A 282,598-nucleotide genomic window follows, 5' to 3' on the forward strand; every position below is an offset into this window, starting at 1 on the left:
CACCACACTCCTGAGGTCTCTCTGAGCTCTCCTGCCTTTCCTTGACATGAGGCATCCTACAGTAGACACAACTGGGGAGCCTTCCGATGCCTCAGCAATAAAATAAGGCCATAAGAGACTGAGCTCAGCTGGTTTGACTCTCTCTTGTAGGACATGATGAGCCCAGGAACATGGGTCTGGCCAAGAAAAAGCCACCTCTCTTGGCTGGCCCCAGAAGTGGCTCTCAGGGTTTGGTGACTCACACTGCTTAAAATCAGAGCCTGCCTTCCCATGTGAAGGTTTCAGCTGCCAACTGTTGGACCATGTCCTGCCTCTTCCTACAAAACTGAGGAACCACTTAGTGCCAGGGACATTCTCCTCAAGAGAACTTCAAGGTTGAACAACAAAGCTATCTCAGCTCATCCTGTTTCTTCCAAGGCGAGTGGGAATCCTGGATCTCCCACGCACCATTTTTCCATTAGTGGCTCTGCAAAGAAGAGACTATGGTTGACCGAGAAACTTGGCTGTGTGGTGATGTGCAGAGCAGAGCAAGTGCCACTACCACATCCCAGGAGGGAAGTCTAGCTACGGTAGTTCTCATTCTTTGCTTTTTACTTGTTTTACTTAGCACACATGTTCAGCTGGCAGGAAAGCTCTTTATCACAGTGACTTCCCTCAATGACGGGCTCAGAAATCCTTCCACCTTCTAACCTTGACAAAAAACAAGCAGAAACTCCAATTGTCTTCCTGTCTCATCAGCTTTCCCTGAAGGGGAACCTGCTCTGTGGAAGACTCCTGGAGGATTGCCCTATACCTCCCCTGCTCCTGTCCCCATCCTACGCATTAGTCCCAGGTGGATGCTTCATGGGGAAACGTGATCAGGTCAGGGCATAGCCACGCCTGAAGCCCCAGCACAGGGACCTTCTTCCCAGGAGGACCACACCGTGGAACAGCTTTTTCTCTGTCTGTGCTAGTTCCCCAAGTTCACTTGTCTTTGGAAATGCAGTATTTATAATTTAGAAACATTCTGTCAACACACATCAATTTTGGCAGGTTTTCCATTTTAAAAACCTGTCAATTTCCTTCCCCCTGCCCCTCCTGATCCCTAGTCCCACGTCAGTCTGGTTTTTAACTGTAAACAAAGTGCTGCCACTTCCAGCCAAACAAAAATCTGAAGTCCCCATATCATCAAATTGGCTTAAAGATCATTTAAAGCATAATTATTAGAAATCATGGGAAAACTGGGTTGGTGTGCTTTGCCATCTATGCTTGAGTCTGAAAAGGTCACATTTCTGTCCAAGTGTCTCCACACAAGATCCTTTTTCCTAAGTGACAGCTGAGATTCAGTTTGGCATCTCCTGTGGATGGAGCTTCCTTGGGGACCAGAACTTGCATGAGTAACAACATTGTTTTCAATTTGAGCCCTGGGGCTTTCCAAATGCAAAACCTCAGGCAAGTTCCTCACAAATTGGCATGCAACATTGGCTTGGTGCTTCCTTCTGATTCAGGCTCTGCCTGATACAGCAGAAACCAGCAGCATGCTTTTGCAAATATGGAAAACCATAAACTGGAGTGCAGTAGATGAACCATGCCTAGCAGGCTGGGGGAAGTTATTATCTGCCCTACTTGAGGCTATGCCTGGAATACGGTGACCAGTGTTGGACCCCAGTTCAGGAGGGAGGTGGGGAAACTGGAGAGAGCCAGGTCCAGCGAGCTGGAGAATAGGGCTAGAGGGAGAGGCTGAGTAAGCAGGGCTGAACTAGCATGGCGAAGAGGAGGCTAAGGGCAACCTAACAGCAGCCCATGTAGAAATGGAGATCTTCATCTCATCTTCATCTTGGAATTTTTCAAGACTAGGCTAGACAAAGACACAGCCAGCTTGATCTAGTGCTGGAGATAATCCTGCTCCAAGTGTGAGGCTGGACTGGAGACCTCCAGACATCTGTCCAACAGCACCTCAGTGATTCTGCAAGCCTCCTTGCCCCTGCTGTGAATCACCCATTACTCAGTGCCACTCAAAGCTTCCAGAGCTGCCAAAAATGTGAGAGAGGAATCCAAATAGCCATGTACGTCATAGCTGTTGTCAGGATTAGGTATTTTATCAGTCTCCCAGACTGCAAAACTGCCCAACAGGAGCAAAATATTGTGGAGAAGTATTGGGGAGGCATGAAGACTACAAAAACTTTTTTTTTGTGGTGGCCACAAATGGACCAGGCAGATCTTCACAGCCTGTGGGAGGTGAACAGGAGGAGAAGAGCAGGCCGAAAGGTGAGGGAGGGAGAAGGGGAACAGCCACAGAGGTGTGGGTGCAGCAGCAGCTGCTTTACTTACTGCTCGCAAAGTCTTAGGAGGCTCAAGGAATGGTTTCCACTCCTGCCAACAGCTGTGACTGATGGTTTGTCTCCATGGCAAGGGCAGCCAAATCCCTTTGCAAGGTGGACACAAAGCAGAAGTGGAATGAAAGGTGCAAGTCCCTTCCCTCTCTGTGCCCTTGTCCTGTGTTTCTCCTAAGGACCACCGCAGCATACACCCTCCACCCCTCTAGACACCCAGAGACAGTTGTTCCCTTTCTCCTCCATTGAATATTATGCATGTTACACAAAGTGAAAAAGATCACCAGCAGGCCTTGAGAGACCTCAGTCTTCCCGTGTGCCACTTTCTGCTGCTCAAGCCATGGAGATGAGGCTTTGGAGAAAACCTTTCAGTCCCCAGAAAGGTTCTTGACAAGGGAACTAGGCAGAGCACAGCCCCCCTCACCTGCTCCCATGAACACTGTCCAGTTCCCCCATGCGTCATACTCAGCTGAAACTCCTGACAATTGCAGCCTAACACTACAAATCCTTTTGATGTGACCCAAGTGCATTTCCTAGTAAATAAACAATCCCCCTTCCCTCTCCCAGCTGGATCACCAGGGAGGTGAGGCTCATCAGCTGGATGGGCATGGTCCAGTCCCCCCACCTTGGCTCCCCAAAGGGCATTATGTCACTACATCTCTCACCAGAGACCTGAGGAGACCAAGTGCTGCCCATGATCCCAATGAGTGCTCACCTGAGTAGTCCCTGTGTTGCCCTGGGAGAGCAGCCCAAACAACCCATGGCAGCAGCGCCATGGGGATGAGGCTCAGACCCAGTCCTTATACCTACCCCAGGCCCCAAGGAAGAGTTCCTATTTGGACACATCCCCAAGCATGAGTTGCACAGTGGGGCCCAGCGCTCATGAACCAGCCCTGGAGTGTGCCTACCTTCCCCAGTCTGCCCAGTAGCAGTAGGGCTTCTCTACACAGCCTGACAGTAACAGCACCAGCTCCCCCTGAGGCCCACACATCTGCTGCCCCGCCAGCCTGGATGTCACTGCAGAAACAGCTGTGGAAAGCCAAAGAGATGGCAGCACTGGAAGCAGCCAAAGCAGACCTCAGAGAGGGTCCAGAGCTTGGGTGGAGCCTTCATAGCATTAGTGTAGCCCCAGACAACCTCCAGCAACCTTGGAGCCTGCTGAGGAGAGCACTGGGTGACCTGGTACTTCCCATCACCTCCTTGTGGGTCAGGTACAATCACCCCTGACACATCTTCCTTTCCTCGCTGGGAGCTCTGCAGCCTCAAGGGCTGTCAGCAGGAGCTGGGCAGTGGAGCCAGGGGACTGATGGTGGAGTAGAGAGGTGGTCCTTTCTCCTCACCTCTGTAGTGATCTCAGTGGGTGCAAACCCATTGGAGCCACTCCAAAACCACCTCTCCAGGAGTGCCACCTCCTGCATCATTCAAAGCAGTATCTTCTCACCCCGGTCAGAAAGGGACTGGGACTGTCCACAGCAGAACCTCGTTGTTGGTTCCTAGCACAAGTCTCTGAAGGCACCTCATCCTCCTCCTGCCTTGGCCCCCAGAAAGCCCACCATGGCTTCCCCACCTGCTGCTTTCTAGAAACACTGAAATACAGACAATCTGACATGGAGCAACTGGGCTTGGCTCTGCCGCCCAGGCTGGATGAAAGGAGCCAGTCCCTACCTCAGGAAGAGGGGGGCTCTTGCACAACGTGACCCCCCCTTCATCCCTGCCCCACAACACGCACAGCTGCCTGTGCCCCCAAGGACACTCGCTGCCTCTTCCCCTGCTGGGGAAGCAGCTTCCTCCTTGCAGAGCCACACAGGAAGCACTGCGGTATTTATAGCTCTCTCTGACAGCATCTTGCACAAACTCGGGGAAAAACCTACACTCAGTCAAAAATCTACACTCAGTCAAAAACAACCTCTGTGCACCCAGGGAGCTGGCGCCACAGGAGATGTTCTCAGCCCACTCCTGGACCCACAGGTCCTGGGGAGGAAGTTGTAGGACCATCTCCACCATATGGATGGGATGAGGAGCCTTTCCCAGGACTACTTCTGCTCTCCTCTGCTGTTGCCTCCTCGCTTGCCTCCTTCCATCTCCATCTCCTACCATCTGATCCCTCTTCTTCCCTCCGCCATCTTCCTCCTCCCTTCTCCTCATGCTCTGTGTCATAAAAGCAAGCTGCTCCCCATCTAGCCAGATGCAGTGAGCAAGGAAAGCAAGATGCAGAGGACACTGCTCCACAGGAGGGAAGGGCAAAACCTGCTGCCCTGCATAGTGTGAAGAAGAGCAGAAGAGTCAGAGCAAGTCATTGACAAGTGGCAGCATGCATTCACCTCTCTGGGCCATGGGGAAGCTGTGTAGAGTGCAAAGATCCCTTCCACCAGGGAGTTCAAGATGTCAGAATTTGTCTTTGATCTCAAATGGGAGAAAAGACATGGAAACAAAATTTTGCATTCATTATTTTAGGTAATTCCAAGTTTCCATTTCTATTCTAAACTTTAAGTGATTTTCTGCTATCACATAAAGCAAGAAAATGTTGAGATTTCAAAACATCCACTTCAAAAGGAAACATGGAAATGTTTCAGTCCAAAAGAGCTCTGAAACAGGTTCAATTACAGCTCTGAACTTTTCTTTCCTGAATGAATCCTGCTTCACTTGGCCCAGTTCCATGATTTCTTGGTAGATTTGTATAGGCTCAGGCAATAGCAGTTCCAGGAAATTTTTCCCAGCCACTTCTGGACCTAATAGGAGTCCACTTCAAAGCCCAGCAATGTTCATTTCCATTTGACCTGGGGGTATCCTCGCCCTTAGCTGTGTCCCGCAATCAGCCCTCTGAGCATCCTACAAGACAAAACAGGTGATGATCTTCCTGGCACCTCACCACAGAAGACCCCACCAGTACTCTTTTCCCCATTTCTCTCAGTCCTACAGCTGGCCAAGCTTGCCCAGCAAAGCTCTGCTGTGGATGGGAGAGGCACACAGCCAAGATTTTCCACCTTTCACCCCAGAGGAATGCAGGGGCCACACGGAGCCCATCCTGGACATGCTCAGAACAGCTAGCCCCTTGGAGGAGCTAAATTGCTGCATCTTTCCCAAGGCTAGCCCTCATCAAGAAGGCTGCAAGCCAGCCCTGAGGTGACCCAGTTGTGGCTTGCTGTGCTGAATCTGTGTCAAGAAGTGCTGCTGCTACCTAAAAAGCATGTCAGGTAGCCAGTGCTGCCTCAGGCACAGGAAAATATTTCATTTGCTACATTGCCCAGCAGAGGAGACAAATCATTTATTTCTTGTTCCTCCACCATGAACATGGAATTGGCTCTTCCAGTCAAGCTGGAAATGGTCAGCATGGGCTGGGTCCACTGTAGCTGTGGGCCTTCCCATCTCACTGACCTGTTCCACCTAAATCAGACCCATTTCTGGGAAGCACGTAGGTTCTCATGTTTAGCAAACACGCTGTGTGTGAAAACTTAGTCCACCAGAAAAATGATCTTTGCTCATTATTCCTGTGTCCTGGCTCTGCAGTGGCACAGCTTAAGGAGAGCATGCAGAGAGAGCTCCACCAGCATCGTCCTGTGGAGGAGACAGCAGCAGCATCACTGTGCATCGGTGCAGAGACCAAGGCTTGAGTTTACTTTCCAGAAATTATGTCTAAAGCCTGTGATGAAGGTGCAATGGGGGAAATGTTTACTTTAAGGTCGCTATCTGTTCTGCAGGACTTTCAAACAGTGCTTGCTGTGGATCAGAAGGGATAACTGAAGAAAACCCTATCTTCCTTTCCAGGGCAGGAATAATTCCCAAGAAATCAGCAGGATTGACTGAGACCTGGCATTTAGTAATAGTCTCTGCATGCAGGTGTCATGATTGTGCTGTTTTAAGACCATTTGCTTCTTGTCCCAACTCTCATGGCTCCACTGACACCCCTTGTTCACTCCCTCCCAAATATCAAGGTGGCACATATGCACCCTGCAGAGGCCAACCAAGCCTTGCTTTGAGGGATTAACATTTATCCCATGTTTCTCCGTCAGCATTTCCAGGCACTGGTGGTTGGGCAGTGCAGCTGGCTCCTGGCACTGCAGGCAGACAGTGAGCACAGCCTGCCTGCATACAAGAGGCATGGCCACAGCAGGACTAGGTGCACTGCTTGCTACCCTCCCACAGACATTTTGGAGGGGCCACAGAGCTGATTTTGGATGACAGATTATTACAGCACTGCTTCTGAGGATGTCAGACCTATAGCAGTGCTACTGGTTCAGGAGTGAATCCCAACAACTTCCCATGCTCATGTGAAATCAGACCATGCTCAAAGCCCATCAGGACAGGTCCAAGAAGTTTCCTTTCTGGAGAGCTACAGTCTTCAACCTTGTTAACATGCAGTTTTCAGTTGCATTGCAGCCCAGAGCTGGTTACAGGCCACGTGGCTGGAAAGGAAACACATTCACAGGATCGCCAGATATGAGAAAGAAAAAAAAAACTCAGTTGCTTTCTTAAGCAGGAAAGGAATCAGGAACAAAAAGCCAATGCAACGTGAGTGCCAGCCAAGTGAAGGCGACTATAACGGCTCAACTCTTTCATAACACTCTTCCCGTGGAGGGCAGTGAGGAAGCGTGACACAATAACAGCGCCCAGCCCTGTACTGCAAGGGCAATGCAGGCAGCACCATGCATGGAGACCTGCACCCTTCTCTGCATTAGCAGCTGCTGGTTTTCCACATAACCACCAACACTTCTATCACTGCTGTATTCCTGCAAGGCAAGACAGGATTTCTATTCCCATATTGCAAAATGCTGGATCTTTGGGAGGATCTAGGTAAATGCTCAGCACTGGGGCATCTCATCCTAAAATATGCATCTGTGCAACTCCTGACATTAGTGCCTTAGTCCACAGGGCCACTTAACTGTGATGAGGAGTCGCATGCTTAATCATTACACACCTTCAGCAGCTGGAGATATGGGAGAACTGGACAACCTTCTGCAAGGACCAAGCACGTCTGAATCTGAGCCACCCTCAGTTATCTGCTCTGGCTGAGGACTTCCTCCTCAGTCATTATGAATGGTCATTCATAAAGAGTGGCCATTCATCTCCAGGGGAGCATCCAGGGTTGTATGCATGCCTCTGAAAGCACAGCTGCAGGAAGCCATGAGGGTTCAGCATCTTGTCATGCTTCTGAGAAAGGAGATAGCAGATGACTAAGTCCATCTGCACTCTCTCCACTCATCCCATCCCATCCCATCTGCAGTGTCAGGGGCATCAACAAGGTAACCAAGAAGGACTACACCAAATAGCATTTTACTTTATGGGCACAATATATGAAATATATATGAAATCTGTGCTACAGCTCCATATTTAGAACCTTTTTTTGATAAGCAGGACCCATTGTCTTGGCTGCAATGAGCTGACAGTTCCAATATCCCAGCAGGGAACACGGGAAAGGTTTTTGATGTGACAGAATTAAAAACTGGCATAGATTTTGCCGTTTTGCTAGTGTCATTCCTCAAAGCTGAGCCCACAGGGGCTGCCAACAAATATACCATACATCCTCCTTTAGCCTGCTGTCCCTTTCTCCATGAATAGGTGCATATGTGCATGCATATGTGTTGTCTGAAAATTCCTGCCTGTGTTTGGGAGCTGCAGAAGATGAAGCCCTGGAGCCCAGGGAGCAGGTTTGCATGATCCCAGCTTCTGCTGGCAGTGTGCTGAGATGATCTGCCTTTGCCTGTAAACCATTATCTCTCCATCCTCTCTGTGAAAGACCCAGGCTGAGGCTGCATCTTGAAGATAACTGCTAATATGGGAATATTTACACAGGTCTCTCTTCTGGAGTCAGGCCAAGCTGCCTGTGGTTTGTGGCCTACAATAACAAACGTTACAGCAGAAGATAGTATTTGTTTAACTACTTGTTCTGTCAATACTGTAGCTTGCAAAAGCCCAAAGATTGCATAGCCAGAGCTGGCGACATTTCGGAAATCATCTGTTCTTGCACCATGAGTAGGGGCTGTTTTGCTGTGAGGTGGGACTCTGCCAGGCTTCTCTCCTCTCTGGAGACTGGGGGTGGGAGAGTGGGTTGGGGCTGTACCTGCTTTTTAGAATGGAAGGCTCTGCTTCCCTATTACACTCTGAGCTTGGAAGTCTCTAACATAAAACTGTGTCCTGGCTTGTCTGGGTCTGACCCTGCTTTCAGCAAAAGCCTCTACACCCAAGGTCTTACCATGTGAAAACCCAAAGCTCTGGCTGTGGGAAGGTCCATAAGCCAGACAACTCCTATCAAGGTGCAGCAGTGTGAAGCCCTGACAGTTAGAACCACCAAGACATATGGCCTTCTCAAAATGCAAATAATGACAAGTCTCGGGCCACACAGCTATCTGCACAGTCATTTTTTCTGCCCTGAAGGAAGCTCCTTCAGGATGCCTAGCTCTCCATATGGCAGCAGGCAGCTTGGTGTTTGGTCCTCTCTTGGCCTGAACTGTAAAACTTCCACGTAATGAGTAGCAAAGGGCAGATGCTCCACGCTGGAAATTCAGCAGACCCTGACCCAACAGACCCTACAGTCTTCTTGGACCACAGAAGTTCGTAGACTGGACTTGGCATCACCTTGGGACTAGAAGGTACCTTGAGTGAAGACAGGTCTGCTCTTCAACCCCAGGTAGCTCAGCTATCCTTGCATTGTCCTATTTTAAAGTTCTTGCAAGATGAAGAGCTGTCTCCAGGAAGGAAGATCTTCCTTGGGTCTAATGTGAATCCTCCTTCCTGCAGCTGAAGCCCCTTGGTCAGCTGCTGGGCACCTGAACATGGCATAAAGATCTGTCCTTCACCTTCACAGCAGTCCTCTGTGTATTTGAGGACTGTTCTCCTGCCTGCCTCTGTTGTCCTTTCCCCAGGATAAACTGTCCAGCACCTCCAGCTACCAGGGCTCTGCTGGTTATTGCTCATCTCAAAACACTCTCCAGTTGCTCCACATCTTTCCTAAAGTGCTGGGCCTTCAGGAAAACCTCCTGTAGGACTTCCCCATTCACAGCCACCCTGTTAGATCTGCTCCACTGTACCAGGACCACATTAACCAAACCACTATGTGCATTTGTGGGGTTCCAGCACTGCAGTGCTGGCTCAGCTACCCCTGTTAGACACAGGTTCATACCCCATCTCAGGGAAGGTGCAGCAGTACCCAGAAGTCCCAGTACAGGGTTGACCCTGTGGCCAGAGGCATGGTGAACTCTAAGAAAACATTTAGCAGATATCCTTGCATTCATTTCAGCTCCTGCTCTCTTGCTGATGGTTTCCTCAGCATCTGGCCACAACATGGTGCCAGGTGGAGTATTATCCATTGATATCAGTATATAGCCTAGAGCCCTGAAATGTCACAGGTTGCAAAAGCAGAGCAAATAAGAGGCGGTGTGATTTCTGGAGCAGCAGGTCTAGCAGGTAACTGTATCTGTGGGCTTCTGCCAGGATGCAAGTAAGTTCTCTGGTGAAGCTTGGGAGGAAGAGGTAAGCACAGCATGGAGCCAGCAGAAGTGGGGAAGGCAGGCAGCCCCTGGCACCCAGGACCCTGTCTCTCTGCAGAGAACTTCCACTGCCTCCTCTGCAGCCCAGTCCCACTTTCCTTTCCTCTTTGTGAAAGGTTTCAGGTTTCCTTCTGGGGTGGCTTGAGTTTGTTGTGAACCAGAATTGAAGTGTTGAGCTGGGAAAGCTGTCGGTTTCATTGCTTCTCAGAATAGCAGCTCTTTCTTTTCTAAGCCTTATTTATAAACTGCTGCTGCTTGGGTTTTTTATGACAAAGATAGTGAGTTCAGGAAATCAGCAGTGGTTTCTGTTATCTGGAGCACAACCACGCGAGAGTGGGAAGAGGGTGTCACACTCCAGGAGCCTGTTCTTGGAAACTAGTATCTCATTGCTTTGCCCCTTGAGAGTCAGATATTTATAAACCCTCACATCTCTTCTTCCTGCTCCTTTCTGTCACCAGCTTCAGAACTTGCTCATACTTCTAACCCCACAAAAGTAGCCAGTGGGGGAGGGCCACCTCTCTTCCCTTCCCCTATTTCCATGTATAATTCGTTGCTCGCACATTGCACAGACCAAACACCATGGTTGCAGCAGTTCAGGTCGTCTCCAGTGGATATTCCCATCTACTGGCATGCTTTGTCCTGGCCTTGGGGGTAGCCCATCGCCCCAGCCACACCTCATGTTCCCCTTCCCAGGCACAGCCCTGGTCCACACCAAACACTGACGTGCCCCACACCTCTTGGGCAGCACAGGCCCCAGCAAGAGTAGATGGATGCAGCCAGGAGGGGCAGGCAGATGGACAGCACACAGGGCACCAGTCTGCCTGAGTGCAGGCCAACCTTGGGTATCACAGTGGTTGGAGCATAAGGGCATGGGCACGTGTGGTGAATCCAGGTGCATAATGCAGATTACAAATATAACAGTGAGACAACAGCAGCAGAACACACCAAGGCATCCCCCACAAGAAGAGAAAGTGCTCAGAAGCTCGAGATCTCAAGATCTCAGAGAAGCAGGGCCCAGAACCTGCTTCGCAAACTGCAATACAAGAAAGATAGGGACTTACTGGAGCAAGTCAAGTGCAGGACCACAAAAATGAAGGAACTGTAGCATCTTTTATATGAGAAGAGGCTGAGAGAACTGGGACCCTTCAGGTCCCAGAGATGTTCATGCCCTGCAGCACAGAGCCGATGAAGACAGAGGACCTTCCGGCCCAGGGAGAGGAGCCCACAGAGGGGAAGTTCAAGGCAGTGATGCCACAGCAAGGTTTGTTGAGCTGAGTGATTTAAGGGTTTGCAACAGGCTGCCACTGCAGAGGCCGCCTGTGAGACCTATGTTTCCAGTCCTGCTGTGACAGTGAGCATGGGCAGCCCCTGTGAGCAGTGTAGACCTTTGCAGAGGATCAGACCTTGATCTGAAGGGTTTGGAGCAACTTTGTTCTAACACAGTGCTCTGGCCAGAGCCCTCCAGGGTGCAGCCACAGACTTTACTATGTCCCAGGTACAGTGTCTTGAGGCAACTGCCCTGGGGAGAGCAGATGAGTGGGTGCTTGTTGCCCACCCAGGCCTGAGGGAGCAGCAAATGCCTTCAGCTACCAGAAAGGCTACCTGTGCATGGACCCCCTCACCTGCATTGCCTTCCCCTTCCCCCAGCACCACCTGGCCCAGCTGTTCTGCCATGGCCCCCTACATCCCCAAATCTCAGGGACCCATATGCTGCACAGACCAGTCCAAAACACAGGCAACACCTGCCACATTCCTGAGCAGTGACACTGGGTCACCCAGTCAAAAGCTTAAAAGCATTCCCCAGTGGCCATAAAATGGAGACTATGAAACGCACACCGAGATTTAGATGAAACCATGAAACACGTGCATCTCTCATGCTCCCTACAGTGAATGGTGATCATTCCAGAAGTGCCTGCAAAGTTTGTGTGCTAAGAGTGTCACCTGCTCCCTATACCTTGAGAAGGAAACTGCATTGCTCCTACAACTTTGGGGAAGGAGATCTTAACTGAGAATGCTGGGGAAATCTGTGCAACTTGGATCAGCTCTTCATGTGGGGAGATCAACAGCAGCTCTCTGCCCCCGTGGACCATCATGGAGGCCCCACATCCATGGTGGACCTTGCCAGACCTCTTGAGTCCAAAGCCAGCATCCTTTTATCTGATAATCTCCAGCTGAAAATGCCCAGAGGAGGTCCCAGAGACCGCCGGGGCTGCACTGCCCTGGATGCAGTATGTCTCCTGTTTGTTTCTTCTCATCCTGGTCCCACCAGCCTCGTGCTCCTCTTTGCTCAGTGCTGGGGGAACTCAGCTCCTGAGGTCCTGGGGCAGGGCCCTTTGGACCTTTGCATTGGGACTTTTATGGCTGAAGCACAGCTGGCAGTTGACAGCAATGCAACCAGGGCTTGAGAGCTCGTCCAAAATGCTCTCCAAGGTTGAGGTGTATTTCATGAGATAGAGTGGGACAAATTAATGCCACATATCCATAGCAAGAAGATCTTGCTTCTCATCCCAACACCCTTCCTCCCTGCTTGTCTAGTGACAGCTCCAGCACTTGATGGACACCTGTGTGTGCTGCTAGAAGTCCCTAAAACAGCAGATAACTATCCCAGTGAGAAAGCAATTCACCTGCCTGCAAAAATGCAGTCATGGAGCACAACCCTATGAGTTGTTTTCTCAAGACAACACTAAAACAGCTACCACACCCCAAGAGATGGGAATGCCTTCACAGTGCTGCTGGAAAGCACAGCATGATCAAGCCACAGTCACCTATACAGGGACACAGGTAGAGTTGTGGTGGCCCAAGTCTCACCCAAGACCTCCATCTCTGTCCAAGGTGATAGGGCTGTAACTCCACGCAGAGATGTCACCCAGCCTTGCACTGGGTGTCTCCCAGGGGCTGTCATTTTCTAAGATGGATTTTCTTATTTCAGACCCTCAACTTTTCCCTAAACCCACTTCAGGCTCTCAACTGCAGACCCCAGCTCAGACCTTGCCAAGGGCAGAACTGGAGGCACTTGGGCCTTGGTGTCAGGAAATGAGATCTTTGAGGGGTGCCAGCGTGTGACTGATGCCGTCTCATGTGTCCACTAGGCAGTATCAGAGAGACCTTGGTGACAGGAGGACCTCAGAGTCTGGCCTCTTCTCCACTGAGATACACAGGAGCATCCCCCGCACAGGCCGTGCACATCCCTGTCCATAGACTCCAAGCAGAGAGAGACTGGGCAGGGCAAGTAGAGAAGGGAGGGGAAGGAGGGATGCCTTTGGTCCTCCAGGCCCCACTGCAGGCTCACCCCCCACCAAACACTTCCTTGAGCATTACTTCAGCTCCTGGGTGAAAAGGCACCCACGGATCCCCAGTGGGATGCTGGCCTGTGGCCAAACTGGTCTCCCAGGCAGGATATTTGACACAAAGTCTGGCTACTCATTTTCCTCTCCTTAACTCCATCCCATGATTCCAAGTTCTGCATTCCATATCAAGCCAGGGACCTCCTTTCCCAGCTTTTGGCTGACCACCAGCTGCTCCCACCTCTCCTGTACCCCACCCCATACCCACTAGCACCAACTATCCCAACACCACCTTCTTGGGCAGGAGGAACACAATGCAGAGCAAGGAACTAAAAATGCATTTCAAAAGCACACAGCGTGGCCCGTGGCAAAAAGGAGGACGTTTTCTCTCCCCGCCTGGCACTCCACTGCTTTCACCAGCTTGTCCCTTACACAACAGATGCCTTCAGCAATCAGTGTTCCCAAAAAGGGCAATTGCGTTTTAATCCTGACAATGGCAGCAGCAACACGAGCTGTTTTCCTAACATCACATATGCCAATAGCTCCCATGGATTTCAGTGGATACTGGCCAGGAACGTGCATTTTCGGTTAGTGCGTTTTCAGGTTACTCCCAATAAATTGATAACTCACTTAAGCATCCAGACCATTTTCTTCATGTAAAAAGAAAACATGTCCACATGAGAACTGGGCTTCCTCTGGCCACAAGCCCTGCTGCTTTGGCCAACCTCCAGGCATCTGGCACATGCCCACTGCACCCGGCCAGCAGTGTTGACATGACAAGATGACTAAAATCCAGGCAGGTAGCAGCAGGACAACTGCTTGGTGAGATATGCACAGCTATGGTTTTTTCACCACAAATACCAACAGATGTTTTCTTCTTTATTTCTGAGATCAGAAGGAGGTACTGCTCCCTGTAAGCTTTTACCATGATAAAAAGGAGAATGGATGATGCAAGAAAAATTGTTTCTTTATTTCCTCAAAATAAAACAAACATTTTCACTTAGAAGTTTTTCCATTAAGCAAAAAAATACATATTGGTGAAATCCCTGGTTTAGCTAGCAGTTTTTTCTGCTGAAGCTTGGCCTGAGTAGAAATGTCCTGTCCAGCTCCAGCAAGAAGTTGTTGCAGAGCAAGGAAACAGCAATGTCCACCCCAAGTATCTTCTCCTCAGAAGTGTCTACAGCCTCACAAGGTGCTTCAGGCTGTGTCAAGGGCCCTTGCAGCAGCCTGTTGTCAGCTCTTTCCCTTCTTTATATAACCAGCAGTTTCTCATTCCTCACACAGTAGTGACTCACCCCCACAGCTCTGTCCCATCCTACCCCAACCCAGTGACAACTCAGAGACTGTCATCAGCCCACAGCTTGAGCCAGGGTCCAGCAGAGCTCACCCCTGATGCAGGAGGGGGCCAGCTGGAGGACAAAGCCCAGAGGCTTTTCTCCAAAGTCCAGCAAAGCCCCCTGCCTGCTGCAAGCTCAGCCCTCACCCACCATGTACAACCCTCCATGCACAAAGCTGCAGCCACACATTACAGAGCCTGAAAGTCTCCTCTGACAGCCAAGGCTGTGATGCTCTGCCCTGGTTTTGGAGGAGGCTGGTGGGAGGGCAGGCCCCCAGGTGGTACCGTGGGCTGTTCCCAGCAGCATGGCCCAAGAGGAGCAGCTCCTGCTGGCAGCAGCCACAGGACCAGCACAACTGCCCATGGTCACAGCAGAGCCAATATATGGTCACAGCAGAGCTGACATCCCCCCCCCCACACAGGCACTCTGCACAGGACACCCTCCACGCTCTGACACCATGTGATGCCAATCAGGTGACGACAATGCGATTTGTTTTCAGGAATACTGAGCTGATGAATAACAAAAATAGGAACCCGACAAACAGGTCCCAGTGACCTGGATCCCAGGCAGCTCTCCCAGGACAAAACTTTCAGTTGCCCTGAGTCACCCACCCCATTCATCCCCTGGCCACACGAACTGGAGCTGCCGGGCACCCAGCCCACCCGCAAGCTTACATCTTCCCACGGCTTCACTGTATTCCCTGCTCAACACTTGGACTGGTTAGAAAGTGGAAAAGCACTTGGGCATCCTAATGCATTCAGGGGAATGAGAGGGGCAGGAGTGAGGTTGCAGAAGCACCGTCATAGCTGTGAGGGTCTGGAAATACCAGGAAGAGCATCATTGCTACATCCACCCAGGGAAAACAACCACTGCCATTTGAAAAGGAGGTTGCATAACATGAAGGAAAGAGAAGGCAGATAAACAGCAACAGCTATTTCTGATGATAATGCAAGAAACACCACACTACAGCACCCCCCCAAACACTCACCACCACAGCCCTGACTACTCCACACCTCCAAACACAAGACAGTTGCATGAGGCAACTTCAGCAGACCAGAGAAACCGCCACCAGCTAATCTGCCTCAAGACAGCAGCAACACAGGCGCCAAGAGATAAGAAGAAATAACCTAAAACTTCTCTGACTCCATGCCTTAGAGGACACTGTGCCTTGCAGAATCAGTCATTCAGGTGGGAAAGTCCCACTGCTGTCTATCTCCACTGGTCCCACCACCATGTACCAGATCCTGGGAGGAACAGGGACAGGGCATCCAGGGACAGGGACACGGGGACCCAAGCCTTGACCCATGATGCCTGACCCAATAGGCTCCTTGCCAGAGAAACCACAGCACTGCTCTGTCCATCTGTGCTTCAAATCCAGACTGAGGGAAATTATAGTGACCAAGACATCCAGAGAGGCCACACGAGGAGAAACATATGCCCAGGCAGCAAAGCGAGCCAGGCCTTGGGCAAAGCAGCTTCTTAACCTAAAGTATACCTATGGGCTGCTCACATGAGAGGCAATTACGCCTTGGCTTGTCTTTAGCAGGGAAAAGGACGTGCTGGGGTACCTGGACAGGACAGTCATGGGACTGAAGGGACCGTGCAAGAACAGACCCCTGAGATATTGTACGTGGACCGTCCCTTTGACATTAGAGCTCGCCCAGGGTCCTGGCTCACAGCCCATGGACCACAGACACCATGTGGAAACCTGGAAAACTCCAAGGTGGAAAGGAAGGATAGAAATGGGAAACACCAATGGAGCACTAGAGAGGCCCATGCAGGCTGGTGGCCCAGCCTGTGTCCAGCAGAACAGGATCAGTGCTTCAGCTTCCTTGGCTGTGGCGAGCCATGGGGCTCTGCTGAGGAGGGGTGATGGCATGGGTAGGAGGTGAGTGGCAACACGTGCAGCTGAGGCAGTAGCTGGTGATGTGCATGGCCCTGAACCATGTCAGAGGCTGTGCCGGCAAACCGGTCTGGCAGCCTGCCTGTTCCTGCCATGCTTGGAGCAGCACCCAGAGCCATTTGGGCCAGATTCAGGCTGCATGTGTCCATGGCTGTGTAGTGCTCGGGCTGCCAGCTCTCTCCAAAGTAGGACTGATTTTCTGTTGCCAGACCCCACCTGGGAGGTCCCTGAGGGCTTGAGAGGTGATAAGTGGGATCTCTGGGCAGAGTGAGGACGGGCAGCTGGGTGGGTTGGGGGTCAGATGCCATGCCAGCTGTATTGGGGTTGGCTCCGCCTCAGGACTAGAAGCCTTTTGGCCTTTGGAGGCTAAAGTGCAGCCAACGCCTGCCATAATAAACCCAAAACGGCTGTATTGGCCCAAGTGCAGTAGAGCCAGGCAAAGTTACAGGGCAAAGAGCCAGGATGCTGAACACGACCTTGCCAAGTCCCACACTAGTTCTGCAGGCATCGGCAAGAAGAGGCCAGACCCCACTGCCCCCTCCTGCTCCCTGGCAGCAGCCTGGCCCCAACCCTGCAAGGACATCCAGGGAGGCATGTGACTGTGCCGGGCTTGCCTCCTGGCCACCTTCCCCAAGACTAAGAACAAGGCGCTGGCGTGGAGCAGGGAGTGGAGCAGGAAGCAGCCAGCACAAGGGGTGCGTGGCAGGCCCAAAGGAAACCAAACAAGAGAAAGCAATTGAGGAAGCTCGTGTCTCATTCGTGTGTGTCTCAGCCAAAGTCCAAAGCAGGAGGCGCTTGCAAAGGACACTGGAAAAATTCCAGTGATGTTATCTGCCCCCACAGAGCAAGATTAGCCCAAAGGAAAAAAAAATAAGAAGTTGTTTACAAGCTGGGCAAGCCAGCTCAGTGGTTGGAGCATGCCAGTGCTGGGCTCAGCTGCTGGCCTGGCTCCGTCTGCCACTTTGGAAGAAGCACCAAACTCCTCCATGCCCTGCTCTGGTCTCAATCACCTTTGCACTGTTTAGTGGCCCTGGGAGGTGAGACGCTGCTGAAGGGCACATGGTCCCACTTCGCTATCAGTGCATGCAGGAAACCACGAGTCCCAGAGTACATGTGCAGGGAGTTTGCACGCAAGCCACCTGCATGCTTGGCAGGCTCTCGCAGAGCTGAGCAGAGGCACAGCCTTCCTTTCTTTGACATCTTTGCTCCCAAATCCCAGCAGGGTTAATGGAGAACCCAGTTTCCCTGGAGCTGGCCACCAGCTGCAAACCAGTCATGCTTACTCTCAGTATTAACAGTCCCTGCATCCAGCGGGGCTATCAGGGAGCAACCTGCCCTTCGCCCTCCTCCCCTGGGCTATTTGCACTGTTAGTTTCTGCCTAACACCTGCCTTTTATGAAGTGTTTCCATCTAAATGCAGATGAGGAATCACAGGATAATGTAGCATGTGGATTCAACTCTCCTGGAGGATCCTTTTACCATGCAGAAATCAGGGAAAGGGAATTATGAGTTGCTCTTTGGTGCATCCTTATGTTGCTGCTGTGTGGCTGCCCAGCCACCAGACAGGGAGCCACCATTAGTGCTCCATGCCTTGGAGAGCCGTGCTGTGCCCCTCTTGGGTTTGTTGCTTTTCCTCCATGTACTTTGTCTGAGTTTTTTTTTAATCTTAATGAAAAATCTTTTCTGCTGGACACCCATGGTTGCTCTCAGTGAAACCCACGATCATCTCATCTCTTTCCTGTGCATCATCTAGGAGGCATTTGCTCAAGGGACCTCCACACTGGCACAAGCCTGTTCCTGCCCCACATGTACTAATGCATCTACACTACAGAGAGAAGGCACAACGCCATGACTGAGCCAGGCAAAGTCCTCTCCTGTAGACCACATGTGGAGTGACAACTCCACAGACCCGTCACTGAGCAGGTAGTGCCTGGGGCACCTTCACAGGAGAAGCTGATGTGTCCTGCTGCAAAGCCCAGGGGAACTCAGATCCACCATGCTTCCTTGCTGGGCTATGCTGGGACCCATGGCCCTGATGGCACCACAGATTCTCCATGTTCTGCGTAGGGAATGGTGCTTGTTCCCTTACTTGTCCACATCCAACCCATCTGGAGACAAGAAATAGGTTTGGTAACAGGTGCCTGAATTAGTTTGCTGTTGACCAGTATCCCTCTAGTCCTCTTTGTCAGAGACTCCTGTAAGACACAGAGTTACACTCTGTGTCAAGAAGCTTAATATTTAATTTAACTTCTAAATCTTGCCCTATTGACATACTTATTTAAAGCCAAACTGGAGAAACACCATCAGAATTTGCTCCTGGTTCAGTGTTTATAGCACCGTGGTCCCTGCTAGACTTCTCAGCTTCGGAGCAGAGGTTTGCAAATCACTGTGATCACCCTTAAACAAACAGAAAATGACAGTGCATTGCATGCCTTTCTCATCTCCTGATTGCCAATAAGCGAATCTAATAGGAAAGCACTACATGTGCAGCAGAGTTTGACTAGGATCCTTTTAAGATATGGTAAGGAGAACTCCAGCAGCTGATAGTGAATATTTGATTAATTTGGATGTCCCAACATAGTCAAACATTAGGTAGAAAAGCTTTCAGCTCCTTGGTGGCGCAGGGAGAGGCAGCTATGTTAGGCAGTTATGGAGGTTATGTCCATGTACCCGCAGACAGGCCTCGAAGGAGTCAGACTGTGGTAACCCTTCCACCAGAAAGGGAAAAGCGGTTGGCAAAGCCTGGCACTGCAGGGTGGGCTCTGGGCCACTTTGAGTCCAGCAGATTTGTTTAGCCACCCTGTGCGTGATTCATGACTGCTGTTTCTCTCCAGGACCCTGTACCACCAGTGAGGAGCTGGCTATGGGCTGGTGAGCTGCTGTAGCAGCTGCAACCCATCCCCAGTGCCATCTTCCTCAGGGACCCCTCCTTTTTCAAGTGCCCAAAACATAGGAGCCATCTTTGCATGATGAGGGGTGGATTAATTGAGGACAGAAGGTTTGTGGAGAAAAAGGCAGGTGGGAGCTAGTTGCTGCCACATGTTATGACTGCCTTGATATTTAATAGCTGATCCTCCCATACACTGTGTGTCCTTGTCATTTTCCACCCTTCATGGAAAAAAATGCGTGCTTTAGTGATTCAGATCTGGACTCGTCCAACCCATGATCTTCCCAAATGCCACAGTCAACCAGCTGCTGTGCCCAAGGGAGCTACTGCAAGCCAACAGCATGCAAGAAGAGCAGCTCGCCTGATGCTTGGCATCTTCTGGAAAAACAATACTTCAGGAATCTCTGTGATACAGCTGAGACATCCAAGGAGTTCGAGCTGATGTGAAGGTGATTTGTGCATACTGCTGCCCTGCATCTGCCCACAGCCAGACCCAGGTACAGCAGACAGTCATACCTGATGGATCACAGTTTAGGTCACACCTCTGCAGATTTCCAGCCTCCTACTGTGCATTTCTACTCAGTGAGTGGGGGACTGCAATAGGGCTTCTTCTGGACATCTGTCCCTCAAAGGCAAGCTTCTCCCTTAACAGATGATGTTTCAAATTGCTTTAGCTTCTATCTGCACACCCCAATTGCTTTGAAACTTGCAGGAGCTCTGTAGGGCCAAGCATTGACTTAGCTGGGTATCCAGGAGTCTTTGAATCATGGGGTTCCTCAGATCTGTCCACCTACACCTAAATACATAGCTCATATTGCTACTCACATTGTTCTGCAATCTCCACGCAAAGGTTAAGTCACACCCCACAGCAGTGGGTGGGTTGTAAACTGACATGCATAGTGAGAATCACTTGGTCAGAGGAAATTCCTCCAAAAATCCTCTATCTGCCCTCCATTCATCAGTACATCTTACATCCTACAAAGCTCTTTATAAAAATGTTCTTCCCCCCCCCCCCCCAAACAGAGGCTCTCAGACTCTTGCAAAAGGGAGATCTTGGACCATAGATCAGCAATTGGAATTAGCAAGAAACAGTTCTGACACATGCAAAACATTGCAAGATGGAAGCGTTCACATTTCTGCTTACAAAAAGTGCTTGCCCATGCCACCTCTCATCCCTGGGGGGCTTTGGGGACACGATTTTACCACAGTAATACCACTGGAGCTGTGCAGTGGATGCATGATGATCAGGGATCAAATATGAGGAGGGAACATCTTATATAAACAAAATCATAGGTAACACAGACTAGCTGTACATCAGGCTGCAAGCACTCTCCTAAGAGGGAAAAGAAAAGGTCTGCAATGTGCTGGTGATCAGATCCCTAAACTGATGCCCACCCACATGGATGCCTTGACATGGGACACAGGCATACAAGTGGTTCTTGCAGATGCCCAGTCATGCAGAACCAAACTGGTGCCACTGGAGCAACAATTTGATTAAATTCCCAGCCTGGGCATTCCACCCTTGATAACACAGGGTTGATGACACCAGTACAGCCAGACTGGGGAAATCCCATGTCAGGAAGCCATGAATGACACAGTCCTGGAGGTGGCTTATGTGGTGACTTAGGTCAGGGCTGACCAACTGACAGCCCCAGGGCTGGATCTGATACACTGGCAGTTTATCTGCTTTCCCAGAAAGGCCAGTCTGTCCATGGGCTGATGACAGATGGCAGTGCATGGGGAGATGGAGGAGAAACTGCAAACCTGGGGTTAGATTGAGTCATACGCAGTGCCTTGTAAATACAGCTGCAGTGGTTTGGGGCCTTGAGACCTCAGCACGACAAGGAACCACTGCTTGTTCTGGGCCAAAAAGACCAGTGAGAGAGATAATACCAGGACTAGTCAGCCCTTTCCCAGCAATGCTCCCCAGCCATTGGCTGGGCAGTGTGAAATGCAGCAAACAAGTCTACACTGGTCCCTGTAAAATATTACTCGTTCAAGAACAGGAAGTCCTCATGAGACAGAGCATGGGAAGATGGCACAGAACATGGCAAACATGGCTGTGGATCTGTGGACACCTCTCGCCACCGCAATGCCTCTCATCCCCACATTTCCTTCCTTTTCTGCAGGCACTGGTTCCTCCCAAAACACCCCAGGTTATGCTGGCGAAACATCTAGGGGACAATGTAACAAGCTAGATCAGAGAGCTGATCCCAGCCAACATAGCTCCATTTCTGGTCAAATTATTTTCAAACTGGATAAGCTGCTGATCTGTCTTACCCTTCCCAAAGGAGAAGGGACATAAGTCAGTTTAGAGATGGAGGGGACTTTCACACTTGTGTTCAGCAAGTGTGCTTTCTCGTCTGCCAATTTGTTTCCAAAATGATGGGCCATTTACCACCCTTGGGGTCTTCTGTAATGCAAATGGCTGTGGAGAGCCCCTTCCCACCTGTCCAAGAATTCCTGCCCCTGACCAGGACTTGTGCTACACGCCACACCTCTCCTCCCAGTGAGAGAGATTTTTATGGCTGGATGCATTTGCAAAGATGAGGGCAGACACTCCCCTTGTATTTGTTCCTCACCTGGGTGTGCATCTGCATGTGAACTCTCAGGCAGGCAGGTATATGTATGTGAGCATGTGTTTATTAGCACTAAAAAATGCATTTGTCAAAATCTCTAGAGTTAAAAAACAATCATTACGTAATTACATGAAACAATTAACCAACTGATTCATCAGTTAGAGGCTCACCAACAACACCTGAAACCCATCCCAGCCACTTAACAAGGCAGAAGGTGGCACAAATAAGAGCAACTCCCAGAATGTCCTGAAGGTTAATGGCCCTGTGCTCTGTTCAGGTAAGAGAAGACACTTTCCATTCCTGGTTGCTTGCATCTGGAAGCTGATGGCTTCTGGGCATTATCAGCTCTGACCTGCTGGTTTAAGGTGTTTTGATATAGAGATATTCCATATAAGTAACCCTTCAGGTCAGTACTGTGTGGTTAGGTACTCACCCAAGATGCCTGTGCTGCCTAACTTCAGTTCCTTGCTGATAGTATGTACTTAGACCTCATTTCTTAATACAGTTTGCAACAAATAACTTCTTCAGCAACATTTGAAACACTTTGTTAGCACTTCGTTCTGCTCAACAGGGTCAGTGAGCAAAATGAATAAGCAGAACACATAAAATTTCATTAAAAAAACTGCTCCAAGTCTCCAGAAAAGATCTGTTATTACCAGAGCCATTATTTGTAATGCTGTAGTTAAAAGCTGCACAGGAGAGCACACAAAAATAGAATGAAGTTGGGGAAGCAAGTTTAACTTTACCATCACTTGCCTTACAAGTAGGTAGCCATGCAACACTAGTATCTTTGAAAAAGAAGTCTCTGGGTTCCTTCAAAACAAAAAATAAAGGGGAAAAATCACCACTGTGCTTTCATATGCTACTGGAAAGCACCACATCCTATAGAGAGCACCAGTGCTTCTGTAGTCTAGGCCCATGGTAAAATAATTTGGCTGGCATAACTCAGTGGGTGAGCATGAGGGTTGCACTGGGACCCTGTGAGCCAAAACTCAACTCAGAGGTGAAAGACACTGCTGCAGACAGAGTTGTGGCAGCAAATCTCTGCTTGTAACATTCACCTTGCTACCAGCTCTGTTGAGAATGTCAGCGCATCTTTGCTGGGAGGGTGCTGCTGGCAGAGTAACCAACCAGCTAGTTGATGCCACTAACTAACCTCAGTCACCTTGGCTGGTAAGTTCTCGCTATGTGGTAGCATCCCATTGCTGACCCTGCAATCAGAACTGCCATCAAGCAAGGACCCTTCTCGTAACAGTCAGCACCCTGCTGTGCCAGGGCACATGCTGACAGGGACCAGTGTGCAGTAGCCCTGGAAGCACTTGACAAAGGTCTGTGTGCACATCCTTCAGTATGAAGTTTAGCACAACCCCCACAGCGGGAACCTGCACCCCAGCCAGCCGTGTGATCAGGTAGAAAGGCTTGGTCAGAGTGACAGTGGGGGAGAGGAAGGCACTGGAGCGGTGACCCTCTCCAGAGAGCTGATCTTATGCCGTTTGCACTATCAGAGGCAGACAGGGTCCCTGCTCAGGAAGCGGAGTGAATACAACGCAAGCAAATACAGTTCAAAATTAGTGCTTCACATGAACACATCACCATTCCCACCATGCATGGGCTGGGAGCAGAAATGATCTGCCTGAGGTTCCCCAGTCACCCCAGGTCCAATCCTTACCCCAAGGCACCTAAGTGGGATATTGAACAGGGATGACCCAAGTTTTCTGCAGCTGAGTATCCCTGGAGGAATTGTGGTGCCCATACCACACTGAGGGATCCCCAGCCCAGCACACTGTGGACACTATCCCTTTTTCCCAACGCCCTCCATGCCCCTTGCTGTTGTTGATGCTGACATGGAAAAACAGGATGGTGCATGCACCATCTGTGGGGACGGTAACACCAGACAGCATGGCTGGACCTTGGCACCCTGTTCAGGAACACAGTGTGCATTGGGGGGCTCCTCACTCCCAGTGTGGGTATCGGCGGGAAACTGGGGGCACTGGGCTGGGCGCCCTGGATGCCATCCATTCCTTTCCTCCCCAGCCTGCCCAAGGTGTCTTGCACCTCGGATCCAAGAGGAGAGCGCTCAATCCCAAAGCCCTGACAGTGGGGATTTGCCAAAATCGGTGCCCTACGTGCTGGAGGCAGCCAGTCCCCCTCAAGGTGGGCTGTGTCGTGACAACGAGGCGTGTCGCGACCAGGGGGCGTGTTGCGGGCACGGCTCGGAGAGGCCCACCAGCAGCCGTTCCGTTCCGTTCCGTTCCGTGCCGGGAGCGAGCCGACCGGCCGGGGAAGCAGCCGAGCCATTGTGCCTCCCGCCCGCCCCGTCGGGGGCCGGGCAGCACCGGCAGGGCCGGGCAGCGGCGGGCCGCGCTCCAATGGGCGGCGGGGGGCCGGGCCGGGCGGCCCGCCCCTGCCCGCGTCCCTATAACTGCCGGGAGCGCGGCGCCCCGTATACGGTAAGGCAAGCCGAGCCGAGCCGAGCCAGGGCGGCGCTGCTGGTGCGCGGACCTGCTGCCCGCCGGAGCCCCGGATCGGTGCGTACCCGCGCGGGCAGAGCCCGGCTCCCCGGGGCGGCCGCGGGGCGGTGTGCAGGGGCGCCGCGGTGCGCGCCGCGCTGAGCTTTGTCCGCCAGCGGTGGGCGGGCGGACAGCGGCTCGACTCCCACGGAGGGTGCAGCGCGGTGCCTTCCTCGCGGGGCGAAGGTGGGGGGTTCTCCGGGATCCTCGGTCGGAGCCGGCTCGGACGGGAGCGGGAAGCGGTGCTGTTCCCGGAAGCCTTGCCCTGAGCCGTGTGTCGCCTTGCAGGGGCCTGGAGCCATGGCTGAGCACATGATGATGTCCATGAGCCACGGTGGCACCGGGCTGCAGAGCTACCGCATGGGGGTGAGTGGGCTGCAGGGACCCCCGCAGCACGGGCAGCATGTGCTGAGGACACTGCCTGCCGCCAGTCAGATGATGCCCTACGGAGGGGCTGGCATGGATGGTGCAATGAGGCCAAGACCCAACCTCAGCGGACAGATGGGCCACCACCAGATGCAGAATGCGATGATGTTCAATGGCCCAAGTCAGCAGCAGCAGTACATGGGGCCGGTGGGCACCCAGCAGCTAATGGCTAGCATGCACCTACAAAAACTCAACACCCAGTACCAGGGTCACCCACTGGGTATGAGCAACGGGCCCATGGGAGCTGGTGCCCAGCAGTACAGAGTGGGGCCAAGCCAGCACCCAGGCATGCAGCACATGCCCTCACCAGCGCTGACCTTGAACGTTATGGACACTGATCTCATAGACGAGGAGGTCTTGACATCTCTTGTCCTGGAACTGGGGTTGGACCGGATTCAGGAGCTGCCAGAGCTATTCTTGGGACAGAACGAGTTCGACTTCATTTCAGACTTTGTTAGCAAACAGCAACCCAGTGCCATCAGCTGTTGAGGGGCTTTGAGCTCCTCCTTGTGTCTTGGTGTTTTGAGTTTGTTTCTAAATTCCTTCTCCACCTGCCATCCTCCTCCCTTCCCCTGCTTTGCCCTGTCCTGGATTCCTAACCTCCCCAAAGAGACAATCATCGGACACTGGCTTGCAATGGATTGCTTTTCTCTTCTGTGTGGTTTTCCTGTGTGGAAGTTCCTGGGGAGGGGGTGTGTACCCCAAACAGAGAGCAGATCAAGAGCTCTTGCTGTAGAGCTGCCTCTAAATGGCATTAACAGGATTTCTGGCTTAAGTAGAAATAATGGACTTAGGACTTTCAACAACTAGGCTTTGAGCGCAGGAAGCAATGGGCAGCTGGCAGCACTGCCAGTAGCTGGATTGCTCAAGGATTCTGTGGTGCCAGTGAAGTTAAAGGATCCCCTGAGAGAGGATTGTCTCCCTGGTGCATGGTTTGAACCAGTTTCCCCTTGCAAACATGGGTGGGGTTAGATATTTGTTGGGACTTTTTACTGTGACAGTAAATAGGTCTTCAGTCTTGTCTGTTCAGCTCAGAAAGGGGGCACTTCCCCTCCAGCAGGCTTTTTTCTAACTGGCTGAGCAAAATAAAGTATGCCTTGGGGAAGGGTGTGCGTATGTGCCTAAATGTTCATCTCTGTGAAACTTCGGATCTCTGACCTGTACAGCTAATCAACTGTAAAATCTACAAAGCATTTGACGTTGATTCAGGCATAAGGCTTAAAGCTGCAGTCTAGCTCCACTTTTTTCCACCTCTGAAACCAAATAAAGACCATGTAACTGTATATTCCAGATCTAATCTTATTTATTTTCCTATGATTATTTATTTGCAAGGAGTTCTTTTGTTATTTGGCTTTGGGACTGCTGGGAAGGATGCATGGAGAGTACTGCAGCTTTAAGATGCTGGCTTCAAAAAAAGAAAGCCTGGGATAGCTTTCAAGCTGCTCTGCAGATAGTCACTTCAACCTGAGATCTTTGTGCTGAACGCATAGGACTGTAAATCCAACACCTTTCTGAATGTGATAAAGATGACTCGATTTCTAATTCCCTTACTCGGAAAAGGTTAAATGTAAAAGCTAGTGGGGTTTTGTTTCCTCTGCTGTCTCTTGTTTCCAGGCACTGTGCAAAGCTCCTGTTAACTCCTAGTTGCTGCTGCCCCCTGCTGCTGACAGCTCCTGGCAGCTGTCACTCGACAACTAAGTGAGAATGTACAGATGAATTTGCAAATAAAAGCTGAAATATCTCCAGTGTGCATTTGTTCAGTGCTTGTCTCTGGCCCAGGTGCAGTGTGGTGTCGAGCACTGGGGACAACTGTTTTCTTCGCTCCCGTTGGTGGGCTGTGGATCCAGTCACTAGTGTCCCCCACCTGACACTGAAGTTGTAAGGAGTATATTTCTAGTTTAATCGTTGGACTAAGTCAATCCAGTGGCTGGGAGGATGAGATGCTCCTTTTCTGTACTGAGGGCAAATTCCTAACGTGGATGGTGCTGCCTTGTTTCAAAGTGGCTGCTGTTGCTTGCAGCCCTGCTGCTGGCTGACCCAAGGCACTCAGACAAGTGGGTGGTGACTCCTTACACTTCTTTCATATCAAGTGCAGCTCCAACAGCTGGGTTGCAGCTCTGCTAGGAGCTCTCTGATACAGTTTTCTACACCACAAAGGCTCTAAAAATCAAGACAGCCTGTGATCTCCTACTCTTCCAGAGCTTAGTTTTTTCTTTTTAAAGGGTTCCCAGCCAGTCCGTTTGCAGAGTTCAGGAATATTCCCATGTATCCCTTTCCTGCCCTACCCTGTAGCAGTGGGGCTGTGGATGCTGGTATTGGAGTGGCTGGATCACTTTGACCGCTCTTTGGATTGCCTGTCAGTGACCCCTGGCCTTGTTCCTTGCACAGATCAAGAGGAATTGTTAAATTTCTGTCCTGTCCTGTTCTGTTCTTTTGGTAGTCGTGCCTGTGCAATCTGGAGAGCTGGTCAAAAAGTAAATGGCAGGGTTGTGTTGCAGGTGGGAGAGCCCTGCCTGGGCTGTCTGAGACCCAGAAGAGCTTTGTCTTCTCTGTGCATCTGTGGAATAGCAGATGACTTGTTCAGCAGGTTGTAGGTAAGCAACAAAGAGTTAGCAACTGGATTTATTCCTCAGAGTAAAAGTAGCTGAACCCCAAAATAAACAGGCATGTTCTAGGCTGTCAGTTGTGGTTGGGGGGGATGCAGACTGTGTGACACACCATTGTGGCCTACAGTGTCCCAGCTACAAGTGGGGAGCTATGTCCAGCCCACAGATGCAGGACTGTCAACTTCAGCAATTTCTGCAGAGGTTTCCAAGGAACAGGAACACATTTCCCTGTAAGAAGCACTTGGTATTTGATGCAAACTGGACAGAGGAACATGTCTGTACATCCTCTTTGAGGGCTGTTCAGTACACCAGGAAAGGGGCTGTTGATTTAACTCAGAGCAGGAGAGTTGATATTACCAGAGATGTGGAGTGACTGGGTGGTTCCCAGTCAGGATTTTCTTGGGAGTCTGTCCTAGCAGGCTCAGTTGAGATTATTTCAATGTCAGCTTTCATACAAATGCAGACTTCAGAGCAGGAATTAACTCCTTGGGTGTGTTACCTCTTTATTTGCCCAAAAGATACTGCTAATTGTGGTCAACCTCTATGATTTCCTAGATAAGTCAGGCCAAAAACACTTATGATTTCTGCTACAGGCCTATTGTTTCTGGCTGGGTTAGACTGGATGAGTCCAGTGATCACCTCCTTAATAATGCCTTCTTGGTTTAGGTGCAGTTTGGACCACCATTCTTCGTGCTGCCTGCTTAGTATGCCTTGCATCAGGCACACAGGACCTGCTACAGCAGTATGAGCTGCAGCTTGGACGGCTCTAGTTCTCCCTCTCCACTCAGCTTTACGGTGCAGCCTGCCTGTCCGGGTCCCCTGGCAGAGTGGCTGGCACCACGCAGTGAGCAGAGGTGCCAGGTGGCACAATGGGGCGACCCACCTACCTCGGTCTGCAGACAAGTTTCTCAAAGTCATCAAGATCACCAAAAATGTAACAGGGTTGAGCTCTGCTTTTCCCATCTAGCTGACACTGACCTTTTAATCCAGCAACAGGCAGGAGGGCAGCAGGGTGATGCTCCAAAGCACTGGTATCTGTAGGGGCTGACAGGCACTGCAGAGCACTGCAGACAGTTGCTGAATGACAGTGACAATCAGTGTGGGAGCTTTGCGGACATAAGTGAACTGCTCACGTGGAGAGTTTGTGTTTACAGACAACTGCTGGGAAGCACTTCTCCTCTGAGATACCAGGAGTCTGTTTTGTGTGTTGGGGAAGAGGAAGGGTTCTCCAACCCCACTGCCTAGTCCAGATGGGATAACTAGGACACAACTACCCTGTACCTACACCTAGGCTAGATCCTCAGTTATACTCCAAATAGTTTTTGTAGCTGTTCTTGTGAAGACCAGGTGTTGAGGCAGCCTCTGGGAGCATGTGAGTGTGAAAGTACAGAAAGACAAGGCATTTCTCTACATAGCTGTCTTTCACCACATGTGCTCTCAAGGTGATGAAGTTTGCTGATAGTGCTTGGTGATTCAGAGTAGCAAAGATGAAAGTCCAGTGCAGAGAGCTGGTGAAGGATCTGGCAATAGTGAGTGACTAGGCAATAAGATGAGCAATGACTGTTAAATATGAAATTATATATGTAGGGTTGATCTTTCTTGACTTCACACACAGTGCTGGGCTCTAAACTAGCTACAGCCACTCAGAAAATATCTTAGCATTACAGTGAATGTTCCTGTGAAAAATCTTGGCTTGCTGTTCAGGAGGAGACAGACAAGCAAAGGGAAGGTTAGAAATCATTAGGAGAGGAATAGAAAGTGGAATTAAACAGTGAATGCCCTACGGTATCAATACAAAATTCAGCTGCATCCTGTCCACTGCCCACACCAGCGAACTGTCCAAAATTCTGGTCTGTTCATCAGAAAAATGATAACATAAAACTAGAGAAACTGTAGAGAAAGAGGAAACAATTGAGGCAGAGTAATGTTTCTCAAAAGAAGCCACAAAATAGACTGGGACTTCTCAGTCAACAAGAAGGCTGGGTAACAGAGGTTTATAAAATAAAGTGAAAGGGGAAGGTGACTAGGGAATTATTTTCCCCAGGTGTAATGGGAGATATCTGCTGATCTCTGCAAATTTAGGTGGCAGGGGCCAGGTTCAAACGCAAGTGAACAGAGGTATCTCTGCATGCAACATGTAGCTTAAACAGTGAAGCTCTTTCTGACAGCATGGGAGGTGGGGGTACATGAACTCTTCTGTGTGACTAAAAAGCCAGTTGACTGTTATGAACTGCTAAGAGTAGACCAGAGAATACAGCAGAGGCCATTGCTGTAGGACACTGTATGTCTGCGTGGTTCACTTCCACCTTGCACACTGAGTGCTGTCCTTGTCCTGCCATCTTCCTGGCTCAGAGAGGATGGGGTGGAAATTGAAAAGGTTCAGAGAAGGGCAATCTCTGTCTGAGGCCCCACTAACCACAACTCTTCAGAAAGTATTTGAGAAAGGATGCAGTTGTTCAGTCTTCTTCCCATGCAAGCAATAAGGCATCAAAGGAGACTGGCAAGTTGCAGGTTCAAAGCAAATTAAGGAGGTGGGGTTTTCTACAATGAATGGTTGAGCTGTGGGACTCTCCTCCACAAGATGATGTGGATATGTGAGGTTGCTGAGGGTTTGAGGGATGTCCAGACAAGTTCCTGGAAGAGAAATCCATCAAGGGTCTGTAAGCACAGAAAAATTATGTCTGGCTTAGGAGGCTGCAAGAGCAACAGAGAGTTAAGGGCTGGAAAACTGGCCAACCATGCAGTATCATGCTTGCTTGCCTTGTGCAAATGTTCTGCTGAAGGCATCTACTGAGGACAATGTTTGGAGGCAGGATATGAAACTATCTGTCAGGTCTTTTGGCCTGACCCCAGACACCTCTTATGCCACAGGATGTAATAGGTGCTGAGGTACATGGCTTTGAAGAGCAGATAGGCAAAAGACCCAGGGAAAAAAATCCACTCTAATAAAAAGATCCTGTTTCTGAGTCAGAAAGTCTTTGATTCAGGAAGTCTTTGAGCCACAGATCAGTGCTGGAGAGTGAACCTGGGAAGGACCACAGCAAGTGGGCCAGCATCCCCTCTGCCCTAGGCACTGCCGTCAGCCACAGGCTGAGGCAGTGCTGTGCACCCCAGGAACCTGTGGTTTGACCAAGCCCGGGGGTTACCCATCTGCATGTGTACCTGCTCTCACTGACTATAACTGGAAATCTGGGCATGAGCCAGAATAACACTGCCAAAAAGAGACAAAGTCCCATTTGCAGCCAAAGGGATTGAGAACATCAAGTGAGAACTGCCAGGGAAAGTCAAGCCAAAAGCCTATCTAGCCCTACCTGCTCTTTGGGATTGGGTAGTCTGGGAGGAAATTTGGGAAATCAAGTGATTGTACATGGTCCTTCTCACGATGCTCCTTCACAACTTTCAGAAAGTAGTAGTCCAAGGAGTTCTGGTTACGTTTTTACCAGGTTAAATACCCTGCTATGGACCTACCCAGCCTATACCTGCAATCACTTTTTAATTCATAGGTACATTTTACGTCAGCAAAATCTTGTGCCAGTGAAATCCAGAAGGGAGTTATGAAGATGTAATCAAACTCTTCATAAGAAGCTTAAGCTCTGTAAGCTCCTCTTCATTTTAAACCTGCCACCTACTCACTTTGTTGAGTGTCCCCTAATTCCCAATCATATCTTGGCCACCTTCTCCACACCAGTAATGATTTTATAACTCCTGTGATGTTCCCTCCTGAGTCTCTCCCCATTCAAGAATCACTTTGTGTTGTAGATCGTTGTGATCACCTTCTTCTGTCCTGTCTCTGGCTTTATGGGATGGGGAAGGGAACAGCACTGGTTTAAGCCATATATGTGTCATGGAGTTCTCCAATGCTATAATTAAGTCTGGTTATTCTATATTTCAAACATTCATCACAGAACCACGGAAAGATTTAGACTGGAAGGGACCTGTGGAGGCCACTCAGTCCAATCTCCTGCTCCAAGCAGGACTGCATTCAAAGGTAGGACAGGCTGCTCAGGGCCTTATCCAGCCAAATTTTGAAAACTTCAGAGGATGGGATTTCTCTGGACCCTTGTTTCAGTGCTGCACTGCTCTCATTTCTTTCCTAATTTCTCCCTTTCCAGTTGTTTGCTGGCTGGCTGGCTCTCTATTTTTCAGAGATCTGCAGGGACTCCAGATATCTCTCCCAAGGAATAATACTGTACTTGTAGCCACCTTTTCATGTACTGGCAGGGTTCTCTCTCCTGTGAGCACTCTTGGACTAGGAGATGGTGGATGGCCACCTCCACATCTCAAATACAAGTGCGACTGTTGCCCAAATACCCATGTTCCTAAAAACTGCACCGCAGTACCATCCCTTGGTTCTCCCACCACCTCAGACACCTCCCAGGGGCATCCTTGATAGAGTCATTCTCCCATCCACACTACAGCTGCCAACTTGCACAGACTGACGCCATCCTGCCATGAGACATTCCTCCCTCTTTGCTGCTCATGAGGTGGTACAATACTGTTTCCTCCCTGAGCCTCCCATCAATGAACCTTCCTCCCTGCCCTCCTCCACTCTGGCCACACTGGCTTTGGGAGACAGTGCTCTCCCTGTAAGATCTGGGATGGCTTCCATCGTATGACATGTATCCAAGGGACAAGCAATCATACCTGTGACGTTCAGGGTGACACTCTCTTGAGCTCAGGGCTGGATTTCATTTTAGTTTTAGGGCTCTGTTTCTTCATCATTCTTTTAAACCCTGTATCTCTGGGTTTGCATTTACCTCAGAAGTTTGGAGTGAAGAGTCCCATCTGTTCCTCTTCTCCATGCTGTCAGGCCTCTTCATCTTGGGAGCTCACAGTTTCTGCATCCCTCTCCCTCAACCCTTTAGAAAAACCTGTTTGAGTTTTCTTGATCATAAAATAGCAGGAGTAAGCTTTGTTCTGCTTCTCTGCAGCACATTTCTAGGTGCAGTTTGTTCCTACTGAAGACAGCCAGGATAAGAACACAATTTGCTCTTCAGACATCTTGACTTTGCTTGTGAGTCCTCTAGACTACCAGAGGGGTGAGGAAGAAAGGGGATTTTACAATTTACCTCATCCTCAAACTCCAAAACACTATTACTAAGAAATATTCGGTCAAATAGCTTTCTTATTCTTGGCTACAAGAAAACTGTCTCAGATGTGGTTCTTTCCTCTAGCCACACTGTAAATGCTCCTAGTTAAATACTGATGTCTTGTAAAAATAAAACTATGGCTGTGCCTGATGTCATCCTGCGCAGTTCCCAAACCAAATCACAGCACTTGCCTCAAAAGACAAGCTGGCTGCTAAGGACACCCCTCACACAGACAATGGCACCGCATCTGCAGTAGGGTTTAATGGAATGCTCTGCACATTAGCTCCAGTCCTGTCTTACAATTAGGTCCCTCCTCATGTCCCAGCTCTCTTCCTAGGGTATATGGCAACAGAGGCAGAGGCAGGTATCAGCTGTGGGGCTGGTGCCTCCCAAGGAAAGCATTACCTCACCACCTCCAACTCCATCACACACTGTTTTGGACAGCACTGAGACCCTTGATTATAGGCTGTTAGCACGAGCTCCCTGACAATAGCATTGCCTCACTGCACTGTCAAGGAAAAAGACCAGTTTGGATAAAAGAAGCCAACAGCAAACAGATGGCAAAGAGCCTCACAGCTGCCACAATGGGACAGAATCACTTTGGCATGGTGTGGGATTCCAGCCTCTCCCCGAGGGGACCAAGCAGGGCACCCCATGTACCAGGTGCTTTTATTGCTCACAGCAGAAACTAGAGTTAAGCCTGGTATATGTGAATGCCAGAAACATCTGTGTTGTTCCCTCTTCCGAATCCTCAGGTCACAAGCACCTGCTGATGAGGATATCTCTGAGATGCATGGTGTTACCTGCATGAGAGAAGAAGAGTCAATGACCTTTTCCAAGGCATAGATCAAAACCGGTTTCTGAGACTCTTAGCAGCTCCAGAAGTCCTCTTTTGCCATGTCCTACTTTAGCCATGTAGTCCATGCACCGCTGAATATCAGCTACCTCCTGCTTGGTGCTGAGGTTAGAAAGGAGGATTGGAAGTTCCTGGTCCCACATCCCCACATGCTCCATCCCTGATTCAGAAGCTCCGAGGGAGGAGCCAAGAGGTGCTCTCTGTCCTACTCCTGATGCTGCTAAGTCAGTATGAGAAGTGAAGCCACACAAACTTTGGGCCACTTGTCAGAGAGCCATGGCAGTTGAAACACATCAAATCCGGCCTGACTTTCCCTTTGCAAATTATTCCGGATCAGCTCACAAGTCTCATATCTTTATCTGTACCCAAACTTGCTGAGCAGCAGTATTGTGTCACAGTGAGGTTCCAACCCAGTTCACAGCGAGCTTTGCAAACCAGCAAGAGGCACCAAGGGGGCTAAATCTGGCCCAATACAATGGCCTGCAGCACATTCCCATCTCCAGCCATAGACGTTGCTACTAAGAAGTTATTTGCTGCAGTAACTCCTTCTCCATCTTACTTTGTAATGTCACTCTCTTCCCAGAATACACTGGATCAGGTAAGATATTTCCCCTCTGTGGCAGAGCTTGCTTTCTGACCCATCATGCATATTCTCCAATGTGTGCTTAAAACTGGGATTTACCATGGCAGCTCCCTGCAAGTGAGGAGAGGGAGCAGGGTTAGAGTCTAAGGAATGGGTAGCATTGTTGCTGGGGTGTTCCCAGTCCACTGCTGGTGCTCACCACCTCCTCTGCTTCCGCAGCCCCAGAATGTGTGCCTAGGGTTCAGATCAACAGTCAAAAATCAGTCTTATAGGGAAAAAGTCTGTTGGTTTGAAGGTAAATTCTACTGAAAATTCAAAACAAGGCATGAGATAAAAATAACTGCAATGCATACAGCTCCTCTCCACAAAGCTAATGCCACATGATTGCAAATTCATCCATATGTAGATGACAACAGGTAGCCTTTAAGATATAACAGCATTCCCAGAGCTACAGGATGCAGCTGTTCTGCATCTCAGGGGACAAGCCAGGTCCTTCTGTGGACTTCAGCAAAATGATACAACAAATGATCCAACTTTGAGAGAAAGTCTGATCCCAGGTCTGAGTCTGAAACTGCTGGCAGGCAACTTCAGAAGATGCCTAAAGAAGCAGGAGTCCTTCACTCGGGTACAGGCTGCTGTGATGCTGGGAGAAAATGCAGCTTTGTGAACAGGCATCAGCACAAATGTGCATGAAAAACATATACCTGCTGGCCCTGGAATGACAGCTTGGGTGAAATGACTCTTCTTTTCCAACTTAGGGAGATTTCTGAGAGAACTGCTTCCATGTCCTTTGTTGATAGCTGCAGGAAGAAGAGCTGCAGTTGCAGCCCTATCCTACATGTGCTAAGCACTGGTAGACCAGTGGGATAAGACATCTGTGGCTGTAGCAAAGGATGCTAGAGGCTTTCTTGGCTTCCTCCATAAGAGTCAAATCTTTAGAAGGGAGGGCTTGGGGCTTTCCAGAAAATGGCAGAATCAGGCCAGGGTGTTTCTAGACCCCCTTCTTTCTTATTTAGAGCAAAAACCCATAGATGCCTGGTGCACTGGACTGTGAAGGCTGCTGTGACCTACACAGCACTGCCATGGCACTGGGTAGAGGCAAGAAAGCTAGAAGTGGACAAAGGTCTCTGATCTTAGATCAGGCACACCGAGGAGCATCCTTCTTCAGCCACAGTTACATACACCCAGTGGCAGCCTGACGATGTCCTTTTCTCCTCCTTTTCCTGACCTCTGCCATCAATGGAGGTGCCATGTGTGAGGAATTCCCTGTACGCAGACACACCTCAGTGCTTAGATACACCACATTCAAAGAGCAACCGGCTCTTTTCCTTTCCTCCTCCTGGCTGCCTCTGCAAGCCACTATGGCTGGGTTTAACCTGCAACACCAGCAGCAGGGCAAAGAACCAGGCAACAGGTCTGTCCTAGGAAAACAGTGTGAGAAATAGGAATAGGTAACAATTCACCTCCTTGTTATTAATGATGCGCCAAATGAAATCTGGAGTCACAAAAGGGCAGATTTGGCCCTTTGCAAAACATGGGCTCCCCAGGTAGGAACCAATACACAGTAAAGAGCTGTGTCCATGTGTGGCATGGGGAAGAGCTGACACACGTCTCTGATGCATCACAGAAAGTAGCCCCATGCCACCCAGGACTGGGGGCAAAGTGGAGTGCCCTTCTCCTGCACCATCTCCACCAGTCTTGGCACAGAGCAGCAATGCCATGGGGACAGGGGGAAGCTCAGCTATAGCCTGCCACAGCTCATCTGCATGTCCCTGTGGATCCAGAGGAGCCAGCCCAAGGCTCAGCATACAGATACATGGATGAGGTTCTGAAAGCACCAGCTGCTGGCTTGCTGACTCAGTGTTTCATCTTTCTTTTGGGTCAGCAGCTCTGTGTATTCTCAGGTCTCTGGATCATGGGGAAGGACACCACAGTCAAAAAAGCAATGCAGAGGGGCTGTGCATCACTCCCCAGAGCCAGGCACGCAGGCTGGGTTCTCTGGAGGATGCCTCTGTGGAGTACTCATGGTGAGTAGTCCCACTTTGCTGAACCGGAGCCCCTAGTGCAGCAGGGATTCCCAGGAGCTTCCACATGTGCCTGCATGAATGGGGATTAGGGAAAGCAGCTCTTTGCCAAATCCAAGTGATATTCCAGAGACAAAGGACTAAGCCCATAGTAAAAGCTTTGCAAGTGACTGCTTTTGCAAGCATCTGATCCCAGCCCGATTCCCTCCCAGGCCTTTGCCCTGAAGGAGGGGGAGAGAGGGGGGGATCTGCATCTCAAGTCTTTGATAAAATGCTGTTGAGATAGCACAGTAGGTTACTCTATGGCCCATCTCTCAGCAATAATCAAATGCTGAGGGTCTCCTCTGGGGCATGTCGTTGTTTATGGCAACACTCATGATTTTCAGATGCTGGTTACAGTTTGCCGTTAGGTTGCTTCATAATTGCTACACCAAGGTATGGACCAAGTCCTGCTTTTCCTGTTTCAACTGTAAATACAAAAGACAGTTGGTTGCAGGGCATTGTAGTGAGTTGAGAAAAGTTTTGGCAAGTCAGCCAAGTCCTGTTGTCAGTTGTATGTGCAGCTCTGAAGCATTAGGACCTTTCAGTATGCAGGGGACTGTGTTGCATCCTGCAGCCTCCGGATGGAAGATTATTTCCTTTCCAGATTTGCCAGAAATATCCCTGAGTTCACATTTCCAGGGAATTCTGCAAGTTCAGCCTGCTACAAAAGTCCATGACCTGCTCATGACCACTGAAATATCAAGGGGGTGAAGAGACCTCGATTCAACAGTTTTCTGATCTTCTCCCACTCTGTTGGCTCTGAGCCATGCTCAGTCCATCTTCACTACTTCAGCTGTGTCTGGTGTGCAGAGCCACACTGAAATCTGGCTCTCCCTGCATGGCTGGAGAGCTACTTAGTCTGCCCCAGCCTCTCCCAATCCCTCTGCACACCTCTTCCTTTCTCCAACAGCACCAAGACAAACATCAGAAGGGGACAGAGGGTTTTATTTCTTTCTTTCATTCTCAGCCGAACCCCTGCGTATTGTTTTGCTAGGCACACTGGTCTTCCATCCCAGGCTACTAAGAGCCACAACCAAAAGCCACCACATCACTACAGGTAGGAAAAGCTGACTAACACTGGGGTGCTGTACTGTGAGCAGTGCCAAGAGCAAACCTTGTTTGCAAAAGGGGCACAGCTAGGTCAGGGAAGAAGCAGTAGTTTTTGTAATTAAACCTAGCTTACTTGGAGTTTCTGGTGGGGTTCAAAATTGGATCTTAGTGTCCCTGGAGGAAGAGGAGCTCAGCACTGCCCACAGAGCCGGTGGCCTGCTGGAGCAAGACAGGGGGAGGTAGGCAGAGTGTTGTCCAGCACCCCTACACAATTAAACTAGGTAAAATCCAAGGAAAGGCATTTCATGGACATGGGATTTGAAGATGCTCATTTCTCTCCTTTGACAGGGAAAGAAAGCTAGTTAAGGCTTGGAGGCTATGTTTTAGACATCTCAGAGCAGACAAATCCCACCTCAAATGTGTGCGTGCAGTGAACACTGAACTGTTCAGCAGCTTGGAAAGATACAGCTAAAACTGCTGCCAGTTTCTGCCCATACACCATAAGGATCATCCCCTTTGGACAAGCACAGCTGTTTCATGCATTAAAGGCATGACTGCCACAAATGACTAATTTCTCCTGCAAAGCGTTTGCAAGAATCCAGGGCTGTGAACAGCACCAACTGCACGGCCAAAGTGTTTAGGGCTGAATTAGATACTCACTGGAGTTTGGCAACTCCAAAGAGTTATTAAAAGCTGTTGGTGCTGTGGTGTGCCCCCAGCAGATGGTCAGCAAGATCTGCTCTATTCGTTCCTTTCTGAAGGATCTCTGGGTGAAATCAAGGCAGTGAAAGAAAAGTTGCAAGAGTCCCCGCCCCCCTGCAAGAGAAGGCTCGACACAGCAGGCTGTTTATAAATAGCTAGTTTCAGGAAAAGGCACTTTCCGTTCTGGTGTCAGTACGCTGTAAAGAATAAACAGCTTTCAGAGCTGAAAAAAGCCCTCCTTATCTTCTCAGTATGCAAACTCTGCATCTGCCTTCGTGTGCTCAGCAAGCTCAGGCACTCAGGGCACAGCAGCTGGCAGGAGTCCCCTTGGCCTGGCAGGGAGGCAGGCAGGGGACCCTGCTTCATGTCCTGCACAGAAATGTTTGCTGCAGTTTTTCACGGCCACAAGGCAGAAGGCAGACTTGTTAATGCAGGGTGTTCAATCACTTCCCTTATTTCTGCACTGCTGACTTGGGTTACACGGGAACTCAGAAGAGCGACGAGGGGCTACAGCATGCTAGAATAGTGCCCACAGTGTGAGGGCACGGCCTCTCATTAAGGGACTTCACCACACTTTCACAAATCACCTGAGCTGGACCACAGGCTAAAATACATAGTATACTAGGTGAAAAAACAGATCCATGAATTTTCTGTCAGTGTGGGACTGGCAACAACAGAGCTAGGAGCAAAGGGAGAGAGCCTGCAGCTTCTGCTCTGAGCACAGGGCAGCTCAGCCCAGCAGCACCGCATAGGAACTTCTTTAAGGACTCAGTTTAAGCCAAAGTAGCTTTCAGACCTGTCTAGTAGAGACAGTTTCTGGAACCCTGGCACTTTCTGAAAAGCACACCCTGACTTTCCCTTTAGTCTTCATCCCTGGGAACCCAGGACTATTTTGATGCCCAATGGAAAGGGGTTGGAAGTGGGACAGGAAGGTATTTCCATCTGTGGGATGGAGGTGGGACAAAGCCCTACAGATAGCTGGGTGCACTTCCACACCAGGGCCTTGAACTCAGCTCTTCATAGTAGCCAGTGTAAAGCAGAGGAGAGTAGGGATGTGGTGCAAGAAGCCTTTCCTCCCCATCCCAGCATGGCTGTCCCCAAATGAGGAGGGGACACCCAGGTGCTGGGGGCTGATTGCTCAGGGGCCATCAATGGTGACCGCATCGCCCTGGCACGGGCACCGCGAAGCAGCCGTGGTACCCTGACAGAGCCAGCGAAGGCAAGAAGGGTCCCCAGCCCCCTGGCACCCAGGGCCCCCCAGGAACTCCCACGGGGCGCTGCTGCCCCCCGGTGGCCCTGGGCGAGAACCACAGCACAGTCCCACCACAGCGCTGCGGGAACTGGGTGCTGGGAGGGTCCTGGGTTTCACGCCACTGGGGTCATTTTTCAGAAGCTGGTGCTGGCCCTTTCCTTCCCACAGCCACGCTGTTTCTTCCGAAGACAGAGGGATGCCTGGGCTGTGTGTAACGATGCAACATCTTCACATTTTGCACCCTCAAAAATCAGAGCGAGGAGCCAGGACCCTGGAAGTCCTCCTTGCTGAAGCAGAACATACTGTAAGTACATCAGCATTATGGGGATCTCCCCCAAAGCTATTTCTGTTGCTTTAACTTCTTCTGCAAAATTCCTTTTCTGCCCCATGAGATCCCCACATCCTATCTCTCCACCCTCATTGGAGCAAAGCTGATCCTGGTCTGCCCATTGACTCTGCTCCTGCACCAGCACTTCATGCATTGGGGACAGCCCCCATTAAACTGCTTAGCAGGCCAGGAAGTTACAAGTGCCTTCAGATACTTTCTGTGCCCTAGATCCAGGGACACTGGACATGCCAGGGTGTGGCAGCATGGCCCAGCCACTACAGCAGCACAGGACTGGATTCATGCACCTATCGTCAAAGAATGACAGTCTCTTAGTAAGTTTAAATCAGAACTTAGGTGGCACAGTTCTCCTGTCTAGCTCTGCCACAGAATTCCTGTGCAGTCTTAGACAAATCATTTAATCTCCCCTCCATTCCAGTTTCCTGTCTGCTCAACGATGCTGAGTCCATATTTCATAAAAGCCTTGTGATTATTGTCCCTCTGCTCACATAACACAGGTATGAAGTGCATGATAGCCCATGCTGCTGTACCCAGGAGTATCCTTCTCCAAAAATTTCTTCTGTGGCCATGCGCTAGAAGTGGGCTATAGCACTGAGCTCCACAGACTCCCAAAATCCTGCATCACCTGGCAATACTGATACCTACTGACCTCGTCCTCAGGGCAGATACACAGAAACTGTCCAACTGCACCTAGGCTGAGGTCTGCCAAATCCACTGTGCTGCCTGGATGAGCAGCCACACCCAGCTGCTCCAGCCAGAAGCAGAAGCAATTTGCCATGAGACACATCTTTAGAGAGCCTGTGCTTTGATGCCTGCAGCACAGTGGCCCTTTGAAAATTGCTGAAAGCCTCTCTGGATTATCTTTTACTCTCATTGTCATCCCATCCTTTTGCTAAGCATCCTTCAGTGACTTCCTACAGCAGTGAGTTCCATAGGCCAATTACATGAATTGTTTTGACTTTCTATCAATTATCACCTTGTTCTTGGTAAGAAACTTGTGGCTGACCAAATTTTTCCAGCCCACTGGCTTCCCAGCTCCAGGACTGGTGGTATGCAGATGCAGCTGTTCAGCTCCAGGACCACATGTTCCCCTGGGCCTTCAAGCATGCCACATCTCCCTGTCTGAAGTGAGTGCTATTGTCCAGTTTGTGCAAGGTTTTCCAGTATGAGGAACTTTACTGACTTTAACAGTGAGCTGTGATTTGTAAGAAAAGGTTTTGCCTTGTGCTGGCTCAGCTGTATCACATCATTGTCATACAGATGCTCCTGGTTTGCCGGCTATGGAAATCCACATCTTGTCCCTGGTTTACCACTGCCAGATGCCATCTATAGCCTTATTTTAAAACTGTTTAGGACATTTAGCACCCTCCAGTCCACCAGCATACAGGCTGTCTCTGATTATATTGCCTGGCCACTAGAAAATAAAATGGCAAATAAATGCCCAGTAAGCAAGCAGTTTCTCCGGAGGAGTGGGGGCATGCCAAGAGGTTCTCACCCTCTTGGATGCTCAGATTCTCAGAGCCTTTGCTTTCCTGATGAACACTGCCATAGCCTCTCCTGAAATAAATCAGAGCCAACAATCTTCATTTCTGCCTGGTGTGAAGACTGGTTATTGCTGTAAGCACAGCAGGAACCTGGAGGTCTCGCCAAGCCACACGGTGAGTTTGGTGGAGGGGAAGCAAGGCCTGGCTGAGTGCATGGGATGCTGTCTGCTACACAGGCAGCAAGATAGCTCTGCTGACAAACCCAATCCCGTTTTGTCCACACAGCCTAGAGGTCAGTTCCTTCCCAGGCTCTATCTCTAGAGACTTTCCAAGGATTTTGAGGCACTATAGAAAATGAAGGCAGTCTGCCAGGTCTCTGCCATGGCTTGACGTAGAAACTCCTCTATGCCAACATGGACCAGATGGTCAGACATGTTATCACCAGTGTCCTGTCCTCTGCATCCCAGTCATCAAAGTGTGGGATCCTGGAGAGGAACTCTCCTGCAGAGCTCCAGCTCTGCTCTTTTCCCCCAGCATGGTCAGGAAGATCCTCCAACTTAGAGCAGTACAGATGTGGCATGTCGTTTGAAAACATAGCAGAAACACAGGTCATGCTTAGGTAACATACCCAAGCAGGAATGAGTGCATGATGCCTAAAGAGGTTTCCAGGGCTTCCCAACCACACTTTTCCTTACTGCTCAGATTCCAGGCTCTCCAAACATTGGGCCTCCATGATCTGCTCATTGCCAGCCAGAGAGCACTTCCACCCGGCAATGAGCTGCTTCCCACTGCTGACCAGAAGCAGGAAGTAGCAATTATGTGAAAAGTACCTCCAGAGCAGAACTGATCCTGACAGGCAACTCTGTCATCACCTCCTTGCCTGCCAAACATTGCTGTGTTAACTAGGAATGCCACTTTGCACCTATGCACATCTGTGGTCTCAAAACCAAAAACAGCAGACAGAACTGCAGCTTGCTTGGCTTCCAGGCATCACCTTGATTGTGATGACCCATGGTGCTGCTGTCTTTGTAATTTTCCTTCTCTGTATCATCTCTGTGCTTCCAAATCTTCCGTTCGACTGACAGGCCTGTAGTGCATCCAACCAAGCAGACAAAATGTTTTCCAGATCCTGTTTCCCTCTCCAGGAATTACTCCAAATCAGATTTACCTTTGTGAAGTTCTTTGAAAGATCTTTGAAGACTGTCATGAACAGGCTTTATAGGCACTCTGGACGTGCTAGTTGTTTTCTTCCATGATTGGATTTAGCCTATGAAGAAGAAAGATCCTAAATTCATGCTAGCAGCATGCAAGCTCATGACTTTTGTTATGGTAATGAATGCAGTGTAGATAGCTGTGTGTGAATCCAGCCTATACTTCCTTGCATGTGTATGCTCCCTCTGCCACACACTATTGTTCCCCACAGCAGTTTCTTGGGGAAGGATTGTTCCTTCAGTCCAGGAGAAATGTACCACTGAGAAAGGATTAATCTTCCTTGGAGGGCTGGAGATTTTTTAGATAAATCTAGAAGATGAACTCACACTGCTGAGTCTGTAGGCAGATATGCAGTGCGGGTGCAATCCCCAAAGGGCAGCAGTGAGCACTGGTGGAGGACACATGCATCACCCTGCATTGTGTATGCCACAAGCTTCCTTAGACCAGAGAGACTACCTCAGTGGTCTGTGAGTCATTCCTCTTCTTTTTACTGCTCATTTGGTCCACAGGCTTCATTTCTCAGTAGATGGTCCTATTTCACTGAAGAAGTATGCAGAAGAAGATACTGGTAATTCTGCGTTTGAAGAATTGGTTCTTCAAACACTGAATAAATTCCCCAACTTAAAACCACTGTAAACTTTTTTCTTATAACCAAGCTTTACTTTTTCCACAGGGATGGACAAAATTAGAGCTGGGATTTCCAGGTACACAGCATGGATTGATTTTGCAATGAAACAGTTATGCCTGATGATGATGAATGTATACAGAGTGGGAAATAGCTGGCATCATGAAGCTTGAGCTGCACTCCCTTCCTCCCCCATGGGTCAGTCAATGTGTGCAATGAAATCTCATGACCCAGAGATTCCCTTCTTTTTGAATTAACATTTTTATTGGTTTTCAAAAAAAACCCACAACTCCCAGGGCACAAAAGCATCTAGGGAAGATCCTGGCGCTTTTCAGCCAGACAATATCATGTGTAAATTATCAGGCCAGAAATTTACACAATAAAGCTTGTCCATCTTCAAGAGACTGGCTGTTTGTCTGTCACCTCTTCAGAGCTGACACTGACAAAAGAGAACAAAAGAGAAAGATCTCTTATTCTCTCAGATGAGAGTGTCATTATTCTTCAAAGGAAGGGAAGGAGTATGGGATTTTATCACAGCAAATGCACCACACTAAAATGGACACTCTTTCAGAAGAACAGTTCATCCAGGAGAACATACTGTACATCTCAGCTGCAGCAAAACTGCAGCATCATTAGATCGTCAGGAACCATGAATCCAATGCAGCCAAGACAGGGATCTGGATTTTCACAGTAACCTTCTGTCAAGAGACAAAGAAAACCCTTTTAAAGTGCTGCTTCTTTTCTTTAAAGTGTATTTTCATCTTCTGACAATGGTTTGCTTATTTAGTGTATGTAAAAGAGACCACTTGCAGTACAAATTACTTTCTACCACAGGCCAACACCACCATATGTTGGCTTTACTTCCATTTATTTTACGAAGCCTTTCTTAGGAAAATATCATTTCAGAGGGATGAAGGTTATTTCTCCTACAATACTTCTGAAGCTGAAAAGCAAGTTCCAGTTTGTTAATACTCTTAAACAGAGTAAAAAGTGGTGCGTCACTAAAATTTGTAGTACTGTTTATTGGAATTTACTACATTCTACTTCAAATTAGTTTCTGTCACAAATGGGGTCAATCTGGGAATTGCCTACGCTACCTTTGGTGCCCTCTCCAACACCTGCCTTCTTTGTCATAAGCAAGGCCTATTTGTGCTCACCACAGATTTGTTGAACGTGAACAAGTATTTTAACAGTTCAGAACCTGCAAGTATTTGCCTACCTGCCCTTTCAAACAAATCATTGGTCAAACCGACTTCAACAAACTGCTCATGTGCTTAAAGCTGAAAAAATATCTATTGCACATACAGGTTGCATCCATAGCCCTGCATTATATTTACCACAACTTTGACCTATTGTGGACACTTCTGCAATTAGAAATTTGTTATTGTATCAGGCATTTCTCAAAGAAGTGTTTACACTCTTACTTTTAATCATACATACACTGACTTCTTTACTTCTTACGGGGCATGACCTCAGATTTTTTATTTCAAGATTGGATGTACTTTCTTTAAAATACTATAGCTTCTGCAGTAGGTAACAGAAATGGATGTTAACATATTTCTTTACTCTTGATTTGAAAGCTAGCATTGCATTACTAGCTGAACAAAAAGAGGTAAGTGGAGAAACTGTGTAAAAATATTACAAATGTTTTAATCATTTCAAAATGTAAATTGTTTTCAACATTTAAAAAGGTTCTACAGTTTTTATATTTCTAATTATTTTCCTCCTAGTTTATATTCTGATATTGCTAAAGAGATTATTTTGTAATCTCTGTGAATCCACATTGAAATATTTGTACTTTTTATATCAAATACCTCATTTTTATTGTGCTTATCAGACAGAAATGGACACACCAACAGCTTCACTAACAAATAAACACTGAAATGCAAAATCAAATACCAAACTGGACCAAATCAAAACTGAATTGCTTCAGCGAGCTGACATGTCCACCTCCCCCAGTCAGCACCTGCTACCTGAAACCAGTGAGAACACCTACTCTTTGGTCACCAATTGGATTTTGCCTTTGACTAAAGCCTTAAAAATGGACTTGCCTATGTAATAAATTTCACAATAACTTTGTTAATTTATTGGAAGGCATCGTTAGCAGTGAAACAATTTTCTTCTTGAAAGGCTGTATTTTCAAGTAATGGGGCTATTTATACCAGCAGGGTGAATATCACTGCACTATCTTCAGGACCAGTGCAAATGTTTTTGTTTGTTGATGTCGTAGTTTAACCCTAGCCAGCAACTAAGCACCACACAGCTGCTCACTCACTTCCCCCCACCCCGCAGTGGGATGGAGGAGAGAATTGGGAAAAAAAGTAAACCTCATGAGTTAAGAACATTTTAATAGAACAGAAAAGAAGACACTAATAATGATAACACTAATAAAGTGACAATAGTAATAATAAAGGGATTGGAATATGCAAGTGATGCACAGTGCAATTGCTCACCACCCGCCGATTGACGCCCAGTTAGTCCCCAAGCGGTGATCCCCCCACCCCCACTCCCCCCCAGTTCATACACTAGATGCGACGTCCCATGGTATGGAATACCCCGTTGGCCAGTTTGGGTCAGCTGCCCTGACTGTGTCCCCTCCCAACTTCTTGTGCCCCTCCAGCTTTCTTGCTAGCTGGGCATCAGAAGCTGAAAAATCCTTGACTTTAGACTAAACATTTCTTAGCAACAACTGAAAACATCAGTGTGTTATCAACATTCTTCTCATATGAACTCAAAAACGTAGCACTGTACCAGCTACTAGGAAGACAATTAACTCTATCCCAGCTGAAACCAGGACAGTTGACTGCAATCATTTTTTAAATCAGTTATTATTCCCTCCAGTGGTGCCATTACAAAAGCACCTAGAATTTAGTTCATTATATATTTTAAGCTGAAATTAAATCAGGAAAGAAGAAGCTAATTTTACAGCATTGGTTTGATTAAAATTAGTTATCTGACCAAACAAATTATGCAACCGATTATTTAAATTAAATTGCTCTGCTGTCTTGAAAAAGGCATTTCCCCAGGAGCCAGTATATGCGTGTCATGTTTTGCGATGCAATTTAAAGTCGTATTACGTGAAAAAAAATCCTGTAATTGTCTTTGACAGCTCTATAATAATGGAAAGATAAGGGATAGTGTTTAACCGCAAATTGTTTCGTATGCTTTACTTCTAAATGCTTATCCATTATTCTCCCACTGCTTTATTGACTAATTATTCACTCTAGGCCTTTTAGAAAGCCAAGAGCATTCACTGCCTTTCAGAGGCGCTACAGCAGCATTTGTCGAAGGAGGCCTGAAACGTCGGCTACCATGTTTTGCGTTGCACTCACGCAAGCACAGGTTACGACCCAAACAGCCTCGCCTTTCCCCGGGCCTGCGGTGACACCTTCCCCCGCTTCCCCGGGGTGGCTCCTGGCATTCATTCGGCCGCAGGATGAGGCGGATCAGGACGCGGCCTGTTCTAACAAAAACGATCAGCTCCTCGACTCGGCTCCCCCGAAGCGCTACTGCGGGCCCTGGCAGGGACAGGGGCGGGCACGACCCTCCCTCACAGCGAGCAGACGGTGCCGGAGCTCGGCCCCAAGCCCCTCGCCCACAGCCGCGGCTCCCCCTCAGCGGCCGGGCGCGGGGCGGGCGCCCCGTTACCATGGCACCGGGCGGGCTCACCGGCCCTCGAGCGCGCAGGCGCCGGCGGCCGCGCCTCGCGCATATGCGGGCGCTCCGTCAGCAGCACTGGGCGGCGGCGCATGCGCGGAGGCCGGTGGGGTTCTGTCAGCTGGGCCCGGCGGAGCTGCGCTCCTTCCTTCCTTCCTTCCCTCCCTCCCGCCCCGGCCATGTCGTACGGTCCGCTGGACCCCTACCGCCCCGGGGCGACGCCCCCGCCGCGGGACTTCGGCGGCATCATCCAGACATGCAGCACCAACGTGCAGCGCATCGCGCAGTACAGTGAGTGCGCCCGGGCCCGGGGGGGGAAGGGGCGGCCCGGCCCGGCCCGGCCCGGGCGGGCGGCGCCCCGTGGGGAGCGCGGACCGCGGCGGCCGCCTCGCCGGCGGTGCGGGGGGGGGTCCCTCCTCGGGGTCCCGCGGGAGGCGCCCCCCCAGCCCGGGGCCGGCAGAGCCTCCGCCAGGGCGGTGCCGGGCGGACCGAGGGCCTCCCGGGGGTGGGGGCCTCGCCTCCCCGTGGCTGCGGACGCACGCCGGCCGGGAGCCGAGCTGCCTCCTCTGTGCGGTGTAATTAACAGCTTACATGACGCCGCTGGCCTGGGCGAAATTCGTGCTCCTGTGGCTCTCGGTGCGGTGTTTATGTCGCTTTTGCCAGGCTGCGCTCTTCATCCGCGGAACCGAAACCCTCTGTCGCCCCTGGCAAGAGCCAGGCTTCTGGTTCGCTTTTAGGTGCCTTCAGTGAGGTGCTGAAGTGGAAGCAGGGAGACAAAGGTTGTCACCCTGCCTTGCGCAGGGTGTCTGGGAGGAAGAAGCTGCTGTTGCAGAGATTTCTGAAGGCTGATGTTAACTTGCCCGTTTCCTCTTAACTGTGCTGGCAGAGTTCTGCAGGGAAGCGTTCTGCTGCTGAGCAGATTGCCGTTAAGTAAATGGTGTTGCAGTTTCTTGGTCATATGGTTGTTGTTAGAGAAAGTTATTGGTATGTAAGCTGGTCATTGAAATCCTAGTATTGATTGCTGAAATACTGCTTACTAAATGAGTTGCTTCCAAAAGTCTTTGATATAACCCCTTCCTAAGGATACAGTCTTTGCTAAAAAAGGCGTTAATTGTCCAAGTAAGTACCCATGCAATTTTTTAAGGGGCAAGGTCAGTTGAACATGTTTGTTCCTCTGAAAGTTGCTGACTTCTCCAATTCAATTATGCAAAGCTATTAATATTGCTGAAACTGCTTTGCTTTTGCTCAGTCATGTTCATTTCCTCTTGGTATAGGCATGGCTGCTAGTTGAATTGCTTCTAAGTTCACCACATAACACAGGTTGTGTGGGTTTGTGTTTTTCTTTTATTTTATTTTTTTTTCCCCCCTTTATACACACACCCCCCCCCCCTTCCATGGGACTTCTGTGAGCCTCCCCTTCTAAGTAGTTCAGCTTCTCTTTCTCACAGGACAAGCTTCCACTGTCTCATGACCAGCAGCCATCCTATCTCAGTGCACTGCCTATTTCAAATGAAACAAATAGCCTTACAGTTTTTATCAAGGTGGGTGGGAACACACAGAACATCTGACTTAACGTTACGGTAATTAACTTTATTACAAGTTTTATAAAAGCTTTCTGTTCAAGCCTAGGAGAAGAAGAGATATTGAAGCCTTAAGCCTGTCCTCATTTCTCCTTTCATTCCCTATAGGAAAAACAGCAGGCAAACAGTGGACACAGCTGACTATTATTCAGCCCTTTTGAGAAACTCTGTAGAGTTAGCATTTCACACAAAATGTACAGAATACTGGTGAGCTGAGCTGGCAAAACTGTTCCTTGCAAGACTGTTACATTACCTAAGCATCTAGAGCAGAGATTGAAATGTTTTAAGTAATCTTAAGTGTAAAATAGTCAGTATGTGGAAGGCTTTATGGCCTAAAATTGGAAGGGTTTGGAGACTGAAAGCTGTTGACTGAGGGGGCTCTCTGTGTTGATATATGTACCCACTATCCAAAGAATAAATAGCTCCAGCCCCTTCCTTCGGCCTTCCAGACACTTTGCTCTCATTTTGTGTAGACTCTCTGTGTTGCTGTTGGCTGAGATAAACTAAGCACAGCGAACTGCTGAACCTGGCTTAGACCAGGGCAAAAAGCACATTGGCTGGCATGAAAATGGGACTCACACAAGAATTTCCCCCAATGGAGAAGGAAAAATACATCACAGATGTTATAGCACAAATGCCATATGCAAAATCCTTGATATCTGCACACAGAGTATAGTCCGTGTGCCATTTGTCAGTTTAACTTGACTATGAACTTTTCTGACCTTCCTGTGGCTGACAGAGCTGTGAAATATGTGCAGTCTTGCTTGCTAGAAGCCATGTTCAACTCAGTGTACAAGGAGCTGCTAAACAACTCCTCATTCTGTGAGCTAATAGAAGTCTAGAATTCTCAGCGAGAACACTTTTGCTGGATGCCAAAGCTAGAATACATGCCGAATTACTGATTAAATCATGTTGCAGTCTTAGCTGAGCTGCCATTGTTATAAGCCATTGGACATCACTTTAAAAGAAGTGGCCATTGTAGGAATCTGCTGTTTCTTCAGCAACACATTTAATCAACTGAAGTGGCTTCCTCCAGGCTGAAAGCAGAAGTTAGACCAGTAGGATGTCACTGAATTGGAAGTAGCTCGTTAAACTTATGGGGTATTTCAACTCAATTCAGCTGCCTATAGAACTATACTAAGTTGATCCTTCTTGGTCTTGCCTCTCTCAATGTTTGAGGGATAGCATATGATTTCATGATCAATTTGAGCCAATCAAACTTTGTACTGCTGTCATAAGTGGTGTGCCCGGCATCTTTAGTAATGCTAAAAATTGTGCAGCTGCAGAATAAAGTGGATCAGCTTGTTGATCTGTCAAAAAAATAATCTTCTAAGGTAAAGGGAGTAGGGAGAGAAGATGGTACTTGCTTTCCAGGTAGGTTAATGGTTTGATATGATTCATTGTGTGGTTGCATGATCATCGCTGCCTACACAAAGAAAATAGTGGAAGAACATGGGAGATGAGGGGAGAAGGAGGACTAGAATATTTCTTCTTGCTACATCAGGATTTCAGATTGATGCAAGCTACCCATGAAGTGCACCATTGCTATCTGCTGTTCTTGAAAGATTGTTTGTGCCAGTATTGCAAAAGGTTTGGGCTATCATGAGTAGAAAAATTCAGATTTTTTTTTTTTAAATTCACAGCAACCCTTGGCTTTTTCTTATTTTGTTTTTTTAAAAGAGTACTAATAATTTAAGTAACTTTAGAATATATAAAAGTGGCAACACAGCATAGTAAAGTTGTTCTGCAGCAGTGATAGCCTGAAATACAGAACTAGCAAGGCTGGTAGACAAACAGTTATGTTGGTTGGTCTAAAAAGGCTGGGGAAGAAGAGTGCATGAGCTTTTAGCTCCACAGACTTGTCTTCAGAGTATGTATGCCTCACTATTGCTTTCTTGCCTGAAAGTTAGTCTGTTAGGCTAGATCATGTCTAAATGGGAATGTTTAAAATATACTTTGCATTTAAAGCAAAGAATGTAATTCTTGTCTTACCAGCTTGAGTTAAGTCAAACATTGAGAGAAATCTTTTGGGGGAAAGCTAGAAGAATATATTCAAGAAGGAATAAAATACCCTGGAACTTGTCTTATTAATGCATCTTGTGATCTCTTTATCTTCAGCTGCTCAAATAAAGAATTTGATGAGCCAGCTGGGAACAAAGCAGGATTCCAGCAAGCTGCAGGAGAACTTGTAAGTATTAAATGAGCTAATATTTATATAGGTTCTCTTTCATTTCTGCCTGTACTCTTAGAGGAACTGGGTTACTTGTTACTTGCTTTGGGGAGATACTTTATTAGATAAATTTAATACAGTCCTACAAACCAAAAATTACTAGCTGCCTTAAGTAGTTTACTGCATGAATTAAGGTATTTCTGCAGGACTCTGGAGAAGCCATTCAAAACTGCTGGATAGGAATGGTTAGAAATGGTATAGTTTATTTTAAAAGAGTAGTAATACATCAGCCATGCATTAGCTGTACTCTGAGGACTAGCCATAGTAGCCTCACTTGTGGTTTAGAAGAAATGAATGCTGTACCAGGTACTTGGTCCTCACATAAGAGCAATAAGGAAAAACAGCAAAGACGACCCATAATTGATGAAGAAGTAGCTTGTAGTACAGATGGATTTAGGCACTAGAAAGATTAGCAATCTTATATGGCAGCCAAAATGACACATGTAATTTCAGAAGAATAATATGCCAGTGGGGAACAATATAGAACACGTTTAAACAGTCATAGTCCAAACCAACTCCTAGAGAGACTGAACAGGGAGTCTGTATGTCTGTGCGTCTTCTACAAACTTGTAAAGCATAAATTGCAAGTTTTGAGAAGAATAATTTCTGGAGTCATAAAAGAAAACTTGAAAGTAAGTTCTTCCATTATCTCTTCATGTGACTGTACCTTGAATCTCTGAATATGCAACTTCCCCATTTTTTATAATAGTTGATTTTTGGCTAAGTTCATAACTTGTGGTGATAGCTACATTTGAAGGATGAAATCAGAGCCCAGTTGGGAGAGAAAGGAATTTGTTTGCTTGAGCTGCTCAGTTGACTTGACCTGTATTTAATTGGTAGATTAAAGAACTAATCACTGGTGACCAAACAAATGTGTTTCCATTTAATTTCATTGTAGAAATGGCCCTCCTGTTCAAGGTGAGAGTGGTTGCACTCCACAAATTGTCAGCTGCCATTCGAATTTAATAGAAAAATGCATGGGCAGTTTATTCAGCTCACATATTGCAGTTCAACTTATACAATAATGCAGGCTGAATAGTTTGATTTGTGTATCTATTGGGCAGAATAGATGACTTACTTTTAAGCATCTTGTATCCATTGAATGCCAAAAAAGTAATGGTTCAGTATTTTGTGTCTTCCTGGTTTACCATATCAGTTTTTGTGCATATGGCTGCAAAATAAAACTTGTTCTGTTCTCTGTGAAGCAGTAGCATTCTTTCTAATAAAATGCATCTTTGATGTACAAGGTGATGTCTTTACATTAAGCTCAGTGTAACTAATGTCTTTCTGTATTGTGGTACTAATGAAGGTGCTGCTGCACTTGATCCTTTGCAGCAATAGCTTTGAGTTGCAATGTTGTTGGAAAACATAAAGGCTCAAGGGAAAGCCGTGCATTTCCCAAAGTAGAAGCTGGATCATTCCTCTCTCTGACCACAAATTTTCACAAAAATGTAGGAATTTAATCTCTCTGAGGCTCTGTACTTTTATCAAATGTACATTTAACCAATGGAGTTGGCAGTTGTCAAGTGAACAATTAGTTACCAATCAGTACCCCAAGGAATTTGCCCTAAAAGAGTGATTATGTTCACTGAATAAAGCTGTCTCTCCCTTGAATTTCTCTCTCTTATGCCACTGGAGAAAAATATATTTTTAAAACTACTGAATTATACTAGTTAGCAGGGAGCACAGAACTTCTTTGAATCTTTTTTTTAAACATAGTCCTGAGTCAAGTTGATGGTAAAAGCTAAAAGTACATCTCTGTTGCATTAGGGTAAAAAAAAAAAAAGCCACCATACAGATGTGTGATCTCAGAACCCCTACTTGGTCATTATTTTGGAAAATGAAATGCTCAGACTGCTTTTTATGTAGAAGCTTGTGTAACTGCTTTTGAACTTTTATTTCAGGCAACAGCTACAGCATTCTGCAAACCGCCTTGCCAAAGAGACCAATGAGTATCTAAAGGAGTTGGGGTCTCTACCACTTCCTCTGTCTGCTTCTGAACAGGTAGGCACACAGAGTTTTTCTGGTTGTATTTTTAAATCACTCATTTCATGAAACTAGCTTAGACCACAACCTCACAAAGCTTGAATTGGCACAGCAGAAGAGACAGCAGCCTTTTGCAATGAAGAATGTTGCTGAAGTAGGGAACATATTAAACTGGCTACATCCTGGCTGCTTATGTGACACTGGAAAAACAATGTTTCCCGTGGCAAAAAGGTATAAAACTTACTTGTGTGAGATAAGAAGCCCTAAGTGTTTGGGGATAGCTGAGGCTGCAATTCTGTTTTTCCGAGCAAACTTCTGAAAAATAATATTGTTTACAAAGTGCCTGGTGATGTGAGGCAGTGTTTTAGGATAAGAACTCATAGCAAACTGCATGTCAGTATGAAATGTGATCATGCCAAAAAGCTTTCCCTTACATGTGATTTATTAGCCGGGGGGAATCTGACTCACCTTGCTCATATTTGAATAAAGCAAAACATAGTGAGGCAATGACTTTGTGTCTTGCCAAATAGTCCTTCGAGTTCCCCTTCCCTATGGGAAAGGGAAGTGACAGTCCTCTGCTGTTTCTTGCTCTACTTTAAATCACTACCACAATATTGACACGTCTGCTTTTGTGATACTGTTGTGGGGTGATTGTGGATATGGGTCAGCAGATGTTGTCTTAGTCTAATTCTGTATTTAAAGGTTTATGTGCCAGTTGTAAGCATGGCCACATTTTGCCTGTTTGTTCAGCAAATATTTTTCAGTTAATCTCCCTCTGGTGAACAAAATCCTGTCATGTGCATCTCACTGAATGCAGCAGCAACTTTTGAAGCCTAGTGAAGTCTATTGGAGCAGTCCAATCAAAATCTGCAGGAGCTGGCATCAACATACTGAGGATCTCCTCTGACAGAAGGGTTGTTGCTTCCAGATGGCTCAAATGGAAGCTGTAGCGTATTATGAGGCTGCTGTAGTGTCTTATTATAGAAAAAATGAATTGAAAATATTTATTTCCTTGAAATGGCTGTTGAATTGATAGAAACTTGTTGAAGGATTGCAATACTGGAAAGCCTGCAATTTGAGACAGTTGTTGGGAATCTCTCTAATGGAAAACATAAGAACTGACCAGAGTACTGAGTGTCCTTGGGACAAGCTTTTTCACAATTTCGTTTGCCATAGCTGGGATGTTGCAACACCCAAAGGAGATGGTCTGTGGAGGCTAAATAAGTTGAGACTGTAAAATGAGGATGAAAAGGAATATTACAACTAATGTATTTGGAGAAAAGAAAAACTGAAATGTTTATCGGGACTAAGGATATTCTTTGATCAAATAACAGCAAGCTTGTAGTGTGGCACAGCTGGGAGAGACAGCCTGTGAAACTGGGGTAATGGGTGTTGTCATTAGTTCTGGAAGTGTGGGTATTCCTGTATTTGTAAGAGAGTTAAGGGGGTTGTCTTATTAGGACAAGAGAAAGTTAAGTACTACCAGGTTGGCTAAGTAGAGGAATGGAGGGTAAAGGCATTGTAGGTATCCAAAAGGCACATCATTAAATATGGTGGATTACTGGAATGTGATTTGAATAAAAGTAATCGTGTAGAAGTCCTCTCTACTTCAGACTTACAACTAGATTGAAATTACAGAACCTTATTGCACAAAACTGTTCTGCAATAGGCAAGGTGTACAGCATTTTTTACAACAAATTAAAATATGGTGGGTTTTTTGTTCTCTCCAGTGTCCCAGAATGCCAAACCAAAAGGTTACTTGAATGCCAGCATTCATTGTTGTTGTTATGATGATGATGTTTTTTTTAAGAGTCTGACAGTTACATTATGAATGGGAATATCTGAACACTTGTTTTTGTTTCAATTCTTTAGCGCCAACAGAGGCTTCAGAAAGAACGTTTAATGAATGACTTCTCCATGGCCTTAAATAACTTCCAGGCAATACAGAGACGAGTGTCAGAGAAGGAAAAAGAGACTGTAGCAAGGGTGAGAGCTGGCTCCCGTATCTCTGTAAGTATTTATAGGAATTTTGTATTGATATAGTGATCTACAAGTCTTTTGAGAGTTCTTGTACTTACCTGCCAACTTCATAGCTGTCTACTGACACGTTACTGAGTGCAGATACGTTACTCGGTGCATTAGTTTTGTCATTCCAGGTGTTGTAAGTAGGCACTCATTTCAGTGTGTTCCTTGTCATTGTTAGTAGAGGAGGGGAGGAATCCTGGTAGTTGCAAATGTTGTGGAGGATGAGATGGGGAGTCCAAGCATAGTTAATAGCAAAGTATTGCAGGCTACTTGTTGCTTGACGTCAGCCCTAGACTAGAAAATGTAAGAGGTCAGTTGGAAGCTTATCACCCTTTAAATTACATCTTAAATCTCACACTATGTTTCTTTATTTTCTTATAGCTTCTGTCCTGCTAATATCTCCAATGTACGTTCAAACTTTCTCACTATTATGTTTTGACAAACCCCTGTGGCTACTAAGAATTCATAATAGAAAAGCCAGTGAAAGCATTTTTCTCCTCTTGCCTTGGGGTTTTGTGTTAAGTATGCATTCTTAATTTCTACAAGGGAACGCATTTATCCATTGGATTATGATCTAATTTTTTTGCTACATGTTGCGAAAGGAAGTGAAAAATGACAGCTGATCTGAGTAAACAGCCTAGCTGCTTTTGATTGCTCAGTTGCCTCTGATTTGCAGAGACAATCTGGATCTGAAAATTAATCTAAAGATGAATCTAAATCTAATTTTAATTAACCTAAGTAAGATCTGAATGTTGAAGTGACAGTGGCATTCTCAAAGAACTCTTTGGACAATATATGCCTTTGTCTTCAAGATACTCCTGTTGATTTTGAGAGTGGTCCTGGTAGTCTGCAAGACTAATAACTCATTTATCTCTTCCAGGCTGATGAGCGGTTCAGAGAAGAACAGCTTGTTTCATTTGATAGGTAACAGCTTCTGGTACTCTTGATGGTTTACTTTTAACTATATGTAACTGAAGTTTTTGTGGTGAGATATGTTATTGTAACTTGGGCAAGGCTCTACAAGCTGAATGCAAAGCAGAAAGATCTGAAATGCAATTATTACAGTACTTGTAATATACAATGTAAAAAATTAACTGCATATGACAGTATTTTATCCTTCTTAAACATAGATTATGTGATTGCTGCACTGAGGGGAATAGTAGAGACCCTAGTATGTGGCAGTTGGAAGCTCCTGGTTTTCTGGACTGTGAGCACAAGATTACCAGACAGGATTTCTGTCACTGTGACTCGTTCCACAAAGACCTGTATATTTATTTCATGGGTTTGAGTGTTCTCTAGCAGCCTAGTTGGAGCTATTACAGAGTAGTGGATGAGGCTGCCTTAAATTCAGAAGTCCTGGATACTATGCACTGGCAAATTAATCCTAGAACATGCATAAGAAGACAGCATTACTGTCACCTGTCAGATAGTTGCATAGTCGATGGGTTTGTAAAATGTTATATCAACTCTACAGTGTGGTAAAGAGAACTCAAGACACTCCATATCTGTGATTACTGTGTCAGTTTCTGCTGTATGTATGTTTGAGAAAACTGGGATGAAATGTGTTGGCCCTATCTGTACAAATCCTTTAACTTTCTAAATCAAGAGACCTAGCTTACATGTCTTGTCTATACATCCTCCCTCTGCAAGTAGCATTTCATCTGATCAGCTGCTTGGTGTGCATCCCCTTTATTAGCCCTGTGCTTTCACATCCTGAGTCAGGAGTGAAAACCCCAGGTTGTTCAGTTATACAGATGCTGTGATGAGTTTGAAGGCCTTGCACACTAAAGCAGGGGGAACCAGACAGGTACCTGTTCATGCATAAGCTCTTAGCTCCGTGAGAGATAGTGGCATACAGCAGCTGCTCCACGTTCAAAGTCATTCTTGTGTGCTGCATGTCAGAAACTTCTGCATTAAATATCTGAAAACCCTGCTGTCATCTCAGAGCTGAATTGCTGGAATAGTCAGCTGTCTCTGACCTAGTCATGTAGTTTGTCTTCATTTCTTTTGGCATTTTGAGACTTTAAAACTTACTGTTTAGTGTTGTATACCTAACACTGGAATGTTACAGTGCTTTCCAGCACAGTTCTCTGTGTTGAGAAGAGAGAGATGTTGCCCTTGAAGAACTTTCTATGCTGAACATATAGATGGCCTTTATTATAGGTGCAGCCTTCACTATAATTGGTGTAACTTGTGCAGCACTTACAAAGTACCAGGTCATCAGGAGAGAGGTAGACTGGGATGCAGAGTTATTTGGTTTTAACACCTCTTTTTGTGTGTGATTTAATTTGAAGTTCTTACTAGACTAATAAAATACTAGAACAATTATCTCCAAATGCCAGATAACAAGTGAGAATCTTTGAATCAAGATGCTTGTCAGGTGCTCTTTTGTTCTGATAATGTTGTGCTTGCAGGCTACTCTCTATCAAAACTTTCACCCTGATTTCTCCCTTTTGCGGGGTAATGAGAGGGAAGGAAGGTACAGGTATAAAAAAAAAAAAGGCAGAACTGAAAAAAGATTTCTTCTATAATGCGATAGATAACTGTCACATCCTAGAAGAGAGTATTCTATGCATGTAACTCCTTTCCAGTTTCTTCACTTTTCCTGATCTGTCCTTTTTTTTTTTTTTCAATTGTTCCAATTTGTAACCATTGTCACAAATCAGTCCTGTCTCTGTATACAGTTGCAGGGCCAGGAACCTAGGGGTTGTTCTGTAGGAAACTATTCAACTTTAACTCACTGGTGCTTTGCTATAAATGGAGTGTGGAGGTACCTATACTCAGAGAAGGAGTCATACTTTCTTTCCATCTCTTTCCAGTGGTGAAGATTGGAATCAAATGCAGTCTCAGGAAGAAGATGTGGCAATAACTGAACAGGACCTTGAACTTATTAAAGAAAGAGAAACAGCAATCAGGCAATTAGAGGTGACCAGTAGATCCTGCACAGTTAACAGTATTGGGAGATAAACCAAAGAAGTCGTGCAATGCTAACTAATGGGATGGGCTGAGGAGATCTGAAGGTGGAGGAACAGAGTTCCTTGTAGAGAGGATTGATGCCAAGATAATCTCCCTGCTCCTGTTGAAGGAGACTAGGTATTATTTTCCTTTGGTATTGACTGGTGGTCCTTCAGAGATGGTAGGAGCAACTCATGATACAATGTTCATCTCAATTCCATACTGTGCTAGTCGCTAGTGTGATGAAACAAATGTTCAGTAGCAGGAATATTATAGGCTCCTGTGTTAATCCCAAGTTTCATAGACAGTAGCATCAAGTCACCAGACAGTGAATGACTGTATGTGTTCTGACACTTTGAGCAATGGTCAGAAGAGGTACTAAGAATGAGGATTAGAAAAATTGTAACCAATGTTTGTTATAACTTGTTAAACTGTTGTCTTTAGGCAGACATTTTGGATGTCAATCAGATATTTAAGGATTTAGCCATGATGATTCATGACCAGGGAGATATGATTGGTAAGTGTGTTTGTATAACAGGAAGTTTCTTCTTAGTTCAATTACATGTTTTGCCCACATAGATTGAATTTTCCAGTATTTTGTATAAAAAGTATTGTATTTCTGATTTTTTTTTAACCACTGAAGCTCTGAAATATTTTACAATGAGTTCTCTTATTTTTCCATAGATAGCATAGAGGCAAATGTGGAAAGTGCAGAAGTCCATGTGGAAAGAGCCAGTGAGCAGTTACAGAGAGCTGCCTATTATCAGGTAAATTCTGTATGCTTGCGTTATTGTCAACATACAGTTGAGCAATAATGGAACAGGCATAACAAGACACATACAGAGGACTGTAGCACACCAAACATGTTATTAAAAACAGCTTGTGCAAGCTGACACTCACTCAGAATTGTGCTGCAAAGAGTAGATAAAGCACTTGAGTCAAAAACACAGTATTGAAATTAGCCTTCTACTTCAGAGGATATAGAGTCAGTCTGTTTTTTCACATAGGTGTGCTCAGCAAGTTTAAGTGTTTAGCTGTCTTTGCTGTTCTCAGGAGTTAGCAGAACAGTTAAACAAGAACAAATTCTCACGTTTTATCCGTCTTGTAAACATATTAGCCAAGACACTGAAGTGCGAAAATCCTTGCCCAGACTTGGGAAACTGCTGCAAATCCTGTCACCAGAACCCTTCTAACTGCTGAGTTTCTATCCTGTAGTCTGTCCTCCTTCTCCCATCAAATCCCTTGCAGTGGTTCTCACTGCTGCTTAAATCTCCTTTGTGTATCATATTCAATGTTTTCTGTAGGTTCCTTTCATCATTATTGTCCCTGTAGGTCCAGGTTCTGTGAAGGAATAAGGGTTCTGCTTCAGTCAGTCCTATACAGAGTTTTGCTGCTGGGACTTCAGGCTTCCACAGAAGATAACAGCTTGAAAGAGTCCAATTTTTTAAATTGGGAGGTACTAGAAGGCAATAAAACTCCAGTGCTATTTAGCACAAGGGAGGGAAAGTAGCTTTTGCCATCTGGCAGTATTTAGTAGTATTCTCTCTCTCCATGGTTTCCTTTACAAAGTTTTGACATCTAAGTTTGGGAGCTATTGGACATGTATTGGATGTGTTTTTCTAGATGGAGAAGGAAGTGGTTATATATAACTGTCCTCAAATCTTTAGATACCAAGTAAAAAATATTTGGTGTATATGGACAGACTTTAGTTTCCTATGATGAATCAAGTGATCAAAGCTGTAAAATCCAAGTACAGTAAATATGTATTAAATCATTTAAACTGTAGAAATGAAGTGCTATTTCCAAACCAAACCCAAGTGGCCAAGGGGAGATTGTATCGGAGAACTGCTTAGCAGTTTTATTAGTCTTACCTGGAAAATCTAAATACCTAGAGATGTTTGGCTTTCCTTTGAAGCCATGGTGTTGTCAGTTAGGATGAAAAGCACGTGGTAGGTGTTGTCAAGTTCTCCTTTTGCAGCCAACTTGAAGTAAAGCTTGCATTTTCCTTAAGAGAAGCAAAACTTGTCATATTTTGACTGAACTGCATCTCTTAGACCACTGTGCTCCTAAAACTAAAAACATTTATCTGTAGGATCAGTTTAAGGAACATGTAAAAGTGTTCAGACTACACTGGCTACTTCTCTTGAATAAGTATGAATATCAAGTGCTCTAGTTTGCCAAAGTTAATGTTGCTAACTGCTAGACTTGCTTTTTCTTCTTGTCATCTGTTCCTGGTGTCAGTGGCTTTTTTTTTCTTCTTTTATTAGAAGAAATCCCGTAAGAAGATCTGTATCCTGACTCTTGGTCTTGCTGTGGCTTCTATAATCATAGGATTCATTATCTGGCAGACAGCAAAATGAAATCTTCACATGGAACCTAGTCTCATTGCTGAGATTTTTTTCCCCTCAGAGCAAACAGGCTGACTAGTGTTGGAAATGAATTGACCATCCTGAGAGAGCACAAGCTGGAACTACTTCTAGTAATAGATATTAGCAACTAATGTGCAGATAACTAGTATTTGGAATTAGTGAAACATGGAGACAGTATTTATCAGTTTATATTTTTATGTAACTAAAATCTTGTGATTTTTGCTTTATGTAATGTATTTATTCCCTGTCCCAACTGTATGCTGAAGTGTGATCAATAATTGGAGATGTCTTGTTTTTGACAAGTGGCACAACTTTAACATTTTATACGTATAAGTAACTTTGTTGGAGTGGAATAAGAATGACATTCAAAGAGGGCACAACACCAATTCACATTACCTTAATGCAGCAGTTTCTAAAGTCTCCAGTATCTGCCCCATGGTTTTATTAGTCTCCAAGTGGCTGTGGTTCCAGATTGTCTTGAAGAGAAAGATGATGTTACAGATTTGAAAGGCAAGGAGAAGTATGTATGGATGATAGTTGGAACCACCGCTTGCTGCTCAGTTTAGCCTTGAGACTTGTGACTGTGTAGTTTAATTTTCTGAGAATGGTTGGGGTGGTTCTTTTCCAAAATGCATCATCTGAGGACAGGATGTTCTTTGACTTACAATCTAACAATGCAAGTTCCTTAGAGAAACTAGCTGGTGGTTTATTATTGGACAAATAAATATCTTCCAATGCTGACTCTCAAGCACTAGAAATAGAATGTTTAGCTGCTTGCTCCTAATTTGTTTTTAGAAGCTTCCAGGGAGAAAATCACACAAAGATGAGGAATTGGGCACCTAAGTTTACAAGCTAGCAAGATAGATGAGTATTAGCAGAAATCTTGCTTCTGAAGTAGTACTCCTAAAGCTCACTTGTAGTGTACCAGTAAATATTATGTGGGGCTTGTGAACATCTGGTATTTTCTATACTTTATGAAACAAAGTGTAGAAACGGAGTGAGTCAAGTGCTAGGTTTTTCAGACTGAGGATGTGTGTGCAAATTAAAAAGATTGCTGGTTCCAACTGTCTTGCTAGTAGAGTTGGACAGAATGTAGCAGCCGCTCCTTGCTTTGATGTAGCTCTGAACTGAAATGCACTGAGGGAACAGTGATCTGTCCAAAGCCCAACGGAGTGTGGTAAATGCAGCATACTGACCCATTTTGTATTTAATCCTTATTCCATGTCTCCTGTATAATAAAGTAAATGTGAAAGCTGGGAAGGGAGGGTGTTCTCCCAGTTGCACAGTGGTTTGCACTATTGCGCCATCATTCCATCTAATAACCATCAATAAACACTTTTAAAAGCCTATGTCAGAACTTCTTTCTCTTGCAGTTTAGACATTGGCATAGGTATGTTTGCAGTTCCCTCTGTAAGCAGGGTAGAAGACTTTGTATCAGCAACAGCAGTGTTTCCTCCAGCTTTAGTTCTATGGTCTCTGATTAAGAATGAAACTAACTGGAAACACTGAATTACTTTCATGTGGATATACACAAAACTCCTCTGCAGAGCCCTGTACAATAGCTGATCACAGAAAAATTAATCTGATGCCTCGGAACAGTGTTGGGTCAGCTTTGACTATATGCCCCTTTCTGGAACTTGAAGCCTTTGCTGAGCCTGTAAAATCTGACTTGAAAGCAAGGGAACTGTGTGTTGTTCTGCTCCTTATTTAAAATATTCCTCCTGAATGGTACAGCCTGCTGCTTTGTGCACTGCCTGCTGCAGGGGGAGAGTCCTTTGGATGTCGTGCCTCCATCTGAAAATGAAAGCACTTACCTCCTTGCCATGCTTAAAAGGGAGCCTGGGTGTGTTATTTGTAGGATAATAGCCTGTTTTAGTGCTCTGGAAACTGGAATTGAGGACACCAGTCCAGGTTGCTGACCTCAGGACTGCTGTAATTTCTTGACTCCTTTCTCCTCTTTCTTTACATCATTGAACTTAGCAGTGGAACTGCTGCAGCAGCTATTTTTAACAGCAGTCTTGACTGATGTTCCTTAGTATGAAAAATCACCATCAGAAACTCTAATTGCTGTTGCTGCAGCACTCTGGCACTAAGCGTTCCTGGCTCTCAGATGTGTTTTTTACTGCTCTGAGAGTTGCTGGAAACTTATTCTGGGAAGTCTGGTGCTTGCCATGAGAGCCAGTGAAGGGATAAGCTTGTCGTGGTAGCTATCCCTGCCCTGCTCAGGGGTGCGAGGGCCTCTGAGCAACAGCTCTTAGGGGAGCTGTGGCTCACTGGGATGATTCTGGCAAAATGTGGTTTTTTCCTCACAGGAGCTCAGGTACCTGTACGTGTAACAAAGTGCAGGACCCCTGTTACCCGTCATCTAACTGCTTTTCTGTCTGCTGTTCAGTGGAAAGTTGAGGCGCTGAAACACGTGCTAAAGAGGGTTTTGAAAACCTGCTACAGGAGGGCTCGATCCGGGCTATTCCCCTGGTGTTCGACTTCTCCCCGGCCCCCCGCCCCCGTCACCCCCTTCCTCCTCCCGCAGCAGCGAGGGGGGCGGCCGCCAGCTGCGACCGAGAAGGCGCGTCGGTGGACGGGGCCGGCGGGCACAGAGAGGCAGCGATGGGAGCCGGCGCGGCTCCCCGAGGGCCGGGACCTGCCTCGGAGCCGCCACCGGGCCGCTGTGCCCAGCCCCGGGCGGCGGAGCCCCGCCCCGCCAGCGCCGCGCGGGGCACGCTGGGATCGCCTCCCGCGCCGGTCCTCCAGCTTCCCATCCTGCCCTCGGCCCGCCTGAATGGGGCAGATGCAAGATGGCGGCGAACGCGAACGCCGCCGGCGGCGGCGGCCTCTCGCTCTTCGAGTGCCCTAGCTGGTGAGCGGACGGGCGGGCCGGGGCCGGGGCCGCGGTCGCTCCGCCGGGCCGCTCGCTTCTAGGGGTGCTGCGGGCCTCCAGCGGGTCTGCGGCGGAGCGCGGGTGCCCGCCGGGTCGGGCCGGGCTGGGCCGGGGGAGTGGCGCCGGGCCGCGGGGCCGGGCCGGGGGAGCATGAGGCGGGAAGGGCCGTGGGGCTGAGGGCCGCCTGGCCGGGCCTGCCCTCCCTGACCCCGCGGAGGAGGTGGCTGGCTGCTGCGGCGGCGCTGGGCCCGCCGGGGGTCCAGGCTCGGGAGTGCAGCCCTGCGGGCGCATCCATCGGCAGCGACGGCCTGCGGGCTCCTCGGCTTCGCGGCGAAGTGCGGCGCCGGCTGGAGCTTAGAATGCTTCCCGGAGATGCTGTGTCTCTTCCCAACAGCTTAAACAGAATACGTGGTGCAGTACAGATTAAATCTTCTGCTCAAGTTTCTTATTCGTTACAAGAAATCTATCAGCTTGAAACTAGCCTGCATTTTTTTCTTATCTTGAGTTAAGAAGTCACGGCAAAGTGATGTGTTGGAGAAGCAGTATCAGGACCATGAATATGGTTGGGTTTAGAATCGTAGAAAAGTCTGCGTTGGAAGGAGTCTCTGGAAATCATCTGGTCCAACCTTCTGTTGAAAGCAGGGCCTTAGATTAGGTTACATGGGGCCCTGTTTCATTTGCTGTGATTTTTTTGATACATTGCTACATAGATCTTTGCTGTACCCTCGTCTCTGGGTGCCAGAACATTGATTATTGAGGGGATGTGTGCAGTTATATTTTAAATCACTTAGAAAATGACACAGTGTTACAGCTGAAGAGTCAAGCACTTGTATATTGGTATGAGCTAGCAATGCATGTGCATGCATGATTGCAGTCTTTAATTGCATAGTCATCTGGTTTTTACTACAGGTCCCCTACCTTTCAGTGCTTTGATGATAGTGCTCAGTGAATGGATGCTTAGTGAATATGCTTTTTAATTTTGACCTGTTTTATAAGTGCCTGCTTTAGTTAGTAAAAACATTTAACCCTCTCATGGAAAAGAATTGCTCATGTATTTTAGTATTTTATTTGTCCTGAACCTATGCAATAACAAACCTCTGTATGAGGCAAGGTGGTGCTCCGTAAAATGATGATGTGTTAGAGCAGATAAAGCAAAAAATTATTTGGTGTTAGTACTTTCTGGTGGTTCAATGTGAAATTTGAAATATCATATCTTTAATTTTTTTTTAGTGCTTTTATTCAACAGTGTTCACAACTAGTGTTATATTCAGTGGTAAATTTGAATGACTTCTACCTTTGAAAGCTATAGATTGAACAGCTGGAGAAGTATAACTTGTGAAATACTTAGTTCCAGTAACTTGCATGCTATTGCAGAAGAATTCCTAAATAAATACCATCTGGAGGGGAGGACTGTAACAGTTATAACTGTGAGGGCCTCTTCAGCTACATACTTTCTGACTTCTGCTACAAACAGGTCAGGGTCTTACAGACAGAGAGCTTGCTTCTCTGTGCTGACCTGATTTGGTTTTGAAGCACAATCTGTTGTGCTGAATGATAGAGAAATGAGGTGGAAGGGGTGTCAGGGAGATGATCCAAGCCAGGGTTTCACACCCACGAGGAAGGGGGTCATGTTCAGGTGCCAGGACCTGTTTCATTCTGACATTTCTAAAGAGTTTTGATAATTTGCTTTTTGCAACCTGAATGTCCTTTTACTCTAATGTTCTAAAATCCTTCTCGGGTAAAACAAGGCTTGTATATGGACTCTATCCTTACGCATTTTAAGGAAGCTCTTTATTTTCCTTTGTACCTCTATTGTATATATGCACATTGTAATATTTTAGAGACTGAATTTGGGCAAGCTGTTTGTTTATACTGGTATAGTGAAAGGCGTGCCTGATACAGTTTGATCTTAGTCAAATTGTTATGTGTAGATGTGGCAATTAATATTACTGAAAGATTCGTTTTAGCGTGGAAAAACTTAACATTTTTCTTAAACACTCCTTTTGAAACAGGTAAGCTGTTGTTTCATAAGTGTAAAAAAAAAAAAAAAAACCAACAAACAAAAACCAAAACAACAACAAAAAACACCCAACAACCAAAAAACAACTGTAGCAGGAAGCCAATACAGATAGCCTATTCTGCTGAATAAGCAACTGAAAATAGGAAGTATTAGGTAGTTATGACTGGTGGCATTCCACTGCCTCATCCAGTAGGAGGGAGGAGCTCTTCTACCAGGTGGATTTATTTACTTCTGGTTTATTTTTCTAGTCTGCAAAAAAAGTAGAATATATTTCATGGTAAAACTTTACATGACTTCCACTGGCATCTACTGAATTACAGATTCTAACTCACAGTGTTAAAGTATTTATTTCTTTCAGAGCAAACCAAAGAGCACACAGTTATGATATTGAATAAGTGATGGGTCTTTCACAGGTAGGATTCTCCAGAGTGAAAATGGTTTGCAGTAGCAGGCTTGGACCAATAGTATTGTTATCTGGAGCTCTGACTACCAGAAAGTCTCAGTGTAAACGTATCCTGCAGGATCCTTGATGTCTTACACAAGCACTGAAAAGTCTTCTGTATAGGTAGCAATGTAGATCTTTGTAGGGAGAGCTTTGGGTGGCCAAAAAACATGGAGCTGCAGAGAGTCTTCATGGTCAGCAGCAGCTTCTTCTGTAGTGAATTATCTTCAATCTCATCAACCTATATTAAAATCAAAATCACAGTCTTTACTTATCTATTTATTTTTCTGTCTCTAAGTCTACCTGGACTTCAGAAGGGCCTTTGACACTGTCTCTCATGGCATACTCCTTGAGAAGCTGGCGGCTCATGGCTTAGACAAGTGTACTCTTTGCTGGGTAAAAAACTGGCTGGACGGACAAGCCCAGAGGGTTGTGGTGAATGGAGTTAAATCCAGTTGGTGGCCAGTCACAAGTGGTGTTCCCCAGGGCTCAGTATTGGGGCTGGTTCTGTTTAATAGCTTTATCAATGATCTGGATGAGGGGATTGAGTGCACCCTCAGTAAGTTTGCAGATGACACCAAGTTGGGAGGGAGGGTTGATCTGCTGGAGGGTAGGAAGGCTCTGCAGAGGGATCTGGACAGGCTGGATCGTTGGGCCGAGGCCAATTGTATGAGGTTCAACAAGGCTCAGTGCCAGGTCCTGCACTTGCGTTGCAACAACCCCATGCAGCGCTACAGGCTTGCGGAAGAGTGGCTGGAAAGCTGCCCAGCAGAAAAGGACCTGGGGGTGTTGGTCAACAGCTGGCTGAATATGAGCCAGCAGTGTGCCCAGGTGGCCAAGAAGGCCAATGGCATCCTGGCCTGTATCAGAAATAGTGTGGCCAGCAGGAGCAGGGAGGTGGTTGTTCCCTTGTATTTGGCACTGGTGAGGCCACACCTTGAGTATTGTGTTCAGTTTTGGGCCCCTCACTACAGGAAAGGCATTGAGGTGCTGGAGCCTGTCCAAAGATGGGCAACGAAGCTGGTGAAGGGTCTAGAGCACAAGTCTTACGAGGAGTGTCTGAGGGAGCTGGGGTTGTTTAGCCTGGAGAAGAGGGGGCTGAGGGGAGACCTTATCGCTCTCTACAACTAGCTGAAAGGAGGTTGTAGTGAGGTGGGTCTGGTCTCTTCTGTCAGGTGGCTAGAGATGGAATGAGAGGAAATGGCCTCAAGTTGCAGCAGGGGAGGTTTAGACTGGATATTAGGAAAAAATTCTTTACTGAAAGCGTTGTCAGGTATTGGAACAGGCTGCCCAGGGAAGTGGTTGAGTCACCATCCCTGGAGGTATGCAAAAAGCACATAGACAAGGCACTTCAGGACATGGTTTAGTGGGCATGGTTGATGGTTGGACTCGATGATCTTAAAGGTCTTTTCCAACCTAAATGATTCTATGATTCTAAGTAGAACTGTCTTGGGGACTGCAAACACAGATCATGTGAGAAATAGATCTTAAATATAATCAACAGAAATAGGTTTTTTTCCCTTGTCTTTAAATTGTTGCCCATGCTTTTGAGGTTTGCCTCCATCATTTTATCTGTTCTTTCCTAACATGGATAGTGTTTCAGTATCCAGTTTCCAGAAAAGACCTCTCTACTGAAATTCAAAGTTTTAATCGGTTTTAAGTTCTGGCCTTGATTTAGTTCTTATGCTCTTACAGGTTATTTCTTCATAGTTCATAAAATATTTATTCTTTCTTTTCTTGTGTTTCCAAGAGTTAAAACTAGCTCAAGACAGATGAAAAATAATGAATGCTGTGTTAGTAGTGCTTGCTTATGCTCGTACTTGTTTATGCATGTACTGTAATTCCTCCATATGTGTTAGCAAAGACATGGGCTATGCATTTAAAGTTGGAATAAAGATGTTACCACTACTTTGTATGGATTAAAATTTAGCCATACCATGAGATTAGAAGATGTCTTTAGGTAACAATTACATATCCTAGCTTTATTAAGACTTTCCATACCTTCTGAGGTGGTTTTAGTGAGTAAAAGTAATTTACGTGAGGTGCAAATGATCTGGGGTGTAGTTTTGAGGTGACCATCAGATGTTTAATGGATACTGCCTGTCACTCCTTTTATCCTGGTTTAACCTGCATCTTGGATTGTGAATCTTTCTTTACTCTCTGTCTTGACATGTCATTAGTTGGGATGTCAAGCTTGTTCTGGAATGTACATAAATTTGAAGTAGTATGTTTTAAAGGCAACAATTGTTTCTCTTCAGTTTCTATGAGCCAGGAACAAGCTGTTTGTGGCAATGACTGCACACAAATTTCTGGAGAAGATGAGCTCTTGATTTCTGGAAGTTGCACCTTGTCCTTGAAGTTGGGCATGAAGGTGTGTACACTAGTTACATAGGCCAAGGTTTGTAGGAAGTGGCTAAATTTACACTTCTGAGTCCACATTTAGAAACCTAAATAATTGACCTGATTTTAAACTAACACAGTAGAATTAAAGTTGTCCTGTCTATGTCCTTAATAGCTACAACTCAAAATGTCTCTTTAGACTGGGTAGCACGTACTTCAGTTAGGCTGCTGAGTTTCAACTGGATATAGCTGTTGTGTCCCAGCTGGCATGTCAACATTGAATCTTAGCCTTGTCAAGGAGATACTGTTAGCTAATTGGTAAAACTTCAGCTCTGCTATTCAGTACTAATGGCTAGCATCACATCCCAAAGCATTAATGGCTTTGTCCTCTTTTTCTGAAGTGTTTTACTTTTGTTATTCAATATGTTCCTTCCAGGAGCTTGGGATTTTCTTCCTCTTCTTGGCTGGCTGTCCCTGATTTTTCCCATTACTCTATACTTCTGCAGTAGAGGGTTTGCCATCAGTGGCAGAAATAATATATATAAATTCCTTACAGAATCATCCTGGCATAATGCACAGAGCATTGGAGTGACCTGTAGAACACAAGGTGAAGAAACTGAAGAAACATATTTTTCTAATACAGAAGAAAGAATTTTTGCTTGTAGGTGGTTTAATATTTTAAAAACTTACGCTGGAACTTCTTTTTGTTCGGTGACATCCCTCTTAAATATTTCATTGTTCATTTTAAGCAGTTGGTGTCTTCTATAAGGCCAACAAATCCATACATGTGGCTACTGTGGGAAAACCTGAACTTTACTGTGTCTGCCTGCTAGATTGTATTTTGAAGGAGCTAATTATTCAAGGCCGAGAAGCAGATGTATTATGTCTGCCAAAGACTGACTTTGTCAGATGAACCAGCTTTCTTCAAGACTTTCTTTCAGATCACACAGGAAATTATCATTTTAGGAGGCATCAGAGAGACTTACACAAGAACTGTGAGTGTATAAGGAATTGATTTTGAGGAGGCAATAGCAGTTGAATAGAGTCTGTGGGCTGACCCTTTTAGTGTAGCTTTGTTGTTTTGGCTTTTTTGGTTTTTTTGTTAATTACCTTGACAAAAGTGACCACAATACTTATTAGTGACACAAGCATGGTCAACATAGAGGCCAGAATATTATCCAGTCCTTTTGCTATAATTTGAAGACCAGAACAGATACAAGATAAAATGCAGAAGTGTAAGATGGAAGATAGGGACTAAGAACAAGAACTACTTCTTAAAGCCAGAAACTTACTATTCAGAAGTAAAAGGACACAAGCTCATATTCAGAAACAAAAGGACATATATACAAGTACATAGGCTAGTCACAGAATGACCATCAATCAGTAGTAACATATAACTCTTCAAAAATAAGTAAAAATACTAATACTGATGTGTAGTAATACATATCTCTTTGTAAGGTAGGGAAGTGTCAGTGCTGTTGTAGAAGGCACTGACACAAATGCATAGTCTGTTACCTGTACTTAATAAAGCACTAGTCAAACTGAAATAGATGCAGTGGGAAAATCCATTGATGGGGAAGCAGTGATCTTACTTTGAGACAGAATAGAGCTTTAGTTGTCTATTAAAATAAAAACAACACTGGTTTTCACTGGCTAAAGTATTTTTAAAGAGGGATAGTATTGGGGATTTTTTTTTTTAATAGCTGAAGGGAAAGAACAAAAAAATTTAGGATGGAAATCAAACTGTCAGAATAACAAGGCATTGGAACAGCTTCCTGGTAGGCATAAAGGTTATGGTCCTGTCTTCCTCTGATTTCTACAGGTAAATTACACTTCCAACATACCTGTTCTCACTCTGAAAATGTAGGAATAATCTTATCAAATAATCATTGCATTGTTGCTCACTACTTGATATTCATTTTTCTTTTTAATTCAGTGGCATTTGAATTCAATTTTTTTGATGCCATAAAACCTGTAATTCTCTCTAATAGAATATTTATGGCTCAGCTCCCAGGAATTACATTTCATATACAATTTCCAAATTTCACTGTATTCCATGGAGACCTTGTTCCTGAGTAAGTAACCAAGGGAACCAGAGTGAACCAGTAAAATCTAGTGCTGTGAGGAACTGCATTGTAACAAGAAAATGTACGTAGTGCCAAGGTGAAGTTGGGCAAATGCTTTAATACCAATGGAATGCTTTGTTCAGTTGAAGCAGCCACGTTTCTCGTCAGAAATCTTCCATAAAATACTCCTAAAACACAGTGCAACTTTTTTGTGTTCAGGAAAGGTCCGTAATCATCAAGTTTGAACCACAAGCTTTTTTAACCATTTCTTACAACTAGAAGCTTGGCGAGAATTATTTTAATGCTTCTAAGAGTAGAGGAAATCATAAATGCCTCCCATCAACCTGCCTTTTTTTTTTTTTAAAGTTCAAATGCCCTAACCATCATATTTCCTCCAGACATAACAAGATTGGACCAGAATTTTTGGTCAGCTCTTTATCCAGTCCTCTTCCGAATGGGAAGAAACCATTCTGCATGAGCTAAAATATTTACCCAAAAGATTTTGGCCTTAACTTTGTCATAATACCTTCTTGTATTATCGAAATAAGTCACCTAAACAAATCCCAGTGCTAGCTTGGTCTCAATTTCTGTGGTGTGTATGCTGTGCTTTGAGAAAGGCATATGACTCATTTCCATCACTAATGCACAAAATCAGCAACAACTTTGCATTCAACCAACATCTTGGTAAGAGGAGGATTTTTCTTTATTCTGATTTCCTTCTACAAAAAAGAGCAAAAAAATAGCCATACTAATTGAAAACAACAGCCCAGATGGTTTGCTATCATATTGTGGTAGTGACCAATAACTTACACGTAAGCCTTAAGTATTCTGTCTTCTTGTATGCACTCTGGACTTTTGGCCGTCAGAAGCCAAGGGATTTTGTGAGCTGAAGACTCTGTCTGGGCGGTCATATTTAACAACTAACGCCAGACCTTATCTCCACAAATTTTTTCATTTTTCTTTGTTAACTTACAGTTTAATTCCACAACACTGAGTGACAGTTCTTTCCACAAATTATGCAAGTATTGGAAAAGGTACTCTCCTTTTTTTCAGATCCAGTGCACCTTGCTTCTTGTGTTTCAAGAAATAATGAATACACTAGTCTTGTACCATTCATTAAGAGGACAAAGGAAATGGATACTTGCCTGGTTTTTTTTTTCCAAGCTTCTGAAGTGGTGTACTCATTTTTTTTCTTTTTTTTTTTTTCCCCTTGCATGAAGCCATCTGTACTGGTTATCATCCTTGTGCCCTTCTCAACAAGAGAACCAGAGCTAATACATCATTCAAGATGTGAAAACATTTTTATAGTTTCTTCCTTATGATGTCTTTGCTTTGTCAGCTGTTGATGAGTGTTCCTCTGCTTCTTTCTGAACATAATCATGATGGCTCTAGATCTTTCCTGAGCACAATAAGGAGCCTGGAGCCCCTGGTTGTGTTTGCGTGGTTGAGGGGGTCTTTCTCTAGCATGTACTAGCACTCAGGAGTGCCAATTTCTGTCCCCTGCCCAGGATGTTTACTCAAGCAGTAGTTCATTATCATGAGATTCATTTGCAGCATTTGAGTCTGATTTGAGTTTTCTGCATAACTGTTGTCATAAGTGATTTTTCTCATTTGTTCATTGGCTCCTTTTTTCTAGACCGCATATAAACATCACAGAGTCCTTGCAGAACGCTGCGCTTTCCTGACTCGTAATCATTTACATTGCCTCATGGATTAGTGGTTCTTTTCCCTGTCACACCTTAATTTCCATAAGACCATTTGATAATTTTGTCAAAAGCTTTTTTTAAAATGCCAGTCTACTATACTGATAGCCTTGTTTACATTTTCTTGGTTTTCTCCAGTAATTCTGGTAGCTTATGTGATACTACTTGCCTCCTCAAAACTCATGTGAATTCTTTCTCTCAAGTATTAATTTTAAGTATTATCTCAATCAAAGGTATAGGAAGCTGTACTACAGATAGTTAGCCTAGACTCCTCTTCAGTCTGGAAAAGGAACAACTGAGAGATATGTTGGCTCTCTTGAATAGTGAACGGAAAGTCTGTAGGAGGCAAGTGTTTGCTGTCCTTTTGAGGAGAAGACCTAGAGTTTGCAAAATGAAATTAATAGCGAGCAGATTTGTGGCCAGACAGTGGAGAGGGTGCTCCAGCTACATGTAGGTGATCTGTGAAATTGTTTCTGTAAGATTCTGCCGAATGCATTAAGATTGCATGGGTTCTTAGAGCAATTTAGAGAGAGCTGTTTAAACAGATAGCAACTATGGCTCAGGAAGTCCTTGAGTTGGTAACTTGGAAACTGGGAGAGTATTCCTGTGTGAGGCACCTGATACTGGTTACTGGAGGTAGTTTTTATTTTGCAAAAGGTTCCTTACTCTGGGTTTGTCAGTTTGGTCTGCCTGGTACAATTTCACAGGAATGTGAAAGATAAGTAGAGTTCTTGAAGTCATACAGAAGCAGCACTGCTCTCTTGGTTAAATAGTGCTCTCATTTTACAAGAGAAATGGTCAAAAGGAACATAAATACAGTATTTTTGGACCACTGTGTGAGTAGTATGCATCTTGTATGCAAGTTTTGAAGAGTATCGTTTTAAGGAAAGTTCACCTTGTAGTGAAAAAACACCAAAACCAAAACACACACAAAAAAACGCAGAACTCAAAAACCCAACATCCCATTAGAAATACTTTGAGTATGAAAACAGCCCATTTTGTAACTCCCCATCCATTGTACAGGTAGCGAACAACAGTTCTGGGGTAGAGTGCCAGTCTCAATTCCCTACTCATTTCTCATCATCTGTGAATATGCCCACTTTCTCTTGCAAGAAGTCAACTGATTTGGCTAATAAACATGAGTTTTATCCAGATACCGCGTTCACTCCTTTCCCAGGACATTTGCTCATCTTAAGTAGAATAGAAACTATTTCAGTGCTTGATTGTATTCTGTCAAACAAGATGTTCTTTCAGCGTGGTCATTGTTGTCTTTGGAGCCTTACAAAGGCTGAAAGGAGCAGATTATGTGTAATTCAAAGTAAGGTTTATCCTTTAACCCAAGAAAAATGTTTCCCTGGCACTGGAAGAACTGTCATCCCTACATATCGTCACGTTTCCAAAGGATAAATACTGTTGAGTATTGAAGTGTGGATTAGATGACTATTCTAGTCTGGCTGTTACTCAATTCCTATCTGTCTGCTAGTTCTGCTCAGTAATAGGGTTTCTACAGCTCTGCTCTCTACAGCTTCCTGAGGAGGTGATGTGGAGAGGGCAGTGCTGATCTCTTCTCCCTGGGATCCAGTGACAGGATGCTTGGGAATGGTTCAAAGCTGCACCAGGGGAGGTTTGGAGTGGATGTTAGGAAACATTTCTTTACCAAGAGGGTGGTCAAACACTTGAACAGGCTTCCTAGAGAGGTGGTCAATGCCCCAAGCGTGTCGGTGTTTGAACTGGTCAGGCAGTTGGACTAGATGATTGTTGTAGATCCCTTCCAACTGAAATATTCTATTCTACCAGTTTTTTCAGTCAGAACTTGCCTTTACTGTATGTAATTTCCACATCATTCCTGAAATATGCTTTAAAATTAGTGTCATCAGTTGATACCTTTGTTTCTCTGACAGTGAGGGTAGTTTAAGCAACAGATTGATAAACGGTTAAGCATAGAAAACTGGTATTTGATATCTCTTAGAATGCTTGGCTAAATACCATCTGGGTTTTGCAGTTTGTTACTTTTTATCAATTCTCATAAATTTTCGTTTTCTGACACTTTGACTTCCTTGGACTCATTTTTAGTGAAGAAAAACTCTAGTGTGGGATGTCCTCTCACCTCTTCTCTGATCCAGAGAATTCATTTAATGATACTCTTATGGTCACATTCTCCTTGCTAATCAGCCTTGTTAATTCTCTGGAAGGCTTCTTTTCTCACATGTAAGCCTTTAATGGTTCATTGGACAGTCTAAGCATACCTTTTCTCAGTTAAACTTACTGAACTAGTAATCATTAACAACTAGTCCACTTACAGGTCTTATTTTAAGGTCACTTGCAGAATGCTGACCTGTAGAGAGCAGAAGACGTTCAGGCAGTGGGGACTGTGATACACAGTCTGGAAGGTACAGAACAGCTTCTTGTTTCTCTTTTTCAAACGCAAGCACTTGTGCTGAAGCCAAGTTCTGATGTGAGCTCATTTGTCTTGGAGCAGTGCTAAGCCTGGCCTGGCTGTCCGTGTGTGCTCTATGGAGAAGAGACTCTGTTGACCTCAAGTAATTCTTCATCCTTCAGAACCGTGTAGGAAGGAAAATTAGTTTAGTGGATATTTTAGCACATTAGTTAGTGGGAGAGGATTTTTTTTTTTTAATCTTGGAAATAAGAGGGGGGAAAAACTGCACTCCTCTAATAGCACGGTACCAGCTTTCTAACAAACTTTCTTCTAGTAGATTTTTGCAAGAGATTTCTTTTTAATGTTTTACTTCCTTGATGCATGACATGAGGGGTCTGATGGGCAGAGCATGTGAGGGGTTGTTGATACTTCCAAATACAGCCATTACTTCAGATCTTTGGTGACTCTGGAACTATTTAGTTTGGGATATAAAACTGGAAAATCTTTCTACTTTTTTCATTAAAAGGCTTTTCAAGAATTTAACTTCAGCAGCATAAGCTGTGACGTTGATTTAATCTGTTCAAAGAGTTTTTCTACCAGAAATTATTTCTGAGAATTTGTTTTGATGGTATCATAATCAGTATTTACAGCCTTAGCTGTGTTCAGTGTTTTGCAGGCATAGGCGGATAGGGGACATACTGTCCACAAAGGATTCTCAGTCCAAAAGAAGCCAGAGAATAGATAAATTTTCCAAACACCTTAATTTATAGCTGAAGGCACCATCTTGTGCTGCTGCTGGGCTTTTTTTCTGTGTTCAAAATAAAGTTGAAGGTAAAAGCAGAGTAAAAATAACAACAAGGGTGAAACTAAAAGTAGAGGGGTTAATGAAAAATCAGAGATTGTATATGTCAAAAGATGACCATCAGACAGTCAGGATTCAGTTTACAGAAGAGGAAAGTGGTTGTTCTAGAGCACTTCGGAGCTTTCCCATGACCTAACAGGTATATTGAGGATGTTGCTAAAATTATTTTAGGACAGGCTGACCATTGAGTATGCAGGAAGAGATCACTGAAAAGAAAAGCAGAGGCCAGACTGAGTAAGTGAGTAGACTTGCTTGTAGAGTTAATTTGTTGAAAGGTGTACGTATTTAGAAGAAAAAAAAAAAAAGGTGAGGGAAGCAGCTTTTGTTTGATCAAAGTAAGGCAGGCTTTGTGAAAATAACCAAATCTTGTGTTGCAGAGTAACTAGAACTTGGCAATTTCAGTGCAATGGAGAAAAACCAGTTTGTCAGTGCTCAGGGGCAGAAAGAGGCAACACCAAGAAGTGGACATGAATCCATGAATGAAACCTGCTTTTTAATGAAAAATGACCACTGAGATCCGAGGGGAGCATGTGAAGAGACAGCAATACTTAGGTGTAGCCTGGCTGTATGATCCTAGAGCAATACTTAAGAGGAGGTGGTCCCCTAGCTGTACTGGAGTGACTGGAAGAGGCAGTCCTTGTAGAACTCACCAGATGGATTGTGTATCTTCATTGGAAGCATTTTTACTTGCTGGTCCTTCCCTCACACCAGTGTAATCCCATTTCTAGGAAGCAGTCACCATTTTAGCAGGTTGCCCTAGAACTTTGCATCCTCTGCTTTTGCTGCTGCTGTTTGTTCATCCAAAAGAATAAGAATCAGTGTCAGCCATATCCATCTTATCCACAGTCTTAGAGAAGGGCTTGGTAAGAAAACTTGTGAAGGTCCCTACTGGTGTATTCAAGAAGGGCCAGAGAGATCTGAGCAGGCTAGTATAATGGATTTGGAGCATGAATGGAAAATACTTGTGCAACACTTGAGAAAGAAATGAAGTAGAAATAATAGAGGACTGTGTTCTTGAATGTAGTTAACTAGGAGAGCACATGTATAGTAACCAGCTGACCTGAGGACACAGAAGAAACCTTCAGGTTGTAGGGCACATCCCAGAAACCTGAACATCTCTATTTAAACCCCTCAAATAACTTCAATTACAAGTGACCTTTCTTTCTTCTCCAGCCATGCTGAGAATGTCACTACCCATTGTCACTGTTCCTTTGGTTTGCTCTGTGCAGTGAGCAAAGCAGTAAATAGGAATGTGATCTCTGTGGTTGCTCTTCAGAAGGGCAGCAGTGTAGCTGAGAACTGGGTCACTGTTATTGCCTAGAAAGTTGGTCCAGCCATAGAGACAAACAGCAGTGCTATTATCAGTGAAGAAGTACTAGAGATGCAAATTTTTAGATATCTGAGCAGAAAAGATCATTTGCTGTCAACAACCAAAGATCCTATGTAGTGAAGGGCACCGTATTGATACCACAGTGGTGTCCTGATTGTGAGCACTGTAAATACCAAATATGTTTTTGATGCTGCTAATCCTCATGGGTTCTCCCACATATTAGGATTGTTTTGCTATGCATTGCTGAGTCCCACATGCCTCTGTGCTCCCTTTACCCAGGTGGGAATAACGCTGTCTGTGTGGTGAATCTGCTTCACAGGAGGTGAGCAGGGATGTAGCTATAGGGCTGGGGGAGCTGAGCTGCTGTTTGTTTGAGAATTTGGTGAAGAAGGATTGTCCTGTAGTAGGGTAGGGGTCCCTCTGCCATCTAATACTGTAGTGTCTTCCATGTTACCTGTGTTGATAGGAAAGTTTGATTATAGGGTGAGTGTGGAGGAACACTGGCTATTGGTCAATTTTTTTATAATACTACAGGTGTGTGTGGAGCCCCTTTCAGGTTTTTTGCAATTACCAGTCCTAGAGGGGAAGGATGGTAGAAGTTTCCATTCCTCTCAGCAGCTAAAGGTAGAAAACTACTGTTTTGAAGGTAACGTGAGAAAACAGAGCCCTTCAGCAGGCCCTTAAGCAAACAGTCTCAGCGTATCCCCTTCTCCAGTTGTTAGCCTCTTTCTGGCGTTGTATCATGTTCTCTTAGGAGCTGCTCTGTTCATTTTGTAAATTAGCTATTTTTCACCTGGAGAAGTAAAGCTTGAAATGCTTCATGTCCTGTTAGCTTAACTCTTATTGTAAAAAGTCCTGTTTTATCTGTTGTCAGAAGGAATCTGCAGGGAGGAAAAGAAAATTATGGTATTTTCATATTTTCCCCAAAATAATTCTGCTTACCTTTGTGTCGGTTTGGTCTGTAGCTCTAATGGAGCATTATCTCTAACACTAATAAACTTTTTATTGAATGTTTTGATACTATATTTTCCTTTTGTTATTTTCCAGGGCAGGGAAACCACCACCTGGCTTACATCTGGATGTAGTCAAAGGAGACAAACTCATTGAGGTATGAAAATAGGTTTTCTATGTATTTGGTGTATCGTATACATAGGCACCAGCATTAGAACATTTCCCAGCATTTGCCATACTTACTCATAAGTATTTCCTTTCTCTCTCATATTTATAATTTTCAAACCAGTTTGTTTTACTCTGAAACTTTAGAATGAAGTGAATTTTCCCTTGCTTGTATTCTAAGGCTGTCTCGTGCTATGCAGTGCTTTCATCAGTTATCTTCTGATTAGATGCACTATTTGAAGGGATACAAAACTGCAGTGCTCAGCTAGCAAACAGTGGCACTTTGATTCCTGAACATTAAACCTGTCCTAGTAAAAGGGAGAAGAAATAAAATGTTTGTAAGGGAAGCTCAATACTTTGCAGAGCCTTATTTCTTCCAAACTTAATTTTGGATCAAAGTTGACATTTTGTTTCCTACAAGGTACTTACATATGAGGTATCAGACTGCAGCCAGAAGGCACCTTGTCTTAGGAACTTCAGGAGCAGAAATTCTAGTAACATGGGGAAAGAAATCTCAAATACAAAAGAGTAAGAGTAAAAAAAAACTCTTCACTTTGTACTGCTTGTTTGACATGCTTGTCTGGTCAGTTTATTTTTTATTTTGTGTTAGAGTAAGGTTAACTAAGCATCCTATATTTTATAGGATTGTTGCCCTGTCCTACAGTATGATTTTTCATCCCATGTTCTAAATCTGTGAACAGTGTTGGGATTAGCACAGATACAATGAGTTATTTTTATTACAACAAAGGAATTTGTCTGATACACATCACTTCATTTGCTATTTCATTTTTTGTCTTATATTGCACTAAAAGTAGTAAATAAAGGCTCTCTAACATGTTTGACAGAGGGGACCCAAGCCAGTGAATGTATTTTAGCTGTGGAGAAACTCCTAACTTGCGATCAACTGAAACAGAGAAATGTTTGTGGGCAGCAAAAGTTTGCAAAGTTGAGCCAACCTTTCTGAACAGAAACTTGGAAAATTAAGAACTCTGTGTTAGATCAAGAAAGATTTAGGTAGGTTAAAATCTTGGCTGGTTTTTGATGTATGTGTTTTGGGTTTGTGTGGTGGGGTTTTGGTAGCAGGGAAGGGTCTGCAAGGGTAACTCCTGTGTGAAGCTGCTAGAAGCTTCCCTCGCTCCAAGTCAGACCCACCGCTGGCCAAGGCTGAGCCCATCAGCAACAGCAGTAGTGCCTCTGGGATAACATATTTAAGAAGGGAAACATGCAGCAGAGGGAGGAAGATGGGAATGTGAGAGAAACCCCTGTGTAGATCCCGAGGTCAGTGAGGAAGGAGGGGAGGAGGAGCAGGGGAGGAGGGGATGCCCCTGCAGCCCCTGGGGAGACGGCAGGCTGTTCCCCGCCCCCCAGCCCATGGAGGGGAGTGGGAGAGCAGATGCCCACCTGCAGCCTGTGGAGGAGCCCATGCCAGAGCAGGGGGATGCCCCCCAAGATGGCCAGGACTCCATGGGAAAGCCCGTGCTGGAGCAGTCTGTGACTGAAGATCAGCCCACAGAAAGGACCCATGCCGGAGAAGTTCATGGAGAACTGTCTCCTGTGGGGGGGACCCCACAGTGGGGCAGGGGACGAGCGAGGAGTCCTCCCTCTGAGAAGGAAAGAGTGGCAGAGACAAGGTGTGATGAACAGCGACAACCCCCATTCCTTGTCCCCCTGTGCTGCTGAGGGGGAGGAGGTGGAGAAAATTGGGAGTGGAGTTGAGCCTGGAAAGGAGGGACGCATTGGGGACGGTGTTCTAAGATTTGGTTTTACTTCTCATTATCCTTGTTTTGATTTGATTGGTAGTAAATTAAATTGATTGTGTTTTTTCCCCAAGTTGAGTGTGCTTTTTGCCTGTAACTGTAAGTGGTGAGTGATCCCTCCCTGTCCTTGTCTCAACGCACGAACATTTCTTTGTATTTTCTCCTCCTTATCCCACCAGGAGTGAGCGAGCAGCTTCATGGTGCTTTGTTGCCAACTGAGCTTAAACCATGACTGTATGCTATCACAGGAGCATCAGACAGTATTAAGTGTTCTTTCTGGTGTCTAGCAGGAGAGTTTTACTGTTTAGAATTTGGTTAAGCTACCAGAATATGCTTTGCATAGGAAAGCAGGTAGAGATGTTACAAACAGGTATCTCACAAATCAACTTGTATTTTCCCAGGCCAGAAACCAGTAAAATGAGGCTTTTCTTTATAGTCCATTAGTGTTGGGTTTACAGACTGTTTTGAGAGTGCGCTCTTATCCTGGATTTAAAGGCACAGAAAATTGGCAGAGCCAGTCTTGACTTAAGAGATCTTTGTTCAGCCTTAATTTGAAAGGAATTAGATACTAACACATATTTACTGCATCTTCAGAGTGGCTCATTAGTTCATACAAGACATGACTGAGTTGGTTCATACCTGCTACTTGGACTATGTTGGAGCTATCCTTCACTGGCTCTTTCTAGGCACTAGAGCTTTCAGATCCTTTGCATTGTGTTTGTCTTCAAACCATGGACCATGTATTCTGCTTCTTTTGGTACTGTTACATGTTCAGAATCATTTTCAGAGGTCAGAGAGCTGTAGTAAGACTGTTTCTTAACTCAGCCTTCTCATTGCCACTCTAGCAGTAGCATCTGGGGTAAGGATTGTACTTGGCAGTGGGTGTTCCAGTATTTCTTTCAGGCCACATAATGAGATTCAGTGAGCAAAGCCAAATGGCAGTGACTGGGTTTTTGGTATGTGGCAGGTGGCCAAGCATAATGCAGCCTTCCCACCTGGGAGGCTTATTCTCCAAGATGAGTTTTTTCTTGTCATGGTTCTTTTGGATTTTTGAGTCTGGAGAGAGAGCTTTAGGGTGAAAGAGTTTATATGGAGCTCTCTGCTAAATTAATCCTCGGGTGCTAGGCAAATGACTGTCATGGGAGTCCTGGTCAGGACTGAAAAAAAAGCAGCAAAATGCCATATGGAAGCTGAGGATGCACCACTGGTTTTTGCAATGGATGAGCAAATTTGGTGTCGATAAATTGACAGTCAGGAAAATCATCCTGGTGGTGTTAGAGTCTGAGGCTGTGCTGCCCAAAGCTTTTGGGCCTACAGGAGGTCCCAAGTTGTCTTTGTAAGCCTGGGGTCTCTGTCTGTATTGGGAAAGCGGGTGGTATAAACATCCTGATTCCCTCTTCCTACAATCAGCTCTCTTGACAACCTAAAAGAGGTTCTTTTTGCTGCCGTGCAGAGTACTGTTAACAGGCATTGCTAGTCTGCTATTCAACTACTCCGAGGTTCAGTAGAGGATGTGGTCACACAAAGGTTACAGAATGACTGCAGAGTTTGTGTTTTACCTCCTAAATATCTGATGTTGACTATCAATGTTACTGAGATCAGTGAGGTACAGCTTGCCTGCCATTCAGCGTGTAATACGTGTGCTGAAGCTGTGGCAAGCAGTGACCAGGCGCAGGCACCTATGTGTGTAGCACAGAGGGTCTGTCTTGCTGTTGTACTTCGGTCTGCTGAAGTAAGAATTGGAAGAGCTGGCTTGGTGGGCAAGTTTTAGCAGACTGTTCCATGTAGCATGCATGCCTGCTTGTGGCCTTGCACTCTGTATAATACATAGGTGATGATTTAAGTCCTCTAGACTGTGGTGGTTATGTGAAACAATGTACTGTGTGTATGTATGGGAACTGCAACAAATTAACAGCATTTGAATGTGATCCATCTGTTTCACTGTTAGGTACATGTGGCAAATAGTTCTTCAGTTTTGTCTTTTATGGTAGACAGCAGTAACCAAGAAAGAACATTCTTAAAACTTGTGGGTTACTGAGCACTTGATACTAACCGAGCCATCTGTATCCCAGGTCTTGTACAGGGGTCTGAGGTACACCTTGTGATTGCTGGGTCTGAAAAGTGCAACATTAAAACAAGCCCTGAAGTGTTTAAGCTCAGTGTATAAAGGATGACACTGGGTTATAACTCAGAGGCACAGAAAATTTTGGAAACATTATCTTGAAGTAAAGGCCATAAAATTATTTTCTCTGATGATTTGTTGCAATATTTCCAGTTTATGAATTTGTGTCTTTGCAAAATCTCTTGAAATGCTATCAAGTGAGAATGGTATTGTTTTGTGTGTAACAGGTGCAAATGAAAACTTAAGGACACTTTTGGTTTCAGCTGTGGACAAGAATGAGAAATTGTTTGACCAATTTTTATGGTACTTGAAATTGTGAGATAACTTCTTGCAGAGCTGAGCACTGAAATGTGGAGTAATGTCAGCTTCAGATCCACTTGTTTGTATCAGAGTTGTGTTTACACAGGATTATTTTTTTTCAAATACATAAGAATAAAAGGAGAAGTTAGTGCTCATCTTACAAAGTGGAATCATAGAATTCATTAGTACAAAGGTATTGAATTTGGGAAGACTCAGAGTGCTGAACTGAATGAGTAAAGTATTGCATAACATTGGACATAAATCCATTGCTATGAAGTTGAACCCCAGAAAACCTAACCAGCGTTTCTCAAAAGATGTAACAAATACTGTGGTATTCACAGATCAATAGCTGGATGAAACAACGGTAATCTTAAGGGAAAAACATCAGTGAGACTAATGGAATGATAGCTGTTGATTAAGGCTTGCAGAGAAAAGCATAACAAAAGTACACTAGCATGAAGGATGTACAGGGAGGAGATTCACTGATCTATATACAGGTGGAATAAAAAAAAAAAAGCGAAATAATATTCAACCAGAAAGGACTGAGGAAACCATGTACTAGTTTAAGCTCTTTATCAGTGGTTTATACTTTCTGGTAATTCTAAGAGGAGGTTCTTGTGAAAACCAGCATTTGTAAAGAGACAGAAAGGGATAATAAAGGAGCCAGGTGAAAGCAGAATCCAGTAGACTGTTTCAGTATATTGATTTCTTGGGTTTTTTATCTGAATTATACTGAGGCTTTGAGGTATGCTGTTCCCTGCCAGACACAAATAGATTCAGAGGAGAAATTCGCATGTTTTAAATGTCTCAACTGCGGGAAAATCACTTGCATTTTTGCATTTGTACCTCACTTGTCACCAGATAATGTACTTGAAGGTGAATTGCTAATTAAGCTGTGATTCCTGTCTCATCAAATGAGACATGGGCTCACAAAGAAGATTTTTTTTTTTTTTTTTTTAGTTTAAGTATTCACACTCTTGTGGATTTTTCTGCCAGCCTATGTATCACTGAGGGTACTGATGAAGTCATCATTCTATCTAGCTGTTTGTTTTCACAGAACTTCTTGAAATTTAGTATCTTGTAGTGCTGGTTGAAATTGGCCAGTTGGTTGAGAAGTTACTTGGTTTCGCAGTGGGTGTCAGGAGCTGATAGATCACCTAAGTCTTGTTATTTTAAGAAAGCAGGCCAAAATACATAAGTCAGTAGATTTCACAAAGCATTTACCCTCATGAAATCGTGCTTAAAATGTATGCTTTGAGTTAGCTGGGAATAAGACATTAGCAGAGTATCATCTAAGGGAACAATTAATTGTAAAGTTGTCATGATGTATACTAGTATGGAGTTGTTCAATTAATTCTTCTAGTGACCTAAAAGAGAGAATAAACATACAGAAATAAATCAAATACTTATTACTGAATACCAGATTATGAGAACTTGCAGCATGGGGCTGACAGATGTTCAGCAGAACAATGAGAAATCCAACCTAGAAAATTTAGAACACATCTGGGGGGAAAATGAAAAAAATCAGTGGGGAAGTGACATCTGAATGCAGCAGTGCTAAAAGTCCTGAAGTTCATAATTGGTGGCCAGGTAAATAGATGTAACATTGCAAGGTGACATGTAGTAGAAAATGAGGTCCATGTCATTTTCATGCTTGCAGGTAAGGCAGAGGAATATAAATACTATGTCTTATCCAAGCTGCCTCCTTATTTTTTATATGACTTGGTAGTGCCACAGAATAAGTAACTGTGTAGGTGCTCATTGTGTCAGTCTTACTGATAGCTCAAAAAAAAACCCCAAACCAACTACCTGTAACTGATACATTGGCTCTTTCTAGCTGAGCATGTAGTTTATACAGGTGGCAAAACTGAAGAGCAAACAGCTGATTGACATGAATGCTGCTGCCAGAAAGGGAGGTCCTTCCTCATCACACAGTCCTAGTGTATGTAATCCACTGCTTCACTAGGGCCAGCTGGGATACGCATGTGACTGAAGGCAAACTGATACAGTCCACTAAAACAGTAGAAGACTAATGCAGCAATAAAGTGCTTTGCAAGCTGAAAACTTTGAGATGTGTGGCAGTGCAATTGAGGAGAGGATTGTATAGCTGGGAATGGAAGGAGGGAGAGGGGAGAAATCCTCATGCTTTAGCAGGTAAAATGTTAATTGAGCTCCCACCATCTCATGAAAGCAATGCTTTCCTGAACTAAAGTCTTTTTTTTTGATGGAAAATGTATCATCAGCATTCCCTTGATCATGCTATTGAAACATTGTGTGGGCTTTGGTAAACGTTTCAAAAAGCAAGAGAAGCCATCTGTTAATGAATCTGTAATGCATTGCTTGCCTTTGACTTGTGCAGCTGAAAGCAAGAAAACACAGGTTGGATTAAGATCCTGGAATACAGTAAGAAAGAAGGCTTGCACTGCTTAGGTACTTCAGCATTTAGGCACAAGGAGTTCCTTTCAACATTGTCTGTTAATAGAAATAGGCTGTGTACACTGTAGGATTGTGTCAACATGTTCCTTTGCTTTTCAGAGATAGTTTATGTAACTGATATTACAGTATGTAAGATCTTTTTTGAAGAAGAGATTAGAACTAGGATGAATTAAGAAGAAATGTCTAAAATTAATGGCTTACTTGAATAGACTAATATAGATTCATATCACAGGACATATTCAGCATAGTTTTACATCTTTGTTATAAAGGTCTGAAATCTCCTGTATGCCCATTTCTATACAGAAATATAATTTTGATGTTCTGTATCAGACTGGAGATCATTTAGCATAGATTCCTGGTTTAGACACGGCCGAAGGTCATCTGCATCGAGGAATGTGTAAAAATCATTGGGAGCAGATGTGAGGGAGAATCTCTTGTATGAGACAGTCTCAAGCTTTGAAGAGTTATTATCCATCTCAGGCTGTCTTATGTTGACTGTTAAAGAAGGGAATAACTGGGACTTTTCCATATTCAGCTGTTCTGATTTTACAAAGAGAAGGTTTGAACTTCTGTATTTAACAGTGTCAGACAAACTGAAATACTGATTAGCTGTTGATGCTTTGTTTTGAATTTGCTGTTTATTCATGTTCTTGAATTTTTTCAGGAAGATCCAAAAGATTATAGGAGGCTAATGTGCTTTTCTGTTTGATATTCTACCTCAGAAACTCATCATTGATGAGAAGAAATACTATCTCTTTGGGAGAAATCCTGATCTGTGCGATTTTACCATTGACCACCAGTCTTGCTCTCGGGTCCATGCTGCCTTGGTCTATCACAAACACCTCAAGAGGGTTTTCCTCATAGATCTAAACAGCAGTAAGTACTGTGACATTTAACCAGATAGAAGTATGATATTTCAATGCTTAAACATTTCTGAATCTGAGACACTCTTTTTTGTTGGTGGTGGTGGTGGTGGTGTTGTTTGCGCTGTGTGGATAGTTTACTATAATCTGAATTAGCGTCCTGGTGAAAGATTGGCAAGGGTTAGCAGCAAAGGACAATTTGTTCCAGTCAGCTTACATCTGCTTCACTTGGTGTTTAAAACAACATTTCTAGACTCTTAAGAGGCTAAGGGAGAGGAGGAAAGTGACTTGGCCTTCGCTTCGCAATTTTAATGAAGCTTTCTCTTCTAAGGGTGGTTTCCCTAGATATAAAACCTGACATACTGTTTTTTTCCACTGAGGGAATGATTCCAGACATGCTACATTGGGACCTACGAGAATCCAGAAAGTAAATGGTGTTTGTCATTTATTTCCATGACTTTTTGAGGACTTCTGATGTGTGTTATCATAGTTCATGAGATGGTAGGTAAAATGTACATAGCTAATGTTTTCAGCAGTGCCTCAGTGACTTGTGTCTCGGAGCAACCATGTACAGTTTCTGAACTTCTCAAGAGTTGAACTCAAATACTGTGAGCCCAAGCTGATGATTAACAGACTATTTTGCATTTTGATGTTCTCAGCACATGGCACATTCTTGGGTCATATCCGTTTGGAACCTCACAAACCCCAACAGATACCCATTGACTCCACAGTTTCATTTGGCGCTTCTACACGGGCATATACTCTGCGAGAGAAGCCTCAGACACTGCCATCAGCAGTTAAAGGAGATGAGAAAATGGGCGGTGAAGATGAAGAGCTCAAGGGCTTGCTAGGCCTGCCAGAGGAGGAGACAGAACTTGATGTGAGTACGATGACACATTGTACTTGGATGGCATTTCCAGCTAAACGGATAGCATTCCCCAGTCATTTGCTTAGGTTCAGGTTCTTAATTTCTTGGCCTTGAAGATAGCCTGAGGTGTCTTCTGCTGGCAGATATGCACAAACCATCTTGTTCAGCCATGAGAAGCCTGTGATCATGCTGCTTCCCAGAATCAGTGACCTAATAATCCTGCTATTCCAATGGTCTTCTCACAAAGGCTTGCCAGGGAATACGTGTTCTCCAGCTAACATTACCCCAGGTCAGGGGTGATTTTCTACACCGTTCCCCATTGCCAGATAACAGTGACTGCTGCCCTGTTTCCTACAGTTAGCTAGTGAAGAAGGGGAAAGCAGTGTATGTGGCATTCACAGGACTGTTGAGGTTGGAAGGGACCTCTTGGGATCACCTAGTCCAGCCCCCCTGCTCAAGCAGGGTCAGCTAGAGCAGTTTGCCCAGAATTGTGCTCAGTCAAGGTCTGAATATATCTGCAGACAGAGACTCCACAACCTCTCTGGGCAACCTGTTGCAGCACTGGAGCACTCTTTCTTCTTAGGGGTCTAAAGTTGAAGCTAAACAGTGTGCTGTGGTCTTTTGATAAGCACAATCACATGATTAAATCAGACTTCATACACTAGTTGCTTAAACTATTTCATCTCCAAATTTGTCCTTAGAACCTGACAGAGTTTAATACAGCCCACAATAAAAGAATTTCCACGCTAACCATTGAGGAAGGGAACTTGGATATTCAGAGACCAAAGAGAAAACGGAAGAACTCCAGAGTGACATTCAGTGATGATGATGAAATCATCAATCCAGGTAAGCAGTTTGCTTTAATCTTTAGTTGACGCCCTTAAGACCCTCTTTCCAGTATTCTCATAGGGATTCCTCATGGCTGCATATAGATAAGGAGAACAGAAGTTTGGCAGTCAGTATTTGGGATCTACTATTTCAGAGAAGCTGCCATGTGTCTCACTTAAGTCTTTGACCTCTGTTTCATCTCTTCTACCTGTAAAATAACGGCATGATTTGTGCAGGACAGGGATATCGCACTCAGCCTCATTGTTCAAAATTCTATCAGATGTTGGAAAAATCTCATGGGTCAAAAGGAGGAAAGTGTTTTAAATTTTTTTGTCAATTTGAGATTCTGAATGGGAACTGAACTGTTTGTTTTTCGTCTGTCCCTTAATGCTTTCCTTACCTCTTGCCTAATGGATATCTGTCTCGAGCTCAGAGGTTTTCTGCTACTTGTCTACATATCTGAAACAAGTCATCCTCATTAAAAATGATGCTTCTGAAGGTGTATCCAATTCCTAATTAGTCATTTTTCTCCCTTAGCTGTTTTATATTAATGGCATTCATATTAATGATATTTTATATGGCTAACACTCTTATTAATAAGAGAGTAGCTTATTAATGAGCATGCATTTTAAAATGCAGTCTGGAGCTAGTTTCATTTGGCAGTGTGTACCACCCAGAATAACCATTTTGGTTTATAAGGTTATGCAATTTAGTGCTCAGAACATCCTAATGTAAAAAGCAGTCATTCACATTACAAAAAAGACAGTTTTTTCAGACTTTCAGAGACTCTACTTGAATTCTTCTGACTCCTCTTTCAAGGTCCCTCAAGGACTTCTGGGGCTAGCTGTTGTGCCTTTGAGCACGTGCAGTGCCTTGTCAGCAGCAGCTCTTGGCCCAGAACTCCAGTCTGTCTAATCAGTGCAAACTGCCCATCCATCTGTTCCCCTTCCCTGCTCTCCATTTGAGTGGAAGCCTTTCTTCCCAGAGTATCTGATGAGCCCACCTTGAGACAGAGCCACTAGGTGTCCTCTCAGCTCCTCGCTTTGTTTGGGCATGCTTGTGCTTACTGAGAGGTACTAGAGTGCTGGCTTTGAGAAGACAAGGTCCATGTACCAATTCTTCGTATAGGTTCCTTTACCTGACAGATGTTCTATTTTTTTCCTGTATTCTTACTGAAGGCTTCACTGTTCTTGCCTTTACAGAGGATGTGGACCCTTCTGTTGGACGTTTCAGGAACATGGTACAGACGGCAGTAGTCCCTGTTAAGGTACAGAGTAACTCCCAACTTTCTAATGAATACATCACATTGATGAACTCACTTTATGAATTACACCTTAGAAACATAATGTTCTATGGTGGAAAGTGTTTTATTGTTAAGCAAAAGTCGTGTTCATGTTTCACAATTGTCTTTTTATCAGATTAGACCATTTCCCTTCGAATTCAGCTTTAGCTCTTTTCTTTAATAACACATGGGATCAATGGCAACTTTTTTCCTCCTAAAAAGAAACAGTCTGGAAATTCAGTATGGTAGTTCTAGGCATCAATTAAAATTGTGGGAAGTGTGGAAAATAGAAAGTAAAAATGAGAGGTTGCTTGTTTAAATACTGTAAGTGCTAAAGATTTCATAAGGTTGTCTGCTAGAACTAGCAGGTTTACACTTTGCTCCAAGATCAGTGTGTTGCTGGTGCTGTATTTAATTTAAATATGCTAGGAGTAGGGAAGATTTGCAAAACTTCAGGGTAGCTAAGCAACAGTGTAATAGCAATTTCACTTGTTGCTGGTATACACTAAATAATGTATGTGGAAAAGGATAATTCTACATAAACCCCAGACTGCAGGAGAAGATTCAAATGATCGGGAGCAAGACAAAATCACCCAAGTGATCTAGAAGTTGCAGTTTCTTATAGTGGGGGGAAGGAAGGGTCTGTGTTACTGACTAAAGACCTACTCGGTCTTACGTTTAGGACAAGCTCAAGACTGGCAAGCATGTTCAGGAGGTAAGAGGTGCTCAGCCTGATCTAAGTTAAACCTGAGCTTCAACTTCTGTCACCCTTTCCTGCACTGTGCACCTTTAAGAGTTTATTATTAAGTGGTTTTCAAGGAAACCCAGAAGAAATCTTCTGGGACAAAGACTGAGACATGGTCTGTAACCACTTTATGTGTGGCTGCTCTAGGTGCCTTTTGGAGGAAGATGGCATTGGCATCCAGTTTAAATAGCTTGCTTGTTTCATGTATTTTGAATAATTCTTTAAATACTTCTGCCTACAGAAAAAACGGTTGGAGAATCAAGGCTCGTTGACCACAGATGATTCTGCATCACGACGTATGCAAAACTTTCCCTACAGTGGAGGATTATATGGTGGTTTACCTCCAACTCACAATGAGGCAGGTTCCCAATCGCATGGTGTCCATGGGACAGCACTCATTGGTGGTCTGCCAATGCCCTACCCCAATCTTGCCCCAGATGTGGACTTGACTCCTGTTGTGCCCTCAACAGTTAACATGAACCCAGCTCCAAACCCTGCTGTCTTTAATCCTGAAGCTGTGAATGAACCCAAGAAGAAGAAATATGCAAAGGAGGCATGGCCGGGCAAGAAGCCAACCCCTTCCCTACTGATCTGAGCTGGGTTTTGTTGAGGGAGGGTGGGAGTTACGAACTCCAGAAACTGTTTATGTGCAGTATCGTCTTTTTAAAATTTCAATGTCCTAACCAGGTGTTATACCAAGATTGGAGAAGTGAAATATCCTTTAAAGATCTGTCTTCAAATGTTTTTATATGTCTGTTAAAAAAAAAAAAAAAATACAGCTCCCATCTCCTTTTGAACCAAAATATCTGGCAGCCTTTTCTTAGCCATTACTGTCCCCAGGGTCTTTACTCTGAATTTTGATCCGTAAGTTGAAGGGGCAGAGTCATACAATTTAATTATCATTTATGGCATGACCCTGCAAATTCATGTATTTAGGTGTCGTGCTTACTATGAGTAATGTTGTCCCTGCTCAACTTGCTCATAGCAGGTCAGCTGTATCAGAAGTAAATGCTTGTGGGGCCAAGTCTTCCAGAAATCCCATTGGTATGAGTTCTAAAACTTGCAAAATACAGGTCAGCTTTTTTTTTTTACATTTTCAAAACTTCACCAATGTGGGGTGTTTTTGTTTTGGTTTGGTTTTGTTTAGTTTGGCTACTGCTTGTTTTAATTTCTACCTAAAACACTACAGCATCCCATTAGTTCATGAGAATTTGGAGTTGAGATGGGCAAGAAATAGGTGGGCTTCCTTAGGTGTGGTCCAGTATTGTAGGATGGATTGCTGTGTGGACAGATAAAGGGGTGCACATTTGGATGGAACTGAGCTTGAGTTGGTGCTAATGGCAGCATACAAGCATGGCAAGCCTAGAAGCGTTTGGTAGATAGGCACTATCTACACTGTACAAACAATAAACAACAAAGTAGTGTTGACTTTTTTCCCCTGTGATAAGTTAAGGTGGAGTTAACAGAGAGGAGAACAGTTTCCTTTAAACTTGGTGGCCCTTTTAACTTAGTTTCATTTTTATTTGCAAATGGAACTTGTGAGCTTAGAGTATGTGTGAGATGCAGCAAGACACATAAAAATGAGCAGCTATCAGCAGTGTCAGAGGACTTGCATGTTTAACAGCTAAAACCACAATCTGCACACTATTTTGGCTGCTAGTAGCAGTGGGTGAGAACTGAGTGCTACTTCAAGCTAGAATATGAATTCTCAGTTGAGAATCTGCCTCGCCTTGAATAAAGCAGTGCACAAGTTGGTTTTGTAATACTACATTTTTTTACTACTTCGTCACTTTTTCCCATTGAATAAAATGAGAAGATTGATTTGGATTGTTGCTCTAGCACTTCAAATCTTCAGTTTTAGATTTCAAAATCTGATTCACATGTATTCAGACACTATGTCTTTGTACAAGGTAAGGCCAGAGCTCTGTTTTTCTTGGGTTTACTCTGGATTTTTTTACATTCTATAATGCAGTTCAGCTACGTAGTCACATTCCTGTGTTGTTTCGGGGACTTCTCCAGAAAATATGCACTAAAATGATGGTATACCCAGCTGTTCATTGTGTACAGTACTGTAGCTACCTGGCTATTAGTGGTGTGAAAATCTGATGATTGCTGGAGCAGTGCTGTGTTATAGTGCATCTGGTGCGCTGTATGCGCTAGACCTGTTTTGGACAGATGTTCCAAAATCAGTGTGAGTTCTGCATCTGCAGAGTGATGGCTTCTATCATGTTACTGAGGTAAAAATGAGCTGGTAGCTACCCCATTCACAAGAGCAATGGCTTTAGAGACTGGTTTGTTCCCCTCCCTGCACCATCATATCTAGCTCAAACTATTATATGGATGAATGCAGTACCTTCTCCATTATATAGTTGTGCCACTCTGTGTTTAGTTGCTCTTGAATATGATTCAGTCCTCAGACGTTCTGCTTCCAAACACTCCATGCTCTTAAAATCTTTCTCCCTTTATTTTTAGTTTTGCTTCTTTCTGGTACGTGGAATTTTCTTTTTCCAGCCAGTCTGCTTTATGAAGGCAACTCTTTAGGGTAAGACTAGTTAGGGCAAGTAAAAGTTGAACAGGTTTTCTTCCTTTTTTTCTGTTTTTGGTTGTGGTTTTTTTTGGGGGGGGGGGTGTTTTGGTTTTATGCAAGTGGCTCTTTGCAAGATTTTTCTTGAAAAGGGAAGCTTTACTGCTTATTGTTTTTAAAGCTCTTCTCCCTGAGTTTGAACAAGCTCTCATTATTTTAGAGCTTAGGGGCCATAGCTGGCCAGTACAGGAGGGGACAGTATAACATCTAGGGGCTTTGTACAGAAGTTTGTACACTTGTGTAATATGTAATAGGCCTTTTCACACTTTCTGTTGAGCTTTTTACCTGTAACCTTTACTATGTTGTAAATTAAATGCAGATTTTGCCAGTTTGGAGAGTGTAGTGTGTTCGTTCCCAGTCTACACTTCTGCAGTTGAGACTGTATATTGTTTTGTGGTTTATTGAAGGATTTCTGCCATGGCAAAGTGCGGCTATCCACTGCAGGTCTTGTTAGTGGCTGGCTCAGGCTGCAGCTCTTAAAGCTGCTCCGGTGTCTTTGCTTGTGACCTGCTTTGTTGCCTTGTGCTGCAGTGTGTTGCACTTTTGCATACAAGAGTGACACTTAACAGTGGATTTTAAACAGCAGTTGCTTTATTTTTTCTGAGTGAAGTTTTATCTGGTTCTGGCATAATCCTCTCTCTGCAAAAGTTACACTTTAGAGCCCAACTTTGCTCTTCTCATTGCCCAGCTTGCTGCCTCTGACATATAGAGTGGCCTCGGGCAGTCTAAATGCACCATCCTTTGTCACACCGTGTCTCTGCAGCTTGTCCTAGGCTCACTGGGGAGAGCTGTAGTGAAAAACAGTAAACTGGGACCCGGTTAAAGATAACCGTGATGCCTGCGGTGTAGGGTTGAGAGGTATTCCCAAGCTTTGCTGAATTTACTAATACTTAAGCTATAGATTAGTATTTCTTCTCAATCCAGCAATATCGTTTCAGCAGCTGGGGCAGTTACAGTTTCATTACTGTGTCAGCAGAAGGCTGAATCTTCACAATTCTTGTGCAAGCTGCTGATCTGCCATAGGTAGAAATAGTTGGTACAGATTAACTACTTAACTTTGTGGTCTGACATTTTAAGTGTTGGTGTGGTTAGCAGTTAATTTCCTGTATTAAAGAAAGTATTAAAAAGGAGTCAACTTGCATGATAATCTAAAGCACTCTCTGCAATGTGAAATGCAGAGATGGGAACAAAGAAGTGGAGAAGAGTTTGCATCTGAATAAATGCTTGAGCTAAAGAATAATGGCAGTGTTTTCCAGGAACATCTGTCCTTGCAGCATTCACTGGATTGTCATTGTAACCCCTCTTCTCTCTTCTGGTTTTGAAATACAAGAGTGCAGCACCCAGCAGGCATCCCAAGAGCTAGTAATGAGCTGACAGAAGTTGTTCTATTCCCAGTGTGCTGTGCAATAAGATGCCAATATGTTAGACCCTGCGATGAGATGCCTAAAAGAATGACTTCTTGGAGAGGATGTGACTTCTCCCTGGGGCTTTTTAGGAGAGCAGGAGTAGCTTCCAGTGCAGAACAGGTGAGCGTGCCAGCTGAAGTGTGCCCTCATGCAATTATACCAGGTGCTTCAAAACACTCAATGGCATGGGGAAAGACCGCAGTAGAGGGTTGGACTGGAAGACATGGGTTAGGACAAGCAAAAGAACTGGGGCTGTGTAATGGCTATTACTGGGCTCAGAGGTCAGATGCTATTTAAGAGGGGGTTTTTTTCAAAAGCAGTCTAATACAGTCAGGTAATTTGTAGGTTCTTTGATCTCAAAACTCTGTCTTAATTTAGCAGTGGTAGGTAAAGGGGAAAAAAAAGTTTCTGCTTTCACTTCTCCTCAACACCAGGAACAGCTCCTCATTCATATGAACTATGTGGTGTCACTGGGACCTACCTGCCTGGTGTAGCAGACAGGAATGCTAGTGCAAGACAGAGAGTGTGAACTAAGATTGTGGTGAGTTCAGGATAGACAGCCATGTGTTTTGGGTCACAGTCTTCTAAAGTAGGCTTTCCTGAAGGTCCCATAACCAGTAAAGCAGTAAGAGGTACCTCACATACCAGCATCCTGTTAATGCCCGAGACTAACCATGATGCTTCCCCTGCCTCTCTCAGGGGTCCTGCCTTCTCCACAAAAGCAATAGCTTTCCAGCAGCATTGATGGTTGCTTTGGTGTTGTCTTTTGCTTCTTATGCATTTCCCAGAACTAACGTCATCTTCAGAGAAGCTTTAAGGGAGAAGCAGCTAAAGAGCCTGAATCTTTGCTGTTCACCTTCTTGTACTTAGCTGTCTTGTCATATATTCTGGCATACATCCGTGAAAGGTTTCAATCACATTTGCAGAATGGTAGAGGAGGAGGAAGTCTTATATAGTAGAGCTAGTACTAGAGCTTAAATACTGCTCTGGTCATTCTGATACATCTTACCATGTCCCAGGTTGTTTACTGTCATCTTGCAAAGACACCCAGATGGGTAGCTGCCTCTGTGTTTGCTGGCCTTTGAAGAACTGGCCAGTAATGCTGGACTAACCTAGTAACTGGTCATGGCTGGCCACAGAGGCTTTTCTGACTTGCATCTTGGCTGGGATGGGTCATTTCCTGCCTGAGGTCCCCCAGCTACTAGATATGTCAGAGGCTTTCCCTTGCTTGAGCCTGGAGGAAATGGAAGCAGCATTTCTTCAGGTGGGTGAGCAATGGTGTGTTTATGCCTGTATCACCCCAGGGCAAGTCCTTTCTGAAAGGAGGCACAACCAATTTTCTCCAGTGTCTTTGTAAAAATACTAGTTTTATAACTCGAATTGCTACCAGGAGCTCGTTCTCTGTTAACCTCTCCCATACAGACTTACCAGAGTGCTCAGTTACTTTGATAACCATTTCAGGGTTTGGTGAGGATGAGGAAAAGCCTGGAAATGGGCTGTTTAAGCAGTAGTTCCACTGCCTGCTTCAACTCAGATACCTCAAGTACCTCTGATAATTCTTGCTTCTTGATGGGTCAGAGTCTTGTGCTCCACTGCAGGGAGTGTTACAAACCTTCAAGGTGAGGATGCTTCAGACTGAGGACCAGTTTTCCTTGGATCCTAGCAGCTGATGTGATCCCCTGTCTTCACATATCTTCTGTTCTCATCTGTCTGGGGCCCTGCTTGTGGGATCACAGTTCCTGCTTCTGTTTGAGGAGCTCTGACCTACATGTTGTAACTGCAGGCCCCCAGCTGCAGCCAAACAGCAGCAAAGTTTAGGACTTTGACAAGCAGTGCAGAATGACTTGGGGACTGCCTAAAATCTGTGGAAACTTCACTTGTTCTTTAGGCAATTTTTATGTTTCCCCAGTTGAGTTTGGACACCAGAAGAGCAGGTATACAACTTTGCTCCCTGTAGCTGCTCATGATTGGTGTGATTTTCATCCCTGTGACCTGAAGTTGGCTGGTTCAAGGCTCATTCCTGACTTCTCCATGGGAGGTTTTCTCTGTCGTACAGCACAGAGATCATCTGCCTGTCTCTGAGCACATCTAATTCTGTGTCTCTGCTTCACTTACCCTTTCTTCCAGCCAGGCTACATGAAGGAAACAGAGATTAAACCCTATGGGTAGGAGAACCGGTACAATGGAGGGTGCTGAAAGCTAAACATCTTGCCTCTCTGAGCCTGGGAATGCTGTCTAGTGGCCAAGGTTGTGGCTAAAATGGGCAGAGTAAGAAAATTGAGTGTCACAAGCCCAGGTGAGAAGTTTGAAGTCTAGAAGTAAATGGTAATAAAAATCTCTGATGTCGTGTGGGATGGAATGGTACCCTATGGGTGAGAATAGGAAACCAGTGGTGTGTTTTCCCAGTAGCTCTATCCACCAGTTGTCACCTGAGCAGTAGGGACATGACAGAACATCACTGTGTCTCCCTGAGCATCTAGGGCAGGGACTCGAGGAGCAGCAAGGCAGCTAACAGCCCTACACACAGGGGTGGAGGGTGTCCTGTGCTCACAGGGACTGCTATGAAGGCAGAGATCCTGGCTGTTGGCTTTTTCAGTGCAGATCCTGAAGCATTGTTTAGGACACAGCACAGCAGAGAGATTTGCCCAGGGCTCGCTCAGGGTTTCAGTAGCACCAAGAACTGTCATCTCCATGTGATACTGAGTACAACCTATGGCAGGCAGCAGGGAGGTAGCTTGTAGTGTGCTTTGAATCTTTTTGAGAGAAATGCAAGACTCCTGATACGATCAACCGGTCCTAACCAGAGAAGATAGAACTATTCGTTTAGTGACCATTATTGTGCTGTAAAGCTTATCTGTCTCCTGCCAGCACCAGCTGCCAAAAAGCTCATTGCACTGCAGACTGGCTGTAAATGCTCCTATGAGATGCTGCACACAAGATCTGCCAGCGAGCACAGTGAAAGCTAAAACAATGCACAGGAACATCTCTTCAGCTGCCTCCTCTCAGCCAGGAGACAGCACTGCGTGAATGTTTCAGATGAGCTGTTAACACTACAGAAAGAGCTCTGCTTTACATGCAGTGCTTGTTTGCTCTTCCCTTGTTAATGTGTGGTTATCAGCCTAGGAGCACATAAACTTCATGTGACTTACATGAACTGTTTGCTCTGTGCTCATTGCTTCCTCTTGGGTTATGTGGGGGTTTTGCAGGGGGAGGGGGGTGGAATAACCAATCTCTAGTAAAAGGGTTATTTCTGCCCAGCCTGTCTTTCGCAAAAGGCAACTGTGTGGAACTGATAATAGCCCTCTGACTAGTGACAGTTGCTGGCTAGCAGTTTTTCTCTCATTTGATATCACCAGCCCCATCTGTTAGAGAGGTTTTATGGTTTTCTTGTTATCTCTTAACAACTTCATCTCAGTTACTCAACTAGAACACAACTAGTTGTACTAAGATGTAGGCTTTACAGTTGCTTGCTGCTGAACAGAATCCTGGTCAAGACCATCGCTCCTACCTAGTTCAGCATTTGAATTTCTGCAAACCATTTCCAGCAGAATTTTCACCTATAATTGTCCATGATGTTAGCAGAGCAGAACACACCCATTGTTCAGGCAAATGCACAACTGGAGGGGGGGAAAAAGCAATTGCGTTGTTTCCTGGCTCACTGCATGAAGCAGGAGGTGACAACTTCCTCTGATGCAAGTCTCCTGCTCCTACTACTGTCTATCCTCACCCTTGTTGGAGCCTCAGCAGGGTAAGAAAGAAAACTGCTTGTGGGTCCTGGCTCACACACCACCCTGTGCTGTGCTCTATGGTGGTACGTGATTGCCTGAAGTAGGAGGAGGGGATCCCTTTGCAGGGAGATACTGTCTCAGTTGGGTCCAGTCACTGACCTTGGAGAACATAAGGGCATGTCCTGTGTAGTAAGAGGTGATGCTGGGTCAGCCTTAGCACAGGTCTGGGTAGCAAACGGCAGGGAAGCGCCTGTGAGCTTCGACAAGCGAGCATGGACAGTATCATCAAGGCGCTGTACATGACCCTGCAGTGCCATCAGAGCCCTCCGCTATTGACGTTCCCTCTTTTCTTGGCCTCTCTGCTGCACAGCTCCTCTGGCCTTAGCCATGAGCTGGGTCCTGCTTCCTGGGGTGAGGCAGTTTTATCCCTTGGTGCTCTGATTTCTTTTGCTGCACATGCTGCTGAGTTGGAGCATCTCTATATATTGCCCTGCTGTCACAGGGGACCCCTCTGAAGGGGCAACTGCTGGGCAGGATCACCTCTGAAATTGAACTTAGAGAGGTGGAGACAGTGCTCACAAAGGACCTTCAGTCCAGGGACCATGTGTCTAGCCTAAGCCATCCTGGCGTCAGGCCCTGGGTGGCGGATGTGGAAATGTCTGCTATGGGGAAAGAATGGTGTTTCCTCAGCCCCTGCAGAGTGCTTGCTTGCTGTGGGGAAGTGAGGGCTGTTTGTGGAAGGGAGTGGGCTTGTTTCAATTAGCATGTAGAATATAGGAGCAGTTCTCAGGGCCCCACTGTGTCTGGCCTGTCCCTCCGCTCACAGGCAGAGCAGGCAGGCGCACACCAGCCCAGTGCCAAGCAGGAGGAAGTGAAAATGCTCCACTCGTTTATTCAGCTCAGTGCTTTGGCCGTGTTTGGGATGATGGAGCCCTGACAGGTTTGCTGCCTTTTCCTCCTACAACTGCTCTGTTTTTCCCAGAGACATGCCAAACCTCACGAGTCTGCTACACTTGCTTCTGGGTAGCTGCAAAGCAACAGCCTGCTTTGCCCATCCCCTGATGAAATCAGGCTTAAGGCTGAGCTACCAGGAGAGGACAGCAGGCTTTGTTGGCCCCAAAGCAGAACTGCTCAGCCCCTTGGCCCTTAGTGAGCTATCTTGAACATGTCTTTGCTTCTCCTCATTCCCCTTTCCTTGCAGCTCTTCCCCATTCCTGAAGAGATGCTGCTTCCTCCTTTGCTCTGACTCACTGTGGCCAAGCCCTGGCTCTTTGCTGCTGGAGCTCAGCAGCCTGGAGACCCCCTCCTAGAAGCCTCTTTCAGGCAAGAGCCAGTGAGCTTTTGAGCTGACAATGATTGCTCTCCATGGCCGTGCTCATTGTATCTGTGTCCAGGGCTTGGACACTGCCATGAGTCCTTTTATTTTCCAGACTTCCCATGGGAGATTTTCACACTGGGTCCTCAGCTGCCCTTTCATGGTCACGTTCTGCAGCTGGGGTATTGGCATCCCCTTGAGCATGTTTCCCTATATTGCTTACCTGCCCTGTCCATCAGGGGCTGCTGGACCAGCAGTGTCCCAGAAACACTCCACAGAACTGCACTAGTGCTGGGTCTTTCCTCTGTGCCAGCTCTGCTCAGTGTTAGGTTATCACATGTCCCTGGGAGGAAACCTCAGCAAAGAGCAGTCTTTGGTATTTTCTCCAACCACAACCAGCTTGTTACATGCTGAACCATGGGCTGCTGAGCTGTCCAGTTTAGGCCACTGTAGGTTTCTGGTTCCTGAAGTGACATTTTGGTTTTAGACATATTTTTCTATGACTGATTTTCAAACTAATTCCTTCTGTTCCCTGTCCCCCTCCCATTTTCCCCAGACTGGCAGCAGAGCACAAGTATGCAGGGGTGGCTGTGGTCAGGCTTTTCTGTTTCAACTAGACCAACACGTCAGAAGGGGACACCCTCATTCTCTTCCTGCAGCTGCAAATATAGGTCTCAGTTGTACAAAAATCCACGCTTTGGTTTGCCAGGGATACCCACAACAACCACAGTCACCTGTTCCCTGCAGAGAGGCCCTGGAGTCAGCCTTGCCACTGGGGTTTTGGACTGTCTAGGCATATGGCTGGTTCTTTAGAGCCTGTTTGGGAATGGAAGAATAGATACTTGGTGTGCAGAGACCTTTGCTCTTGGCTCTTGCACTTGCCCTGTGATGTCCAGAGCAATACATCTGTTCAGCTTCTCCCTGGATTCTGCCTTAAAGCAGCAAAACGCCCCTGGAGGGACAAGTTCTGCAGGTTGGGGGGCTTCTTTATACTGTATTGAGAGTTTCCTGACCTCCCATCGTTAGTCTGGTCCTGCCCTTCAGGGACTCTTGACATTGTTTGATACAATAAAATACACTTTCTTCCCAGCTATTGGTACAAAGGATATTCCTCCCAGGCGCTGTGTCCCATTCCCATTTCATGATGATAAAGCTGATGGCATCTAAACTGCTGCTGCTTAGGCTCTTTTACCCACTTTAGCTTCATTCCTCTAGTTCCATGTGGACTTGTGTGCTGCTGCCCAGCTGTAAATCTTGTAATGTCCTGTCAGCACAGGCTCAGCATCCGTTTACCTTCTGTAGTGATGCTGAGCCTGCCTGCCTGGGACAACCTGTCCTGCTGCGGAACAGAGTCAGTATCTTGCTGGCTTTCCAAGGGAAGCTGATATATGGCGGTTCCCATAACTTTTCCCCTATATTGCCACTCTTAAATGTGCAACACCACACCTGTGCTCTTGCTGTGAACAGGGCAAACTATGTGCTGGGCTAAGACCATATCATGGCTCATAGATTAAGGGAAGCTATCCCTGCTGCCTGCCTGCACTGGGAATACCACACCCAGTGTTAAACCCCGTGTTCAAGAAGAGGGATGTGGGAGAGGGACCACCAAAGGGAGACCAAGATGGTCATGGGGCTGAGCACACAACCTACAAGGAGTGTTTGTGGGAGCTGGGCTGGTTTTGTCTGGTGAAGAGGAGAAGGGTGATCTAACAGCAGCCCACAACTGCTTGAAGGACAGTTTTGCTGACAGCGGAGCCAAATTCTTCCCAGCAATAGCAGACAAGATAGTGAGGGCCAATGGCCACATATACAGTTTCAGAGATGCAGGCTGGGCATTGGGAAAACATCTTCTCTGAGAGGGTGGTGCAGCACTTCAGCAGATCACCAGAGGTGTGGAAGGTCTCCATCCTTGGAGGTTGTCAAGACCTTGACACGTCTGACTTGCTCTGCTGCCAAAGATAGTCCAGCTCCAAGTGTCAGTTTGGCCCAAAGTCCTCTAGACACCCCTGCTGCTGTGATAACACTGCATGGCATGCTGAAATTGCCTTGTGCACGGGAATTCTCGATGCGCCAGCACCCTCTGTCCCTCAGATTGCTTCATCCTGTACTGAATAATGGGAAACACAAATTCCTGTTAAGTGCAGCTGACTTTCTCAGCTAGAGTCAAATCAGAAAGACCTCTTTTTCTGCATCATCTACTTAAAAATACCTTTCTCCAAGTTTCATATCTACATTGTCTCATCCTGCTCCTGTTCCTAGCCTGCAGCTTCGGTTTGATTCATATGGGAAGTTAAAGGAAAATCATTACAAAGAGGTTCATCAGGAGCAGCAGCTCTTGGAACTGCCATTTCTACCTTGGCAGCCTGTGGGGCTGGCAGCCACGGGGACTGTGCTCAAGTGCTTTGGCAAAGGACGGGGCCCATCTCTGCAGGAGAGATGGGTGCTGCTGCCTGTCGTGGAGGTGTGAGAATGTGGCTTTGCCTTTCCCACATCTGGTGCTGCCGCAGTGACACGCAGTCCAGACCCACTAACTCCCCTCTCCTCTGCATGCTGAACACAGCCAGGGCATGATGCATGGGATGTTTGTGCCGGGGCAAGTGGGGTCTGAAAGCCCAGAGGTGAGCAGGATGGAGGTGCCTGTGTGTTTGTAAGGGGTGAGGGCTGTCTGGACACAGCCCTTTGCTTTCTCTGGTGTGGTCTGCCCGGACCTGCCCTCTGCTCCACGGCACCATCGCTCTCTCTGGCCCCAGCCACAGAGGGCAGGGCAGGCTGGTACGCAGGAGATGTGCACAGCCTGGGTAGGACAGGATGGAGCATCGGTCCAGACAGGACAGCACTATGGCAGAGCAGGGGGGTCCATGCCTTCACCCAGCCTTGGCACCAGCGGCACCACCAGGGCCAGGTCTGGGGGATACCAAGACATGATGGGTGGTGGGGCCCAGGAAGAGGGTTGTCCCAGCAGCACGGCATTCAATCTGTGCAGGCTGGAGGACTGCCAGCACTATGGGTCTATGGCCAGAGAGGGAACTTGCCACTGCTAGAAGCAGAAGTGAAAGGCAGGCAGAAGTGAAAGCAGAGGCTAGAGCTGCTTCCCATGCAGTTCGCCTCTCTGCAGAGTGCCCCAGAGCACCCAGAAGCACGGCCATGGAGCCTCTCTCCTTCCAGGAATACATCTGCTCCCTGGACCCAGCCACCTTGCCCCGCATCCTCAGGATTTGCTCCGGTGTCTACTTCCAAGGTGAGTGCTGGGGGCCCACTGCCTCCAAAGGGTGCCCCAAGGCTGTGCCACCTCCCCCCACCATGCCACTGCAGGCCAGGCTCCCTTCTCCTGCCCTGAAGATGGCTGGTCCCCTGCCCCCAGGGTGCCGATGCTCAGAGAGAGGCACAGGTCCTCGTGCCACCACCAGACGCCGGTGCCTAGGGCACAGCTTCTTGCAAAAAACTTTCTCTTCTACACCCAGCTGAGTGCCCCAGTGCATTCAGTAATGCTGCTAGACAAGCAATGGAGCACCAAAACCCATCCAAGCTGGTCATCTGCTTCATGTACAGCTCTCGTCCCAGGCAGTGAATTACCTGCTGGCGGTGGGTCTGGCAGGAATGGAGCCACATTCTTGGTCACTGGAGGAAAGTGGGACAGCATTGCCCCTGGCCCTCGTGTGAGGAGTCCAGCAAGGGCACAGGGAAGCTGCCTGATCTGAGCCCTCTACTTCCTCCCAGGTCATGTCCCTGGAGACATCTTAGGTCGAGGAGAAGCTTTGACCAACATGTCTTCCTCAGCTGGTGGCAGCGTTGGTGGTGAAAGAGAACCAGAAATTAGCAAATGCTTTTGCTAGATCTGGGGGCTTCCAAAAATGCTGGGAATGCACAGTGAGATCCTGGCAACACCAATATGGCCATTACCATCAAGACTTGTAGGATTTGTAGCATTTGTTTAGGTTACACTGACTTCTGAAGAGCAGAAGTGGTTGGGGTGGTCTCACTCTGCTTCTCTGTAGCTCAGTTGGGGTGGATGTTTACCTTTCCCAAAGACTTCTGGTGGCTTTGATAACATCTTAACGTTGCTAAATGAGTAGCAGCAGTCAATTTGTTTCGCAGTTGCTGGTGGTTGCAGTGAGGTAGCTGGTGCTTTCTGCTTCACACAGCAGGGCGTTTGTCATGAGTTCATCCCAGGGAGGGGAGAATTTTGGGGCTACACAGGTTTGGTAGCAGCTCAATGAATGCAGAGATTTAAGGGCAGAAGGGGGTATTGCTTGGGTTGGAGGGTATTGTGATGTGGTAGCATAGCCTGAGGAGCTCCTGCTCCAGGAAAGGCTCTGGCTCCAGGTAAGGCACATCTATCCCTGTCCCTTTGCAGCATGATCAAGCACTGAATCTTTCCTGTTGCGTTTCTCATCTAAGTTACATTGGTTCAGCCTCCATCCATTCACATTGTGCTCTTCTACACTGCTTTTCTCCCCTGTTATGACCCCTGCACTGTTACCAGCAATGGAAGCTTTCCAGGACATGGGCTGTACAAGCTTCCAGGTATTCTGATTCCTTAGAAATAAGCATCAGCCCAACAAAGACCCCTCAGCCAACCTCCTGGTTGCGTGTTCCCTTGGCTGGTGCTGGACCTTGCAGGCAGATCAGAGTGCATTGGGAATCAGTCAGTGTTGCACCTTGCAGATGTGCCATCCTGCACTGATGCTATTTCTTGAACACTTCTGGATTTCCTGCCATTACTGAAGATCTTACTACTTCTAGCTCTTTTTCTAGCAAAAATTTGGGTGGGTGCCCAAGATGTTAAACAAAACTGCTGCTGGTCTCGGCCCCTTCACGGGCTCCTCTCCCAGCCACTCACTCCTCACATCCTCTGCGTTCTTGATCCTGCTTTATGTTGCAAAACCAATCTGGCTTGGTACTGCGGTGGAGCTTTGGGGTCCTGTGCAGGGCATCCATAGCCACGTGTGTCTATGTGTCTTGCTGCCAGCCAAGGGGGCCAGCCATGGCATGTGTGCATGGAGTTAACCGGGTCTCTGCACCCAGGATGTGAGGCATCTCCGTGCTCTGGGCAGTGCAGCCTGGCTGTGTGTTTCCTCCCTTTTCAGACCATGCCCTCGATGTTGTCACAGCATGATGGGGCACAGGAGGGATGGAGGAGGGGGACTGGGGCTTACACAACACACAGTACTTTATGAAACTTCCTAGCTTTCATCCACCTTTTCCTGTGGTGTATTTTTTCACATTTCCACTTTGAGGTTCCCCTTACTCATGGGAGACAGACACTCTTCCTGCCAGTCTCACCCCGCTGCTCCCACCTGCACTCCACAGGTGAGCGGTGGTCATCGGTTCAGCAGTGCCTGCAGCAGCGTCCGTCTCTTTCTGGCTCGGGTGGCAATATCCAGCCCATCTCCGATGGCATGTCCAGCCTTGGCTCCGTCTGTCCTGCCCTGACCAACCAGGGCAGCTGTGTGTGCTAGGGCCCTAAACCAACATGCTCTCACCGTGGCCAAAGGCACCAGCTCACCCTGCCCGCCGGGTGAATCTGTGCCAGTCCTACCTCTGCCCACTGCTAAGACTGTGAGCCAGCTCTGCCCTTCCCTGAACAGCTGCCCTCCTTCCCCCGCACCCTCCACCCCCATTCCATGGCCCCCTTCTGCAGTCCCAGGGTCAGGGGTCCCCTTGGCCCCACCACAGCCACAGGGACTGGGGCTCCCTCAGGGACATCCATGCACCCATGAGTGCCAGGATGCCCAGGCTTGGCTTGCATCCCAGAAAGGACAAAGCCTGTGGCCAGGGCCAGACCACAGCTCAACCCCCTCCCCACTGCCCTGGGGGACCTCATCACAGCTGGCCAAGCAGAGGGGCCCCTACTGTGTAACTGGTATTTGTTAATGGCACGTACCATGACTACCTGTGATGAGAATCACTAAATCACCACGGTGGCAGGGACCTAGAGAGATCATCCAGGCCAACACTCAGCTCAAGCAGGGTCAGCAGGAGCTAGTTGCTCAGCACTTTGTCCAACTGGGTTTTGAATACCTCCAGTGTTGGAAACTCCACAACCTCTCTGGGCAACCTGCTCCAGTGCTTGACCACCACCACAGTAAAAAAAATGTTTTCTTATTGTTGTGGTTTAACCCTAGCCAGCAACTAAGCACCACGCAGCTCACTCATTCTCCCCCACCCAGTGGGATGGGGGAGAGAATTGGGAAAAAAAGTAAAACTTGTGGGTTGAGATAAGAACAGTTTAATAGAACAGAAAGGAAGAAAATAATAATGATAATAATAATTACAATAATAATACAAGGATTGGAATATACAAAACAAGTGATGCACAATACAATTGCTCACCACTCACCAACTGACGCCCAGTTAGTTCCAGAGCAGTGATCTGCCCCCAGGCCAACTCCCCCCAGTTTATATACTAGACGTGACATCACATGGTATGGAATACCCCGTTGGCCACTTTGGGTCAGCTGCCCTGGCTGTGTCCCCTCCCAACTTCTTGTGCCTCCCCAGCTTTCTTGCTGGCTGGGCACGAGAAGCTGAAAAATCCTTGACTTGGTATAAACACTACTTAGCAACAACTGAAAACGTCAGTGTGTTATCAACATTCTTCTCATGCTAAATCCAAAATGTAACACTATACCAGCTACCAGAAAGAAAATTAACTCTATCCCAGCCGAAATCAAGACACTTAAGTTCAGAGGAAGTTTCAAGTGTTTCCTTTTGTGCCCATGGCCTCTTGTCTTGTCACTGGGCACCACTGAGAAGAGCCTGGCTCTGTCCTCTTTGCACCCTCAGGTATTTGTAGACATTAATAAGGTCCCCCTGAGCCTTCTTTTTTCCAGGCTGAACAGTCCCAGGTCTCTCAGCCTTTTCTCCTTTAACCATCCTTGTGGCCCTTTGTTGGACTCTCTCCAGTATGTCCATGTCTCTCTTGTACTGGGGAGCCCAGCACTGGACACAGCACTCCAGTTGTGGCCTCACCAGTGCTGAGCAGAGGGGGAGGATCACCTCCCTCGACCTGCTGGCAATGCTTTGCCTAATGCAGCCCAGGACACTATTTGCCATCTTTGCAGCAAGACAAGGGCATTTTGCTGCCTCATGTTCAACCTGGTGTCCACCAGAACCCCCAGGTTCTTTTCTACCAAGCTACTTTCCAGCTGGGTGGCTCCCAGCATGTGCAGGTGCTGGGGGCTGTTCCTTCCCAGGGGCAGGACTTTGCACTTCTCCATGTTGAACTGCGTGAGGTTCCTGTCAGCCCATTTCTCCACCCTGCCAAGGTCCCTCTGGATGGCGACACGACCCTCTGGTGTATCAGCCTCTCCTCCCAGTTTTGTGTCATCTGCAAAGTTGCTGAGGGTGCATTCTGCCCCATTGTCCAGATCATTAACAAACAAGTTAAACATGATTGGACCCAGTATCGATCCCTGGGGCACACTGCTAGTGACTGGCCTCCAACTAGTCTTCATGCTGTTGATCACCACCCTCTGGGCCCAGCTGTTCAGCCAGGTTTCAGTCCACTTCAGTGTCTGCTCATCCCACCCATTCTTCATTATCTTCTCTATGAGAATGTGATGGGAGATAGTGCCAAGGATCTGAAGTCAAGGTAAACGATACCCACTGCTCTCCCCCCGTCCACCAAGCCAGTCAGCTCATTGTAGAAGGTGATCAGTTTGGATAAGCATGGTTTCCCCTTTGTAAATTCATACTGAATAATCCCAATCATCTTTTCATCCTTCATGTGTCTGGTAATGGTTTCCAGAATTAGGTGCTCCATCACCTTCCCAGGTTTGAGGGCAGCATGACTGGCCTGTAAGTCCCTCTCTTGCCTGTCTTGAAGAAAGAAGTGACATTTGCTTTTTTTCCCCAGGCATCAGGAACCCCTCTTGATTGCCCATAACCTCTCAAAGATAATAGAGAGTGGCCTCACAAAGTCAGCACACATGGGTGCATCCCAACAGGCTCCATGGAATTAAGTATGTCCACTCTGTTTAGTGCTCCCTTACCTGGTCCTCCTCCACCAAGGGCAGGTCTTCCTTACTCCAGACTTTTCCCCTGGTCTCGGGAGAGTCCTGAAGGCTGGTCATACCTGTAAAGACTGAGGCCAAGACGGACTGAACACATCAGTCTTTGATGTGTCCTTTGTCACCAGGTCCCCTGCCCCATTCAGCAGCAGACCCACGTTGTCCCCAGTCCTTTTGCTGTTGATGTACTTGTAGAAGCCTTTCTTGTTGCCCATCACATCCCTCGACAGATTCAGCTTCAGGCAGGCTTTGGCTTTTCTAACTCCATCCCTGCATGCTAGACCATGTCTCTCTGCTACTTCTGGGCCACCTGCCCTTGCTGTCACTGCTCGTGCACCTCCTTCTTATGTCTGAGTCCATTCAGGAGCTCCCGAGTGTGGGACAGGAGCGCCAATCACCTGCAGGTATTCTGAGGAAGCAGTAAAGGACAGCTTACAGAGGGCGGTGAGGCACTGGAACAGGTTGCCCAGGGAAGTTGTGGATGCCTGATCACTGGAAGTGTTAAAGGCCAGGTTCGACAGGACTTGGAGCAACCTGATCTAGTGAAAGATATCCCTGCCCACGGTGGAAGGGTTGAACCAGATGATCTTTAAAGGTCCTTTCCAACCCAAAGCATTCTGTGATTCGATGAAATGCCAGTAGAGGTATTTTCTTTGAGGAAATTCCCTCGTCACCCTGCAGGGTCTGTGTACGAGATCTCGGGCAACGAATGCTGCTTGTCGACGGGTGACCTGCTGAAAGTCATGGCCGTGGTGCTGCAGAAGGTTGTTTGTGAGGACACAGAGACAGGGCAGACAACGGAGCTGCCACCGACATTTAAGGGTGAGTGGGGCTGCCCTGCCCCAGCCCGCAGCCCGTGGGTGCCCTCCTCCCCGGGAAGACCTTCACAGCCCCCATGGGCTCAGCCTCATTGTCCCACAGGTCTTTTCCAGGCTGCCCCAGCCCGGGGGCCGTACCAGACACTGCGGGGACACTTCCCGGAGGGTGGCAGGCAGCAGGGCCTGACGTTGCACCAGGCGCTGGGGCAGTGGGACGGGCAGCTACAGCCCCTGCTGTGCCCCGCCATCGGCCCGCACGCCCTGCTCCTGCGCCCTGTCTACGAGGTGCACGCCGCCATGCACTGTGAGTGAGGACGGGGCAGGCGGGGTGCTGCAGGGCCAGGGCAGGGATGCTGTGGGGTCGGGCTTGGCGCGCTGGGGGGTCGGGGCTGTGGGGTCTGGGCAGGGATGCTATGGGGTCAGGATGAGGGTGCTGCAGGGTTGGGGGCCTACACAGTTTGGTGTCAGGACCCCGATGCACATGGTGTGGGTGGCTGCAGGTGCAGGGGGCGGTGAGGGGCTGAGCGTGGGATCAGGGCAGCTCTGTCCCCGCAGTGCGCCGGGATGTGGTGAAGATCCCCTCCACGCTGGAGGTGGATGTGGAGGACGTCACGGAGGAGGCGCAGCACATCCACTTCGCCCGGCCGCTGCTGCTGAGCGAGGTGCTGGGGATGGAGGACGTGCTGCCAGCCCAGGCCGAGATCCTGGAGGGTCCAGCCGGCCCTGCTGTCTTCAAGAGCGCCTGGGTGCTGCGGCTGCAGCGTGGGCAGCAGCTGCAGCTCCACAGCTGCTCCCGCGCCTGGCGCGTCCTGGCCTCGGCCCCCGGCGGCGGCCGCCATTTTCTCCTGTCCGGCACCTACCAGGGCCGGTTCCGGCTGCGGCCCCGGCAGTTCACGGGGGTGCAAGAGCTGGCAGCCGGCCTGCAGCCCGGCCAGCGGCTGCGCGTGGTGGTGACGCGGGACTGCGAGGGCCGGGGGGACGACGTGCCCCCGCTCGGCGTGGGCGACCGGCTGGAGCCCCAGGGGCTGCAGGGGAACGGCCCCAGCACCCGGCTGCTCTGCCACCGCCACGGCGAGGAGGAAGAGGAAGGCAGGGAGCTGCTGCTGCCGCTGGACCTGGAGGGCGGCTTCGTGGAGGAGATGTGTGACAGCAAGAAGTATGGGCTGGCAGAGCTGCTGGAGCGGCAGGCGCTGCCCTGCGAGGTCCGGGTGGCGGCCCCCGACCCGGGGCTGGAGCGGGACGCCCTGGCCGCCCTGCCCGCCCTGCGGCTGGAGGCCCGCCTGAACCAGCCCTTCCTGGTGGGCAGCTTCTGCCAGGAGCCGGAGGAGGGCTTTGAGATCCCGCCGCGCTGGCTGGACTTCTCCCTCCTGCTGAGCGAGGGGCCCGTCCGCCCCCCGGTCCCCTGCACCCGCTGGTCCCGAGTGGAGGAGCTGACTGAGGCCTTCTACTACCAGCTGCTGGCCCAGCTGCCCGGCAGCGCGGCCCCGCCACCGCCGCGGCCCCCCAAGCCGACGCAGGCAGTGACGGGCCCTGGGGGAAGGCGCCCCTCGGCCCCCGGCCCCCCGCCAGTGAGCGTCCGTCCAGCTCCTCCACTGCCGCCGCTCCCTGCGTCGCCCCGACTGAGCACCCCCCGCCAGCATCGCCGGCGGGGACCTCCCAGGGATGCAGGTGAGGCCTCCAGCGCATCCCGGGCCCGGCCCCTCTACGGGGCTCAGCCCAGAGACGTGCTGCCCAGGTGGGAGGATTGGGCCCCCTGGCAGCGTCAGCAGGTCGAGTGTAACTGGGGGTGCTGCTGGGCATCCCCTCCCCGGGGCTGTCCTCGCAGGGACGCGGGGCAGGGATGCTCAGCTGGGAAAGTCCACACCCCAGCCAGCTGGGCCCCCATGGGGGCTGCACCTCCCCATCCCCTTGTCACAGATGCAGGGGGGGGACCCACAGGCAATCGCCACACCCCTGCATCCCACAGGTTGGGGTCCGGTCTGCCCCATCTCCTTGTCCCACACATGGGGGGGGGGGGAATCCATGGGGAGGCCACCCCAACCCCTTGTCCCACACACCAGGAGAAGCAAGGCTTGACCTTGAGGGCAATGGTGCAGTGAGCGCCACTGACAAGACCTTGGCCTCCATCTGCCATGGAACGCCTTCCCATCCCCACGCCCCCGAGATCGCAGGGGACCCGTGGCCCCAGAGGCTGGTGTCTGTGGGGGCAAAGCAGCTGCCACCACACCACAAGGGGCCCTTCTCCCCCCCACCCTGGGTCCCCGCCACATCCAGGCGCAGCTCAGAGCAGGGAGGTGAGGAGAGCAGGTCAGGGCACGGGGTTTCTGCCACGGTCTGTGGCAGTGTGTCTGCAGGCTGTGCTCTCTTCCCTTCCAGGTACGGAGAGCAACAGCACGGAACATGATTACGAAACTGTTGATGACAACATTCAAAAGACAATTTGCAAAATGAAGGCAATTTTTCCTTTCTAGTCCTTTAGTTCCTGGAAGACACCCAGCCTCCAAATACTCTGAGACCTTACATGACATTGGTTGCTTGCAGAGGCTAAATACAGCCCTAGGGATCCACAGCGCAACCTCCAACTAACTAACTGCCTCAATCCTGCAGAAAGGTGCCTGCTTTCCTTAAAGGCAAGCTGCATGTATGCCATCAGGGCAGCCCCGGGCACAGAATAAACCCCCGAGTTGTGTTGTGGGCTGCATCCTCAGCTGTCACCTGTGGGACTCTCTGACAGCACCAGACCAGCATACAGCTGGGCGGCCACCAAGATGCCACAGAGATGCCAGCCTAGGCCCTGGGACACAGAGCTCACTGAGCTCCACTGTGTTGCCATGGTGTCTGGGCTGGGATTATGGATGCTTCCAGCTGGAGATGCTTTGAGGCCAGCATGTCCAGACACTGTTGGCACATGGTGTGGGATGGGGTTAGGAGGAGACATGACAACATACTTCACAGAGTGCAAGCTATGCCCCAGCTGGGGCTCAAACCATGGAGTGACATGTTGTTACAACTGCATGTCAGAAACGCACTTTCATAAGGCAGAAGCTGCATTTTTCTCAAGTACGGCCAAACACGCATCTCACTCTAGCCTAATTTCTTACCAAGGTTGTAGAAACATTGTAAAAACGTTGTGGCTTTAGGTTTTGCTGGTTTGCTCATCCATTTTTGCTCATCCACTTGCATCTGGAAGCAATGTCTGTTCCAGACCTCCACTGTCCCCTCCTGCTTGCGAGCATGCTCATTGCAGTCTTGCAGATTCTTGACACCTACAAAGGCCCCTGCTGCACTCATGGCATTGGATGCAAAAAATGACCTGAAAACGAAGTAAGGACCAAAGTTCATCTCTTCTTTTCCTGGAAGTTTGGGAAAGCCCCAGGAAAGCGGCAGAGGCAAAGACTTCATAGTCCTGATGTGCATTAAGGGAAGAGAGCTGACAAGGGGAGAGCTTTACACCGAAAGCGAGCAGGCATTTCAATCCTGCATCACACACTGCACTCCTCTTTCAAATCAGAGCTGGAAAATAAATTTTAAATTTCATTTAAGATCAAACCCGTTTTTTTTTCCCCCCTCTCCCAGTGAAGAGTAGCTTTGGGTTCAGTTTTTTAGTTCATGTTATTCCTCACTCATTGCCTAGGGCAGAGTCCCAAAGCTGCAGAGAGGGTCTCATTCATTCGAACTTGGCTCGAGTCCTACCTTGGGTTTGGGCTGCTTTCCTTCTCTGGCTTTGGTTCTGCCCTGGGATTTACACTCCATATCAGCATGCTCTCCTCAAATCAACATTGTGGGAGAGACACTGACTATTGCTGTTGAGGTCCTTTCAATGAATACTTACCCAAGGAGGGAGAACCCAGCTCTCATCTGCAAACAGGCACTAGCCACTCATTAATGGCACCTGAAGCATAGGATCAGAGAATCACAGGATGGTTTGGGTTGGAAGGGACCTTTAAAGATCATCTGGTCCAACTCCTGCCACTAGACCACGTTCCTCAAAGCCCCCTCCAACCTGACCATGAACACTTGGAGGGATGGGGCATCTACAACCCCTCTGGGCAACCTGTTCCATTGCCTCACCACCCTCATCATAAAAAACATGCTCCTTATGTCTAATCTAAACCTACCCTCTTTCAGTTTAAAACCGTCGTCCCTTGTGCTGTCATTATAGGCCCTGGTAAAACATATCTCCATCTTCCATATAGGCCCCCTTTAAGTATTTAAAGGCCGCAATAGTGTCTCCCTGGAGCCTTCTCCTCTCCAGGCTGAACAACCCCAACTCTCTCCACCCGTCTTCATGGCTTCAGCCGAGAGACCACCCCAGTGGCAGGGGCCAAACAGGTGTTTAAGTCACACCGGAGTCCAGTTTTTCCTTCTCCCAGGGAAAAAACTAACTGCTGGACTATGGCTGGGGAGAAGATGGGCTCCAGGGAGGAGGAGGGGAGCAGAGCATAGAAGAAACCAGAACTGAAAATGCCCAAGTGTTTTTGTCTCCTTTATTTGAGCCAAAAGCATTCTGAGTTTGGATTTCACTGTTAGTTCACAGACAGTTTTAAATGCAGACTTTCTGTGAAGCAGCCAATGCTTCTGTCCCCTAAGAACTATTCCAAATTGTCCCTCTACCTGGACAAAAGCAGATGCTCCTGGATGCTTTGAATATCAAACAGCAAACAGAGACCAGGCAAAGACTTCAACTCCCTCCCCAGCTGATGATTTTTTCCTCTCCAGTTGCATCACAAGTATTTTGCCCAGTCACACAACTACTCTCTTTACTGCAAGCAATTCCATTCACCTTGACTTCCAAAAATCAGGGATTTTCTTCCTAACCTGCATAATTCCTGCAAAAGGGAAATGACAGTGGTTTTGGCTTCTAGATCTGCTGGATTCCACAGCCTGGAAGCTGACCTGTTATACATCTATCTATAGCACATTTTAGCCCCAGAAGTGCTCTGTGGGCTACAGCTGTGCCACTCTCTGAACCTGAGCAGGACAGTGGGGTATGCAGCAGCATGAACACCAGAAGCAGACACCTTGTGTCCAGCAGCCAGCCCCATAGATGTGCATACAGTGAAGAACTGCTATTTCAAAGCCAGGTCACTTCACCAGTCCCAGGTAACAAAAGCCCCACAACCTGCAGCTCCCATGGCAGCTGGAGTTGACCAGCCCGTGAACCCACCGGCATCAGCCCTGGCTGCATGTGCTGTTTTTCCAGCAAGCCCTGTGCCCCTGCAAACTTGGCAGGCAGCAATCAAAGGACAGGTCAGCGCAGCGCAGCAAACCAGGCTCCCATCTGGCGGGCAGCAAGCAGATTTCAGTCTCTCAGCGTTCAGCTTCAAAGATCCCAGCATCCTGCTTTTCAGCAACACATTCACCACAAAAGTTCCTCCTGTGAGAACAGCTACACGCCGTCACAGTGAAAAATGCTCCTGAATATTTATGAACTCCTGAAGTGCTCCCATTAACAAATGCAAAACAATTCACAGAAGGTAGTTTTCAGCTTTGCATTTTATAGAACAGGAAGCATATCATGACTAAGAGGACAGAAATATGCTGAAGCAGCTGCCCTCAGCACACTGCCTTCCTGAACAAGGCAGGATTGTGCAGAGAAACAGGAAATGAAAACCTGTTATCTCCACCCCGATACATCACCAATATCAGCCCTGCTGTTTCATAACTTAGTGTTTTTCTCTGTTATGCTTTAAAAATAGTTTAAAGAAGAAAAACTTGTTCCATGTGATGTAATTAATTTGAGCTTCAGCTAAAGTACTTCTGGTGGTAGAAATGATCCTGGCTATATTTGGAACACTGATACAATGTGTAGCTTTCTTCAGTAGTACCATTATTTAATTTCTTAGTTTCCAGTCATTTGCCTCAGCAATTTACTTCAAAAGCTAGGGAAAAAGTAAGTATGGTTAAATAAACTCTGAAAGCATGAGCTGTGTTTTTACCCACATGGCTAAGTTTTGTCAACAGAGATGCTTTTCTTTTTTAGGGAAGAAAAGCCTCTAGAGCCACAAACGCATGCAAGACTACCCAAGTGAAAATTTTATTGCAAACATTCAAAAGTTGTAGTAACAAGATCACCTCATAGTATAAACTAAACCAATTAAAAATCTATTCATGATTACTGTACATTAGTGGAATATTACTCTTGGCTACCCACTTAGTGAATGAAATGGAATGAAAACTGAGTTAGGAGATACAGCTCTAGAAACAAAAGACAATCTGCCCAGGACAAGATTAGAAAGAAGAACCTCTTTCTAACACAGGCATCCTCTAAGGAGACAAAAACAAACTGAAGGCTCTGAAGCTTTGAGGAGTTCAGTTTTCCCATGTCTCTTTATCCTTTCAGTCACATGGTCACAGCATATAATCGAGTCCAGTTAACAGAACTGTATACGTTCTGCTTGTCCTTGAATTACAAGGAGGCACTCACACAGTAACTGGGACTTTCAGAGGCTAGAAAAAGTAAAGATCACCTTCCACGTCACAAAGCTCTGCAGGATAACTTGATACATGGACAAGCATTTGCTTAGAACTAAATCCAGCTGGAAGTAACTTCACTCAGCATCTGTCGACTTATAGTGATCATCATCCACAGTGGAATAGATGTGTCCCTCACTGCTAAGGAATTCAACGGCTTGCCTTTGAAAAAAAAAAAAGCAATTGTTAACTAGTTCATATCAACACCTTTCAGTGATTTCCCACCTACAGACCCCATCCCTACTGTTCCCTTGTGGCATCTGCCAAGGGAAGCTCTGGTTGGCTCTATCCTATGAGCAGTTTAAATGCTGCTGCACCAGTCAGTAGGTTCAGAAAACTTCTCCAAAGCTAGGGCAATATGCTCCCCCAGCATCTCTTAGACTTTGCCTGCTACAGAGGGGAAGGCCACCACTCTCAGTACTTCCCAGGTAAAAGCAGTACCTACAACTCTGCTTCAAAGGGGACAGAACACAGAAATATAATGGGCGTTCATTACTGTCTTTAGGCTTCACTATTTTTCTAAGTCTCAGGGAGGAGAAGTTCTAAGAGACAGCAAAGAAGAGAACAGAAACAGTCTATTCCCAAGTTTTGATTGGTGTGCGGAGAGCAAGGTAGTCCCTGAACAGGAGAAAATACTGCTGAGGCACTGCAGGACTCCCAGGTAGCTATTAGTTTGCTACTGAACATCTGAAATTACTAGTGCTCTTTCACAAGTAAGGATCTGGGTTTGCCCACTATTTTCCTCTCTGCCTCCTTTTATCAGACTCCAGGAAGGACTGCCTCGATTTCCGGAACATCCTTTGTTTCTACACACTTACTTGATTGTTGACATGCTCATATTGTGGAGCTGAAGTTTCAACTCCTGAAGACTCATACCTTCTGGGACAGGGCAGTTTTTAATCAAGTTCAGCACCTGGAAAAGCAAGAACCACCATTAGCACACAGCTGAGCTTCTCTATCAGTGACAAGGTTGAGGAAGAACTATTCAACTTCAAAGAGTAACCGAGCTTGCATTTCTTTGTCCTACATCATGCCACAGCAGCCCCTCTTGTGACTGCTGTGTTCCTGGAGAAGCTGCTTGCACGTACCTGACTCTGATGCGCTGTGAGTCCATTCACTGGTAGGCTTCCACCTCCTCCATAGCCCCCCACATCACCTATCCCAGCAGAGGAGAATGACTGAGGCACTCTTGATGCTGACTGAAATTATGAGAGTAAAACTGCTGTGGTTATACAGGCTGCCACAAACCCACAACATTAAAGACTTGGTGTTATTTCAGAGAGACAGTAATTAAAAATAGATTTCTAAAAGAAACTGCTGGAAATGGCATGCAACACAAATCTGTCTCCAAGGAAGCCAGGACCCCTGTTACACCTTCACTGTAGCGCTGCAACAGCTTCAAGCTTTCCAGCCCCACAACTGGTATACAATTTCCCCAGCGAACCAAGAGTTATCTTATCTCTTTGGGAGATAACCAGTAACCCAGTAAGGGCCAAGATGGAATCAGGATCTTCAAGTACATACCATAAGATTTTTTCTGAGGATCATATGTGCATTGACAATCTCTAGTATGTGTGTGGTGAACTCATTCATATTTTCCAGAGGCATTATCTTAAATGCCACCAAGCTTTTCTTATTCTTTCAGAGAAGAAAAAAAAAAAAAAAGGCAAAGAAAAAAAAATTAACATCACAGCAACCAGAACATGCTTAACAGCCAATGCAACTATTCTCTCCAGGAACAGGGACAGTGGTGGGTAGGGAGCTTGTCTGCATGTAACTAGTCCAAAATTTTCTGACTTACATTTTCATATGTGATTTTGCAAGACAATGCAGACAAGGTAACTTCTCTTTCTAACCCGCTGGTAATTAGTTGCACTTTGCTTTAATGCATGCACTATTGTTTGAATACTTACTCATATATTTAGTTACAATATTTAGTTATGAGGCAACCACATCACATAATATGTTACAAAGCGTCCCCATTAACCAGAACCTAGTCTAAGCTCTACAGTGCAAACACCCAAGAACCTGGTGGCCAGTACTCTGTTCCACTGAAAACAACAAACTGATGAAGAGTGGCATTTTAAATGGGTCCTCTGTCCTTTGCATTTAGAAACAATTAAAGCATTATTAAATACAGCCCTGGCAAAAACATTCAAGGATTTGTCCACAGGAAAGGATGAGCAAAGACCATGATTAAGTGGATATTCTAAAGGGAGCCCCCTAACACTGTGCCAGATCACCAATCCTTCATGCCACTGCTCCAGCCTCATGACTTGGAGTCAGATATGGGTAACATGATCTTACCTGGAAAGACCGAAGATGGCCAGCTACTTTTACGTAAGTTCCTGGAGGTACCACAACATTCTCGCCACCTGCCTCCTAACAGAGAGGAAAAAGAGAAAGGAAGGTTTTGCTGATTCATGTTTCCATTTCTCAATTATCACAATAAATGACTTAGGAAAGGAGGCTTATCTCAAGCAAAAACAAACCGCATGCATTCCTATGTCCAGTAAGAGCAGTTAGGTAAACATAACCATAAATGAAAAATAGAGAAAAAAATATTTGCTCGTTTGAACACACTGTAGACTTGACAGCAGTCAAAGCCAGTTGTCTGCTCTGCTGTCTCTGTCCACTTCCCAGATTTTCACAAGAGGAAAGAACCCTCAAATAGTAAAAAAGCAGGTGTTCAACTACACAACTTGGCATAGTTACGATAAACTTGCAGTTAAGCCAACTGAATGTCTGCCTAATTACTCTCCCGAAGTTGTTCAGCTGAACTCAGCTGTTAGCCTTCAAATATATGTCACAATAACATGGGCTAGCTTTAAAGGCCTGTTATACCAGCAAGAGTTTAGTGAAAGTTATCAGCACTTCAGGAGTCATGCATCAGAAAACCAGACAACATTCATTGGTACGTGTCTTCATCTCAATCACAGAGCCCCATAAAATATCTCTGTTCACTTTCTCTCCTTGACTTTCTACACAGAAGTAAAGCATGCATGTCCCAGTTCAGCTATGAAGTAACGTTTGAGCTTCAGCAGCTAAACTCTAAGAAATTATACAAAGTGATTCAACGTAGAATTGTACATGAATTACAAAACAGGAGATGAGTCACATACAGCACCAGTGATCTCTGCTACAGCAGCATCTCCCTTGGATTTCTGAGAGCTGTTATCTCTAAAACACTTTTCAGAAAAGCCACATCTTCTTGGTAAAAAAGTCCTGCGAGAAGCAGGGAGTTGGATTTGATGATCCTTATGGGTCCCTTGCAACTTGAGATATTCTACTATTCTGTAACTTTTCTCTCTTCACTGCTCTGAAAAGCTTTTAAAGAAGCGTGTCCATAACGAATCTGATGCTTACATCAGTATCAACCCACTGCCTGACATCCATCGGGGCTGCTGTCATGTCATCCACTTTGTAGAGAATGTTCGTCGGTGCTTTCTCAGCGTGCCGTATGATCCCCATAATGGTGACCTGCGTTGGAAGAGGGAAGAGTTTATCCGGGAAGGCCCCGGGAAACGAGTCCGTTTGACCCGCAGCCCCCCCGCTTGCCGCTTTCCCCCGCCGCCCACCTGCGAGATCTCCACGTCGCGGATCCGGAAGGTCTCGTCGACCTGCTCGGCGGCCAGCAACTGCGACACGGTGCAGGGCACGATGTTCTGGGAGCGGATTCTCTGCAAGGAACGGCGGGGCCGTCAGTGGTTGCCGGGCAGCGGCCGCCCCTCTCCCCGCTCCTCCAGCCGCTACGGCCCAGCGCCCCGGGGCCGCCCGAGGCCCCGCTCCCGCCCTACCTGCTTCCTCTCCGCCTGAGTGCCGGCGGGGGAGCCGAAGCCGCCCGGGGACTGCGTGTAGCCGCCCACAGGCCCCGAGCTGCCCACCGTGCCGTACCCGCTGTCGAAGGTCCCTGAGGGGGGAGAGGGAGAACCCGTGAGGCGGCGGCGGCGGCGGGGAAGCGCGCGCCCCCCCACCCCCCGCCGCTGCCGCCATCACGGGTCGCGGCGGCGGCCTGGGGCCGCGTCCCGCGTCCCGCGTCCCGCCGTCTCCATCGGCTCCGGCCGCTCCACGCCGACCCCAGGCGCCGACCCCAGGCGCCGTCCCCGGCCCGGCCCGGCCGCCCCCGGCCCGCACCGTGCCCGCTCCACATGGCGGCGGCCGAACGTCGGGCGCCTGCCGGCCCGCGCGCAGCGCCCCTCCTCCCGCCTCCGGCTCCTGCCCAACCCGCGAGCGCCGCTCCGCCGCCTGGCAGCCAATCGCGGCCCTCCGTCTTCCGGCTCCTTCCAATAGGGGAAGGCCGGGGGGAAGCGGCCGGTGCCATTTTGAGTGCGGGCGCTGCCCGGCCGCCCTCAGGTGAGGGGCGGGGCACGGCACGGCACGGCACGGCACGGCACGGCAGCCCAGCCGCGCCCAGCCCAGCCCAGCCGCTGGCCGACATGCAGCCCGTCGCGCTCCTCCTGCTCTGCCCGCTGGCCGCGGCCCTGTCAGGTAAGGGGAGGCAGCATGTCCTGCTCCCCGGCCGGACGGGCGGGGGACCCCGAGCGGCGCCCGGCGGCAGCCCCGCGCCCCTCGGTGAGCGTCGGCGTCTCCCGGCGGCGGTAGGGCGCTTCTGGCACGTCACCGACCTCCACTGGGACCCCGACTACGAGGCGGCGGCGGGTGCCGGGCAGGTGTGCCCCTCGGCCGGCTCCCGGGCCGTGCCCGCCGCCGGGCCCTGGGGCAGTTACCTCTGCGACGCGCCCTGGCGCCTGCTCGCCTCCGCAGTCCGCGCCATGAGGAACCGCCTGCAGCGGCCGGACTTCGTCCTCTGGACCGGGTGAGGATGGGTCGGCGTCCCGCCGGGAGGGGGGAATCCGCTGCCCGGCCGCCCCCCCAGCAGCGGCGGTTGGAGGGGCTCTGAACCCGCCACTGGTGGGGCTCTCCTCAGCTCGCTTTCTCCGTCCTCCTGCTGCAGTCCTGGGGGCTGAGGGACGGTGTCTGCCTAGTTAGAGAGATGCTTCTCGGAGAGGAGAAACGCCAAATATTCCAGGCATCGACAGTGGGGGTTCTGGGGCCACGCATTGCCCTCGGGCTGTGGCACGGTGCTGCCTGCTCAGAGGGTTGCCAGGCGTTGGATGGGAGAAGGGGCAGCTGGAGGGCTGGGGCTTGTGGGTGATCCAGGTCTCTACGTGGCAACCGTTTTGAAGAGGTAAGGTAAGGATGTGCCTTATGATGCAAAGTGGAGGCTTAGGGGAGAGCATAACTACAACGAGGCCTCTCGACGCCAGCAAGAGGCTCCCAACAAGCCCCAGCAGTGAGAAACAGTAAGGTAAGGAAAGGATTGTCCTTCCCTTTCTTTTTAATTGTTGCCAGCCCTGTCTGACTTCACACAAGCTCTGAGTACCTGGAACGCTTGAGGGAATGGGACGTGCTCTTTCTGTTGGTGCACCTAATCCTGCCTGTTAGAGGCAGTGGGAGGAGAGCTTTGCAAAATAGACGTGCAGCATTTCTTCAAACTGTGACGAGGCATCTGGGAGACTTGTCTCAAAAAGGGTCTGTTTTGCTTTATAAGTATGAAGAGCCTCCCCATGTTTTCTCCTAGTGTGGCCTCCAGAAGTGGGCACCCTATTCCACAGGAGGCCTCAATAGCACTTGCAGACAGTAAAAGTTTATTTTGCGTGATTATTTTAAGTATATATGTCCCCTTGTAACATTTGCTCTTCTTCTAACAGTGCAACATCAACCTGTAACCTGCTGTAAGCTCTAGTCCTAGTTTGTAGTGCTGTTGCCTGACCCCGCGTTTTCATTTTCTGTCTCTGCAGATGATTGTTCCTACTTGGAAGTAGTTATCGGTCCTTATGACTTTATGTTGACTTTTCTTTTTCCTTCAAATTATTTCCCCCAGTTCTTTGACATCATGTTGAATTTTGATCTTCCTCTTCAATGGGCTTGCTGACAGCCCAGCATCATCTACAAATGCCATAAGTATATTAGTGAAAACATAGAAGTTTGTGTCTGCTGCACTTTTGGAGGCATTCCTTTGTTTCATTTTAATGAGAGTTGTTATCCTGCTGTTCGAACAGCTGTGCAAACAGCTTTGCTTCACTATTGCTGATCAGATGTTGACCTGAGGTTGCAAAATGCTGTTCCTTGCAATCTTTCTAGTCAGCTTTAGTGCCTATTAAATGCACTGAGGCAGAGTGAGCCTCCATTTCCTATGCTTGTGTATGGATTTTTCAAGGTAGAATAAAGTGGAGCCTGTTTTCACTTTGAGCAATTCCTTGAAACTCCTTCAGTGCCTCGGCCAGTTAACATAGTGCTGGTTCCTGCCCCCAAAAGCTTTAACTTTATTTTCTAGAAGGCTCAAAGAAAGAGCAATAAGCAAGTTTCTCTGCCTTGCTTATGTGGTAGGTTGACCCTGGCTGGAGGCTAGGTGTCCACCAAAGCTGCTCTATCACTGCCACCCCCTCAGCTGAACAGGGGAGAGAAAATGTAACAAAGGGCTCGTGGATAGAGATAAGGACAGGGAGACATCATTCAACCAATTAGTCACAGGCAAAACAGACTCTACTTTGGGAAAATAAACTTAATTTATTGCCAATCAACCAGAGTTGGGTAATGAGAAATAAAACCAAATCTTAAAACACCTTCCCCCACCCCTCCCTTCTTCCCGGGCACAGCTTCACTCCCGGATTCTCCACCTACCCTCCCCCTCCCCTCCCCCCCCAGTGGTGCAGGGGGACGGGGAGTGGGCGCTACCATCAGTTCATCACTTCTTGTCTCTGCCGCTCCTTCCTCTTCAGAGGCAGGACTCCTCACACTCTTCCCCTGCTCCACCATGGGGTCTCTCCCGTGGGAGACAGTCTTCCATGAACTGCTCCAGCGTGGGTCCCTCCCATGGGCTGCAGTCCTTCAGGAGTACACTGTTCCAGTGTGGGTCCCCTGTAGGGTCACAAGTCCTGCCAGAAAACCTGCTTCGTGGGCTCCTCTCTCCACGGATCTGGAGGTCCTGCCAGGAGCCTGCTCCAACGCGGGCTTCCCACAGGGTCACAGCCTCCTTCAAGCATCCCCCTGCTCTGGCGTGGGGTCTTCCATGGGCTGCAGGTGGAGATCTGCTCCACTGTGAACCTCCATGGGCTGCAGGGGGACAACGTGCCTCACCATGGTCTTCACCATGGGCTGCAGGGGAATCTCTGCTCCAGTGCCTGGAGCACCTCCTCCCCCTCCTTCTTCACTGACCTGGGTGTCTGCAGGGTTGTTTCTCTCACATGTTCTCACTCCTCTCTCTGGCTGCAGTTGCTGTGCCCCCTGCAATTTTTTTCCCTTCTTAAATATGTTATCACACAGGTGCTACTACTGTCGCTGATGGGCCTAGCCTTGGCGGGCAGTGGGTATGTCTTGGAGCCAGCTGGCATTGGCTGTATTGGACATAGGGGAAGCTTCTAGCAGCTTCTCACAGAAGCCACCCCTGTAACCCCCGCTACCAAAACCTTGCCACACAAACCCAATACAGCTTATCACTTCAAGCATTTGACCTGCTAGTCACAGACAGTGACTGTGCTGCTTTTATTTTTCTAGAGATGATACTCCTCATGTCCCCAATGAGAAGCTTGGAGAAGAAAAGGTTCTGCACATAATAGAAAATCTGACTTCTCTGATAAAAGAGACATTTCCAGGTAGGATTTCTGGGGATGAGAAGGGGAGGAAGGGCACAGAGTCTCATAAGAAGAGCTTGCCACGGTGGAAAAATGACAGAATTGGAAAAGGGAAAGGCATGGAAGGCCTGTGGTCATTGGGAGTTGTTTGTCCTCTTCCTAGTTGCTGTATGGCATGAGGTGTGTCTGAATTGAGGTGTCTGATGCACACTCATTGTTTCAGGTTAACTCACTCAGAAGAGAGGAAAATAAACATTTCTCTAATTAGTCATTAAGACAGAAAAGGCTGCAAGTTTTCCTCACGCTTAATCCATGTCAGCAGTGGGGGAAGGAGCGTTATTGGTGGTGAAAACTCACTGATTCATCTGTAAAGCCATGGCTCTGGGGTGGCTTGTCCCGAGGAGGGATGGTCTTTGCAGTGTTGTAGCCCCAGTCAATGCAACCATATGGCTGTGGTGTGGATGATTCGCTTTTGCAAAGCTCTCAATTCATGCTGTTCTTTCCAAGTCTGTGAGTGTCTCAGGGAGCTTTGGTGCTGAGGAACTCTGAAGCAAGCATGGATTCCTCTGTGCCTCCTTTTCTCTGTCTCTAGATACTAAAGTCTATGCAGCGATGGGCAATCATGACTTCCACCCCAAGAATCAGTTTCCAGGGAAGGAGCACAGGATCTACAACCGAACAGCTGAACTGTGGCGTTCCTGGCTGAATGATGCTTCCACTCCTCTTTTCAGAGCAGGTATGCACCACTGGCTCATGTTGGCAGCTCTCTGGGAGATGGGGGTGGTTAGGAGAATACCATGAATGGTTTTCCCTGCTTCTATGCTCAGAGCAACAGTATTTATAGAGTATTTGCAGAGGAAGGGTCCAATTTAATGCTGATTTCTGGCACTGAGTTCTCCTGCTTGTGAGAAAATAAATTTCTTTATGCTTTACTCTCTCCTGCTTTCCTTGAGTTACTGGAAAGTGTCCCTTCGGAGAATGCAGAGTGGTCAGCTTCAGTGGGATTAAAAAGATCTTTTAAGAAAGCTGCAGGTACAGGCAGCACTTTGGCTCTCTAGAGCTGCCCAGCTCCTGGTGCTGCACACTGTCCCCATGCAGGGCCTCCCTTCACCTTGAGAGGCATGACAAGAGGCACATGGGGAAGAGTCGTTCCAAATACCCATCCTGGGGTGGTCAGAGCGCTGCTGGCCCCTTGTCCAGACAGTGACTCTGCTGTGGCTGTTGCCAAGGAATGCTGAGAGGAATGGAAACAAAGGGATCTGGGGGTCACAGCAATCAGCGTGACCAGACCTCCAGCTCTTTCCCTGTCGGTTGCATTTTTCAGGAGCTTTCTACAGTGAGAAGCTGCCCAGCCCAAGGACGAGGGGGCGAATGGTTGTGCTCAATACCAATCTATACTATGACAAGAATAATGAGACAGCTGGTGAGGAAGATCCTGGAGGGCAGTTCCAGTGGCTGGAAGAAACACTGACCAATGCCTCTAGAGCAGATGAAATGGTATTAAAAGAAATGAACAAGCAAACTCTGTAGAGGGCTTCTCCCAGCCTGGAAGCTCTTCTTGCTCCTGCTCTCCCCTCTGTGCCATCACAGCACAGTGAGGGAAGTGCGGGCTTTGCATTTAGTGCAACTCCTGCTTTTGTAGGTCTACATTGTGGGGCACGTCCCTCCTGGCTTCTTCGAGAAGAAACGAGGCATGCCCTGGTTCCGGAGTGGCTTTAATGAACGATACTTGAAAATTGTGCAGAAGCACCACAGGGTGATTGCTGCCCAGTTTTTTGGGCACCATCACACAGACAGCTTTCGGATGTTTTACAGTGATACAGGTACCGGTTCTGGCCACGTGAGCATTTGTGTGATAGCTCTGCCAATGCCCAGAAAATCACTGTTGATTAGAGTTTTCAGTGGCTGTTAGCTAAATGTAGCTGAGAAGTCAGAAAAGGCTTGTGAAGTGCTTTGATCAACAAGAGACAACAGTGGTTCTGATCTCCACCCCCAGCCTGTAGGTCCAGCCCTCCTTCCTGTTTACCTTCCATTTTGTTGTTTCCTCTCAATGCCTTGCAACTTCTTGCCTGCTCCCTATTGATGGGTTTGGACATCAGCTGAGACATAAGGGAGCAGTTGCTAATCTTTGCATTGGGGTTACGGGTAGTGCTCTGGGTCTCCTTTGCTGAGCGTGGTTCTCTTGCGCACCCTCACTGCAAGAGTCTTCGACAGCAGTGGAAAGCCTTTTCTCAGCTGCAGCAGTCCCATGTTCAACCCCTGATGCTGTTCAATGTGCTGATCTTTACGCGTGTGCTGTTGTAACTAGGGCTGGTGACAAAGCTGCTGTTTGCAGTGTGATCGGTTCCTGGGGTGCTCACTGCAGCGTGGACAGGGTGTGATACAAGCAAAGGTCCCTATTCGTGGGTTGTTTTGCCTTTCTGTTAAGGTTCTCCAATCAATGTCATGTTCCTGGCCCCTGGAGTGACTCCCTGGAAAACAACATTACCTGGAGTGAACAATGGAGCCAACAACCCTGGGATTCGGGTGATCGACTATGATCCAGACACCCTTCAAGTGTTGGTAGGGGATCCCCACGTGCTGCATGCTGCAGTTCTAGAAGAGTACTTTAATTCCTCCATGTGGTTTTAACAGGCAAGACTACAGGACCCAAGCAGCTATGAAGGAGAGGACCCAAACCAAGTTATTTCAGATTCATGTCTAGCACAAAAATTTAGTGAGAACATCAGTGAGTGAAGGCAAGGTGACTGCAGTCAGCTGGCCCAGGCCTTTTGCTGGGATGAGTTCCCCAGGGCAGTGCAGGACCGGTTTTGTTGTGTTCTTCATGTCTGTAGCTAGTTTCCTTTGATGCTTGTTACTACCCAGGTAATGTGGATTGCACAACTCCTCTTTGAGGACTAACAGACTTGTCAAACTGCCTCCAAAAACTTTTAGCCATCTAGAACTTTATTTGGGTCCCCCTGCTTGCTAAATTTATTCATTTGTAATGGATCTGAATTTAGGTGAATTGTAGGGGCAGCTTCTGTTTCCTCTGTCTCTTATTTGCAAAGAGGTGGAGGTTGGGGTCTTTGTGCCTTTCTTTGCCATGGATAAAGCAGCTCTGTAGATGCTCTGTTTGCATGTTTATAGCATGAGAAATGAGTGTGGAAATACACTGTGGAAGACTAGGGAGCTAGTGAAGCAAAGAGGGAAAGACTGAGAGCAGAAGTTGTGAAAAACTTTATTTTTTTTAGTTTGTTCACGGTTGAGAAAATCACTCAGTAAGTAACACTACTTAACCTTTGCTTCTGCCAGTGGATAATGTTGGTAGTAAATAAGAGTGATTTTGAAGCAGGCCATGCTCAAACTTCCTGATGTTTGGAGATAAAAGTCAAGCAGAGAAAAGCCATCCCTTCATCCCTTATGAAACAGGATGCTTTTGTGGTGAGTTCTGGAGGCTTTCATCTGAGGTGTCTGTCCCCAGGTTCACACATCTGTAGAAAGCACCTGTCGGGAGGCAGCTCACCCCTTGTTGGGCAGGGAGATGCACTGCCTGCAGTGAATACATGTGTCTGTGGTGCTGCACACCAGCATCTGGGAGAAGTGGATGATTCCATCCAAGCCAAATATTTCACTCAAGGGCCGATCCTTTCCTCACTTGTCCTCGTTTTGTTTTTCTCTCCCTGTAGGATATGGTGACTTACTACTTGAACCTAACTCGTGCCAACATGATGGCCTCAACGTGGGAGGAAGAGTTCCCAACGTGGGAGGAAGAGTATAGGCTGACAGAAGCGTTCCAAGTCCCTGATGGCTCTCTGCACTCCATGCAAACGGTGCTGGAGAGGATATCAAAGGATCCGCACTATCTGCAGCAGTACTATGAGTTTAACTCTGTCAGATATGACCTCACCCCATGCGAGGAGGCCTGCCGTGTTGATCATGTTTGTGCCATCAGGGAAGTTGATTTTACAAAATACAATGAGTGTGTTAAAACCAGCAGCTCTGCCTCTGCCGTCATCAGTGTTCGGCTTTTATTTTTCTGCTTGCTCTTAGGACTTCTTAGTCCCCAGCAAGCGCTGTAATGACTGAGAGCAAGAGAAAACGAAGAGAGCATGAGTTCACGATGCACATGAATTGGCAATTGTGAATGCTTTTGGCATTGAGAACTTACTCTGAAACCAAGACAAAATCAGTGGCTTTACTAAAAGCTCTGTGATGTTGATCTGAAATCTAGAAAAGCTTGATGTATCAGGAAAGGGCAGTGATTGCTACAAAGTCTTTTTGTGCCAGACTGACTTGCATCAGGGAGTCTGTCCCCCTTACGCTGTGACTTCTGAGGTAGTCTCACAAATCTGGCGGAGACCAGGCTTCCCGGTGGACTTTAACTTACTGTGCATGAGAGCTGTGAGCTGCCACTTGTTCCTGGGGAGTCTGCTCCCAGGTGGGTTTCTCATGTTGGCACACGCTTCGCTTCTGGAAAGACCACACAACTGGTGACCTGGAAGGTCTTGTTTTGGTGGCCTTGTACAGCAGCAGCCCTGCCTTCGGCTTATGAGCAGAGCCAGGTGGGATTAGTTCTTCATTTGATGGTGTATGAACTTCAGCAAGCTTGGGCCATGACTTTCATGTGTCAGTGCCCAAGACAAGGCTCCAGGGCAAGAAGCTTGATTATTATTATTTAAGTTTTTATTTATTTTTTTCCCCCAATTGCTGAACATAAACAGCTCTTCCCTTTGTGCTCTCTTAACTTGCATCCACTTAGTTTCTTCCTTCAGCTGGGCATTGCAAGCTGACCTTGAACGCTTTGGTGATTTACCAACCTTGGGCTTTGCTAGCTTGTCTGAGAACCTTGAGGGAACCAATACAAAGTGATGGCATGGGACCCTTTAGGCTTGGGTGAAGGAGATGCAGAAGGAATATTGGTGTTGTCTGTGAAAGGCAGCTCTGGGTTCTCCCAGAGTCTGACGTGGCAGAGTGGGAGCTCACAAGGCAGCGGGGTGTTGTGCTCAGAACACGTGGCCTGAGCACACGAGGAACCCAGAAAGGCACGGGCGCAGGGTCCGAGAGCGGAGGAGGCTGCGGGGGCGAGGACCCAAGCCCGCCAGTGGAGCAGCGTAGGCTGGGCACACAAAGGTGGTGGCGTGCCCACTGGGGCGGCCGCGGTGGAACGGATGCGTTGCATCCGAAGAGGAGCGAGGGCGCAGGAGGAACGTCTGCCTGCGGTGCTGGGGCTTCGCGGCCGCGGTTGGCATTTGCCCCTGGTACCGCTTCAGAGCGTGTGCTGGAGCGGTGTTGCGGGTCGTGCCAGGGCGCTCCTGGCCCGCCCTAGGGCAGCCAGTTCGGTGTGGGAGTCTGAAACCGGCCGGGGCCCCCTCTGCCAGTGCCTCGGGGCTGGCTGCCCCCGGCTGGGCCCTGTGCCCCCCGGCTCCGCTGCACCGGAGCTCCCTGGGGTGAGCGCTGCCCTGAAAGGGAAGAGCGGGGGAGGCGCTCGGTAGCGCTGGCCTCAGCCCTGTCCTGAAATCCTCCCGCTTGCAACGGGACTACAAGGCGGACGCTTCCCAGACCCGCTTCCTGGGGTGGCGTCGATCGCCTGGTTTCTTTTGAAGCAGCCTCCTGGGGAGGGGCGCGGGTGGACGCTCGCGTCGAGGGCTGCAGGCCTTCCCGCGGCGGAGGCGGGGGGTTAGCTGCCGTGCAGGACCGGAAAGGTCGCGGAGAAAGCAGTGCCGGCGAGCGCCAGTTCGTGGCTCGAGGCCGTGGTCTGTCTGGCGGGGGGGTGGCAGAGCCGCCGAGTGCGGGGAGCCCCGCGGGGCTGCGGGCAGGGGGCGGGCAGCGGGTGCCGCTCCCCGGGAGGGGGCAAGAGCGCGTCCTTCCGCGGCGGCGGCGGCGGCGGCTCCGGGAGGGGGCGGGGCCTGCCCGGGGCGGGGCCTGCCCGGGGCGGGGCCGCGCCGGTCCCGCCGATGGCGCCGCGGGCCGCCCCGCCGCGGTTCGGGCCGCGGCAGCTGCTGCTGGCGGCGGCGGGGGCGGCGGCGGCGGCGCTGGACGTGTGCGCCGACGGGTGGGTGGCGGCGGAGTACGCGCGGGGCGGGCAGCCCGGCTGGGCCGCGCTGGCGCTGGCGCTGCTGGCCGCCGCCTCGGTCGCCACCCAGGCCTGCAGCTGGCTCTGGCTCCGCTCCGACCCGCCCGCCCTGCGCCCCGACGTGCCCCGGTGGCTGCTCGCCGCCCTCCACCTCCTCCAGCTCGGCTTCCTCTTCAGGTACGGTACCGCACCCCCACCGCTGCGTTCTTCCGGTACCCCCCGAGGCATCCCACCCGGCATCCCTCCGGCGGCGCTCTGGTGCCTGCCCACCCCCCGCCCCGGCCCCTCCGCTCCGCCCCAGCCTCCCCCCTGCCCTCCCACGCTGCCCCCTCACCCTGCTCCTGCGGGGGGGGACAGGGGCCCGACCCCCTGCATTTACCGCCCTGCCCGGGGAGCCCCTTGGACGTCCCAACACCCGTGCCCCCATCCCCGGCTGTCGGGATGTCCGAGGGACTGCCCGGACAGAGCGGTTTGGCCCAGCCCCGGGTTGGAGCCCGGTAGAAACATGTCGGTGGGAGCCACCCCCCCTCCCTCTAGCCGAAGTTTCCCGCCCAGGTCCCAGAGGATCAGGTTTGCTCCGGTGCTGTCACTGCTGCCAGAAGCCTCCTGCCAAATGGAGCAGGGCTGGGTGTTGGATCCTGGGGGAGCAGCGAACACCTCAAAACCTTGTCTCAGCCTCAGCTCTCCCGGCTGTTTGGGGAAGCAGCGTGGCTGCACCGTGCCTCCCCTCCGGGGGGAAGAAAACAGCATAAACCGGAGCATTTCAAGTTGTCCTGCCAGGGCAATGTGAGGATCGAGGGGCGTGCTGCGTTGCCACCCAGCAGCCCCTCACCGCTGGCTGGGTCCCCACACAGGTGCCTCCACGCTCTGAAGGTGGGCTGGAAGGTGTGCTGGGCAAAGGCAGAGGAGGAGGAGGAGCAGAGACGCATGGCCTTCCTCTCCCACGACATCAGCATGCTGCGCCTCTTTGAGACCTTCCTGGAGAACACCCCACAGCTCACCCTGCTCCTCTACGTTATCCTGCAGACAAACAAGGCAGAGCCCTCCCAGGGTGAGGGGTCTGGGGCTAGGGCAGGGGGTCTGCGGGGGTCCAGGCTTGAAGTCAGAGCGGGCTTGGAAGGGACAGACCAGATGGGCTGTCTGGGGGCTGCAGGACCCAGGAGGACACTGTTCGTCTGTCCTTGCTTGAGGTGTCATTCTCCACATCACTCCTTCCCTTCATGTGATACACAAGAGGCTGGATGCCTGTTGTGCACTTGCATGCCCCAGTGACTATGCTGGGCTTGGGGTGGGAGGTTGAAGCTGGGTGACCTGTGTGGTCATTCCCCTATGTGCCCCAGGAGAGACTGAGGGTCATGTAGAGAAATCAGGAGCCCACTGGGGAGCAGGGAGAAGCTGTTGTGGATGTGGACGGAGGGTGGAGTGCAGGCTGCCGAGGAGGCGCTTTGGTGCCCGTCCTGGGGTGGGGAGCAAGTGTCACTGCAGTGAAATGGGAAGCCCAGCCATGTGCTGGTTGGGTGGAGCCAGCACTCATCTCCTCCTGCCTGTGTGGGCTGAGGGCTTCTCTGGCTGGGAGACAGGCTCTGCAGAGCCGCTCGGTCTCGTCGCTTTTTCCCCATCTCCTGGGCAAGGGCGGGCACCAGCCTCCTCCTCGGGGAGGGTAGAAGGCAGGGGGAGAGATGCAGGTGCTGAGGCTCTGGCCCTCTGCAGCAGCTGCTTTGCGAGCTGGTGGGATGCTCGATTTAGCAATGCTGGGCAGGGGGAGGTTTGAGCTGGCTTGGGCCCCCCCTCAATCTGCCCTCAGCATCTCTACCACTGTGTTTGCAGGACTGGGGATCTGCACTGCCTTCCTGTGTGTGACCTGGTCTCTACTGGACTACCATCAGTCTCTGCGCTCCTTCTTGCAGGACAAGTATGAGCTGAGCCTGGGCTCCTCCATCATCTACTTCCTGTGGAACCTCTTCCTCATCTGCCCCCGCATCCTCGCTGTTGCCCTCTTTGCCTTGCTCTGGCCCTATGGCGTGGCTATCCACTTCCCGCTTGTGTGGCTGGCGATGTTCCTCTGGGTCAGCCTGCAGGGCACGGACTTCATGGAGTCACCTGGCCCCGAGCAGCTCTACCGGGCCATGGTGGCCGTGATCCTCTACTTCAGCTGGTTCAATGTGGCACAGGGGAGGACACTGTACCGCAGCATCATCTATCACAGCTTCATCCTGGTGGACAGCATGCTGCTGGCCCTGTCGTGGCTCTGGTGCCGGTCCCCCTCTGACGAGCACTCGTACCTCATCCCGGTGGTTTCCACTGCCCTGCCCTGCTACCTGCTGGGGCTGGTGCTGAGAGTCACCTACTACAAGTGGCTGCACCCCAACGTGCAGGCGCAGCAAGAGGGCGGCTTTGATGAGGTGGATGCCAGTGGGAGGACCAACGGGCTGGAGTTCCGCTCACTGTCGGTGCCAGACCTCGTGAACAAGCGAATGCAGTGGCTGGCCCAGGCCCAGTTCCCGGTCTCCTGGCCGCTGGGGCAGCGCTTCCTGAATGGGGCTGCTGCTCTTGAGTCTGCTGTCTGAGGCTGGCTTCTCCAAAGTGACTTGCCAGCAAGATAGATTTGTTAGTCCTGCTCCCAGTTCTGCCCCCCGCCACCCCCCCCCGAGGCTGTTTTGGGCAGCTGGAGGGACCTGGCAGAAACCAGGGGTGATGTGCAAGCACCCAGGGAGTCCCATGGCACACAGCACAGCTCCCATGGCTGTGCCCTTGGGGAGAGCCATGGTGTTTGTGGGGGCGTCCAGCATGTTGTGACTGCACTGCAGTGTCAGCTTCTCTGGTTATTTATTATTAGCGTTTTTCCAAAAAAAAAAAAAAAAGTGATGGTTGGTTTGTTTTCTCTGTGCCTCTCCTGTGCCCACTACTGCCGTTGCTGCTCGGGGAGGTAGGTGTAGGTGGGGGAGAACTTGTTCCCTCCTTGGCAGTGGCTATCTGATCTTTCTGTTTCCAGCCAGGGTTTTCCTCCTCCTGTTTTGCTGTTAAGGTTAAAGATCGCCTGTTATCACCATGTTCAGAGAGGGATGGGGAAGGAGACAGGGACTCCCCTGTGTTGGGAGAGCAGCTGCCACAGGTGGGCAGGGGCAGGGGGGTGCCTGCACCCTGGGGAGGGTGTTGCAGGATGGTGCAGGGTCAGGGCATGTTCCAAGGTGGATTCTCTGTGCACAGAAACATTGGTTCTGCCATTTGCCAGGTCCCTTGTGCCCTCTCCCTTCCTGCTGCAGGCTGAGGGAGGGGCAGAGCTGAAGCTTGATGCTTGAAGCTGGGCTTGGGCCTACGCTGGGCAGGTCACCCCTTTGCTGCTGCCCCGGATCTTTGCTTTTCTCCTTCGAGCAGCAAATGCTGATTGTGGGGTGGAGGCTGGCAGGGTGCAGCAACGCCAAGGGAACCCATCCTGGAGGGGGGACCAGCGGCTGTGTCCTGGTGTATGGCTGCAGCATGGCTCAGTGCTTCTGGCTTATTATGGACATGTCATAGTCCCTTTGCTGGCATTCCCACCACCACCACACCCTGGGCGGTGCTCCTGACGTGGTGACCAGGCTGGCACTGGCTGTGACCGGTTTCTCAGCTGTAGGTGGCCATTGATGTGGTCAGTGTGGGGCTGTGCTGGCTCCTGGGCACGGACACCAACTGCTTCCCAGCCAGGGCTGCCCCCCAGCTTGGTGCAAAAACACGAGCAGGCCCCAAAACAGCCCCTGGCTTTTTTTGCTGTTGCCCAGCCAGCAGCCGTGGCACATACTTGCTGCCCACTGTTGGCCCTTCGCCCCTTCCCCTTGCCTCCGTTGCCCACGCTCCCAGCAGGACCCTGTCCCAGGAGGGGAACCTCCCCTGTACCAGGATGCAGCTGGAGGAGTATCTGAAATGCTTGTTTTACAGCTATTCCTATAACACTGTAAGCCTGTGGCCAAGGACAGTGGCACCACAGCAGAGTTGGGAGGAGGGTTGGCTGTTGACCTTGTGCAAAAGAAAAAGGGAAGGGAAGTTTGTGTGGGACTAGCCAAGCACCATGTGCCTCCCCTGGGCACCACAGCAGAGCGAAGGAGCCGGTACCTCCACTGCTGGTTCCCACAGGACACCCCAGAGGATCAGGTTCTCAAGTGGCTGCTTGTGCCAGTGGCTGCGCTGCGACCTGTGGCACCATCACCCTGAACGCTGTTGGTGCCAGCAATCCCAGCCCAGGCCATGGCAGGGGACAGGGACTGATTGCAGGGGTGTCAGAGAACAGGCTGAAGCAGTGACTATAGAAAATAAAGACTTTATTTTTTTTTTTTTTCCAGTTGATAGGACAGTTCCCATTACACAGACCAAAAGCTCCGCAGCCAGCAGTGCCCAGGGCTCACCCCTCTCCTGCTGCCGAGGGGTCCCTGCAAGGGCTGCTGCAGGCTGCGGGAATCCTGCTGCTTTCCATGAGCTCCAGCACGGACATCTCCCCCTCCAGGCTCTCGGAGGCAGGAAATATTAGTAGATTAGGGGGTTTTTAAAGCTTCCGCAGCTGCAGTGAAGCTGGAGGGGAGGCCAGCAGCACCCAGGGGGACTTGCTGTCAGCGCCCCAGGCCAGCAGACTGGCTGTCATTCAGGCATTTGGGTTTGTCACCAGTTCAGCTACAGCCAGGTCAGGGGTAACGGGAAAGCATAGAGAAGAAAATCAATGCTTAGAAAGAGATGCTGTTCCTGCCATACAAGAGACAGCAAAAGTCTTAAATTCAGCCAGCAGAGGTAAAAATAAAATAGCCAGGTCAACCTTTATTAAACATAAACACAGAAATGTACCATCAACCTCCTATTATAAAAGTACTTTACATACATTCAAGGAAACATCGTATAAATATCGGTATGAAATGTCACTGGCTGCAAGAGTTCAACACTCAGCTAAAATTTTGCCAACATCTTAAAATTTCCTTAAAACATCTTAAAGTAAACAAACACAAAGCAAAGCCAGCCAGCTGCCAGGCTGCTTGGTACCTTGGGTCCAGCACTCGCTGCGAGTGCCTGGGCAAAACACATCCCACCTCCCAGCACAGGCCAGCACGGCTTTCCTGCAAGCTGCTTTGGACATTAGTGAAGCAAAGGGGCTGCTCAGCCATGCCAGATGGTGCGAGGTTAAGGCACAGGGTTAATCCCAAAGTTCAACCAGCCAGAGTGGGTTCAGCCAGTCTGAACAGGCTGTTTCACAGGCTGGGATATCTCCCACACCCGCTTACAGGAGACCTTTGGATGGGCTGGGGACCCGCAGAGAGATGTTCAGGATCCAGCACAGACTCTCCTGTGACTGCAAATACATCCTGATCTTCTAGTAACATTTCAGACCCTGGGAGCAATGGGGCTGCTTCTCGGCATAGCTCACTTCCTACCAGCTCCGCTCCGGCTGACACAGTAACGACACCTTACATGGACCCCAGCTGAACTGGACTCTATGGACCCAGCAGTAATGGACCTGTAGCCCTGTGGCATCTCTCCCTGCTCTGCACAGGCCCCAAGCTGCTGTGAAACACCAGCACACACCTACATGGGCTGCCCCAGCTGTGTGGGAACACCCGATAACACACCTGAGCTCTCCATCTTGTGTACACGGCAGATGGGCGAACACAGCCCATGGGCTCCTGCTCCTCTTCAAACCCTGCTGCTGGGCACTAAACAGCACGTCCCCAGCTTGTTCCAGGGGCTCCGCTGGGTCAGCAGCTGCGAGCAGAGCGGCAGCTCTTGGTGCAGCCAAAAGACATCCCCTCCACTGAGCTGTTCAGTAACACCTACAGCAGAAATTGGCTCCTCAGATTTTTCTAATGGGACAAGAGGTCATGTTGCTTGCAGGCAGCAGGTTCTACACAGACAGCATGCTCTTGAAGCAGAGAGTTACTGGGGAAATATGCAGACCCAGAGCATCCGCCTGAGATCATAGCACAAAGCCAACACCTCGCAAGGAGCTAGATGGAAAGCAGACCACTCCCAACTCCTGTAACCACCTTGGAGAATCTCCTCTCAATTTTTATTTTTTTTTTTAAAGTGAAACTGGAGCTAGGAACATGTGGAACAGAGACCTCTGTGTCCAGTCCCTTAGCTCTGGGGATCCAACCTCCTTGCTCTAGCCACCTTCTCCACAGCGGTGACCAAAGCTGGCCCAGGAACAGACACTCCTGGGGCACAGCAGAGCATGTGCTATGCTGGCCCAGCAACTCCCCCAGCACTGATGGAAATTATTCCTCAGTAATTAATGCCATGAAAGGAATGCAGTAAACACATCACCTGCTTCTGTGAACACAGCCTGAGTGGGTCAGTGTCCTCCCTGAAGTGACATGCTTTCAGACCAGTCCCCCATGGGTCCCAGACGGATCACACTGGGCTGGAGACCAGAGGTCTGGAGGGGTTTGTGTCCAGCTGTGGTGTTGGCTCAGCAGGAGCAGCAGAGGCGTGCAGTGGGGCACAGCAGACATCTGTCCTCTGCGCAGAAACTCAAGGCACCTGCTGATTTGGTGCCACCGGGGTACAGGGAGGAGGCAGATATCACTGAACACAGCCCAACCTGGCACAAACCCAGTGCTCCATGCCAGCCCCCAGTCTCCAGCTGGCTATTTCTGGCTAGTGGTACTGCAGGTCACCGACTTCAGCCTTTTTTTCCAAGATGGTAGCAGAAAAATCAGCGTAGCCATCACTCCCAAGGTCAGCGTCCTCCAGGCTGCCAAGTCACAGTGTCTTAGAAAATTAAGTCCCTCTTAACGTGAGTGTTGTTTCTACCTACGTAGTTAGGCTAATGCAAAGAAGAATACAAGAAAATTGAATCTGATTCTACTAAAAGGAACTTACTCTCACAAATGGAGTCAGGAAAGCAGAGGTGAAGATTAATAACCATACTCTTCTTTGTAACATTCAAGAGGATTTAGTTCTCTCAAATTATTCCTAAGTCCAGACAAGGACTCTATTCACATCTGAGCAGTCTGCAATAGTGTTGTGCTGTATCTAATGTTCATAGGCAGTTTTGTTTTCTTTTACAGGGAAAATCTGTGGGATGTATGGTCTGGGTCATGGATAGCTGGAATCCAATGATCTCCTGCTTGTTAACAGGGCTTGTGCACACATTGACTAGAAGCCACCGGGATCAACTCAGAACACCAACAATTTCCTCTATAAGGAACCACGTATCCCAGAAACTTTCCCATATCTTTCTATTTTCCAGTAATCCCATGTTGAGGAAATAAAATAAGGACATTGTAATAAATTAACTGCTTTGAACACCCAGGGAAGGAGAGAGGACACATTTCACAGCAATAGAGGTATTTTTGACATTTTCATTAATATTTCCTACGAAAAAAAACATAGCTCTTTTCAGCTTTGCGAAACAAGGGAGGTTCAGCTCTGCCATCAGTATTATTCTATAAAAATAAGTTTTTGTGTTTACTTGGGTTCTACAACTAAGCTGAATAGAAAGGAGAAGGCTCTTACAAATACTTCTGCTGTTGTATCACCCCTTCCCTCTGGAGACTACCTGCTAGAGGAATTCAGCTGGCTTCTGTAAGTCTCTTCTTCAGACAAGCTCTAGCTCTGCTGAGTCTAGTGCTTCTTTATAGGACACCTTTGTACTTGGCAGGGCCTGTGCTCCTGAGGAAACAAACTGGTGTCATGTTCTACTGTACAGTTTGCATTAGGTATGTTTTCTTCATCAAGCTGAAAAGTGAGTCCCCAAATGTAATAGATTTCTGCCTCCCCAGCAATGGAGAGGGCTTGCAGGAGCTGTAGTCGCACTTTGCTCCAACTTCTTACAGAAAGTCTAACTCAAGGGCTTGGTGAAGGGACACGAGGTCTGCATGATTTGTGATCCTCCAGAAAGGCATGTTGTGCTATAACAGAGAGATGAGAAAGTCAGGTTTATCACAGTGATTTTACAGCTCAGTGGAAGCAGTAAAGGTACAACTGTAGTGTTGTGCAATATGGTGTTTTTGACAGCACCGTCTCAGCATACCATGTTGGGCAGGACCTCAGCCGTATGCATAACAGTATGTGAAGCCTATTTTATCTGCACATCTGTTTATGATGGGCACCGGCAGTGACTATCAGCTGCTTTGCCCGCTCATGATGGAAATCTCAGTGCTTGGCTGTGAGCTGCTGCTTCACCCAGGAAAGCCTTTCTAGGGCTCCCAGGGAACCTGCGTAGACAACTCTGGCATGTGGCAGACAGTGCAGAGACGATGTCCTGACAGTAATCTGTGCACTTTACTGCCTTTAATTAGCATGACTGAACAACCTACTCAGGCCTGTCCAAATCAGTCAAACTGTTTGTTCCTTGTTTGTAATTCAGACTAATGGTAGATGTTGTGTATTGATCTGACTGCTGGCAAGCGAGTCCTGACTCCCTCCGTGCTCCTGAGAAACTGCATTATCCTAACTGCATGCTATGATCAAGATATGCTACATCAAGATACTGTTTTACAGGGACAATGTTATACGCAATTCTACACAACAGTAAAACAGAAACTTTAAAGCCCCAAGAGCCAGAAAACTCCCCATTTTAATGTAGTGAAAGATCTCTTGCATCAAAGGCAAAGTTTCCCCCTAGCTGTCCTGGCCTGAAGAGTTCAGCCCTGGAAAAAGAGTCCCTGCAGAAAAAGACTGCTGCAGTAACTTCCCTTTGCATCAACCCACATCCCACCTCTGTGGAGTCAGAAACCCACCTGCTTAGCTGCAACCTCTTCATCACGCCCATCTCCAATTACCACATAGGTGACTTTCTTTCCAAATCGTGACACAATCCTCTCAAAACAGCTCTCTTTACCTGCCAAAAGACAATCCCACTATCATAAGCCTTAGGCAGAGAGTTCTGAACAGAACAGAAGCCTGAACCGGTCCCTTCTTCCCAGTAGAGAAACACATTCTTGTCTTACTGGGAAAAGGATAACACCAGTTCAGCCTGTGAGGCCAGAAGCCACCACTATTACATGGCCAGTTGTACCACAGCAGCCATGGGGGCTGCTCAGCTGCAGAAATTGTATTTCCTGTGTAAAAATCCCAGCTAATCCACAGCAGACGCCTCAGTGCCAGGTACTTAGCACAACTCCTTACCTATTTTTGTAGCACTATAAATATTTTCGATGGGAAACACCTCGCCCAATCCATACAGGAGAACTTTGGCAAGAGCTGGCACCAGTTGGGTGGTTGTGATCAGGATGTTCACACAGTTTTTTCTAAAAGAAGAAAAAACACTTGTAAAAGCACATCTATGGCCAGTGGTGCTGACAGCTACTCTGGGCAGCTTGCTCAGCTTTCCAAAGAGCCATGTGGCTTGCTCAGCTTTCCAAAGAGCCATGTGCTTTGTTGTCCTGCTTTCAAGAGGCTCTTTAGGCCAAGATTTTGATTTGTGGTTTTTGTCTGGCTTTGCTTTTTGTTTTAAACAGACATTCTCTGGCAGAAATGCAATTTTGCGAGCACAGTCCTATTATGGGGACCTTACTAACAACAGATGTTGCAGCAGAAAAATCCCAAAGGGTTCTCAGGAGTGGAATTCCTGCTCACTCACTTTGATTCCCAGTTACCTGTGACAAACAGCAGTAGTATTACATACGAACACTGCTGCAACACAGCACTGCATGCAAATCTAAGTGAGAGAAAGGGCTGAGAAAGCAATATACACATTTCCAGTTCCCATACCTGGACTGTATAAGTAGCAGGGACTTCAATGCTGTTTCCAGCCAGGAATCTGTTAGCACTTCTATATCGGTCCTTAGTCGCTGCAGAGCTTCCCTCTTCTGCGGGCTAAGAAGGCCTGGAAGGCAAGCAACACAAGTTTTCCCAGCTGAGTTGGCAAGTCTAACACAGAGAGCCATCACTCAATTTAACAGCTGCCTGTTCTGCAGTAAATAGCACAGTACTGAAGGCAACTGAAAGCTGAGACTGTCTCAAGGCAACAGGAGAAATCAGCTTCCAGTGACACAGATCAGCCCAGACACCCATCTGTTACTCTGACTGTGGAGAATTGGCTAGATACTTTTCTCCAATTATTTGAAACCATTTCTCAGGATACAATGCAACAAAATGCATTTCTCTTGTACAAAGCACTTGCAGCAGTAGGTGTGTCTGAGCCACAGACAGCAGGGGAAGGAACTCCTGCAGTCACTCTCTCTGACTTCCTACTTCCCAAGGACCCTTTCCACTTTAATCCATTTTAGATATCTTTTTAATCCCCCCCTTTTTTTATTCCCATATTTTTTATCCCTTTTAGATAACATTTTCTCAAAGCATCCAGTTTTGAATTAAAAGCAGCCAGAAATGGAGCCCATACACTCAAACCTCCTCCTGCCAGTAAATACAACAAGAAAGGAGCACCTTGAGTTGGAACCTCTCTCCACCCAATTTCCAGCCATGACATACGAACCAGCCCTGAAGTACATCAGTCCTCTGACAATGAGGCCATGGAGGGACCCACTGTGGGCTGCACTGACAACTGCTTTACCATGTGGCTTTAGACAGATCCTGAAAAACTTTGCATCCCGGTTTCCCATGCGCAAAGTATGCAATAATGGTCTGATCCCTACCAGAAATAAGGTAATTGCAGCATACGGAAATGCAGGCTTATATCAATAGATTTTTAAGGCTGAAAGTTACAGTTTTGACCACCTGTTTTTTAGAAAATACGTCCAATAAAACATTTTATCAAGGTTTTTACATGTAGGCAAAGGGTATCCAAACCCACAACCCACCAGGCCAAGTCATCCTGCCAGGTGAGCTGCTCCAGCAGCACCCCTTTCCCAGGGATGTCAATGCCAAGGTTGAGACTAAGCAGAAAATTCATCTAGATTTGATATCTGTGGTTTGCATCAGCATTACTACTTTGGCATTGGAAGGGAAGCAAAACTAGAAGATGTTAAGCGACTTTGCAAACAGATGGTAGAGATGTTATGTCAGACTATAAGCAAAACAGCCAAAAGGGTGAACACTGTATTTCTTGACAATGGCATGATAAAAGACAGATTTTGTGAAGACACGAGAGAAAAGACCTCCTAAGCAGCGTGATATGTAAGTCATTTAGGCCAGTCCTAAGCAGAGTGACAGGCAGCCTTTCATAGCAAAGGGACACTGCACCAAAATTTTCTCTTAGATACAAAATTGACTGACCATCCCTATCTACATGATAACTCACAGACTGCACTGGCACGCCGTTCAGTTTTGGAAGATGTACCCTCTTAGATTCCATGGAGATTTGATCCCATTTAGCACTAGGAGAATGGTTACTTTTCATGTTCAAACATTGAGGAAAGTAAAAGCTCTGAGGAAGGATGGCGTCTGGCACCACAAACTCTCTTTAGTGCCCAGATATTGGCACAGGTGAACACTCACCTCCAACATTAGTTTTGTATTTGTCGTAGATCTCTCGTACCCTGCGGTAGCGGAAGGCCAGTTTTCTCATCCAGTCCACTCCACCCTGGACACCAACTGATGAGCTGTGATTTGTGTTACTTCCTGAGCCACTGAAGCCATCCGTGGAGAAACTGTAGTTGCTATTTCAGAAAAGCAGATCTGTTACGTGTGCCACAGCAGCAGAATCACTACAGCTTTTCTGGTGGGGTTGCAGACGTCAGCTCTGACAGCAGCTAGAAAAGCACCTCAGAGAAGAACTCTGCACAACCACCACTGCACCCCAACACTGCAGAAACCAACTTCTATGGGCAACGTACTCTGATATCCAACTACATTTGCTGCTGGTTCTGAACTGCTGTACTGAAATGTACTATTTCAACTCTTCTTTCACACTCTCCACTAGAAAACCTTCCTTTGGTCTTTGACTGCTCACTCCTCTGTGATATAGAGCATCCTTCCCACTAACCCCTTTCTCATCCTGCAGTGATAAACCCCAGCATAGTATCTGCCAAACATAACATCTGCATCTTTACACCACAGCTGCAGCGCCACAAGCAGATGAGCTGCTTTACCAGCTCATGACTGCAGGAAGCAGGTCCTACTTCACCACCTTCCCTGTATTTCTTTCTTCCTGACAGACAGACACTTCTGACCTTTCCATGAGCCAGTTCAGCTCATTAATGCAGCAGAAAACTTGCCCTCACCCTGCCTGATGGTGTGCACAATCAGCTCGCAGAAGGATGCAAACCACAGGGAGACTTTCAAAGGTCAAGATCATGAAGTCTGGAGTGTTCAACCTCCATTCATCACAAGTGATTGAGCACACAGGCAACAATCAACAATGGACAATATAATTCATACTATAATTCCGAAAGTCTTAATGTTTTGTAGGTCTTCAGAGAAATACCACCCAGCAAACAAACACCGTTTGCCAAGTTTCATCCCCTGCACAATACTGACCTCCATTCCTTAACCCCATTTGGGTCTGAAGTCCCCACAGAAAACAGATTACATCAGCTATACATTTCATGCATTCATCAGTACATCACCTTAAATCTTGGCCATTGTCATCAGATGCCACATCTTCAATGTGTACCTGGTCACACTCCTGTTTAAGAAAAAAAATAAAAATAAAGTCACGCTGTTGTAATCCAGAAACATACTGAAATTTGCAGATTAAAGAAAGTACGATGTAAAACAATCCCCTCACACTTCCCAACAGCAACAAGCCATGCCATACTGCCTCCATAAACTTATACATAGCTTCCATTAGCTTTGACTTCCAGTACTAGGTTTTACTTCTCAGCACCTAGAGGTCCTTGCCAAGACTGCGATTTGAAGTACCAGAAAAGTCTGAAAAAAATATGTTTCTATGACATTTCGAGTTGTCTGCAAAAAAGGAACGACGCTCACTAAACAGGCTGGATTCAAAGCTCACTTGTCATTTGAAACCTTTTTGCCATTTCACAAAACCAAAACAAACAAACCCAAACATATCCCAAAACCACATTATGTGGTCAAGTACTGATATTGCATTTCATCAACATAACAGTCAATTCTGTTACCGAAGAGCCATAGCATGAACCCTGGAGTGAAATATCAGCGTGGTGGCACTACCAAGGCTCTGGTGCTTAGCACAGTTGATTTAACCCAGAGATAAACTGCAAATACCTTAGGACAAGAAGTGAATTTTCCCCATTTCAAGAATTTCCCACTGCTGCTACTGTCCAACACCCACAGCAATAAGTGTTGTTGTTGATCACATAGTTAACATATCAATGGCTACCTTTCCAGCACAAGAGACTGTATTTGGTGTTTTGTTCTGGTTTTGGTTTTTTTTTCTGGGGCAGGGAGGTAACTGTCATTATCGCCTTTGCAAAGTTCACAGCTGCAAGTAGTCACAACCACAAATGGAAATTTCATTTAAGTTTCTATTTGTATCAACAAAAACATCTTGTTTTCCCACGATGTACATCAGTGAAGTACCTACAATTAATTGTTCACTGTTCATATTCAGCCTTCCTAAGCTTTAAACTAATCCTGTAAAATCTGCAAATTAGGTTCACGAGTCCATATTTGTGGGCTCATATCAAAGAACACACGAGTCAGGAAATTTGCTATTTCCAACCACTTAATTCCAGATTCTGGCATAACTTCACACCTTCTTGTATAGGGCACATTACTGTGTCCATTACTATCTGACAGTATATCACAGGACAGCATAGGGCGTTGCCATGATTAAAGCAAAGAATTACATTCAACTTCTGTGGAAATGGTGCAGAACAGTGAGATGTATTTAATTTGGCAAAGAATACTGCACATGAAAGAGGATGGAAGCTGATCAGGAGTCCTTGAGGCAGGATGGGAATGGGAAAGCAGCAGAGACAGCTTGCAAGAAAGAAAAATGGAGGGTTCTGTGAGATTTCCATGTGTACAGCATCCTTGTCTATGGAAGCATGTCCTTCACAGTTGTTACACAGCCAATGAAATCCACTGACACCCTGGCCGAGATGCACAAGTTGTATGCTGTCCTTGGCTTAGTCAAAGCCCGAGAACTGATAATCTCAAGGTTACCTTTTAACCCAAATCTCCAGTCTCCATTTCAAAACAGGATCAGTGAAAGCAAGGTGCTTACCAGTCCAGAATGCAAATACAAGACAAAGAAGACATCACTCTTTTTATTTATACAGGTTCAAGTAGAAACCCATCAGAGAACTAAGAGAGCTCATAACACTAGAAGTCTGCAGAATGCCTGTCTCAGATAAAAGAGCACACCTCTTTGATTTGGTTGTGCTTAGAACCACTTCAGTTTTGGCAGACTGTTATGTTTCAGCATTGCGTGGCTCTGAAACACAATAGCCCTCACAAACGGTGCAGTGTAATTTTAACTAGGTAACGTTGAGCTTTGCTTTTCAAAAACATTTGCCACGTACCTCCAAGTCATTGAAAAACAAGTGAGTATCAGCTACTTCAAAAATCATCTCCTCCATTGACAGACCTGAGCCAATCACTAGAGTTGGATCCTGGCAAAACAGAAAGAGAAAATGTAAATTCACTGTGGTTACAGGCAGAAGTAAATGGTGATAAATCTTTCATCAGTTACACTGCACAGAGTTTTCACTGTATATCAAGCCTGATGGAATTCCATCTGCATTCAGTGGTATGAACTACCATTTTCCTAATATTTTAAACAACTTGATTAAAAAAAAAAAAAAAAGCCACATTCTGGCAATACATTGACCCAAAATGTAACAAAACACTTCAGTACTGCATTGCAGGGACTGATGCATTTTCAGAGGCAACACAAACAAAACATTCAAAAATCTTCAATATATTTTGAAGGAGAAAAAATACTTTCCTTCACTATGTGCTATGACCTCAATAATTCCCAATGATGATAAAAACAGTTTGACATTTTAAGACCTGTATAGTTTGAAGGGAAGTGTTTGTGATGTCCATATCCTAGCTCTGTGTAAAGCCAAATTTAGTGTTCTTTCCCCGTCCCAAACCACCAACAAGTTAGAAGTATCACATTACACATTTAAAACAAAATATCATTTTCTATTTCTTTTCCAAAGATTAACATTTAATTCTGCATGACAGATATGGTTTTTCTTCCACAAAAAAGACAATATTACCTTGCCGTATTTTTGAGCATAAGACCCTGTGAGAAGTGAATGGAAGATTATGATGGTCTCATCCAGGTCCCAGAGAAACACTCGCTAAGTAGAGAATAAAAGCAGGTTAGAGCACTGAGATACAATAAAGGAGCAAGTTTTAGGTTAATTTTGTGGTTAGTTGCAGTGTGCTTTTAACAGATATGAACAACAGTATTCATCTTGCAGGCTGAACACATTACTGAACTCTTTCATGCAGTGGAGTTTATATACTGGTACAGTGCAACTACACACTCAGAGTAAGGCTCTCTTGGTCAAACTATTCTGAAAACTTTTCTTGCTTTTACAGTTATAAAAGCAAAAACTTAGAGTGCTAATGAACTTTAGAGCCCTGCTAGGGTAGAAGTTTACTGTCTGTGATCTGGAGAGTACCAGGTAAATGACCTTGGTGTTTATCAGACACCTTTGTTATGATAAATAAGGCAGATTGGCTGCCATGAGGAATAGCAGAGTTTCAGTATAGAAGGACTTTGATACACTTGAGAACTGGGCCAGCAGGAACTAGAAGTTCAGTTACTGCAGATTCTGCATGTGGGGTAGAATAACGCCCCATATTGGTCCAGGCTGGAAGGAACTGGTACAGTGGACACCAGGCACAGTATGAGCCAACAGCACTCTCTCCTGTGGATAGATGAACTGCATGCTGGAGAATACTAAGTGTGCCTAGCTGACAGAAGGAAGGTGTTGTCTCACCCTGCTTGGCACTAGGAAGGTCACCCCAGATTGCATTTCCAGTTGCAGAAGTATGTGAGGAAACTAGAAAGTGGCCAGCAAAAGGCTGTCGAGATGGTCAGCAACTTAGAGAAGAGCCTGAGGGAGCTCCAGCAAAGGGGAGACTAAGGGTGATCTAATAGCAGGCCACAAGTAACTGAAAGGAAACTGCAAAGATGATGGAGACAAATTCTTCTCAGCAGTGGCAGGCAGAAAATTGCTATGAAAAAAGAAGAGGAAATTTTCAGCTTGGGAGATTCCAGTTGGAGACAGGTACAGGATCTCCAACCTGGAGGTTCTCAAGACTCAGCTAGACAAAGCCATGGTTCTAGTGCTGGGGACAGCCCTGCTCTGAGCAGGAGGTTGTACTAGAGACATCCAGATGTCTCCTTCATTGATGCCACTATGATTCCAAGATGTGTTTAAGTGATGCCTGTCAAGGACCACTGAAGAACTCATTTGGGCCAGTTCTCAGATAACATGGGTCATGGGAATTTTCCAAATTCTCTCTCATTACAGGAAAGACATGGACCTGTCGGAGAGGGCCCAGAGGAGGGCCACAAACATGATCAGAAGGATGGGAACACCTCTCCTGTGAGCAAACGCTGAGAGAGTTGGGGTTGTTCAGCTTGGAGAAGAGAAGGCTCCGGGGAGACCTTATTGTGGCCTTTCAATACTTAAAGGGGGCTTATAAGAAAGACAGGGACAGACTTTTTAGTAGGGCCTGTTGCGATAGGACAAGGGGTAATGGTTTTAAACTAAAAGAGGGTAGATTCAGACTACATGTGTCCTGGTTTCAGCTGGGATAGAGTTAACTGTCTTCCTAGTAGCTGGTACAGTGCTATGTTTTGAGTTCAGTATGTGAAGAATGTTGATAACACTGATGTTTTCAGTTGTTGCTCAGTAGTGTTTAGACTATAGTCAAGGATTTTTCAGCTTCTCATGCCCAGCCAGGGCACCTGACCCAAACTGGCCAACGGTGTATTCCATACCATGTGACGTCCCATCTAGTTTAGGAACTGGGAAGGGGGGGCGGGGAATCGCCGCTCGGGGACTGGCTGGGTGTCGGTCGGCAGGTGGTGAGCAATTGCCCTGTGCATCATTTGTACATTTCAATCCTTTTATTACTACTGTTGTCATTTTATTAGTGTTATCAATATCACTATTAATTTCTTCTTTTCTGTTCTATTAAACCGTTCTTATCTCAACCCACGAGTTTTACTTCTTTTCCCAATTTTCTCCCCCATCCCACTGGATGGGGGGGGAGTGAGTGAGCGGCTGCGTGGTGCTTAGTTGCTGGCTGGGGTTAAACCACGACAACATGTAAGGAAGAAATTTTTTATGATGAGGGTGGTGCAACACTGGCACAGGTTGCCCAGAGAGGTGGTAGATGCTGCATCCCTGGAAACATTCAAGGTCAGGTTGGACGGGGCTCTGAGCAACCTGATCTAGTTGAAGATGTCCCTGCTCATTGCAGGGGCGTTGGACTAGATGACCTTTAAAGGTCCCTTCCAACCCAAACTATTCTATGATACCCTTCCATTTCCATGGAGACAGGATGAAAGAAAGAGAGGACTTTTACCACCACACTATTCTGCAATGCTACTTGTAGAAAACAAGATTACTACTTACCTCCAGTTCACTGTCCTGTGAGGAGGAGGTGTCTGCTTTCCTCTTCCCCCTGTTCTTCCCAGGGATGTTTTTCCTTGCCTGCTCATCTAACTCTTTACTTGCTGTTGCTCTTGATAATGAAGGACTTGTGGATGCATCTCCTAGAAGAAAGAAATCACATGGCTCTTACTCCCTCATGTCTCAAAACAAACACCAACACAAAGCTTATAGCATTTGGCCACAAAGCGCCCTTGCAAAAGCTAAGATGTTATATCTTGCTTTATTGATGCAGTAGCAGTTGAACCCTTATTAGAACATAAAACTTTATTTCTTTGTCCCATCATTTCAAAACAGCTCTGCCTCCTCAATTCAAGCCACCAAGACTGAGCTACTTACCGCATCCTGCCTGCAGTATAATGCCAAAGACAGAGCACCCTCCATCCTAAGGCCTGTAACCCCTCAGATGTCTCACTACCCTGGAACCACCTTATTACTCAATTGTTTCTCTTAATATTTTTTGAGAGAGCACCAGAAACCCTCAGTCTGGAAGGAGTGTACAGAAGAAAGTATTTAACAATGTTTCTCCCTCCCAGATTTCCTGGACTACTCAAATGCCTTTTGTGTCAAGCAACACTATACAACGCATGCTGTTTCCACCTCTGCATACACTACTCACTCCTGTGCCACTGTAAGCCTTTGGCTAACAGTTAAACAGTAGCCAGTGCACAGAGCTATTCGGAGTGTGTTAATCACACACAAATCCAGAGTGTGCTAACTGTGAAACAGACATACTTAGACTACAGCTCCACTGGCCTACCCAAGAATTAGTAAAGAATAACAGGGATGATCTCGGCACTGGAGACACAGAGTTGGCCAAGCACCATGGCCATGACTGACCAGGATACATTATGGAGCTTATTCTGCTACTGGTAAGAACACCCTTCCCAAGGAAAAGAGTAAAGCACCACCATAAAAAAAAATAAATTAAAAAAATAAATCAGTGCTTTGATGTGCAGAATATTACAAGCATGACAGAAGATATTCTCTGAATCCTTTATTAACAGTTCAGGCAAAAGAATTAACATCCCAGACATCTGCCTAACTAGTTCAGAAACAGGACCAGAACTGTAGCAGGAAGGCAGAGGGGACAGGGGATCTGAAAGAGCTTGAATTCCGTCTGGGTCTTGAAGATGAGACGTTGCAATTCCCATTAAATTCATGCAAAATGGTGAACTTGGAGAATTCCTGAGCTAGGAAAATGGCACTGAAAACATTAACAACTGGGCCATTCCCTGACCAATGCCTTGAAATAACAGGTCAATTCCTTAGGTTTTCAACATCAAATAAGAACAAATTCTCATGGGTAAATCTGCTGTTGCTCAGCCCAACTAGAGAGCAACTGCTTCCTTGCAGTGCTAGAAGCACCATGCTTCTTGATTTACAACATCACAGCATGGTGTTTGCCATCCCCTGTCTGTAGCATCCCCTAAGGTAAAGCTGAGAGAGGTGTGGAAGTTCCAGACTGACTAGACTGAGTTCAAGACTGTTGATCTGTATGCTTTGCTCACTGGCAGCCACCCATCCCTGCTTTCAGGTTGCTTGAGTGAATTTGAGGACTTGGCAGAGTTCAGGTGTTACTGGACTTGGGGAAGATGGAGTAGGCAAAGTGCTGCAAAGGCGATCACTCACCGCCTCCCACAAGCAGGCTGATGCCCAGCCTACCTCCAAGCAAGAGCCACCTTGCAAGCTGAACCCCACTCTGCCCTTCTTCCTCTACTTCAGTTTTTATTGCTGAACATGACATTATATAGTATGGGAAATGCCTTTAGTCAGCCCAGGTCAGCTGTGCCAGCTGCATCACCTTCCAGGTTCTTGTCTGCTCTAAGCCTGCTTGCTGGGGGGGGGGGGGGGAATTGTGGAGGGGAGAAAACCTTGACACTGTACAAGCATTGTTCAGCAGTAGCCAAAACACTGGTGTGTTACCAGCACTGCTTTAGTGAGGAATCCAAAACACAGCATCAGCAGAGCTGCTATGAAGAAAGTTAACTCCATCCCGGCCAGACCCAGGGCACCAACAAATATGAACAGAATCTGTTTTGGTTTTTTTCCCCAGCCTACCAATCTGCAACAGGCAGCAGATTTCAATTTAAAACTGTTCAACAACACAGGAAGAATCTCATAACTCCTTGCATAAGACACCGGGAGAAGCACCAAGTCTTTGCTCTTGTCCTTGTTAAGTTTAGAAAACTGTATTTCTGGTGATGAAATTTTAGTCAACACCACTGTGGTTGGTACCTGACATGGCATTAGTGGAAAAAGCCAAAGATGTGACTTCTCTAGAATAGTCAATTAAACCTTTTCAATCCACTTTCTACATCTCTTCTCTTACCAGCTAAAATCTTCTCCGCCTGCCAGGTAACTTAATGGTATGCAGATGCAGATCTGCTCACATGCAAAGCACAGCAGAACAGCTGTCATTTCAAAAACACTTTACGTGATGAAGCAGAAGAAAGGAAAGGATGTACTCCTGGGCACATCAGAGACCAACTCATCAAGAGGTGATGGCTGAACTACAGCTCTTGAAAATGCATGAGCAGTCCTGGAGGACTCCCATAACTGGGATTGGCAGCTATGTCATGGCTGTCAGGTAATCTGAATATCTGGCTGCAGGAGGGAAAGAGCTAGCAGGAGCTATTGAGACTGGATATCAACAACTGCCCTATAGCCCAAGTGAACACCCAGCCCCAACACATAACAGAACCAACAGTGCCCAGGGAGCTGCTGTTGGCAACTCTTCAAGTCACCCCTGGAACTCACTCTCCCTTGGACATTCAGAGCATGTGGTAGGTGCTTCCTAAATTGCAGCAGTAGAAGACTTCCAATATGTAAGTTTGGCTGGCCCACCATAATACTCTGCACACCAGTGAGACCAGTCTGACAATGGAAGGCAAATGTCCTGTCCCAGCCAGCACACAAAGGTGCTGCAATTACCTTTTGGAAAAAAGTTTTCCCCATGTCTGCACACTGTACTGTTTATCACAGGTATTTTGCAGCCACCCTGCTAAAGATCCAACCATTACCAGAGGAATGTCTCTGCACTGTCCGCGTAGGCACCATGGCGTTTGGTTTTTCGGTTGGATACGTAGTTGTTGCTAATGCAGTACTCTCTGTGTTGCTGTCTGCTGGTGTTACAACTCCAAAGCCAGAAGTCGGGTAACACGTCTGGTACTGACTTTGGCCAAGGATCGTGTACGTAGGATATTCCTGTTAGAGGAAAGGATTAGTTATGATAGGACACTTTCAGAAAACACTCTATATTAAGATCACTTTTATGCTAGAATATGCCTGTCAAAGAGAAATCCCAGCAAGAGCAGTCTGACTTTATGCTGTTTCTTTCTGCATATGCAAGACATCTCCCAAAAGGGTTGAGAGATCTGACTTCCCAACGGGCACACGCACAGGCAGGTTCTGCAGATAGGAGGCCAGCAACCACAGGGCCACTCCTCTGCCTCCAGTTTCTTAAAAACATAAAATTCATTATGAATGATGTGACAGTAACAGGGGAGTATTGAGTGGATGCCAAGGCATCAGTCCACTCTGTCTGTGCTCTGGAATTTGTGGGTTTGTCTTGCATTTTACTTTCTGATACGAGATGTACTGACAGTGACAGAAAGTGGTCTTGGCACTGGCTGAGCGTGCAATCCCAGCCACAAGAGCTACAAGATAAACTGCCTTTACTCATGTCCTGACTTCAGCAAGCAATTATTTTGCATGCTGTGATGAAAGGCATCCATTTATGAAGACTGTTTCCTCATTTAGGAGATCACTGAGCATCTGAAGCTGTGCTTGAGGATTTTAATTTCTGCTACTGACAGTAAAGAAAGCAGCCATCCCAAATGTCATGTCACACTCTTCTGGCACACTGTGCACTCCCAATTCCCTCAAAGAGCAACCTGGATTTGTGAACCAGGCACCTTGGTCTGCACTACTGAAAGAAACCCTTTTTTCCCCTTACAGGTCCAAGCAAGCTTATGTTAATGAAAGAACCTTAAAAAGCAACAGCATAAGCATACAAGGATTTTTGTGCATCCATTGCATTTTCCACAGTTCCTGTATTCTTCTTCTGCAAAGTTGTGACATTGAAGGGTTCCTTTGTATATCTAAATATTCAGAATGGCAGTTAACCACTGACAGTGCTATGTATTACACACAGCAGGCCAGTCAGGGGGAAGGGCTCTGTGCTAGCTGCAGGGCTTCTTGACTTTGTTTTATTCTAGCACCATCAGACAGCACCTCCTACTTTACTGGGGTTTTTTTGTTAGTTTTGTTTGTGTACAACCTATTTTCCTTTTCTTGCTGAGGGAGAACAAAGGCATTCAAAAAACATCCACCTATAATCCTCCCTGTAGGTCTGGTTCTCAAAATAGTTCTATTGTTTCTTCTCCACTGTCTCTCTTGCAGAGATCTCAGTACCCTGTTTAAGATTCACCACACAATCTGCAGACAAGGAAACAGCTTTGAACAGATGAAGTGAGTTTGTTGTGAAGGCCAAAGGGAAAAGCATCATGGTCAAAGAGACAGCAAGAGTCATTTTGCTGACTTTGAGTAACATACTGAGCCTTATAGCTCTAGTACCCATTGTGCTCCATTTGAAGTGATGCAAATATTTGGCCTTCCTTTGTTAGTTTTGAGTAATGTGTTAAACGAAGGTGAAGGAGATGCTGCACATAAATATAACAAGGAAGAAGTTTTACCTGTGAGATGCTGGCTACTGCTGATGTGGAAATATTGACAACAGTTGAGGATGTAGAGACTGGACTGGCATTGGTAGTTGATGCTGTAAAATTAAGAATTACTGCATTAAATGCTTCTAGAAAAGCACAAGAGATGAGACTAATCCAAGTTGTGAAGTAAGTACTTACTAGGCTTATGTGCAAGCATTTGTGCTTCCAGCAGCACTCTGCTTGTAAGAGCCAAAAAAGAGTTGGGGTGTATTTTGGAACCAGTTACATCTCAACTGGTCTTACAGGGAAGGAGAGCTAGCATATCTTTAAAAACAGTACTTTCAAATGTTTCAGAAACCTTTTCCCTCCATGCCTGCTAAGCAACTAGAGCACAATTAAAATGGTTTCACATCTTTACTAAAGGTTTTGAGAAGACAACAATCACATTCTGATGTTCAATTAGTAGCAACTGAAAATTAATCAGAATAAATCAGTAAAATGGATATGAATGTGTTTAAATCAGCTCTGATAAAAAAAATCTTTCTGCATTGGACTTAGCATATTTAGTCTAATTAGATCAAAAAATTTAAGGAAACAGTAAAAATATTTCCAATAGTATATAAAGGGTGCTTCCTACTGGAGAAGGCAAACGTATCTTCCTGTATCTCTCTGTGAGACTACAACTGGTTTTTGGATGAGAATTTCTGAAATAATTTGTCAACAGCTTGTACGACAAATTATTAGAGACATGTAGTAGTTAGTATGAATTTTAAGATGTTCAATAACCTTCATGTCACTGCATTTGCTTCTTCCAAAACACAGAAGAGGCTGCTAGAGCACCATCTGGGAACACCAGTCATTTAGCAGATTTTGTGGGTTTACAGCCACAGAGCCACTCCATTAAACGTTACTCCACATGGGGTTTTGGGAACCTCAAGGATTAATGAAAACAAATAATGAAATCAGTATGAAAAAAATCAGGATGTACTAAATCAGGTGCCACCAAGAAATATTTTCTTTTGCTAAACCTTCTTTCCCTGCACACAAACAAAACTAAAAATCACTTTTAGATGCTTATGAAAAGACTTGCAGAAATCCACAGTATTGCCTACTTTACCATCACTCTGAGAAAAGCCCTCACTTTCTGCAAATAACACCCACGTGGAATTCACGCCAAGACTGAAGAACTCAAGCTTCTGAAGACTTCAGTCTTTCTACCCCAGGGAAACAGACTCCACCACGAACTCTTAATCAATGTATGTTGTGTTACGGCAAGCACAGATACTACCTGGTGAACAGCTCCTGGAAAGAGGAATGGATCCAAAATATGCCTCAAAAAAGATGAAAAAACAAAAGAAATATATCTTAAAAGAGGTGCAGAAATACACAGTATTTACAAGAGGTGAGAAACGTGAAGGGTGGCATCTCTGCGGAAGCAGAAACAAAGGTAAGTAATTAGCCCCTGGGAATCCCCTCAGATAGGAGCAGCAGCGTTCAAAAACAGATGGGAGAGAATTTTGGGGGGAGAACATTTAGGAAAAGGAAAAAAGGCTGCACTGAACAGTAATAATGGTAATGAAGATACTCAAGTACCTACAGTAGCTATGCAGCCACTAGAAGCAGAGCTGTGAGAGTAAGGTACCCATCACAGATACTCCTCATAAGCAACTGCTAGAGAACAGGGGTTAGTTTCCAAATAAGACTCCTTCTAACTCTACACGTTACGGAAATGATCAAGGCTATTATTACCTTAAGAAAATGTCACCTCCTAGGGCACTGCGAAGAGCAGGTCTCCACAAAAGATCCTCACTAACGCAAAACAAACCTGCCGCAAAGCCAGAGGAGACGAACTATCTAGAAGACACATTATTCTACCACCTCTCTCAAGATTATCATGGAGAGCAAACAGAAAGCAATTCTCATCTGTAGTGCTCTGAAGAGGCTGCTTCTCAACTGAGGTAGATAACAGAAGTTAAGAAATCATAGAAAAAAAGAATCCAAGTGCTGGGATTCTGGTAAAAACAAAGATTCCCTCATATGAACTTCATTGTTTATCTTAACTCTGGTCTCCTTCCAACATTTCTTTTCTAATTACCCTTTATCTATACAGTGTTACACATCAGATCTTTACAAGCAGCGCCCACTACACAGATTAACTAATTCTTTCTGCACTGTGGGTCAGTTGCTTTTACTTGTGAATGCGCCAAAACCATGCAAAAATGTTTTGGCACAGATGTGACAAAAGGGACCACTTCATGGTCTCAGGTTTAAAAGATCAGCAAACACAAGTATTGCCTTGAAACCGCTGTGACTTTTTCTTCTCTCCCCTCTTTCCTCCCCACTTCCAGACCTCATCTTCAGTCCTTATATCCCTACCTCCCCTGCCTTATTCATCCCATTCGGTTTTGCTTCATTCATTTTCAGTGAAGTTTCAATCTGCTTCGTGTGCTAGGAAGGGAAATTGCAATTAACGCATTTTATGTTTCACTTGGCTGCTTTGCTCTCACAGGGAAGGAAGAGGCGAGGCAAGAAGCAGCCATTCTTCTCACGTCGCTCCCAGTGCTTCCAAGTGCCTCTGCGATGTACCACTGTGGCCACAGCTCAGGTGAGTACAAAAAGCAAAATTCTCAGTCACTAAGTGTATCTGACCATTTACCAGGGTTCAAATATCCCATTACTTCAGTCCACCATCTGCAGACTAAACCATACCCATGCACTGGGACAGCAGCATCATACAACTGTGTATCACCCTACTATTTTGACTGGAGAGAAAAAGATAGATTTGCAAGAGATTACTAATAAAGCAACTTTGTCCATCCTTCCAGCTCCTGCTCTCCACCACCTCCCTTGCACAGGCCCAAGTACTGACCTGACCCCTCAGTGGGCTGCTTGCTAATTTAACAAAAAGGAAATGTAGCAAATCTGAAAAAGGATGAGTTTCCTGCCAGTTTGCAAAAGTTTTTCAAAAAAGTGGTAGCATTTACACAATTCAGGTGACTTTTTCGCACTTTCAAAGAGCAGCCTGCAGGGAAACTCTCCTCAAATCACACATTCTCACAGCAGCATGGATCAAATGGTTTGAAATCTTTCTGCAGATCAAGGCCTGATGGTGGCTCTGTTACCTCACCAATCCCCAGGGATTCACATGCTTGCCATGGTACCTCACTGGCAAACCTGCCAGAGGTCACATTCTGCAGAACCATTTCTGACCCTTGGTAATTAAAGCTGGTGCTATAATTCTGGTGGTGGGAGTACCTCAAGGAAAGTTACAGTTGAAGGAAGGTAGTATTTCCACTGTTGCATTGCTCATGTTATAAATGTGAAAAGTAAATTAAGGATAAATATTACACTGGGCCATTACTGTCACAATGATGCAAGCTGAGCAAGTACCATGACATACCGCCTGGCCTTCCTATCAGTGAAAGATATGTTAAAATCCACTTATTGCTAATTTTAAGAGTTATTCCCCTTTACTTGGCACTCATTAGACCACATCTGGATATGGCATTCAGTTTGGGGCCTCAAGCACAAGAAAGATGTTGATAAAATTCAGTGGGTGTGGCAAAGAGCCACCAAAATGGTCTGGGAGCTGGAGCATGTGGCCTGTGAGGGGCAGCTGGGAGGAACAGGACTGTCCAGCCTGGAGAAGAGATGGCTTTGGGGAATCTGACTGCACCCTGCTGGTACGTGCACGGAGGTTATCAAGAAGACAGAGCCAGGCTCTTTTTGCAGGTGCACAGCAGGAGAAGGAGAGAAACAGTCACAACGTGAAAGAGGGGATGCTCTGAGTTGACAAAAGAAAAAGTTTCACCATGATGGCAGTCAGGCACTGGAATTGGTGAAATCTCCACCCTCAGAGGTTTTTGAGACCCAACTGGATAAAGCCCTGAGCCATCTGGTTCTGAATTCAGTGTCAACTCTTCTTTGAGCAGCAGGTTGAACTAAAGATCTCCTGAAGTCCCTGACTTATTCTATGAAAGTATGACACAAGAAATAGATTAAGAATTCCTGAAATTCTTTTTAAAAACTACAGAGAAAGAGACAAATTTTCACAATTCATCACCCAAACATAAATGGCAAAAATCCTACCTAAAAAAAAAAAATAATCAATTTGCACATATTTGCCATAAGCAACAATATTCCATTATTCAGCTAACTGGCATATTTACTCCTAAAAATTGCTTTGGAAGCTAGCGAAATTCAACACCTGGCTTCTTAGATGTGGCACTTCCAGCAGCTGGAATATTTGTAAGCTAGTTCTATACTGAGAAATTCACTTTCTAGCAGATCTACCAACTGGGGTGGGGAAGGGATGTTTGTAATATATGAAACCCATCTACCTCCAGAATTAATTAAAAAAAAAAACACAAAAAAACCAATGGCAGTCAGTGTATTTCCTCACATCAAGCTAAAGACCACCAACAAAGAGCTTGAGCTGCAAGAGCATTCCCAGTAAAGGCATGCAAGAATACAACATTTAGTTTCCTATCCCCTTCCCATTTGCTCTTCACCCTGTTAAGTCCATCAGCATGGCACCAACAAGCCAGCCTGGTGCATACAGAGGTATGTAGCAAACACAAAACCACACATACGCACAAAGAGAAAAGAGGCAAAGCATAAAGAAGCATGCACAAACCAAGAACAAACGTGCAAGCCTCTCTGTTTGTGGTATCTGGACTCAATTAGGTGGAGAGAGATGCAGATAAAAACCATGCCAAGTTACCTTCAATGGAATAAGAATAATGTGCTGGGCTGGGCTGGCTTGTGGTTAACCCTGTAGTGCAGGTAAGAACACTGTGCTGACTTGTAGATGGAGTCTGAATTAAACCACTTTCAGGTTTCATACCTGGCCACAGTGCACCTGAATCAGATAAATTGGACCAGTTACAAACAAATATGCTGGGACCAAACAGCATGCTGCTACCTCAGATTAAGATTTTTGCTCGTCACAAAAGCAAGTAACAAATCACACAAGGAAAATGTTTAACTTCTGCAATAGTAAGTGCTGACTGTCAGGCTGTGCATGGATTAGAGCTGCTGACAAAGCTGGCTGAAAAAGAGAAAATTAAAAGCACCAACAAGACCAATTTCCAAAGCTTTCAACTAAAAATCCATTAGTGTCACAGTAAAATTCACTGCCATGTCGGTATAAAGGAACTGCTAATGCCTCTGATGTTTGGACTGAGTTGCACAGCACTGCAAACAACCTCAGCTATCCCATAGCGAGGCTGAAGTTGGTACCTATTAAGGTCAAGGTCAATGTTTCCACTACTTCACTGGGCTTTGGGTTGAATATTTGAAAAGAAGCCACAAGTCAGTAATTTTCATAGACTGACAACAGTGAATATAGAGCTCAAAAAAAACCCGGAAAAAAAATAATCTAAATTTTTCTTCTAGATTTCCTGCCATTCTGGAAAGCATTCGTAATAACACTGGGCAAAGCACAGAGAGAGCAAAGTGACTGTAATTCATCTGTACAAGGCATACATAAGCAGTGTGGTTTCAGCTCAGGTGCTGTGTTAAGGCCTAGTCTACTGCACTGACAGGGTGAAAACAGTACCTGACTAAAGTAGCTCAGCTCAGGCCTGGTTCTTCAGGGCTCTTCAGGCTTTTGTTTAAGTGTTTCCAGACCTACAGCCAAAGTCAAAGGCATTTCTCCCTGGCCCTGGTTAGAAAGCAGGACTATCACTTCAGAGGATCTACTTAAAAACAAGCAGAAGTGTGCAAAGCAGACGGACAAAGGTTGTTTGGAGCTAGACACAAAGTTCAGGGCCAGCAGAAAGACCACCCTGTTTCTTAACCCTCCCTCCCCCAAAAACAGTACCAAGGCTGCAAAAGCCAGCTGCAGCCTTTCACCTGCTCTAGCAGGACAAGCCACAGGCTGTGAGCTCTAAGTCTCTTACCCAGAAGACATGAGAGACTCTGAAGAGCTGGACAAGAGCAGCAACTTCAAGAGCTCGCTCCATGCTGCAGCTTTGTCAGAATTAAATTCTGCAACGGCTCTTTGATTTACTTACATACCTGATCTCAAACTGTCACCTATGAGTCAAATTAAGTCATTCACCTATATGTACAGCCGCACCAGGGTTTTGATTCTTTGACTCTGAAGTTGCATCTTCGTTACTGTTTCAAACCTCTAGAATCGTGATAATCAGCAAACAAAACAGAAGACTGATTTAGGAAAGACTGTAGATATATTGCAGAAACTCCAAAATAAAATATATGGGAAACAGATCCTCTAAGGAGAGTGGGAGTAGCTGTATTTGTTTAGTGTGGAAAGGGAGTGCCACAATCTTCAAATAGGCAAGTAGTTTTTACAGGGGACAGTAACCAACTTACAGTGCAAGATAGATGGACAAGGAGCAGACAGCAACATAATGAGACAGTCACAGAACACACAGAAGTACCTAATAACTGTGACAATGAAACATAAACCAACTCTGAAAGCTGCAAGATAATTATCACGAGAAGTGTAACACCAGGTCAGGCACAGACATCAGAGGTGTTTGCAGGGTTGGCTGGATGTGAGTGCAGGAGCTGATTCAGGTCATGTGTTAAGGCATCTTTCAGCCCCGCTTTCTATGACTGTCTCTTTGTCATCTCTCAGTATAGACACATTCTACTTTCCATACAGCAAGGCACACTCTTGGCCTGGTGGCACATATCCTTCCTTCTTGCTCTGCAAGACAGCATTTATAAGCTAGCACAGCCTCAAGGATGACACAGAGGAAGCCAGCCGAGGGAGAATGAGACCCCTCCATGACCAATGGCAGCACTGCAGCTGGAACAGAAGAATGTCACAGGACATATGTACGTATGTGGAAAGGCCCCATACAAGACAGCCCATCACCTGTAGTTTTTTCTTGAGTTAATGTAAACCATCACAACCACAGTGTTTCTAATACCAACTTACAGCCACACATATGCAGGTTGTATGCCACCACTCTTATTTTAATGCTTCGTTAATAAAATATCTCCAGACCACAAGTATGTCCCATGCAGAACAATGCATTAAACAGCATCAAAGTATTACAACACAAGGAGAGGTGACAAATTGGCAAGAGCATAGGCCATCTCTTCTCTGAAAGCAGCATCCTGACCTGAGTCATCTCAAGACTATCCTTGTGTTTGTCAGCTTGCTTGAATTTCATATTTAAAATACATTTGCTTTGTTCTAGATAGATAATTCATGATGCCTTCTTTTTGGCATAGAAACAAATACACAGTAGAAAGTCATGCAAACCTCTGGAACAGGCCCTTTGATGCTGGTAAAACATCTGACCAAGCTGGCCAAGCCCTCATCTGTTCAATGGAGATTTTGTGAGCAGAAACAATTTGTAGAATTTCCTCTGCACTGCATGTTCAGTCCTCTACCCTCTACCTGTCCATCACACCATACAAGGTCCATCTTCTCAGTATGACTGAGCACGTACCACTCCAGTATGATTTCCATTACTGGAAATATGACTTTTAACATCTTCCTAACACTAAAATTCAGACTAAAAATTCAGGTATTTAATAATAGACCTCAAAATCCATACCAAGACATTTCAGTAACTGATGACATTTCAGAAGATGTTTAACAGACAAAAGTTCCTATGAAGTCAACAGAAAATGCTCATCTCTTGCCTAGGTCTTCAGAAGAATTTCTGCTGTTACATTCAGAGTATAACACTGAAGCAGCTAAGTACACCCAAATTCCAGAACCTTTGGATTAAAAAAATCCAACACCCCGCCCCCCCCAATACAGTCACCACCACTATCACCAACAAAACATCATCCACACAAAAAACACTAACAAAACCCCCTACATCCTCCCCCCCAATATTTTAGAAGTAAGTCTAAAACACCTTTTTAGACATTTTGACCTAACACTTCAAGGGAGCATTCCACCTATTTACACATATTTGCCTTTAAAAAAAACCCCCAAACATGACACAGTAAAATACCTAAGAACATACAAAGCAGCCTCATTGCACTGTCCACAAACAACACCAAATAAATGAAGTAAAGAAAACCACCAGCCACTGTTCAGACATAGAAAAAAACAGTACAAGGCACTGAAACCAAAGTGCAGGCACCCAGGGAAGAGAAGTGTGTTCCACCAACCATAACATGGGGTTGGGCACGGTTTGTAGGTAACAGACCGTTGGGACAACACCCAACACTACAACCGGACAAAAAGAAAGGGAACAGAGCGTTTAGAAAGAAAGCACACAAACTGCACTGGCAACTGAAGACCTGGGTATGGACACAGCATCAGACTTCTGCGCACAGGTTCAGCTTTCCAGCGAAAAGCTCTCCTGGGGGAATGAAGGGAGCTCAGAAAACACAACAGGCAGAGACCTTCAGCTCCCCAGGACACGTAACACAGGGTAAACTAGGTCCTCGTCCACTAAAAATCCCGAGATCACCATCATGGCAGGTGGTGGTTGGTTGTTTTTAAAAATCTCTGAAACAGCAGTCATATTTGAACCTTACTGGCAGGGGCTGAGCTAGAAACGCAGAAGCAGCAAATACCAACAGCCACCCAAATGACCCTATTCTTCTGGAGAGCCTTGAGTTGCTAATAAAACAGCCCAACACTTACACCCTGCTCCCACTTCATGGCAATCAAGTGATCAGTCAGAACAACGTATCTCAGCCTTAGTAGTGGGCAAATGAGATTTGGCAGATACTGCTCGATCAAACCCTTGCATCCCAGTTACTACAAAACCATCATTTTCTCCTAAGGATCCCTCAACCACAAGAAAACTCCTTTTCATGAATCCCAGGCATAGATATATGAAGAAAAAAAAAAAGGTATGTAGATTCATTTTACATCTTGACCTTTCTCATAAAGATAACAGTTTGTGCCTTAATAAACAGCATTAGTAATGTAACTTATGTCTAATAAAACTAAGCCTAGTTGTATCATCTTTTCTACACCATCTTTCAAAAATACCACAACGAATCAATTGCTTTGTAATTTATAGAAAAGTCCTTACTGTGTCAGCAGCTAACAAAAGCCATAAATGTTGCTGGTTTTATTCAAAGGCATCTAGTTCTTCAGCTAAAGAAAAATTCATCCTTTTACACTTCAAGATACTAAGATTTTAGCACTACAGATAACTCTTTAAGAGGCTCTGTTTATGTAGTTATGCAGCATGACCACAAGCTCCTGAGACAGACACTTCATGGCTATCTCACAGCTGCACAGCTCACTGACAGCACACGTGGTGCTCCTCCAGGTGACTTGCATGGAAGGTCAATGGTCTCCCCTCTCATTAGAGCTAGGTGCTAAGGGGCAAAACAGCCTCCACCACCATGCACTTTTGAGAGCTGGCAACAATATACAATATTTACATATGAAACCAAGCAGGGCAACATAAAAAATGAAACCAGAAGTTAAAATGTTAATTTTGAATAATCAGTCATAAAATTTCATACCTGCAGGGGATAGTCAATCGTGGTTTTTTCCCCAGTACTTGATGCTTTAATACACAGAGTACAAGGAAAGACCAGGCAGCTCCTTTCACTAGCTAATCCACCCAGAAGTTAGATGTCTCTCTCTGCACCACTCATCCTCAACTCCCTTTATACATCATGGAGAAAGATGGCCATTATCTTCTAAAACAGACCAACACCCCAGAGGTGTGTCTCTCCCTCCATACACTATAAAGGAAGCACAGGGTGCATAGCTCAAACCCTGTTGTCATGCTTTAGCTGCTCAGTTATGACAGGACTCTTATCCTTCAATCATTTGCAAAAACTGGAATGGCTAATAGAGGGCTCAAGTATTAGAGCAACTTAAGCCAATTTATTTGCCTAGTAAACTTGGAGACATTTTAGCATGAAATATACATTTGGTGAAAGATGAAATAACAAAAAATTCTCAATCCTGGCCAGCAAAAGGGAAAGGAAAAATACCTTCAGCAGAGATGCTGTAGTATGGGGTCTTGTGTGACTTCACTGACAAGGAAACTGCACAAACACAGCTATACCACAACTAGAGAAAATTATGATCCCAAAGTAAGAACCATCTGGCAAGTTTCATGGGGAGACATCTGAATTAATGGCCAGGAAAACAGCTTTGTAAGAAATAATATTTTATAATATGAAGTCCCATCAGTACTGTAGATACCGACCTACAATTTTAAGTTAGGCATGTGCTCTCATACAAACTCCTCTCTCCAACATACCTGTTTAAGCTTAACATTGGCTTTTTAATGAGACATAAGACAGTAACTGCAGGCACTGAGAAGTCTTTGAAAGGTTACTTCTTACCAAAAGGAGGTAGTCCGTAGGTTTGGGTGGTCTGGGGGTAGATGGTGTAGGGCTGAGACTGCTGTAGTGCTTGGTACTGAGTCTGACCAGGGTAAGGGGTCATTGTTTCCGATACAGGTACAGAAAGGATATGTGCATATGGCCTTATTAAAAAGAAAGAACAAAAGTAAAAAAGAACTATTTACATTATGCATCTTTCAGCCTCCAAACCAGAAGACACATAAAAAAATTGCTTCAGGAAGAAGAATCAATACACAGTGACATAAGCTCTTAGTGTAATACCTGCTTGTATTCCCCAGTACGACAGGCTCTTGGTTTTATGTATGCTGCCTGTTTCTTGCCGTGACACCAGGGAAAACGCTCTTCTCCATGATGCCAGAGCACTAGTGCTTATTCCTGGACTGAGATGGCAGGGCAGGAAGGGAAGAACAAACTCCCCATTCCAACAGGCACGAGCTATTAGTTTCCCTTATCATGCCTCACAACACCAAATCCTAAAGCTAATACAATATAGTAGTGCATGTCAAAACTAGTGGAACACACAAAGAGACTACACAAAAGCAAGCACGGGGGATTAAGGCCTACTATGCTACAATGGGAGGAATTATTATTAAGATCCCCAAACGTGGTAAATGACCAGAAAATCCTATATTCCCCTTATATTAATTTATGTCCAGTTTGTTTGTTCCTCAAATATTATGGGCATTATTCAACAGGACTATTGTGTTGTTAATTACTTGAAGTGGCTCATTTATCCTTGTGATCATAAGACAACAGCCACTGAAGCCAAAGGGTGACTTCTATCAGCTTCAGTGTCCACAGCAATGAGTATCTGTTGCCAGAAGACATGAAAGTGTGATTTATGGCATTACAGAAATGCATAAAGATGCAAAAAGATAACTTCAGAAAGAAGTAAGAGTTACAGCATTTAGTAACAATTGTTCGACTTACTTTGCAGAATACATTTGTGAGGTATAATCATTTGATGACCTTGGGATATATTCAGTGCATGTCATAACTGGAAAAAAAATAGTTTGTATAGTTACACAGGAAATTTCAAAACCCAACAAATAATGACAATTAAATATCAGCATGCACAGTAAGTACATTTTAACCAAGACATAGGATTTACAAAGGTTTTTTAGTGCCTTGAATATCTGTTTCAAAGCAAATTCTCATACCATGCACTGTTAAAACAGCACAAAAATATTCTTCTTGCCAGTTCACAGCATGTAGATGATTCAGTCAATACTATTTCTCCCTTTGTAACAGTGCTCTTTCTCTTTACCAGCTGGTACCGTCATCTTTTGCAATTCTCATGAAAAAACTGATTTCAGCCCTGCCCAAAACCTTACATATACCAAAGGGTCTTAATCTGTGCTAAGCTTAACGTTTCTTTTCTGTGTCCCAGAGCAGAGACCAAAGCAGATGCTTGTTTTGCCAAGCTTTCCTCTTCCCTTCCCTTTTCTACATACTCTACCCAGAGCATGACTCCAGCAATCTGTTTTTCCTTTAAAAATGAGTGGCTCCCAGCTCAACAAACTTAATCCCACACATCAAGTGACAACAGGTGGAGCTGCAGTGCATAAGGCTCAGAGTTCAAATTCAGATGACCTCTAAAGAAATTTGGCAGTTACATTTAACCAGATGTTTCCATTTTTCTGCTTGAATAAATCCACAGCAATTGCACTCTAAAGCTGGTAAGAAGAAGTCACTCAGGCTGCAAATCCAAGGAGTAAATGTTCAAAATCTTCTCACTTAGCACTGCCTATGGCTCTAGTATACCCCATCCATGACAGTTCTTAATTACAGCATTCTGGGTTGGGGTGAAGGGGGCTTGAGCTGGTATGTCTTAACCCAAGAACCATTAAAAAAACCCCCTGGATTCAGATGAGCTGACCTGATAAATACTCAGCTGCCCATCAAACTAGTAAAGCAAGGACATGCAGGACCCCTGGCACAGAATTTGGCACTGTACAGCCCCTCTGGCACATGCCACCCCCATAACTGCAGTATGCTGCAGTGATCTCCAAGCTAGATGACTTTTGTGACTTTAAATCTGCACAGTACGTGGGTTTACCAGTTTGGATCTACAAGCACCATACCCAAAATCTTAGCAAACAGCTGTGCTGCTGTGGATCCAGCTTATTCATCTGACACCAGTTTGGAAGCAGGCAAAGCACCCAGGTTCCAACCCTGCCTAGGAGGGGATCCAGGATAAAACTGTATCTCTCGTATAGGTCCAGGGGCGTGGATCTTCCATCACTAACATGACAAAAGACTGCTCTTTCCTTCTCCCTTCTGGAGTGAGACTCACCTAACAGCCTTCAAAAAACAATATGGTCACAGATGGCAGCATACCTTGCCTTGGGATTTGCTCTACGTGCCAGTGATATGCTCCAAGTTGGGCTTTCCCTATCTGGAACAGTCCTACAACATCATTGCTCTTGTATCATCATGTAGTTAGCTCTCTTACCAGTTACATCCACTAAGGGGAGCAATTTAGTTTGCACAGGCAACCCTAACTGTACCATTTGCATTCTGCTACCTAAATAACGTTCTCTTAATGTAATCTGAGCATAAGCGGCTGAGAAATACAAACCATCAGCCATACGCTCTGCACCTTCTGAATGCTCCATGCATCACCTCCCTCTAGTCCTCAGTGTTTGCCTTTACTCATGGTGTGAAGCCCATGTAGTACAAGGATACAACAGGAAACACAAACTGGGAACTTTGGAACCTAAGGGCTTTCATTCAACACTTGTCAGATATCACATCCCTCATGCAAAAATGTCTTTTTTTTTTTTTTTTAAAGAATGTCAATATTCATCTGAATTGTAATGTAGTAATGGTATTTCTAGAATTCTTATTTTTAAAATAGCATATAAAGAATCAGGTAATGGTGTAAAAAAGAAAAAGCCCACAATATTACTGCATGCAACTTCTGGAATTTGTAAATGACTTATCCGGTTAGGCAGCAGATTTTGCAGGCTAAAACTTCTCGTAACTCCTTCAACTGCAACATCACAGCACATCGGTTAAAACAGTAAAGATGCAATCAGTTAGCAATGGAAAGTTACACATAACATATTTTCAGTCAAGTTGAGCTGATTTACACTTATAAATAAGTATGGGTAGTCAAAGGTATTCTACACAGGAATCCTACTTTTGTAATAACCTCCAGCCCTCATTTTTCAGAAGAAAGGATACATTCCACGTCTCACTTACTATGCAATCTTTTTATTTTCTGCCTCAGTTTCTCCTCTATTAATTTCATAAGGAATTTCTGCAGACATTCAATACAGTTCAGAATGTAAGATTAACTGTATGGTATAGTATTACAAAAGACCCAACCAGCTGTGTAGATATAATGATTTATAAAAATAACATCTTTTAGAACAGACATTATTATTGATCAACTGAAGCCCTTCCCTCAAGAAAAATCATGTATAAGGCAGATAAGACATAGCAGTACCCAGCAGCAAGCTGGGGGGAAGTGACACAAAAAAATCTGTTAGAGGTTTGTTTACTATCAGGCACTAACACTTTGTAAGCACCACAGCAAACTTTCACTTTACAATTGATAGTGAGAACAGGCTAAAGATTACAAGGAGGAGACAAAGCTTGTGCTTGATGAAGCAAAGTAATGAGACCAGTGGAAGAAAAGAGGAAAGACAGTGGTAGCAGAACTCCAGAAGATACTTACTCTCACTGGACATGGGAAGGTTTGAACCAAGGCTTGAAGATTCAGGTTTCTGATCGCTGACTTCTGCGTTGCTCACATGACTGCCAGGACAAAGACTAACTGTTAGCATTATGAACTCTTACATTAACATCCTTGGGCATCGTAACTGCTGGGTGCAACTTTCCTAACCAAGGCAAACGGACTCTTAGCAGAAACCACCTCTGCACTCTTTGATATTTCACACAGAGATCCCCAGAGAGAGGTTTGCATCTCTAATTAGACATTAAACTGTTATCATCTCCAGCACATTTACTCACCAACTGGTCTTTCAAGATAAGGCTGTAGACTCACTGACAGCTCAGCAGACCTAGCAGCTTGGGAGCCGCTGCCTGCAATGGCAAGTATGAACTTCTCTCCTGCTGCCTGGGCACAGCCTTCTGCTCCTCTGTGTCAGCTCAGGCACCCTTCAGGCTCTCCATGAGAGTTTAATTTGCTCATCCAGCACAAAAACTCTGCAGTCATTTTTGCTGGGATACTGAATAGACTCAGCTTTTGGAGGAATCCAGCAAGCACCATGCTTGGTGCACACTTGAGCTACAAGCAGAACTCCCCCTCTCAGCAGCAATAAGCAGTTGTATTGGCTCCTTCACCTTGTAAAACTGCAGCCTGAGAATATCTGAATAACACACAGATGCCCCAAAACTTTATGAAAAGCTGTGTTGCAGAACTAGCAATAATAAAACTAAAGCCAACAAGGCAATTATAAAAGGAAAAAGCAGTTTCATTAAGAAATTATCTGTACTTCCTACTCTACATATAAAGCAAACGTTGACAAGTAACTGAAATGGTGCATGAAAAATCCAAAATAATCTAGTAACCCACATATATTTCTTAAGTACAGAAGTGACAGCCAGTTCAAGGATGCTTCAGCACTGGTCTTCAGGGACAAACCCAGCAGTGAGGCAACCTCCCGTGGACAGAGGACTCTGTGACAGCAGGGCCACGATATACCACTCACAGTAGCATTTACTTGGCTCCTGCAGGCTGCAGGGAAGGAGAAGCTGAGGAGTGTGTGATATCAACCAGCAGTGCCCTGGTAGCTCCATCCTCCCCTGGACTGCTCCTTCAGGCTGTGACAGGCCCCTTTTGTCCAGCTCCTAGCTCCACGATGGGTTGGAGATAATCCCCTAGGGCAGGAGGTACAGCTTACCTGGGACAAGTTAAGGGGGGAGTTGGCCAGTGAAATGCCATGGGTTTGGTTATAAGACAAGTGAGTTTTCTTCCTTTGGCTGGTGAGAGGAACTGAAGCTTAACCAAAATGTTTTTTCTCCCTGAAAACCTTTATAATCAAAATCCTTGGAAATCTTTCTCAATACTAGTGGATGAACAGACTTCCATAATATAGCATGAGTTTTGCAAGAAAATAACACATTTCTACAGAGACTCAGGCTATTTGTGTACTATTATTCTTGGTGGAAAAAAATGCTGTGATTCTGTGGCACAGATAGTCAACCTACAGCTGTTAAATGGCATGAAGTTTGCAAGCAGGTTGAGAGCTGCTCATTATTATCACTTCCCATGGAAAATGTAATAGATAAAATAATGTTTCTGACCATGCTATACCAGCCCATGTTTCTCCTCTCTTTATCACTGCTGCTCCTCAACACATGCACCTGCAGCTCTTGGGACACATCCATCCTAAGTGCTCTTACTCTCCATCATCTACAACTTTTCAACTGTCACAGACTCAGAGAAAAATTCTCACTTGCGCTGTGGCTGCCTTGCACCACTGAGAGCATCCCGCAGATCAGCTGAGCATGCTGTATTCACGAAAACATTAAGACTCTTACAGATGCTCAATGCTCCCAAGAGAGGACCCTCACTGGATACAGCTCTTCCCTCCCCCACTTCCACAATTCAGCTAAAACAAATACAGCCAGAGTATTGACTGTATTTGGCTGTATTGGCTGAAAATCATGTTGCTGAGAAGAAACAGGTCTAAGAAATTATTTTAAACTATTCCATAGGTCAAAGTTAAAATCATATATAGTTTTATCAAAATAGAGCCAGAATATTTAAATAGAATATTTAAGCAGGTTAGAAATGCAATTTTATCCCCCCCCTTCTATTTTTAAATACTATACAAAGATGTTTACACTCAAATCTTGCAGCTACTGGCGCCTGTAGGAAAGCTGTGATTGCACTGAAGCAGGGTAACGCACTGAAGGAGAATCAACACCATTCACCCCAACACTTTGAGACCTGCCCATGCTGCTCCCAGCTCCTTTGTAGCCAACAGAGAGGAAAAAATCCTCTTAGGATATGGTTCATCTCTCCTCATACTGGCTAGAAAGGGAGCTTGCAGTGATTAGCGCAAATTTCTAACTTGTAGACATACAATGAATTTCACTGCTTGCTCACTGTTTCCTGCTAAAGTATTCCCTTCAATTTTTAAAAAAATACATACTAATGTCCCCATTCAGGGCTTCAATATATCACATCCACTCCTTCATGAATGGCACACACAGTGTTCCCTCCTCACTCACAATGGGATGTCAGAGGCTCCAAAAAGAAATCTTTCTTCACAGTATTTGCTACTACTCACAGGAACAAAATAAACCCTAATATAGCTATTCTCACTATATGTAATAATAGCGATTAATTCCTAAATACGATATACATCAGAAAGCATCTACTGAGGCTAAAAATAGTACAACACAACAGCTTTAAACAGAAGAGGCTATCAATTTGAGAGGGTTTAACTTCTCAAAACAGTTATACACATAGTTTTGCTAAGAATCATAGCACAGATATTATTAAAATACTCTGAGTCTCACCAGAATAAATGCATGTACATGGCAGTCTTATCAGACTCTGTGAAAAACAGGATGCTTGATGATGCAATTAAGACTCTTTGTAGCCACTTTTATAAAAGCTTAATACCAAAGGGCCAGTTAATTTTTTTTTAGTTGGGAACTTAATCTCAAAATTGTATCAAATACAAAAGTGACTTATATTTGCCCTGTCTCTGTGAAAAATAAAATTATATGCAAGCTTCTAAAATGGAAGCTTATAATGATAAAAGAACATTAATAACTGTTCCACACTAAAATCAAACTCAAAATTACGTACCTCAAGCTTTGTTCTCTGGATTCCTGCATCTTGGCTTTTTTCACCTGCAAAGACAAAAACATTCATCAACACAACTAAGAGCTGTCCTTGACAGAATCTATGCACACACACCTCCATTAGCACATCACCACTGGTTACTATAGAGTTCACATTAGTGTTTAAATACAGAAAGCCTTGCATTGAACTTCAGAGCTAACCAGTGTAACCATGGGTTCTTCATCTCAAAACAAGCTTTTTCCTAATTAGAAAACAAGTGCTAAAGCTGAACATGTTAGCAAAATTGCTATGTTATTTAAGTAACAGATGATGGGATATACAGCTACAAATGTCTGATAAGGACAATTTTATGGACATTGAATAAAACAGCCATAAATTTTAAGAAAATCTTACTCTACACAACTGCCATAAACATGGGTCCTTTGCTTTTTCCCCTCCTCTATTTAAATATTACATAAAGAGAAACATGAATATTTTTTCTGTAATAAGTTAGGAGTTCCAATTTTCATTGCTGAGTAAAAAACAATACAGCATTTATTTTGTTTTTGTAGGTGGCCAGCTGGATCCAGTTCCTATATAGGGTATTACACAACAGAAAGCACTGGCTTGAACACAAATTTGGTTTTCTGCATGCAGGCAGAACTTTGAAATCGTCGGCAGGATGGCAGGGTTAGTTTCTGTAGCCTGTAGTCTTTTGAGCACGATATTCCTGTGATATACTGGCTTTTCTTTCCCCCACCTTCTCCCTCTAGCAGAAAGTTTTACAGCCTTCCACATTTCTGGAGCATGTTTAGATGCCCAACTTGCTGCTTCGGTAGCCAGCTGCACTCACCGTTCATCCAGGTCCCCGCAGGGCACTTAACAGACAGCACTGTTTAGCACATCTTCTGTGAACGGAGTCTGGGAAGGTATGTGCTGGGTATCAGGCTGTAAAGCTCTCTGAGTCGGATACAGTAGTCAAAGAAAGACTGTTGCCACATATGAAACCCGCTAGCATAAAAACTTCATCATGTTATTCAAGTTTGTCTCTCTCAGGTGAGTATAAATAAAAAGCCAGGAAAATGCAATTTAAGCATGAGAGGTCAAAATGTGTTCAAAACCTTTTTTAAAAAATAAATTAATAAAATACAGGTGAATTCCTGTTGGGTAAAGGGAGCTGGGAGGCAGAGGTACAAAAAAGGACAAAGACTCAAGGCAGCAGCAAGGGGAAAGGAGTAAGCAAACAGTAAGGATGGAAAGGGGAAAGCTGAAAGGACAATCTTCTCTCCCTGATGAAACTACCAGTATTTTAGAGCTCAGTCTGCTTTCATCTCTGTACCAGTCTTGCCAGCAGCTATTCCCTCTGGCATTTCACAGCAGAACACTACAAACTTCATTAGCACTCATCACACACACAAAAAAGGCAAAGGCAATGACAAAACACTATGGCGGTACAATGGCTTAGATATTGCACAGCCTCCAATCTTCTGGCATTCATCACTTCAACCTGAGCAAAGAGCTGTAACACTGGCATTGAAGTTAACTCCTGTTGTGGTTCTTTAGCCCCACAGCTTCACAGACTTCTCCAGAACCCCTCTCCTGCCTGGCTGGGAGTACACGCTACTTCTGGTCCCCATTGCCATGAGGTCCAGGGACTAAAGGAGCAGTATGAGCCTTCCCCACCTAAAGATGAAGTTAACTACAGCACTAAGGGAAAGCAGACTAGTGTTCCCCCAGTTCCCCTGGGGAACTGAGTTACCAGAGCATGGCTGCTGCCCTTTCGGTGTCCTTCTGTCCTGCAGCAGGTGCTCCAGCTCCTCCCTGGGACCCTGCCACCCGCTCCTGAGCAGGGATCTCAGCCACCAACACTGCACCAGAGAGCTCAGGGTACCAAACTGCCCACAGAGTTCTTAAGGACGGCAGATAGAAAAAAATGAATCACATCAGAAAAAGAAATATCAAACTGCTTCAGACCAAAAGTACATTGAGGATAAAAATAAAAATTAACTTAAGAGTTGGCAGCTTGAATTTTGGATTTCATAGGCGGAATGCTGCTGTTTCCAGTCAGGTACTCGATAAAATCTGGCTTCTTCAATTCAGTAGTTTTTTTTAATATGGGAAGTAGACAGAGAAATCAGCTCACTTACAAAAAAAAACAATCACAAAACCAACCAACCAACCAAAAAAAAACCCCAAACAAACAAAAAAAAAAACCCCAACAAAAAAGAAGCAAGGTTTTGCAAGAACTCATCAGTTTTATTGACATTTTCATCACAAGCAGAATGGAACAGCTGTTCTTAGAACACCTCTTGATAGTCAGGACTTGAGCTCAAACCACTGTTCTGCTGACTTCGGTTCCTGGACTGGAACTTCTGCCTTGATGAGTATCTACACTGAAAGGCCATCGAGCCTTGTCCTCCTCTGATGGGAGATCTTCCCCCTCTGCCAGAAACATGCCCGTAGTGAGTTTTCCTTTAAGTCAGTAGTTAAGTTCTTTTTAAAATATGAATAAATATCTGGAGAGGGTTTCATACTCTCTTTAAACGGCTCTGGAACATGGGATAGCCAGCACGAGCATGCAGCATAAGTAAAATAAAACAGCAATTTTTAATTTCAATCTATCAGGTTCCTGCCTCAACTGGCTAGCCTTGGCTAGTCCCCATCTCTGTAGATTTTTAAAAGAAATTCTCCCTAACATCTTAATGCTAAGCAATAACATTTACAAAATCTTGAAACTTTAGTGGGATGCAAACCCTATTTTCTACCCATCACTAATCACTGCAACTTATGCTACAAATTTAAGTGGGAGGGAACAGTTTTAAAGAGTCTTTCATGAGCTTGGAAAGCATTTTCTCTCTCTCCTGCCACATGTCATAAAACACACTTAATGCAGAAAAGGCACCTAGTGACAATAACTTAAGGATGATGTTCAAGGCACAAGAAGAGTGCTACCATGATGTGCTATACTCCCAGCTGAGCCCTGCACGATCACACGCCAACCCCAAACCCTACCTACATGGGCCACCTATTCATCCCCTCCTGCATAAGCTTTAGAAAAGGCTGTCGAAACCTCTTCAAACTCCTCTTTTCAAAACACATTTCCCTCTGAAAACCTCTGCAGAGATGCTGAGGGGTTTTTTGTCCCCTCTCAAGTGACAGGATCACAGAAGACTTTTCACGCAGGAGAAATGAATTCACTCTTTTTAAAAATAAGGAAAAAAAAAAGAAAAAAGAAATGAAAACAAGGAAAAAGATGTGGTCTACCTCAGTGATTCAGGTTTCAGCTTTAGCAACTTCAGACACTATCTCACTAAGCTCTCCTGCTGCACTACAATGAATGATGTGTCTCATAAGGTACATCTTTGCTCCTACCTCCATCTTTTTACTTCACTATCAGTTTTGGGCTTATGTTGATTTAAAAAAAAAAAAAAAGTAAAAAAATTAAGTCAAGTGACACATTTTAGCTGATCCGTACTCCCAAATCACAAATTTCTATAACTGAAAATCCAAATTATTCTTTGTGCTGGAAAACTCTGTTCCTGCCCCAGATCTACCAGCACTGCAGTTCAGTTCTATTTACAGTCAGAATCAAAGTATCCTAACATCAAGATAACAGTTGCTTTATGACTGAATCCAACTCTTGGACTGATATTCACAGGCTAATTTCCAAGCCCAAGCAGAACCAGGGAAACCCCCACACTCACAGCTAGCCAACAAGCGAGGCAATGACTTGTTGGAGCAAATGCTGCCAAAGCCATTTAAGACCCCAGCAATGTCGCGAACAGAGGACTGCACACAAGTCAGGAACACAGAATTTTATTGCAAACCCTTTGCCAATTTCAATTAAGAAAAATCTTCAGCCCAAACACATGACCATCGTTTTTTTTCTACAGTTTTGGCAGTGTTGGGTCTTTCTGGATCCCTTCCCAACATCATGCTCTCCCTATCACTGACTCCGGCTTGCCATTGCTGTCCAATACAATAAGTTGTTCCAAACCGAAAGCAACCCAGTGGATGTCTGCAATGAGTGTAACACAAGTTCACCATCCCTTATAAAAAGATTGCTGTCATTTTCTAGCATTAAGGATTAAATACAGTATTATAAAAATCAACTACATGCATTCACAATGCATTCAACAACTAAGAGGTTACTATACAGGATTACTTCTAAAAACTAATCCAGATTAATAACATATTATAAATTAGTAATTCTCATTAGAAGGTCAGGAGGTCACTTTCGATCATTTTCCCCCAAACTTCCCTTTGCTGTTTTATTTCCCATGTCTGTTTCTGTTTACTAGCACTGCAGTGTACACAGAAACTTTTCCATTCTGATTCAGGTCTGAAAAGGGAAGAAACATTAAAAAAACAGGACAAAAGACATGCCTGTTTAACATGCCAGGCAGCAGTATGTGAGGTAACTGAGAAGTCTAACATTCATTTAGAAAAGACACACTATACATTTGGACCAATTATTAGCATCAGTCCACACCAACACAAGAAAATTACCTGGTTTCTTTTTTTTTTTTTTTTAAAGTAAAATACTTTAAACTCAAAGCCTGATGACTTTTCTATAGGCTCCTTTCTGGATTCAGTTATCAATAGTTTGCCATAAACATTATTTTTTGAAGTAACATACTAATCTCGTTCCCATGAGTAAGAAAAGCAAAATGATTTGGGAAAGAAAACAAGTTTATACAATATCAATGTGGGGCTACTGGGCAGACAGGATTTTGCAAAGCTGACTTCAGTTTTCTTTTTATTAGGAAAATTAACTTGTTTCAGAAATGGTTTCACTACAAAAAAAAACCAAAAAGATTGTTCTTTTCATTTCCTCCTGCAAGAATGTGCCACTATACTCAAAATAATACGTCACTTATTAGTTGTGATCAATATAGTCTTATATTCTGTCTCAGAATGACTGACTGGCATAAAATAATTGAAAGAAATTACCAAGAAAATCTTCAGCTGAAAATTACAGCAGAATCTGCTTACAGAGGATGCGTTCATCTACTAAAAATTAGCTCTACCCTGTCTCTCATGCCCTGAAGAATAAAATTTTGTAAAGACAGCTTTCATTGTATAAGGATGTAATTACAGATATTTCCTTTTTTAATACACACATTTAATTCATTTTTACATCCTACAAATATTTGGAGTTCATATTACATGTTTTTGCTGATTAGTTTCACTTTTTGTGCCTATTATGTACATATAATTTGAAGGTTGTGTCAAGCAATATTTTGAACAACTGTAAATTTACATTTCCATTTTATTCAACTTTGTTCCTAAGTCATAAAATTGCATAAATGTCATTACAATGTATTTTCTAACTAGTTAAATGAAGAACATAAAATTCTTCCATTAAAAAAGCACCAAAATCTTTTCAATAGGAACATTACCAAATTGCCCTCAGCATATTACTCTATTTTTGTATGCATTTGAAAAGGTCTCCAAAATTAAAATAAGCCTCACTCTCAAGGTAACTTGGCAATTTCTTGTTGAGTTTGCATCAGGTTTAATTTGGGAATTTAATATAAGCTTTTTTGCTTAATTCCTATGCTATTATGTTTCAGACATACAAATTTAACTTTATATCATACTGTATTAATAATCGCTCTACCCAAAACTTCTGTGATTTGATATTATCAGTTACTGATGATAGAGACAGTATTGCAAATATCTAAGATGTCTGGACAGCAATTTTTAACTTAAGTCACATTTCCCTACTTGAACACACTGTTAAATAAGAATTTAAAAAATGCTTTCCACCTGTGGAGATGATGAATCATGGGACCTTTTCAAGATCTTTAGCACAAGAATTAAAGACTATATACACTATAATAACCAGCATGCCCATTCTGTCATTAAAATAGTGGATTTTAATTTCTCCAGAACAGGCTTGAAATGGTCTGGTTTTCTGAGTAATTATTAGGCACAATTTTGCTTAGAAACATTATAGAGTTTAAGCATACATAACTCTTCCTTTTATTACTGTTGCCTGTATCATTATAGTAAACGAAATGTACAACACATTTTACTAACAGCAAAATGATTTTTCACCTCTAGATAAATATACTAAGTACAAGCCTTATTTTCCATTATTAATTAAAATAACTTTCTACTGAATTTGTGAGATCACCAATTTGTGTTATATGTTCATTTTTAGCCTTTTTAAATGTACTTACTGGTTGTTCGGGTAAGTCTTGTGGCTCTTCCATGGGTATTACTATTCTAATGCTTAAATGATTCAAATCGTGTGTTCCTCAGCAGTCTTCAAAGCCTGTCAAAAAAAGGTGTTCATAGCTTTATGTACTTTTTAGGGGGCTTATCATTTAGGCTATCAGAGGACATTAATTGTTATATATTCCACCCACAAGCTTTCTAAACTCGTGTTGCCATCTCCCAAGTAAAAGACAAAATTCATATATGGGAAGATTTCATAAACAAGGGATTTAGCTTTAAGCTTCAAGATACAAACAGATTTTTTTAATGCACGTGGCACATTTCTATATCATTTACTTGTACCATACTGACTACAGAAGCTAATGTATCAATCAGACATGTGCACCATGATTTTAAAGACACTTTAAATGATCAAGTCTGGTCTACTAGGTCAGTAAACAGCGTGATTCAATCTAACCTGTTTTAATTTAGAACATTTATATAACAAACAAAAAAAAATCAGGACAAGACTGTACACCTAAATGCATTTACATGCAGTACTGTTTATTGCCAAATTCACAAATCAAGTTTATTATTTCAATTGCATCTTTCAGAAAGAGAATTTTGATGAAAATTTATAAAATAATTTTTATTTTGGAAGCTAAGTAACCCAGTAGCATTTAGCATAGAGATCTCACATACTATACCAAAGAGCTGCTATCCCCCAGGGTTTTAAAACCATGAAAAGGAAATTTTGCAGGTTACTTTCACAACCTGATTAATTTTTGCAATTTGCTGGGCAAAAGATAATGCACGTGTCCTCCACAGCTTCCTCCTTTGCCCGACCAATGTTCACTAACAGTGTGACCTATGCATTCGATTGCTCTTCTTTCACCCTCTCATTTCAGAGCCAGTTTATTACAAACAAGCCCTAACCTCTTTAGACAAGCTCCATCTCAACTGCACCAAAAGCAAGTAGGTGCCTCCTCTCCCATCCCAGCAGAGCTGTCTCTTCCATACGCACATGTGTGCATTATTGCACACAGAGCAGAACCTAAGTGGATTACAGAAATTAGAAAAAAGGCTGAAAAACACATAGTGGTTTGGAAGAAATCAAATACAGCGACTTTCTGTGCTGAGGTACAACCTATTCCTGTCTCCACAGCCATGAAAGTTTTGCTGTAAATCTCAGTGGAAATGCAAAAGGCCATTTACCCGGCTCTCCTTTCTCTATGTCTTTCTGTTTTCCCCTCCTGTCTGGAGCATTCAGGCACCTTCACATCATGGAATTGTCCCCATGCAAAGTGACTAAACAAGTTAACAGAAAGAACTTTCCAGTGTCCTGAAAACAATTGCTATTTCCCCCTCCTGGCCCCTGCCAGACCTACTTAAACTCTGAGCACGTGCAGCCAGCCTGTGGTGGAGCACCACGTGCTGAGCAGGGAGATGCTTTGCAGCCTGGAATAATTTCGTGTTAGCCATGAAAACACAAAGGATTTCTTCTCCCTTATTTGAGGGCAGGTAAAGGTTTTACATGCCAGGGTGTATCATATATGCCAGGGTAAAATTTCATTGAGGGTTTGAGTATTTTCCAAGGCTGGCTCCCCTAATCAAAGCTACTTACCTTTATTGCCTTAACTGTAAATCAACTGAATTTACAATAAGTCTCTTCAATAACTCAGGTTCTTTTGAAATTACCCTATTCACACCACACACAGGAAAGTATACAATACAAAGTACTACTGTCATCATTCCAGTTTTTCCTCCATCAGTTTTAATCAGTTTTATTTTAAATATAAAAGCTTATTTCCTTTTTACTTTTTGTAGGAATAACAGAGAAAAATCAAGACTTAAGAGAAACTGTGGCATTCTAAGATTATGAATAGGAGCGTAGGATACAATGGCCAATAGCAAGAATATTTTAAATTGATACCAACGGGTGCTGTCCTGTCCCTCGTCTTTCAGTTTTGTTATTTGACATTGTTTCATTGTGTAATTTCTTAGAAAAATCCCAAACTAAACTCTTCAGTATGGAAAAAGATTTCACATCACACTTTGATTCATACAGCAGTAACTTCCCATTCCATGATTTGTTTAAAAGCTGTCAGCAGTCCTTTGTTTTTGAGGAGGATCTAAATAATTAGAAAGACAAAAATATTCCCAGAGTCATGTCAGAGTATGTTAGTTACTCTTGTGAACAAGACTCTCTTCCCAAATGAGTAGGGCATCTTGCGGCACCTGGAAGCAAATGAATGAACCAAAGCAGATGAGCAGTAACCGCTTGCCTAGATGGCTAGTGAAAACTTGACCTCTGGTGGTTTCACGCCTTCTTCTAGAGAATACTTCGTACCTCCAGAAATAGCAGCTTGGGCAGAAGACATCTGGCAAAGACCCGGTGCTCGTTGCTGTTGTTACACAGAAGTGGGCAGAACAAGAAGCAGCATGCATTTCTGGGTGAAAGGGATGTCCCTAACCAGCACACCTGACTAGCTAGGAGTGACAGGGTCTTTCTCCAGCAAAGGCCTCCTGCACCACAAACAGTTTAAGCTACTGCTGAAGGAAGAGCTCCTGCCCCTCCTTACCTCCAGCAATCCACTCTTGCTCACTTGACACCCCTTCTCTTGTGGCCACCAAAGTGCTTGTGTGGCTGAACAGCAGTCTGGATCTGGGATCTGACCTTCTAAGGAAAAAGAAAGAGAGAAAGAGAGAAAGAGAGAAAGAAAGAGAGAAAGAGAGAAAGAGAGAAAGAGAGAAAGAAAGAGAGAAAGAAAGAGAGAAAGAAAGAGAGAAAGAGAGAAAGAGAGAGAGAAAGAGAGAAAGAGAGAAAGAGAGAAAGAGAGAAAGAGAGAAAGAGAGAAAGAAAGAAAGAAAGAAAGAGAGAGAGAAAGAAAGAGAGAAAGAAAGAAAGAGAAAAAAAAAAAGAGGCACCCAAGCACAATTTTTCTTCTAAGCTGCTTTAAGTGGGATCAGCCCTGGTCTCACACAGCCCTGTGCTGGGGGGAGCCAGCAGGATGGGGAACAGACAGAGCACGCAAGCGGGGCAGCAGGATGCCCCTTTTCAGCGACAGCCATAGTAAATTAAACTATAATTTTACCATCTTATTTATGTTTCACTTTGGCAAAACAGAGTACCTAAGTCACAGTGATGTAAATACAGCTCCGCAGCCTTTCAACCTGTATCACCTACCGCATCACCAAGTTCTCCGGCAGAGCCGCCACACGACTTCTCGTGGCAGGGCACGGAAAGCACTTGGACCACAAGCAAGGTCAGAGCCCCTCCCTGCCATTACCTCTGCGAGCGCGGAGCCGGGGAGGGGAGCTGCCTGCTCTCTCCTCCCGCAGAAGAGGCTGAGTGAAGCTGCTGACAGCTTCAGCGCCGAAGCCCCGGGGAGGAGGATCCGGGGAGCAGCTGCTCTGGCCGCCTTCGTTTCCCCAACAGCGCCCTCCAAAATGGCTAATCCCCCCCGGCCGCCCGTCAACCGGCTCCAGCCCTCCGGCAGGCACATGCCCCAGGGCAGTGCACCCTGCCCTCCGGCCAGCCCCGAGCACCCCGGGTGCTGCAAGCCGCCTCCTCGCCCAGGAGGAGAGGTACGCACAGATGCACCGCCCAGGGCCCCAGGGCTTGGGTTTCCAAAAAACAAAACCAGCGCTTTGCACCTGCTCAGCTTGAGCCACCTCGGTGTATTATCTCACTTAGCAAGCACTCACCATGAACAAAATTGATTTCTAAAAAGTGAAGATAAACAACACTGATATGTTTTTTTCCTGTGGTATCTCAAACCTCAAAATTAGGTTTTTAACTTGCATAAAACTCAAGGCGACTGTGCTTCAGATAAGCTTATCACACAGTTTCCGTTATAGAACATTTTAAAACCATAAGGGCCCGCAACAGAAGAGGTATCAAAGCAGATCTTCATATATTCAGTTCCATAGTGAGCCCAAATTGCTGCAGTTGCACCCATGACAGAGGGTGCCAACGCAACTGCAAGGCAGGAGAACAGCGACCACCATCAGTCCTGCTCCCCGTCCCATGCAAAGCCACAGCTTCCCAAAGGGGACTGATGTTTGCTAACCCCAGAAGAGAAGAAATCAGTGTTTAACAGCTTTGGGGGCAGCTGGGGTTTGGTCATTTTTTCCATCTATATCTATTTCTATTTTTGGGCGTGTGTGAGGGAGGTCTGAAAAGTAGATTCTGGCGGTGAGAATACTGCTGGCCACTGGGCCTGTGAATGAGAAAACCAGCACAAAATGTAACCAGCTGTGGAACAAGCCATCAAATGAGTTGCAGCAATGAAAAAAACGTTGAGAAAAATGAGTCAAGTGTTACACTTCTGAAAACCAGCAAAATACCATACTTTTTTCCCCTTTATGGGGTGGTTTTCATTATTTACCTGATGAAAACTATTTTGTAATATGTGAATTAAACAATATTTTTTATTTAATCTAGACTTGGTTTGAATAGCCATCGTGGTTTAATTCCAACTTGCACAGAACACCAACAATGTAAAATACCAAGGAGAGGTGTTTTGCATGTTGTTTTATTTTGCTTGCTCAATTTATGGAGACACATTATCTAAACTTCAAAACAGAAGGCATCAAAGCAGAGGAATGGACTGCAGAATTGCACCAATCAGTTGCCTGCCTTCTGTTCTGCACAAGATTGCTATGCCAGTAATTCCCTATTAAAAGCCCTGGCAAGCTATGTACAGTTTCTTGCACTAAATCCTGTTTCAAAAATCCTAAAACACGAAGTCTAGCTTGGTCAGACTCACTCGAACTAAATACTATGGATATAATTTCTGAAAGCTACCCACTATTAGCATCAGGCTAGACTGCTATTCACTTTCATTCTGTTCTTTTCAAGCCCATCTGCCTTGGCTTTGAACATAAAATTTTGGCAGAGGAACAGTTCTTCTCTCAAGTTGCAAATAATTAAAGTCAAGGACACTGTGATAAAACCAACAAGCAGTAATTATACTGATTAGAAAAAAAGCTGTTTGAATATGGTTTTATATTACTTTAAAATAGCCACTAACTCCCTAAGGAAAAAGCTTTAGTTAGGGTAATAAAATTATATCTATTAAACAGAAAGTTAAAATAAAATCATAGAATCATATAGGTTGAAAAAGATCTTTAAGATCATCGAGTCCAACTGTAAACCTAGCACTGTCAAGTCCACCACTAAACCATGTCCCTGAGCACCACATCTACACATCTTTGAAATACCTCCAGGGATGGTGACTCAACCACTTCCCCCGGCAGCCTGTTCCAGTGCTTGACAGCCCTTTTGGTGAAGAAATTTTTCCTAATGTCCAATCTAAACCTCCCCTGGTGCAACTTGAGTCCATTTCCTCTAATCCTATCACTTGTTACTTGGGAAAAGAGACTGACACCCACCTCACTACACCCTCCTTTCAGGTAGTTGTAGAGAGCGGTAAGGTCTCCCCTCAGCCTCCTTTTCTCCAGGCTAAACAACCCCAGTTCCCTCAGCTGCTCCTCTTAAGACTTGTGCTCTAGACCCTTCACCAGCTTTGTTGCCCTTCTCTGGACACACTCCAGCACCTCAATGTCTTTCCTGCAGTGAGGGGCCCAAAAGTGAACACAGTACTCGAGGTGCGGCCTCACCAGTGCCAAGTACGGGGGGACAATCCCTTCCCTAGTCCTGCTGGCCACACTATTTCTGATAGAAGCCAGGATGCCATTGGCCTTCTTGGCCACCTGGGCACACTGCTGGCTCATATTCAGCCGGCTGTTGACCAACACCTCAGGTCCTTTTCTGCTGGGCAGCTTTCCAGCCACTCCTCCCCAAGCCTGTAGGGTTGCATGGTGTTATTGTGACCCAAGTGCAGGACCTGGCACTGAGCCTTGTTGAACCTCCTACAACTGTCCTGGGCCCATCGATCCAGCCCGTCCAGATCCCTCTGCAGAGCCTTCCTACCCTCAAGCAGATCAACACTCCTGCCCAGCTTGGTGTCATCTGCAAAGTGACTGAGAGTACACTCGATCCCCTCGTCCAGATCACTGATAAAGATATTAAATAGAACTGGCCCCAATACTGAGCCCTGGGGAACACCACCTGTGACTGGCTGCCAACTGGATTTAACTCCATTCTCCACCACTCTTTGGCCCCAGCCATCCAGCCTGTTTTTTACCCAGTGAAGAGTACGCCCGTCCAAGCCATGAGCAGCCAGTTTCTCCAGGAGAATGCTGTGGGAAACGGTGTCAAAGGCTTTACTAAAGCTGTTGTCTAGGTAGACAACATCCACAGCCTTCCCCTCATCCACTAAGCAGATGGCCTTGTCATAGAAGGACATCAGGTTGGTCAAGCAGGACCTGCCTTTCACAAACCCATGCTGACTGGGCCTGATCATCTGGTTGTCCTGTACGTGCCACGCGATGGCACTCAGGATGATCTGCTTCATAACCTTCCCCAGCACCGAGGTCAGACTGACAGGCCTGCAGCTCCCCGGATCCTCCTTCTGGCCCTTCTTGCAGATGGATGTCACATTTGCTAACCTCCAGTCAACCGGGACCTCCCTGGTTAGTCAGGACTGCTGATAAATGATGGAGAGTGGATCGGTGAGCTCTTCTGCCAGCTCCCTCAGTACCCTTGGGTGGATCCCATCCAGCCCCAGAGACCTGCGTGTGTGTCTAAGCGGTGTAGCAGGTCACTAACCAATTCCCCTTGGATTATGGGGGCTTCATTCTGCTTCTCATCCCTGTTTTCCAGTGCAGGGGGCTGGGTACCCTGAGAACAACTGGTCTTACTATTAAAGACTGAGTCAAAGGCGGCATTAAGTACCTCAGCCTTTTCCTCATCCTTTGTCACTATGTTTCCCCCTGCATCCAACAAAGGTTGGAGATTCTCCTTAGCCCTGCTTTTGTTGCTAATGTATTTATAGAAATATTTTTTATTGTTTTTCATGGCAGTATCCATAATGTTTTGTATGCATAATAATGTAATCCATACAGTTATTTCCACTCCTTATTTACTCAAGGGCCAGCATCTTACCAGGAATAGCAATGAATATATGAATTAAGCAGCAGAAGAAGAGTCTAAGCTTCCCGTATTTTCCAGTGGCACTTTTCATGGTAATCTGTGTCATGCTGCTACACTACATGCACATGGGATCAGAGAGTGCAGCCAAAGCAATCTAAGCCATCACCGAACCACAGCAGAGTTTTTCCTCGCAATATGCTTTTACTCCATGCCACTCACCACGTGACAAACCACTTCTTTTGGAGAAGAGCAGAACTTGGCACAGCGGGATGTGGTGGGTCGTCCCCCCACCCCCCTTTTTTTTAAATTTAATTAAAAACACCCAAAGAAATAAATACAAAAAGTGAAGAGAGAAGAAACACATACTGACATTACTATGCACTGCACAGCTACCAAGGGCTTCTTATTCTGAAGGTTTAGGACTTCAGTTTTAATCTTCAGGCAAAATAAGCTATCAGCCATCTCCCATGCTGGCAGCGACCTGTGCCCCTCCACATCAGGGTGTAAGCAGGTGTATGAATATAACTTCCTTGTTCCACAGGAAATTTCTTTACAATTTTATCCTTCCCCATATCTCAGTATTCCATATCAGCCAAGCTGCTGAAATATTTTCAATTTGGTATTCAACATAGCCAAACTAGTGTTCTGACTACACCGAGCAAGCAAACCCAGCCCACTGCGCGCTCCTACAGGATCTCTCATGAGGATTTGGCAAAAACAGGCATTCTCTAAAGTTTTGAAGCACCTCCCATTTTGTTTTTAAACAGCTTGATTAAAGATCACAGGAAATGACAGCATCAGCCTGGTTCCTAGTTTAGTCTGTGTATTAAACAGCCCCCTAAGGAGCTGTCAGGAATTGAACAATTTTGTGTACTAAGCTTCATTTTTCCTTCCTTCAGGCAAAAACAAGATAATGGAAATTCTTCATGAAGTTGAACCATCACAATGATGCAAACAAAATGAGTGAGTAAATAGATGCCTGGGTGTGTAAAATGTTCTATCTGGTGAGTCTGACTACGAACTCAGAAAACTTTAAAGAAAAGGCAATGACAGTATTTAATATGCTAATGCAACTCCAGTGACATGCAAAGAAAGGCAGGGGCAAGCAGAAGAGGAGGGGCCCATCTAGCTTTCGTCCTCCACTAAGGAATGAAATACTTAATACAAATCATTTGCTTTCACAAGTAGACCTGCAAGTAACATAATGCATGACCTTCCCATGGTGTTCACAAGTTAATTTATAAATATCATATTAAGGCTGCACATTCAGTATCTGGCAGCCATCCCATGACTGCCAAGTAGATGAGAATAGGTGCATTACTCCAGTGTCTGAAAATACAGATGAGGTAAGAGGGAAAAGGAACTTGGGTTTCTAACTTCAAATTGTGGTACCCCCAAATCCTACCCTCTAACACTATCAACATCAACTCCTCACACAGCATTCTTGCTCTCCAAAACAATTCTTAAAAATTCTCTCTAAAATCCGTCTTCAATGCACCATATCTCAAGCTTTGTTTTGTTAAATCCACCCCCTTTGTAAGTACACTCTCTACTAGTTTCCTTTTTCAGCAGCAGAGAGCAGCCGTTTAAAAAAAAAGAAAATAGAATAGAGTTAATGAATGAAAGCTGTGCTATACAGCAGCCTGCTGATTTATTATCTTTAATAAATCCAGCTGATCTCACGGCAAAGATTTATACTCTGCTATTCTTCGCTTCTTCTCACTCTCCATGCACACACCCACACACCCAGATACGCACACACCACACACACAGATATTTGCAAAATACTGTGAAGAATAGGAAAGAATAAACCTTTGCCGTGAGATATGCTGGATTGTTTACTGCTCTCTCTCTGTGCCCTCTCCTCCCTTCTTTGTTAACCAGGGAAGACTCAGAATAAAACACTGTAAAAGTTACGGGGAAGGCAGGCTGTATGCCCTATTTTTGAAGGTACGAGTGGCCATGCAAGCCTGTAAACACAGTCCTGTAGGATTGAAAAATCATGGTTTGATTAAAATTTCATACTCTTAAAATGGGAAAAAAAATTGTGCAGCATTTATAAAGTGAAAAAATTACTGAAATTACATGTGGCAATACAAATAGAGTTTTACCCTAAACAATGCCTATTTCATTAATAGGAATTTTCACATTATTTTTAAATCCTTGAAGGGCTACCGACGTTAAGGTTGTCTGCAGTTCACTTCCCTTGAACAATGACACACACGTAGCTTGCTTTCCCAGTTCTTACGCAATTTTGTTAAATTTGATTTTGAAACACAGCAGGGAAATTTTTAATGGGGAAAAGAACTGTTTTCACAAAAGGAAAATTTGGAAATAACAACTTCATCCTCGAGAAATCCACTGAGCCCAGAAACAAGTCGGCAATTTCTTCTAACATGCATAGCTCACACAGCACAAGAAAATGAAACTGCAATTAACCTTTTACTTACAAAACAAAGCACAGTAATTCTTGTAAACGTAAGAAAAGTTGAAAAGTCAATTACCTCCTCTGTTCATTAAGATTCAACTTGCACTGAGACTTAACGGACTTTTTGCAAAGACCACAAATGATAAGATACCTGGTATCTTGTGGCTTGCATACATTTTGGTGTTTTAGATAACTGATAAATAGGTGGCAAATCTCTAGAGCTGCAGCTCTGGAGGAAAAAAAATGCTGTTTGTCTTAAAAGCTTTTTAAAACAAACTTTCAAACAGCAGAGCACACTGCCTTTAATTTCTAGAAGGCGCTTCAGACACATTCAAATAGCTTACAAAATTTCTGGAAAAAAAAATGAAATTGTTAATCCTCTATCAGTCAGACAGCAAATCTGCATCATCATAACCACAAAAAAAGGAATTATTTACATCATGCAGCTCTAAACTTTATTTTCAATAAAATATTTCACTAATACATATCAAAAAGTCATATAGCTACCACCAGAGGCTACCAGAAAATTAATCTATAGTTCTGTTAGCGAAACTGTTTCAGTACTCAACTTTTACCACGATTTTATTAAAAAGGTTGTGACCATGGTAAATTTACTTATTTCTTTTGTTATTTTGCATTAGAGGCAGCCATGGTATTTATCAGGGTGCAATCAGTTCTGAGAACATCTGTAGCTATTTGTGTCTTAGCAACAACAGTTGCTAGAGTAACCTACTAAAAAAAATTAAAGAAAGAATAAAGTACTGGATATTTGAGATTTTTTTACCGGGGAGAAAAACAGTTTAAATGATGGTGTTCAACGCTCAGCTGCTCAGTAAAAGCCACTGCTTTTAATGAAGCAGATTTATTACACCATTTGCTTTACACAGCATCAGTCCTGCTGGCAGAGGCAGGTGGGAGCACAGAAACACCCTACTGGGTCAGACAAATGGTCCGTCTAGCCCAGCCCAGCGCACCAACAGCAGCGACAGCAGATGCCACTGGCAGGGATAGCGTAAGCCTGGCCGCTCACTCTCCACCACCCCCTCCACGCCCCTCCAGCAGCCACAAGCGTGGGACCGCAGAGGGGACATCCCTGCCTCATCCTCCAGCATCCACCGACGGACCTATTTCCCACAAATTTGTCTGGTCCCTCTCTGAACCAGCTGCTGTCGGCAGCTCCCACGGCCGCCCAGCGCAGCTCACGACCTGCCACATGAAGAACTTCTCAGCTGTCTTACAGCAACTAGCTTCTGAGTGCCTTCAGTCCTAGTACAGCAGGTTTGGGCGAGCAGCTCCACTTTCAGCATGTCTCCTGCCTTCAGGATTTTGTACACCTTGCTTACATTCTCTCTCCAAATCAGAGTCCCAGCCTTCAGCTACTCTTCGTAAGCCATCTGTTCCATCCCCTATGATCACTGTTCTGCCCCTCTCTGCTCCCTCTTGAGATGCAGCAACCAGAGCTGCACGTAGTATACGAGATGTGGCTGCAATCACAGCTTTACTACAAAGTGGTAAAATGATGTCTCTGTCTGTTGTTTTCGATGCCCTTCCTAATGACAGCCAACACCGTTGGCTTTTTGTTTGGCTGCCATTTACACTGAGTAATCATTTCAATGAACCATCACTGTCCTCAGGTTCTCCTCCTGGAGTCGTAACTGCCTGTTCTGAGTTCAGCCTCATGTAATATGGTTTAGATTGCTTTTCCCTAGATGAATTACCCTTAATTTAGGGAAAGCAATCTAAACCATGTTTATGGTAATTACCTTAAGTTTCTGTAAATTCATCTACGCTGAAGCTCCTCTGCCACCTTTTTGACTGCTCAGTTTGGTGATATCCTTCCGCCTTTGGTGTGGCTTTTTATGACTCAGAAGTTCAGTAACATCAGTAAACTTGGAGATTTCACTGGCCATTGATTTCTCTGGATCACTGGTGAAAATGCTGGACAAAACCAGTCTAAGCACCACCATTAAGGGTACCTCAGTGCTCTCTTCTCCAGCCTTTAAAGTGACCACTAAGCCCTGTCCTCTGCTACCTGGGCTTGCTAACGGAGTTAGAGGGCTTTGAACTAGGTTTGTCAGGAAGACCTACCAGGTAGAGAACAGCACACATAAGACAGGGTGACAAAAATGCTCAGACAAACCAGCTCTGCTACAGGATGATGGACAGACCTCTTGTACAGTCAGGATAAGAAGGATAGCCAAAAACGTAGAATAGTGTGGTGGATGTCCACTACAGATCCTCTGTCAAGAAGTGAATGAAGCCATCTTTAAACAGCTGAAGAAACCTAGTGATCACAGACCACAGTTTGCAAGAGGGACTTCAACTACCCCAATATCTGCTGTGAGAGCAACACAGTGGGGCAAACAAAAGTCAGGTTTCTCAATGCATCAAAGACAATTTTTTTATGTGGTAATGTAACATGGTAAGAGTTCAAGATCCCAGGAGAAATGAAGATGACAAGTAACAAAATAAACAGCTAGATTACATTTGTTCAGGAGACTAATCTGACAGGTACGGTACTATGGGAGGGCCTGAAGGAGCAATGCAGCCCTCGAGAGATAGCTGATCCTCAAGGACAGCTTCCCCCAAGCACAAGAGACAAGCACAAGAAGTCCATCCCAGCACGCAGGAAAATGCGCAGATGCAGAAGGAGAACAGTTTGGCTGGACAGTGAACTTCTGACTAAATTCAAAAAGGAAGCACATGGGAAGTAAAGCAAAGACCAGATACATGCGAGGACTTCACCAGAACTGATGAAGCATGCAGAGATCAGAAGCTTTGCTGGCTCAAATCTAGCAGGGGATGCAAAGGGCAACAAGAAGGGCTTCTCAGGCTCCTGTGAGCAAAAGACCAAGAAAACCATGGGCTGGATGCTGAGCAGGGCAGGCAATCAACTGACCAAGGACACAGGAAAGGCTGAGGTATTCAATGTCTTCCTTGCTTCAGGCTTTACCATCAAGGTCTGCTCTCAGGCCTCCCAAGTACTTGTGCCTCTGTGATGGGTTAACCCTGGCTGAACGCCGGGTGCCCACCAAAGCCGTTCTATCACTCCCCCATCCTCAGCTGGACAGGGGAGAGAAAAATATAACAAAAAGCTTGCGGGTCGAGATAAGGACAGGAGAGATCATTCACTAATTACCATCACGGGCAAAACAGACTCAGCTTAGGGAAAATTAGCTCAATTTATTACAGATCAACCAGAGTAAGGTAATGAGAAATAAAGCGAAATCTCAGAACACCTTCCCCCCACCCCTCCCTTCCTCCCGGGCACAACTTCACTCCCAGATTTCTCCACCAAGCCCCCCCAGCGGCACAGGGGGACAGGGATGGGGTTTACGGTCATCACACGTTATTTTCTGCCGCTTCACCTCCTCAGGGTGAGGGCTCATCACACTCTTCGCCCGCTCCAGCATGGGGTCCCACCCACGGGAGACAGTCCTCCACGAACTTCTCCAACGTGGGCCATTCCCACGGGCTGCAGTTCTTCACGAACTGCTCCAGCATGGGTCCTTTCCACGGTGTGCAGTCCTTCAGGAGCACACTGCTCCAGCGCGGGTCCCCCACGGGGTCACAAGTCCTGCCAGAAAACCTGCTCCACGGGCTCCTCTCTCCGCAGATCCGCAGGTCCTGCCAGGAATCTGCTCCAGCGCACGGTTCCCACGGGGTCACAGCCTCCTTCGGGAACCCACCTGCTCCGGTGTGGGGTCCTCCACGGGCTGCAGGTGGAGATCTGCTCACCGTGGACCTCCCTGGACTGCAGGGGGACAGCCTGCCTCACCAGGGTCTTCACCACGGGCTGCAGGGGAATCTTCGCTCCGGCGCCTGGAGCATCTCCTCCCCCTCCTTCTTCACTGACCTTGGTGTCCGCAGGCTTGTTTCTCTTACATGTTCTCACTCCTCTCTCCGGCGGCTGTTTCTCACTGTCCCAACTTTTTTTCCTTCTTAAAAATGTTATCACAGAGGCATTACCACTATCACTGATTGGCTCGGCTTTGGCCGGCGGCGGGTCCGTCTTAGAGCCGGCTGGTATGGGCTTGCTCTCTCTCGAACACAGGGGAAGCTTCCAGCAGCTTCTTACAGAAGCCACCCCTGTAACCCCCCCCCCGCTACCAAAACCTTGCCACATAAAACCAATACATTACTTTAGGAACCCACATTGGGTGCCAAAAAGGACTGTGGTGGGTTGACCCTGGTTGGATGCCAGGTGCGCACCAAAGCCGCTCTATCACTCCCCCTCCTCAGCTCGTGGGTCAAGATAAGGACAGTTTAATACAGTGATAGCAAAGGTCGTGCGCGCGAAAGCAAAGAAAAAAAACAAATGATGTTATTCTCTACTTCCCATCAGCAGGCGATGTCTAGCCGCTTCTTGGGAAGCAGGGCTTCAGTACACGTAGTGGTTGCTCCGGAAGACAAAATGCCCCCCCTCTGTCTCCCTTTACTTAGCTTTTATATCTGAGCTGACGCCATATGGTATGGAATATCTGTTTGGTTAGTTTAGGTCAGCTGTCCTGATTGTGTCCCCTCCCAAGATCTTGCCCTGCCCCAGCCTGCCATTGAGGGGAGGGCAAAAATGTTGGGGAGACAGCCTTGATGCTGTGCCAGCACTGCTCAGCAGTAGCCAAAACACTGTTGTGCTATCAACACCTTTCTAGCTACTGATGCAGGGCACAGTGCTATGAGGGCTGCTGTGGGGAGTATTAACTCCATCTCAGCCAGACCCAATACAGCCTCATGGCAGAGCTTGGAGGAAGAAAGTGCCACCTGTCAGGGCCCCCAGCAAATATTCCCCCTCCTAGGGTTTTGGTTACCTGGGCTCAGGGCCAAGACAGTACAGCTGGTGACCTTGGTGACAGCTTTTCCAGAAAGCTCTACTGAGGCTTCAGCGAAGGTCTCCACTCCCTGCCTTGGGAGCTGCTTTTAAGCTGCGGCTCTCGCCTTTGGCGTCCATCTGAGCTACAGACTTGACTTCTCAGCGTGACTGCAAAGCTGCCTCACTGTGGATCCATCTGCCAACCCAGGCTCTTGCCTTAACCCAGCTACCTGCCATCGCCCAGCTTGCCCTGCTCACCCCATGGATCCTGAGGGACTGTACCCTTACTGGTGAGGCCACTGCTGCTGCCTGCCTTGCTACCACACTTAGTGTCGCTTCCCTTAGGGACTAGCATGTCCCTGCTGCTCCCAGACACTAACCATGGTACAGAAAGATGAAGTTAGAGACCACCTTAAGAAAACTGGACATACACAACTCCATAAGACCAAATAGGATGGAGAAGCAACTGCTTTCTATAATTTTTGAAAGGTCCTATCAATCTGGGAGGTAACCGATGACTGCAAAAAGGGTAAATGTCACCTTCAAGACAGGCAATAGAGGAGATACAGGCCAGTCAGACTTGCCTGTCTCCTCCCAGTGTCTCAGGGGACTGTGCAGCAAATCCACACAGAGACTATTCGCACGCACATGACGGACAAGAAAGCAACTGGGAACAAGAAGCATGGATCCACCAAAGGCAAATGGTGCCTGGCCAACCTGACTGCCCTTTCTGACAAAATGATTTGCTCTGTGGAATAAGAGAACAATAAATATTCTGTATCTCGTTTTAGTAATGCAGAGCCCTTCAGCATCCTTGCAGCTCCACTGGGCAGGTATAAACTATGGACAGACTACATGGTGGATGAAAAACTGTCTGGACTGCCAGGTTCAAAGGAGTGTGATTACAGGTCTACAATCTAGTGGCTGGTAACAAAAAGCTACCTACAAAAGCTGGTAGTGGACACAATATTAAAATCTTCATCAGGACCAGTGCAACAGTACAGAACAGCCCTTTAAAAAAAAATCTGTGGATAAGACCAAACTGGAGGGGTGCAGTCCAAAAGCCTGAAAAGGAGAACTGCAATTCAGATGACTGTGACATGGTCGAAGAATGAGCTGCAGGAACCTCATGAAGTTCAACAAGGGTAAGTGCTATGAGCTGTCCTAGGGATGGAGCAACCCCATGCAACAGGACAGGCTGGGGACAAACCGAGAGGTCACAGTTCTGCAGGAAAGAAACTGGAGATCCTGGTAGATAAAAAGTTCAGCATGAGTCAGCTGTGAGTCCTGGCAGCAATGAAGGCTTGTCTCAAGCTAGGCTAAAAAGGTATCACAGAAAAGACACAGCCAGACTCATCTCAAGCACCTAGAGAAACAGGTAACGGTCATAAATCGCAACAAGGGAAATCCCAGTCAATGTAAGGAAAAATTTATTCACCATGTGAGTGGTCTGCACTGGAAGAGTGACCCACAGGGGTGGTGAAATGGCCACCCTTGCACGTTTTCAAAACCCCAGTGGACAAGACCCTGAACAACCTACCTTCTGTGAGCAGACTGAAGGAGGCCACCTCATGAGGTCCTCTGCAGTCCAAATCTATGCTTTCACCAGCATTCCATTGATAGAGAGCCTCTCCTCCAAGCCTGGGGAAACTTAGCTTAATACAACTTTGTCAAAGGTTTTCTGAAAATTTGGTGATAGCTCTTGCTTCCCCTCTACTTATGCACTTGCACAACTCCAGTACATTAACAAGGTGAAATTTCCCTTTACAGAAACCATGCTGACTCTTTTCCAATGGAGTGTATTTTCCAGTAAGCAGTGATTTTGTCATTTATAACTCTATCATTTTACTGCTGCTGGAAGTCAGTCACCTATATGGTGTTCCCAGGATGTCCTCTAGAGCCCATCTTTAGCAGTAACAGTGACAACAAGGAATTCACTGAGCTTCTCTGTTATGCCTTACCATCCCCAGATGCCTGTTCCATCACCCTTGGTCACCGAGCAGTCCCATGCAATCACTAGCTGGATTCCTGCTCTTGATGGATTTAGAGAACGTATTACTACTGCTTTGAGCCTCTGGTGCAAGGTGCTCTTCGACTTCCCTTTCACCCTTTTTAATTCTCCTTTTACATTTCACCTGCTACGCTACACTACAGATTTCCCTGTTCTCACCCACCATGCCTTCCATTTTTTAAATGCTTGTCTCTTCCCCATAGATGGCTTTTTAGCTTCCCCATTGAGTCATGGAGGGATTTTTAGGGGGAGACCAATTTGTTCGCTTTCAAATGGTATATCTTGGCTTCTGACACGCAGTTTTTTAAACAGATTCCAAGGTCCCTGTAGGCTGCTCACTTTTTGGGCAGACCTTTTTATGGGTTAGGGGATTTTAAAACTACTTGATTGATTTTTAGGTATTTCCATTTCTTGAAATTGAATATCCATGCGCTGGATTTTTTTTGTCTGCTGTCCCTTTCTACTCAGTTATATCTAATTGTACTGTGGTTGCTGTAAGGCATCCCACTTCTAGCTTAAAGTAGGTCCTATGCACCACGACACTCCAAAAAGCAGCAGCTTTTGTCAGTTTAAACTTGGTTGCTGTAGGAAGCAGTCATTTATGGACTTAGAACAATGTTCTCTCTACCTCGCCTTCTGAGGAGGCACAGAACTGGTCTCTGTCCAGGTAGCTGAAATCTCCCATTATAACTCCCCCAAATTTGCAGCTTCTCTGATCTCACTTAATAGCTCCTGATCACTATCACTGCCCTGATCCAGGGGTTGCCAGTATAATCCTAGTAGCACATTGTAGGTCTGGGATTTCTACCCATACAGACCCAATAGTGCTTCTCTTTTCCTGTATTTGTAATGCTGCTACCCTTTATAAAACCCCTTCATGCACAGTGCCCATCTCCCACTATATACCCTACCCCACCATTTCTGTACAGCTGGTACCCTGGCATTACCACATCCCAGTGAAAGCCTCCTTCCACCGTTATTTCAGAGATGCTTGTTACAGCACGGATAGCATAACTGTGGGGTTAGCTCTCTATAAACACCATCAAAAGAACATCCCTAATCACACAAAATAATTGATTTGATCACAATATCTACAACTAGTTAATACTATTGTATCACAAGTCACCCAAAACAAGAACGAACACATTCCATTTGGAATTCAACAACCCCAAAACTTACAATTGGCATTACAGTACTATCAGCACGTATCAAACAAATGCAGATTTAGATGGTAAAAGATTCGCTTCTCGCTACAGCTCACTGGCAAAATCCTTTTCCCTCTCTGCTCTTGGCAGGCCAGTCAAGTTTCAAATAAGAATTAGTATCTCACAAATGGAAGCACCATCTCCTCTGCTAGGTACAATTTTGGCAAAGAAATGCCTGATGACTTTTTTTCCAAATCTACCCTAAAGGTCCCATTTCTCCCAATTCTCTTTTTCTTTCATGTTAGTTCAGGTCCTCTTCAATATTAATCATAACTAATACATGCTACCAGTGACCAACTCACATGCACCCTAAGAATCTCTGAGCTGATCCTGAGTATGCCATGCATTATTTTTTATAAAAGAGATGGGGCTGTTATTTTATTTACTGCAAGTGCTTCCAGCTTACCTATGCTGCAGACTAGGACAATCAGTAAAAAAGCTACATTCAAATGCACAAAAATAGTACAAAGTTTCCACACAATCCTCACAAAATACTGCAGCCAGGACAACAAAACTTCCACAGTAAAAAAACAGATTCATACTTCCTTTCTCTTCCTTGTCCTTCCATCTATTCCCATTTCCTTTTTTCTCTTTCACGCCATTATTTATTTGAATTATCTAACTGCCAATTTAGTCATTACATAACTTTTTATATTTAGCCCATACAAAATATTTTCAGTTCAAGAGTACTCAAAAATATATTAACTTCTAAAAGCAATGACTCATTTCAATCAACAACTCTTCTCCAGAAAACAAAAATATACTTTCAGAGAAAAAAATTGTGGTGACATAAGCTTTTAGTCTTTGGACCTGCCCCACTTGAAACTTTTTCTTTACTATAGAAAAAGATAGCTTTTGCTCACTGCATTCTTCCAAGTCTTCTACACGTAGAAAAGCAGTGCATTCAGTAACCCAATATGGATTACTACTTGCTATTGCAATTAGCGAGCCTCTGGGTTCATTCACAAGCAGCATCACCACAGGGTCGCTAAATGCATGTTCAACTTCTGCTACATACACAGAAAAATCATTTGAAGGCCCTGAAGGAGTAGGAGGACACATACCAAAGATATGGACAAAGGAAACACAGCGGGAAAAGTCTGACATTTCAATAAGATAAGAAGCCTTGTTTGAGATTGTTCTTGATCCACAGGGGTCTCAGTCAAACTATTTTACCAGATTCAGCCAAATGGCAACGACACAATGAGCAACAAAACAGTCAACAGGGGTTGATGGAGGGCCATCAAGGGTTTGGGTTTTTTGTTTGTTTGTTTGTTTAAACTTACTGTGTTTCCTGAGTTACAGCTTTTAAGGAGGAAAAAAAAAAAAAAAGGGAGGTGAGAAAGAAAAGCATGAGACTTCAGGGTTCACACAACTGTGGTCACAAGAACAGACTCAAACTTTGTGTCTGCACCTTTCCAGAGCGTGTGTCTGTTTTTCTCTGGTCAATACTTAAAAAACAAACAAAACAAACTGCCCCCCCCCCCCCCGAGAATTAATTACACAGCTTCAGGCATCGTGTAAACCAGGTCCTCTAACTTGGTAGGTGCAAGTGTTGCTCGTTTCCAGGAGGAAACAAACAAGATCATGAAGATATCTTCATTGCTATAAGTACATTTTCTTCAGATCTTGCCACTGAGAATTAATCCCTAACCAGACAACAAATAAATCCTAGCAAAAACAGTGCTCTCTGTTGTGAAGTTTCTGATGATTGCAGAAAATCTAGAATGCAAAATGAATGCAGGGATGACCAGGTCGTTGTTTTACTAAGATATTTGTAATTAGTTGAGTTGCGACAAGTCATAATATTGTGCATTTTAATTTTAGCTGACACCAGTTGCAAAGTGAATCACATTATGCAAACTACTGCAGTTGCAATCAAAGACTGTTTAACCCTACACTTCATTAAGTTGCAATCAGTTTTATTTGATAACTGGGACTGTCGAGAAACGCAGGCACAACTCATTTTCGCAACTTTCGGAGCCCTGCTAGCTCTGTCACCTGTGACCACATGCCCATCCCCAAGGAAGCCAGGGGCCTTGGGCGAGCGGCTAACAGGACTGAAGTTTCGGCTGAAACAACAGGATGACACACGCCTTCAGGCTACATGAGAGCCCAAGGAATTAGTATCTTCTTCCTTGCCATATGTAACAGGTAACCTTTGAGAAAGAACAGTCCGCAGTATTTTGTGCTGACTTTTAGCTCCAAAATCTGTCAACATCAAGAAATTCCCCAAAGGGCTGTCCTCTTTGACTTAGGCCTATTCCAGTTAATGAAGACTGCAAAAAACTCTCTTAACTAGTCCACTTTTTACTTCCCTCATTGGAAGAAGCAGCTGCATGACATATACTGGATTCTGGTAGTTCAGCAAGAACTAACACTTTCAGTAAAGACCAATTATGTATATTTTTTATAACAGCATCCACAAAAAAGGTCATTTTATTCTGAGATTAGAGAAACCTACTCAACAACTTGATGCTGTTTTTTCTTCAGCATAAATTTAAATTCTTTAGGTCCTGGAAAGCTAGTCACAGATTAGTAATTCAAAGAATTGTCAAACTACTTTTGCTATCTTATTTTAAAATGCTGACAGCAGTGGTATCATTGGCTCACAGGGACTTTTTGGCTTTCTTCAGGTCAGGCAAGAGTGAGTATTTTGTAACTTTTTTTTTGTTTTTTAAGCCAGAAGAATTTATTTTTCCTCATATCCAGAAAGGTCAACGTAGCAGCAGGCTTGGCATGAGAGCTCACTACTGGATAGAGAATAAAAATGATACAGTAGAAAAAGAAGAATTAAACCTCGTGCGTCTTTACAGTTCTCCAGAATACCAGCCAAGTTAATGAAGAAAAATAAAGTAGTCCCTGTTATCTTTGAGTCCCTTCATCTTCTAAAAAGGCTGGCTCCCCTCCCTATACCCCAAAAGCTCTGGATGGACAGGAAATGGGGATTTAAAGTACACACAATAATCAAGGCAATGGCTTCTGAGATTTCAAGAGCTATTAAAAAGGTATTGAACAAAACATCAGATGTGTTGCAAATGGGACCGGAGTTCTATGTTAAACTTCAAAGCCTTGAACCAATGGGGTTGTCTTCTGTGACAGTATTTTCCCCAATAGGTATACGAGAACAACTATGCCTTTACCAAAAAAAGCAGCATGGGGAGATTTTGATAGGAAACCAGTGATCAGGCCTACTTCAGAATACCTCCATGTGGTTTTGAAAACAGCTGCCACTTTCTTTCCTGCTCTGAAGAATAATTAATCACCTACTTTTTCAAATGATCCTGGTCCCGAATATGCATTTTTCTACCCTGATCATCTTAAATCAATCATACTTAAGGAAGAATTTCTTAAGCTCTCTCAAACAGAATAGGGGAAAAAATTGTCAAAGAAAAGACATTAGTACGAGACTGATTTGTAAAACATTCAAAATGGAATTACATATGATAGTACAATATTTATAGAATTATGAACCATCACCCAAGGTTTAAAGCTGCCGTATACTTTATGTTATGTGCCAGTTGGTGACTCTCAGAGAAACAGCACTGCCAGTGTTCAAACACAAACAATGCAAATTTCAAGACTCAGAAGGAAGCTCTTGGGATGTGAGAATAGCTCTGCAGACTGGTTTCAACTCAGGAGAGACCCATATTCTGCAGAACTGAAGAACTGTCCAATCACTTCTGAAATGAGACTAGCCATACCTTTAACCCCAAAAGTTTATTTAAGAGATGGAAAAAGTTCCAAATCAGCTTCATCACAACACTAAATTATTTTTCTAAATACAAAGCTTGTTTTCTAGTTATATTGCCCAGTTATGGGACTGATTGGTGACAACCTGCAAAAGACAAGACAGCAGTGACTGGTGTGGTGTGGATCAAAATGACACTATACACTGAAGAGTCTGCTATGACATACTGCATCTTCTGCCCACAGCACTCTCCTAAAACATCAGGTTTGGGTAATGCATTAGGAGGAGATCTGAACCCTTGCAGCACCACCTTCACCGAAGCTCTGGAAGTGGCTGCAAGAAGGAAGAAAGGATTTGAAGTTACTCCCTCAGGTACTGGAGAGCCTCCAGTCATAGCATTTGCATGAACTATCCTTGAATCACTGCTAGAGAGGGGCCACCTGAGAGAAAACTGCTGAACAGATGCCTGTTTTGCTGCCCTTTAACCAATTAAAGGAATAACTTCCAGACAAATTAGGATGAAAGAAAGAGAATAAATTAAGGATAAGACAAAGAAAGAAAAAGCTGAAAAAGACCTTCCTCAACTTACAACTAACCAGTGTGTGCCACTGGTCACCGTTTAGGTGATAAAAACACTCAGGAGTCGCTGCAAAAGACCATGTCTGGAGGTGGGCTGTCTGTAGACACTGCTTGGTGCGAGACCATTAGTTGTTAAATCCTGACATGATTCCATTTAAGGCCTCAAAAGTTTCCTGTACATCTCTGACATCTCTGTCCTGACAGCCCCTTTTTCAATCACAGGGTTTTGCAGACCCAGTACAAGTTTTAACAAACATCCATTGTCTAGGAGCACCTTTCAGGGGAGAAAAAAAAAAAAGCACTGATTTGCAGCGAGGGAAAAAAAATAATCCTACTTCTGATAACTAAGAATACAGGCACTGAGTTACTCATGTCCACAATGACGTATTATCTGCTTTAAGCCTTGAATCTTTATGCATAACATGACTTGCACACAGCAACACAGTACTTGCTAAGGCTTTTCGTTCAATTAAAATATTTCAGTATATTTTATCCAGTTTCATGTTTAGTCATATATAACTACCCTTTGGCACACAAAAGTTAGGAAAACGTACATTAATCTGCTGTAGAGGTCCTCCAACCCATTAACACAAACCACTGAAATCCATTTCATAAAGTATACTCTGACATATTCAATTCAAAACTCATTCAACATCTGGATATTTACAGGGCAAAGTTTTGAGAAGCTATAAAACCTTCCGGAGTCACCAATTACTCAGGAATTACTACAGCTATTGCATACATCTGTGATGGGCAAGTAACAGTTTTCCAATCAAATTTGTCACACAACCCAACAATACACAGTTACCAAGGTGCCATAACTGCTGCTGAGGTTGCACGGAAGAGCTGAGGAGGTGGCGAAAGCTGCAGAAAGACACTGTGCAGTAATTCTAATAGCTTGTAAACTCCAAGACCTTAACCTCAACTACCTTTTGGACACAGAGCAGTGAGAATGTACCTGTGTATCACTGTTTGCGTGGCAAAAACTGGACTGCAGAACTGCACAAGTAAGAAGTATTGCACCATGAGGTGGTAAGAAAAAACCCAAAACATGATAGATACAGTCTGATAGGTCAGCAGTTTTGCAGGCTGAGGAAGGCACTATCATTGTGCATTTTTAAAAGTAGCTTATTTTGAAAACAGTGACCTGAGGCATGTGAATTGCCATGATTCTCAACAAAACCTATCTTCTCCAGTATCATGAATTTAAGTTAATCCGCAACAGACCAAATTAAAGGAAACCAAACAATAGAGGAAGAAAATCATAACTGTAAAAATCTTAATTAGCATGGTTGACTTTTAATTACCAGTTGGAAGTTACTATGCTACAGATTAAGTGGATCACAGAAGCAGAAGCAAACCAGCTCCATACTGAAAGCGAAGTCCACCAAGACTTTTTTGTACGATGCTCCATCTGAATTACTACAGCTATGTTGCATCGAGGATTAGCTCTAGTCTGGAAACAATTTAGCCACACCATGCAGTGCAGAAAGCAAACCAATAACGCATGCTGTGCTGGAGCTGGCTCCACATAAAGCTTCAGCAACTCTGCGCAGCATTCCCAGAACCAGGACTGTCCAGCAGAGCCGATCTGGATCCAGCACAGCTTGTGAAGCCCAACTGACCACGGCCCTGCCAAGCCCCAACACATCCTCTTGGACCTGTCTGCACAAGCTCCGGTGTGAGCGACTAAACCCATCCAACAACCAAGTGCAGATATGTTTAACTGTCTCACTGCAAAGCCAGCACAGTTTGAGCAGGGCTGCCCTGAGCTGAGGCCGCCTGCTGCTGCTGGCCCTGTGACCAACCCACCAAGCCCCGGGCACGTCCCAGGGCGAGCTCTTTCTCCCGGTTACCTCGCACAGGGCACTCCTCAGGACCTGAGCTGAGCTAAGGGAGTCAGTCAGTGTCTTCCTACACCTTTCGGCCGCTTCCCAGCTCTTCCAAGCACCACCAGCAGCGGCTGAGGCACCAGGACTACGGGGAACACCCCGCCGCGCTCCCGTGGGGGGCGGGGGGGGAGGGGGGAGGGCAGCGGGCTCCGGGGTCGGCGAGCCCCGGGCTCTAACCCGGCACCACCACCACCGCTCCCGCCCCGGCGCCCCTCGCCGCCTTCCTCGGGCCCGCGCTCGCCGGCGGAGGAAGCACACGCTTCACACGCGCGTCGTCCCCGCCGCCTCCGCCCCCGCGGCCGACGAGCTCGGGCCCGCCGGGCCCCGGCCCGGCCCGAGGCGGGGGAGCGGCGCGGGGGCTCGGCGGGGGGTGGGGGGAAGCCGCGCTCGGGACGGGGGAGGCCGCGCGCCGCCCTCCCCGCGGCGGCGCCGGGCGCGCGGCGCTGGCCGGGCCTCCCTCAGCGGGCTCTTACCGAGAGGCGGCTCCGGAGCCGGGCCCGGGAGCGCGTCCCGCAGCGGACATGGCAGCGGCGGCCCCGCGCCTCCTCGCCCCCGCCCGCCGCCCGGAAGCAGCGCGCGCCGCGACGGAAGTGACGCCGCCGGCCCGAAGGCGGCGGCGGCGGCGGCGCCTGGGCAAGGCGCGGGTTCGCGGCGGAGCGGGCCGAGAGCTGGGCCGGGGCGGGCCGGGCCGAGAGCCGCCGCGGCAGTGCCGGCCGCCTTGAAACGGGTAACCGGTCCCGCCAGTGCCGGGCGCCGCGAGTAGTGCGGGCGAAGGGGGCTTCGGCGGCTCGGCCGGGAGTCACCGCGGCTGCCTCGCTTTGGGGTTTGGCTTTTGTTAGTCTGGCAGGTCCCTCCGGTTGGCTGTCTGATGGCTGTAGGTGTTGCGGTGCGGGTTACTGCAAACGGTGGGCCAGGTCTCAGCCGGAGGGGCAGAGCTGCGGGAGTCTGCAGAAAACCTCCCGCGTGTGCCGGGCAGAGGCTCCGGGGCTTTTAGTCTGGCCGGGCGTTGGAGGGCTCTGGCAGGTTCTCCAGAAGTTGTTTCTTCTCTGAAATTTTTTCTCCTTCCCTTTTAGCAGGTCAAAACTTGCCGAGGCCGTAATGTCACCCCTCCCCAGAGTTCACGTGGCAGCGTTAAGCACGGTCGCGCACCCCCAGGCTCAGGCCATGTCGTGGCACCGAGGTGCCGTGGTTCAACCCGGCAGGCAACTGACGCCACGCAGCCCCCCGGTGGGACGGGGAGGAGGATCGGGGAAAAAAAGTGAAATTTCGTGCATTGAGATAAGGACAGTTTAATAGGAGAGAAAAGGAAGGGGGAAATAGTAATGATAAAAGAATTGCAATATACAAAACAAGTGATGCACAATACAATTGCTCACCACCCACCAAACAATGCCCAGTTAGTTCCCGAATGGCAGCTCCCCCCCCCAGTTTATATACTGGACATGACGTCACATGGTATGGAATACCCTTTGGCCACTTTGGGTCAGCTGCCCTGGCTGTGTCCCCTCCCAACTTCTTGTGCCCCTCCAGCCTTCTTGCTGGTTGGGCATCAGAAGCTGAAAAATCCTTGACTTTAGACTAAACATTACTTAGCAACAACTGAAAACATCAGTGTGTTATCAACATTATTCTCATCCTAAATCCAAAACACAGCACTGTACCAGCTACTAGGAAGAAAATTAACTCTATCCCAGCCAAACTAGGACACCAGGTTTTTCCCTTCAGCATAAATACAGGAAGATGAGAAGGTGGGAGAAGTTAAAGGGCAAAACACTTGGGGAACACGCTTTACTTAAAAGAACTTTTGAGGATCCATTTTATTGCAAAGTAAAGCAGGGTAATGCAACATTGCGGTAAAACTGAGAAAGTAATTCCAGGAACAGAAGTAAAAGCTCAGACTGGTTTTTAGAAACGCATTGTTACTGACAATTACTGCAACATATCCTCCTGAAGCGTCCTTTGGGCTTTTCCCTCTACTTACCCTGTTCCTTAGATGCATGTTTACATTTGTTCTTTGAGTCCACACTGGCCTTACAGCTGTTTTCTGTGGAGTAAAGCATGTTATTTACCCACAGTAGGTAGCCTAAACTGTAAATTCTGTTGCAAGCTTTCCAGGAATCAGTAGAAGAAGATCACACGTTTACCAGATCTCCACGTAAAATCTCTTTTCATTTCCTCTAAGAGTTGCCAGACTTCATCTATTCAGTGCTTTAGGGGCTGTGAAGCAAGAGAGCTCTGCTAACCCATCGGGTGGCAAGGGGAAAAGAGGAAAGCTCCACCCCATCTGCCAGCTGCAGGAGCTCCTTGGCCAGAACGTGCCATCTGGGGAGGGCAGCAATACAAAGGCAGATTCCTCCAGCAAGCGGGATTTAGGCTTTTAAATTACAGAAATCGCCCCCCCTTGCTGTGTGCTGTGGCTTGGATGACTGCAGATTCAGGGCAAAGCTTTGAACATGGCTGAGGGACATAGGGAATTATCTCTCGGCTAAGAGGTGCCAGCAGCTGTTCTTTATGGGTGGCCATTACTAGAGCAGAATCCAGGACCAGTAGGGAAATGCATTCACGTTGTGATCAGATTCTTTCCTTTGCCTGGCACTGGGCCTGGAGTTCATGGCTGGCCCTGGCAGATGGCATCAGAAAAAGAAATGTCTTCGTTCTTTTGCTCACTCACACAAGTAAGCATAAAAGCTGAAGGACCCATATCTCTACTGAATGTAGGCAAGGTCTGATACAGACATTGGTCCTATCTTTGGAAAGACTTGAGCTTATCTTTCACATTCTCTGGTGGGTGTAGGAAGGCTGCTGTCCTTCCACATGAAGAATTGGTGTCACAGGTCAGATGATACACTTATTCTGTCATTAACCAGACACTCCTATGTAGTTTAAGGAACCAAAAACTGTTGTGAAAACAAGTAAGTTCCCTGCCCTGCCCAATTTCCTGTGCTGGATTAAGCAATTTGGGTCACAAAAGGAACCTTGAGTGTCTCGTGACTTAGCACCCCTGGAAAAGCACTTTGCCCTGGGCCCCAACTGACTGCAGCCAGCCCTGAGTGAGGAGTCTCCAGGCTCGTGGGAGTACATGAATTACATGTCTGTCAAGTGTACTGTATCACTGTGCAGCACTGCTTTGCTCAGAAAGCAGCCATGACCTGACCTAATACTTGCGGTAAAATATAAAGAAGTAGTCAGCTTAATTTCTTCGTAGCAGAAATAGAAAGGCTGGGGGAAGGAATAATGTATAGTTCCTTGCTACAACCCTAACTTAAATAAATAAGAACAAAGATACTGAAGCGTTTTAAGCTTTTTTTCTTCATATCATAATGCCCGTGGTGACAATAATCTTCTGTTATCTGGAGCCTCCAAAGTGAGATTGGATTTCCACAGACACATGCAGTCAGCCAAAAATTACTAAACTGAGTGCAAGAGGCTGCTGGTTTGCCAGTTCTGCTATCATAAAAGAAGTCAGGGCAGACAATAGTCCCCTTTGGACATAATGCTGATCTGGGGACAGGGACTGAGGCACTGCCAATTTGTCTTCATTTTCTTGCCTACTAGTCCAGTTACTTGACTGATTCAAGAGCTGGGAGCAAAGGCAAAAGTTTATAATAGCTACACCCAGACATCTGTTGAGTATGGACCCTGGCAGACCATGCGAGTAGGTAAGAAGGGATCAGAGGTGCAGATGTCTTCTTGGATGGCATTTGAGGAACTCCTTGGACTATGTCCATGCAAACTGCTTAGAAAAGTCACTTGATTATACTAGCAGCTCAGTCTGTTCTTCCAGGTCTTTTAGAAGTCTCTTACAGCTCTGATACTGGATTCTTCGTGGGAGCTTGGCAGGCAAAGGACCAGGGATGGTGCTGTCTGGGCTGACACAATGGATCATTTCAGTGCACTTTGCTTCTAGCTGCGCACTGCAGAGACTCAGTGACACATTTCTTTCACGTAAAAGCAGATCGTCTGAGCTGTTCTTAGTGCCCATGAGAACATCAGCCCAGACAGAAGGTGCTTTTCTGACAGATTACTGCAGGTTCCTGTTCTGCCAGTTGCATGTGATAGAAAAAATGAGTGTCCATTCTTCTGTCTAATAGAAAAAAGGAACTGTAATATCTTGGTGCTCTGTTGTGTCCCTCAGTGCCTCTTCTTGAGAAAAGATGGGTGACTAATTCATGCATCTCAATCTGCAATCAGAACAGGGCTGAACTAGATCCTAATGGCATCCTCTTGGTGAATGGTGCCCTCAATCACTGTGTCGGTGGTTTGCCTGGAGCACTTGCGACTCCCTTTCATGCTTTTCAGGTTTTCTGAAAGATGTTTTTGGAACTTCTTGGTGAGGAAGCAGTAGATGATAGGGTCCAACACACAGTTCATACTCAAGAGGCACAAAGTCACCTGGTGAGCATCATTGAGTTGTTGGCGCAACTGACAGTTTTCCTTCTTCCACTGCTCCAGAACAGTCAGGGTCCAGGGCAGGTGCACTATGTGATGAGGTACAAAGCTTATGATGAACACAGCCAGCACTGTGCAAACCATCCAGAGTGCCCTTTGCTTGACATGAGCACTCTTCCGTGGCTGCACTGATTTGGAGAACAGTGTCCTGATAATGATGATGTTCCAGCCTAGTATAAAAAGGAAAATTATATAGAAGAGGATGCAGATGATGACATGAATGGCGAGAACAGCTGAAACGCTGCTAGAAGAGTTATAGCGCTCAAAGCACCGTGTGAAATTCTTCGAATCAATCTCCTCCTGATTAGTATTATTGTCAAAAAGGTAATACAAAGAGCTGCCCACTATTATGATCCAGATAGCTGCTGATAAGTAGATACCCCTTCTCTGGGTGGTAAACTGAGCAGCTTTAATGGGATTAGTCACAGCTTGGTAACGGTTGTATGTGATGACCGTCAGAAAGGCAACAGAAGAGTAGGTGTTAACAAAAAATAAACAGCCAGCCACATTACAGAGGAACTCAGGCATGATCCAGTCTCCATGGTGGTGATAGTAAACAATCCACATTGGCATCGTAACCAAGAAGAGCAGGTCAGCTACTGTCAGGTTCACCATGAATATTTTGATTTCATTGAGTTTTTTGGTTGGGTAAATACGGCTGAAAATCCAGAGCACATAGCAGTTGGCAACAAAGCCCAGAATGAAAATGATGCTGTAGAAAACAGTAAAGAGGTTGTAGCGAAACTCAGAGTCTATGTGGCATGAAATGTAGGAATCAGCACTACCTTCAGCAGCACCTTTACCCTTTCCAGACATCATGGTGCTGAGTGGGCACGTCTGAAGCAGAACTTCCTGATGTAGCTTTTCTTCTTACCTAAAAATACAAAGCATAAAACGAGCTGATTGGTATGGTGCCATTGCTAAGCCAAAACCCACCTTTCATTTTCAGCTGTCTGTGACCACAGGAGTTCTGCTCCATGCCTTGGCTCCAGCCACAGACACCTGCCCTGTCCCCTTGGTCCTCTCTTTGATCCTATTTCCACACCATACTAGCCTTTGTGTCTTCATCCAGTGTTGTTCGTTACAGTGTGGATATCAGATCACTAATCTCTAATCTCAAAAGACTTTTATGCATCAGGGTTCTTAGATAAAATAATCTGTTACTCTGCTCCATCTCACATTTCTTAATCTTTTACTATAAGCAAACAGGTTTTCTGGGTCTCTTTTTCCCCCCTGTGGTTGCTAATGCTTTCTAACTTGCCTACATTTATTTTAACCTAGAAATTCCAGAAGTGAAACAGTATCTGGTAAAAATGTCTCACTATTGCCATTTCCAGAGTCACCCTCTACTTGTTGTTTTCTGACATTTTCCTGCTTACACTTGTAAAGATTGTATTTGTTTTCTTAGTTGCAGGCACTATAGGATCTCACATTCACTTAATAGGTTACCAGACCTCTCAATTTTTTTTATTCAATGAACGATGTAAAAGATGAGTCACTAATCCTAAAGGGTGATGTTTTGTGGTTCATTGTTGACTTTAACTACAGTTTCTTTCTCTTAAAATCCTGGCTGTTGGCTATTGTGCCATCATTTTGTATTCAAGTTGTCATCAAACCAATCTGGCTCCCCCCCCCCCATTTCTGCATCAAATGCAAGTGTCAGCAGCAGCAATTCTGTACTTTCCTGTGTTGCTGGTGAGGCTGCTGACAAATACTGTCCCTAAAGAGACACTTTCAGGTTTTTAATATTACCAGTCCCTACCTCAGTTAGTATTTCTGCAAATCTTGCTTACAGTTTGGACATATTGAATTCCTGCATCATCAATACTGTATGTGTTCTTGTCTCAGATTTACATGGATTCGGTCTAATCCCTTGTATACTTTAACCTGCTGCTTTTACCATCCAGAGGATGTACATGCCTGTTCTTGGCTTTAGTGCCAACTCCCTGTCTGATATTGGGCAGGCACTAGCCTCTTCCTGACACAGTCCCGCAGATCTGCTTTTTCTCTCCCTCTTCCTTCATGGGAAGTTAACTGACTAATGCAGATAAAGCAGTTTGAGAGCCACCAGCAAGGACACTAGGTTGCTCGCTAATGGTAAACTTGCTGGGTTTTTAACTTAATTTGCAGAACATGGTGGTTTTCCTTGAGAGTAAACTGTACCACCAGTCACGAAGCCTAAACTTCTTGTGCGAGTTAGATGGGAATGCCAGGCGCTGCACATTGTGATGTGCTTGCCTCAGCTCTGCCAGCCCTGTGGACAAGCATTTTCCCTCAAAGACTGCTGCCTCCTGAGAAGGCACCCTCCTGCCTCAAAACTTTCTGGATCTTCCCCAGCAGCAGCTAATGACATAAACCCCCATCTCACCCTCTCTGCGTTGAGTCTCTCTTTGTGACCATGTGCCGTTTGTTCCTCATTCACACTTTGCACATTTGCAGTTTTCCTCTGCAAATGCAAAGTCAGCTCTAGCTCAAGAAAGCTCTTCCTTTCTTCAGAAAACTCTGCAAACTACTCGGTACTTCTTTCCAGTTGTTAGGAGAGGAAGGCAATAGTCATATTCCGAAGCCTGTCCCTCCTCACCCCTCACAGGTCCCCTAAGGACATGACAACTACAGATATCCACAACTTGTCCTTGGACCTTCACGGGCTGCTGCATGCTGGGCAGCACTGAGGTTTGAGTGTCTTTAAACTCAATCTTTCAGCCATGTTCCATGTGAATTAACAAGTAGCTGTGGCAGTACTAGTAGCTGGCCAGGTGACACATGTATCTGTCCTCTTTCACCTTGATCTCTGCTACCCTGCTGAGAACCCACTGATCTCTAAAGGGTAGTAGCTGATTCAGGTGATGGTCGCCAGGCAGTGAGGATGGTCTGGGCCATGACACTTCAGGGTCTGGCCACAGAGGTCTGGCACATCCCTGAAGAGTAAAGTGTCACTCACTGCTGCCCTGCGGAGAGGTCCCAGAGCAGGCAGGGGCCCATGATCTGTTCCCTGCTGTAACTTTGATTCATGCAGGACCCAAGGCAAGTCCTACTGGTCATCTCATGGATCTGCTTCCACACCCTCATCTATGTATGAAAAGTAGTAATTGTCACAACATGGCCTTAAATAAATGTCTGTGTCTAAGCCCAGCTCTCCCACCCACTGAGGGACCATCTCTGGTAAGGACATATACCAGTTGGAAAGGTTTGCATCTCTCAGCCTGGGAGGGCACCTAGCAGATGCAGACATTCAGGGAAGAGGTGAGGCTGTGCAGGGGCAGGAGAAACTAGTGGGGAGCTGTGTGTTTGATAACAGTATTCTGACACTAGAATAAGAAAAAAAAAGTCCTAATTACCTAAGATCATTAGAGAACTTATTTTTTTTCAAATCCGCATTGTAAACCCACTGTTCTGACTATCTGCCAACTGCAGCAAACAGTTCTGGTGCTTGGGGCTGGAACCTTCGCAATTAAAGGTGCTCTATCACTGTAGCACCAGACCTGAACATACCAAGAGTAGGGAAAAAAAAAAGGTGATGCCTCCCACTAGCAGAATTCATGAGGAGGAGAGAAGTGCCCACATCCAATACATAGGCATAACTGTTATTCACAAAGTCCCTTTAGACTGTGCCGTGGGACACTGCCCATCTACCCCTCCATTTCTGGTGCTCTACATGGGCTTGGGGAGCCTCCAAACTTTGCCCAGGAGCTCTGGTGGACTTTACTGGTGGGGTCTCCAGGCCTGCCCACCAGCTGCCAGATTTAGCAGATGGGGTGCAAGGGAGAGCAAACCTGCACGTCCCCCTCCACGGCAAAGCCCTGCACAAAAGATGGGTTTGAGCTAAGGGGCTGTGCTCTGACCTGGAGAGATGAGTGCAAGGACCTGCTCTACATTGTTAAATCTGCTAGAAATCTCTGGGAAAGGTGGGCTGTAGGAGATGGCAGTGCTGTCTCCTGGTCCCAACAGCACTTGGTAGAGCTCATCTGTCTTTGCCTTAGTAGGCTGTGTGGTGCCAATGCCAAGGTCCCTCAGGGAATCACAAGAGAGTTGTTTTTCCCTTCTCACTTGTAAAGCCAGATATTCTACAAAATACTGCTAGAAGAGAGCATGGTACCATTCCCCACTAAATTTACTCAATACCCACTTCCCTCTTCAGCCTGAGGAACTCGAGCTTACATCTCCCATATACTTGTGAGATGTCCTAAGCCCTAGATTCTGGAGTACCGTATGGGGGATATCACCCAGCCTCTCCTGTTGAAGCAATTCCCCTTTTTATAAAACACATAAATGTTCTCTGTGCCAGCAGAAGGAGAACAGGCACAGTGGTCAGGGTGTGGGCTGGCAAGTGTGGGTCCTGTTCTCTGCTGCAGCAGGCTGCGATGCATTACCAAAACCTTGGCAACTCTAGCCCAAGCCACCACCTTGTACACTAGTACACCAGCCAATAATCCCAAGTGGTTTATATCGTCAACTCCATTATATGCAGAACTAGAGGTGGAGTAACTAGCTGCGCAGCAGAGCATGGCTGGGGGAACTGCAGAGTCTGCTCCCAGTCTACACACTTTCCCATGGGCCATGCTCTCTCAATAAGGATTTACTGCCTCATGGCTGCAATGTGCAAAGACCATGCTAACACAAACTATGCCATCAGCAAAAGTATATTCTAAGAGGAATAGTACTAATAAAGTATATTTTCTGCTTACCACAGTCAAAAGGATTCAGCATGATATGTCCATCTTCAGCTTTAGTAGAGCAGTGATGGGTGTTTTACTGAGGATGCTCAGTCTTCTGCCAAGTGTTATTTTCTCTGACCTGGGGCTGGAAGGTCTCCACACAGGCAGCTCTCAAGAACAGGACACCAGAATGGGAGCAACTGCAGCATGACTGCAGAGTCACTAGAGAAGAGGAAATGTGTGACATCAGCTCAAAGGAAATGAGAAATAAAATAAGCTGTAGAGGAAAGGCAATTAACCACAGCAAAGATCTGGTAAATTCTTGAAGCTGTTTCCTCAAAGTTATCTCTGCTTCTGATGATCCTGAAAGAGAGCAAATTGGGATTTTCCTCTAAAGGCAGAATAGGAATCCACTCCATGTCCCTGGTTAGATCTGGGATTAGACAGTATGTGAGCATCCTTCTTCCAAACAGATGAATAGCAGAAGCCAGAAGAGATTTCAATTAATAACTTTAAGGAAAGGAAGTGCCAGGAAACTCATATATCCCATGGACAGACTCATTCCCTAGCAGTATCCTTCACACTTGTGTTGGGGCTAAACAGACCCAGGAATCCAGCCATCCCAAGCCTCCTTTTATCTCAGGGACCTTCAGTGGACACTGAGACACCACAGCATGGCAGGTCTTCACGTGGCCCATCCACCTTCACATCATGACCACCATTATTCGTGGCAGCCTGAAGAACACTCATCACAGTGATGCAAATTGGTGGGGTGCTCAGGGAGACACCAATGACAAGCAAAGCTTGGTCCCAGCTAACCTGTAAATCCCAAGTTGTAGCTCCCATGCTGATGGTTAACCTGCCCTCCATGCAGACACTGCTCTTACACCTGCACATAGTGCAGATGTGAGCTTGAAGCATCTGCACCATGTTCTGCACAAACCTCATACCTGCAGACACCTACAGGAACTGAAGCACTGAGTCTGGTGCCTGGGTTTCAGTGTGAAACACATAGGAACAGAGCCACAAAGTCCATCACCAGCACAAAGAGGTGTCTGAGCCTGCAACAAGGCTGATGTGGAACAACATGGGCCCAAGCAGTAGCAGAGGAAGCCAGTCTGCATTGGTGCTCCCCTGGGAAGGCTGGCTCTCCTGGCTCTTCTCATGAAATGCCATCTATGACAAACAGCCCATGGTAGGCCCTGGTAACATTCATGCTGTGAGGAGCACCAGATATCCCCATGGTGTGGTGTCATGTCTTGGGACAGCCACCAGGGACAGGCTGAGGGTTGTGTCCCCTGGGCCACACCAGCTGAGGGCACCAGCCAAACTTCTCCAAGAGCCAGGAGCTGGCATGGACCCTGGGACACCTTCAAGTCATGCTTTTGCTGTTGGGCTAGTGAGCCCTGGCTCTGAGCTGGGACACAGCAACCTCCTCATCAGTTGGGGAGATGGGGCAATGATGGAGGGGGCAAGCTGGACGGCAGCAATGCTGCTGTGCCAGGACGCTGACTTTTGGCTTGCCTGGCCTTAGGCATCTTGAGGTGATGGGCTGCGCAGCGTCAGGGCAGCCACCGCGGTGCCAGAACCCACCCTCCGTCCATGCTGGTGTCTGTATGTCCCCAGCCAGGGGCAGGCAAAGCCTTCATTTCAGCATGGTGCCCAGGGGTGAGCAGAGGCAGGCTGTGCACCTGGGTGCCTGGCCCACACCAGGAGCCCCAGCCGAGCTCCCAGCCTGGCAGGGCATTGTGCAAGTGCTCAGCAAACCGGTCACAAACCAGGATGTCCTACTGCTCCGGGGCCTGCTCAGGGGAAGCTCCAAACAACCCAGAGGTGCATGGACACCACAACTGGCGACACAGCTGGATGTGCCCTGAGCTGCTGTGGGATCACCCTTGTCCTCCACAGCAACAGCATGGGGTGTCCAAGGGACTCAGAAGCCACCTGAGCTGAGCAGAACCCAAACTCCCCCAGCGTAAGGGAGCCCCGCAGCGACAGCACTGTGTGGGTGGGAGAGCCTGCTCTACCCTGCCCTGCCTCAGCAGGGTGGGCTGCACTGGAGGGCTGGCTGTGTGGAGCTGGGGACCAGGGGGCAGCCAGGCTCTGCCTCTGTCAGGCCATGTCAGGGTGACCTGAAGGGTGAGATGAGGCTCCTGCAGTGATACTACAGATCTGTGCTGGGATGAAGGCTGCAGCAGTCTCCTTCCCTCTGCCACCTGCCATCCTCCCTCCTTCCCCCTTCCCCATCCACCGCTATAAAGATGGACTGAAGAACCTGACCCTTCATGGACCACACAGAGCCCCAGTTATGCCCGTAAGACTGCTTCTGGGAGCTTAAATTAAAAACAAAATAAAAGCATGCTAATGAGGTTGGCTGGCAGCCAGTCCATGCCTTTGGGAAGAGCAGCCAGTGAGGATGTCTGGTCACGGAGGGAAGGGGAGCGCTTGCAAAGGCTGTAGCAACAGCCAAACAAAGCTTGCTGTCCTGCTGCAGCCAAGTTCTTAGAGGAAATGAAAGCCCAGGAGGTTTTGGCCTGGGGAGGAGTCTCATCAGCAGGCTTCATCCTTCCTCTGTTCAGTCCTGCTTTGGCTCTGCCACTGATGGGGCACATGCACGTCACTGAATTTCAGCGAAAAAGATCTTTTGTAAAATCCAGAGAACCAAACAACAAAAACATAAGTTCAGTGGTGAGAGACACAAAGACACCTGATGGGTAGAAACTCTACCAGTGACACAAGCTTTGCTTTCTGATTTAAGCACTCCCACTGGAGTCAGGACACCTCTAACTGCCCCAAGCTGGGACCTGACCATGTCAGTGCTTCCTCACTGCCCTCTGGATTTACTAATTTTTCAGCCTTGCCTCAAATGCTCAGGTTAGGCCTCAAGCTATTGAGAGTCACAGAAATGCCCAGAACAACCACTTGGTCATGTAGACTGGCCTCTTGCCGGGCTTGCACTTGTCCACCTCTTATTTAGTTGGGGAGTTCCCTTCCTCATCATCTCCATTTTCAGCTGTTGCATTTAAAGCATGAAAAGTAGAAGGGGACCCAGACTCAGCAGTCCCAGTACTAAGGCAACAGAGAAAGGGTGAGAATAATTCCCCCCCTCCCTTCTGAACTGCCTTGTGTCTGTTATGCATTGACAGGTCCCATTACCCCTCATACAGAACCCTCAGCCAGCACTCCTCCCTCTCGCATCCCTTCCAGCCTGGGGACTCTGTTCCCCTGCTCTCCTGGGACTGCTGCCTGTTTCTGAGTGCGTAACTTTGAATCCACTATTAAGATGCATTTTGTTTGCGGTGGCCTGTCTTATTAAGTGGTCCTGGCAGCTTTTGACTGCCCTGTTCTCAGTGTTATTTACCACTCTTCCAGTGTGGGGGATGCACGCAAAGTCTGACAACACTGAATGCTATGCAAGGCCAAGTTAAAAAAAAAACCATCTTGAATATGCCTCTATTTTTATCAAGTAAACTTACAAGCTAATAAATAAGCTGCTTTTACTATAACTGATTCCCATATGATGCTGTTAAGTAGCACTAATGGTACTTTAGGTTGTTGTATCAGGATGCTAGATCTTGGAGCAGCTCTTCCAAATGATGTTTTCTGGGGATAACTTCATGCAAGCTGGTTGGTAGACAGTGGGCTGATCCCCTTGGTTCTGGCACTGTATCAGCACTCTCGTGGCAAGTGCACACTGCTGTGAAAAATGCACACTGCCTCCTTGTATGCAGTCTGCCTCTAGCATATTTCCTTGGGGTCGTTTCTTTCTGAGATGGAGCCTGTTAGCAACATACCCTCTTTTGATGATCACATATAAATTTTGCAGGTATCAGAAAGTGTCTTGGTTTTGAAAATATAGTATTTAAGCAAATATCCAGAGATCTCTTTCCAAGAGCAAAACCACACTGTATTAGTGGAGAAGAGCTCTCTATGGAGTGCAGAGGAGGAGCATTTTAGCTGACAGGCTCTGCGTGCACTGTGGACTGCACTGTTCAGTGACAAGAGCAGTGAACAAGGACAAGATGAAATACCAAGATGGACCTTGCGAAAGCACCAGCCACTGCCACCAGTCTTAGAGTTGTGCAGGTGTGGGACCAGCACACAGGTGAGCGTGATCCCTGCTGGTCCTGGTCACCAGGATGCCTTCTTGAGTGCCAGGACAGGTCTTTGAAAGGACATGAAGTTCCTTTCAAGGTGAAGCGGCTGATGATCTGACGCTAAGCATTACTGTCTGTGACTTTGCACTACTCATCTCATACTCTCTGCACAATTTCCTTTTGCTTGTTGCAGGAAAGAAATACTAAATAAACTCTGTAGCTTTCCCCTGCAAGCATTTCAGAGCCCAACACGTCCCCACCTTATTACCAACTCTGCAGGAATATGCCCTGAAGCTGGGGTTGCTCAGCCTAGAAATACATCCACCTTAGCGTCCGAGAGCCCCTCCTGGGGCAGCGAGCAGTGACACTTCCTGGTAGCCATTTGACAGCTGCAAAGGCAGGGCACAGGTTCTGCCGCTCGCTGTGGTGCTGCTGGGACTACCCAGCCTGGCAGGAAATGTCTCTGTTCAGACCTGCGCTGCCTCATCGGCAGCAGGCAAAGCAGGGAGCAGGGCAGACTCTGGCTGGTTTTGGCAGATGGACCCCAAGTCCAGCCCTGCTGCATGGTGCAGAGGGATGAGCTCCACAGGCCACCACATCAGGATTTATGTGCTGCAGCCCCAGGCTGTCATAGCTCTGTCAGAGTGGAAAACCATGCCTTTGCTGGGCTGCCCGCAGCAGGGTCACTCCGCTCCTGCTGCTCCAGGCAAAGGCAGGGGCTGGGCTCCTTGAGAGGCTCCAAGCATTGTTTCCTCTTCCTCACAGGAGGAAAGTCCATGGCAGGGCTCCTCACCTCACTTTGCAGCATCCAAGCAAAGCTGGGGTTGTTCTTACCACACAGGGGTGGGACAGGACCCAGATGAGGGCAGTCCCCTTCCCCACAGCCCCAAAGGCAATGGCAGGCTAGCCTGACTCATGCCATTGCAACGCACCTCATCCCTGCTTGCTGGGCATGGGGAGCGAGCACATGTCTTCCCAGCACACCCGGATAGGGAGAACAAGGATGGCTCTGAAGCCCCTGGAGCTGTCCAAGATGCCACGGCTCAGAGATCCAGGGGGGATGCGCAGCCAGCCCATGTCCCGAGACACCCAGACACAGAAGGAGCCCGTGGCGCTCGGGGAGGGAGGCCAGCACCCTGGGAGAGCAAGCAGAAGGGAAAGAAGCCTCTTACCTCAGGGCCACAGAGCACCTGGTCCAGGACACCCCAGCCCACTAGGTCCCTGCTGCGAGCTGAGCCACCGGCAGGGCCGAGCCGTCAGCATGCTCCTGCCTGGAAAGAGGCTTGGACAGGAAGGACGGCGCAGCACTCGCTCACAGGTGAGTGACTCACTTCCCTCTTGGCACTTGTGACAGGGCTCAGACGTGCCCCAGCTGCACCCTGGAGCTTGACACCGACTCCTGTGGCCCTTCCTCAAGCAGGCAGCGGTAGGGAAACAGCGGCGGAGGCTCTGTTCTGGCCAGGGGCTTGTCACGCTCCCATGTCATCTGGTGCCTTGCAGGCCTGAGATGGGGTAGCTCTGCCCTGCAGCAGCTCCAGGGCAGGAACACTCCCTGGCCAGGCCAGGGTTGCAGAGGTGGTCTCAGCTTGGCAAGGGGGGCCAGTGCCCTCGGCAGATCCATCCTCTGTGCTTCTCATTTCCTTCCAGATATTGGGACCAGGAGCCAACACAGTGGCGAGTGCTGGTTCAAATGCTCCCCTTGGAGGTGGAGACTTGCTGCAGCAGGGCAAAGCATCAGGATGAGACCGCTTTGCTGTGTGAGTCCCCATATGGGGAAACATTAGCCAGAAAAATATTCCAGGCTGTGGCAGTTAGTTTCCTTGCCCTCTGTGCAGCATTATAAACCCATCCTGGTTCTTGTGCTCCTTCAGCTTCGGAAGAAAGGGTGGAAGACACATGGGGGACCCACTCCCTCTTGCTGCCACAGTCCCAGGGCAGCAGCTCTGGCATTGCTCTGCTCAGGTTTCACACGGGATTTCCCCAGACGTGTACTGTGGCACTGGCATCACTTAGGTCACGGGCATAACATCCACCTGAGTCACTTGTGTTATAACAAGTAATCACATGTGTTTCTGTCTGCTCCTTTTATTCACCGTGAGTTGTTTGACAAGGAAATGTTGGGTTTTCCTTGCTGTTAAGAACGGGCACTGATTTCTGCAAGGAAGGAGGCGTGATGTTTCTGAGACAGCCCTGAAGGGCCAGACAATCACAACTGTTTGGTGCACAAAAGCATGTTGAAAGCACATCAGAGCAGGCACACAACCTGCACCGCTATCAGAAGGAACTGGCTGTTTGCATGTCCTGTAGTCCACCCATCTAAGCCTGCCAGACACCCAACTGCAGCATGCAGAGCTGCAGCAAATACCCCAATTTCCCAACCAAACAGCAAAGCTGCACTAGTTTAACTACGGCCTTCCTCAACAGAGAAGGTTGCCAGTGTACTCTTGTGAATAAGGAAAGCTAGGCTATGCTAGGAGCAGCAGGGCCAGCAGAATGACAGTTAATATCCCCTCTGCTTGGTACTGGTGATGCTGCAGAGAACTGCCACCACGGTCTGAGCCCTGGGTCACGTCCTACGGAGGGAGCCAGGCTGGGATAGCCAGGAGGCTGAGGGATGATCTGATCCCTACCTGCTGCTGCTGGAAGGGAAGTTGCAAAGAGGATGGAAGCAAACTCTTCTCAATAGTGGCATATGGTGTGACAAGGGGCAACAGCCACAAACTGGGGTGCATGACAGTCAGGACGGACATTGGTGAAATGTTTTCGCTAGAAGGGCTGTGCATTCCTGGGACAGGAACCCAGAGAGGCCAGGGGTCTCATCCTTACCACTTGGCTAGATAAAGCCACAGCTGACCTCACCTAGCATTAATGACAGCCCCACTTCAAACACAAGGTTGATCTAAAGACCAACAGAGGTCCTTCCCCAAAACATTTCAGTTCTGTGATTTGAACTGCAATAATTGCACTGGCATGCGTGCCAGTGTTATTTTCCTTTACAGGTGCTCCCCCTGTCATCAAAATGCACTCCTGCAAACCCCATTCCACCCAGAAAAACTGTTACAGAAGTGCCCAGACAGGGCCTGCTAGCATTTGAAAAGGAAGCAATTCGACCAGACCCAAGAAGATGGATGACACATAAATCCCATCAATCATTTTCAGGTTACATCCTTGTTTGCTTCAATGAGAATCCAGTAGTGGCTGTGAAGCAGGGTACTTTGCACCTTAATGTTAATATTAATGCTACGTCTGGACTTCCCTGCTGCTGCAGGACAACTGAATATCCCAGAAAGGGAATATGAATGAAGCAGGCGGCCAGGGAGGCCAATAATGCAGAAGAGTCCATTTCAATGGCACTGAATAGGCTGAGGCAGAGATCTGCTGCAAAGGAAAGACCTAATTGCCCCAAATTATGTGTCCATTCTTGCCCTGGGAGTCCAAAGCCCTCTGGCTGGTGTGACAGGGGGGCTTCCTAGTAGGAAGCCTGCCAAACCTCAATAACGAGTCAGGCAGCTCAAGTACGTCCTAGATCTACCTAAAGTGTGCATGGTGCTCACTGTGGCACTGAGACTGGAGTGGGAAAGACAGGACCCCAGCCTGAGGAGCAGCACTCCCAAACTTCTGCCCATTTTGTGCACAACACAAAGCCAGGGCTGAGAGCTTCACCTTTCAAGGAGGAGTTAGCCCTGGAGCTGAAGGCAGGGGAGCCCCCAGCAGCAGGAGGTGCACTGCCAGCAGTAGTTCTGGAAAACAAAAACGAGGAGGTTTTGAACCAGCTGGCGCAGCCCCGCACACTGTCGGGCCCAGGCACACTGTGCTGGTGCACAAGACAAGGGACGATGCCCCTATTCTGCTTGTGAATTGTAGGGCTCAGCTGCCTGAGCAGGGGAGGTCTCACTCACACTGCAGCTTGCAAGAGGAAAAGGAAGTCAAGACAGCCCATTTGCTCTAGATAACACACTGCAATCACCCAACTCTTTCTGAGGGAAACTTCTTACATTAAGGCCAAGCTCTCAGAGTTTCTCTCCAGTTTCAGTTGTTTTAAGAGGGCAGAGAAAGACTAGCAAAAGAAACTCTCATTTGGAAGAAGTGGAAAGCACAAGCCCTTGATCTCTCCCACTTGGGTCCCTCTATCCAACACCACATTGGCTGTAGTTAACCCCCCACAACTAGTTATACTCCAGAAATACAAATTGCATACAGCAAAAGAGTTGTTACTGCCCAAGGAAAAGGGGTGAACAGCCAATTTAGAGCACATCACTGTGTTTGCCAAACTAAGATAAATGTTAAATAACACACTGGTTATGTCTTATCAAGAATAGATTTAATCTCTGGCTGATCACCCAGGCTTCCTATAGCTGCCATAACTTGGTCTGGCTTTTATTGAATAGTTTTTCTACCTGGTGTAATCTAGCTAATCTGGTGAACATCTGGCAAAATCTAGACCTAGGCCTGTCTACATGCTCAGGGGATTCTCCATTCTCATCCCTAGACTACACAGTAGCACCAGACAGGAATGCCCTGCACCCTGTCCCCTTTAATCCACAAGTGCGTAGGTTTCTGTTGCAGTTTCCCTTTTTTATCTTCAGACACAAGAAACCAAGTAACTCACAAAGGTCCTTCCTCATCCCACTACTGCTGAACAGGAGATACACCTTTTCAAATTCCATATGAAGGGGAAGGCAACATCCCTGCCTCAGAAAGGAACCAAGAGCTTCAGGAGCAATCTCTGGACTCCCAGAAAGTAGCAAGGAGCTGAGCCAGACTCTGGTAGACCCCTGTGTACATTCTGTGGGAACTAGACACAGGGGACAAGTTATTTCCACAAAAAACCAAGGCCAAGACCCTACTGAAAAGTGCTTCTGTAGCTATCTGGTACCTTTTCTCCTTCCAAAAGAAAAAAAAAATTACTCCTTATTCCCACCAATGTATTTTCTTGTCTTGCGTATCAAGGTCAAATATTTTAGCCTACAAGGACCACTGAGCCAAAAAGAACTCCAAAGAGGAAGGAGGCCTAGAGATTTCTTCCTCTACAACATCTCTACCTCTTGAAATTAAACGTTTCATTCAATCCACCCCACTGCCTTGGCATGCATTGCAGAGGCCAGGCAACAGCCCACCCTGCACCTGCGGGTGTCCACGTTGTGCATCTACTTATCTCCACCCAGGCAATTCAAAACAGTTTGCTTTTACAAAGCCTGAATATAAGGATAAAAATTAACCTCCCAGGTTCCCTCCAGTGGAGCAGAGAAATATCTAGCAAAGGGCCAGGTATTTTGCTGCTGCTAAAGCCTGCCTGGCAGATGGGAAGCTTCACAGGACTTGGCTGAGTAGATAAGACAGGAGAAATGCTGCATATTCAGACAGAGAAGCATATCATAGGCAGGACAGGAAAAAGAGGAAACAGGAACAGCTAAATTGAAAATGAATTGAATTGAGAACAGCAGCATTGTTATAAACTACATGTTTTGCTGCCCCAACCAAGTTATACCCAATGCAAAAAATGACTCTAACTGCAGAAGCCCGTAGGACTAGTACTTCAGTGGCTTTGGCCACAGGCTGCACTCCTTGAGATCCAGTGGTAAACCATCTCATAAACATACACATCTCTGAGAAGCAGAATCAGAAGCCTAACACAGGTCTTACAAACATTTCAAGCTCTCACAGGACTCATCCTGAGCTAAATGAAAAAAAAAGTAAAGAAAAGATCTGAAAAGTCAGTACCATCAGTCAGCCAAGCCATTACACCATCTGAAAGGAAACAGTACTAGAAAGACCAGTATTTCAATATTGAAAGGAAGGACTCTGGGACATGAGTGACTGGGACTGATCTCTAAGCTAGAAATACTTTGACAGGGGAACAAGAGGCAGACAAGTTAGAGGGACAGCATGTCCTCCAGGCAAGAGACTGCACTTAGAAATACTCTAATCATTTGAGCTACTGCCCAGCACTGCTCGCTTCTTACACCCAGGAAGCAGAAGAGATTGCATCTGAGACAGCACCGCAAAAATTAGCTGACATTTTACCCAGAACAAATGTGACTAATTGTTGCCTTGAAAAGGAAGTTGTGTCCTACCAACGCATTCCCAGTTAATGGAGGATCAGGCTCTGCGAACAAGAAGGAATTTCAGCACCTGAACAGAGCAATGCTGCACAGTTTGGCATCTCCCAGACCTGTCAGCCCACCTTAGTCTGCTGCTAGTTATTGTTTGGCTCTTGTATGCCATCCAGACATCACCAAGGTGTTACTTTTTAAGCTATGTTTTGCCCCTTGAGGTTCAGGCTCAAGCTGCCTATCTAGCAGGTTATACCTAGCAGGACAAATAAGGTAAAGAAACTGTATTCCTGTGTTTACACAGAAAACAGGAACTGTTCTAAGAGGTAGTTAATGTATAAAACACCAAAATACCTTAGTTTTATTAGGGAAGGATGTTTCACTTTACATCTGGTCACACAGACCAGTGCATGAGAGGAAAAGAAGAAACAAAGGCGAGTGGAGAGCACCAGCCACCTTTCAGCAGATTCATCTAAGTCCTAGGCCATGTCAGAAAGCACTACCTTCCTTCGGAGCTGCTTTTCCTGCAGAAATCTGTTTGGTAACACAACAACTTGATCAAGCTGCTCCTCCCTAGTGGGCAGAAATAGAAAGCAATTAATCAAAACTTAAACAGTTAAGACACCAGAAGATGGAGGCTTCTCTTCAAGGGCAGCAGAACCAATCTTTCTGAAGAGAGACCTCGCCAATGCCTGAGACACAAAGGATTGTGGTCATTTGAAGATGAGGGCACATAAGACAGCAAGTCCAAGTGAAAGGAGCTGGCTAAGGGCAGTGAGGAGGAAGAAAAGCAGTATCTTCACGGAGACAGCTACCCACGGGACCCAAGTATGGGGATGGCCATCAGGACAGATGGGAAGAGTTTGTGGAAAGGTCTCCAGAGGAGTCTGCCAGGCACATGTGGATCCATAGTATACTCCATTTTGAATGCCTTTAAACAGTTGAGAATTTCTTAAAAACTTAAAATATACACACAAAGTAGGATTTAAAAATCGAAACTCATGAGTCTGAGCTCATGCCATAGCTCTAAGGAGTTACACTCTTAACAGGTGCCCAAGTCCTGCCAAACCCATCCATGTTCCCCAAAGGCGCAGCAACAAGCTCAGTTTTCAGCACGGACTCTGGCACACCTGCATACAGCCAGGCAGCATCCAGGGAAGAGATACGCTCTCCCTGTCCTCCTGGGTGCCACGCTGCAGGACTGTCACTTCAAAATTCAAGCCAGAACAGACTTTGGGCTGATAGCAGACCCTTACCAGGGAAAGTGTTCATGCTGAAGAGCAGCACCATTTCAGCGGCCAGCACTCAACTCTATTGCAACTCAACTCTTGCAATTGTATCTTTGAATAATTCCAAGAAAAAAACCCGGTAACTTGGGTAAAAATTTATTTTACATACAGACCATTGCAACTTAACTATTAATCAAGAGAAGTTATTTTTCCTTTACAGGAAGTGACCAGCTGGTCTGAGATTAACAGAAGTCTAAGCCTGAGAGCTGGGATTTTAGTTTGGAAATCAGATCTTGGGGGAAGGGTCCTTCCAAGCACCACTCAGTTCAGGGAGGAGCTGCAGGACTTTAGCTGCAAGTCAGCTGCGCTGCACAGTGCTGGAAGCAGATTCCCAGAGTCAGTTCGGACCTTTCCGAAGCTGAACTTTCTGAGAAAGATGATGCCTGGAAAGGTACGGATGCATTTCCAATATTTTGTTCAGCTCTCAAACTAGAAATGGAAGTGGTGAAACAACACAATCTCTGTGAAGTACAAAACATCAAGATAACAGGGGAGCAGACAAACAGGACAGCAATAATGGCGGGGACCCTCCTAAGCCAAGTGTTCTACATGTAGCGGGTTCCTGGCCGAGTTCATACTATGGCCCTAGTTCAAATGGACAGAGTACAAAAAATACTTTGACCAATAATTAATTGTACTGGAAACAAACAGTCTACTAAAAAGCAATTCTTACTCTAGGTGCCAATGAGTCCTTAAAAGCAGGGAGGGGACTGAGGAGCTGCACTTGGGCAGTGCTGCCAGGATCATTCACGCTGCTCCATTTTTACTTTGGGAGGTCTCAGGAAGGTCCTGTTTTTCTTTTCTTTCTTCCCCTTTGTATTTGCCTGGAAATTTCTCCAGCTGTCCACACGACCATCCCGACTTTCCTGGGAACGACAGAGAGGCAATGGAGAGTTAAGATGTGCAAGAGTCAGAGAACAGGCAGTATATACCAGTTTCAAGAGATCCAATAGCAATTTCCCCCTTATCCAGCACATAGCACCCTGGCAGCCAAGACATGCAGACACTGTGAAGAGCCAGAGCAACAGACACAGCACAGTGGAACTACAAGTGAGCTTACAAACACCAGCATAAGCACATCCAGCTTGGGACGTGCAGCCCTGACTAGAGTCTACTGAATCCTCTGATGTGCAAAGAAAACAAGAAACCTCATCCCCAATGGATGTTCATAATCTGTCAGCCCAGAACATGCCATTTCCTCACTCTGTCTCACATCCTTGAGACATCTCTCCTTGTGCTGCAGATAAGAGAAGGGAAATGTACTGCTGTCTTCTCTCACGCTCCTTGCCCCAAGCTTCATCACAAAGACACAATGAGAAAAGACCTCTGGTGCACTCTTTTCTCCCTTCCCTGGCTTACCTGCAGAGCAGCAGAATCCCCTGGTGAAAAAGAAAAAAAAAAAAAGACTCCCCACAAAGCCAGCCTATGATCACTGCAGGCTGAAGGTTTCACACAGTATGACAGAACAAGTCCAGGGATGATCCACTTCACAGCATGGGATCCATACCCTCAAGGCCCATGTGACTATAGCTATGCCTGCAATAGTGGTGCTGCACACAGGCTCTGGCTACAACAGCTGTCTGCTTCACTCCCCTCCTTCCCCATGGCAGGATGGGGGAAAGCCAAGCACTAGCAGTGATCTGGATGATGGGGCAGAGTGCACCCTCAGCAACTTTGCAGATGACACAAAACTGGGAGGAGAGGCTGATACACCAGAGGGTTGTGTTGCCATCCAGAGGGACCTTGGCAGGGTGGAGAAATGAGCTAACAAGGAGACATGCAAAGTCCTGCCCCTGGGAAGGAACAGCCCCCAGCACCCGGACACGTTGGGGGCCACCCAGCTGGAAAGTAGCTTGGTAGAAAAGAACCTGGGGGTTCTGGTGGACACCAGGTTGAACATGAGGCAGCAACATGCCCTTGCCTTGCTGCAAAGACAGCAAATAGTGTCCTGGGCTGCATTAGGCAAAGCATTGCCAGCAGGTCGAGAGAGGTGATCCTCCCCCTCTGCTCAGCACTGGTGAGGCCACAATTGGAATGCTGTGTCCAGTGCTGGGCTCCCCAGTACAAGAGAGACATGGACATACTGGAGAGAGTCCAACAAAGGGCCACAAGGACGATTAAAGGACTAGAGCATCTCTCATAGGAGAAAAGGCTGAGAGAGCTGGGACTGTTCAGCCTCGAGAAGACAGGGAGGGTCTCATCAATGTGTACAAGTATCTGAAGGATGGTGGAAAGAAGACTGAGGCAGACTCTTCTGGGTGATGTCCAGTGCCAGGACTAGAGGCCATGGGCATAAACTCAAACACAGGAGGCTCCATCTGAACATCTGGAAACATGTTTTTAGAGGGTGACTGAGCACTGGAACAGGTTGCCCAGAGAGCTCGTGGAGTCTCCATCATTGAGGATATTCAAAAGCCACTTAGACATCGTGCTGGGCAACTGGCTCTAGGTGGCTCTGCTTGGGCAGAGGTGTTGGACCAGATGGACCCCAGAGGTCCCTTCCAACCTCAACCATTCTCTGGTCACACTTTTGCTAGGGATAATGCTGTATGGCAACTTCTGTTCTAACGTTCTTGTTTCTTACAGCTTGTTCATGGAAGCTACTCTTGAAATTACTAAGAAAGGGAATTTTGAGGGTAGGGTGGGAGAAAGTCGATGTTCCAACCTGCTCCTTCTACATCAAGATGTAATTCATCTCTGAAAGCAGCCTATGAATAGCTCCTAGAAACAGCAGGCAACCACTTGCATGACATAGGTACTCCTATAGGGATTCAAAAATACTGCAGAACATACATGAGGGACAAAACCTACAGGTCTTTAGGGTAAAGAGACAGGATCAGAACTAGGATGCAGTATGCAGACAAGGATTGGAATCACGAGGAGCAGGAAAGCCGAGAAGAGCAATGCAGAGGTACAACACAAGCATCTTTAAAGGTTGGGATTTTTATGTTGGCTTTATTTGTTGGGTGGGTTTTTTTGTTGAAACCGAGACAGAACCACAACTGCAGAATATCAACTTAAGTTTTTTTCCCCTTATGGTTTAAATATCATTCGAAGCAGCAACACACATACTCCTTTTGGATGTATTTTAAAGGCAGCCACTGAATTAGTACACATACAGGAGCAGCCAAGAATTCATGTCTTATTTTGTCTCCAATCACCCTCTTTCAATGATGGTCACTAGCAGAAGTAAGCTTCTTATTCTTGTGCACTCCAGTGACTCATTTTGGACATTAACACCCAACTTTGATACTCTCTTTTCACATGGATTAAATGGTCACCAGCAAGGCTGGAGAAGATACCTGTAAGTGCAGAGGTTCAGCTGTCCAGGAGTGGTTGAGGACATGAAGGTACTCAGAGCTGCAATACCAATAGTTCTGCAGCTCCCTTGTTTGGTCTATCATTATTTGCTTGTAATGCTTGCTGACATTTCCTCAGCTGCTATGCTTTACTGCATCCCTACAGCAATGACACCCAACTTCTGTGGCCATTCTGGCATGAGAACACAGAACTTCTGCCAGCAGCAAGGCCAGTGACATACTCATTTATCTCTCTGGCATTACATGACAAAACCCATAGCATACTCAACGTAACAGCATTACACAAGTTTTCCAGAATATCCAGCTTCCTATATCCATGTTATATAGCACATGAACGCAAACTCTTCCCAGCTGAGTCTCCAGTAACATCCTAGTTGCCCACTTTCCACAGGAAGCCAGTCCAGCTCATACCCTTCTCTCCCAGACACCCTCTTTTTTAAAGTCCTCTTGAACATAGACTGGGATTCGGCTTTGGATTAAATGAACAGTCTAGCTCATCTTTTTATGAGGTCCTGCACACCGTTACTGACTTCTTTCCTGCCCACCACCCCTGGCACATCACAAGACTTCACCTCTGGTGTGTAATGAGGGAAGAGTTACAGGCTTGATCAAGTATTTTTGCAGGCTGTAGGTCTGACCCATAGAATAGCAGCACAACCACCACAAAGCTACTTCAATATGCCTAAACCCTGAATACAGGGTGGAAGGGTCAAAGGGAAGTGACTGTCATTCAGGTCTCTGATACTCACAGGAGATACAGATTCCATAAGTGTTAGCAACCAGACTGAAAAGTACCAACAACAGTCCACACTAGTGGTTGAATAGCTGCCAATTAAGTTTTACTGGTCACCAGTGACCTGGGCTAAGCAGCAATTCAAATTTCTGACTAGGGACAGGAATGAACTGCTGACAGAGCTTAATTTACCAGACCTGTTTCTGGAAAGAGACACCAAAGCCCCATTGGTGGGCTTTTCTCCCCACACAAGGGCAAAACCCAGGCTTGTGCAGGATCTTTACTAAGCGTCTACTTAAATTATCTTATAGTACCTGCAAACAAAAAGTCCCTCTTTAGGGGCATTCCCTGCAGCATGGCCAAGAATTGCCAAGGCGCATCCTGTAAGTTAAGTTGCTGATTACCTCAAAGTTCTTCTGCCATTCTCGCTCTCGTTTAGCTTTCTCTTGTGCCTCAATTTCCTCTTCCCTCTGCCGCTTCCTGGAAGGGAAGCCAGAAAGAAGTTATGAACCCAAAAGCGTCTACTTCAAAGAAACACAGTAATACTTTCAAAACATCTTGGAAAGCTCTTCTGGTTTCTTGACAGATTGAAGTGCTTATCAGAAGAGATAAATACACGCACCTAAGAGAGCACAACAAATAAAAATTTATTTCAAATCTGGAAGAGCAGCGAGCAGAGAAGATGGGTTTGGCACCACTGACAGTGAGTCAGCTTCTCTTGCTCGGCAAAACAAGTTGGACTCCTTCATAACTCTAGTGATAAGTCTCTACACCTATTGAGAGTACACATTTTGAGAAGTTGATATAACACTTCAGCATGCAAGGTTAGAATGAAATCCTCCCCCCCCCCCCCAATTTTCATCTATAATTAAAAGTAGTGCCCTGCAACCACCTCCCAGACTGCCTTCACTGACCCGTACTGAAACACCACTCTATGAAGTGCCCCCACAGTGAGCGCTCAGGCAACATGTGATCAAAACACCTAAGAAAGTTCAGGATCACACACGCCATAGGGTATTTCTGGCACTTAATTAAAATTAAAAATCAATTCTTTGTATGCTAACAACATGCAGAAACAAGTCACTATTTCACTGTTTTGGCTGGCCTCCATGTATACACATAGAAGTATATAAGCACACCAAATATATCAATGCCTTAAATACAAGAGGGCAAGTTTCCTGTTTGCATTTCTCAAGCGCAGAGCTCTACAACCCACAGGTTGCCCAGAGAAGTGGTGGAATCTACACCACTGGAAATCAGCTTGACAGGACCCTTGTTAATCTAATCCAAGGCCCTGCTTTCAGCAGGAGGTTGGACTAGATGATCTCCAGAGGTCTGTTCCAACTTAGACTTTTCTAAGAGTCTATGATTCCTTATCTTCTCCGAGGAAGCATGAGGGGGGAAGAAGAGCCTGAATTGCACAAGCAGAATGCTGCTCATACCTTTCATGCATTTCTTTCGCTTCTCTCTCTTTCCTCTTAATTTCCAGTTCAGCAAAGAGCTTCATCGTCTGTTTGTATACAGCTTGTTTGAACTGTGAAACACAAATCCAGTCTTAAAATAATGCCCATTAACACAGTTAGAGAAGTCTGTTTTATGTAAGAATGTAAGAAGCATAAAAAGAATGCAAAGCATATGTATGTCCATATAACTCCGTATCCTGCCTTGACAGTAGTCAGCAGCAGTGGCATACAAAAAGGTATAAAACACTGCTGATTAAATTCTGGCCCTGACACCAGGAAACAACTACTTATTAGCCTCATATTATTCTAATTTTCATTTGTATTCACGAAGCTATGCCTAAACAGAATTGTTCATTTCAAGCTCTCTTATTCTTCTGTAAAGTCTTGCAATGTTACACTTGACAAAAAAAAGCAAAATGGGCACTGTTTAGATAGTAATTTCCCACCAGATCTTCTTGATGTCTTTTAAAAGTCTAGTGATTGCTTTCCAGGAAATATTAGTATACTTAAAACAAACTTCATTATTAAAGAACAGCAAAGACTTCTGAAAATCAATGGAAAATGAGATGGTTATGGGGTTACTGTGGTGATATCAAGAAGAAAAAATGACTTTGTAAGAAAAAAAAAAAGGTGATGACTAATGATGTCAGTGTTTGATAATCATCCACCATTCTGTTAAAGCCTCTAATATCACTTGACTTTTCCAGACTAGAAACCAGGCAAGAAGAACTAACTTATGTCATACCTTTTTTAATAAAAGTGATTTGTTGCAGAACAGCACATCTACCCTCAAGTGCTATATGGAAGAAACACCTGAAACAGCTCTTACTACAAAAAGTCACTAATGCATTTTAGACATGCTGCAGTGGGTTCTATATGTTCCTCTGCTGGCAGCAAGAACACCACAGTTCCAGCATTCAGAATACAACAATAAATTAAATTCAAAAAAGAGTGCATGATGTGCAAGCAATGAAGACTTGCTCCAAGAAAAGAATTGGGTATTTTGACCTATATAACCTCATGATATATTTACTCTTTACATTACAGTTAAACTATTTTCTAAAATATATGGGTATTACCCAACACACGGTACTCTACAGTGGCTTGTCAGAATTTGTTCTTATGTAAGTGCAAGGATTTACAACACTAACAAGTCTAATAAATACTTCTGTACTGGTTTTGACTCTTAATTCCTCAAAACATGTTTTGTACTCCCCAGTTTCTCTGAACAGTATATGACTTACAACTTCAGGATCATCCTCTTCTACAGTGGGAGGTTTTCCATCCTTCTTCAACTGCTTCTTTTTTTCTTTCACCTAAAGATTAAGAACAAAAATGAGAGCCTAAAAAGTTTTATAGGGCTTACATAATTGTATCCAAGTAGTTCTGCATTCCTACTCCACTGTGTGGGAAGAACTCTGGATGACAGTGAGTTCTCGATTCGGATTGATGTTTTATTTTAGACCAAAACCTCCTCGTCCTAGGTCCAGATAAACACATACAAGATCACTGTCACATGAACTGTAGTAATTAAAAATACTGTGTTAGATACTATTCACTCAACACAATCCTTTTGTTGTTTTTTTTGTTTGTTTGTTTGTTTTTAAGATACATTCATATCCAACACACACCATCCAAACCAGCAGGAAGTTTATTTTGCTTTGTAACATTCAAAAGACTAACAACAACAAGCAGAACATGAAGTGTTCCTTGGTTCAGAGTATCTGAGCTCTCCCATATCATCTACTTTCTCAAGCTTGTTGTGTTTTAGTCCATCCACATCACTCAACTAACTTCTTGGCCAATGCAATCCAAGCTCCTTTTCTTATCTTATAGGTCATTTTCCCCCAAACTTCCCAGTCTCCTGCTGTCATCACCTATTTTCTTCCACCTACATACATTTGAACTGCATCATTCATTCACAGACTTGAAAAAAAAATATTTAGGTCAGATCATGTGGTCTGACCTAATTATTTCAAGTACTGAATTTCACTGAATTATCTTGCACTGAGCTCAACAGCAGTCTTGGACAAAGCACATTTGTTCATGCCGTGAAGAGCTCAGAGTCCACTTGCACAGCTTCATTATGAGGTTTGCTCAGCTCACCTTTTAATGACCTGAACATGCAGTGGGTGTACCAAAAAGCAAATTATGAATGACTGATTACCACTCACCTCCACCCCGGACATTCCTACAGAATACTTACAGTGTGTTCCACATATTCTTTTCCTGCCTGTATCACATCCAAGGCCCTCTTCTTTTGCTCCTGATCTAGCAGCAACTTGTACGCTTTATCTACAGCTAACAAAAAGCATCAACATTAATAGCAACAATAGTCACATTCCCAAGGGATCACCAGATTGCTACTCGTTGACCATACAAATTTTACTTCCTTGAATTGAAGGGGCTTTGTTTGGTTGGGTTTTGTTTGTTTGTTTTTAAATACATCTAGCTAAGTGATATCACGATTAGTCAAATGAGATTTGGGGTACAATAATGGCAGAAACTGTCAGACACCTTTTGGAGTTAGCAGGGTGAAAGTACCACTCCTAACAAGTGATTTAGTTATAGGGCATGACATAAGTTTAAGGTGCATAATGCCTCACCATAATGCAAAACATACACCTAAAACCATCACATTACTTCTGTCGTGTGGTCTTTGAATAAATGTAATGCACAGATTAAACAGTTTTTCTTGAACAATCTCAAAGCCCAACAGACATGTTTGTCCCTGTTGTGAACTGACAATGCAGTTACTGCCACCTAGTGAAATTTTCTGCTGACATGCCACCCCACACACCTCCCTCATCTAAAGCGCCTCTACAGCAATTCCTTCTGTCATCACTGGGGCCTCCGCCCCTAATAAACATTTAAACCAGCTACAGAAAAATGGCAGTCCAACTACTATCAGCCCAGAAAAAGGGTGAGAGCATTACCTTCAAACGCCTTCTGGGCTCTATCTGCATCATCTTGATTTTTGTCTGGGTGCACCAATATTGACAACTGCAAGAGAAAGGATCTTGCTATCAAGATCATTGCCAAATATGAAGAATATTTCAGAGATTTTTGTGACAGGAGGGAAATAGTCTCAGAGAGAAGGAATCACAGGAGATCACATTCCTTTGTATATAGACAAATCAGCTGACAACATGTAGAAGTATGCATCAGTAAAACTTATAAATCAAATACAATCCCTGTAATAAACAGGCTGTCTGAGAAAAGCTGAGCTTAGGATGTGCAGAACAGTATAAACACCCTTCAGCTGCAGTGCCTGGAGCTGCAATGAACCCCTTGGTCACCCAAGTTTTGTATCCTTGGTGTTAAGAAGAAACAAACCTACAAAGATCATCCTCAACCAAAGTTTACCTTTTACTCAACAACGTCTCCCAAGAAGTTCTCCAGTATCCCTAAGGCTGTTCAAGTATCAAACTATTTAAAAAAGTGGGTAAGTTTTTCCTTAGGCTCCTTTACTGAGAGTTAAGAAAACACCTTCCTGTACTCTCTACCCAGGAGAGACAGGACATTGATCACTACCATCCTTAGGGCAACCTTAAATGGGCTGGAAAGCATATGTCCTCCACCCTCCTCTTCTAAAGAAAGAGAAAGTTCTTTCAAACTTTCCCCATATGGCATTTTTTTTTTCAGACCTCTTATTTTTGGTGTTGCTGTATGGACTTTCTAGTTTATCTGCATCTTTCCTAGTGTAACGTTCAGAATCAGTCACAGTGCGGCAACTGAAATTGCATCAGTGCCAAAGAATGCAAAATAATTACTTCCTGAACTCTACAGATGGCACTTTCTAGTTCACAGGAAAAAGGTTTGCCTCCAGTCCTGAACAGCAGCATGCTCCTCATTTACTCTGTGATTTGATACAGCCAATGTCTTTTTCCTTCTGTTGGCTGTTCCACATTCTGTATTTAGGTGATTTTAGGTGATTGATACACAATTCCATGCACGTTTTTCATTTCATCCCATTGATTTCAAAACACTTCCCTGTAGTATTCTACCAGCCTAAAGCTAAGACAGCCCCAGTTTATTGATTTGCAGAACTGAGAAGTCAGCAACAGACTAAAAGGTTATCCTCCCACTTCCCACACATAGAAGCAGCCCATATCCCATCACCAACTTGGCAGGCATGTTACTCTGACAGCCAGCACAGCTTCCTGTCTAAAGACAGTTCTTGATGTTTACACCACTAATTCAGGTACGAGGCTACAGCTCTCCAAATACTGTGTTTCTTTGCTGCATGCACTGATTAAACTCAAATTTCTCCTGCAGATCTGTCAGCAGAGTAAGTCTGGCATAATGTTTTCTGTGTTGCATGGGGCAATGCAGACAGGTCTGTGAGCAGACTTGCTGCTGTTCCAGGTAACCCAGCCACCAAAAATGACCACTGAAATTCTTAAAGAAACCTCACAGAAAATACATTTCTGGATCCAAGTCCATACATTTGAGAAAAACACCTTTTCTCAGTTCTTAATTTCTGATGAATTTTGACCTTCTCTTTGAACTAAAGTTCAATAAGCTGATTATACAAGGACGTATCAGTTTGCAATAGCCCCATCACACACTTTACAGGCAAAGAAGCATACCACGCATGGACCAGGGACATTCTGCAGCTCTCCTCTTGTTAACACAAAGATTGTTCTAGGCATTTCTTCCCAAAATGGCTACTCCTCTACCCAGATACAGCTTTACCATCATTTTTCTTGTTCCCAAGCACAGCTGCACAATCTCTACAGAGCTTCTAGTTTCCTTCCAGAGGCTTCAAGTGCAAAAAGCCAAATACCTGCCGGAATCTTTTCTTTATCTCTTCATCTGTGGCTTCAGGATCCATCTGCAGTACCTAAAAGAGACCATGAGAGCAGAGCAAATTCAACGATACTCCCCATATTTCAGGTTCCTAGGAGCAAGCTCTAAACACTTGGTTCACTGGCATACAGACACAATGCCAGAAAGCTCCCCCCATCAGGGAGCTGCTTCAGGACATGAATTTTCACCTAGTAAAACAGAAACATTTTAAGAGACACCATGTTTAGGACATTCTACTTTTAGCAATGCTAGATTCCTCCAACTATGCCAGTGTCCTTTCCACATTCAAGTCTCATGTAGACAGCTGCCATCCCTAAATAGCCACAATAGGTCTAAATCTTCAACCAGTCCTGTAGCAATGCTTAGTCTGGCAGAAGAGAAAGCATATGGTGGCTTTGGGACACTGTCGGATCATTCATAACTGAGAACTCTGGGCAGGAAACACACTACTTCATAAGAATTTATTCATTTTATCATTTTAAAAGAAGACAGGGGAGTTTTACTCTTTGGTTTCCATGAACGAGCCCACTTGTCTACTGATCTGTAGGGACGTGGCAGCATTTAGAAGCTCTTTTGTGAATTAATTTACTGAACAGAAGCCCTAAGCAACAAGTGAGCCTTAGGCAATGCAGATGCACATGGTCTGACACTAAGAATCTGTAAATAAAAACCACTCTCTCAGCAGGAAAGCTAAATGGCTTTCGCAATGTACTCTACAAGTCAAGTACTAAGACCTACACAGAACTGAACATTGTCAAGGCGAACCTGCCAACTGCTCTGGCTGACCAGCCCTGAATTGGGACTACGAAAAGCACCTGAGGCTTTAAAAAGGCAAATAAAGATGATATCGGGAAGGAATACACATGGGGAAAGCCAGCTCCAGATGAATACCAGATTGTTTTATTTATACTGTCTTTCTCAGGCTTTCATACTTGTTGAGACTTTATAACTGACAGCAACTGGAATCAAACTATGTAATGTGCAAGGGAATTACCTGTCTTCCAGTGACTCCTCAAAAGATTGCTCGCTACTATGAGCAGTGAGAGTCCTTCTCTCATTCTATGCACTATTCAATTTCAGTGGGATGAACATCCAAAATAGAAGACACAACTAGAAACGCCAAGTCAAGAGCGCTCAGAACAGAAACTGACAAGCATGGTACCAGTAGCTGTTACATTCTCATTAATCTGCCAAATCTTCCAGTGCTGTTGCACAGGGGAAATGTGACAAAAGCATGTAGTTTGCACCTGCCATAAAACAGTGAAAAAGAGATCGAGCACATATACACCATCCTTCTGTCTTCTGTAAGCCTTCTGCACAATAATCTACATCTAGAGAATTTTTTTCTTTCTTTATGTTCAGTCCTTTTACTGAAATAAATACCCTGTAAATCCGTAAATTGGTATACCAAGTATGAAGGGAGGATAAAATGTTGAAACTAACCTCAAAAGGGTTCAAGTTGAAATATGAAGATCCAGGCCGGGTCAGCCTGTCAATTTGGTTTTTTGATGTTAAAACAGAGTCTCGTTTTTCAATTTGCTTTACCTGAAGAACAAGAGAGACCTATATTAACTGACAATCAAAATGTGCGTACTTGTTTTCCCGTGTGATTACTACACCAGCCATCATCATCCTGTACTACAATTCACAATACCTCTTGCTCATCCTAAGCCTGTAGTTACTTTACTGAAGCACTAGCAGAGAACATTTTTTAGCCTTTTCTACAGCATGACAGTATTTTTAGCATTACAGTTTAACTATAAAAAACTCTATAAAGCACTTCTGCCTGTCTCTCCTATGTCTGGCCCAACAGCCACAGCTTTTCCACTACCTTTGCTCCTACACCAGCACCATCATTGTGATTCTTTGGAAACCTACTGCAACATTTCTTTTAACCCATTGTTGGTAGGATAGCCCATTGAACACATAAGTGATCCTGGTGCAAGTATAGAAGTCCATTTCATTCTGGCCATACGTTATTCAGTTCAGTTTACTTTTTGCTCTTTACAGTATTAAGCCAAACCAAACCACGCATTTACATTTAACGTTCACCTTTATTTAAAGAAATAAGCGTCCACCAGACTGGCACTACCTTTCTGCGGACAGGCTCAGGTAAACACGTCCAAGCTGTGCACAAAGTAACGGAGACTAGCACAGGCTGAGAGAAAGGGGCCCCACGCACCTTCCCAAATGACAGCTTGTCCACAAAAAGACCAAGTAGGGGAGCACAGCGGAGGGTTACACTCAGAAGGTGCGGAGCGCACAACTCTCACCGCGTTTATCCGAGGGAGCGAGATAGGGCTTAACGCTTGGCTCCTTCCCACAGCCACAACAGGGGCTTTTCCGAGGGCGGGAGACGCCGCTGGGCCGGCGGCAGCGAGCCGGGGGAACGCCCGGCCCTCCCCGGGCCGAGCACGAACCCGCCGGCACCCGCCGCTCACCTACCCCGGCCATTCGCTCGCCCCCTGCCCAGCACCGCCAGCGGCTTCGCCCGCCCCGCCCTCCCTCCCGCCAGCGGCCCGGGGCAGCCCCAGGGCCCGCCAGGGCCAGCTTCGGGGCCCGGCGGGCTCCCCTTAGGGCGGCCGGGCTGGGCCAGGCGCCGCGCGGCCCGCCAGGCCCCGGCGCCGGGAGGGGAGGCCGCCGCCCGCCAGCCGCGGGCGGGCAGGGCCCGGGGGAACGAGGCGGGGCCGCCCGCCGCCTCGGCGGCGCTGAGGTGCGGGTACCTCGTTGTAGAAGGTGAGGAACGCCTCCTCGGCGGCGCCCCCCGCCCCGGGCTCCCCCGCCGCCGCCATCGCCAGCACCACGTGACGCCGCGCGCGCGCGCACGTGAGCACGGCGCTGAGGCCGGCGGGGCGGGCCGCGCCCTCGGCACGTGACCGCCGCGCGCGCCATAGCAACAGGCTCCGCCCCCCGTACCCCCCGCCCCCGCCACCGGTCGTCCAACCCCTTCCCCGCTGCCTGGCGCCCCGCGGCCGGAGCCCGGAGGCGCGTCCTGAGGGGAGGGCCCGGCCCGGCCCGGCCCGGCCCGGCCCTCCGCCCCGCCCCGCCCCGCCCGGGGGAGCTCCCGCCGGGCCGCAGGGCAGGGAAGCGGAGTCCGGCCGCAGGGGGCGGGGGCCGCGGGCCCGAGCCTGTACGGGCCCCCAGCTTCCCGCGCTGCCGGGGGAAAGGCGTGTGTGGGGAAGCGAAAGCCGCGCATGCGCGGGCCGTGACGCGAGGGGTGGGTCTCGTCCGCCCGGCGCTCCAAGGGCAGGCGGGCGATGGCGGCCGTGGCGGTGGCGGCGGCGCGGGGCGGCCTGCGTGGGGCCCTGGTGGCGCAGCAGCAGCGCTGGAGCTCGGGCTCGGGCGCCGACCAGGTGGGTGCGGGCGGCGGGGGCCTCCCTCCCTGCCTCTCTCTTTCCCTGCTTACCGCCGTCTCTCCCCGCAGCTAGGCGAGCTGGGCAAAGGCGCCGGGAAGGGCGGCGGCGGCGGCGGCGCCATCCGCGAGGCGGGGGGCGCCTTCGGGAAGAAGCAGGCGGCCGAGGAGGAGCGGTACTTCAGGTGAGCGGGGCGCAGCGGGGCCTGCGCCCCCGCTGACGGCTGTCGCCGCGGGGTCTGAACAAGCAGCTTTTCCCCCCACCCCCCCGCCCCGCCGGGTAACCGCCACCGGGCCGGGCCTGGCGGCCCAGCGCTGGGCCTCCGCCAGCCTCACCTGCAGCCAAGGCCCGACCTCTGCGCCGGCTCCCGAGCCCCACGCTGAGGGGTTGTGGCGACCCTCGGGTGTACGGGTGCTGCACCTTGTGCCGTGCTTTCTTGCAGGGAGAAGGAGAGGGAGCAGCTCGCTGCCCTAAGGAAACACCACGAGGAAGAGATTCATCACCACCAGAAAGAGATAGAGCGGCTGCAGAAAGAAATTGAGCGCCATAAGTATAAGATCAAGAAGCTTAAAGATGATGACTAAGTAGATGCTGTTCTTGAATGTGCATGGCCGATATGATTGTGGTGTAAAACAGCATTGAAGACTGTATGCTTTGGCCAACATAATCCAAATTCGTCCAATTATACTGTGGTCTGCAACAACATCAAATAAACTACTCGGTCTCTCTTCTTCTGTTCAGTAACTGTTTAATGAAAAAAAAAATGCACTGTCCGGTTTTAAACTTCATTGCACTTCCAAAATAAGGATATACTCTTGAGGAGGCAATCCTCTACAGAACTTCACTATTTTCTTTAAATTTATTTCAAAGAAATGACCATTTGTACTTAGGGTGGTAACTTTTACAGTTAAAGCTGCAAGAAAGTTGGGGAAAAATGGTACCTGTGTAGAGACCCGTTCACACAGAAATAGCTTTGTCTTGACTTGTCACTGTGGTGTAGGGGCAAGATGGCAATTCACTGAACTAGCAGAGTATAAAAAATAAGGCTCTTTTGTTGCACTTAGTGTGTAGTGCCATAAACAGAGAGAGAAAAATACTGTTCTAAGTCACGGTGATTTCACTTGTGGTGGTGTGAGTTCCTGGAGCATGATAGCTGAGATCCTGACTGCTACATGAAGTAGTCTTTTCTGCAAAGCCTTTAATTGCCCAATGGTGTTTTTTTGTCTCTAGTTCTTGATATGCCTTATTTAAGTCCCTTTCCAAAGAAGGATCAATTAAGATTAATTTTATGCAGGTTCAGTCACTTTTGTGATTTTAGTGTAAGAAATCCATCATAAAACATAATGGCAAGTGACTTACTGAAATAGTGTGGCCTTACTGCACTAAGCCCTGACAAGAAGCGGATTTTGTGTAATAAGAATGGGCAGGTACGAAAACAGCCTTTCCTGCACTGCCGTGCCTGTAAATCTGCCTGAACAGACTTAATTTCTACCGCTGGTAAAAGGCACCCTACCTTACGGTATATTGTTACACTGTGAAGTGTTGCAGTGGAGCTGGATGCGGGGGCCGGGGGGGGGGCGGATAAATAGCTGGAACTGCCCTGTCTGAAACAGCAGGAGGCAAATCAGAACCTTTGATGTAGAAAGTGCTTTGACAAGGGTGTGACTGGCTGTCTGAAGGTGTCCTAGTTTCTCCTGTGTTAACTGGTACATCCCCAACTAGCTGCTCCCCTTGGGCCACTCTCTTTCACCTGAGGGACATTGCAGCTGGTGGTATGTCTTGTCTGCATTATAAATGACAGCACTTTCACTCTAATGAAGAGTCCATGCCCTTAAAACCTCTTGTTCTTGTTTAATGAAAATGTCATCCGTGTGATCCGCTGTGGAAGAGAGAGGCTGCGCTGTGAAGTATGTTATTGCCTGGCTTTGCTCAGTCTATGGGAGATGGTGTTGCAGTCAGTTGTGCAGAGGTTGTTTGTAGAGCCGTCTGTGGGGTTTGTTGGTTTTAGTTGGGGCTGATTAACATGAGCCAAAAATATTAATATCTCCCCCTCCACACCTCCCTGGGAATATGAAACCTGGTGGGAAGAACTGCATCATGAAAAGCAATATACTATTGACCTGTTTAGTTTATACCCATTTAAAAATCTGAATTTTTACCTGTTTCAGAATCTTTTCCCTATTATATCTGTCAGCTGGTTGGCTTCCCCCAAAGGCTGTGGAGTCACTCGTGAGATGTCCCCATTGAAGACCAATTTCTTGGCATCACAACTACTGTGGACTATGGAATAACTGAAATAAATATTAGGACGACTTTATGTTCTGAAGGGAACAGATGAGAGCTTAAATTCACAGCTTTGTGATTTACTCTGCATTTTTGTGCACCACTGAAATCTTAACTATGTCATGTAAGCTCAGCTGCAGAGCCTCTGCCCAGGTCCCTGTAAGGGAGAGGGGATTTGCTGTGAGAGTATGAGTGTTGTGATTTGGACTGCTATCATCTACCGTGCTGCAGGGAGAGGCGTTACAAACTCTCTGAAGTTCCCCAGAGCTCAGGTATGCGGTACAGTATCCTGCTACACAGCAGAGAGCTTTTTTGCTGACCAGCACTCTGAAACACGTCTCTTTCCTCATGTTTCAACTTTGCACAGGTTTCAGCGGGGATTCCTACGCCGGTAGATGTGCTGGGTCCCTTCCCACGTTATCATAAACCCATCCCATTTTCTGGTGAGGAACGTCTAGTTAATTCACGACTTTGCAGTCACCCTGAACTTCTCTCAGCTTATGGCAATGGAAGTACACACGACGAGGACAGGCAGCTGTAGATTTTGACTGAGCAAGCAGGCTGGAGAGAGAAGTCCCTTTCAGCAGTGGCTTGACTGGCAGTTGATCATTATAGAGCCATGCCCACAGACTATGGCTGCTGAAGAAGCTGAACAGATTAATGATGCTGCTATGTAAAGTGGACAGTCTCCCTCCTGCTTCTACCTCTTCTCCTCCCTTTCACTGTCTCGGGTGTGTTGAACTCTTGGGGGAGTCATTCAGCCTGTTATGTCAATAGCCTGTATTCTTGTTCTAAGCCCAATCAATCTTTTGCTAGGTTAGCAAGTTTTATAGCTTGTGGAGCCCCGAAGTGCCAAAATCACCACCAAGCAAATGTGAGAAGTACTGAGGAGGGAGATGTGTGTGTGTGGTGGGAGCAGTCTTCTCCCATCTCATGAAATTACCTTTGCTAAACTAGAAATGTCTCTCTTTATCCAGCTGGCATGTTAATTGATTTTCCAGCGATCCTCCTACTAGGGATTCCACTTGGCTGTGAACCTTAATGCCTTGGGTAGCGTCTGTTCAATTTGTCCTCATGATGAGGTTTCTCTACTCTGTTCTACCCCCTGACCTCCTCTTCCAGGGAGTTCCAATAACCTAAATATCCCTGAAACCAATTTGCTTTAGTTTAATGCTGGTGACACTCTGGCCATTCCTAGTTAACGGGCACTGTTTTATTTCCTTGAAATGCAAATATCTCTGCCTAGCAAAAGACCCCTCTCCTGGACTTGTCTCTAGAAATCACAAGCACCTCACCCACCCCACCTCTTACACCAACTGTTTACCAGGGGCAATTCTGTGAGCAACAGAGCTCCTACAAGAGCTCCCAGCACCCAGCGCTGGCCACAGCACCCTGACCCTTTTCTTGCGCTGTTTCTGGTGCTCATTAAAACCTTTTATATGCAGATTCAATTGCAGAAGTGTCTTTCCCTCTTCCCTGGGGTTAGTAAGAAGAATGTGTTTGTGTAGTGTCTGATCACTAGCAAAGGTGGCTGAAGGTAAATGATTGAGAGAGACCTCTCCCTTTTGGCAAGGGAGATGATAAATAATCCTGTTTTGTGTAGTTTCGTCATCAGTGCATCTCTTCAGAAGTGTTTTTTTCTCCTATTGAACTTTGAACTGTCGGTCTCTGCAATAAGTTACCAAATGACACAGATGTGAGACCCCACCTGCAGTACTGTGTTCAGCTCTGGGGCCCCCAACACGAGAAGGACATGGACCTATTGGACCGAGTCCAGAGGAGGGCCACAAAGACGATCAGAGGGCTGGAGCACCTCTCCTATGAAGACAGGCTGAGAGTTGGGGTTGTTCAGCCTGGAGAAGAGAATGCTCCAGGGAGACCTTAGAGCAGCCTGCCAGTACCTAAAAGGGGCCTGACAAGAAAGCCAGAGAGGGTCTTTTTACAAGGATGTGTAGTGACAGGACAAGGGGTAATGGCTTTAAACTGAAAGAGGGTAGATTTAGATTAGCTATTAGGAAGAAATTCTTCACTGTGAGGGTGGTGAGGCACTGGAACAGGTTGCCCAGAGAGGCTGTGGATGCCCCATCCCTGGAAGTGCTCAAGGCCAGGTTGGGTGGGGCTTTGAGCAACCTGGTCTAGTGGAAGGTGTCCCTGCCCATGGCAGGGGCATTGAAACTAGATGATCTTTAAGGTCCCTTCCAACCCAAACCATTCCATGATTCTATGTATGTCTCTTGTTACTGATTCTTACAATATAGTGGCAACCCATCACAGGTGAGTATACTGGATCTGGGGTGCTTTACTAAGGTTTTTCTTCCAAGTGGAGTGCAATATGGCAATAGCACCAGCTTGGAGGCTTGTAATGTTTTTTTCTGCAGCTCCTTTGACAGTGCTTGTGATGAAAAACCTGAGACAAGTAAATGTGAAAGGTGCCTGAGTTTGAGTTACAGGCAGACATCTTAACAGAAGCATTTCAGCTACAAGAAGGCGGAGATGATTTAAGATGATTGCATTTGATCTGATGGACGTTTTAACAACAGGGTTTGGTATCCTGGAGCGCACTGCAATATCGTAGGGCTTCTGACAGATTATGTGAGCATTTGCGTGACTAGGAACAAGCAGTTTATCTGGGGTTCAGTCATCTATTTCCAGGGCCAGTAGATGGAGAGATGCCAGCTATGGGCAGCCGCCACTTCAGTGCCTGTGGTTTGCTGTAGATCTCCAGTTCAGAGCAGGAGTGCTGAGGAGTAAAACAGGATTACACCTCAGACCTGATGTGATCACTGGGGGTTTAAGAAGGTATGAGCTGTCTAGAGACCTTCCCAGAACTGCCCCCCAGTCCAGTGTGACCTGGAGGACAGGGCTCAGTTGTCTTTCTGAAATCAGTAGCTACAAACTGCCAGCTGTTTTCAGGCAATTCTGGTGCACAGCAACCAAAACCCGAAGCTGATGTTTGAGGCTGGTAAGGCTGCAAGGATGGTGCTTAACTCAGGTAACAGGCCATAGAGGGGCTTATTGTTCTGGGTTTCCTCAGTTGCTCTGGAATGGCTGATGGCATGAATAGCCCCCCCTCTGTCCTGCAGGCACAGGAGTACACAAATGAAGGGATTCTTCTCTCTTCCCTGACAGCACTGGTGCACCCTCATCATTCAATTGTTCCTCAGGGTTGGACTGATCCCATTCATAACACCCTAACACTCCACAGCCACCTACAGCGCAGATTCATGAAGAAAAAGCTTCACTTCTTGGAGTGGCCTTTACGTTTCAATGAGATGTATATCCTTCCTTACCGCCAGATCCTCTGTCTGTATCTTGCTCTTATAGATCACGGCCCCCACCTCTCGGCCACTGCAGAAGCAGGAAAAGTGCACTTTTTTCAGCTAAAACAGAGTTGTCGATTATTGCTGCAGCAAACAAGCTTCTTCCCAAGGTGCTTAGTTTGTGCTGCGTCCTACACAAATATGACAGCAATTTCCAAGAATCCTTGGCTGAGGGGTGGGCACAGAAGTGACAAGAGAGAAAAGTGATACATCCAAGATCTTTAGCAAGCTGGTTTTAGTGCAAGATACCCAGGTTTCCCAGTCTGGTCTCTTTGGGCCTTTTTGTCACACTAGTCCTCCCCACTCCAGAGCAGATAAGGGGAACGAGGTAGAACAAAGACAAAGCATATACTTATGTTTTCCCAAAATCAACTACACGGGCTCTGTGCAAGGCAAAATAAACATATGTGCAAAAAATAACATGCTAATAACAGCAGGATGGCCTCTGTAGGTAGAAATTTTCCTGAGCATTTCCCTGCTTTAGAGAGGGGTGGAACACACTGGGGGCTTTCAGAAAGTTCCTCACCGATAAATAAAGCCTGTAGATTTGTTTTAAGACAAACCTCCTCTCAAAGCCTGGGCTTCAGCAAACACATGAGAAGAGCTGCATGAAAAGCACCAGAGAATAGTATGTTTGCTGGAAGCAGGCACATCCACGACGCGTTATCCATAATAGCTGCACTGCTAATTGGTCAGAATAAAAAGTCTAAAGCACTGGAAAATGTCATATTCCATATACATGTTAACAGCTCACACGCAAGCTACAGCAGAATCAACTCATCTTGCCACTGATGTGGAAACAAAAGAATTTCAGTGCAAGCTTGGAAGAGGAGTGACAGACTGACAGGAACAGGCTGAGCCTTAGCAAAACTCAACCTCTGGCCATTAAGACAATAGGAATATGTCAACAGGTCACAGGCTAAATACACACAGCTGCTGAAAAGCCTGATCCCTTCACCTCCTTCAGTCTGTTGGCTAATGGATATGCTCACCTTTCTCCCCTGTAGCACCCTGGGACTCCTGGGTGCTGAAGGAATCAGGAAAACAAAGGCAGGGTCACTGCCAGGCACCATGGTCTCACCTCTCCATTATCAGCTGATGAATGCAGGGACACCACAACCATCTGCATGTTCACGAGGCAGCGAGACTTCTTGCCTGCCCTCCCAGACTGATGCAAACCAGCTCTCTGCAGCAGAGATTAACCTTGTCCTTGGTTCCAAGATGGTTTTTGTTCTGCCTTGTCTCAGCCCAGGACTAACTAAATCAGGTCCTGTGTGCATCTCTTTAGTTCCAGCTAGAGAGAGCTGTAACTCTTATCATTCCCGGATTTTCTAGCAAAAATTAAAATTGAAAAATCTAGCAAAAAATTAAAATTAGTCTTCATCCCAGAGCATCTAGGACCTCCTTTCAGGCTCAGCTTGCTGTCTGGCACTGGACTAATCCTACTACCTGCAGGCCATAGCTTGTTCCTGGCTAGAGGTGTTCAATATTCAGATCATTTTGGACTGAAGCTATTGTATGGAGCATGAGACCAAAGAGCAAAAAGGCTGGCAAAACACATACACAAGCTAGAGTGGTAGTAGCTGCAGATATTCTGGAGTGATGTAACAGAACCTGGTCCATAAGCCAAAGGGCTGAGGTCTACAGCCAGTCTGGAGCTCTAGCACCTCTCTACTAAATGGCAGTACATATAGAAGATATCTTCTTCTGATGTCCTGCTGCCTTTAACAGTCAAGCACCCAGAGAATAAAAGCAGGGCAGAGCTTATAAAGAAAGGATGGTGAACCCCTGAAACATGGAGGGCAAGAACAGCCAAAAGTAAAAATGGAAGGAAAGGACTGGGACAAAGAGCAGCATGATTCACTCAGAACTAACAACCTGTTCCCAGGTGGCATAGGCAGACAACCCTAAATGTACTGAAGGATGCAGATGTGCCTTCATGTCAGAATTCAATCGAGCCTGTTACAGACAATGTATGTGCAGTCTGTAGCATGCAGCAGACAATTTTTCAAACTATTTTTTGCAATGTAACAAGGATTCTATTGTGTGGAAATCTCATCAGAGTGGCAGCTTATAGTTAATCCGTGTTTAATTACAAATTCTATCTCATGAACACCTATTTATGAATTGCTTAAATTATTAATCTCTTAGCAGAAAAATAGCATGCTAAAGTCCTGTACTGGCAAAACCATGCCAGGTTTAACACAAAATCAATATTGAATTGGGGTAGGAAATGAGAACTACCAAAAAAAAGCCCTACTGCCAAAACCCGCAGCCTGCCAATGCTCACAACTATCTGCATATAATTAATTACCTACAAGGGGCTTGGGAAATACCAGTGCAGAACAGATAAGAAACTGTCAGCAATGCCATCAAGGCTTTTATTTTGGCAATTAGTACATTAGGAATCTTCCTGCTGTAAGATCTGGTAGTGCTCAACAACTGAAATTATTATACTGCCAGAAGCGTACATACCTCAATATACATTTTGCTATAGTCTCATCATGTTCAGTTGTCAGCTGACAGGAGATATGTCAGTATACTCCACATTTCAGTCCTGGGTACTATATTATAAAATATTTAAGAGCTTTGCAGGACATTTATTAAGTACCACTAAAGCGACAGATGCTCAGGTCCCTCAATTCTCAATTTTTGTGCTGCGAGAACTCCTTAAACCTACCATTCTTAACTCCTAGTAAAATAAACTGCTGCAGTGAACTTGAATGGATAAGGCAACGAACAATTTTATCTCCTTCCATCTTTATGCTACAGTAGACCCTACATTCAGCAAGGAAGAGCTGTCACTACTGCCTAGTCTGGAGAGGGAAGTCACAGAGGCCGTGCAACTTTCACAAGAAAAGCAACGTGTCTGCCACCAGACAAGTTCAGCAAGATAGACTGAACGCCTCCAATATCTGTACAAGTTTGCTTCAACTTCTGGATCAGAAAGCTGCTTCTTCTATTTACATCAGGCAACACATACGATTTTTACCCATGCTCCACATTAACAGTGATGGACATATACACACTTAATACACTGTGCAGATGCATGCAGTCTTCAGGAGAGTCATTTTGTGGTTAAACTCCTGGAAGGACCTTCTCTGAGAGTATGAGAGCTACTGGTTTATTTCTTTACCAGACTCAAGAGGGACCATTCACATGACCGTATATATACATACAGACATATGGATTCACTTTGGTGCAGTACTCTGGGACACGACTTGACCCAACCAAGCGCACATTTACTTTCATGTTGTGCAACAGCAGGACAAGGAGATGAAGCAGCGCAACCCCATGGGCGCCAGCTTGCTGATTTCCTCCAGACTTACATATTCGTTGCATCAAGCCCGTGCTCATCAAGAGCCTGATCGAGCAAATCAGGTAAGCAGGCAAGTGACGTTTGGTCACGGATTAATTACAGACTAGCAGGCCCAGACACCAGCATCCCGCAGACCGACATCCTCAGAAGGACCCAAACCGCCGCTCCTGCTGCTCGCCCTCCCCTCTCCCCTCCCGGCCTGCAGGCCGGCCGCGGCATCGGCAGAGCCCGCCCGGCCCCGGACGGCTTCGCCCGGCAGAACGAGGCACCTAGGGCGCAGAGCGCCCGTGCCCACAGCCGGCCCTTCGGCCGGCCCGGCGCTGCCACCCGGGGGACGGGAGCCTTAGCGCAGGAGGCTGGGCCGGGCCGGGCCCGGCCCGCACGGCGGCTGCTCCACCCGCCGCCCGCCCCCGGGGCCGGGGCTAACCCTGCCGGGCAGCGCCCCCGCACCGACGGCCCCGGGCCGCAGGCAGCCGACGCCGGGCCCGCTCCCCTCAGGCGGAGGCTCCACCGCCGGCCCGGCCCGCCGCAAGGGCAGGGCGGGGCGGGGGCGGCCCCGCGCACACCCTGCGCGCTCCCCGCGCTCCCTTTGTTCGGGAGGCCACGGGCGGCGCTGCCCCTTTAAATCCCCCCAGCTCCGGCCCTACCGGCGCGCCGGGGTGAAGGCGCTGCGCGATTGGTTACGGCGTCTCCTTCTCATTGGTCTCCGGGAGGAACGGCGCGTCCCGCCTCCCAAGTCTCATAGGCGCCGCAGGCCGCTCGTCCAGAGCGTGAGTTCCTGAGTGGGTGAAGCAGTGGTCCCTGGAAACAGTTCCGGGAAACCCCGCGTGTTGCCGGGGTCGCGCCGCCGTCCATGAGGAGAAGGAGGAGCGCGCGCCATTTGCCGTCGCTGCTTGGGCCCGAGCTGCGCCGCGCAGGCCCCGCTCCGGTGAGTCCCCGGGGGGTGCCGGGGGGCCGCCTCGCGCGGAGGTGGGGGGGGCGGGGTGCGGCGCGGGCTCCGCGGCCGGGGGCCGGGGGGGGGGGGGGGCGCGAGGGCTCCCGCGTAGGCCCCGCGGCGGGGCGGGCGGCCGCGGGGCTCCGGGTAGGCCCGGCGCTGGCGGAGGCGGGCCCGGGGCGCTCGCGAGGCGGGGGCGTCGCCGGGCGCCGGCCGCGGCCCGGCCGCTCCGCTAGGCCGCGGCGGGGCGGGCGGGCCGGCCGCGCGCGGGAGCTCGCGGCGGGGAGCGGCCCGGGGGCGGGCCCTGCGGCCTGGCGGCGGGGAGGGCGGTGCGGACGCGGGCTGGGGCTGCCCCCCGCTCCGCCCGGCTCTGCGGGTGAGGCTTGTAGGCGGCGGGGGGCTGGGACGCGCTCTTCTCGCGGTGCTGCCGCGAGGGGTAGCGGCAGAGCGTCCGGTGCGCGGGGTCGGCTCCCTCCTCGGTTCCCCTCCCGGCGCTGCGGAGCCGCGATGCCGTCGCTGCTCAGGCGCCCTGGGAGGCAGCGGCCGCTGCCCGGCCCGCGCTGCGGTATGGCTGCGGGGGCTGAGGAGAGCTTCCCGCAGAAAACGCGTCGCTGTCGTAGCGCGCTCTGAAATTCTGCGTGGCGCGTATCGCGATAGAGCCGGCTGTGGGGAGGGAAAACTGCACTGCACCGGTTCGCGCTTCACATTCCGGTTGACAGAGTGACGCTTGTCAGGTGCTCCGAAACAGTTCTCCAGAATTCTGTTGCTAAGACGTTGTTTTTCTTAAATGGCCTTTTACCAGGTCGTCAGAAGTTCTGCTTAAATACATCATTATTACTATTATTTTTAAAATAAGGCTGTAGTTACTGCGTCTTAGCGGCCTTGTTATGTGTCAGGTTTTGAATGTGGCTAACTATGTACTTAAGCTATGCTGGACTGCTCTTTTTGAAAAAGTTGCTTGGATTCCCTTTCCTTCATATACTACGCTAAAGTATCCCACCAGCAGTTTGTGCTGCAAAGGATGTTAATAATGCTCATGAAGCTGGTTTTTTGTTTGTTTTTTTTTCCCTCTTCTTTACACTTTGTCTAACACTGAATTTTTTACGTCTCCTAAAAGTAAAGGTAATCCAACCAGAATTCTGCATCTTGCGGTGTAATTTTTTTTTTTACCTATCCAAACCGTGGTGTGTGCAAACTAGCAGAGTCTGCTTGATAATTTTGTATCCCAGAAACTGTATTTCCCATGAGTACTTAATATCCTTATCTCTCAGTTTTTCTGTCTAGATGTGAACACTGTTGGAATAATATTCGAGCCTCCTGCTAACACTCAACTTACTAGTTTTGTCTAAAAAAGCAGTACTCCCTGCTTTCTTAGGCAAAGATCTGAAAAATTCTTTGAGGATAAATTTGTCAGAACAAAGCTCATTTTTGTTGAAGTGTTGCTTTGGACTGGAGTGCCACAAGTGTTGGTCTGTACAACCCAAACAACCAGAGGAGCTATGAATGGCCAACTCCAGTTAGAAACGAGCATGTAGAGACTTTGTAGTTCAGGTTAGCAAAATGTAGTAGCTGCTGTAGTAGCAGTCAGTGTTGTATTTTGGTGGCACTGATGTGCACCTTGCTAACCTGGTGTGGTAAAGTCATCTCCCGATGACGCTTGTGTAGATACTGAAGTATAGTTTCTGTATGGGCAGTGCTAGTCTCTTGCTTAGCATCATGATGGAGGTTCTCAGATTTTTTCATTCCATGGGGTTATGGAGTGGGAAAGGCTGAGAACTCTGTGCTGGAGGGGTGAGGGTGCTAACTATATTTTGTTGTAGATAGTCTGCCACTGAAATGCTGGTATGGAAACCTGCCTAATGTGTGAAGGTCTTCAGGGTGTGATAACTTTGAAACAAGTCGTCTTGTAATTCATGCTAATAAACATGTAGTATATAATAATTAAGCTATTAAAATGTACCTTCTGTGATTGAATAAGCCATGGTACAAAAGAAATGGCTATAATGCCTTCATGTAAAAGGGGTGTGCCAGTAATGTTTGTGAACAAGTAAGGCTTTAATAAAGCCCCAGTTCAGTCTTTTAATGTAAGTTCTTATCTTCCCCTCGCTCATGTGTTTCTTATCTTCCTGTTTTGACAAGAACCTTCTTGAAGTGTAAGGCATAACTATAGGGATTACGCTTGTTTTCTTGTGGTTCATTAAAAAAACAACCACAAAACAAACAAACAAAACCCCTCAAAAACTTCCCCTCAATGCTGTTTTTAATATGGTATAACTTACATGCTTGACATAGGTAATACATTGGATAGAAGGAATAGTAACATAAGCAAGTTGAATGACCTTGGTGTGGAGTTTTTATGTATGAATTAGTTATATTTGCTGTGCACCTGAGCTAAACAAGCTTAGTTCCTACGTGAAATCAAAAGTTACATAGCAGAAGACTGAAAACAGTATTGATGTATAATCACTGTGAAGTTGGTTATGGTAGTTTGAGATATTGTCCCTTTGCCAGAAATTGCCATTCCTTCTCATTTAAGCTGTTACTAAGCATGTTTTGAGTTAACTAGACTGTGAATTTATAATTAATTGGATGGAGTTATACTTAGATAGTCTGTGGGTGGCAACCTCTGTTAGAGGCATGGTATAAAATACAGGGAATAGTAACATCATGGCTGTTTAACCAGTGACTGTTGGATTGAGGCTGAGATCAAGTTTCTGTTTTCAACATGCCATATGCTATCAGGCTCAGTTGTGTGTTAATTTTTTTTCTAGGAAAACTACTATTTGAGCCATTTGAGTTACTGAACATGAAAAAGAAGGTTGTTTCTGGGTAATTTAGAAGCACCTGTAGCTTTAACCGCCTACTAGTCATATGATTAGAGCTTAAAAAAGGGACTAGTCACTTTGCAACTTTGCAAATTACTCTTTTGAGATGCAGGAGTTCTAGGTGAAAGATAGTGGATGGCTAAAAACATGTTTTATTTCATGAAGTATTCACGGTCTTCAGAAAAACGTTGCTGGCAACAACAGTGTGAGGTTTGAAATAAGACAATCCTTCCCTTCCCGTACACGCAGTTCTGAGGTGGTAAAGCTAGGTAACCTCTTGGTTTCCAGTGGAAATTCTCCTTGCCTATGTAAAGTTGCCCCCAATGTGTATTTATTACTCCTGTTCATTTGGTAAGCACGTTTTTGTGGACACTGTTTTAAATTCATCCATTTCTGCATGTTTTAAAAACAAATACATATCCCACACATACTAATATACATAATCCTTTACTTACAATCCACACTTAAAATCTTTTTGATTCAACCAGTCTCCCTCTTTTCTAGATACTTGAGTTACTTAATGCAGATGAAAAACTCTTGAGTGCGTGTGGGTGCTCTTCTCTGTGGCCCAGCCTGTCATAGGCTGAGTCACGTGGACACACTGCGCATGCAAATGTAGACATTGCTCCTCTTTAATAAGCTTTTAATAGTTTTAATATTTTCTTAGAGGAGAACAGAAGTGCTAATAAAATCATTGTGTGTCTTCCTTACTGATAAACTTCAGTTAAAAAATATTTTTCTTGATAGCTACATCTAGTTGATGTTATCTAGAGGGAGAGCTAAATGATCTTTTTCATCTGTGACTTTCACCCACGTATCTCTGCTGAACTCAAAGTGCAGATTCAGTATTGTAAGAGATGTAGTTTTCCTTGTTGGTGATCATTCAGGAAGAAAAGTCAGTCTAATCTTAGATTTCAGGCCAAGCCTGCAAAGCCAGCAGGGAATCTCTGCTATAACTGTGAAAAGAAATATATTTCTTCTGGATGCTGTTGGGACCTGAATATCTTGACAGCTGTGTCACTTCAAAATTTTCCAGAGTAAATTTCTTTAAGAAAGTCTTTTAAATTAAGTTTGTGTGACAGGAAATAGCTAAGATTTGAACACCCAAACTGAACTTTTTTTGGCTGGTGAATGTGCACTGCATTTGACTTAACTTCTTTATGAGGATACTAATTATTAAGTAAAAATAAACCGTACAGCTAGTGAGTTAAAATGCTGAGACTTAATTTACGTTGTCTAAAAGTCTACTTAAAAAAGCATTTGATCAACTGTGGTGCTGTGTAGTAATCTGATACTTAGGGGTTAGATATTGCTCCACACACTGGTGTGTGTTTGTGATAAAGGTAGATAGCTTTTCATGCCGTTAGGCTGCAAATCTTGCCTGTCAGGAGTTAGAGAACTGCAGATGAGTTTCTGCCTCAACATGGAATAGCTGTCAACCTTTTGTTCAGTTAGGCAACACTGAGAACAGTGCTAAACTTCTGTGTACATGACATTTGAAAGCTGATCTGGGTTCATAAAAAAATGTCCAGGAGCATCACCATAAGCCATTAAAGTTTAGGTACTTGTAATTGTTTTAAATAACTTTTCCGTATTTATGTATTGGCTTAGCCTTACAGTTCTTGGTGGTAGGGGGTTTTTTTTTGCTGTGTACAGAGAAGACAATATATGCGTAACTCTTTTGAGATGCAGGAGTTCTAGGTGAAAGATATAAGGCAGTAAAAAGGCGAACACAAAAATAACTCCCTTCATGTATCTCTTTTGTGTATATCATCCTCTGCATTTTTGAGAAGAGGGATTGAGAATGATACGGTACCTAAAGCACTTTAAGCTTAACTAAGCACCCTCTGCCCTGCCCTGCACTGTTTCAAATTTGAGATCTTGCAGAGGCTATCTAGCAAGCAGACATCTAGCTGATTTGTTTTCTGTGATTTTTGTAACCTGTAGAAACTTCACGTTCAGTTAGTATTTTGGGAGTTCAGTTAATACCTGTAATAATAGGTAAGCAGTATTGTAGTCTTCAGGTAGCATTTTTTTTCTTCTGTAATTAGCCTATAGTCCCAGTTGCTTTTAAGTAAACTGAATGGGTTAGAAAGCAGTTCCTCTTCATCAAGTAACAGAATGTGTGTGTACATTTATATGTGCTATGTAGCTACAGAAAACTTCCTTTCTTTTCCTCACTAATTGCATAAAGAAGTGGCATCTGACAGAGAAACAATGTGAGGCTGCATTACATCTCTCTAAAATTGCCCTTCAAGTCAAGACAGCTTTAGTAAAATCATTACTTTTCTGTCTGAAGAAAAATGATTTTTTTTTTTTTTCGTTGCTCAAGCTTGCAAATCTTAGGATATCTTCCAAAAAGTTCATGAGCTGTAGTCTAGAAGGGATGGGTGTACAAGTGACTGTTACAGGTGTGGTTATGTTTGGAGACTCGTTTTGCAGCATAGTAAATAGCTTGAGGCTTCAGCGTTTTTTTAAAAAAACAACTGTTCTTGAATCATCTTCATATCTGTATTCCAGTACTTAATTGCATTGCTCTGACCATGCTGCATATGTCTATCTGGTTATCATTTCACTGCTGATCATCAACTTCTTCCCTATCTTTTAAAGCCCAAGGCTCATTTCATTTCTGAACTTAACAGCTGATCATCCTAATGTTCTCTGCTGGGTAGTTGAATTGTCTCTTGTCAGCCTTTTTATTTGAGACTACTAAATATCAGCTGGCTGGCTAATTGAGAAATTGAAACTGGTTTTAATGAATTTGGCAAAGCCCACTGGAATCGTCTGAGGCTGTAGTTGTGCATTTTTCAGTGCGCATATTTGGAATAAGTTTGTTAATTCTGAAAGCAAGTCTTTTTATTAATATAAGAACTGAAGATGCTGCAGTCATGGCTTCCTTTTAAACCAATAAATTATATATTATAAAAAAAGTAGCTGTGATTTGTAGAGCTCCTATTTGAGTAAAACCGAAAGTGTGGAAACAGTTCAGTTGCAGCTTCAAATCATAATGTGCGTTAGAGTGCACTTTTTCTCTATCCTTACTGAGTTCTGACAGCGTTGTGAGAAAGTATTTGGCTAGTCTTATGCAGCATGTTGGGTTTGAAGGAAGACATGGCAACAAGCCAAGAAAGTGAAAATTAGCAAACAAGTATTGACATTTTTATACATTACGCTACCCTGCAGGGTTATGTGTTCACTACATTTTAAACAATTGTTTTAAAAGTAGAGGAATGGGAAATGAAAATAGCACTAGCTCTTCTGATTCTTCGTTGAAGGATGTTATTATTGTATCCCCGTACATTTTAGCTGCTATGGTAACCAGTTAACTTACTGACAATCAGCAGATAAAGTTTAGACATCGTTATGTACATGAAGTACATTTTAAAAAAAAATTATGTAAATTCTTCCATGTACATTTTCCACAGTATTAAGGGTTGTACTTTCTTTTGAAACTTAGATCAGCTGCATCCAAAAAGTATTAAATAAAACTTTTGATACAGGTCATTTGCAGCATGTATACAAATTAGTTTAGATAAATCATGCATTGTCCTACAAACTAGTTATTTCTGGCTTATTGTAATATAGCTCCTGAATTTTTTCCAGCAGCATAATAAAATGGCTAATCAGGTGAATGGTAATGCGGTACAGTTAAAAGAAGAGGAAGAACCAATGGATACTTCCAGTGTAACTCACACAGAACACTACAAGACACTGATAGAGGCAGGCCTCCCACAGAAGGTGGCAGAGAGACTTGATGAAATATTTCAGACAGGTATAATATGCATTTCTTGTTTCTGATTGGTTATGAAAGTGAGGGCATACCATTTTCAAATTTTTATAGATTAAGGTTTAAAAATTTATTGTTTTTGATCTGTGTAGCTCTGAATGTTTTGCTACTTTGACTTCCCTAAAGGCAAATTGGGTTTGACATTGACTAATTACTTGACACATCCTTAGTGTTGTATGTGATATCTTAGTTGCTTTAGGGCACAGAGCACTAGTTTCTTAGATGTTGTCAAATAAAGATGTATGTTTGAGCATACTAAACTGTACATTTTTTTTTCTTCAATCCGAATCATCATTTTGCTTTTACTTTTCTACTGTCAACTCCTCACAGTGGTTCTTAAACACTCAGAAGCTGGATAGGTGACTTAGCAAGGGAAGCAATTAGCTTGTCTTGCCTGGGACTACATTTGAATTGAGTCTGCCTGTGGATTTTTTGTTCTCTCTAGTTCTGAGTGGACAGTTTAATCCATGCTGGTTATTACACTGAAATGTTCAGTTTGACATTAACTGCTTTTCAACAAAGTTGAGGACTAAGCTATCTAGCAAATCGAGTAATACCTTGCTGGTAGCAAGTGCTCTCTGCAACTTCTAGAGAGGTTTCTTTATATACAAAGGTTTTTCTATTTTGTTTTTGTAACCCCCTTATTTTGTCCTATAGACAGAGGCTTCCTTTTCCTCTTTAGAGTGTGTTCTGTGAACAGATTTACAAGAAGCAGTAGAACTGCTCTGTGTGCTGATCTTGAATGCCTTGGTGGCAAGATGACAGTTTTTGTTGAAAAGAGTCAAAATTCCACTGATCAAGTGAAGGCAGTTCAAAAACAATACCTGACCAATCTTCAGTATGATACTCTGGCTCACGCGGGTGATGTCTTTTGGAAGTCATTCACAGTGAGCTTTCATCAAGCCTTTACCAGCTTTTATTGGCTTTAGACATGCACTTTCTAACTGTGGGTCACGATGATGTGCACTTGATGGTTTGAGAGAACGTGTAAACGCCTGGGCAGAGGAACTTGTGGGGCTCTAACGTGTTGCAGTTAGGCTGTGTTGTGAGGAGTTCTCAAGGGATTTAAAAGCTTTTCAGCCCAGAACCTGACTATCTAGTATAATTCCACTGCATGAGTAACCTGAAAACATTTAATCACACTTCCTTAATGCCACTGAAGATGTTTGCATTGTGCAGGGGTTTGTCAGTGAAGCAAACTACTTTTGACACCCAAGCTAAATTTGGGGTTGAATTTAGGGATTTTTAATCTGCTGAGGTATTATATGAAAGATACAGGTGCCTTCCAATATGCAGGATCACTTCTGAAATGTAGTCCTTGGGCTTGGCACTACTGTGCATTTTTCAAATTAAGTAGCAGTTAAATAATCTGTGTATTTTGGAGATCAAGCTGTTGCAAAGCGTGTGGAGTTCTTGGTATCTGTCCTAAATTTTGCTGTGTCATTTAAAAAGTGCAAATCTTAAAATCTATACTTCTCATGCTCCACAGCTTATGCAAATGCATTACAAAAGTAAAGAAATAACCTGTAAAGATCCTTAAAAAGAAAAAGTGCTTCAGAACTGGTCCAGTGTTTCTTGGGGGAGTCTGTACCTGTGAAATTAACATTAGCCTTTTTGGGTACATAGCAGGGCTCGAAATAATACCTTTTTGAATTCTGGCTCTTGGAAGTGCATAGAGCAACAAAATGAGTTTAAAAAGAATAATTTAGACATATAGGTAGTCCACTGTTTTTTGCTTTTTGAAGTTGGAGGAAAGAGTGAACAAACCATTCTACTTCCTAATATTTTGTGGGGTAGAGCTTCCTAAGTATTTGTTCATCAGTTAAGTAGCTCCTTTTCCAGGTACAATAGGATACCTGTAATGTTCAAGTCAGCTTACTCTAGAACAGCTCCATTCAAGAGAAGTGTGAAGCTTAAAATGAAAGACAAACAAACAAAATCCAAATTATTAGAAGTGAGCCAGAGTTCATTGTTTCAAACCCTGGTGTGTAATACTGCTTTTATGCAGCAGATTGGCTTCCTGAATGTTAGAAAACTGTTTACACATGGGGTATAATCTTGCACATCAGTTAGTGCTTAGGTATATACATTTTAATTTAACTTTTTTCATTGTTGTACTCATGTTCTTTCATATACTTGTGTAGGAATATGTAATTATATTAAATGTATAATTCTGTTGCTATGGAACGTAACTTTTTGACTTTAAAAGCAAACTGCATAGTTCTTAGTTTGTATGAAATTCAATAGAAAACCTGTAACTTCTTTATCTTTAACTTTTAGGGTTGGTAGCTTATGTCGATCTTGATGAAAGAGCAATTGATGCTCTTAGGGAATTTAATGAAGAAGGAGCCCTCTCTGTATTACAGCAGTTTAAAGAAAGTGACCTGTCGCATGTACAGGTAAGGTGAGAGCTCCAGGAGTCTGAGCACATAAGTATAAAAAGTGTTCTGGCACTATTGGCAGGAGAGTTGTAACTTGGAAATTCTTTGATGTTGCTGTGTTCTTATATTTCAAATCCAAATCACAAGCCTGTTAAAAATTGCCTTATATGTGTAGGTATTTGAGTGCAAAGCAAAAACTCCCAGATAATAAAAATGAACGTGCAATTGAGAAAATAAGGTAAAAATACTATCTGGAATCTGATGATTTTTTTCAGTCTGACAAGTTTGTTCAATTACTTGTTATATTTTTGTAAAGGATTCTTTTGACATTTTTGTTTATTGCATTGGCTTGGTATAGTGACCTCACGGTGTGGAGTGTAAGATTCGGTGGATTCCCAGGGCTTGTCGTACACACAATTGAATTATTTTGTAAATTGTATCTACAGAACAAAAGTGCATTTTTATGTGGAGTTATGAAGACCTACAGGCAAAGAGAGAAACAAGGCAGCAAAGTACAGGAATCAACGAAGGGACCAGATGAAGCAAAGATTAAGGTAACATTTAGAAAATACTGATTACCCTGTAGTATCTGGTATATTACCTGTACACAGACTGAAGTAATTTTGGGTGTCCTTAAAAAGTATCAATACTACCTGGATAAGTATATTTACACTTGGCTTTAAAGAAATGTACACATGATAGAGATTCAAAAGAGGGAGTGCTTGTTTGAAATGCAGATATTCCTGATGGCACAATTGCCAAAAATGCATGAACTTGGTGTTATGTAAGGTCTATGAAAACATTGATATCTATTTAAGAATTGTCTTAGTTGTCCTTTTATCTTAAGCTTTTACGCACTTATAAAATTACTTTGAGACTGATTGGGTATTTCAGCAAGGTATTAGTATATTAAGTAACTCTTCTGTTGTGCAAACACCCAGGTACTGAGTGGGTGAAAAGAATTGTCTGGTGTTCTGGAGTTCTTGGGGTACTACATACAAAATGTAAAATAAGGGAAAAAAAAAATTCGTTCTTTCCAGTGACCTTGTAGTGTAAAACAAATGTTGCTGTTTGAGGTGGTGTCTTTTTTAAACCTCCAAAATAACGGGGGTTTTTTGTAGGTTCTGTCTGTCTATATATACCTTGTTAGCAAATGTGGCAAGGAGCAGATAAGCAAATGCTTGTCTTGGGACACTTTTTTATTCTTTATATTTTAACCCACTATCCTCCCCCATGTAGCTAATGTGACGGGTTTTTACAGGCTTTGCTAGAGAGGACTGGCTACACTTTGGATGTAACTACCGGACAGAGGAAGTATGGGGGCCCTCCTCCAGATACTGTATATTCTGGTGTTCAGCCTGGTATTGGAACAGAGGTTAGTATATACAGATGAATCTAATTGTTATTTTGTGTGTTTGTGCAAACTGATAAATAAGAAATCCTTGAAAATAAACTATATTACAAGTGAAAGTTTCAAGTATTGTAGAGGAAAGCATTCTTCTATGTGTGTCTTAGTCTTTCTTATCTCAGTATTCTGCAAAAGACAGGATAATAGGTTGTGGGGGAAAAAGCAGGTGTAATACACTAAGAAAGACTATGTAAAATTTCTTAAAATGTAAAATAGATCATTAAATTGTCAGACTTCACGGTCCACCCTAGAGCTTATGGTCCATCACTTAAAAAGTGACCAATGTAGGTATTAGCTCTATAGATAGGTAAAAGTGTGACTCAAAGGTACTTGACTCTGTTTACAACATAAATGGTATTTAAGTGACAGTAGCAAAGTTTATTTAATGCAAAGTGCTGAAAGTGAAAAAGATTTGTGTATTGTATAAAGATACTCACATACAGAGTTTTTAAGAGAACAGCTGAGATTAGTAATTATTAAGGAATTGTTTGTTTGCTTTTGTTTCAATCTACCTGAAAACATCCTTGATGCTTGCATGGACTGACAGTGAAAGTACTGCACTGAAAGAGTCCATGTAGCTTGTTTTCTTTTGTAAATTTTTGCATTTCTGCATTCAGAAAGGTGGCTTAAAAGTTGTTTACCAACTTGGTGGTGGTGCCAGGGTGATTATATGATGGTATATAGTTTTATTTAATTGCACCATGCTTCACTGACATTAGGAAACATTTCTTTACTGAGAGGGTGATCAAACACTGGAACAGGCTTCTTGGAGCAGTGGTTGATGCCCCAAGCCTGTCGGTGTTTAAGAGGCATTTGGACAATGCCCTTAATAACATGCTTTAGCTTCTGGTCAGCACTGAAGTGGTCAGGCAGTTGGACTAGATGATTGTTGTAGTTCCCTTTGAACTGAACTGTTCTATTCATGACTGAAAATAGTTGACTCATCTTAAGTATTTTGTCCTATTGGTGATGGTTAGCCTCTTTAGGCAGTCATAGGAAATCCGTGAAGTTGGCTCTGCTTTAATACTATTAAGAGTATGTTTTTATACTTTTAAGTTTCCTGAAGCTTGCTAGAATGGGTAACTTGTGGAAACTCCCTTAAAATAAGAACATAAATGCTTCTGCCACGAATCCAGCATTAGTGGCTGTAACAATACCTACCCAACTACTTATAGAAACCATACCTCTACCAAATTAATTTATTGCTGGCATTTTCTGGGATTTAAAGACTGATTATTGCTTTAGACATGCTGCTTGGTTTGACTGGCTGAGATGCTGAACACGTTGTTGAAACTGGTATATGCTCTGTTAAATTTAGTCTTTAGCTCTTGCTGTTGAGGTCTGAGGCATAGTAATCAACTTAAACATGATCTTACGATATGGTAGACTAGGCAGAGTATGTTTGAAGACAAGTGACTGGAGATTATTGTCGCACTTTTTTTTCCCAAAATGAGGTGAGTGTGTTTGGTTTTTGGTTTTGTTTGTTTGTTTTTCTTTAAGCTTTTGAGAACCATTTCTTTTGTCCACAACAGTTCTGGTTATATAGGAATGTAAATGCCTCTTTTCTAATACTGTGGGTAAAAATATGAAAAAACCACAAGATGTATCCCTTTGGATTGCAGCAGTGAATCTTTTGTGTTTGGAACTTACTTAAATACTGAAGCTCTCAGCTTGTGCCAGCTCAGGTATGTTGATGCCAGAGCTGTCATTGATGTCAGTAATGGCAAACTTCTGTTTTTTAAGGATACCCAAGTACTGTTACTGATTTCAAGAAGATATGTACTACGTGGAGTTTTTTCCCTGAAGATGTATCAGATCTTTCTGCTGTAAATATTTGTACACCAACTAATGTGTCTTTTTAAAACATAAATTGGAATTCATTACATGTTAACGGCAGCTTTAACTCTCTTTCAATATGTACTTGAACATTGTGCAGTGAAACTACAGTATTGATATGTAATCTTATGGATGTTAAGCATGTGGAACATTTACAAATTGTCACAGTGAACACTGTGCTGAAAGGATTATGTGGGTGAAACTGTCCAATGTATTTTTTTTCAAGTGGGTGGGCTTTAAGAGCAGCTGGACCTTTTTGGAATGTGATTCTGTAATAAAGACAAAGTAGTTACAGCTGTGCAGAAGCTTGGAGGAGAAAATAATTGCAATAGGTTTTGATATTAAACTTGAATATTCATTTTATTTAAGGATTTGCTCCTCCCATGTAAAGCATTTTGCTTATAATGAGGTCACATGATGTTGATGCTTGGAGACGTTTATGGGAGTGTTTATTGGGTAAGAATGGAAACAATTATTTGGGTGTTTCCTCCTCTCCTTACACTGGCTTTGTCCTTTGCATCTGCAGACATTGATAACTGCTTATCCTCAAGGGGCTTGTACAGTGCTCCTTTGTTTTGATTAAAATTTCTAAGGTCTTTTTCTCTGTGTTTTCTTACTCCCTGTTACACCAGCTGTTCTTTTTAGAGTTAAAGATGGTCGGAAGAGTTTTAAAGAATTTTTTATATATATATATAAAAATATATACACACACACACATATATATATAAACACGTGTGTGTGTATATGTATATATACACACACACTTTTTTTTTTCCTCCCTTGAAGGACAAAGTCTAGTCAGTAAGCATATGTGGAAATTCGAGGTCATGTTTGAACTTGTGCATCTTGCTAGTAAGCTATGAGCAAACTTCAGTTTGGTTATGAAAATGCTTGAGCTGTATATTTCCTCACTTACCTATTCTGCAAGGTTTTGGTCCCTAGCAGGTTGTTTTGTAGTTTATTCTAAACACTCTGAACGCTCTTAATCACACTGTTGTGACTAGTCTTTGATACAGGAGTTCTTTTGGAGATTCTTCTATAAACCACCAGATTAGATTTAAGAAAATGGTCAATTTCTTGAATGTCTTTCAGCTTATAGATTAGTTTTGCACCTTTTGAGACGCTGAAGCTTTTGTGTATGCTGTCAAGAAGATGCTTAGAAGGGTCACAGTAAGGATGATTTCTAAAGGGAGTATTCATATTCCATGAAGAAAAACAAATTCCTTGGCAGGGGGAAATTATTAGAATGGGTCCTTGAACTGGAAGACAGTAACTGATGATTTGCATAACTTTTCAAGCTCTGCTTAAGTACGCTTGCTCTATGCTAATTGTAGTTTATCATTTTACTAAAGTGTATATGCAAGCAATGCTGAAAAAAGAATTGGTTTTGTATTCTTAAATTCCTTTTTTTCTTTTCTACACAAAAGTTGTCTAATTGTGGTTTAAAATAAACCAGTTGCTCAGCAACATTGGAGGACGCATAGGCAGTAGTAACATCTACATAGCAATTTCAGTAACTTCTGAAATTAAGTGCAGACAAGACAAGGAAAGACAAGGTTATAAATATTTCAATAAATTCAGTCACAACAAGGAGGACTTTAAGTGTATGGGGAGCAAAAAGAATTTAGTCCTAAGTCCACTGCTAGTCAGGCATGATGAAGCTTGCATGCAAACAAGACAAGCATTCAGTGTTTCAGTTGGATAATGCTGGATGGTAAATCCAACATCATATCTGTAGTGTCTGCATTTGTGGGTAATATCTAATGAAGTTGAGCTGTATTTGCTGAACAGGTTAAAATACATATTTTTCACTCCTATCTTCAGTCTGGTGACTGAGGAGCTTTGAGTTGTTAAATTGAGGAAAATTGAAGGATCGTTATTTTTTTATATATTTTTGTTGTTGTTCTTTTTTTCTTTAGAGGAGGGAAAAAAAATACCTGACATGCCTATGGCCTGTCCAGACTGTTACACCAAAAATTGAGGTGGTGACTGGTGTGGTACTTGATTTCCATCTTTCACCTCTTGGTGTAAATTAATATAGTACCATTTAAGGCATGATTTGAAGAACAGGAGGTTTCATTGGTTACTGTAAAATACAAGTCCTTTACCCCACTATAATAGGGATGGGGGAAAGCACTTTTCAAAGTTAGCACAGTGCAGCTAGCATGAAGAAAGTTATTGACTTAAGTCTGTACTGATTGCTGGATTGGTTTCAGTTTTATAAGAGGGGTCTCCAGGTAAAGTAAGTTCTACTCCTAAAGTTTTGAGAGACTTCTATTTCAATGTTTTTCAGTGATGTAAAATAAAAACTTGAAAATTCTGTAAATAGATCATTTGCCCATGATGTGCTCAGATGATGTGCAAGCTTAGATATCTGTGTAACAGTTTAGACTATAAAATGGAGGAATTGCTACATGCCGTTTGCAGAGCTGAGATTTATTGGATAAGTATATGATAAACATCATCTCTGAATGTCATTATCAAGAATGCAAAATTACTTTTAGCTCTGTGAATGGTAAGTTGGTATTGCATCTGCTCCTCTGTGGGTGCATGGTCAGAATTTGTAATAAAAAGTCAGAGAAAGTTTGTGAGGCTAACTTGCAATCTGGAAAACGTTATGTTACTGAAGATGTTGGGGCAATTTAAACTGCTTTTGTCCATAATAAATTGAATGGGAAGAATCAGATGCTGTAATAACTCTATCTTAAGAAGCAATGATATAATAAACTCAGCAGGAGTTGAACTAGACAAAGCTTGTGTTGGATTTAATACACAAATGGAATGTTGCTTTTGTACTGGAAGAACCGTGGGGGTTCAAAGGTTTTTGCATTGTGTCAGAATTTTTTTCCACTTCCATATTTTTTTTTTTTTTAAATGAAGATTGTAGATTTGGATGAGATGAAGCAGTCATGCGGCCTATGTTAATTAACACTTTAAATCTGGCATTTAGGACAGATTGACTGCAAAGCACATGAAAACCACTATTGGAAGGAGAGAGGTTTTGAAGAAGCTCTTGCAATGCTGCAATACACTTCCATTAGCTTGTGATGACAACAGAAGAGGCTCAGTTGTTGAAATAACTGAAGGATGCATCATCTAGAGTGCAGAAGTGGATTGCACCCCCAATAATGCTCTCTAAAGTTGTTCATGAAACTGAAATAGAATTTTTCCTAGTTAAGGCTTTTCATAATTCATCTTCTAAAACAGTATTAAGGAAGAAGTAAAATGGAGTACTTTGTACACGTTCTTTAGGAAGCAAAACTGGAAAAAGTAAGTCTAATGGTCAGCAATTCCAACAAAGGCCCAGAAGTGATGTGGTTGCATCCTACCTACTCAAGATCTCTTATATTGTTTCACTGATTGTGCCAGTTTCCAAAGTTTTTCCACAGTATTCTTGTGGAACTAAAAAATGAAATAATGTAAATATCAGATGTCTTATTTCTTATTTCAGCAACTTTATTCAAGCTTATTAACATATCTAAAAAAAGTTATTGCAGATGTTTCTTCTGTCCCTTGCAAGATGTTCAGCTGGTGTTTGTCATGTCTAGTATTGATCTTGTAGTTCATTAACATATTAAGGTTACAGGCTCAAAGCAAATTCACTTAGATGTGAATTACTCCCACAGAGTTATCTAGTCCTTCCAGTATGGATGGAAGTTACTCTAGAATATAGGTCAGATGTGAATGTATTAAAATTAAATCCTTAATTCTGTTTCTCATACTAGCTCCTAGAGTGTATTACCTGAACTGAACTGTAGTAGCAGTCTTGTGGAATTGTCGGTGGTCTAAAGTTTGTAGAGAGTGAGCCGAAGAGACTGGAAAGAGAGAAGGAAATGGAAGCTTTCAGGCTGGTAAATCTTTGGTAAATAGCTGGAAAAGTAGACTTTGTTTGTATTTGGATTAGGGTTTTTTCCTCTCCTCAAGTCTTGTGTTCTCGTGTGTCACCTTCAGTTTCAGCTGGAAGTCGTGGCATATGAGATGGAATTTAATGCAGACTTTTTACATTTGATTGACTTAAACCAGTTACAGTTTGTGGAGAGTTCAGCTGACAGTTTCACTGTCTTAGTAGCAAGTTGTCTTGTGCATTTCTATGATGGTGTCAGTTTTTTGTCTTTGAAACTGCACATGGATTTTAGAATGAAATGTTCTGGGTAATGACAATGGAAATACCTATCTGTAGGAGTTTCTAAGCTTTTGGGGGAGACGAGGGCAGGGAAGGCCTGTTGGCTCTGCCATTAAAGTTTCACTCAGTATGATAAATCAGTTCCTTTTTTTTCCCAGTAGCAAATAAATCATAGTTGGCATTCACACTGAACTGAGAGAGGCTAAGCTAAGTGAAAGAAATGTTCTGGAAACTGAATTTCAGGAATATCTGTATAACATACAGAATCATCTAAAGGTTCTAGTTTTCCTTTGAAGGAAAATAATTTCTGTTCTACATTTTCAAAATCAGAGTCATCATTCTGTCCTCGTGGGTTTGTTCATATCAATGCTTACATGAACATTCTGAGTGTCTTCAGCGTTGGAATTACCGGCTAAGCCTTCAGTGCCAGATAGGACTATGGCAAGGCCTTGCCTTGATGGAAAAGGTTGATGAATCCTAGCTTTTTTTGCTACAAAAAAATATTTGAAACTAAAATAAATAGAATTTGATCTTAATGGGATTTTGGAATATTTTGCTTGTATTAGCAATTCAGAGATTTTGAGAATTCAGAGGAGAGCTGCAGTGATTAAAAAATTGGGGAGGGAAGCTTTCTAGGGAGACCTCAGCTGAAGAGATTGAACTCCTTAACAAAACTTTACAAAGTTTATTGTCATTATTCTGTGTAAGGAACAAAAATGAAGACTGCAGATTTTCTCAGACAAATATTAAAACCTTCAGTTGGTGGAAGCTGAAACAAGCACAGACAAGAAATAAGATTACGGTATATATTAAAAGTGGAAAATGTGTATTGGGTGATTTAAGGATTTTTGTAGATTTTTTTTTTTCTGTCTCTAGCTTTCTAATGAAGATTGGGTTACAGAATGATTTGAAAATACTGCAAGAGCAAGGAAGTGCTTGACCTGCATTAATATAGGATACCCGACTAGATAGTCTGTAAGGTCTTTGTTTTTAATTGCCAAAATTACAACCAGGTAAGAAACATTTACCTCTTCAGTGGTGGAAATTTACAGCCTCTTCAATATAAATAACAAAACCAGGTTTTCCATATATATAACCTGGTACTAACAGTGGGACATTTAGAAGACTTAGTAGGACATACAATAATATTGGCCGCAGTGAAGGCTGCGGTGATGACTACAGTGTTTCTGCTGTGATGGTTTATGCTTCAATGTACTCCTTTCTCAGGAACTTTCAAGTATTAAGTGAGTTTGGATTGCTGAAAAAGCTTTGTTTAAGTGTCGTCTTCATTTTTAGGTTTTTGTTGGTAAGATTCCCCGAGACTTGTATGAAGATGAATTGGTACCACTCTTTGAGAAAGCTGGTCCAATTTGGGATCTGCGCCTCATGATGGATCCACTTTCTGGTCAAAACAGAGGTTACGCTTTCATTACCTTTTGTAGTAAAGATGCAGCACAGGAAGCAGTCAAACTGGTGAGTAACTTATTTTCAGACTGGATGAGATAATGTAAACAGCAAGTATGTTGGTAATCTTTTAGATAATGAAGTCTTTGAAGTGTTTCATTAAAGCATGCATTGACAGACTTAAAATTTTATTTTCTTAAAAATTGCCTTCTGATTTGATTTAGTATATACAAATAATGTTCTACTTTATAGAACTGTAGTCTGCTATAGCCTACTGCAGTCTGCTAGCGTACTTGGGTGATTATAGTAAGAGCTTACTTGATTATGACTGGGGAAATATATTCTTTAAGCTTCACTGTGTTTAAGTTTTATCACCCTTCCTACTATAAAGAGCTAATTAGAGATGTTTTGTTTTGCTGCTGCTGGTGTGGATGAGGTCTCTGACTTGGTGCTCTTTTTGGTTCACGGTGGCCTTTAGTTCTTTCCAATGGCAGTCATGCAGTCTGCTCACTATATGGAAACCTGACTTGGCCTACATCTAGACAGTTTGGCAAAGGACACAGAGCAATCCATAGAGGATTAAAATGAGAGACAGCAGTCTGATTGGGGCCCTGGTTCATTTGGCCTTGCCTCTGCCTGAGAAGAGGAAGTAGAATTAGAAAGTTCAATGTGTATCTCACAAGATTTTGGACATGGCTCTGAAATACTGCTTGTACTTTGAACCGAAACAGGTGAAATGCTTTATCTCATTTGCCTTAGCAGAATTCAGCTGATCCTGTATGAAGAAGGTGGTGGTGGTAGGGAACTTAAACATCTAGTTAAGCTGGGGGAAGGGAAAAAAAATCCAAACAACAATGAAACCTAGAGAAACTTAAGAACTGCTTCTGTTGCATTGTAAAGGCTTCAGAAGGAGTTGTTGCTTCCAAATGTTCCAGTTTTTGTTCCCTGAAATTTTTTCATGTATTTAGAAATAGTCACAGTTGTTATGTTAGGCCCTTCCAGGGCTGGGAATTGCATGTCCCTGCTTAGGCTTTTTGCTTTCTAGAACATACTTGGATGTTTCCTGAAGGAGATGCACAAAATATGTTTTTTGCAATTGCTTGCTTCTGGGTTTCAGTGTTTGAAGATGGTGGATATGAGTTACTGTCACTTACGAAGGAAAAATTGTTTTGAAACTTCTTTTTTTGACAGAGTTGAAGGTGCTCAGAGTTGTTACTTTAAATTTTTACTGATTGAGGGAGATAAAAGGGAAAATGCTGAAGTGACAGTAGATGTAGCAAATGATGTGCCGCTGGTGGAAGACTGGCCTCCATACCCTGGATATTGCACCAAATAAGTGAATTTGTGTGAATATATTCCTTAAGTCCTATATCTGGATTCCCTTCCCTTCCCTCTTCCACCCTACTATTATCTGGTAATGTGGCCAGGCTTATATTTAGGTGAAATATTTTCCACAGACTACTGGGGGAAAAGAAAATAGGACAGACACATGCTAAATTTTGGAGCTAATTAAACCTTGATAGCAAAGTGAGGTTCTTTCAGAAAACAAACTTGAAATTTTGAAGTCTTGGTTTCTGTACACCAGGTGAGCTTTCTGCTTGTGTTTGCAGGTACCGGGGATTGGGACTGGGATTGATTGCATGTAAAATGGCTTTGTAAGATAAGATATAATTTGAAAAGCGGATTCGGATTAAGTTCATGGCACTGGAACACAATTTTTTATTGTGTGGTGAATCACTGTTGTACATGAAGCAAAATTCTGAAATGTTTTTGTCTTCCTTAAAGTGATCTTGTTTGATAGCTTATGGTACCTTAACATTATTCTGGTTCTTGAATATGAAGGTTACTGAAGGTATTGCTCTGTCATCTGTATGGCTACATCTCAGGGTAAAAATGGCTGAAAACTTGCTTTTTTAAAGAGTTGGACGAGGTTTTCAGAAGCTGGCTGATGATCAAACATCCATCCTCTTAGGTTGTGTTTGAAAATCATAACCTAAACCAAAAATGATGTCTATCTTGAATTCTTACTTTTTTTTTTTTAAAGGTTGAACTCTTGTACCTTTAAAGACCTGTCAGGAGTGTTGGTGTTCATAGTAATCCAACTGTGGGGACAAGCATGAAGCAGCAGGCTAACTTTTTTAATGGGAAGTTTTAAAACTTAACAGTAAAATTTAGAGTCCTAGCATTTACAAGGTCCAAGAAATCCCTGTTGTGGGAGGTGGTGGGTACAAGGTCACACACTGATTCACACTTCTGAGTATCTCACAGCAAATACGTTCAGTGTTTAAAAGCTATCAAAGTGAAGTGGAAGAACTCATAGTATCTATAATGCTATGTATTTGCTTATTAATAACAGCCTCAATGACTGACATTGAGTCCCAGCACAGGAAGCAGTCACCAGTTGTTTAGGAAGATCTTTCAAGTTTGAGATAAACAGTAGGTGAATGAATTTACTCCATGCAATTTGTATCTGTTACACATTGTTCCTTGTGCATCAGTTTCTTTGTAGCTTTCTGTTCAGCAGAACTTCAGAAGTTTCTATGGAAAACCTGAGCTCGGCAATGTTTTTCCAAGTGAATGCTGACTCAAATACTGCAGTTCTAGTAATTCTCTTGCAATGCAAATTAAATATGCTACGTGTAAAAGTAGCAAATCACGAAGAAAATAGATGATTCTATGATTTTGGGGGATCTTTTTATCCATATTATTGTGGATAAAGCAAATGAATGGCTTTTTATTTTCTCAGTGTGACAACTATGAAATCCGTCCTGGGAAGCACCTTGGAGTATGCATCTCTGTGGCAAACAACAGGTTATTTGTTGGGTCAATTCCAAAGAACAAGACTAAGGAGAACATATTGGAAGAGTTCAGTAAAGTCACAGGTAAGACCTCCTTAATGAGTTTTTCACAGTGATCCCAAAATGCTATTCAGTCTCTCTGTTTTGTAGGTCTAGTTACTTGACAGATGCGTTCAGCTATCATTTAAACTATTTCCAAGTTGGATTCCAAGTTTGTTTCTGGTATAAATTTTATATATCAAATATATTTTATGGTGGAGTGTAAAGGGACTAGTGTCTGTTTTACTGATTGTTAAATGAATGATGTTGTAGGTTTACAATTTGAGATGAATACAGCACAAATGAACTCAGAAAAAAGTGAAGGTCCTAATTCTGTTACCTGTTCTAGCTTCCTGTTGAAAACTCTGTATTTGTAACTATCTACAGTAGATTCTGCTTTCACAACTGAGAAGTTTTTGGGGAGTCTCAAACAGATGTATTGCTGAGGAATGATGGGGAGGAGGGAATACTAAATCAGTTTAGAGGGAATGGTACTGTAGAAATAGTTAATGACAGATTAATTTCTGTCCCAGTTCTTCAGTGTTGTGCCCAGTATATGCAGCAAGTAGGAAGAAAAGATGCTTCTGCTTTAAATAAGAGATTGAGGTCTTGATTGCCTGGTCTTGTTCCTGTAGGAGAGTTTTAACCTACTGCTTCTTTTTTAGGATTGCTATTTATAAGTACTTCAGGGAAGTGGTGAAAGCAGAAGGTGAATACTCGTTTAGTTGCCGCTTCTCTTTTTGGAGAGATGTGAAAGAAATTCTTTCCAGCTTCCCCTCGAGGCAGGGAAGATGCCACGTATTAATGCTGACTGCTTTAAAATGTAAAAATTGTAACACAAAATATAGAAAACTAATACTGTGTGAACTGTTCAGGTTGATGTTTTGCAGGGCCTAATTGTGAGGTAAGTTTGTTCAGGAGAATTTCATCTGCTAGGTGACCTGTTTCTGGGTAAATTGGATGGATATCTGTTATTTGTTTTGCTTTTCTTGTGCTCCCTTCCCCTTTCAGGTGTTAAATTCAAAGCCTGTGTATTACAAAAAACAAGTGAAGGCATTTTAGAGTAAACTCTAGGTTTTTTTTCTTTCTTTCCTTTTGAAGCTTAATACTAAAGATGTGTTTTTCAGAGGGTTTGGTGGATGTAATCTTGTATCATCAACCTGATGATAAGAAGAAGAATCGAGGTTTCTGCTTCTTGGAATATGAGGATCACAAGTCAGCAGCACAAGCTCGCCGCCGCCTGATGAGTGGGAAAGTAAAAGTCTGGGGAAATGTTGTGACAGTGGAATGGGCTGATCCAGTAGAGGAACCTGACCCAGAAGTCATGGCAAAGGTAAATTAAAACTTAACTGGATGTTCTTGTGCTTTGGGAGGAATTTCTTTATGCTGTAGTGACCAAGATTTGCTCCAGCTGAGCAGTGCTAGTTTTGAGGCACAAAAAGCAGTTAGATTTTCATAGTAAGCCATGTGAACTGGCATGGTCTGAGCACTGCAGATTAGTTGCCATTTTAAGACATTGGGAACATGCTGTTTTAACCTACCGTTCACACTTAAACTAGTAGTGTACAGGGTTATCCTGCTGGATTGGCACATCAGTCTGTTCATTATCTGCTTCTGCTGATAATGAATGCTAGGTGGGTATTTTATAAAACTATTTTCCAGAGTGAGATGAAGGTGAAGTTCAGTGTAGGGAATGACGTGCTCTTTGTCCCTGCGTTTTGGGATAACTCTTTGCTACTCTTGAGGCCTATTATGAAAATTTTACTGGGATTTGTAGCATCCCAGAAGCAGAAAATCAAAGCTGGATATTCTTCTGGTCATGGAAGGGAACTGTGGAAGGAGAGAAGTTGTAGAAACTTCATACAGGTAACTACAAGGCTTTTTTTGTTGGTTGGTTGGTTTGGTTGGTTGTGTGGGTGTTGTTTTTTTTTTTTTTTTTTGAAACAGGTACAGAATTTACAAGGTTACCCAAGATTTCTTAAGGCAGAGAAGAAGGGAATAACATCTTACTAGTTTGTTAGTTCCCTTTGAGGTTTGACTTTTAAAGATTACAGCTTTCATTCTTATTTTTTTACCAGGTGAAAGTTTTATTTGTAAGAAACTTGGCCACTACTGTGACAGAAGAAATCCTTGAGAAATCCTTTTCTGAATTTGGAAAGCTGGAAAGAGTAAAGAAGTTGAAGGATTATGCTTTTGTTCATTTTGAGGACAGAGGTGCAGCAGTGAAGGTAGGTTGATTATTCTTTCCTAGCTAAATTGATGTGAGCAGTTTATTTTGTACAAATGGTTTTAAGAAATTTCACAGTAAATATCTAGGTAAGAAAATTTGTAGAGCCCATTTAATGAGGTTCCCATTGCGAGAATTTTAACACTAATGATTTTGTTCCTATGACTTCAGTAGCTAGGAGGATGTGAAACTTGCAGATGGAGCAAGTGAACAAGTAGACTGGAATAGAGGTATAGACCAATGCGGGAGAGTCTAGAGAAGAAGGGGGGGGGGGGGGAAATCAACCTAGACAATTTTTCTGAGGAAACACTGTCAGAAGGTATCAGTTGTTTCTCAAAGGCCCCTATTTAAAGGCTTTGTGTAGTTTTGGAGTGACAAAAGTATTGAATAGAAATTGCAAGGTAATTAAAAAAATGCCTTGTGAAGGGGGGGAAAATGGCACTATCAACTCCCTTAATGCATTAGCTATTTTTAACTCTATGTGCTGCTTAGAAGGTTTCTTTTAAATGACTTCTTAAACATCGGAGGTCTCTATTGTAAGCTTCAAAGGTGTCTTCCTTTGTATCTAAGAGCAGTTGAGAAGGTCATTAATATCTGCTGTTTGTACTTCAGTGGGTTGAATTCTATAGAAATTACTCCATCTGTGTTTTAAATCCACAGTTTATGGGAGGAAATGCTTTGCACCTGGGAGTCTTGAGCAAGTATACTGTATGTGGTATATGTGGCTACACAGACAGTTCAAAGGCTCTTTACTCATCCTTTATTAATAATTTTATAACCATTTAATTGCTTGCAATTTTCCTACCCACCAAAATAGGGTTTAGAATACTCATGAGTTTGGCTTTAGGATGACTGTCACTCATATTTAATGAAGTTGAAGTCAATTTGGATAGGCTTAGACCATGTCCAAGAGAAGGTAGCAGATTGTTGACAGAAAGGGTAAGTCTGCAACACCTCCTGACGTGTTTTACTATAGTATGTCTTTAAACACTCTCCAGTCCCTTCCCAGTAGACCGTACTTCTAAATGCTCTGTTAGATTTGAGCAACTGAAAACTTGTAGCAGATGAGAAAAGATAGATCAAATGCAGTACAGCAGAGCATATCTAATGCTCATCTCTGAAACAAGTTGGGATACTACCACATCTGCCCCATGTGACTGATTTATGGCCATTAAATTGGTTTCTGAATTTTGTGAGATATCTTTGTGTATGGCTGTGTTGTTTGTTTTTTAATGAAAGCATTATGGTATTAATGTGCGGAATGCATGGAATTGGCTCATTGATTCCAGTGTCTATTTAGTTGCATACCTCCTTTAAAATAAATTTTCATGATCTCTAATGTTTTTGAGGCATGTAGCTGTACAGACATGTAAAGCCTTTGTTAATGCAAATATTAATACCCAGAAATGTTAAATGCAAAGCACATAATGCCAGGTAAAGAATTGTGGGGTTTAGTGCTAATCATACTTTGTGTATGTATATTAAGTTCTTTTTGTGCATGCATTTGATAATTAATGCATTACTTTTCTGGAGGAAAAAATTCTTGGAAAAATTTTGGGAAAACTTTCTTGGAAAAATTCTGGAGGAAAAACTTTCTTGCCTCACTTGGTGAGATCACCAAGTTTCAGTGGTTTGTTTTGTTGGGTTTTTTTGGTTTTTTTCTTCCCCTTAAGTATGCATCCTCAGAAATACTTTATTTCCTCAGGGGCACTCATGTAGCACATTCAACTAGCTAAACTAGCTAGGAAGCACAAAAAAAAATACTGTTTTTTTTCTTGTGTGCATGTGCTCTACGTGGCTTACAAGTACAGTGAGTGTTCATGTTAGCGTGAATAGTGAGAACTTCTGTCAGTGTATTTCTGAAACATTTCTAGGGGATGTAGGAACATAAAAAGGGATGGTGTTATGTCTGATTTTTTTTAAAATAATGCTCAATATGTTTCAATCCCATTCTTATACCTTAAGATACAAAGAGAATTTTTTTTTTTCAAATGCTGCTTCACTGTAACTGGGAATAAAGTGGGACTTGAAAGAATGATACGTAACTTTCTGTTTAAGTAGCACAGAAATGAAGCACATGGCATAGTTCTGCCTGGAGCAGTCGAACCATCTGGTTTCTTTCAGTAAGTTTTAGTTTCCTTTTGAATGGAAACAAATTTTCACATGTTTCTCTTCTAATTTTTGTACAGGCTATGAATGAAATGAATGGGAAAGAGATAGAAGGGGAAGAAATTGAAATAGTGTTAGCAAAGCCACCGGATAAGAAAAGGAAAGAACGTCAGGCTGCCAGACAGGCTTCCAGAAGTACTGCGTGAGTGTTCATTCTTCACTACTGTAATACTGCAGAATGAAGTTCTGCTGTAAAATGAGCTAGTTTGGAGAAAAGTCATTCAGGTTCTTCTATGTTATGTATTGTTAATCAATAAGGGGAAATTTATACTTTATTTTGGGAGACTTTTGAAGATAAATAATTGCATGTTTCTTTTTCTTAATAGGTACGAAGACTATTATTACTACCCTCCACCTCGCATGCCACCTCCTATTAGAGGCAGAGGCCGTGGAGGGAGAGGTGGATATGGCTATCCCCCAGATTACTATGGCTATGAAGATTATTATGATGATTATTATGGTTATGACTATCATGACTACCGTGGTGGCTATGAAGATCCCTATTATGGCTATGACGATGGCTATGCTATAAGAGGAAGAGGAGGAGGAGGAAGGGGTGGGAGAGGTGCCCCTCCACCACCTAGGGGGCGGGGAGCACCACCACCAAGAGGTAGAGCTGGATATTCACAGAGGGGGGCACCCATGGGACCGCCAAGAGGAGCCAGGGGTGGGAGAGGGGGTCCTGCACAGCAGCAGAGAGGACGCGGTGCTCGTGGAGCCAGGGGCAACCGTGGGGGCAACGTAGGAGGCAAGAGAAAGGCAGATGGGTACAACCAGCCTGATTCCAAGCGCCGTCAGACCAACAACCAGCAGAACTGGGGCTCCCAACCCATCGCTCAACAGCCGCTCCAGCAAGGTGGTGACTATGCCGGTAACTATGGTTACAATAATGACAACCAGGAATTTTATCAGGATACTTATGGGCAACAGTGGAAGTAGACAAGTGAGGAGGGATTGAGAATATTGGAAACATAGAATTGGCTATAGCTCTACATCCTTCAAAACAAAATTGGCTTAATGTTTCATCCTTCAGTAGCGATTGGCTGCCATTTGTATTGGGCTGAAGAATCACTCTATTGTGTATATACTCGAGTCTCTTAGTTTTCTTTTTTCATAAACGCACTTGGACATTACTGGGCTTGCAGAATTCCTGAACTCCATATGGGGTTTCAATGCTTTTATCATTTTAGGCTTCATTTTAGCAGTTTAAAAGCAGGAATGGCACACTGTTCAATCATGATTTTGCAGAACCTCTGGTTTTGGACAGTTTTTTTTTTTTTTTTTTTTTTGATTTGGGATAGACTACATAGGAGTATGCTGTACATAAAAGTAAAAGCTAGTGCTTTGTCTTAGTAGTTTTAAGAAATTACAACAAATTAAGTTTTCTTGTATTGAAAATAACATGATTGTATGTTTTGCATTCCTAGAAGTAGGTTAACTGTGTTTTTAAATTGTTATAACTTCACACCTTTTTGAAAATCTGCCCTACAAAATTTGTTTGGCTTAAAACGTCAAAGCCGTGGCAATTTGTTCCTTGATGTGATTGTATTTCCAATTTCTTGTTCATGTAAGATTTCAATAAAACTCAAAAATCTATTCAAAACATTACCTATTTCAAATTCAATTGTGTCCTAAAACATTATTTCATTGGTAATTCTTGCGAAAAACACTGTTTTCAAAGTATAACTGCCTATGTGAGTGATCAAATTCATGCAAAATTTCTTGTGCTTTCCAACATGTAGCACTGTGGACATCAGACTGAAAACTAGGAGAAATTACAGATAGCCCAAAGGGCACTCTTTGTTTAATTGCTGTTCAATAACTTACCAGCATCTAATTTTGAAACTTTTTTTTCTTTTGAAAAGTGTTGAAATGTATCCAAACATTCAGAGATCTAATTTAAATATAATATTCTAATGTAATGTGGAGAAGGAAGCAGAGCCTACAATGGTGTTAATTTTGTTCCTTTTTATTATGTATTGTGGAGTCCCTCTAGAGGCTATTCTGTTAGGAACCAGCCATTGTGTATTATTCAGTGTACAGACACATAGGGAAATGGTTTTGATCTCAAGCATCTTAGTCTAATTTAAGATAATATTTGACTAGGAATGAGAATTATAAATTAAGTGCTGTGGCACAGTAAACTAACTTCTTGCTACAGATAACACAAACATACTCTCCATATTCTGCTTATTTCTGTCTTGACATTTAATTTGATGTTCTGCCATGATGAACAATTTGCCTTAGAATTCTCATGCCTTGTAACAAAGGCTGTTTAAAAAAAATAAGTAATATCTTCTGGGGGCATTACTAGCTACATTATTGGGGTATTATGTGTTGCTTTGACCCTTGTCTTGGACATTCCCAGATGTCAATTTTAACTGGCAAGTCATGACATTACTCTTCTGTTGCATCTGAGCCATTCTGTACCCCAATGAAGAACATTTGCTTCTCAAGAAAAGAGAGAAACAAACGGATTTAAACTTTCCCTAAAGAAAACTATTGCCGGACTTCTAAATATCCAAATCAAATACATTGCTCATACTTGATTTACAGCATTCTAAACACAGACTATTGAGGAAGTTAAACTTCAGTGGTCATACTCCTCCCTTTGTCTTCTATTCCTGTCTGGTGTCTCTCAAGTGTATTATGTCAGAATGTAAACAGATGAGCCTTCCCACGCTTTACTGTTGTGGGTCTGGTATACAATTGCATGGTTTGAGTTTTGACCTGAATTGAAGTGAGGGTGTTTATCTGGTTCTCAAAAACGGGTTTGCCCCTGTGTCAGGCTCTTCCTTTCAAATTAATAGAATTACTCATAAATAATTTAAAGTGCTTTTTAGAATTAGCATTTAGTATGTTAAAGCCCTTTTTTGGTTTGGTTTCGTGGTTTGTTTTTTTTTTCTTACTTCATAAAGTTAACGGGACCAAATCCTGTCCTCTCTGTTCCTTACTTGAGCAGTGAAGTCAGAGGGGTATTGCCTAGGTATATGTTTCAGGCTTTTACTTGTGGTAAGGATCTGGCTTGTAATTTTATTTTAATACAAGGATTTGCTGTCCTATCAGTATGACTTCATAGTAATTACATAGCTTGTGTGGTGTTGAGCAGAACCCTGTAGTCCCAATAAGTATTTGCTTTTCAGTAATCATTGTAAAGGGGATCTGTTACAAGGGAGCTTAATTGGAATCAAATTTAAAGTACTCTCCATTGTGCAAGAAAGATAGTGTTCACCTACTGCACGTTTAAAGTGTCAGCCCAGGAGAGGTGAAGTGTCAGTGCATGCTTATGGGGGGTGTGGGGAGGAAGTGAAATGCTTCAATTATAATGTTTACAAAACAACTAAGGAACAAAAATGTTAAAATTGTCTTCCTCAAGAATTGTAAAGCTGCATCTTGTATTTATTTCTGCCCAAATCACCATTTATCCTAATTTTTTTATTGAATATGGGAAGTGAGCTATACACTTTTATAATTTAAAATTAAAATCAGTAAAAGTTTATATTTACAAGATATATCAAGTTCTTCGATTTACGTGATTTATGGGTACTCAAATTCATCATTTAAATTTGCAGCAATGCTTTACTGAATCCTTAAAGATAACGCGTACTACAACTTATTCGAGTAGTGGTGTATACTGAACTTGAAGAACTTAACAAAGTTACTGAAAAAAATTATTGAACAAAGATATTGTAGCACAGTGGAAAAATCTACCATGCCTGATGACAGATACTCAAGGGAAGAATTTTTCATTATTTTCTCAGCACAATTCTGATACATAGTCAAAACAAAAAATAAATTTAAATTTATTCTCGTGCACTGTTTTGATCATTTCTTCAGTATAACTTAGCAAAAATCCTCTTCTAGAACATGTTGAAAATGGATTTCAACTTGCAAACCAATATTAAACTTTTATGAGTGTCCTGCTGGCGTTGGAGGAGGAGCCATGAAATGGGATTTTAATAATCATTTGATCACTCATTTATAGCAGTTGCTTAAATGTCTGTTATCGATAAGGTGTTTGACTTAAAAATAAGTAGGTTGCCAGATTCCTAGCAATTCCAAAACCTGAGCAAAAGATTTTTACAGCTATTGTGTTATTATAGACTTACTTTCACATTATTAACAAAATCAGTTTACTAAACTCAGCTTTTAATTTTACTAATATATTAAACATGGTCTATATTTTTTCAAAGCATTAAAGGTTTAATTTTTTGTAGCAATTGTTTATTTTCAGGACTCAGCTTCTGTAGTCTATTTATTACAGAATGACATCTGCATTGCTTAAACCTTTTCAAAATAAGTAGATCACCACATGATTTTGGTGACTCTGTATGAAGACCTGACTACTTTTTGTCCCCTCTGCATTAGGACGTGAAGCCCATTTCTGTATTTTGAACTACACAGAAAAAAAATACAGAAGGCACTCTTATTATAAGGCTAGCAGAAAAATAAATGTGAAGTATTGAGCAAAAAGTCTTAAACCTCTTAGTAAAACATGTTTGAACATCTAGACCTGTAGACCCTAATGCAGATGTATGTATTTTCGGTAAGACTTAATTGTTATCCAAAAATGATGGTGGCCTATATGTAGAACAGCAAGGACCCTATCCTACAAATCTGTCATGAATAATCTTTGACCGTGCATGACTCGAGTTGGAGTACTTGTGTGATTAAGGATTGCTTGTGCAGTGAAGGTTTGCCAGATTGAATTCTGTCATTCACATGAACTACTTAAGTAGATCAGAGCCTTATAGAAAGAGTGTACCAAGTTGTGTTTCCTGTTTTTTCTAAATAAAGAAAAAAAAAAAGTTAGAGCTTCTGTTAACTTAGAATTTGAATGACGCTGTTGCAGTCTATTGGCTTAAAATGTCTTTTGAAACCCAGAGTGGCTAAGCTGAACATATATTAGTTGATAAAATGTGTAGAGTGGTGGTGGTGGGGGGAATCATTTGTGTTAAAGGGAAATCTTAAGCTTTTTTTCTCACTCAAACAAAATAGTCAAGGTGGATCTGCAATATTTGGTTATTGATCAGGAACGTTTGAAATTTTAGAACAGGAGAATTCATCTGAAGAAGTGTTTTAACAACTTGGAGGTTACCAGAAGCTCTGAAAGACAGTTCAGAATATATTGCATCACATTTTCTGATGTCCAGAAATCTGCAAGTGTCAATTTTGTATTTTAACTCCTTCCTTTTACCTGACTATCAGGGAAGCGTGGTTGAGGCTGACCTGACATGTCATGATGTCGACTTGCTAGGTGGGGTTCGCAAGGGACATTAACCTTGGAGTTATCGGTAAGACAACTTTCTTTCTAATTTCATTCAGTAAGATTAAAGGGCTGGGGTGGGAGGAGGGAGGAGATGAGCTCCACAGACCTGATCACTGGAATATTGTTGAAAATCTGCCATTACCATGGAGAGATTCCAAGTGCTGAAGGTAAAGGTTAAATTTAAATTTGTCCATGTCCAGGAGGAGCATGGCATAGGTTCTTACAGCTGAAATCAATTTGAAAATAAAGATGACTTGGGCTTCAAAAGAAAACTGGATGCTATTTTAGGGATGCTGGAAGCAGAAAAGATTTTGAACACTTAAGTTTTTCCTCTAATTAAATCCAGGTATGTCTGTTCCCCCTGCCCCCATGAAAAAGCAAAGGACTTGCAGCATACTTCTTCAAAGTCTAAGAATGCTCTTAAGAAATGTGTCCAAGTAGATCTCTAAAATAATTTTATCTTGAAAATAACAACAAAACTGGCATATCATGAGTTTGGATCATTTCTCTATTGAACATGATAATGCTTCGAAGGCATTAATTGAGAGAGAATTGCTATTAAACCAAGGGGCAGTTGTAGTTGATCCCATTATAAAACTGCTGGATTTTAGTAATCTTTTTTTTGTGGAGGGCATGATATGTTGATTCTAGACAAAGAAATACCAAAAGCTGAAGAACAGATTTGCAAATCAAGCTTGAAATACTTGGACATGTTGAATCCTTCATGGCACCTGCTCATCTTGCACTTTTTCTCAGCCAGAAGTGTCAAGACCTTTCTTTTCCTGATTGTACATTTATGCAGTACTTTGAAAGGAGCAGAGAAGTCGCAACAGCTTACTAGGCTATAGGAGCATTCCAGGTTCAGCCATTCTTTATTGTGGAACTGAATAGCATGCCAGTTCTGATGCCAGCTACAGAAGAAATGTAACTGGTGAGTAGAGGTATTTTGTAAGGATTTTTCAGATGTGAAATACTTGTTTAATTTGAGATAAACTTTGCTTGGCATACCTCAATTTGAGAACAGTTTTGATCACACAAACTCATCAATGCTGTTTCACTTGAAAGATCTTAAACAGAAATAAGAGGATCTCTTTTAACTCTGGATTGTCCAGTCTGCATGGTTACGTGGAATTACTGATAATACGAAGTGTAGTAGGACTTGTTGAATATGCTCAGGTGGCCTGTGTCTTGGAAATGAAGCAGACAGCAAGGTTGTTACGGGGTGGGGGGGAACCCCTAAGTGGATTTGCTTTTGCACACGTGGAATTTGGAGATACCTGTAGGAATACACAATGGGCTGTACTTCTTTCATAAAACAGAAACATCAGTCTTTCATCAGTGAGGTTTATAAATTTAAAACACAACTTCAAAATGTATTTCTGTGATTATAATCTACCAAATTGCGTTAAATGCAAAAAAAAAAAAAAAAAAAAAAAGAAAGAATGAAGAGTGGACCAAACTTTAGTTCTGCCCTCCTTGCTTCGAGTACAGTTTCATTTTTTTTTCTTCCTTAGCACCAGTGAGCATGCAGTCTTGCTCATTAATTTTCCTGTTGAACTTCCTGCAGAGCTTGTGTAAGTGTAAGATACACGATTACTTCTTTCTCTGTTTTTTTAAATCTTCACAGCAGCCTCTGAGAGGTGGTTGTGTTTCCATTTTAATTTCAAGGAGTAAGTATCCGTTGCATCAGTACCTGTTTCCATGGCATTATTCTGACGTACCTTCAGACATTTCAAATTCGGCATGCAGAAAATGCATACCCAACTTGAATTTAAGAGGGGATGTGGTATAAGCGTTAATTTTGTGATAGGAAAGGAAATCTAATTCTGGAGAGCTTTCAGCTGTCTTAGCAGTGGATGGTCTTTTCTCTTTTTAAATTCCCTACTGTGCAGCTTTAACTTCTACAGAAAAAGGGGTAGTGAAATGCTTCATGGGCTAAAAGTCCTGTGATTAAAAATAGTTCAAGTGTATAATTGAAGATAGTATCGTAATGCATGTACTCAGGAGAACTGAATACAAGTGCACGAGAAGTAATTTTTGATGTTTCTTAGGCTCACTTTTTAACCAGTTCCTGGATGCGGACTCCTTTCTGAAAGAATTCTTTGATGCACATTCTAAAGTGCCATGTTGAACCCTACTTTAATCAGGTTTTAAAATTCCATATATTGAACCACTGAGGTAGAGAATTAGTGTAACTTTTTGCTGGTAGTACCTATAGAACAAACACCAAAAAGGATAAGAACACCTTGTTTTTAAGTTTCATGTCTGTTTTATCAAGACTGGAGATCTTGAACTCATCCTTGTGCATTTTCACTCAAAATCAATTGCAATTACAGATTTTTTTCCCCATTCTTCTGGGTGAGCTCTTTCCTCTTTTTTGTTCTGCTTAGTGCTGGCAGTAGCAACACTGAGATCACAGGAGAGGAGTTCTTCCTACTCTTAATATTGTGCATCCATGAGGTTGTGGCAGCTTGGAAGAACCATTGCAATGAACTTTATTTTCATGCAAATCTTTACTGAGTGTCTTCTGCTCTGTAACATGCAAATACTGGAGCCAGTATGCAACTTATCTGCAAGAATTTTTAATATGCAGTTATGTTGAAATGCTGCTGGTATCAACATCCAAACCATCTCAGTTAATACAATTTTCCCAGAGATTCTGGCTGAGGTCAGATATTCAGCATGGAGCATTCTGCTTTGAACAGCAGGAAGAGGTTGCAAGCTGCTGAAGTAAACCTCATAAGCTGTTGATGAGCAGCTTGACAAAATATATTGGTGTTGCTGTTTATTCAGTTATAAGTCACTGACATCTTCATTCCCCCAGTAAAACTGAGAACTGAGCATAAATGATTCTTTCTGTAAGGCAGCAGGTCCAGCCTGTTAGTTAATATTTTATTTATCACTTTATTTCCCCCTTGAACAGCCAGCAGTAGTAGGTGTTCTTAGGGTATGAAATATGCATTCCAATCTTCCCCATGTTTCCTGTTTTCTTTGTTTCTGCTGGTTTGCTGGCTGTTACTGTGCTCTCAGGTATTTAGGTTGTTTCCAGTTGGAGGAGTAGGAGCAAATATGTTCTGCTGATTTTTTTCCTCTTGAAAGTATTGGAAAGAGGAGAAGTAGAAAAGCTGTATAGCTGAGGAAGTCTAAGCATGCAGCCCATTATCAGCAGCTGTGACGGGTCCTGCTTTTGGTTAGAAGAAAAATTTCCTCTGCCTCCTCTTCTGATAAAGTTCATATTGAAGAGCTTGTGCTGATCTGGTACTTCTCATCAGGTCTTTGTTGCAGAGCTTTTCTGTGAGCTTGCTCTGAGTGGGAAGTGTGTTGGAAACTGCTGCCCTGAAGACTGGGATGCACTTAAGGCAGAGTTTTGGTTTTATTTCAGTGCAAAGGAATAAATTACTGTTAAATTAAATGAATAAAATTACTTTGTTAAATGTAGAACAAACTTCCTGTGGATGTCTTTAGGCAGGTTCTAGCTGTTGTGCATCAAGTAAGAACAACCTTGTGCAATGTTTGTGAACCAGCATACACACTTCCTTCCAAAGCTCAAATAAATTGTCTGATCTAAGTGCTCCATGTTAGTGGATCAGTTGTACAGGAGAGGCTTTAATATCTTTGTAATACGCTAATCCACAGATAAGCATGTGGATTAACTTTTTGCACATGATGCCTCAACAAGATTAGTTTTTCCTGTGGAAATGTAAGGAGTCTCTTGTGTGGTTTTTCTTGACAAAACAGAAAGCTTTTGGCTACAGTCAGTGCATAGACACTTCAGTTCTGATTTCTTTAAAGGAGTGTACGTATTCTAACTAATACCATGTCTGTGGTGAATTGCATTGAACTATAGTCCTAATTTTTAGTCTTGAAACTAGTTTTTATCCTGCTATACTTGCTTGTAATTTATCTTTCCACTTTGTTTGGAATGCTGTGTTGAGGAGATCAAAGCTGTGTACTGAGCATCTTGCATACAGACAAGTTAGCCTGTTCTTTGGCTGCTTGTTATGTTCTACCTGCATGATAGAGAACATAGGATTAGTTCTTGTCTATCAACTTCTGAAAAGCTTCTGAGCTTCCATCAGGAGTACTTTTGAAAGTGTTGGAGCAAAAGAGAGCAGTGGCTTGGTATGCTGGGGTGTATAGACATTTTTGATACCAAGGAGCTACCTAGAAAAGTTAGGTTAACCTAACTAGGGGAATCTCCAGATAGGCAAGAGGCAAATTATTTAGCTGTGGTTTTAGAACCACTTAAATAATTTCTATTCTTGCTTGTAGCAATGATTTCCTTAAAGCACCGGGTAACCAGTTGCTTGAGTTTGTTGGCAGAGCTGTAACAATAGTGTCTTTAAAAATATTTAAGAATATTTATATGGGTGGGGCAAAAGGCTTTTTCTCCTCCAAATAAGCTTTATTTTAAGTACTTGCATTAAAAACTGAGAGAATATAATCCAGTTTAGTTAATCTGTACAGTTTCTATGCACACATCTATTTTTCCAGTCATATGATCAGTACACAAAACTAGTTACTGGGCATTTTGGTGCCTTCAGAAAGGGGACTGGGTGAACTAAAGTTCTTTCAACTTATAAAAAGGGGTCTCGGAAGACTTGAGAGAGAAGAGAGTACACTGTTGGGAAGAATCAGGCCCTTGGTTTTACTAGTCCTGGATAGTTTGTAAAAGTCTGCTTCTAGTCTAACCCTTTTTCAGGGTTTTTCCAGTTTAAAAACGTAGCAGTTTACAAAAAATTAGAACTACCTTGTCTCCATTGAAACAGCTTGTGAAGTTGGGTCAGATTTCTTAAATTACACTTGATGGCCTCAGACCTGGAACAGTCAGTGGATTATTTGATCATTGTTTTCCCAGTTAATTAAATTAACATTTAGTGCTTGCAGGTCTTAAAAAAAAAAACCAACAAAAAACACCAACAAAACAAAAACACAACAAAAAAAAACCCCGAAAACCCAAACACAACACAAAAGAAACCCCAACTAACAAACCCCCACAAAAAATGAAAATGCTAAACAAGGAAAGCCAACATGGCCATGCCCACAGCGCACTTCATATTGGGCATCTTTCCCTTTCCTGTCTGTGAAGGGCAGAGTGATTTGCAGTAGTGGTTCTTCAGGTAGATGTTAGCCTGTCAGATTTATGGAACACTCCACTAATGCAGCAGTTCAAGAAAGTACGTACATATGGCTGATCATTTTTCAGTACAAGTTAGTTATTGGCAAGGATTGCTCTAGTTGGACATCAAGTTTCTGGACTCTTGTGTGCAAAGCTTGCTGTATGCCTCTCCAGGAAGAGTAGAAGAACTATGAATTCTTTTTGCTTTCTATTTTTGCAAGCATGGTCATTTTTCAGGTAGCTGATAAATTGGTTTGTGCTGCAGTGGGGGTTCTGTGACCACATCTGAAGCGTACTTCAGGCTGTTTCAGGAAGATCAAAGTTGGAAGGTCTTTGGTAAGGTGTTCATGGAACTCTAATGCTGGGTATCCAAAGGTCTCATACAGTGCTAAAAATAAAACTAGGAAGGTGATAGCTAACTGGCATACCTTAGGATTGCAAATAATTTTCAAGAGGGTCAAAAACTGGAGTAGTATACATCATAAGAGTCCTCAGATAATGTAAGCACTATCCTACTTACTCCAGATAGCTGAGCAGTAACCTCATAAGTAAGCACTATCATGCTTACTCCATCATGCTTACTCCAGTAAGTTGAGCAGCCACCTTTATTCGCCTTATGTTTTCCAACAGTTCTGGATTCAGTGTAAAATTTTTGCTGAACGCGACTTTAAAGAAGACTCTTAATATAAGCATTTCTGTCAAATACTTGTTTTTTCTGTCCCACCCATTTTCTTTCAGGTAGTATTTAGGGATTTACTACAAAAACCCTACTAATTAATAGCTAGTCAGTCTTTATGCCATAAGTTTTGTGTCAGATTTCTGTAACTTTGATTTTTTCCTTTTTTTTTTTAATTGCTGTACCTTCACAGGATGATAATACATTACATACTTCTAAGAAAGCAGTCTGTAAGCTTTTTGGTAGTGTTGCAGAGCTGAACATATAGGTCAGAGGAAAATAAACTTCAGGTTGAAGAGGGAGTCCTTAGCAGTGTTTCACAGTGAATGTGCTTGCTAGCAAAATTTCTCTGCTACTTCTCATTCACATTCAAATCAGTATTCGACCATCAGTGCTGTTATCCCTTGTTAAAATGAAGTATACTTGCTGCTTGCAGTTCTTGCTACTCTGATAATGTACAAACCAATTGATGCTAGTAGAGACATCGGATTGAAGATTCCTGAGAAAAGAGGACGCTTAAAGCCTTAACGGTAGAATCTGTAGCTTCTCTCTTCTACTTTTTCTTTACTGTCCCTTCTTGGATTGGATGTACACCTCTGCTTGTCTATCTTTGCAGAGAGACAGAAGTGTTACCTGCAGTATCTTGGATCTGTATAGCCAGCAAGCTACAGATGCAAAGTCCAGTTGCAAGGTTAGAGGTTTTTTGAATGGACCTTGCTATTTTCAAATGAGTTTTTGATGTGGTATGTAAAGGTCAAAATGCTGCAGGATTCTCTTTGAATTTCTTTTATATTATTATCTTATCTACATGAGGTATGAGATCTTGAGTTACTAATTTTGTCAGCATTTCTAGATGATGCATGGAATGTAGACGTGCTTATTAGCTAATTTTACACTTAGTTTGCCCATTTTATGCAAGTAAACATTCATTATTCCTCATGTCTGCAAAGCATTAAAATATACATTTTCTTTAATGTTCCTTGTAAACATTAAATATTTCACAACATATTTCCTCCTGTGTAATTTCTCTAGTGGCGGTCCATAGAAAATAAATGTGCTTTTTTCCTCCCCTTTTATTTGTTGCTTGACTGACTCTTGGTTGTACAGTTTTAAGACTTTCTCTCATGTCAAATAGATGTCTTCAACTGCATGCTTACGAGTGTGTTCAGAAAGGTGTGCAGTGCAGTATGTGAAATCTAAAGGTCATAAATTAAATCTATTTCACTGGGCCAAAGTGGGATGCATGCAGTGAAGACTGCATATTCCACATTGCAAGAGGCTGTTCAGATGTGAGAGGCAGTTCCATGAATGTAGGTCGTCTTTTCTCTTTCATTGGAAATAGCTTCAAAAATCCTTTTGCCAACTGAGCTGAGATTTAAAATAGAAGCAGCTAAAGAACATCAGATGTCTGGCTCTATCAGTAGAAGTTGCTGAAATGAGATATAAACATGCAAGTACTTGAGTAGCTCAAAGGGATTTTTTTTTTTTCTAGTATAAGAGGTGTAGTGTGGGAATGGCAGTGTGTTTATACACATGGAAGAAAAACAATGCAGTTGTCCAGCTCTTAATTGCTGTGATTAGCTCCACTACTCCCTCAACCAAGAAATGGTAATAATGGATTTTTAAATTAAATTTGAATGTAAGAAATTAGAAATCAGTGCTCTTCTGTTATAGCACAAAGTTTAGAGGCTAGCGTTGAGGGTTTAGAGTCCAGTTCTGTGGTGGGAGTCACCATCCTTCTTCTCAGAGGCAACACTTAGAATGTTTATTCCTTTACCTTTACTAATTTTCACTTATTTGAACTTTTTACATTAATCCAGTGTTTCTGCCCTCTAATTACATAAAAGCCATGAATTTTGAGTGCTTTGGGATTGAGGTATGATAACCTAGCTTTCCATGAAGACTTTTCCTGCAAGGTAGAGATTTCTGACAGACTGAGGAAAATTGCGTATTTTTTTGGTAGGTTTGTCTTGTTTGAGTGGTAAAGTATAACTGAAAGCATGTGTCTGCAAATGTAATCTTTTGAGCATAAAGATTTTTCTACTGAGCTAGGCTTCTTTCAGTGCTGTTTGTATGAGAGAGAAGAGTTGAGGTGAATTAGGTAGGAACGTTTTCTACTCAAGACTTCTATAGAAAGACTAACCTTTAGAAAAACAGGGAAAAAAGGAAAGTTGTACATTAGACCAGTATAACCAGTCATCTCCTTCATTAATGGACCTTATTCTCCCTTCTGAAAGTCTCTTAGCAGGGAAGGATGTAGTTTGCCTCAGAGGTATGTAGCTTGTTCGAGCTGGCTGGAACAAATATTTTGTGTTCAAGTGCACACAGGTCCTTCTCATGAACAAAACTGAGTTCACTCATTTCTCACTAGCAGTGGGAGAATCTTCCCATTACTTAGGAAGTGGCAGTAATCCTCAAATATACAAAACAATGAGGACAGTGTCCAGACCATCTGGCTCACTGTCCCTAGACTCCAGCTCCATGTTGTGGGGAGCTGCAGGGTGCATACAGCGTGCTCCAGAGTTAGGGGTGGGGAGCTCCAGAAGACCTCCTGGAGGAGGACAGTGACGCTTACCTCAGGCATCCTACACTCCTGTTGTGACACCATCTTCCTCCTGCTGCACTTCTAGTGGACTTTCAGTAACTCTGAAGAAACTTTCAGTTTATGAATAAACCCTTCCCTAATCGGCCAAGGTAGGAATATGGTTAATTCAAGTATATGCCCAGACTGTTTGCATTGCATTTTGGTGTTGTCACTGGAAGGGGCCACTAGGAAAGCAGCGTGCATTGAACCATGCAGCATGTAGAGTCTTTAAGAATCCTTGTCTATTAAAATACAGACACAACAGTAGTTTCAGAAGTGAGTAGAACTGTACTTCACATGAATATTTCTGGAACACCACATTGTTCTTCTCTTTTAACCACCTATTTCCTTTCAAAGAGATTGCAGTGAGCAGCATTGTTTACTAATCTCATACACCCAGCCATTATCTTACATGAATAGACTTGTTTTTCCCTGCTTCTATGCCTTTGCATTTTAGTTTTTAAGGTGCACATTGTAGATGTATATGTTAACCACTGGAATAAAACCTCCACAGTTGATGTGTGTCCTGCCCTTCCTAACACGATACATACATGTTGATTAACCACTGTTAAGTGATACAGCCTGGAGAACTGCACATGTGCTGTACCCAGCGTACCAGGAAAAGAAATTGAAGATAGTGTGCCTATAGAAGGTATAAAGTACAAGAACAGGCTTACTAAAGATGATAAAAGAACCATGTTCTCCTAACATCCTTTGTTTAGTACAATATATCAATTCTGGATCATTCCATGTAGTTGTACAAGTCCTTCCTTCCTGCTGGTCAGACTGGGGAGGTTCATCTGGACTTGATGTAGTTGGAGACCTGTTTATCTGAAGAAATTTCAACAGCCAAGTATTGGACTTTTTGCTAAGTTTATGAAATGGTTTTATTTTTTCACTTTTTCCTCTTATTTTCTCATCCAGAACTCCTTCTTTGACCAGCAATCAGAGTGAGAAGGAAGTTCTTGCAAACAGTGATTTGCGTCATTTCATATAGATCAGTATCTAATGATACAGTTTTACAGATGTTTGTCAGTGCAAGAAGCTGGCCTTTCTAATGCAGGTATTTCTTCTGCTAGTGCTGTAGTCTGCACTGGGGAACTCGTCTAAGATAGCACTAACACTTTGATTTTCTGGTTTGGCTTTAGTGCAGTTCTTGTGTAGTGTTGACAATGATAGCTGTGGAAGGGCAGGAATACTGCTTTTGGTGTACATCCCTACAACTGTGGTCCCAAGTAAATGCTGTGGGAGAATGACTTGTACAAGCTATTTCTTCTCACTAACTATAAATGGTTAAGTGTGGTGGTTGTCATCAATTATCATGTGACTTTCTGAAGGGGAAATACTTCTGTACGGCTGATGTTACAAACTGGGAGCATGTTGTTTGCATCTCCTTGATGTTGCATGTAGCCATGTTTTCATGTTAGGCAGGTGGACATTCCTTCCCAGAATGAGTAGTTCAGTCAAGGGTGCCATGAAGAAGTTGCCAGGAATTGAGCAGGAAGGCCAAGACAGGGAAATAGGTGAAAGGATTTCGGGTGTCCAGCTGAAAGTGCAGGAGGGTAATGATGGACAGTTCTCCAGCTGAGAACAACAGCTGGCAAGTTCTTTGTAGGTTTTCCTTTGTGTTAAAAATAAAATAATCTGATGATAATGCCCATGCACAAGGCTAGAAAAAATGAGTGGTAGTGAGGTGCGTATCCAGCAGATAGTGGGTGTTCTTTCTGCCGGCTGAAGATGGGGAGTAAAGCAAGTGATACAGATCTGTGTGGGTGAGTGAGGGAATTCCACCCAAAGACTGGAAAGATGTCAAGATGTGGCATCTCTTGTGCATTACAGGATCTTTTTGAAGGACTGTGTTCTAACTCTGTGCTATGAAATCAGCTGGTAGTCAGCATGCTGGAGGATCTTGCTGTTTGACTTGAATCTCGCTATAATGTGTCTGAAGAACATGTTTGGACAGTGTCCTCCTGGAATGAGTCGTATTGCTTTCCTACAGTGTGCCCATCACAAAAACAGTAGACCTTATTAGAGTGCTTCCGCTTTTGAGATGTGTAAGTCAAGCAAGTAAAGTCATCTTAGATTTTTTTTTTTTTGAAGCAAAAATGCATGTGAAGTCTCTAAAAATCCTGAATCTCTGTAGAAGTTTCCAAAAGAATTTTGCATGGGCAGTTGAAGGACCACATGCAGTAACATCAAAGTTGCGTTAAAAGAAATCTGATATAGTCAAATGATGTAGTCTTGGTCTTCTGTGTTCATAGGTCTTAGATTTTTTCTGAATACGGTAACTGGGGACAAAGTAGCAGCAGTATTTGGGTAGGGAGAAGAAAGCCTGACAGAGTTGCTTGTTGTTTTATAAGAAAGTAACATCTGCCTTTTTTTTTTTTTAAGGGAATGTTTGTAGTGGACTATATCTTTACATTTTTTAGTCTCTTCCTCTGCAGCTCAATTAGTCTCACTGAGAGGAGAGCACCCTGTTTGAGTAAGGATACAAGGTAAACTACTTGACAAGTGTATGGTAAAAATCATGACAGCAATGGAACAGCTTTTTCCTAGTGTGAAATCTGAACTTTCAAAAGTAACAAGTTGCTTGTAGGCTTGGTAACCAGCAGAGGAGTAGCAAGTAATAAGACTATGTTATATCTATGCTGTCTTCTGTAGATGTATATGTTTCAGGTTGAGGTCCTAGGGATTGAGAACTGCCCTGCGGAGAAGGACTTGGGGGTACTGGTGGATGAAAAGCTGGATATGAGTCAGCAATGTGCACTCACAGCCCAGAAAGCCAACCGTATCCTGGGCTGCATCAAAGGCAGCATAACCAGCAGGTCGAGGGAGGGGATTCTGCCCCTCTGCTCCATTCTGGTGAGACCAGCTCTGGGGCCCCCCAACACAAGGACACGGACCTGTTAGAGTGAGTCCCGAGGAGGGCCACAAAGATGATCAGAGGGCTGGAGCACCTCTGCTATGAAGACAGGCTGAGAGAGTTGGGGTTGCTCAGCTTGGAGAAGAGAAGGCTTCGGGGAGACCTTAGAGCAGCCTTTCAATACTTAAAAGGGGCTTATAAGAAAGACGGGGACAGACGTTTTAGCAGGGCCTGTTGCAATAGGACAAGGGGTAATGGTTTTAAAGTGAAAGAGGCTAGATGTAGATTGAACATAAGGAAAAAATTTTTTATGCTGAGGGTGGTGAAACACTGACACAGGTTGCCCAGAGAGGTAGTTGTTGCCCCATCCCTGGAAGTGTTCAAGGTCAGGTTGGATGGGCTCTGAGCAACCTGATCTAGTTGAAGATGTCCCTGTTCATTGCAGGGGGGTTGGACTAGATGACCTTTAAAGGTCCCTTCCAACCCAAACTATTCTATGATTCTGTGAAGCTTGAAATGCAAAGACGTGTGTTTCACATCTCTTTAACCATCATGTATTTCTTACAGAGCTTCCAGTGATGAGTAAATTAATGCAGAGCAGACCACAAGGACGTCTCATGTGACTTTTTTGCTATATAAAAATGCCTGTCTTTCAGATACTGAGCTGGATCTGGCAGTAGAGACTGTGAGCTTTGCTCTTGGTATAACAGGAATATGGGGGCTACATAACTCACATTGATTCTCTATTGGCAGTTACTGTGTTGGTAGGTAAAAATTAGATGATGAATTTATGAATCTCCTGTGTGCTGAGGGACTGCAGGATATAAATATGTAAGAGGACCTCCGGGAGGAAACATGGGACTGGCAAAGCCACGCTGATCTCAAGCAAAGGCAGACTTCTTTTTGATGCACAGAGCCTTTGCTTGTGTTAGCAGCAAATTCTTTTCTGTTCCAAATTGAGACTGCAAAATCTGTGGCAAGAAAAAAAACCCCACAATCAGACTTCAATACCAAAAGACTGGGAATGATTGCAGTTACTTATAGAGATAGGATTGCTTGATGAAAATTGAGATGTAGTGTGTGATTAAACATATATTTGTTTGCTATACTCGTGGTTCAGTCCTGTCATTATAACAATTCAGCCAGTGCAGGTGTGTTACTACTGTCTGGAAGATGATGTCTGGTGGCAGAAGGAAAGGAGAAGCAAAAGCCTATGGCTGTGTAAAATGATTTTTTTTCTTTTTTTTTTGTCAATTAGTTGTGTAAATAAAATAAGGTATTTTAGAAATGATAGTTGATTGAACAGCAGTCAGAAATTAGGCTACAAAAAAGTTAAACCTCATGTTTTTCTTTGGTATCTGCAGTGTGCAAGTGCCTGGTCCCTTTTATCTACTAATAATGTTTTAGCTTCCATTCTGATCTCGTTTCTCATAATTCCTGAAGAATATTCATGATGCCCTATGAATTGAGCTGGCTGGTAAGTTATCTGTCTTTATACCTCTGGAGAAGTTTGATTGCAAGCTTTTCTGAGAATATTTCATTCCTAGCACTTCATTTATGCCCAGTCTGGTGTTAAAGCCTCTGTGGACATACCAGTGTACTAAAATTGCGTCACAGCATCAAATGAATTGGATCCTGGATATGCTTTTAAATTTATTTAAAATAAATAAATAAATATTTACCTGTGGGCGAATCCCAGCCTGTGGCACTGCTGTGGCTCGTGGCCTACAGGTAAAAGCTGCTCTTTACCTTCTGACTGATGCATCTGTCAACTGATGTTTTGCAGAATAGTAAATGGGGGTGAAAGGAATTACCAGAGCACAAATAGTGATCACATCATGGTTTCTTGTCCTGGGTACTATGTTCTTAAACTTGTTAGAATAATTCCTGGTATAATCAAGCTATACTTCACTACTTAAATCAAGCTTAATTTTAGCCCAGTGCTTTTTGAATTGAAATGACTCAGGCAAACCTTTGTTTTGAAATAATTATAATTGCTTCTTACAGTTTTGCACACAAATTTCAGTTGTATCCTGATCTAAGAAATTTTAGCATTCCAGTAGATGGCTCTTCAATGTCCCTTTTGCAATCCGCATTTGAAAAAAAACCCAAAGAAAACAAACTGATAGATAGAGAAATAGGACAGAAGATTATAGAACTCTAGTTTCTTTTCAATATTTATTGTATTTTTTCAATATTTTTCCTTTTCTAGGTGTTTTCTAGGTTTTGTGGACTTAGGCTCTGTCCCTCTCAGCCTCTTGTGGTTCCTTGTGCACTCCAGTCAGCACTCTGTCAGAAGGCTTGACTCATA

The 282,598-nt window shown here is 45.1% G+C and overlaps 12 protein-coding genes and 1 non-coding gene across 37 annotated transcripts in view; 9 read left to right on the forward strand and 4 right to left on the reverse strand.

The window, feature by feature from the left end:
• Nucleotides 1-24,240: 24,240 nt before the first annotated feature.
• Nucleotides 24,241-26,464, forward strand: CITED4 (Cbp/p300 interacting transactivator with Glu/Asp rich carboxy-terminal domain 4). Its single transcript, XM_075047037.1, has 2 exons — nucleotides 24,241-24,314; nucleotides 24,585-26,464. Exon 2 carries the CDS (start codon nucleotides 24,597-24,599, stop codon nucleotides 25,209-25,211), a length of 615 nt encoding a protein of 204 aa, XP_074903138.1. The 5' UTR covers nucleotides 24,241-24,314; nucleotides 24,585-24,596; the 3' UTR covers nucleotides 25,212-26,464.
• Nucleotides 26,465-46,394: 19,930 nt separating this feature from the next.
• Nucleotides 46,395-60,651, forward strand: STX12 (syntaxin 12). Of its 2 annotated transcripts, none has more exons than XM_075047723.1 (9): nucleotides 46,395-46,542; nucleotides 49,950-50,019; nucleotides 51,966-52,065; nucleotides 53,920-54,057; nucleotides 54,953-54,996; nucleotides 56,892-56,997; nucleotides 57,472-57,544; nucleotides 57,712-57,794; nucleotides 59,295-60,651. In XM_075047723.1, exons 1-9 carry the CDS (start codon nucleotides 46,431-46,433, stop codon nucleotides 59,385-59,387), a joined length of 819 nt encoding a protein of 272 aa, XP_074903824.1. In that variant the 5' UTR covers nucleotides 46,395-46,430; the 3' UTR covers nucleotides 59,388-60,651. The 2 variants fall into 2 exon arrangements, with proteins under 2 accessions (XP_074903824.1, XP_074903823.1); XM_075047722.1 differs by lacking the exon at nucleotides 46,395-46,542 and adding an exon at nucleotides 47,730-47,792.
• Nucleotides 60,652-62,125: 1,474 nt separating this feature from the next.
• PPP1R8 (protein phosphatase 1 regulatory subunit 8) lies at nucleotides 62,126-88,540 on the forward strand. Its single transcript, XM_075047720.1, has 7 exons — nucleotides 62,126-62,253; nucleotides 76,462-76,522; nucleotides 83,868-84,021; nucleotides 84,740-84,888; nucleotides 85,578-85,722; nucleotides 86,907-86,971; nucleotides 87,973-88,540. Exons 1-7 carry the CDS (start codon nucleotides 62,192-62,194, stop codon nucleotides 88,324-88,326), a joined length of 990 nt encoding a protein of 329 aa, XP_074903821.1. The 5' UTR covers nucleotides 62,126-62,191; the 3' UTR covers nucleotides 88,327-88,540.
• LOC142040665 (small Cajal body-specific RNA 1) lies at nucleotides 80,324-80,489 on the forward strand. Its single transcript, XR_012653261.1, has one exon.
• Nucleotides 88,541-99,786: 11,246 nt separating the features above from the next.
• On the forward strand, nucleotides 99,787-109,118 carry THEMIS2 (thymocyte selection associated family member 2). Of its 2 annotated transcripts, XM_075047039.1 has the most exons (5): nucleotides 99,787-100,002; nucleotides 105,458-105,598; nucleotides 105,698-105,898; nucleotides 106,150-107,262; nucleotides 107,971-109,118. In XM_075047039.1, exons 1-5 carry the CDS (start codon nucleotides 99,909-99,911, stop codon nucleotides 108,063-108,065), a joined length of 1,644 nt encoding a protein of 547 aa, XP_074903140.1. In that variant the 5' UTR covers nucleotides 99,787-99,908; the 3' UTR covers nucleotides 108,066-109,118. The 2 variants fall into 2 exon arrangements, with proteins under 2 accessions (XP_074903140.1, XP_074903139.1); XM_075047038.1 differs by having other exon boundaries at nucleotides 105,458-105,898.
• A 2,492-nt stretch (nucleotides 109,119-111,610) lies between these two features.
• On the reverse strand, nucleotides 111,611-116,389 carry RPA2 (replication protein A2). Its single transcript, XM_075047726.1, has 9 exons — nucleotides 116,203-116,389; nucleotides 115,866-115,978; nucleotides 115,647-115,748; nucleotides 115,435-115,548; nucleotides 114,376-114,450; nucleotides 113,593-113,706; nucleotides 113,157-113,267; nucleotides 112,887-112,981; nucleotides 111,611-112,230 (listed from the first exon to the last, which is right to left on the reverse strand). Exons 1-9 carry the CDS (start codon nucleotides 116,387-116,389, stop codon nucleotides 112,146-112,148), a joined length of 996 nt encoding a protein of 331 aa, XP_074903827.1. The 3' UTR covers nucleotides 111,611-112,145.
• Nucleotides 116,390-116,413: 24 nt separating this feature from the next.
• Nucleotides 116,414-124,407, forward strand: SMPDL3B (sphingomyelin phosphodiesterase acid like 3B). Of its 2 annotated transcripts, XM_075047725.1 has the most exons (8): nucleotides 116,414-116,556; nucleotides 116,671-116,884; nucleotides 119,626-119,723; nucleotides 120,295-120,438; nucleotides 121,027-121,199; nucleotides 121,345-121,525; nucleotides 122,131-122,264; nucleotides 123,371-124,406. In XM_075047725.1, the coding sequence occupies exons 1-8, from the start codon at nucleotides 116,505-116,507 to the stop codon at nucleotides 123,761-123,763; spliced, it is 1,389 nt and encodes a 462-aa protein (XP_074903826.1). In that variant the 5' UTR covers nucleotides 116,414-116,504; the 3' UTR covers nucleotides 123,764-124,406. The 2 variants fall into 2 exon arrangements, with proteins under 2 accessions (XP_074903826.1, XP_074903825.1); XM_075047724.1 differs by having other exon boundaries at nucleotides 116,414-116,884; nucleotides 123,371-124,407.
• A 1,223-nt stretch (nucleotides 124,408-125,630) lies between these two features.
• XKR8 (XK related 8) lies at nucleotides 125,631-128,525 on the forward strand. Its single transcript, XM_075047040.1, has 3 exons — nucleotides 125,631-125,934; nucleotides 126,612-126,808; nucleotides 127,585-128,525. The coding sequence occupies exons 1-3, from the start codon at nucleotides 125,639-125,641 to the stop codon at nucleotides 128,322-128,324; spliced, it is 1,233 nt and encodes a 410-aa protein (XP_074903141.1). The 5' UTR covers nucleotides 125,631-125,638; the 3' UTR covers nucleotides 128,325-128,525.
• A 4,537-nt stretch (nucleotides 128,526-133,062) lies between these two features.
• Nucleotides 133,063-195,272, reverse strand: EYA3 (EYA transcriptional coactivator and phosphatase 3). Of its 6 annotated transcripts, XM_075047728.1 has the most exons (19): nucleotides 195,173-195,248; nucleotides 172,020-172,137; nucleotides 171,107-171,201; nucleotides 164,943-164,986; nucleotides 161,832-161,911; nucleotides 159,077-159,143; nucleotides 158,126-158,268; nucleotides 152,583-152,720; nucleotides 147,890-147,972; nucleotides 146,216-146,399; nucleotides 143,157-143,296; nucleotides 140,775-140,858; nucleotides 140,070-140,159; nucleotides 138,186-138,244; nucleotides 137,116-137,276; nucleotides 135,430-135,544; nucleotides 134,845-134,966; nucleotides 134,457-134,557; nucleotides 133,063-133,625 (listed from the first exon to the last, which is right to left on the reverse strand). In XM_075047728.1, exons 3-19 carry the CDS (start codon nucleotides 171,137-171,139, stop codon nucleotides 133,545-133,547), a joined length of 1,725 nt encoding a protein of 574 aa, XP_074903829.1. In that variant the 5' UTR covers nucleotides 171,140-171,201; nucleotides 172,020-172,137; nucleotides 195,173-195,248; the 3' UTR covers nucleotides 133,063-133,544. The 6 variants fall into 6 exon arrangements, with proteins under 6 accessions (XP_074903829.1, XP_074903828.1, XP_074903832.1 ...); XM_075047727.1 differs by lacking the exon at nucleotides 172,020-172,137 and having other exon boundaries at nucleotides 195,173-195,272; XM_075047731.1 differs by lacking the exons at nucleotides 172,020-172,137; nucleotides 195,173-195,248 and adding an exon at nucleotides 194,664-194,803.
• A 617-nt stretch (nucleotides 195,273-195,889) lies between these two features.
• Nucleotides 195,890-204,021, reverse strand: PTAFR (platelet activating factor receptor). Its single transcript, XM_075047734.1, has 2 exons — nucleotides 203,834-204,021; nucleotides 195,890-200,022 (listed from the first exon to the last, which is right to left on the reverse strand). Exon 2 carries the CDS (start codon nucleotides 199,965-199,967, stop codon nucleotides 198,903-198,905), a length of 1,065 nt encoding a protein of 354 aa, XP_074903835.1. The 5' UTR covers nucleotides 199,968-200,022; nucleotides 203,834-204,021; the 3' UTR covers nucleotides 195,890-198,902.
• Nucleotides 204,022-215,322: 11,301 nt separating this feature from the next.
• On the reverse strand, nucleotides 215,323-228,420 carry DNAJC8 (DnaJ heat shock protein family (Hsp40) member C8). The gene is made up of 9 exons (XM_075047735.1): nucleotides 228,294-228,420; nucleotides 227,014-227,115; nucleotides 225,548-225,604; nucleotides 223,695-223,761; nucleotides 222,965-223,059; nucleotides 222,003-222,074; nucleotides 220,738-220,829; nucleotides 219,700-219,775; nucleotides 215,323-216,108 (listed from the first exon to the last, which is right to left on the reverse strand). The coding sequence occupies exons 1-9, from the start codon at nucleotides 228,360-228,362 to the stop codon at nucleotides 215,986-215,988; spliced, it is 753 nt and encodes a 250-aa protein (XP_074903836.1). The 5' UTR covers nucleotides 228,363-228,420; the 3' UTR covers nucleotides 215,323-215,985.
• A 216-nt stretch (nucleotides 228,421-228,636) lies between these two features.
• Nucleotides 228,637-229,653, forward strand: ATP5IF1 (ATP synthase inhibitory factor subunit 1). Its single transcript, XM_075047042.1, has 3 exons — nucleotides 228,637-228,923; nucleotides 228,995-229,107; nucleotides 229,366-229,653. The coding sequence occupies exons 1-3, from the start codon at nucleotides 228,828-228,830 to the stop codon at nucleotides 229,505-229,507; spliced, it is 351 nt and encodes a 116-aa protein (XP_074903143.1). The 5' UTR covers nucleotides 228,637-228,827; the 3' UTR covers nucleotides 229,508-229,653.
• An 8,967-nt stretch (nucleotides 229,654-238,620) lies between these two features.
• HNRNPR (heterogeneous nuclear ribonucleoprotein R) overlaps nucleotides 238,621-282,598 on the forward strand; it is a 48,528-nt gene continuing 4,550 nt past the window's right edge. For 4 of the 17 annotated variants that reach the window (XM_075047736.1, XM_075047746.1, XM_075047743.1 and 1 more), the window contains exons 1-12: nucleotides 238,645-238,773; nucleotides 245,208-245,376; nucleotides 247,672-247,790; nucleotides 248,219-248,326; nucleotides 249,034-249,147; nucleotides 256,436-256,612; nucleotides 259,290-259,425; nucleotides 260,508-260,713; nucleotides 261,459-261,608; nucleotides 263,797-263,918; nucleotides 264,103-269,070; nucleotides 279,869-282,598. The exon at nucleotides 279,869-282,598 is cut by the window's right edge. In XM_075047736.1, coding sequence (XP_074903837.1) covers nucleotides 238,699-238,773; nucleotides 245,208-245,376; nucleotides 247,672-247,790; nucleotides 248,219-248,326; nucleotides 249,034-249,147; nucleotides 256,436-256,612; nucleotides 259,290-259,425; nucleotides 260,508-260,713; nucleotides 261,459-261,608; nucleotides 263,797-263,918; nucleotides 264,103-264,715 — 1,989 coding nt within the window. In that variant the 5' untranslated portion in view covers nucleotides 238,645-238,698 and the 3' untranslated portion in view covers nucleotides 264,716-269,070; nucleotides 279,869-282,598. Of the gene's footprint in view, nucleotides 238,774-245,207; nucleotides 245,377-247,671; nucleotides 247,791-248,218; nucleotides 248,327-249,033; nucleotides 249,148-256,435; nucleotides 256,613-259,289; nucleotides 259,426-260,507; nucleotides 260,714-261,458; nucleotides 261,609-263,796; nucleotides 263,919-264,102; nucleotides 269,071-269,245; nucleotides 269,392-269,847; nucleotides 269,977-279,868 lie in introns of all 17 variants that reach the window. The other 13 variants (XM_075047748.1, XM_075047747.1, XM_075047737.1 and 10 more) reach the window with 13 other exon arrangements.

The sequence above is a fragment of the Buteo buteo genome, chromosome 16, assembly GCF_964188355.1.
Source record: "Buteo buteo chromosome 16, bButBut1.hap1.1, whole genome shotgun sequence".
Taxonomy (NCBI): Eukaryota; Metazoa; Chordata; class Aves; order Accipitriformes; family Accipitridae; genus Buteo; species Buteo buteo.

Excerpts from the sequence above, each read along its gene's own strand:
- CITED4 (XM_075047037.1), top strand. The coding sequence starts at position 24,597 with ATGGCTGAGCACATGATGATGTCCATGAGCCACGGTGGCACCGGGCTG.
- STX12 (XM_075047723.1), top strand. The coding sequence starts at position 46,431 with ATGTCGTACGGTCCGCTGGACCCCTACCGCCCCGGGGCGACGCCCCCG. Across the intron at positions 56,998-57,471 it reads CAGCAATCAGGCAATTAGAG|GCAGACATTTTGGATGTCAA; the intron begins GTGACCAGTAGA and ends TGTTGTCTTTAG. Across the intron at positions 57,795-59,294 it reads AGAGAGCTGCCTATTATCAG|AAGAAATCCCGTAAGAAGAT; the intron begins GTAAATTCTGTA and ends TTCTTTTATTAG.
- PPP1R8 (XM_075047720.1), top strand. The coding sequence starts at position 62,192 with ATGGCGGCGAACGCGAACGCCGCCGGCGGCGGCGGCCTCTCGCTCTTC. Across the intron at positions 76,523-83,867 it reads AAGGAGACAAACTCATTGAG|AAACTCATCATTGATGAGAA; the intron begins GTATGAAAATAG and ends ATTCTACCTCAG. Across the intron at positions 85,723-86,906 it reads TGATGAAATCATCAATCCAG|AGGATGTGGACCCTTCTGTT; the intron begins GTAAGCAGTTTG and ends TTGCCTTTACAG.
- THEMIS2 (XM_075047038.1), top strand. The coding sequence starts at position 99,909 with ATGGAGCCTCTCTCCTTCCAGGAATACATCTGCTCCCTGGACCCAGCC. Across the intron at positions 100,003-105,457 it reads CTCCGGTGTCTACTTCCAAG|GGTCTGTGTACGAGATCTCG; the intron begins GTGAGTGCTGGG and ends GTCACCCTGCAG. Across the intron at positions 107,263-107,970 it reads GGGACCTCCCAGGGATGCAG|GTACGGAGAGCAACAGCACG; the intron begins GTGAGGCCTCCA and ends CTTCCCTTCCAG.
- RPA2 (XM_075047726.1), bottom strand. The coding sequence starts at position 116,389 with ATGGCACCGGCCGCTTCCCCCCGGCCTTCCCCTATTGGAAGGAGCCGG. Across the intron at positions 115,749-115,865 it reads CTCAGGCGGAGAGGAAGCAG|AGAATCCGCTCCCAGAACAT; the intron begins GTAGGGCGGGAG and ends CGTTCCTTGCAG. Across the intron at positions 114,451-115,434 it reads GGCAGTGGGTTGATACTGAT|GAGGCAGGTGGCGAGAATGT; the intron begins GTAAGCATCAGA and ends CCTCTCTGTTAG.
- SMPDL3B (XM_075047724.1), top strand. The coding sequence starts at position 116,505 with ATGCAGCCCGTCGCGCTCCTCCTGCTCTGCCCGCTGGCCGCGGCCCTG. Across the intron at positions 116,885-119,625 it reads GACTTCGTCCTCTGGACCGG|AGATGATACTCCTCATGTCC; the intron begins GTGAGGATGGGT and ends TTATTTTTCTAG. Across the intron at positions 120,439-121,026 it reads CACTCCTCTTTTCAGAGCAG|GAGCTTTCTACAGTGAGAAG; the intron begins GTATGCACCACT and ends TGCATTTTTCAG.
- XKR8 (XM_075047040.1), top strand. The coding sequence starts at position 125,639 with ATGGCGCCGCGGGCCGCCCCGCCGCGGTTCGGGCCGCGGCAGCTGCTG. Across the intron at positions 125,935-126,611 it reads CAGCTCGGCTTCCTCTTCAG|GTGCCTCCACGCTCTGAAGG; the intron begins GTACGGTACCGC and ends GTCCCCACACAG. Across the intron at positions 126,809-127,584 it reads CAAGGCAGAGCCCTCCCAGG|GACTGGGGATCTGCACTGCC; the intron begins GTGAGGGGTCTG and ends CTGTGTTTGCAG.
- EYA3 (XM_075047727.1), bottom strand. The coding sequence starts at position 171,139 with ATGGAAGAGCCACAAGACTTACCCGAACAACCA. Across the intron at positions 161,912-164,942 it reads TCCAGAGAACAAAGCTTGAG|TCATGTGAGCAACGCAGAAG; the intron begins GTACGTAATTTT and ends TTGTCCTGGCAG. Across the intron at positions 152,721-158,125 it reads CTACGGACTACCTCCTTTTG|GTGCACTGTGGCCAGGTATG; the intron begins GTAAGAAGTAAC and ends TATCTGATTCAG.
- PTAFR (XM_075047734.1), bottom strand. The coding sequence starts at position 199,967 with ATGATGTCTGGAAAGGGTAAAGGTGCTGCTGAAGGTAGTGCTGATTCC.
- DNAJC8 (XM_075047735.1), bottom strand. The coding sequence starts at position 228,362 with ATGGCGGCGGCGGGGGAGCCCGGGGCGGGGGGCGCCGCCGAGGAGGCG. Across the intron at positions 227,116-228,293 it reads TCCTCACCTTCTACAACGAG|GTAAAGCAAATTGAAAAACG; the intron begins GTACCCGCACCT and ends CTTGTTCTTCAG. Across the intron at positions 222,075-222,964 it reads AAGAATATGTGGAACACACT|GTGAAAGAAAAAAAGAAGCA; the intron begins GTAAGTATTCTG and ends CTTAATCTTTAG.
- ATP5IF1 (XM_075047042.1), top strand. The coding sequence starts at position 228,828 with ATGGCGGCCGTGGCGGTGGCGGCGGCGCGGGGCGGCCTGCGTGGGGCC. Across the intron at positions 228,924-228,994 it reads CGGGCTCGGGCGCCGACCAG|CTAGGCGAGCTGGGCAAAGG; the intron begins GTGGGTGCGGGC and ends CTCTCCCCGCAG. Across the intron at positions 229,108-229,365 it reads GAGGAGGAGCGGTACTTCAG|GGAGAAGGAGAGGGAGCAGC; the intron begins GTGAGCGGGGCG and ends GCTTTCTTGCAG.